The 288,358-nt window shown below is 36.5% G+C and overlaps 8 protein-coding genes and 2 pseudogenes across 11 annotated transcripts; 8 read left to right on the top strand and 2 right to left on the bottom strand.

Moving 5' to 3' along the window:
* The first annotated feature begins 9,752 nt into the window (after positions 1–9,752).
* LOC122323805 lies at positions 9,753–10,518 on the top strand (annotated as a pseudogene).
* Positions 10,519–13,764: 3,246 nt separating this feature from the next.
* On the top strand, positions 13,765–14,496 carry LOC122323804 (annotated as a pseudogene).
* Positions 14,497–16,553: 2,057 nt separating this feature from the next.
* pef1 (penta-EF-hand domain containing 1) lies at positions 16,554–22,221 on the top strand. The gene is given in 8 exon segments (XM_043218225.1): positions 16,554–16,662; positions 17,485–17,740; positions 19,517–19,529; positions 19,531–19,670; positions 19,854–19,933; positions 19,935–19,998; positions 21,880–21,947; positions 21,949–22,221. Coding segments are annotated over 8 exon segments (807 nt in total). The 5' UTR covers positions 16,554–16,641; the 3' UTR covers positions 22,114–22,221.
* A 1,029-nt stretch (positions 22,222–23,250) lies between these two features.
* On the top strand, positions 23,251–24,843 carry smim12 (small integral membrane protein 12). Its single transcript, XM_043218224.1, has 2 exons — positions 23,251–23,330; positions 23,775–24,843. Exon 2 carries the CDS (start codon positions 23,787–23,789, stop codon positions 24,060–24,062), a length of 276 nt encoding a protein of 91 aa, XP_043074159.1. The 5' UTR covers positions 23,251–23,330; positions 23,775–23,786; the 3' UTR covers positions 24,063–24,843.
* Positions 24,844–44,935: 20,092 nt separating this feature from the next.
* Positions 44,936–49,437, bottom strand: gja4 (gap junction protein alpha 4). Its single transcript, XM_043218440.1, has 2 exons — positions 49,301–49,437; positions 44,936–47,215 (listed from the first exon to the last, which is right to left on the bottom strand). The coding sequence occupies exon 2, from the start codon at positions 47,210–47,212 to the stop codon at positions 46,166–46,168; it is 1,047 nt and encodes a 348-aa protein (XP_043074375.1). The 5' UTR covers positions 47,213–47,215; positions 49,301–49,437; the 3' UTR covers positions 44,936–46,165.
* Positions 49,438–54,936: 5,499 nt separating this feature from the next.
* On the top strand, positions 54,937–186,789 carry dlgap3 (discs, large (Drosophila) homolog-associated protein 3). 2 transcript variants are annotated; one of them, XM_043218161.1, is made up of 12 exons: positions 54,937–55,082; positions 126,755–126,870; positions 166,628–167,745; positions 175,512–175,732; positions 175,990–176,092; positions 176,994–177,183; positions 178,800–179,308; positions 179,403–179,497; positions 180,876–181,354; positions 181,529–181,620; positions 181,931–182,077; positions 182,587–186,789. In XM_043218161.1, exons 3-12 carry the CDS (start codon positions 166,699–166,701, stop codon positions 182,869–182,871), a joined length of 3,168 nt encoding a protein of 1,055 aa, XP_043074096.1. In that variant the 5' UTR covers positions 54,937–55,082; positions 126,755–126,870; positions 166,628–166,698; the 3' UTR covers positions 182,872–186,789. The 2 variants fall into 2 exon arrangements, with proteins under 2 accessions (XP_043074096.1, XP_043074097.1); XM_043218162.1 differs by lacking the exon at positions 126,755–126,870 and having other exon boundaries at positions 54,956–55,082.
* A 771-nt stretch (positions 186,790–187,560) lies between these two features.
* Positions 187,561–191,261, bottom strand: ilf2 (interleukin enhancer binding factor 2). The gene is made up of 14 exons (XM_043218163.1): positions 190,939–191,261; positions 190,402–190,461; positions 190,254–190,296; positions 190,076–190,180; positions 189,900–189,977; positions 189,712–189,814; positions 189,537–189,602; positions 189,256–189,372; positions 188,829–188,907; positions 188,668–188,755; positions 188,523–188,584; positions 188,320–188,434; positions 188,158–188,248; positions 187,561–188,072 (listed from the first exon to the last, which is right to left on the bottom strand). The coding sequence occupies exons 1-14, from the start codon at positions 190,941–190,943 to the stop codon at positions 187,921–187,923; spliced, it is 1,164 nt and encodes a 387-aa protein (XP_043074098.1). The 5' UTR covers positions 190,944–191,261; the 3' UTR covers positions 187,561–187,920.
* A 269-nt stretch (positions 191,262–191,530) lies between these two features.
* Positions 191,531–208,770, top strand: LOC122323802 (golgin subfamily B member 1-like). The gene is given in 7 exon segments (XM_043217896.1): positions 191,531–191,616; positions 192,025–192,083; positions 192,186–192,434; positions 192,576–195,076; positions 195,078–196,796; positions 197,173–206,105; positions 206,178–208,770. Coding segments are annotated over 6 exon segments (16,017 nt in total). The 5' UTR covers positions 191,531–191,616; positions 192,025–192,061.
* Positions 208,771–208,856: 86 nt separating this feature from the next.
* On the top strand, positions 208,857–231,609 carry LOC122323272 (titin homolog). Of its 3 annotated transcripts, XR_006246987.1 has the most exons (3): positions 208,857–230,546; positions 230,948–231,067; positions 231,186–231,609. XR_006246987.1 is itself a non-coding variant. In XM_043216996.1 (2 exons), exon 1 carries the CDS (start codon positions 208,857–208,859, stop codon positions 230,538–230,540), a length of 21,684 nt encoding a protein of 7,227 aa, XP_043072931.1. In that variant the 3' UTR covers positions 230,541–230,546; positions 230,948–231,609. The 3 variants fall into 3 exon arrangements, 1 of the variants encoding a protein (XP_043072931.1); XR_006246986.1 differs by having other exon boundaries at positions 208,857–231,067; XM_043216996.1 differs by having other exon boundaries at positions 230,948–231,609.
* Positions 231,610–251,635: 20,026 nt separating this feature from the next.
* thsd7aa (thrombospondin, type I, domain containing 7Aa) lies at positions 251,636–286,605 on the top strand. The gene is given in 8 exon segments (XM_043217895.1): positions 251,636–252,251; positions 285,792–285,829; positions 285,831–286,049; positions 286,051–286,113; positions 286,115–286,223; positions 286,226–286,318; positions 286,321–286,379; positions 286,381–286,605. Coding segments are annotated over 8 exon segments (957 nt in total). The 5' UTR covers positions 251,636–252,100.
* Positions 286,606–288,358: the final 1,753 nt, after the last annotated feature.

The raw sequence follows: 288,358 nt of genomic DNA, 5'->3' as shown, positions 1-288,358 counted from the left end.
CAAAAAACAAAAACAAAAAAACAATCACAGACAATCTGATGGTTTCTACTACAATTACCATTACAAACCACCAGCTTTTAACCATAAAAACCATTTAAAAATATATTTTCTGCAGGATTTATTCCATTCTAATCTGTTTTTTTACAAGCCACCAATAAAAGGTGACCAGTTACCAGTAGAAGATGTAGTTTCATTAAAACACTATTTTTTAATTCTGTGATGGTTTCTACTGTTATTACTATTATTCGGTGTTCTCACTATACCTTTTTTGTAAATTGTGCAAAAAGTTACATTTTTAAACTCATTTTACCATACCACTTCTGGGGGAGATGTAAATAGAGGTGTCTCCCAGGTAATACCATGTTTATCGACAAGAGTGACTTTCAATGCACAAAATTATTTATGCATTCAGTCGGTGGAGCCAAAATGAGATCGTCCTGCACATAAATCTTACTTAGTGAGCCATGACTGTCTGGATTATCACACTCATTCCTTCTTTCAACGTTCATTCAATACACCGGACCCCCATAAGTTTAAACCTGACCTTACAGATGTATCAAGACATGATGTATTTCCAAAGAACCAACACAACATGATTTGGTCAGCAGCTATTACCCATATGATAGCATGAAAGACACCTCGGTTCCATGTGGCACCTGGAGACCCTGATAAAATTATGATGACTTGCACCTAATAAGTGATGATAAACTAGCCCTCTGCATCTTTATATTAGTCCACGACTGTGGCTGCACTTTATTCCCTCCCCGTTTGCTCATCCAGAGACTGCAGCTGCGAATACACGAGGTGAAATAAAAAGGCCGGTTAAAGGAGTGTGATAAACAGAAGGCACAGCAAGTAAATGAGGAGCAGTTTATTGAATAGTAAAGCTCTAAGGTGCCACTCTTCCTCACCGAGAGTAAGGCTAATTCAATTCCCTCCATGTCCCATCAAAGAGTGCTTAAGAGTGTGCATTAAAGCCGCGGAAAACACAGAATGATTGTAACTCAATTGTAGCTGGCCCCGTCATTGATTGCACACTGGCATAAAGTCGAGTGCAGAGACAAAAGACTTTCCTGTCCTTCCCTGGACTTTGTAATCACCTTTCTGATGTTTCAAGACTGTGAATCATCCACTAATGCTAATAAAGCCTGAGGGAACTCTGCACAGGTCAAAACGCCTCTCAGATGCAAAAGTAACTACACTTAAAAAGCTCTCATGCAGCGGCTCATGAGAATGGGATGTAGTGAAGGCAGTGAATAACGTACTGTGTGGATTTATATAGAGTACTATAACATTTGTTTTCAATTGTCAATCAATATATATTGACACAAGGACAACATATTGGCCGATATTTAAATTCTTTTTGTAATTATTGGCATTGGAATGGCCAAGTGTTGATAAAAAAGTTCAGCTTTTTTATTATTAGAAAGGCATTATAATGGCAATATATTGTCAAATGTTTTATATATATATATATATATATATATATATATATATATATATATATATATATATATATTAACTGAATGTTAACAAACACAACTTGTGATATTAATAATACATTAGTAAATGCATAAATGATCCTGTGCGTGTTATTGTTCATTTGTTAATTCATGTTAACTAACGTTATTAGTAAAGTTAACTAATAAAGCTTACTGTAAAGAGTTACCATTGAATCAGAGATAAATAGTGTGACATAGGCTTTATATCAGTGACTCTACTCTCTGGGATATTGGCATTTGCCTTAAAACACAAAAAACTCAAATCAATAGCAATCGACTACTAATTATTTTCATGCTTCTTCAGATATTTTGATCTGCTCCAGAGGCCCAGGAATTTTTCAACATAAGACAAAATTGTCTTTGCCAGAGCCCTCATGTTGCACTCGACTTAATACCAACTTCACGCCAAAATCCCGAATGCGGCTTAGTGGTTCAGACTGTTAAATTTGCACTTGCCATTGATCTTGAGATTCCATTTAATAGGTTGAGTTTTGTAAATGCTGTTTCTATGCTAGTCCACAATCCGGCACACGTGTTGTGTGTCCAAGCGTGTCTCATCTAGGAATCAATGACACCAATTCCTTAATGAGGATCATTGTCTGGCTGTGTAGTCTATTATGTGGTATACTAGCAGTAATATATGCGTTCAGGGCATATAGAAAACAGGTCAGAGGCAACTAGAACTCTCTGGGGCCATAGTTCATTACCGTAGTCATAGTCCATGTGAGGGATTTTCTGCAGTTGCATCAGGCGGTATGTTAGCAGGTAGGGTAATCAGGGTGGGAGGACAGGCATTTCTTTGAAACAAATTCCTCAAGCTACACTGTTCACTGATTCTGAAGACACTGGAGACCCCATTAGTATTCTTTAAAAATAACAACATTTTCACTTTTATACAGTTTGAAGTTGGTATGTTTTTTTTATATTTTGTAAGATTTCTCGTTCCCAGTTAGGTGACCTTAAGTACTTTATATAAAAAAATATGTACAATATGTATTGTAAATTTATATTGTATTGCAAAAAACACTTTTGTTATTTGCTATTAAGGTGGAACACTGGTAAGATTAGGTACATGTTTGTTGTTGTAGGTAGGTTTAAGGGATGGCTCAACAGTGTAATTATAATGTAATTACAGAGTTTAAATTCCAGATGTAATTAAATATGATTTTAAATATAAGTACAATGTAAATACATGTATGTAATAAGTGCTTCACATTAGCTTTTTTCCTCACCAGCCACTGTTGCTAGAGGTTTTCTAAATTTACTAGCCACTCAGCATTTTCAGTGGCCACAATTTTGTAAAATGTAATATATAATATATATATATATAAAATAAATAATTGTACCTATTTTAAGAGCATTTCCCTTACCATATTAAATGCATGCATAATCTTTCATAACAAATTCTTACGTTTTATTCATAATTTCACTTAATATAATAAGACAATATAGGTGTTACCGATACGTATGAAACCAGGATCTACAAAATCGAACTACATTTTTAGGTTTTTTTTCTGTGTGCAGTTGAAGTCTCCACGAGATTCACGCCTGATTAAGCGCTACCTTATTGTTATTCGTTATTAATCGCCGTTTACATGCACTGAATGTAATAAAATCAGAACCATTCTCATCTAAATTTTGTTGATTCAATCAGATTAGTTGTCCGGTCGGAAAAGAAAAAAAATTCTTTTTCACTTGTCTCAAGCATTAATGTCGAGTTCTATTACTGGATGTATAATTCAACCCACTAGAGTACGCTGTGTTACTCACCACAGCTAAAATCCACCCGCATTTTGGCATGTTGTTAATAAATGCAGTTAGAGGCATCTATAAAGTTGGACCAATTTCTCTTACGATCTATCGATCTGTAGTAAAAAAAATATAAATAACTAAATAAAAAAATATATTATATTATAAAATATTATTGTACAATTTAAAGTAACTATTGTTATCAGTATATTTTTATGGAAGTAGTTTTGATTACTTTATAGTTTCTGTGTCAACTTTTTTAATTCAACCCCACCACAACACACACACACACACACACACAAATGCAAATGGCAATTACACTAATACATGTAATGCAAAACATGATTATTTTATCAAAGTGTCAACCCATCAGACTTTTGGTCTGATAGTGAAGTGACATTTCAATAAATGGAGCTCAAGGAATGCTAGATTTATACAATATTTATAATAAATGTTTGACATTAAACTTTTTTTTCATTTTGATGATATGTTCTACATTGACAGGCAGACAATGGAAAAAATAAAATTTACAAGAAGTTTGTGGAAAAATCATAAATTAATACCACTGGTTTCAAACAATTCCTTGGTAAGCTATTTTTTTCTTTTCATTTCCAGCCTGTTTTGCTCCATGTCTCAAGAATCAGGGTGCTGACATGAGAGAGAAACCAGCGAACTGCTACTTTCACAAACACACACACACCGCACACACACAGACGTTTGTCACTCTCTATCTGTGTCCTCACTTTGACAGCTGAACCAAGAAGGCTGCAGACATACTGAAGTTCTCTAATCGGCTGACTTGGCGACCATGTCGCTCTGATTGCCACAGCAATTAGAAGTCTGGCAGATAGATTGCGTCTGCTGGTTGAGACCTGACCAAAAAGAAATCCTTCTTTTGGTCCGGTCTCAACCAGCAGACAGGCAACAGAAAATATAGATTACAGGGATTACACCAAACAATACAGAAGTAACAATCCACCTCAGGCGATCGCCTGTTTTGTGAAAAACAGAACCAAACAAAACACCTTTTTGAACTTTGGTATATAAGCGGCAAAAGAAATTATTTTCTAAAGGAAAAATGTAAATGTTACAAGACAAAATGTAAAATTATGATATTTAAGTGAGAATGACATAAGACTTTATCTCGTAATTTCTATTTTTGCAATTATGACTTAGTATGTCATTTGCAGATATCTTTCTCACAATTAAAACTGTCAAGTATCTCATCGTTTTGAATTTTACAGTATCATTTTTCTTATCTGGCTAAAATGGTCATCCATGCAAATAACAGTAAAAACAGAGCTAAAGTTTCTCCAAGTTTCTAATTCTAAATGAAACCCTGAATCTAAGAAAAGTCAGTGTGAGATGATCAGACTCGAGACCAAATAACAAATGCAACCAACTGGAATTTATTCCAGGAGTGTAATATTTAGGTGTAGAGTTTCAGAACAAAAAATAACCAGAATGCCCGAGGAATATCACCACAGGGACGCCTTTGCAAGCACTGTTAAAAGAAGTTCACATTGTTGTTGAAAACCACAGAATGAAAGATGGCGCTTCAGCTTTAAACATCGAAACTCTGAAAACTCCAGTAACTGGAGTCGAGTCGAGCGCTATTCAGTCTAGGTGATGTCCTGAAGGCTAGAGCAAAACACACTCTCACACTCCATGCCTCCTGCAAAAGTGAGCCACAGATCTGTCACAAGCACAGACCTGCAGAGACATTACCCCTTTGTCATAGGCGGTTCAAGAACAGCTCTGTGTTCCAGCTGGCATTTGAGGTTGCCAGGTGACAAGGTGAAGCTCTGCTTCAGCAGGACACATCTACATTCACCGAGAGGTCTGGCCGAGGCGCGCCGTGACAGCTCTCCTTTCCTCGCCCCCTCGACACAACCCCATCCTTCCTCTGGTTCCAGAAGAGCACAAGTCTTGACTGCTAAGTCACTGTCTCTCTCTCACAGCCAGGTTGCCAAGTTCCTTTTCATATCCTTCTCCCATATAGCAAATTCTTTGTCCATCCTGGTCTCAAGGTCTTAACTCTTTCTCCCACCGCTACATTTTGTCTCTGTGACCTCGGTAAACCTCCAGAGATGGAAGATTTGGTATAGAACCAGACTCACAGCTTTTTTTTTTTTTTTTTTTTTTTTTGAAAGAGCGACCGTGATCTGCAGCGTGTGTCTTCTCTAGAGATCTTGCTTGTTCCTTGAAGCAGCTTTCTTTACCCGAGCTTCTTATGCTTCTCAGTACAACATGGTAAGTTGTAGGCAACTCGGCTGGGCGTAAATGCTGTGTGAAAGTGCGCAATAAATTCTGAAGAAAAAGTCTAACAGGTAGAAATAGGTTAGGTTTAGTTCGGAAGAAAGCGGTTTGGGTTATTAATATTTACGTCTAGTTGGCAGTTTAATTAAAAGCGAGTCACAAATATAGAATTACTCTGCAGCTGTGTTGCTTCTTTTCTCAGCATGAGGCTGAGTTGTAAAGCCCTTTTCCAAAGCTTCTGCGATAACCTGCTGGCTTCTGAGAAAATGTTAATGGAGGATAGTGGAGCTTCAGCCCTCTCTAGTGGTGCCATTGTGAAATGATCAAAGACGCTCTTTGTTTCTGCGGAGAGTACGCTATGATCTCCAGTGATGAAGATAGACTACATAGTGGCATACTCTTCTGAACCATAGTCCTGCTGCTATTAATAAGTCACAAAACTGCTCAAGTGTGTTTTAAGATTATAATTTATCAAAAGAATCAGAACAAACAATTAAACAAACAAACGAATAAACAAATAATTTATTTGTTTATTATAATTACTCCTCTCTCTCTGTTGTTGCAGTATTTTCACAGTAATGAAGTACACATTTTTTGAAATGCAAAAAAATAAAACCACTGCATAAAATAAATGAGAAATTCAAAGGAAGTTATATTTAATTGCTAGTTTATATAAAATGTATTATTATATAAATGTCTGGAGTTAGTAAAATTTTTCTTTAATTAATTAACACTTTTATTTAGCAAGGGAATAATAAATTAATGAAAATGTTAAAGACTTATAAATTGTTACAGTATATATATAAATATATATATTTATATATAAGTAAATATATATATTTATATAAGTAAATAATATATATATATATATATATATATATATATATATATATATATATATATATATATATATATATATTTAGCTCTTTTGAAATTTCTATTCGTCAAAGAAAAAAGAAAAGAATAAAAATAAGCATGATTTCTCAAGGACCATGTTTCCTTCTATTTATCTACAAAAAAATACAGATCAGTTTAAATTTTACTTATATTTGAACAGATTATTATTTTTCACATAACTATATGCATGTATTTATTTGATTATTTATTCTAATCAAATAAATGTAGCTTTAAATGAGCATATCAGCTTTTTCAAAAACAGTCATCAACTGTAATCATCAATCACCGACTGTCAAACAATCATAAAATAGACCCCAAAAGGTTGTAAATTAATAATCAGACATGTAATTACTAGGCGTCAACAATAATCAAGAGGTGGACATTTATTGATAAGCAATAAAAAAGTCTATTATGTAATTATCATTTAACTTAATAACTTAATAAACAGTGAACCACCACTGAAAATAATGTAAATCAGAACGTAACAGTATTTGGTGTAATGAGAACCTTTGGTTAGAGAATGTATGTAATCTTTTTTTATTTTTTGTAAATGAGAGTCAGGTTCACAGTCAATGAGGGCATAGGATACAGGGTCATACAGCATTTATAATTCCATGTTTTATGTATCACTGTGAGAAACAGGCATTGGGGCACTTGCTGACAATGTTTATACCTAGGTCATAAAAAGGCATAAATCCTGGTCTGTATTCAAAATGTCAGACGTTTCATCTAAAATGTTTCACCACGGGTCTTAGGGTCTATCCAGCGGCCTGGTAAAGAACCTCTACAAGGTTAGCAATTTAAACACAACTGTGGGCAAATTTGGACAAAGAGAGGTGGGAAGGAGATCAAGCCAAGCTAGTTTGGAAAAACACAGAAACATGCCAAATCAGTGGGGACCACAGCAAAAATATGTTCTGCCTAAGCTGTTACGTGTTATAGGTAAACACGAACTTGCAGTGCTGTATATATCTGTATGCAAACTCTCACAGATGGGTACCGTGAGGCAGGCTGACAGCCCGAGGCATTATATTTGAAAACAAACTCCTTTTGACAGCGGAGGTGAAAGTTGTATCCAATTACTCTCGGAGAACCTACTCAGAAGCAACATGACAAATATCCGTGCATATTCACCCACATACACACCAGACTGTAACCATGGAACCACCAGCCTGCAGAAAGAAATAGAGCTTCAACCCACTGCACCCTCAGCTACTTTGTCCTTGTCCATTGTTAGACGCAGTCCTCTTCCTTCTTCTATGTTTATATCTGCGCTAACTCATTTCCAGCCGTATGATGCGAATCTCCTCATGAAAGACTTGACTTAGCGATCCACCCTTCGGAGGAATGCTGTTTTTAGTTTAAGTGCGGTTTATAAATAAAACACTAGCTCATAAACACTTTCGGTTTGACTGCTCCTGGTTGTTAGTGTTGATTTTATTCACTCCGATTCTGCCGTGTTTTTTAGACGATAGGTAGTTTTATGTGTGACGGTGTAAAGAAAGAATAGCCAACTTTATTCAGGATACACCATAAATGTGGCATGTCAAATATCAATAAAAATATTGAAAATGTAGTCTGGCTTTATGAGAATTCAGTTAACGCAGCAATATAAGATGACGACTCTACATTTCTATACTAGAGACTACTAGATGTTATTTCATGCAAAGTGCTTCTGTTATTGCACCGAGCAAAGACATACACACCCACACACACCTACAGATACCGTACACACACCTATAAATAAACAAAAAAAATGCTGTCCTGTGATCTTCTATTGAAGTTTGTTTGGTTTTAAACCAGTCTGGGTAACTTTATTAAACTATTGTTACTGTGCCAGTGTTGCCCGAAGCGACTTACAATATCAAATCCTCTACAGTGTAAAGATAAATGATGGGATTTCGTTTCAGTTTAACACTCGCGTTTGGCTTCATTTGGCGTAAACACAGGTGAGTCGTCATAGATGTAATCTGACACAGCCTTACAGCAAAATCAAGTCTTTCTAGATTGTCAAGCGAAGACCGAGCTTTGCCTTGTGATTCCAGTGAAGTACTAACAGCTCACATTATAAGCCTCTGAATCCTAAAAGGTAAGGACATATGATTTTATATCTGCAAAAACAACAAGGACAACAAAAACTAGTTCGATTTTTTGATCTTCACACTCTAACTTAAACCGTAAGATACATTGTACATGTAAGATACATGAGTAAATCGTGACATTTCTATGGAATTTTTGTAAAAAGATCATCCGTCAAATGGAACAAAAAGAAACCGAAACAATGAGAACTATTTTAAGGTCTGTAACCATCTTAATAATGTTTTGACGCAGTACTGTTCCACACATTCATGCAGACCTATAATACAAAAATAACTCACATCGGCTCAATATATAATCATATGCTCAGACTGAATGGTTTTATAGACAGAGCTAAACAGTGCGATTTTCTAAATTTGTCAGCTTAAATCTACAGACTGACTGTGACTTTTATTATAGCATAAACTTCTCTAGATTGTAAATAAATAATTGAATAAAAACGTGTAGTGTATTCCAACCTTTACAAATTACAAGCTGCAAATGTCTCGCTTTTAATGAAAACAGACTGATTGACCACTGTAAAAGACTCTGAACAGATAAAAACTAAGTAGAACTGAAATAGATTAGCACTGGCTACGCTTACAGTTTATTTTGCGCTTTCCTGACAAGGCATCAACATGTGACATATAAAAGCTTTGACAAAGTTTAAGAAAATGAAAGCCTCTCAAGAAGAAGGCACCCACCACGCACATATAAAATAGCTAATTATTATTTAAAGTTATTTATTGCTCCATGATCCTCAAAAGATAAACAGCGGTGTTGCCAAGAGGCCATTGTGATTCTGAACAAAGAGACCTCGTATAATGAAAACAATAGAACAAGAAACCAAAAGTACAAGGCAGGGAAATTTTGGAATTTTTGAGTTAGAGCTTTAATTTATAAAAGTAAAGATAATATAAATGTTTTGTTTTACATACTATTTCTCACCATTCAATAACTTCATCAAACCATCAAATTTGCTTTCATTACATTTGAAATCTGCATTAAGGCAGTCAAGCCTGGTTCGAGATTAGATGCACCGATATGTAATATGTAATATTCCATAATTATTATTTGCAAAACTAAATACTACTTGTTTTAAAAAGCATGACATGGATATTCATTTTAATATTTTCCAAAATATTACATTAACCAAATTTATTTATTATGGTTTATAAAGATGACCTACACGCACTTCTAAAACCGATATGATTATTGGGCATTCCTGTCCCAGATACTGCCACTGAATTAATTTTTTTTTTTAGGATTAACATCCTGGTATGAGTAAGACATCTGTTTGGGGTGGCAGACATGAACTGGTTGTCCTTGAAGGTCTTGCTTGGTAGGGTTAGCCAATACTCTACAGTCTTTGGCCGTGTCTGGCTCTCTGTGGTGTTTGTCTTCCGGATCCTGGTGTTTGTGGTGGCTGTTCAGCAGGTGTGGAACGATGAACAAAAAGACTTCATCTGCAACACCGCCCAGCCGGGTTGCGCTAACGTTTGCTATGACAACTTTTCCCCATCTCCCACATCCGTCTGTAGGCCCTCCAGATCATTTTGTCACTTGCCCGTCTCTCATGGTGGTCGCTCACGTCAAAGTATCGTGAAATGAAGGATCAAAGGTACACAGGAGTCCACGAGGCGAACACCTGTACGCCAACCCAGGAAAAAAGCAGCGGAGGGCTGTGGTACACCTACATACTCAGCCTGGTGTTTAAAGCTGGCTTTGATGCAGGCTTCCTCTACATTTTGTCGTCGTTTATAAATTCGACATGCCAAACGTCACCAAATGCACTGTGGATCCTTGTCCAAATACAGTGGACTGTTACATCTCACGTCCTACAGAGAAAATCTTCACTCTCTTCATGGTGGTCACTTCTTCGGTGTGCATCTTCATGTGTATCTGTGAGATATTCTATCTGGTGATCAAAAAAGTTCGCAAGTATCTGCGCAAACAGCAGGAACTTATGGCAAAGCCCAATTACATAAGAGGTGGATCCTACAGCTTCATCAAACCAGAATCTCAGCAACTTTAAAAAGCGAAGGCAACTGGGGAGAAGGACTGAGAACCGGTGTACTTATGGTCAGACTCAATCTAGCACAATGAACACCGATAAGACACAGCAGATCTTGGTAATAATATAGATATTTCAATGGTACGATTTTGTTCTGGTAAATAATCATTTAAATGGAAAATGATAAGTCATTAGAGTGGGCTACTCTTAAGTCTGAGCTCATCCACAAAATACTGGTAAAAGACACTAGAGAGCTGGACTGCACTGAACTTGGTTAGCTTTTTGTGTGTGTATGTGTGTGTGTGTATTATTGTAATATTGTTTACGTAAATCATGTTTTCAAAAGCAAGAGTGTCCTAGGCTATTTGTCCTGTATACTGTGTTTGTCCTTGTTTATGCTGTGTTTGTCCTTAGTATTTAATAGTACATAAATCAGCAATAAGTACTCCATATCTGTCCATATTTTATTTCGAAATATCACAGTTGCAATTCACAGGAATCTGACAAGATTTACATTTATTAAACGTATATAATTAAGTAAACTGGCCAGTGTTTTGTTGAAGAGTCACAGATATCCTGATTCAATTCAGATGCGTATTCAAAATATGTAAACCGTATGTTCTCCATAACAAGGTTTCCTGATCTGACCTTTTATGATAGTAAGTGCACAAAGTTGTCACGTCTTTAAAGGGGCATAACACACAGTTTCACTCAATCTCATGTTAATCTTGAGTGACTATAGAGTAGCACTGCATCCTTCATATCTCAAAAAGTCGTTTTATCATAATTATAAATTGAAGGTACAGCTTTTACAATTCTCTCTCAGAAAAAAAGGCGTGCCGACTGGGCGAGCTAAAGAATAACGAGCATTTGAGCACCAATCACTAACAAAAAACAGACTTAATGTGGTTTCATTTCCCGCCTGCAGTTCTGAATCATGACCGGGATTTTTTTTTTTTTTTTTTATTGCTGGGACAGCGCAATCTTTCAGTATCAAACAATGTGCAAATACAGCGTCAAACTGGGCCTAGTTTTTTTAAATGTCAAATAAACAAACTTATGAAACTCCTTCGCTTCCTCTGTAAAGTGCATACGCTATTCAAATAACGCTGGGACCTTTTGGAAAGCTTAAAAATGTTATCTTTTCTTTTACAACCCAAAAACACATTTGTTTAGAGACATTCTTCCCAAGCGAGGCCCGTGTGGTGCAACCGAGTGAAGCCATTGGCGAGGCGATCTTGTTCTCTCTGGTCTATGTCTGCTCAGGCGTGTGCTTCGGAAATGCCCATATATGTTCAATCCGCGACTACATCATACTCGGTCATATGTCAAAATTGTTTTCCATGCATAGCTTGAGAATCCAACTCTGTAACAGTGTACACATCTCTGAATGAAACAGCACACCACCACCCCACCACCCTCCTTTATGATGGGCGATGACCTCCTTTAGTGCCCTGATCTTTAATGTTGCTCAACTTGTCTCAACTTGTCCAGATTCACCCACATGACTCTTGAATGTGTCACAAGAAAACCAGTGCATGAGAGAATGTATAACCATTTTCATTTATAAAAAGGCAAGGAATGAGGAAATGATACATGTTGTTGGTTTTGTTTTGTCGTTTTTAAATATACATGTATGAATTCAAGACAACATCATGCACTTATATTTAAAAGTTTTATTGTCTATTTATTTGCGTTTTGGCTACAGGAACTGTTTCTGTTAACAACATCCAATGCATTTCAGTGCTGCATGTTGCATCTTACAAAAAATCAATCCACACTAAATGAAAATGGGCAGATTATTTATTTGGCAAGGTGTACCCGTTTTTGCACTTTTAAATCACATTAGTAAAAACATCTTATTTTCCCCGATTAACATTGACAAGCTTTTCTGGTAATTAATCAACCAATCTTGCTGGAAATCATTTTACTTTGGCTCGTTTGTTTTGATTTTGATCCCTCTTTCCAATTCCGCTGTGCTTTTTTGCTTCTTCGTTAAAATGTAAAAAAAAGACTTTATTCCATATGCACCATAAATATGGCATCCCAAATGTCCAATGCAAAATATATATGTTATGAAACTTAGCATCTCCTAGAAAAACAAAGCTTTTTTGGGAAAGAAACACTTGTCATAGTCAGGAGAGAACATACAAAAACACTGACCTGAACAAGAATTCCTGTACAGTACATAGATATATATTGGCACTGCCTTCCAGTCTAAAGAGTCAGACACTTCTTGTCAAGTACAAAAGCCTCATACCTCTTACAAATCACAAAAAGGTAAGGACATGCGTGATTTATATTTGCTTAAACTAAAGACACTGTTTTTAAATAGTTGTTACTATGATATGAATCAAGACTCAAATCAGTAAATAGAAAGAATAACAAATAAGAAAAAAAACGAATGCTGACTTATTTGTTTAATTAGTTACAGCTACGTTAAACTTTAAATTAAGATGGGAATATATGCAACATTTAAATGGTTTTAATTTAATTTATTTATTGTGGTTATTAAATCAAGAACACGGTATAAAAAGTGTAACACATTATGTAAACCATTTTAATGTCTAATTTGATTAGATTAGTCAAATGTAGCTTCACAGTGTTCTAAACACAATGCTAAAAGTAAAACAACACTTTCTAATGGTAAATGTTTCAAGGTATACTAATCTTAGCATTTTTTATTACATTGGTAAAAACATCTTTCTTTTTGCCTGAGCTTTCACTTTCACTTTGCCAGAGTTTTTTTAAATTCCTTTTCAATTATGCTGTGCTTTTATTATTATTATTATTATTATTATTTTTTTGCATTAAATAAATTATTTTGAGTTAAAGTATCATTTTAGGATTCACAAAAATGGTGCTTTACTATTTAAAGAACACTTCTTCGATATACCACAGCAAAAATTTGTAGCAAAAACAAGAACAAGTGAACTGTCAGTAATTTCATTTGGTTAGTCGATAGTGGCTTGACAATGTTGTAAAAGACACTTTATAATGATAAGTGTACAAGTGTGAAAGCTGAATACAAACGTACAGCAAATAATTAACTTGCCTTTATTTATTAATGCGTGTAATTAGGTGGGCAGATAAAATAGTTTGTTGATATTGGGCACTGCCTGAATCAAAACAAAAAATAAAAGCCTCCAAAAACAGCTTAGCATCTTAAAGCTGCTTTTATATAGTAACTGCTTTTATATAGTATTCATGTGATGCCATTATAATATCTTTTTTTTAGGATTTGCCTGGTATAAAGAGAGCGTCTGTTTGTGGTGGCGGACATGAACTGGTTGCACCTAGAACTCCTGATTGGTGGGGTAAACAAGTACTCCACCATGGTTAGCCGCCTCTGGCTAATCGTAGTGTTTATCTTCCGTATCCTGGTGTTTGTGGTGGCTGTTCAGCAGGTGTGGTCTGACGAGCATCTAGAATTCATCTGCGACACCACCCAGATAGGCTGTACTCACGTCTGCTACGATCAGTTCTTCCCCATCTCGCACGTCCGTCTTTGGGCTCTTCAGATGATCTTTGTCACTTGCCCGTCTCTGCTGGTGGTGGCTCACGCATGAGTATCGTGAAATAAAGAATAGGAGGTACTCTGCCCACAAGGGTACCCCTGTGTACGCCGATCCAGGGAAGAAGCGTGGAGCCCTGTGGTACACCTACATACTCAGCCTCGTGTTCAAGGCCGGCTTTGATGTGGGCTTTCTCTATATTCTGCACCTCGTTTATGATTTCAACATGCCAAGAGTCGTCAAATGCTCTGAGGAACCTTGTCCAAATACGGTGAACTGCTATAACTCCCGTCCTACAGAGAAGAAAATCTTTACCTGGTTTATGGTGGTCACCTCTGCTATGTGTATATTTTTGTGCATCTGTGAGATACTATACCTCATTACCAAGAAAGTTTTGAAGGGCCTGTGCAAACAGAAAGAAGCAGCTATAGAGGTTGGTCCGAGGTCTCACCCACCTGAAACCACAGCGACATGCACTCTTTGAGCAGGAGTTTTTGTAAATACAGATGTAGTTCAGTGTTTAGATTTTGTCTACAAATGTGATTTTTTTTTTTATTATAATGTATACTTTTTTTCTTTATTAACCCCAAAGGAATGGAAGTGAAACGTGACAAAATGCCCTATAAAATCTGGTGAGAATGTTGTAACGACCAAAATGTAAAATTATATCTAATCTAATTGAATATACAAAAACATACTGTGAATTAAATAAATACATTATTTTCAAATAAAACTAGTTTTGGATTGTGACGAAAAAAGGATATTGCAACCAGGGTCTGTGATTGGGATGACCATAGTCACAACACACAATTATACAGCAAATAGGTGAAGAAACATTCAGAAAAACAGATGAAGAAAACACGAGACTCCGCTCTCACGGAACATGAGAAAAAATAAATGGGACAAAATGCATTACATTTCTTGAAATAACAAGTCTTTATTCACCTGTTTCTTGTGGTTTGTCGTTCAAATTCGTGAAATGAATTACTTCAGATTGCATTAATGTCATGGAAACTTCAAAAAGTGTTGATAAGGCAACTAGTCAAGTGTGTAGGCTACTTAATTACCTGTTACTGTATTCACTGCAGCATTACAGCCAGCATTCGTTTAGCAAATATCGTCAGCGTTTTTCGCTGTTAATACCCAAGCCGACGGCGTTTAATTAAAAACAGAAATACCCCGGTTAGCTCACATTTTTGTGGTGAACAGCACATCCGTGCAAATCGATCTATTAAAAAAATGCTTGCCTTCGTAATCTTTAATCCAAATATGAAAACGTCCCATCCCTTCGAAACAACGGAGGTGTGTTCGATTTAAAGCGGCGCTGATCCACCGATCGCCGCGTGACATCAAAGTACCGCGAGAGCGTTTATATACGGCCATATGGAACCATCAGCTGTCAAACGTTCTCGCGGTACTTTGATGTCTGCGCACCTATCGATCGCTGCGGCGTCGCTTTAAATCAAACACACCTCGGCTTTCTCTGATGACATCTGTTTGCCTGCTTTGGCGGGACTAAAGCTTACTAGCCGGCGCTCACCTACTGCCGTTTTAATTTCAGCAAATCAATTTGAGCGAACGCAAGATTAATATTCATGAACCCAGCAGCTCATTATTCCTAATCCGTTTGTATTGTTATTAGTAGTATTCGTAATTACAATTTTGTTTGTTTATCATAATTATTTTTCGTTTTCCCTCCTTTTTTTTTTTTTATAGAAACGCTAATTGACAAACAAGCAATACCACCAGTCCTAAAGAAGGCTAGTAAAAAAAACATATTTGATGACTAAGCTTAGTCATTAAATATGTTTTTTTACTAACCTAATTATAAATCTATCATTTTTAATGCTAAATTTAAATATCATATTATAATGCTATAGAGTTGATAATATTTATAATAATATATTGAATTGGACAGGCGTATCTCACAGAAACATTAAAATAATGTAGATTAGTGTGTTTTATTTATTCTATTTAGCGTCCTTTTTGTTAATTTAACATATTTATATTCGGGACATCTAAGCTATTTGACACATTTAAATAGTTATTTTCCCTGGTAATTAGCTCTAGTGATGTAAATCAGTTTCTAATTCAGTTACTACTTATGAGAAGTGACTAACTATAACTACTTTCTTTTTTTTTTGTAAGTAAAGTGTCCAACACTGATGATAACAATAATAACTTTTGGAATACCACAGAATGTCACAGGACCTTAGTGTCATTCTCTCTCTTTCCAGTAACGATAGAAATGTTCAGTTTTTGTACACTATTCAGTACGTGTCTGTTCAGATATGGACAATAAAAAAAAAAAAAAAAAAAAAAAAAAAAAACAGCCCCGGTCTCTCATGTTTAGAGACAAAATGTTACATCATCCACATCCTCAACCACCCATTAACAATGTCATAAATATCGTTCTTACCACAATACAACAACTCCATCATCCTCCAAATATGGTTTATAAAACAAAACTTTCCACATCAACAGAGTGACTCATAAGAGCAATTTTCCACGTTTTAACCAGTCAAACAGGCAGCCTTTTGACAAACGTGAAAACGCACCAATCAGCTTCAGGGGGCGGGTCTTAATAAAAACAACAGAATCGCTCCATTTGCCGAAGATTCTCCGCGGAATGAGTTATCAATACGGACAGGTAAAGTCTGTCTTCCGGGTTTAGATATTTTGCTTTTAAACGTTTTTGTATGTCTATATGATTTTCCCACATCTGTGTTGCGGTATAAACTTGTACTGTTCGTGTACAGGAAACTGTGATTCATTATCATGATTCTATGTGTAAACTTTGTTGAACGCCTTTTCAGGCTAGTCGGTTAGCTCGGTAGCTAACGTGAAACATTGTATGTATAATGAGAGAGTGCTGTTCAGTTACGCTTTATAATGTATTAAAAGACCATATGTCGTACATCTTTATTTTACATAATGTCATACAACAAAGATACGACATAGAGACGTGTCATTTAGATGTACCCTACCCTTTACCATAAAATCTTTCACCCCCGTTGTTTCAAGCGGTATCTACTGGTGTAAAATTACAATACAATACAATAATAATAAAGTCTGACTTTAAAAGTATCATGTTGTTTTACAAACCTTCGTGAAACAAAAGAGGAGACGATACAGTCTCCAATCACTTCATTGAATGGAAGAAAAAAATTGTGCAAGTGCATCTTGATTAAATACATAATTCTGTCTACAGTATGTTCTGTATTAATATTCTAAATAATAAATAAAAATCAATATAATTTTAAAAATAAAGACGTGAGGACAAGTAAATGGTGACAGAATTAAATTTTTTGGTAAAGCGCTTTCAACTTTCAATTATTTTTTGTGTGGTATATTTGCTTTTGTTTATGCCATTTAACCACATCTGCTTCTCTGTTGGTGTTTCAGTGCAGTTCAGCTTTTTAAGTTACTCCTGTCTGTTGCAATCCACACTTTTCATTACTTGTTTTTAAAGGGTTATCCGGGACCGGGCGCTCCCCGACACCACCCGCCTCCAGGGGCACCGTATGGAGGTGGTCCCGCTGTTGGACAGTATGGTTCACCTTATGGTGGTGCCCCTCCAGGTCAACAGTATGGTGGAGGGGCTCCATACGGGTCTTATGGTCAGCCTGGTCCAAGAGGACCGTACGGTGGGGGCCAAGCTCCAGGTGGTCCTTACGGAGGCTATGGACAACCTCAGGGAGGACCGTATAGTCAGCAGGCACCTGCAGGTCAGAGGCGTAGGCCTGTTTTGTTTTCACTTGGCTGAGTATCATATTGAGTGTAAATATAGGCTAAGTGTGTGTGTGTGTGTGTGTGTGTTAGTTTATTTTAAGTGTTTAAGTATTTTTAGATGTATGACAAACCTTTATGTATGTAATCACTAAATGGAATTAAAAATAAAGAAATAAATAAAGCTACCCTAAGCGGCATTGGAAAAAAAATGCAACAAAATGTGTAAGAAATTTCTAGATTTGATTTTAAGTATCAAAATACATTTTAGGGCAGCAGTGTACTGTTAAAATGTTTTATTTATGTAATAAAGCAAATGAATGTCATCTCATGGGAATGTGATTGTGTATTTGGAAAGTAGAGGTAGAATAGGAAAGGTGTTTGACAGGTGTGTTTTTTTTTTTTTTTTTTTTTTTAATCAAAATGTTTTCCACAACTTCATACATCTGCTCACGCATCGTAATAGATGTCGGTCCAGCAGGTAAATTTTTCCACATGGTCAGAGGACTGGTAGTCAGCACCTTCGGGCTGGTTTGACTGATGATGTCTGGGTGTCAGGGTTGGCAGCTAAGACAGCGTGAGCCGCTGCCGTTCCATCAGGCGCGCAGTGGCGAGGGCTGTGAATAAAATACGAAAGATAGAAATTTATGAAGGTGCTGCAGACAAGGTCCTTGATCCTCCTGCGCTGCAGCTGTGTCATGCGCCCCTCATTCGGTGACTGATGCTGATACGCCGCAGGATGGCAGAAGCAGCTTGTACTGATCCCGTGCAGAATATGCCCGCGGGAGAATTAGAGTGATGAGTGTGGTAATTCTGAACGAAGGGGTTGGCGTCTGTGTGTCCCTCCGCGTTTATGTCGGTAAGTATTCTGTAATGTCCTGTGGGAAAGGCTGTCAGATTCAAAGGCTGTCCTCTGAACAGTGCTTATCCCTCCCAAGGGATACAGTGACCGTCTGCGCTTCAACAAATTGCACAACTTATTCTCGTCCCTCTTGGGATCGAGGCGACACTTCGCCGACAGCCCGCGCTTGTTCACATTGAACCCATTTCCAGCATGTTCTTCGAAACTGACCTGTAGCACTGCTTGTACTTTTCATCACCATCATCTCGCTGTCATTTCGCAACTATCTTTCGCGCGTTTATGTACGCGCTGTGTCTAAAAGCGCTCCATTAAACGTAGAGGAAGCCACATGTCAATATATATTAGCTAATTCAATCCCGGCTGTATACACAAGGGTTATTATCGTTAACCAAAAGTAAAAACCATAAAAGAGATTTAAAATAAACATTAACTGTCAAATTTTCTTTTAGTTTCAGTTGAAGTACTAAAATAGCTAAAACTAAAAGCTAAAAAAATTGATAAATTAATATATTATAGTTTACATCAGTACTTTGAATCAGCTCTAACTTTTTCAAAGTAATTTTTTAAGTATCCGATTGCTCTTATTTTTTTCTGTAGTTTAATTAGTTTGCTTCTAGCGTAGTTGTACTAAATACTGTATTGAACAATTTAGTTATGCAAAAAAAATAAATATGTATACATGTATATGTTCATGTTTTTGAATGTAACTATCTGCCTTTAAATATTTTGGTCTGTAAAGACAATCGTTCCACTGTTTAAGGTTGACATGGTTTCATTTCTAAATACTAATTAGACCTGTGGTTAACTATGGTTAAATGATTTGTTTTGAACTGACTGAATCATCTCATATCAACAGAAGTAAAGACATACATTTGCATCCAACTCATTAATGCAGTCTGTTTTCATGTTCTAGGTAACATTCCACCGGTGTGAACCCGAGGCCTACCAGTGGTTTTCATCTGTGGATACAGATCGTAGTGGCTACATTAATGCAAAAGAACTGAAGCAAGCACTCATGAACTCCAACAACTCCTTATTCAATGACGAAACCTGCATGATGATGCTCAGTGAGTGCTGCCATTGTTAACACAACCCTCCTGACAACAACGTATTTTCAAATGGATGCTTGTATCTCTATTTCACTAAATAACAGAATGCTGCTGTGTCACTTAAACAATGCATTCATTTGATTAGTTCTCAAGTGCCCAAGGAAGCTGAAGCAAGACTCAGTGCTTTGTTTTCATTTGCAGATATGTTTGACAAAACCAAAGCGGGGCGTGTAGATGTATTTGGTTTCTCTGCGCTGTGGATGTTTCTGCAGCAGTGGAGAAGCGGTATTCCAACAGTTCGACCGTGACCGATCCGGATCTATTAACAGCAATGAGATGCACCAGGGTGAGTAGACTAGAGGTCAAGAGACGGACCCAAGATATAACACATTTGCAGTAAAGGTCACATGTTCACACTGTTACGACAACATTCACTAAGTTCCCTTGCTGTATTCAGGTTACAATATGTACTTGTTTGACAGTGGTGAGACAAATTCACTGGCCATAAATATTTCTTGCCACTCCATTAACTGTATGTTGCATTTTATGTAAAATACAATGTGTGTGTATATATATATATATATATATATATATATATATATATATATATATATATATATATATATATATATATATCATATTTCTGACAAACAAAAAGTAAAAAAATATTAAGAAAAAAAATATTAAGGAATTTTATCAAGTGTATTTGATTTTACTTAATTTTAGTGTATTTTTCAGTATCATACGATTCTTCAGAAATAATGCTTTCTGTCTTGCTGCTTTATATTTTTTGTAGAAGTCGTGATTTTTTTCAGTATTCTTTGATGAATAGAAAATTCAGAAGAACAGCATGCATTTGGCATTTATTTATTCATTGCGATAATGTAAAACCCAAAACTTTTAAGCAGTACTGTTTCTCCACATTAATTCTGGATAATATAAAAATGACTTTAAATTACTTATGACTTGATAGAAACGACACACGTTGTTGTGGTTCTTGAGGAAAAAAACAAAACTCTTAGTTTCATGTTTTATTTGCCTGCAAAAATGTATCGTTTTCACATTTGTTGCTTAGCTCCAGTGTTACTTTTGTGCTCTTGCTGTTCTATAGCAAAACCCCGTCAATGTGGTTATCACAGTTTTGATCAGCTCACATACATTGATATGTTTGTCCTCAAATCATGATTAATTGATTCGTGTAGCAAACCGCTTATCCTAATCACTTAAAAAATTGCAAAAAGAGATGTTTCGTGCTCATGGTTCCAGGAATTTGCACAATAGATTACAAATAATAGGAATTGGTCAGATTGTCAGAAAAACAAAATAAATAAAAACGAAGAAAAAGCAAAAAAACAGAAATAGTTTAGTGACACACACACACACACACACATGATGTAGCAGTCAAAGGAGCAAGAAAAAGACCGTTGCCGAGCTTGTGAGTTTGTTTCTCATCTAATAATATGGCATTATTTGTAGGGCTGATTTAATTGAGACATCATGAACGATTGCGCTTAAAATAACCTCAAAAACTGTAGCTTTTATCCTGCAGTGTCTTTTTTTATACTCATTGGTTTTGTGTAAAAAAAAAAAAAAAAAGTAACCGTCAGACCAAAATTTCATCTGAAACAATAGTTGAATCCATTATAAAGATATGAATAGGCCTGAAAGTGCATGGCTGATTACTGGTGAGTGACATAGAGTGGAAAACATAGTTTATGTGAAACCAGAGGTTAGCTTTTCCTGGGTTTTGTTTAGTTATTTAAAGAAATTAATGTAGTTTTAATAAGCATGGATTCATTATTTTTTTAAAAAGTGAAATTTATACTGTTACAAAGGTTTGGTTTCAAATAAATGCTGTTTATTTAAACTTTCTTTTTTTCATCAAAGAATACTGACTGAATATGGGATCATGGTTTCTTCCACAAAAAAATGGCAGCTATTTCCATCATTGAAAATGCAAAAAGAAAATTAGCATATTAGTATGATTTCTAAAGGATCACGTGACGCATAAAACTAGAGTATTAGTTTATAGCTTTGCATGACAGAAATGAATAAAAATTTAAAACAAAATATAGAAAAAAAAAGTAATTCAAATGTAAATAATATTTCAGCATATTTTTCACCTTTTTTATTTTGTATTTTTAGCAGATATTCAGCCTTGGTGAGCATAAGAAATTTCTTGAAAACAACAAAAAACAAAACCAGTGATGTTTTTCTTATTTCCCAGCATTATCTCAGATGGGCTACAATCTGAGTCCTCAGTTCATTCAGGAGCTGGTGAACCGTTACTCAACGCGCTCGTGGTGTGAACGGGGTTCTCCAGCTGGATCGCTTCATTCAGGTGTGCACGCAGCTTCAAAGCATGACCCAAGCATTTCGCGAGAAAGACACCGCCATGACCGGCAACGTGAGGATGAATTACGAAGACTTCCTTTCTGGTGCCATCAGCAGACTCATGTGAAGGACTGCATCAGGAATCCAGAAGATGATCTGAGTCTGGATGTACAGCATGACAGTGCCTTTCATTGCAGCTTACCTGATTTGACCATTTATCTGAAAACTATGCTTATCAAGCATCGCCAGTTAATAATTAAAGCACTCGCCGCAAAAGACTCCCATTGTGATGTGGTTGTCTGTAACGCAGCCGTTTATTCAAGACTAAACCGATGCCAAAAATATTAGTGGTACATGTGAATAAAATGACATTAGCTATGCAATCAGCACTATTTACTACTCAGTGGGGGTATGTCATAGAAGTATAATTATATTTGATTTTCTTTGTCAGAATAAACATTTCTTTACTTTAAATGTTTGCAAAAAATTTCTGATCTGATCGTAAATGCTTGAATTGAAAATATGTTTAGGTTTCCCTTCCCAAGGAAATTGCTTTCTGCTTTTTTTAATATGATATTTATGCTCTCTAACCTTTATAACCTTTCCTTAATATATATATATTTGCTTGCGATTAAACAATGTAAAGTAATTCAGTTGTTTTTTTTTTTCCTTTTTACATTTTTAATAAATGTTGTCATTTAAAAAAAATACCTCGTCTAAATTGAGTGTAATACCATATATGTACTACTTCCGTAATGTAATTAAAGTGCTCTATTTTGTGCACTAATTTTGTACTTAATATCTTAAAAATGATTCTTAAGATAAACGTAAGATTCGTAGAGAGTGAAAGATTTAGTTTTTACACTTGTAGCGCACTTAAAACCATATTTATACAATAGTAACTAAATGCATTATAGCATGTTACGATAGATGTTAAAAAGTGCATTTTAGTTCCTAGTCATGGGGTCTCAAAATAGCACAGTTGAATACGCTTAGATGATCTTTAGTCTATCTTAAGAAGACCTAAAAAAATTGTGTCTAGTATATTAAGTACAGAATTAGCGCGCGAAAATAGAGCGCTTTGATACATTATATGTGAATTACAGGTGGACTTGTTTTTTCACCTGGGTGCTCAAAAATGAGCTTCAGGACAAACGCTCCCAGTATGTTTCCACGCTGGTCACTAGGTGTCAGGCTTGCTTAAACAGGACATCCTGTACAGAACTCTTCCCTCCCTGAACGAACGAGACTTGAAAACGTCATTCTGACGTACGGAAACAGCCAATCAAATTGCTGCTTGCGGTGACGCAGAAAGGTAGGAAGTTGAATGGCCTGGACGCAGAGGTATGTGGAGTCGTGCGATTTTATAAGCCCGCGCGAGAACGTTTTAATGAATTTATGAAATACTGCGCACTGCTTTGTCGGCGGATCTCTCCGCTTTCAGGATCATATATAAACGCGTTGAATAAATGCATTTATTTTTGCGCCATTTAACGTTAATACCTCAAGCGTCGACACCGGTACCCTTGTAACGGTCATGCTTTAATACTCAAGTTATGTTTCGTAAACACATTTGGACACGTTAACATAACGCCACTCTCATTCAGTTCCTTTTGCCCAATACAAGCAATATTTCAATACGTACTGTATCTTTGACTCTTTGAAAGCATGCGTTTGTATGTAATCCTTTCATTCGTTGCCGATTAACACAGTATAACGTGATAATAAGGCGATGTTATGCTTTGCCAAAGATGAATAACTTTCAAGAACTTGGACTGGCTTTTTCAGGTTCATGCAGCCATGTGGCCGGTGATCTGGACTGCCATGCGCGCTTACGCGCCCTACGTGACCTTCCCGGTGGCCTTTGTGGTGGGAGCTGTTGGATACCACCTTGAGTGGTTCATCCGGGGAACTCCCAATGCCCCGGGAGAGGAGAGGGGCATTGCAGAGCTACGGGAGGATAGGAAATTAGAGGAACTGACCGGTCGGGACAGCACACAGGTCCTCAGCCTGAAGGACAAACTGGAATTCACACCAAAAGCAGTGCTGGAAAGAAACCGACCGGAGAAGAGCTAAGTTCTGCAAGATCGCGTGTAACGATGTGCAGCTTCTCAGACTTTGGCCTCATTTGTCACCCTCGACGGCCCCTGGGATAGGAACTTTCTTTCATCGAAAAACGTCTTTTGTGGGATCTCGTGTCCGTGTCGCTCGGTTCAGCCGCCCTAATTGCTGTAATATTTACCAGGCCGGTCGGAGCGGTTCGACTGCTGAGAGAATTTCTTACAACTTTCATTCTTTGAAACTTCTTAAAAATCCGTCTTCTGCCCTTAGGCGCGCGGACACATGACTGCATCGCACACGTCCCGACTTGGAGAGCTTTAATAAGTTTTCCCGTTCGTGCTCCCCGTCATATGCTCATGAGACCGAAGCTCAAAGAAAGACCACCTTTGTTAAGTCTTTGGACCGTACGAATAAAAGTGCGTCTATGCGAAGCGGCGCTCGAGTTGGACTAGAAAATGTTAGAACTTTGAGGAGTCCACGCACGCTCTCTCGTTGTGATCTTTTGCTAATTAGTAATAACGAACTCGGTGAATATAGTGGGGAATGGAAGCCGTGTTTAGCCTCGGTGCCCTTTTAGGTTGTGTAAGAATTCTGCGCACACTTGAAATATCGGGGCTATAAGGTTTAGCTTGTATTTCATCCCAATTATCCGTGGGTTTGAGACCTTGTTGCATGTGCGGGACAGTGAACTTGTAGTGTTGCAAAGATCATTACCCATGTAGTGCTTTCCTAAGCATTGTAATGGCTAAAATGTAAGTGATAATTGCACAGCTACCTTTTGTGCCGAAGTGTGTGGCTGGCGCCTTGTGTTCATATATATATATGTATATAATAAATGCAAAGACACGCTTTAATTGTGCACTGCGTTCATCTGATGTTCTTTACAACTTGTTCATGTTGCACGAAAATCATAAAAAAAATGATAAACAGGTCTGGGTGTCAATAGGTTTAGAGCACTATGACTTTTTTTTTTTGATCTAAACTAAAAAGCAGTCATATTGTGAAATGTTTTACTAGGCTGTTTAAAAGAACCAGTTTATATTTTAATGTATTTTACAATGTAATCTAATTTTTAGCGTCGTCACTCAGGTCACACGACCCTCCAGAAATCATGCTAATGTTCTGCGAATAATAAAAACATTCGTTGACTTCTTTCGGGTTTCTTTCGTGAATAGAAAGTGGAAACCGCATTTATCTGAAATAGAAATCTTTTGTAACGTCTTATAAATGTCTTTATCATGGATTAATGCACGCTTGCTAATTAAAAGTGTTATTATACTCCAAGCTTTTGAATTGTATTGTGTGTATATAGTATTACGAAGGCTTTTTTATTTCAGATAAATGCTTGTCTTTGGATCTTTCTATTCATCAAATAATCCTCAAAAAATGTGCTCCACAGCAAATCTGCATATTTACGTGAGGTTTCAGGATAATTTGACATCAGAGGCGGAGTAATGATGCTGAAAATGCAGCTTTGTTAAAAAAATGCATTGTTTTTTTTTAAAGCGTATCCCTGTCAGACCTGCCACCTTCAGGCTACAAGTCCAACTCTCTAAAAATGGTTTTGAGTCGGTGATTTTTGTCTGAGATTGAGTCTGACAACAGCATTAAAGAATAAAAATAAAATAGTATGGCAAGGCAGGTATATTCATATAGCACATTTCATATACAATCATAACTCAAAGTTCTTTACGTTAAAGGATATACAATAAAATACAAAATAATTGCAGCAAGAACTTTTTTAAATGAAAAAAAAAAAAGTATTTAAAATGAAAATCGGTTAGAAAAGAAAATGTTTATACATAAAATGCAGTGCAATCAAATGTCTTGACACTGATTTCGAAGGACAGACCTGTTTTCTGTGCTGTGTGTTCTTTTTCTTTCAGCACACAGCTTAATGGAATCCAGAAGAGCAAGAGCAGAAATCCCCAGAGTGTGCTTAAAAGAAAGTAACCCTAACATTTTCCAGCGTAAGTTGTGCTTCAGTGCTGCCAACAAGCCAGTGAACCTTTATGAGCCCTGATCTAGATTCACATCAGCAAAGTGCAGAGATGCTGCTTGTCTGCCTGCAACACTTCTCTATAAAAGGTTGTATTGGAAGCAATATTTCAGTTGAACTCAGTGAGTGGCTTGAAGTCAGCCCTAAAACATTTACATCACATTTAACACATTCTGCCTCCGTTCTTCCTTCCTTTCTTCCTTCCTTTCTTTCTTTCTTCTTTCTATCTTTCTTTTCTTTCTTTCTATCTTTCTATCTTTCTTTTATCTTTCTATCTTTCTTCCTTTCTATCTTTTATCTTTCTTTCTTCCTTTCTTTCTATCTTTCTATCTTTCTTTCTTTTTCTTTCTTCTTTCTTCCTTTCTTTCTTTTATCTTTCTTATCTTTTCTATCTTTCTATCTTTTATCTTTCTATCTTTCTTTTATCTTTCTATCTTTCTTTTATCTTTCTATCTTTCTTTCTTCCTTTCTATCTTTTATCTTTCTTCCTTTCTATCTTTCTTTTATCTTTCTTTCTGTCTTTCTATCTTTCTTTTTTCTATCTTTTTTCTATCTTTCTTTCTATCTTTTTCTTTTTTCTATCTTTCTTTTTTCTTTCTTTTTTATCTTTCTTTTTTCTATCTTTCTTTTTATCTTTCTTTTTTCTTTCTTTTTTTCTATCTCTCTTTCTATCTTTCTTTTTACCTTTCTTTTTTCTTTCTATCTTTCTATCTATCTTTCTTTTTCTTTCTTTCTTTCTTTTTTCTTTCATCCTTCTTTCTTTTTTTCTTTTTTTTTCATCCCTTCTTTCTTTTTATCCCTTCTTTCATCCCTTCTTTCTTTCTTTTTCTTTTTTTTCTTTCATCCCTTCTTTCTTTTTTATCCCTTCTTTCATCCCTTCTTTCTTTCTTTCTTTCTCTCTTTCTTTCTTCTTTCTTTTTTCTTTCTTTCTTTTCTTTTTCTTTCATCCATTCTTTCTTCTTTTTTTCTTTCTTTCTTTCTTTCTTTCTTTCTTTCTTTCTTTCATCCCTTTTTTCTTTCTTTCATCCCTTTTTTCTTTCTTTCATCCCTTTTTCTTTCTTTCTTTTTATCTTTCTTTTTCTTTCTATCTTTTTCTATCTTTCTTTCTTTCTTTCTTTTTTTCTTTCATTCCTTCTTTTGTTTCTTTCTTTTTTCTTTCATCCATTCTTTCTTTTGTTTTCTTTCATCCCTTTTTCTTTCTTTCATCCCTTTTTCTTTCATTCCTTCTTTCTTTTTCTTTCATCCATTCTTTCTTTTTTCTTTCATCCATTCTTTCTTTCTTTTTCTTTCTTTCTTTCTTTCTTTCTTTCTTTCTTTCTTTCTTTCTTTCTTTCAACTTTTTTTTTCTTTTTCTTTCAACCCTTTTTTCTTTCTATCTTTTTTCTTTCATCCCTTCTTTCTTTCTTTCTTTCTTATCTTTCTTTTTTCTTTCATCCCTTCTTTCTTTCTTTCTTTCTTTCTTTCTTTCCTTCTTCCTTTCTTTCCTTCTTCCTTTCATCCCTTCTTTCTTTCTTTCTTTCTTTCTTTCTTTCTATCTTTCTTTTTTCTATCATTCTTTCTATCTTTCTGTCTTTCTTTCTATCTTTCTTTCATCCCTTCTTTCTTTTTCTTTTTCTTTTCATACCTTCTTTCTTTCTTCCTTTCATCCCTTCTTTCTTCCTTTCTTTATTTCTCTCTTTTGATTCGACCCCACGTAGGTCTAGGGGTACAGGGGTATAACATTTGAAAAGATAGACATTAAAAAAAATGTGCGTATAGTGTGTGGGACAAACTTTTTTCTTTCAACCCTTCTTTCTTTCTATCTTTCTTTTTTCTTTCATCCCTTTCTTTCTTTTTTCATCCCTTCTTTATTTTTTCTTCCTTTCTTGCTTCGTTCCTTTCTTTCTTTTTCTTTCATCCCTTTCTTTCTTTTTCTTCCCATCTTTCTTTTTTTTTCTTCTTTCTTTCTATCTTTCTTTTTTTTCTTTCATCCCTTCTTTCTTTCTTTCTTTCTTTTTTCTTTTTTCTTTCATCCCTTCTTTCTTTCTTTCTTTCTTTCTTATTTCATCCTTCTTTCTTTTTCTTTCATCCTTTATTCTTTTTCTTTCATCCCTTCTTTCTTTCTTTCTTCTTTATTTCTTCTTTCTTTTTCATCCCATCCCTTCTTTATTTCTTTTCTTTCATCCCTTCTTTCTTTCTATTTCTTTCATCCCTTCTTTCTTTATTTTCTTTCTATCTTTCTTTCTATCTTTCTTTCTATCTTTCTTTTTCTTTCATCCCTTCTTTCTTTCTATCTTTCCTTCATCCCTTCTTTCTTTTTTTCTTTCTTTCTTTTTCATCCCTTCTTTCTTTCTTTCTTCATCCCTTCTTTCTTTCTTTCTTTCATCCCTTCTTTCTTTCTATCTTTCTTTCTTTCATCCCTTCTTTCTTTCTTTCTTTCTTTCTATCTTTCTTTCTTTCTTTCTTTCTTTATTTCTTTCTATCTTTCTTTCTTTCTATCTTTCTTTCTTTCTATCGTTCTTTCTTTCATCCCTTCTTTCTTTCTATCTTTCTATCTTTTTTCTTTCTTTCTTTCATCCCTTCTTTCTTTCTTTATTTCTTTCTTTCATCCCTTCTTGTAGAAAAACTACTACTACACATACTACTCTTACTACTACTACTACTACACATACTACTACTCCTACTACACATACTACACTACTCCTACTACACATACCACACATACTACACTACTCTTACTACTACTACTACACATACTACACATAGTACACATACTACTCTTACTACACATAGTACACGTACTACTCTTACTACACATACTACTCCTACTACACATACTACTCTTACTACTCCTACTACACATACTACACATACTACTCCTACTACACATACTACTCCTACTACACATACTATTCTTACTACTCTTACTCTTCTTGCTACTCCTACTACACATACTACACTACTCCTACTACACACACTACTCCTACTACACACACTACTCCTACTACACATACTACACATACTACTCTTACTACTCCTACTACACATACTACACATACTACTACACATACTACTCCTACTACACATACTACTCCTACTACACATACTACTCTTACTACTCCTACTACACATACTACTCCTACTACACATGCTACACATACTACTCTTACTACATACTACTCCTCTACTCTTACTACTCTACTACACATACTACTACTACTACATACTACTCTTACTACTCTTACTACTCCTACTACACATACTACTCTTACTACACATACTACTCCTACTACACATACTACTCCTACTACACATACTACTCTTACTACTCTTACTACACTACTCCTACTACACATACTACTCCTACTACACATACTACTCTTACTACTCGTACTACACATACTACTCCTACTACACATACTACTCTTACTACTCCTACTACACATACTACTCCTACTACACATACTACTCATACTACACTACTCTTACTACACATACTACTCCTACTACACATACTACTCTTACTACTCCTACTACACATACTACACATACTACTCCTACTACACATACTACTCTTACTACTCTTACTACTCTTACTACTCCTACTACACATACTACTCCTACTACACATACTACTCCTACTACACATACACATTTTTTTCTTTGTTTTTTCTTTTATCCCTTCTTTCTTTTTTCTTTCATCCCTTCTTTCTTTCTTTCTTTCTTTTTTCTTTCATCCCTTTTTTCTTTCTTTTTTTCTTTTTTTTTTCTTTCATCCCTTCTTTCTTTATTTCTTTCTTTCTTTCATCCCTTTTTCTTTATTTCTTTTTCATCCCTTCTTTCTTTCTTTCTTTTTTCTTTCATCCCTTTTTTCTTTCTTTTTATCCCTTTCTTTTTTTCTTTCATCCCTTCTTTCTTTCTTTTTTTCTTTCTTTCTTTCTTTCTTTCTTTCTTTCTTTCTTTCATCCCTTTTTCTTTATTTCTTTTTCATCCCTTTTTTCTTTCATCCTTTTTTTTCTTTCTTTTTTATCCCTTCTTTCATTCCTTCTTTCTTTCTTTCTTTGTTCCTTTCTTTCTATCTTTGTTTCTTTCTATCTTTCTTTTTCTATCTTTCTTTCTATCTTTCTTTTTTTCTTTTCTTTCTATCTTTCTTTCTTCTTTCTTTCTTTCTTTCTTTCTTTCTTTCTTTCCTTCATCCCTTCTTTCTATCTATCTTTCTTTCTTTCATCCCTTTTTTCTTTCTTTTTATCCCTTCTTTCTTTTTTTCTTTCATCCCTTCTTTCTTTTTCTTTCTTTCTTTCATCCCTTTTTCTTTATTTCTTTTTCATCCCTTCTTTCTTTCTTTCTTTTTCTTTCTTTCTTTCTTTCTTTCATCCCTTTTTCTTTATTTCTTTTTCATCCCTTCTTTCTTTCTTTTTCTTTCATCCTTTTTTTTTTCTTTCTGTTTTATCCCTTCTTTCATTCCTTCTTTCTTTCTTTTTCTTTCTTTCTTTCTTTCCTTCATCCCTTCTTTCTTTCTATCTATCTTTCATCCCTTTTTTCTTTTTCTTTCTTTTTATCCTTCTTTCTTTTTCTTTCATCCCTTCTTTCTTTTTCTTTCTTTCTTTTTCTTTTTCTTTCTTTCTTTCTTTCTTTCTTTCTTTCTTTCTTTCTTTCATCCCTTTTTCTTTCTTTTCTTTCTTTCTTTCTTTCTTTCTTTCTTTCTTTCTTTCTTTCTTTCTTTCTTTCTATCTTCTTTTTTTTTCTATCTTTCTTTTTCTATCTTTCTTTCTATCTTTCTTTTTTCTATCTTTCTTTCTTTCTTTCTTTATCCCTTCTTTCTTTCTCTTTCTTTCATCCTTCTTCTTTCTTTCTTTTTTTTCTTTTTTCTTTCATCCCTTCTTTCTTTCTATCTTTCTTTCTTTCTATCTTTCTTTCTTTCATTCCTTCTTTCTATCTATCTTTCTTTTATTCTTTTTTCTTTCATCCCTTCTGTCTTTCTTTCTTTCTTTCTTTCTTATTTCATCACTTCTTTTTTCTTTCATCGCTTCTTTTCTTTTTCTTTCATCCCTTCTTTCTTTCTATCTTTTTTTTCTTTCCTTCTTTCTTTTTTCTTTTATCCCTTCTTTCTTTCTTTTTTCTTTCATCCCTTCTTTCTTTCTATCTTTCTTTCTTTTTTCTTTCATCCCTTTTTTCTTTCTATTTTTTTTTGTTTCATCCCTTCTTTCTTTTTCTTTCTTTCTTTCATCTCTTTTTCTTTATTTCTTTTTCATCCTTTCTTTCTTTTTTCTTTCATCCCGTTTTTTTCTTTCTTTCTTTTTTATCCCTTCTTTCATTCCTTCTTTCTTTCTTTCTTTGTTTCTTTCCTTCTTTCTTTCTTTCTTTCTTTCATCCCTTCTTTCTTTCTATCTGTCTTTCTTTCTTTCATCCCTTTTTTCTTTCTTTCTTTTTATCCCTTCTTTCTTTCTTTTTATCCCTTCTTTCTTTCTTTTTTCTTTCATCCCTTCTTTCTTTCCTTCTTTCTTTCATCCCTTCTTTCTTTCTTTCTTTCTTTGTTATTTCATCACTTCTTTTTCTCTTTCTTTCTTTCTTTTTCTTTTATCCCTTCTTTCTTTCTTTTTCTTTCATCCCTTCTTTTCATTCTTTCTTTCTTTCTTTTTTTTTCTTTCATCCCTTTTTTCTTTCTTTTTCTTTTTCTTTCATCCCTTCTTTCTTTTTCTTTCTTTCTTTCATCCCTTTTTCTTTATTTCTTTTCATCCTTTCTTTCTTTCTTTCTTTTTTCTTTTCATCCCTTTTTTTCTTTCTTTCTTTTTATCCTTCTTTCATTCCTTCTTTCTTTCTTTCTTTTTTCTTTTCTTCTTTCTTTCTTTCTTTCTTTCATCCCTTCTTTCTTTCTATCTGTCTCTTTCTTTCTTTCATCCTTTTTCTTTCTTTCTTTTTTATTTCTTTCTTTCTTTTCTTTCATCCCTTCTTTCTTTTTCTTTCTTTCATCCCTTCTTTCTTTTTCTTTCTTTGTTATTTCATCTTTTCTTTTTCTTTCATCCCTTCTTTCTTTCTATCTTTTTCTTTCATCTTTCTTTCTTTTTTTCTTTCATCCCTTCTTTCTTTTTCTTTTATCCCTTCTTTTCTTTCTTTCTTTCTTTCTTTTTCTTTCCTTTTCCTTTCATCCCTTCTTTTCTTTCTATCTTTTTCTATCTTTCTTTTTCTCTCATTCTTTTTCTTTCTTTCTTTCTTTTTCTTTCATCCCTTCTTTTTTTCTTTTTCTTTCATACCTTCTTTCTTTTCATCTATCTTTTCTTTCTTTCATCTTTTTTTCTTTCTTTCTTTTTATCCCTTCTTTCTTTCTTTTTCTTTCATCCCTTCTTTCTTTCATCCCTTCTTTCTTTATTTCTCTTTCATTTTATCCCTTCTTTCTTTATTTCTTCCTTTCATCCCTTCTTTCTTTCTTTCTTTCTTTTTTCTTTCATCCCTTCTTTCTTTCTTTCTTTCTTTCTATCTTTCTTTCTTTTTACCCTTCTTTCTTTCATCCCTTCTTTCCTTCTATCTTTTTTTCTTTCTTTCTTTCTTTCATTTCTTTTATCCCTTCTTTCTTTCTTTTTCTTTCATCCCTTCTTTCTTTCTATCTTTCTTTCTTTCTTTTTTTTTTCCTTCATCCCTTTTTTCTTTCTATTTTCTTTCTTTTTTCTTTCATCCCTTCTTTCATTTTTTTCTTTTTTTCTTTCTTTCTTTCTTTCTTTCTTTCTTTCTTTCTTTCTTTCTTTCTTTCATACCTTTTTCTTTATTTCTTTTTCATCCCTTCTTTCTTTTTTCTTTCATCCCTTTTTTTCTTTCTTTTTTATCCCTTCTTTCATTCCTTCTTTCTTTCTTTCTTTGTTTCTTTCTATCTTTCTTTTTTTCTATCTATCTTTCTTTCTATCTTTCTTTCTTTCTTTCTTTCCTTCATCCCTTCTTTCTTTCTATCTATCTTTCTTTCATCCCTTTTTTCTTTCTTTCTTTTTATCCCTTCTTTCTTTTTTTCTTTCATCCCTTCTTTCTTTATTTCTCTTTCATTTATCCCTTCTTTCTTTATTTCTTCCTTTCATCCCTTCTATCTTTCTTTCTTTTTTCTTTCATCCCTTCTTTTCTTTCTTTCTTTCTTTCTATCTTTCCTTCATCTTCTTTCTTTCTTTCCTTCCTTCTTTCTTTCTTTCTTTCTTTCATCCCTTCTTTTTTTTCTTTCTTTCTTTTTCATCCTTTCTTTATTTTTTTCATCCCTTCTTTCTTTTTTATTTCTTTCATCCTTTCTTTCTTCCATCCCTTCTTTCTTTCTTTCTTTCTTTCTTTCTTTCTTTCTTTCTTTCTTTCTTTCTTTCTATCTTTCTTTCATCCCTTCTTTCTTTCTTTCTATCTTTCTATCTTTTTTCTTTCTTTCTTTCATCCCTTCTTTCTTTCTTCCTTTCATACCTTCTTTCTTTCTTTCTTTTTTCTTTCATCCCTTCTTTCTTTCATCTTCTTTCTTTCTTTCTTTTTTCTTTCATCCCTTCTTTCTTTCTTTATCTTTTTCTTTCAACCCTTCTTTCTTTCTATCTTTTTTCTTTCATCCTTCTTTCTTTCTTTCTTTCTTTCTTTCTTTCTTTCTTTCTTTCTTTCTTTCCTTCTTTCTTTCATCCCTTCTTTCTTTCTATCTTTCTTTCTCTTTTTTCTATCATTCTTTCTATCTTTCTTTCTTTCTTTTTTCTTTCATCCCTTCTTTCTTTTTTTTCTTTTTTCTTTCATACCTTCTTTCTTTCTTTCTTCCTTTCATCCCTTCTTTCTTCCTTTCTTTCTTTCTCTCTTTTGTTACGACCCCACGTAAGTCTAGGGGTACAGGGGTATAACACTTAAAAAGATAGACATTAAAAAAAACGTGCGTATAGTGTGTGGGACAAACTTTTTTCTTTCAACCCTTCTCTCTTTCTATCTTTCTTTCTTTTTTTCTTTCATTCCTTTCTTTTTTCTTTCATTCCTTTCTTTCTTTCTTTTTTCTTCCTTCTTTCTTTTCTTTCTTTCTTTTTTTTCCTTTATTTTTTCTTCCTTTCTTTCTTCGTTCCTTTCTTTCTTTTTTCTTTCTTTCTTTCTATCTTTCTATCTTCTTTCTTTCATCCCTTCTCTCTTTCTTTCATCCCTTCTTTCTTTCTTTCTTTCTTTCTTTCATCCCTTCTTGTAGAAAAACTACTCCTACTACACATACTACTCCTACTACACATACTACTCTTACTACTACTACTACTACACATACTACTACTCCTACTACACATACTACACTACTCCTACTTCACATACTACACTACTCTTACTACTCTTACTACACATACTACACATACTACTCTTACTACAAATACTACTCCTACTACACATACTACTCCTACTAGACATACTACACATACTACTCTACTCATACTACACATAGTACACTACTCTTACTACACATACTACTCCTACTACACATACTACTCTTACTACTCCTACTACACATACTACTCCTACTACACATACTACTCTTACTACACTACTCCTACTACACATACTACTACATACTATACCTACTACACATACTACTTTACTACTACACATACTACACTTACTACTCCTACTACACATACTACTCCTACTACTCTTACTACACATACTACTCCTACTACACATACTACTCTTACTACTCCTACTACACATACTACACTTACTACACATACTACTCCTTCTACACATACTACTCCTACTACACATACTACACATACTACTCTTACTACTCCTACTACACATACTACTCCTACTACACATACTACTCTTTACTCTTACTACACATACTACATACTACACATACTACTCTTACTACTCCTACTACACATACTACTCTTACTACTCTTACTACTCTTACTACACTACTCCTACTACACATACTACTCTTACTACTCCTACTACACATACTACTCTTACTACTCTTACTACTCCTACTACACATACTACACATACTACTCCTACTACACATACTACTCATACTACACTACTCTTACTACACATACTACTCCTACTACACATACTACTCTTACTACCCTTACTACACCTACTACACATACTACACATACTACACTACTCTACTACTACATACTACTCCTACTACACATACTACTCTTACTACTCCTACTACACATACTACACTACTCCTACTACACATACTACACATACTACTCCTACTACACATACTACTCTTACTACACTACTCTTACTACACATATTACTCCTACTACACATACTACTCTTACTACTCCTACTACACATACTACTCCTACTACACATACTACTCTTACTACTCCTACTACACATACTACACTACTCCTACTACACATACTACACATACTACTCCTACTACACATACTACTCTTACTACACTACTCTTACTACACATACTACTCCTACTACACATACTACTCTTACTACTCCTACTACACATACTACTCTTACTACACATACTACTCCTACTACACATACTACTCCTACTACACTACTCTTACTACACATACTACTCTTACTACTCCTACTACTCCTACTACTACTCCTACTCCACATATTACTAGTACTACTCCTACTACTCTTACTCCTACTACACATACTACTCCACCTACTACACCTACTACTCCTACTCCACCTACTACACTACTCTTACTACACTATTACTCCTACTACTCCTACTACAGATACTACACATACGACACCTACTACTACTACTACTACACCTACTACTACTACACCTACTACACATACTCCTACTACTACTTCTACACCTACTACACATACTCCTACTACTACTACTTCACCTACTACACATACTACACATACTACTAGTACTACTACACATATTACACCTACTACACATACTCCTACTACTACTACACCTACTACACATACTACTACTACACTTACAACATATTCTACTAGTACTACTACACATACTACACCTACTACACATACTACACATACTACTACTACTACTACTACTACTACACCTACTACACCTGCTGCACTGCTACTGCTACTGCCTACTGCACACTGCACTACTACATACTACTACTACTACACATACTACTTCTGCACATACTACTACTACTACTACTACTACACCTACTACACATTCTACACATACTACTACTACTACACATACTCCTAATACTACTACTACACATACTACTACTACACCTACTACACATACTACTACTACTACACCTACTACACATACTACACTACTCCTACTACTACTACACATACTACTACTACACCTACTACACATACTACTACTACTACTACTACACATACTACACATACTACTACTACACATACTACTAGTACTACTACACATACTACACCTACTCTACTACTACTACTACTACTACTACTACTTTCTTTCTATATTTCTTTCTTTTTTCTTTCAACGCTTCTTTCTTTCTAGCTTTCTTTTTTCTTTCATCCCTTCTTTTTTCTTTCTTTTTTCTTTCTTCCTTTCATCCCTTCTTTCTTTCTTTCAACCCTTCTTTCTTTCTATCTTTTTTCTTTCATCCCTTCTTTCTTTCTTATCTTTCTTTCTTTTTCTTTCTTTTTTCTTTCATCCCTTCTTTCTTTCTTTCTTATCTTTCTTTCTTTTTTCTTTCTTTTTCTTTCATCCCTTCTTTCTTTCTTTCTTTTTTATCCATTCTTTCATCTTTTCTTTTTCTTTTCATCCTTTTTTCTATCTTTTTTTCTTTCTATCTTTCTTTTTTCTTTTTATCTTTCTTTTTTCTATCTTTCTATCTTTCTTTTTTCTTTCTATCTTTTTTCTTTCTATCTCTCTTTCTATCTTTCTTTTTTCTATCTTTCTATCTTTCTTTCTATTTTTCTTTCTTTTTATCTTTTTTCTCTTTCTATCTTTTTTGTCTTTCTTTCTATCTTTCTTTCTATCTTTTTTTTCTATCTTTCTTTTTCTTTTTTCTATCTTTCTTTTTATCTTTCTTTTTTCTATCTTTCTTTTTATCTTTCTTTTTTCTATCTTTCTATCTTTTTTCTTTTTCTCTTTCTTTTTTATCATTCTTTCTATCTTTCTTTTTTTCTATCTTTTTTTCTTTCTATCTTTCTTTTATCTTTTTTCTTTCTATCTTTCTTTTTTCTATCTCTCTTTCCATCTTTCTTTTTTTCTATCTTTCTATCTTTCTTTTTTTCTATCTGTCTTTCTATCTTTCTATCTTTCTTTTTTCTATCTTTCTTTCTATTTTTCTTTTTTCTTTCTATCTTTCTATCTTTTTTTCTTTCTATCTCTTTCTATCTCTCTTTCTATCTTTCTATCTCTTTCTATCTCTCTCTCTATTTTTCTTTCTTTTTATCTTTTTTCTCTTTCTATCTTTTTTGTCTTTCTTTCTATCTTTCTTTTTTTCTATCTTTCTTTCTATCTTTTTTTCTATCTTTTTCTTTTTTCTATCTTTCTTTTTATCTTTCTTTTTTCTATCTTTCTTTTTATCTTTCTTTTTTCTATCTTTCTTTCTATCTTTCTTTTTCTTTTTTCTATCTTTCTTTTTTATCATTCTTTCTATCTTTCTTTTTTTCTATCTTTTTTCTTTCTATCTTTTATCTTTTTTCTTTCTATCTTTCTTTTTTCTATCTCTCTATCTTTCTTTTTTTCTATCTGTCTTTCTATCTTTCTATCTTTCTTTTTATCTTTCTTTTTCTATCTTTCTTTCTATCTTTCTATTTTTCTTTTTTTCTTTCTATCTTTCTATCTTTTTTTCTTTCTATCTCTCTTTCTATCTTTCTATCTCTCTTTCTATCTCTCTTTCTATCTTTCTTTTTTCTTTCTTTCTATCTTTCTTTTTTCTATCATTCTATCTTTCTTTTTCTATCTTTTTCTTTCTATCTCTCTTTTTTTCTATCTTTCTTTCTATCTTTCTTTTTTCTTTCTATCTCTCTTTCTATCTTTCTTTTTATCTTTCTTTCTATCTTTTTTCTTTTTCTTTCTATCTTCCTTTTTATCATTCTTTCTATCTTTTTTTCTATCTTCTTTTTCATTCTTTTTCTTTCTATCTTTCTTTTTTTCTTTCTTTCTATCTTTCTTTTTTTTCTTTCTTTCTTTCTTTCTTTTTTTTTTTTCTTTCTTTTTCTTTTTATCTTTTTTATCTTTCTATCTTTCTATCTTTCTTTTTTTTTTTTTCTATCTTTCTTTCTTTCTTTTTTCTTTCTTTTTTATCTTTTTCTATCGTTCTTTCTTTCTATCTTCCTTTCTATCTTTCTTTCTATCTTTTTTCTTTCTATCCTTCTTTTTCATTTTTTCTATCTTTCTATCTTTCTTTTTTTCTTTCTTTCTTTTTTTTTTTTTTCTTTTTTATCTTTCTATCTTTCTATCTTTCTTTTTTTCAATTTTTCTATCTTTCTTTCTTTCTTTTTCTTTCTTTTTTTCTTTCTTTCTTTCTATCTTTTTTCTATCGTTCTTTCTTTCTTTTTTCTTTTTTCTATCTTTCTTTCTATCTTTCTTTTTATCTTTCTTTTTTTCTTTCTATCTTTCTTTCTTTTTATCTTTCTTTTTTTCTATCTTTCTTTTTTTCTTTCTTTCTATCTCTCTTTCTATCTTTCTTTTATCTTTCTTTTTCTTTCTATCTATCTTTCTTTTTTCTATCTTTCTTTCTATCTTTCTTTTTTTCTATCTGTCTTTCTATTTTTCTTTTTCTATCTTTCTTTCTATCTTTCTTTTTTTCTATCTGTCTTTCTATCTTTCTATCTTTCTTTTTATCTTTCTTTTTTCTATCTTTCTTTCTATCTTTCTATTTTTCTTTTTTTCTTTCTATCTTTTTTTCTTTCTATCTCTCTTTCTATCTTTCTATCTCTTTCTATCTCTCTTTCTATCTTTCTTTCTATCTTTCTTTTTTCTTTCTTTCTATCTTTCTTTTTCTTTTTTTCTATCTTTCTTTTTTCTATCATTCTATCTTTCTTTTTTCTATCTTTTTTTCTTTCTATCTCTCTTTTTTTCTATCTTTCTTTCTATCTTTCTTTTTTCTTTCTATCTCTCTTTCTATCTTTCTTTTTATCTTTCTTTCTATCTTTCTTTCTTTCTTTTTATCTTCCTTTCTATCTTTCTTTCTATCTTTTTTCTTTCTATCCTTCTTTTTCATTCTTTCTATCTTTTTTATCTTTCTTTTTTCTTTCTTTCTATCTTTCTTTTTTCTATCTTTCTATCTTTCTTTTTTTTTTTTTTTCTTTCTTTTTTCTTTTTCTTTTTTTATCTTTCTATCTTTCTATCTTTCTTTTTTCAATTTTTTTCTATCTTTCTTTCTTTCTTTTTTCTTTCTTTTTTATCTTTCTTTCTTTCTATCTTTTTTCTATCGTTCTTTCTTTCTATCTTCCTTTCTATCTTTCTTTCTATCTTTTTTCTTTCTATCCTTCTTTTTCATTTTTTCTATCTTTCTTTCTTTCTTTTTTCTATCTTTCTATCTTTCTTTTTTTCTTTCTTTCTTTTTTTATTTTTCTTTTTTTATCTTTCTATCTTTCTATCTTTCTTTTTTCAATTTTTTTCTATCTTTCTTTCTTTTTTCTTTCTTTTTTCTTTCTTTTTTTCTATCTTTTTCTATCTTTTTCTTTCTTTCTATCTTTCTTTTATCTTTCTTTTTTCTTTCTTTCTCTCTTTCTTTCTATCTTTCTTTTTATCTTTCTTTTTTTCTTTCTATCTTTCTTTCTTTTTATCTTTCTTTTTTTCTATCTTTCTTTTTTTCTTTCTTTCTATCTCTCTTTCTATCTTTCTTTTTATCTTTCTTTTTTTCTTTCTATCTTTCTTTCTTTTTTCTATCTTTCTTTCTTTCTATCTTTCTTTTTTTCTTTCTTTCTATCTCTCTTTCTATCTTTCTTTTTATCTTTCTTTTTCTTTCTATCTTTCTTTCTTTTTATCTTTCTTTTTTTCTTTCTATCTTTCTTTCTTTTTTTCTTTCTATCTTCCTTTCTATCTGTCTTTCTTTTTTCTATCTTTCTATCCTTGTTTTTCTTTCTTTCTTTTTTCTTTCTTTCTATCTTTCTTTTTTCTATCTTTCTTTCTTTTTTCTATCTTTCTTTTTATCTTTCTTTTTTTCTTTCTATCTTTCTTTCTTTTTATCTTTCTTTTTTTCTATCTTTCTTTTTTCTTTCTTTCTATCTCTCTTTCTATCTTTCTTTTTTCTTTCTATCTCTCTTTCTATCTTTCTTTCTTTTTATCTTTCTTTTTTCTTTCTATCTTTCTTTCTTTTTCTATCTTTCTTTCTATCTTTCTTTTTTTCTTTCTTTCTATCTCTCTTTCTATCTTTCTTTTTATCTTTCTTTTTTTTCTATCTTTCTTTCTTTTTATCTTTCTTTTTTTCTTTCTATCTTTCTTTTTTTCTTTCTATCTTCCTTTCTATCTGTCTTTCTTTCTTTATCTTTTCTTTCATTCTTTCTATTTCTTTCTTTCTTTTTTATCTTTCTTTTTCTTTCTTTCTATCTTTCTTTTTCTATCTTTCTTTCTTTTTTCTATCTTTCTTTTTTCTATCTTTCTTTTCTTTCTTTTTTTCTTTCTTTCTTTTTCTTTTTTCTTTCTTTCTTTCTTTCTTTCTTTCTTTCTTTCTTTCTTTCTGTCTTTCTTTTTTATCTTTCTATCTTTCTTTCTATCTTTCTTTTTTTCTTTCTTTCTATCTTTTTTTCAAATTTTTTTTTATCTTTCTTTCTTTCTATCTTTTTTCTATCGTTCTTTCTTTCTTTTAAAGATTTTATTCTCCCAGTTCCAGTAATCACACTTTAAAATTAGGCTACATCTTACAGTTTTTTTTTTTTTTTTTTACAGTTATGTTTGTGTTTATATTAAATTACTTTTAAGACATCTTTAGGCCCCCTTAGAAGTTTTCAGAGGCGCCTCTTTGGGTCATTCTGTTAAAAAAATATTTTGGCTAATGAAAGCAATCATTGTGATTGCTCAGGCTGTGTTTGCGACATCATCTCTGGGGTTATTTATTATATTTTTATGCAGCCTTAGAGAATGTCATGCCTTCATGTGGATCATATGACTGTCTGTCTGTATTTGTATGGGTACTCCTGTTCCTGCATGTCCAGTAGTTGTGTGTGAGAGGATGTGCGGTCTGAATTGTTTGTGCCTAACCAGATAGGAGACTGTGGGGTTTGGTGCTGGAAAGGTGCTAGCGTGTCCCAAAGGACAAAACAGCCCTATTGTTCCTGAGTGATAGGAAGAAGGAACGACGCCTGCCGACCACTCTCAGCCCTTCAGTCAGGATGTGTACAGCCTCTCTGTACAATTACAGCATAATTATTCACTGTAGATTCCCATCAGCGACAGAAACAATGGAGAGACTCTCAAAATCCTCCCCTTTCCCATGGGCTCAACTGTTCAGTTCCCACAACCAGTTACTTCTGTCCCCCTTTGAACCTTTTTAGATAGCTAGAAACTGACTTCCATTTCCCTCCGTATGGCCCCCTAGGGTCTTATCAATACCCCATTGTCCCATTCCAGATAATTTGCTGTATGGTTATAGTGCGAGAAGTAAAAACGTTGAGTCCAACCACTTGGGAAAAAATAGCACAAGAAGTTTATTTTTGATTCGTTTTGTTTCATTACAATTATTGTTCTTATAATGCAAAATTTCTAAATCGTTCAAATACTGATACTAATACCAATATTGCTACAAATCCCTGATGCTTTCCAACACAAGGCACTGCTTTTCAATAGTTTAAGTATTATTGTTTTTACATTAAAAAATCCCAACCAGGAGATATTACGATTCCTTTTCATTACTGAAAAGAACTAAGTATGAAGTTTAGATATTGATTAGATATTGAGTTTATGGTGGCATTTGTCATAATATTGCCAATTATGAAAAGGAAAAAGTAACATCAAAGGTTGACAAATCTGCCACAAATCCCTGATATTTTTGAGTATCAGCCATTGTTTTTCATCAGTTTCATTATCGCTTCAGCTTTAAACCTGAGTCATGGTTTATAATCGGTATGTTATTTTAACAATGACTCAGTTCTGTCTTGTATGACTCCTTATCTCCTTATCAAGATTAAAAAGAAATCTGACTCATCTGTTCCTCTCTGTGAGATGAGCTCTTCATATGATGATGTTGCGGGTAAAAAATCCCGAGCCATACCATGCAGAATATCGTAGAGACCGGTGCTTAAAATATCCTAGGAACTACATAGCAATGCACCAAAACCCATCAGAAACACTCTGGCAGCATGCTGTATTGGCAGTTACGTAGGTAAGGACCATTCCCAAACATCTTTCGCTGTAAAATACCTTGATTTAGTGTTGCACTTGCACGTAATTCACAGTTTGAGGGCCTGATGACATCCTGGAACTGCTGCAGGTGGGATTTTACCAAAAACAATGTAACAATGCCCACCGCTGGTCCATTGTAAGGCTGAACAAGACTGAACAGCCTATGCCTGGAGTGACCAGTAGAAAAATCAGGAAGCAGATATTTCCTTCATGTAGTTTAAATTAAGAATTGAGTTAGGCTAACTTTGCATTCTTTTGACCACCTCGCAGCTAGACATTTGTTTTATGAACCAACACACTTTGTCATTTTAATGGTTGTGACTTAACGTGAATGCTGTAACATGGAGATATTTTCTAAATATCTTCCACAAAGAAAAAATGTCATACAGGTTTGGAAAGACAAGGGGATAAAACAGTGACAGAATTTCCCTGTTACTAATATTGAATCTAACCATGTTTAATCTTACTATGTTTTTAAAGAAATTTTGGGGTTAGCTTGCTCAGCGACTCCCAAATCATTAATTGTTCAAAACCCCTCCTTTGTGTGATGCTAATCTGCGGGTGTTTGGCCGATTGGTCTCATTTTCATTTCATTATGGCTGATGTAGCAGCGTTTGTGAGCGCAGTGTTTCTTTGTGTTAAATTCTTGGGGAAACTGCTATTACTGCTTTAAAAGCAACACCTAGCGGCAAAGAATGAATTAACATTTTCATTCAGACCAACGCAAAAAGACCAACAAGTGGGCGGGCAACATGCTAACGATTCATTTTGACCACAACATTGGAATTTGTTTTAAAGACTCATTTAAATGATTAAGATTCGACTCCTTCTTTGCCAATAACTTTATATACGGTGCACTTTTAGATTTAATACTTTGCAGGTTGTTTTCATTCACTTATAAAAAAAAATCCACAATAGGGGCACGTTAACATTCCACAGAAATGTACGCAAACTGACTTTCAGTGACATTCTTGTGTGTGTGTGGTTGTTGCTCTCCCTCTTTCCCCTTTGGAATTTTGTGACTTCTTGTTATGGCTATCACTAAGAAGACATGGTTTTTAATCAGTTCAGCTGCCAGGAAATACATGTGACCGTTTTAAATTGCATGCGTTGGCATATTTGCCTGATTCTGCAGCCTTCAGACCCCCTACAGAAAGAAGTTTGGCAATCGGATTTACTTCCCCACGGGAAGCAGGTTGACTGGCCACTCGAAGCCACCTCTCATCCAGAAAACACCCACACACCTCCGAGCCCAACACCGACTGCATCTTCTAAGGTATGTACCGTTCATAGAGCGCTTAAAAACGTTTGTTTTTCCTGTCTGAGGCTGGTACGCGGCGAAAGGGAAATGCATCAGCGTTTGGAACAACAATATCAGGATGCAGGAAGCGACCTGCAAGAGTGGCAGCTCATTTTCATTGGTGCTACTCTGTGCAAATCACCTAAGGGCATGCGGGCAGGCAGTGTCCCTGCTGGGTTTCACAAATAGAATGACCTTTGTGACTGTATTCAGCAAAGTAACCTCATAATAGCTTAAAGAGAGCAGGCATCCGTGACGTTAGTTTTTTTGGTATCTAAAATGACAGACATCTGTTTGTCTGGTTAAATCAACTTTGCCGGTCTATTTGATGCATGTGTGGGCATATTAGAGCACAGCTAGCACAATTTGGCTTTTATAGTCGGTAGGCTGAAGAAAAACAAAAGGAAACGCTGCAGAACGAGGGCTTTTTTCCAATCTAAACGGCTCTATCAGATGGAGAGAGTTTGACAGTCTACCAATCAGCCTCTCGTTCACTGTCTTTCTCTTTGTTTGGCAGCTAAGGGGAACTAAAGAGGTCAGTCCTCACCAGCTGCTTGCTGACCCACACATCTTGTGCAGCACCTCTAAAACCTTGTATTGGCAAGAGATGACAGGTTCACCGTTCGTGCGGGCCAGCTGCGATAGAGAGAACTATGCATTGGGCAAAGACTACAGGTTATGGTTGGCAACCCCACAAGCACAGGACTCATTAATCTTTCATAGAGTGGAGCCCAACAGCGCAGATAACACCCTTTAATAAAACACAATTTCCATTAGCCAGCAAAACATACCTTTTGGGGGGGGGACACACTGTTTTTTTCTTACTCTCATTGTATTGTTTTGATTTGACTCTTTCTGTAACAAACTGTCCCACCTTGTAAATTACCTATCACTCCATTTTTCCTGCTACTGATAAGAGCTTGTCGTTGTTGGGACGGCTCAAAATTGCTAAAAATGACTGTGGAATGCGCTGTACTCATGGCCAGACAGGAAAGTAAAGGCCGTGATGATATCTGAAAACTGTCTACTTTGAAAAATGTCAAAATTATTTAAAACAACCAACAAATACCACCAGTGTGAGGCAGTTTGTTTGCCTCTAACTTTCATATTTGTATTAAGCATTTTAGAATGCTTTAAGTGTATTTATGAAGTTTTTACCAGGGAACAACTGCTCGCTTTGTATATCGCTTTAGTAGTTACACGGCTTGTGATTATGCTAATCTAGTAAAATAGTTTTATGTAACGCAAGCTTATTTGAAAAAACTTAAACCTGCCTGTTTCCAAATTTCTGCAAAATAATATTTTGATTGTGATGTGTCCAGGATGCGTTGCTAAAACCTCATTTAGCTCACCAAAAACAGATGAGCTAGAATCTGGCAACATTTTATTAGTAGGTTGCGTTGGTTGTTGTACGTACACACATATACATATTTGAAATTTAGCAAAAATCTAGAGGCACTTTTATTGGAAAAACAAGCAGGAGGCACATTTTTCCAATAAACTTGCCTACTTACTACCTTTTTTTATTCCCGCAGAATTCTAAATGTAGGTTCATTTATGACATGTTTGAATTACAACTTACATTGAACCACCTAAGGCAAACATTTAAAATGGCAGCTACTTCAGATTTAAAATTTTAAAGTGCCCCTTCTATGTCTAATGAAAGGTTCCTGTTTTGGTTTTGGGATTCTCCAACAAACATTGACATGCATTCAAGGTGAAAAACATAATTTTTCCAAACTCCTCCGGTGATTGGTCAATTTCATTTAAAGCTGTGTTAGTGAGCTTCTAACTCTACAAAAGCAGCACAAGAATAAATATGCATTTTCATTTCTTTTAACACAAAAAGACCACCAGGTGCTTGGGCAATGCTACTGTTTCATTTTGACTCATTTTATAACAATAACTTTATACATGATGCACTTTCAGATTTTAAACTGCACAGGATGTTTTCTTTCACTCTGAGCTGGGTTACACACGGAGTGAAAGGCTGTTTTCAAAAATCCATAATAGGAGCACTTTAAATTTAATGCTGACTGATAATCTTAATAATTAAGGATAGTATGAAAATAAACAAAGGCATTTAAATTACTTGTTGCGTAATGTGAATGCATCTAACAAAAGCCTAATCATTTACAGAAGTTCAAAAATGGATAAAAACTAGAAATCGTTTAATGAAAATAAATATTAAAGCATATTAATTATATAATCATTCATAAATACATTTTAAATATTGTATGTACAGTTTAACTTTGATTTTGGTCTCAAATGCTATACATTATAAACTACCTTATCTATGCCATATCAATCATTCAGTTCAGTACTAGACCCACCCCTCACTCTGGCAGACATTGTGCTTATTTCTCTTTGGCTCAGTGGTTCGAGTATTTCCTGACCTTGAGCTTCTCAACTAATCACTACTTGAGAGGCTCCCGTATCTGGCCACAGATCACAACAGACGGTTCTTTGCAAGGCACGGCCTATTTCCCAGCCTATCTAAACAAAGGAAATGGCTCTCGATTGTACAGTAAACCACTATCGGTCATTTACACATGTAGTTCTCTAAAATGTAATCCTTGTTCATCGTTTAGTGGTCCTCAGACGTAATGTCTCGTTTTGTCTTCAGTCTTGTGATGTTTCTTATGAAGATTGTTTTTGGGTATGGCGGGTTTCACATTGCTCATGCAGTTTGAGTAGCTAGGAAGCAGGTCCTCCTCTAAAGGAGGATCTCGTTTGTCCCAGTCCAACCCTGATGCAGTATAACCATCATGTGCTACAGGAAGAAAGAGATGGTTTCTTTCATCGAATGATGGCATTTGAGCTTTAGCTGGTGTTGCTCTAGAAGAAGTCGCCCTAATAAATTTGTTAACCTCCTCCTCGGTTTGATATCTCTTTTCTAGTCTATGTGTTATTGCTAACTGAAGCAGATGGAAAAGCTCCACAATGTTGAGGAGAACAGAGACCGCGGCGATGACCTGTGTGTATATGGTGAAGATTGTTTTTTCGGTGGGTCGTGAGACAAAACAGTCCACCGTGTGAGGACAGGGAAACCTCTCGCACTCATACTTTGCCTCGATTACAAACCCATAAAGGATCCATAAACCCAAAATGAAGCCAATTTCAATGAGAACCTTTAGCACTATGCTAGTCGCATAAGCGCACAGCAGTTTCCCTTTGAGCTTTGGAGGTCCTGGAGCTTTGAGTTTCTTCTCTGTTTCCTTTCCCAAGGTCTCTTCGTCTTCCTCCTTTATTACCTCCATCTTAAAGTCATTGGTTTTTCTCTGTTTATGTCTTCTGCCCTCCTCCTCCGGCTTCTCCTCCGGACTCTTTTCATTTCTGGTCCTCAGGGCCACAAAGCCGAAGTAGAAAATGGTCGGTGTTGAGACGAAGATGACTTGCAGAATGAAGAAACGGAAGTGGGAGATGGGAAAGGCCTTGTCATAGCAGACGGACTCACAGCCAGGCTGTTTGGTGTTACAGACGAAGTCAGACTGTTCGTCGTCCCATGCAGATTCGACCGCCGTGCCAAGCACAAGCATGCGGAAGAGGAAGAGCACGGTTAGCCACACGCGCCCCACGCCAGTCGAGTACTCCTGACCTTCCTCTAGCAGGTGCTCCAGAAAACCCCAGTCAGCTCTGGACATCCTCTGCACAGGCAGAAATACAGGCTTGAGAATATAAACCAGATATAAAAACACTGATTTCAATTTAAATGATCCAGGTAGACTGCATGAGTCACTCCTAAGACCACCTCAAAGAATAATGCCTCTGATCATTCAGGTTGTCTGGATTTAATAGGGAACAAACTGATTCTGTTTTCCATTTCTCCCGCAATTACTGAAGCAGGTTGCATCTGGCAACATACTTTTTCTCTTTAGTCATTTTATAATTTTGCATGGGCAATTTGTACGTTTGTTGAGGTGAGACTATTTTATGAATAGCTGTAAAATGTACTGAAGTGATTCCAAAAGCTGTGGAGTGGCTTATGGTGAAATTTGCTCATTAGTTATTTAGTGTAGCGTAGTTGCAGTTTAAGTCAAGCTGTAATCAATCATTAGATACATATGTATTTGGGCTTGGTAAAATTGTAAAAAAATCCAAATGCTGTAAATTCCTGCGATGGCAAAGCTCGATATCGAAGCCTTTAGTGTCACTTGATCCTTCAGAAATCATTTTAACAGGCCGATTTGCTGCTCAAGGAATGCTTCTTGTTATTACCAGCGCTGAAATTAGTTGTGCTGCTTAATCGATTTGTGGGAGACAGTTTGTTTATTTGAATTCAAAAGAACTGCATTTATTAGAAACATAAAATGTTGTAACATAATAAAATATCTTAGTGTCGGGTATGATCAAATGTAATTTAATGGGCCACATACATACATTTAGTTTTATACTATACTTGGGATGCACAATTTATTATTATTATTTTTTTTTTTTATATAGCTGTATCAGTCGATTAATGGATAATTCGTTTTGCCTGCTCATTCAGGCTGCACTATTTTGATTACATTTGATGTATTTCATCTAAAACTCACTTAGTTAAATTAAACTTTAAAAACACCAACATTTTGATTAGCTTTTAAATGTAAATCTCAAAATGAATATCCATTGTTTATTTTAATGTCGTGATGCCTACTGACTTGCAGTAAATGTAACTGTTTTTTATCTTTTAGTGTTTTATTTGTGCATTTACATTACATTAAAATACAGTACATATTGTTATTGGTGATAATTTGAATATCGCTGCATCTCAAGTAGGTACATATGCATATACCAGTTCTCAAGCTAAATGACCCTTTTAACAGCTCTAGAGAGAAAAGAGCGTGGATGACCGACCCTGGCCCCGGAGCAATGAGAGTTAGTCATCATGGGCAGAGAGTTTAATAATGCGTAATCAAGCGTGTGCTTCTAACGAGAAGGCCCATCTCTTTTCACAGAAAGCCCATGGGACACATGGCCGCAGCATTCCCTCTTAAAACCATTCACATTTGTGTAAACATTCCATCAATGCTGCTAGATAGCAAACTTTTCTTATCTGCTGGCTTCTTTTTTTTCTAATTTCTTTTGGCTGGGGGCTTGGTTTGTTTGTTCGCTTACATAAACACCAGGCAGATCTGTTCTAAACCTCTAAAATAGTTCTAAGAAATACTTTTGCGTCATGGCCGAAGGGGTTATCTCAAATAGATTTAGCCATAGTAACTGTCTGTAGCAGTTATGTCTTGTATAATAAAGAAATATGAAATTTGAACTTGTTCTCAGACCTTTAGTATTCAACTTTATCATGAAGCACGTGACTGTTTTTAGAAATGTCTCTGATTGTTTTAAAAAAAAAAAAGTTTCAGTTTTTATGTTTTTTTTATTGTTTGTTGGGTAATGTGAACACAAATATAGATTGATCGTAAGACCCCACACCCACACACACACACACACACTTTTACAATCATAACTAAAACCGTAACAAAAAAGTAGTAGTGTTTTCAGTCATATTGGTTAAAAAGTCAATTACAGATATTACATACAGCAATTCAGATGTTCACGTATATCAGATAAAAAAACATTTCAAACTTTACATTTTTTGAATTCACAATAATATACATCAAACATTAAATTACTTAATTTGGTTGTTGTGGAAAGTTTTGTTTTAATGGCAGCACGATGAAATATTACGTAGCTTCACTCTCAACAACAGACTGAACTCTAAAACACAGTTTATCATACATGAACGATCTTACCTGTCAACCCTGTTTTATGTTTATCTTCTATTATCTGTATGAGGAGATTCTGCCGCTGAGAGTTTTATAAGCCCTTGTGGTCGAAGCCCAGTCGTTTAATCGGAAAAAGAAACAAGTGAGGGAAAGGAAACTTTCCCAAGCCTTATAGTGGCCCTCCCACAGGAACTCAGTGCAGGAAAGGGAATGGATGGATTCAAAAATAGATTTTCTGTGCTGAACCTTTCAAAGGCCAATTTCGTCATGGAGAATTACAGTGTTTGAACATGCATATTGCAGTCTGACCTATTTTGAACTTCAGTTACGTGTATTTCATGCATTTCAATTTGCCCTTATGAAAAGACGTAAGATTCTTTTTTCATTTACTATTTTTTTAAATGTTTTTTTAAAACCCAACGTCGAGGTTTAAAATATTTACATATGCTGTTATGTAATTGATGTGCATATCTAAATACTTCGTGAACCTTATGTTAATTTTCAAGAGACTGACCAAAAAAAAAAGAGAAGTATGGAGAAACAGATCTGTGTATTCTCTGTATTCACCACAGGGAGGCCCTATAGACTAGCAATGTAGAGGTAGATGGACGCGTAGAGAAATGCAAATGCTAAAAAGAATAATTATTGCAACTGCATTGTTCATTTCAGCATGACTGGATCTTTTTTTTTTCTTCCCTGCTTAGGTTAAAGACATGAAATGAAATGACTGATGGCCAAAATATTTCAGATGGTTGACATGCTGATGATACCTCATTGTATTTTGCTGTAAGACAAGTTTATCCTTTCACTGAGATAACTATTACGCCCCCATGGATTTTATTTATTTTATTTATTTTTTTTGTCTCCTCTAAACCTTAAGTTTATTGCTCTGGGGAAAAAAAAAACAATCTGTTTAAAGTGTTAATTTAATTTAAAGCGAAGAGCTTGTTGTGCGCTCACTTATGAGATTTTTGGAGGAATAATATTAATAATTCATGTACATATGAAATATTCATTCTTATAATGCTTTTCATCCTCTTCCTTTGTTTACAGCGTTTTGAAAACATTTCAGTGTGCTACAGTTAGCACAGGCCGCGGAAGAGAAATCTGCTCCTAAAGCTTGACGAACAAATTCCTAGATAACCCCGTGAAATATTAGCGCATTATTTCTAATTCTTGAGACCTTCCATTTTTTATATCAGCTAACGACCGCGGTGTTTATTCCCCATGGTGGTCTTTTCCTTGTACTCAGCATCGCAGAAAGCGGAAACAGTTTTCCAGTGAACCATTCCAATCAGTGCTGCACCATAAAAGCTGTCAATATGCTGATAGGTTACTGACATAAAGACTTCTGTTTAATCTGCCGGCAGGTTACGGGCAAGAAAGCATTTCTAAAAGCTGGTTAAATTGACGGTGAATCACCCTGACAAGCCGAGCTCTCAGTGTACCATTGTTATTAAGCTCATAAATGTTTGCTTTGAGCAGTGAAAGGTGCCAACGTTTATGATACCCAACAATTATCCTGGAACGCGCTATTTATTACATGATTTAGTGATTATGCATGGTTTAGTATTAGGTATTAATAGCGTCATAAATAATGCTGCGCCGATGCTTAATACATTTTTATTGCTAACATAAATATCATTTTATTATAGAATTGTTAACTACCTCTTTTGTTGCTCCGAACGTCGTTTGCATTTTTGAATATATTTACAATGTAATGAAAGTAAAACGGAGAAAGTAGGCTTCAAAATGATTATATTACGACTATATTATGCATTACACCAAGCGTTTTGATGCCTGGTACGTACCTTATTCACTGAAAAATACTTAACTGAAAATGAAACTTGGGATAGAACTGCTTTGTTTTATTGTTGGTTGCAAGTCAGAACTTTGAAGTTTCTGTTTTGTTTGTAACTTCAAAAACTGGAAATTGTCTCCTCGGAAATATTCACACAGCTTTGGAACGACACGAGGGTGACTCGGGGTGAACCGATACATTAACTGCAGATATTGCAAGCTTTATGTAATGTCGGAGATAACCGATCCTCGTGGACTATCATTCAACCAAGAGGCGAAGGACAGCTGCGTGGGGGCACATTTCTGGGATTCACATTTTTCATGTCCTCTGATTCAGTCCACACATGGGAGGTGGAGGCTGTGACCGCACGCTTAAATTCAGAGATGACCTTTAGCTGTGATTTGACACAATCCTCAATGGAAATTTGATTTTCGGCTTTTGTTCTGTCCGGCGATTGCCAGGACACGCTGTGTGATGGAGACAAGTTGTTGTGTATCACTAGGCCGTGTGATAGCTCGGGTAAATATCAATGCCCCTGCCGCCTGTCCCAGAGCATGCGATTTATAAATGCGCGAAACAAACACGTGAAAATATAACCCGCGTTTATGAATCATGAAATGGCTTTGAGCTTACCGGTGCCGCGCGGTGCCTGACTGTGATTTAGAAACAATCTGTGAGATGTTCACGCTCTAAATTGTTCTGATTGATGAAACATGCGTTATGAAAGTGTGGAGCCTCGTGTAAGGTTGAAGGCTCTTTATGTTATTACCGCATCAGACACTAAGCAGTCATTACTCAAGCATGTAATAGTAAATGTGGCTTCTCCTGTAATTATAGGCCTGCTCTATCCCCTCTCTATCATATTTAAATAAGAACCCATGTCTAAAGGAGAAATTAAAGTCAATATCGCACAATACGTTTCTAAACGATCATTTGCTTCAATGTATTAAAATTACCCTCCGCCAGATGCGTTTCACCCATCGCGAATCGCCACTTTCATCCACAGCTTATATCACTGTCATCTACAATTATAGAGCATAGTGGCAGAGGACTGTCTCTCAGGTGCTTAATTGAATCTGTACAGGAAGAATGATGCAAAAACTAACCGTAATATCGAGGCCGCACTGCTTCCAGCACTGTTGCTGAAACTTACATCAGAGATTCATAAGGGAAGTGTGCTTAATGAAGGTTTTACAATGGGGTATAATATATATATTTTTGCAACATTCTTGTAAATGCATAAATGCATTTATTTTAACCAGCACAGTGCATCTTTGAGATGTACAAAGTATAATGCTAAGGTTTGATTTAGCGGATACATTTGTGCACTTGAAAAACTTAATATTTTATATTATTTTTATCATGATGTAATATCAAAATTCATATGCTATAAAACAAGGGTTCATAATAAATATATCAGAAGCGACAGTAAATACTTTTTACTCTCTCTCTCTCTCTCTCTCTCTCTCTCTCTCTCTCTCTCTCTCGCTCTCATTTGTTAAAAACCTTTCTGTTTTTTTTTATTCATCATGTATTAAAAATAGTCATTTTCCACAAAAAATTTAATAAATAAAAAAATAAGCAGTTGTTTTCATATATTGTTGGTAATCTAGAGCAGCAAATCAGCATATTATAAATAAAGCTGCTAAAATGCAGCTTTTTCATTAGAAGAAAATATTACACAATAAAATAGAAAATTCTTATTTTTAATTGTAATATTATTTCACATTATTTCAGGCTTACTGTTTCAAAACCATGCCACCAATAGCTTGAACCAATCGCTGTTGCGTATGCAAATGTTAGAATGACATCATCGCTGGATGTTAGAGTTGCTGTGTTTTATTAGTGTACCTCAATAGGACTTGCTCTTTAATTAAGAGTGCTTCAGATGATCTGATATCTGCTGCAACACAGTTGCTTTGTAATTGTTCTCGCAGTCGCTGGCCAAGGTGCTGAACGTAATTAAATCATCCCATGCAGCAGAAACAGGACTTCACACCTATGGTATCCTACTTTGAGCCTTTGTGTAATTGTTCCCATGGAAATGCAGCAGTTTATTACTCTAGACTTTGACTTGGAAAGGCATGCATTTTTTTTTTTATGCAGTTTTTGAAGAAGTCATATTCCCGCAGGCCGGCTTACTAATGTGTGTGCAAAGTCTGCAAAGTTACGCTGCATTCATTTGCACAGAGTCTGAGCTGACACCAGGGGCTGTGAAAATAACACTCATGCCTGCCAAAACGGTGCCTGAGCCAGATAAAAAAGAAACCCCAAAAGCGTGATATTCATTTTTTTTGGAATATTAAATGGATGGTGACAATGTGTTAGTGACACTATGGAACCGCAAGGCTGAAAGCATAAAATTAAGTCCGCTGATTAGTTTTCTGTGTTTTAATGAATGACTAGAGTGTGAAAAATAAATAAATAAGTAGAAATAAACCATTCATTTTGGATGCTTTTAAAAAGGTGTTAACATTTAAAGGAACAGTTCACCCCCAAAAATGTCAAACCTAAAATGTAAAAATGCACTGAAAGTGTATTTATCCTCAGGCCATCCAAGATGTAGATAAGTGAACAGATCTGGAGATATTTAGCGTTACATTATTTGCTCACCAATAGATCCTCAGCAGTGAATGGGTGCCGTCAGAATCAAAGTTCAAACAGAAGACAAAAGGAAAACAAGTAAGGAGTAAACTCTATTGTGGATTATGGAATGGCATTTTGGAAGGAAATTACCGTTTAAATTCCAGAAATCAGAGTTTAAACACTTGGATGGATTTTTAACGTTACTACAGTTTATTCATGGTAACCGCAAATCCACCATGGCTTCATTTACAAAAGGTAAACAAAACGTAAAAAAAAGCAAAAACAAAACAACATGGTTACCACACTTTTACTACAATAAATCCATGGTTATTTTTTGTTTTAAATCCTTTTTTACATCAACCGCAAAACATTCCCAACGACTATGTTAGCATTTCAAATAATATATTAAACAAACAAATAAATAAACGTGATTTCCACAGTACTAAGCGGACGCATGTGTTCCCAACATGCAGTTCGGCATTAATAAATGTTTTTTTTTTTTTGCCACAGCTTTCGTTAGGCCCTATCTCTTCTAGATTTTTGTAATATTAATAGTCAGCTTGTTGACGTGCCTTGTTAACAACCAGAAATAGCAGCGGCTCTATTATCTATTTATTTATCGGTAATTGGTTTTGACAGAAAATTACCTAACCTTATTGATTCCACAGAAAATTGCGTAATGGTGCATTGTATTGTATGAAACAGCTGTTAAATCTCGCAAAAAAACCCTGTCGGTTCTATAAACCGCTGATGCGTCACCGCATGCGAATAACATTTCAGTCCACAGCTTTCTTAATCCTCATATCCTGTCCACAGTTACTTTATTAATCATTTGACTTCTCCTGTAGATCCTTTTAATTAGTCTCCCTGACGTAATCAACACATGATGCGTACATTACAGAAGCTATCCGCAGTAACAGGCCTATATCTAGCATCCATTTTAATTCCTTCTTAATATCAATTTGACCCCGAAATATACTGTAGGGTTAAAAAAAAAAAAAAAAAAAAAAAAGGAACAGCAGTAGTCCTTTGTTCAAAGCACTGGAGATCCGTTGGATTCAGCATCGGTCCTGACACCTTATCGCAGGCGTCGGTTTTATTCCTTCACTTTTAGTCCTTCCTGAACCACGGTAAAAGCGGCAGGTTCATTCATTAGGAAGCAGATTCGTTCTTCGGATGTATTTGCGTGTTGTCTCGTGCGCGAGAGCGGCGCTCGGCCCCTCCTCCCGGTGAGGTGCTGCGGGGAGATCCGCGGACCAATGGAAACGCGAGGCTGGGACAGAGGGAATCCTGAGCGCCGCTGTCAGGATCTCAAACAGAGGCGAGTAACGGACCGTCCGCACGCGCAACGAGCCCGGAGGAATATTGAATAGCTATTACCAATACGGGAATGCGAGTCTGACCCGCTAACTTAAACGCAAGGTAAGCAGAACGCGGTTGCGTCTTTAATGCATTGCACGCGCTGCGTGGTTTTCTCGAGTCCTGCAAGTTAAAAGCCGGATAGGTGTAATATGCAAGCTGTCACAGCGCACATGGCCTTAGCTTTCAATATGATGTACTCACATCGTAAGCATTTTTTTTATTTTGGTGGCAGGGGTATGCGTTATGCCTCAAAGGATATGTTGGGAGCACATCCTGGTGGGTACTTCCTGCATGACAAGATATCCTACCCCTGCTATGATTTTTTTTTAGATGACTAGTGGGTCATCTCGAGCACCTGTACTAAATCAACCTTCGTCTCACGAGACCTTTGCAGCTGTGACAACTTGTCAGCGCTTGGAAGTTTTGTCACGGAGCTCTCTGGAGACGTTGCAAATCTGAGCACTTTGGGGGATGATCAGGGACCTCTGAACCTTGGAGCAACTTGTTAATGTATATTTGACTGTTGGTTGTAGCATGTCCTGGACGGGGATGCGCTAAATGGCATCACACACACACACACACACACACACACACACACACACACACACACACACACCAGTTATGAGGTGGATGTCAGACCCGCAGATTGAGCTAGACTGTCAACGCACATCACATGTGAAGGCTTTTGAACTGTAGTGGTTTTGTCATAAAAATGTTGCATGCGTATGTGGATCAAACCATGCGATTCTGTGAGATGGTATCGATTAAAACGAGTCTCCTCGCCCCGGTTTGTTGCGCGAAAGCCGTGGGCCGTGTAAGTGGAGAGTTAATGAACTCATTTGATAGAGGATCTGAAAAAGGCTTAGGATGATAAGGGTGTGTTTTTCAGGGTCTTCAAGGCAAATGCCCACTAAGCATTTAATATTGATTCTTCTCAGTGCGACTCAATCTGCGTTCCGTATCACAGGTACATATAGTTTAAATACTAGAGAAGTGGGTCAAAACATGATGAACGTGTCACAAGATCATTAGCATTGATCTGTTGTTTGATGTCTTGATGTTGCTGGCTTGCCAGTGTGCTGTGTAGTTTCTGTAGCTCGAGCAGAGGCGAACTGAATAAGTAGGTTAACTAACTGCTCATTGACTCAATTATATTTCGCCCTTATTTAGAAAAATGACACGTGAACCGCTGCGTTTGATTCATTTCGCTCCGCTGGCATAGAGGCTTTTGCTTGGGGGGAAAGAGAAGATATACCTAATTGTTGGGAAGGAAAAAAGGGATCAGAGCTAATTATGCCAAGATAAACGCTTTGGTTATTTATATCCCCCAAATCCGTTTAATTCTTTTCATTGTCAAAAAAAAAGCCAGAGATAATGGAACGTATTTATGAGTACACGATTATGTGTTTTATCTAACGTCGAAGTCTGGCGGGTGGGATTTTTTCCGGCGTCACCGAGGTTATGTTGGATCCCTTTGGTTTTTTCAAGTTAGTTGCTAATTAAAGTTCATTCTCTTAAAGGCGAATGAGAGCAAAAGGGTTTAGGGTTGAGACTGGTGCGGAGCAAGCATTGTCTTCGCTGTTGACTTTTCCTCCCTCAACAATAGACCACTGCCTTAACACTATTGCCCTGCCTATTTATAAAGGAAGCCTTTGGGGACGTACACTGCGGGCTATCTGCCTGTCCATTTTTATTTTGACCACCGCTGTGAAGTTCGTAGTAGCTGAACAGACAGTCCCTCGTGCTCTCAAGGCACAGTTCCTTCAGCGTTTTCACACATATTCACGTAGGGCCTCATCTTTGCTCAGATTGAGAGAGTAGTTATCCCCTCTGAGATTCCTCCTCTAGCTCCTGATTCCTCTTGATTTAACTCGAGCACAACGCCGTAGCCGTATCCAAACACACAGATTATGAAGATTCTCTGCAACGAGGCTCTGGATTTATACAGTACATTGGGTCTCTTTTATGAGCATGGGGATGGGCTATTCGGAGGTGGCTCTGACTTAAAAGGGTAGTTCACGCAAAAATGAAAACCCATTAAGTACTCGTCGACATTTTATTCCAAGCCCGTAAGATATGCGTTCATCTTCAGAACACAAACTAAGATAATATTGATGAAATCCGAGAGCTCCCTAAACCTCCATAGACAGAAAGGATCCTTCCACAGTCACGGTCCAGAAATATACCAACAGAATAGTGATGTCAGTGGTTCATTTTTTGAAGCTACCGAAATAGTTTTTTATTCAACCGTTCTTCTCTTTCCCATCACTCCTAGCACCATTTTGGAAAATACCATGACGTATGCATGTTTTGATCTTAACGGAGACATTGCATGCATTGTGATACTCTCCAAAATGGAGTAGTGTACTGCAGTACTGTACCCTTGCTGTCTACGGAGGAGCGGAAAGCCCTCGGATTTAATCCAAAATGTCTTAATTTGTGTTCCAAAGACGGATGAAGGTCTTAGGGGTTTGGAACAACATGGGTGAGTAATTAACGGGTAATAGAAATAAGCTATCCCTTTCATTTTTATTTGCGAAAGTGGCCATGTTATGAGTAATAATGTTAGTTGAAATTAAAAAAAGCACAACTGCTGTCAACCATGTGTAAACGGGACATAAAACATCTGGGTCCGTTTTATGTGCCAATTACTCAAATTTGTTTAAAAATTAATGTTGATCCACGCTTTTTGTGCTATATGACACCACTTTCAGTCTGACACACAATGAGATCTATCGAACATCCCATATTCCCATTTTGCATTTTGGTTCTCAATAAAGAATTTTAACAGTATGTGAGTGCTTTTATGAGCTGGTCCTGAATATAGAAAGGAACATTTTATTTGGCTTATATAATTAGGTTTAGTAAAGAATGCTCTACTTCTTAGTAACTATTATCGGCTGTATGTTTTTTTAGTCACTATATGGTTCTTTAAAGATAAAGTTGTAGGTTCTTTAGATCAGCATGTTGGTTTCTGGGATATTTAAAGCATCAGATGTTTCAATAGAACAGGTTGAAGAGACCCACATTACTATATATACATTGCTATACATACCATCATGTAAACATATTTCCATTCCAATCTCATGACAGTTCATGCATATTTTACGAGCTGGCTGATTCCTCACTTGTACAAATTCATACGATTTTTGATAAAGCGTATGTATTTCCGTAATCCATATAATCGATATATTAATTTATTGCACAACATATGTACATGACCTCAATCATTTTTGGTGACGCAATATATTGACCATTATATTTACATAAAAAGCAAACATTCTAAAAAAAAGCAAAAACACAATGACATAAAAAAATGCGTTCGACTTGTGCCTATGTCTTTTGCAGCTTCACGTACATTATTTTGAAATTTTGAAAAATCCTTTTACAGTAGTTTATTCTGCAGATACGGCCTTGTTTAGGGATCTGCGCCTTTGTGAACACAGAGATCTGACTGCTAAATAGGGATTGTGTTTTTCAGCAATAGTGTGCACTCTTACTTTTCAGAGAACAGAAAGGGAAAAGTTCTTTGTGCATTTGTCTTTTTTACTTGTAATATAATGTGTACTTACTATTTATTTTTAAGGCATTTAATATTTTGATACTTAATTTCTGATCTAAATATTTTTTTTAATGTTTGTTGTCAATTGAAAATGTGCGGGCAGTATTATGTTATTATATTATGATTATACATTGAGTGACATAAATGGTCTTACAATAACAGTAATCACTTATTGCAATTATTTATGGGGCAATATGCACTTTTTATTTATTTGTTTGTTTATTCCCAACATTTTTAAAGTATATTAAATCAAGTTGAACCGTTGTGTCTGTTATGCTGTAGAACAGTTTTGGATCTGTCATTGCCTTTATTTTTGAGCGTGTATGTGAGAGAGTGTTAACATTTGCAGGAAAGGTGCTGCCATTTTGCCTGATGATGTGGTTGCTTTTCTGTATTATTAAGACTTGCTATTCTGGGTGGTGGGAATGGCTCTGATCAGCTTTGGCAATGACTAAGTGCCATTCATAGACACATGAGGAGTTGGCAGGCATTGTTTGAGTGGTAAGTAATTATTATAATCATGATGGTGGTCTGTCGTAAGGGTCTGTCAGGAAAAGACAGAAGAAAATAGTTTTGATTCCTATATGGAAATTCACAAAAAAGAAATTACCAAGTAGCTCCCCAGTAAGTTAAAAAGAAAGGAGATGATTAGTTGAATGGATAACCCATAATGGAAATGATCACGCACAACAGTTGAAATATTATCTAACATTTCGATGGTCTTCAAAATCTATTTGTCTATTCCAAAAAAAGGAAAAGCGAAACGCACATGAGCCGCTAGAGGAAAAAATGATGTAATATGTGGAAAGATCCGATTTAAAGTAGCATCAAACGAGTCCAATGCATCAGGGCACATCAATACATGACTGGAAGCTTAAAGATGCAGTGGATAATTGGCACAAATGTATCTGCATGGAGAAAACAAATTACATTTTTGTCCATTCGTTTTGATATTCTCTGTGATCTGGTTCTGCGTCGGCCCTTTTCGCCCCACCGACCCGTCCCAGCTAAGCAGAGGATGCTTGCGAGCAAACCTAGCAGGCTATAGCTGGGCTACTAGTACTGCAGTGCTCCTGAAGCACAGCGCAGAGAAACGGGCACATCAGAGGAAGACTGAAGAGCAAAGTGAATGGAAAACGAGTGCAGAGAGCATAGAAGGGTGGGGAATATAGAACAAGAGTGAAACATGGCTGTGCGTGATTGTTGTTGCTGTTGCACAAGCTTTGCATACTCTAAACATATTAACATATTTGCATTCGCTGAATTATGGAGATCGAGAGTGATTGTGTGCGTTTGTGTGCATGCATGTGTGGGGTTTTTGCACACCTTCTCTCTGCTCGCTCTGCAAATGGTTTTTTATCAAATTTTTATAAATGGTTTTAATCATGGATCAATAGACTTATGAGAGGATATGCTCATCGCTCTAATTATGTTATTATTATGAGATCTGCTCTGCACTCGTGGTCTGAACCCTATTTCACCTGCATCTCAGACTGCGGCTTAGAAACATGATTAGAACCGTCCCAAAGGGCTCTCTGGCGTCTCTTTAATACACAGTGGGGTTCAGACGTCTAAACCATAGTGAAGAGGCTTGTGTTTTTGATTCATTTCTAAAGTAATGCATTATAAATGATTTACATGAAGTTCCTAATCAGACGCAACATAATAAAGCAACGAAACTAAAAGCTGCATATTTAATGCTTTTGTCCTAAACAACAATGACTGAAAGGAAATTCTGTTGATTTTTTTTTTTCTTTTTTCTCTTCGGTTTAGGATTATGCTGGCTCTCATTGTTTATATATAGGTATTGGTATGTCAGAGCAAATGACTTTTTTTGCATGTCTGAGTAAATGCTGAAATGCACAATTATGGACGTGCTGATAGCATCTAAACCATATGACGTTTATACAGCTATAGATTTTTTTTCGTAAATTCTTTGTGCAATTAAACATTTACACATGAAATAAGCATTTGTTTGACATTAAACAATTATGAATAACTTTTTTTTCTAAAGAAACACTGCCCGACAGGTAAAGTTATAGCGAGAGTCTCGGCTCCCCGGAGCCCAGTGAGATTTAACAGACCCCTAAAGCATACGGGTAATCTAAATTAACTGGGGGAAAGTCATGTGAGCGGAGTCAATGTGATATGATTGGACATGATATATATTTTTTTGGCTGTGATGGCTTCATGCGATAAGCCCCACCTCTTGAAATATGCAAATTAGTCATTGAATGAACATTATAATGCCATTAATGGAAAGACTAATAAGAAATAAGTAAACAACTCACTTAGATATAAACACTGTGTTATGTCAAAATAAATGATCTGTTTTTAGTGAATAATCTGTTTGTAAAATAAATCTCCATTTACATTTGATTTGTAACCAATGACACACACTTAAAATTAGACATTCACCGTAGCCCCACCAAGTGAAATCTCATTGGTCCAAAATTATGTTCTGCCTAAAAAAATCAAATATGTTGTGATTGTGTGACATTATGCATTTATTTCAGTATTAAAAGATGTAGCTTGTCATTGCAACCCCAATGTAGCTTACAGTGATGCGTATTTTCAAGCTATATGGAGGTATAAAGCTTTTATGGAGGTTCTTCCTCAGCTGTTTACAAGAATGATTGGGATGATCAGAGAAAGAAGGGGAAGTGGAAACAAAGGGAAGTAAGCAGGAGATGAAACATAAGAGCGGGCTGGAAAAAGATGGATTGAGAAGGAGAACGATTGCCTCAATGACTCAAAATGAAGGGATGACATGTTGAAGTAGATGAATGAGTGATTGAGGAGAGCAGGGAGAGAGAGGGCACAAGGAGAGATGGGAGAAATCATAGAAAGGAGCAGACCCCAAGATGGTCCTGCTGCAGTCTCGCTCAACATTTAATTTCCTGTCTTTTCCCTTGGCCTCCCTCCCTGTTTTCTAACCAGGCCATGACAGCACCACATGCAGGCTTTGGGATGAGTTTGCACTGGGATTTAAATAGATAATGGCGGCCTAACGGTTGTTGGCTGATGAATTATTCACTGGAACCTCAAGACATTGTTGTGCGGCATCGCTGATGACATACGCCAACTCTCAGGTTTGCAATATTGATGTCATGGAAGATTCCTCCATTTTGGTTTATGCAAGCTCTGCTATGAAAATGGTGCTGGTTGGGTTTTATGTCTTTGCCTTCTGAGTTGGTTCTTCAGGTGAAGAGATGTGCTGTTAATAAAGGGGTTGATCACTCTATTGCTGCCGTAAGCATGCTGTGTCTCATACACCTATGAGAGCTCTATGGTAATTAATACTGCCAGTTACTGACAGCAGCATGGAGATATGAAGACGAGGCTTTAAACAGCCACTAGGCTATTTAGTAAATGGGAATGCAGTATGCAGGCTGGTGGACTGAGGCAGTGGAATATTTCATCTCCTTTGTTTTTTAATATATAAATATTCCTTGAGGTCTCGCCTTCTTTTTCCTTCTTTCAAGCACACTGGGACTAGCTGTCACTTTGTTTTCTTTCACTGATTGTTTCTAAGCGTAGGCTTATTTTTTTTTTAAAGTCAAGCTGCCAAATGTCGTTAATAAAATATTTCAATGTTAGGGTATAGTATTTATATTTTGAATTAACCTTTTATAAGGTATGAGTTTAGATGAGTTAAAGTAACGGAAAATAATATATGGACACCAACAATATTTAATATACAATACATTGTATAGATTGTTTTTATACATTTTGTTTGCTGGTAGACCCAAACAACATTCTGTTGTGCTCCATGTTGCACTGCTGTTGGATCAGCCTACTGTTTCTTCCGACAGGCTTGTCATGGAGGGGGTGCAAGATGTTGTCCATGATGTTCAAATTAATTTGGACATCATTCTGCACTCGCCCACCACTTCCAGTGGGTCTAGGTCCCTCCTAATGACAGAGACTGCCTGTCTGGTAGGTTCAGGCTCTGATCTTTGCACACTCAGAACAAGAATAATGAAAATTATTTAAGGGGGTTATATTTATTTTTTTCTTTTATATCAATTTTAGTCATAAAAACCTGTGTAATGTGTGGAGAATTTTTGTGAGCTTAATATTTAGCTTTTTTCTCAGATGGTATTGCAGTATTTTCCATTGTTTTCATAAAAAAAACATGTTTTTTTTAATTCGCATACAATTCAAGTTTTGGCAATTTGCAGTCCATAATAAGCCCCCGCGATGATATTTCAAGGACTCGCTTCGATGGACTCTACATGATCCCAGCTGAGTTATAAAGGGTTTACCTAGCGAAACGATCCGTCATTTTCAAATCAAATCAAATCAATAATAATAAATAAATAAATACAAATTAAAACGTATATACTTTTAAACCACGGGTGCTTATCTTGTACTAGCTCTGCGACGCGTATGAGCAATTTATGCATTAAAGATCATGAAAAGATCATATGTGCTAAGACAAGCACTTGTGATTAAAAAGTAAAAGAGACCAATCATTTCACTATATAAGCGCCTTATTCCTCAGCTGGGATCATGTAGAGCCCTTCATTTTGGACCTTTAATCCAATGGCTCTCTCTACTACTCCCTGTAGTACCGTATAAACTTTTATAGCTCTATTTTATTGTTCCTGAAAATTGTTAAGAAAAACATTATTATTAGTTTTATTCAATCTTCTTAAATGCAAACTTTTGTTTGTGGATTGCCAATCGAAGTCTCCAGCCTGAATTAAGCATCAGATTCTTCTTCTTCTTGTTTTTATTTTTAATAGACTCCAAGACTAAGGCTACAGGACTATGAAGCTCTGAAGGCAGAAATGAAATGTCACCACATTTATCCAGAACAGCCAACAAGACTTTCCTTTTCAGCAACCTGTCAAGGATGTGATTTTTCACAATTTACTCCTGCTTCAGACACTTTAGCTGCCAGGCAGCTTAACGGACAAAGCTGGGGATAGTTTTCACTTTTTTCCTCACGATATGGCAGTTGTCAAGATGTTGAACCTACCATTAAACCAGAGAGATAAATGGATTCAGATAGCAGCCATTCTTTCAACTTCAAAGTAAAGTTTAGTATAGGGCTCAAGTCTACTACTGTGACTTGTCTTTGGCTTGATTTGCTTAGTTCAACAGCACTTTAACCACCCACTCATTTACAATAAAGGCACTGAGATAGATGTGTACCATAACCGATATTATGTTTATTACCTCCAGCCTCTGCACTTCTGAGAATGCTGAGGTCATATAAAAAGACGCCCCTATTAGTAACAGGCACCCACAGGCGTGTGGTCTGAAAACACAATAACCTGAAAACCAGCGTGACCTTCTCCCTGGGGCGAGGGGCCTGTCAATCCCAATATGGGTTGCGGCAGCTCTGTTTACCAGCCAGCTGATTGAAGCTGAGGTCCTACATGAATAGCCAATGATGGAACTAATGGGACCTCACCTTCAGGAAGGTTGCACACAGACGCTAATTCAACCTGTCAAGAAGGCAAATAAGGAAGATAAGGTGTGTGCTCTGGAAACAGAAAGAGAGGGAAAACTTTGCCAGTTCGCTGCCCATTCTGAATTGGTAAAAAACAAGATTCATGGAGCCTGTCCAACCACTCAAAGCTGTTTTCCTAGTTCAGACGGAGAAGCAAACGCAGATAGAAGGTTTGCTTTGCTTTTCTATCTGTGCCTACCAGACTTTTTAAGAAAAGGCCCCCGGGGCTACTTTCTTGTTGTTTCGTGAGATTTTGGGATTTTCTGTCAGATAGTTGGGAGTGACAGTGATGAGAGGGGTATTAGGAGTGTGTGTATGTGTGTGTTTGATTGCTGTTTGATTAGGCTAGTTGCCGAGTCGCAGTGGGACAGCTTTCACAGGGGTGGTCTTTCGGCGACTGAACACCAGTAAGTAGCGCATTCTATGATTTCAAGTGATCTAACTGGAACAGTTATGATGAGCACTCAGTTGTGATGATCTCCCCATCTTACAATCACACACATTTTTCCTCACAGTCAAACACTCCACATGATTGCAAGGGATCCATGTCCTTCACATTTGTGATGTTCTCTGGAGGGTATTTCTCGAAGCCGAAACATTTGTTGCTGTTGATGTTAGATACAAATGCTTTAGAGCCTGAATAACACCGTTACTGTCATTTGGTAGGTTTATTCATTTTCCCCATTTACTTATACATATACATAAGGATGCCTGGTTAGGTAATTGAGATAAAGTTTAAGAGAAAATCACAGATATGAAGTCACAAATTATAAGAAACAGATACAATGTGGAGAAACAATGTCATAGTAATGAGAAACATAGTTTCATTTAGTGACATTCTGAGATATAGTCACAATTTATGTTTTTTTTTGTTTTTTTAGGCAGAAAAAGTCCTCCATACACACTCTTCATCTTGAAAATACCCTATTGCCTACTCGCTCTCTATATAGCATTTTTAAACTCTACGCGAATGAGTTATATAAGCTATACATAAAATTTTGGTTTTAGGAAACACTTCAAATGTTGAGGTTTAAAATGTGGGTTTAAACTTTTATCTATCTGACTTGAAGTAGTCTTTACATCAGATTCACTTCATGAGAGCAGCCACTTTATTTTTCATTTTTTTATTTTCAAAGAGGCTAAGGCAGGTTAAGTGATGTGTTTAAGGGAGCAGCGGCTACACCTGTATATCTAGGTCAAAAGTCTGCTTCCGTGACCTCCCTGTATGTCTCGGAGCAAAGCTTTTACAGTCCTTTCAAGAGCAAAGACCATTTTTTACTCAGAGTTTGTTTCATCAGATACTACAGCGGTGGTCAACAAATGAAAACCATAGAGAGAAACCAAGAACAAAAATGCAAACAAATCAGCATGAAATCAGAATTCAGCATTGCATCACAGGAAAAAAAAATACATTTTAAAATACATTATAATAGAATATTGTTTTACAAGAAAGTAATATTTTCGAAAAATAATATTTCACAAGACAGCACGATAATGTATTTAATGTAATTAACGAGTGTTTAATTTTTTCAGGTAACCTATCCCTTTAATATATGATGTTTGTCTTTAACTAGGACCCCATGTTGGATGGAACTGAAACATTGATTTACTTTAGCTGCTCATTTCATAAGTCCACAGAATGCCACTGTCCTTGAGTATTAGAGCATCTTAAAGAAACAATGCCACAAGAGTCAACAACAATTATGCCTCTGCTCTGGCTTCTTCCCAGCGGTGGTGCTCTGCAGGTACACACTGCTTCTGGGGGAGTGACTCCATGCGACACGGCAAGACGCTGGGCCAGTGAAGCAGAGTTGTTTCGAGAAGGCAGAGTTAGCTTCGGAGCAGATCAAAGCAGGCAAGCTGGCAGGCACCAGGCAGCAAACAACCCCTCCTTTTCCCAGGCTCCTCTGTGACCGTGAATTACATTGACTAGCTGTATCACCCCGGGCATCGGGGCTCAGTGCATTAGCTGCGGCGCACAAGCAGGATCCCTGCCCCCATGACTCGGCCTAATGGAATATTTTTCCATGCATGCACACGTAAACCCACGCCAGCTCCAAGCGCTGAGCACGCTTATACACACACAAAAACTTGAATGTCCTCTTACTGCCTCACTTGATTTTTTCTTAACCAGGGGTGTAAAATGCAGTGCTGCAATTGATCTGACAGTGAAACTGTGAAATCAATCCATTGATTATGTAATTTTAACAATCAGTCACGTTTACTAGCTTGCACTAATGAAATGATGCATTATGTATTATGACAAAATACATCATTGTATTACTTAAAAAGGATCTTTTTGAATTTTATATATATATATATATATATATATGAATATATATATATATATATATATATATATATATATATGTGTGTGTGTGTGTGTGTGTGACCTGTATGTATGTATGTCTGTGTGTATATATATATATATATATATTTATATATATAATATGAATGTCATCAAAAATCATTAAATAATTGACTTTTGCACTTATGCTTTTGGGTTTGGGTTTGTTTCATGTTGTAAAAGTAAGAATGTCAAAATAAATCCACTACTAAACATTTTATAGTCAAATTGAACCAAATCATCAGCACATTTCAGACACCATTATGCCTCAGGTAGCTAAAAAAAAGAGAAAGAGAAAGAGAGAGAAAAAAAAAATCTGATTGGCAGAGCTTCTTTATGTTGCTATTCCTCACATATAAGTTTCCATGGAAACGACATCCCCCTACACAGCATACATATTTAACATACTAATAATTCAACATTACCTTAATTAATAATCATTATTACACATAAGTAGTCTCAACTCACACTACCCTATATATAATTATATGCCTATTATATGCTCGATTCAGTTTTGCTCATTCTCTTTGGACCACTGAATCGCAACATTTCCGGAACCGCTTGACTTTTGTGCATCAGCATCGCTTCTGTGATATACTAAATGATGCTTGTGTTTTGGCTTTGGCATCTTTATTTTGTAAAATGGCTAATGGAAGGTACTATTTAAATGAAATATATATGCAGTTATTTATTGCATCAGCAAACGCACATCACATGGCATCATTGCACTGGCCATTCATTAAAAAGAAGGATTTCCGTCATCCTCCTGATCTCTGTGCTTGCATACTGATGGCAGCAGCGGGAGTGAGGGGCTTATGGGTGTCAGTCTGTAATACTGAAGCCTTACTGCTGAAGTGTGACGGGATATGTGAGCAGCACAGGTAAAGAGAGCCTCCATCCGTGCCTTTTGCTGTCCTTCTTTACCGCCCCCTTCCCACACATATCTGTGGCTGACAGGTGCCTCCATGGCTCACGTCCATCAGTGGCTGGTTTACCTCAAAGCCCTCTTGCAGGTACACTGTAAACTGTAAATTAATTTGTACAAACGCATATGCCTCACTGCTGAAACATAAAACATTTTCTGCATTTTTACTTCTGCTGTAGCTTCTGTACTTGCTCTTGCGACCCAGTGTTGTTGTGCTGCAAATATTGTTGACTCTCGTATGATAAATTGCTTGAAAAGTCGCTTTGGAAAAAATCTCTTGTATTTTTACAGATTAACTGTAATAGTGTGCTGCTTTGGCTTCCAGCATACACTGCCATTTTGAAAATAAATGTTTTAAAAGGGTGTTTTTACAGCAATGGCACCAAAAAAAAAAAAAAGAAGTGAATAGTTCTCCTTAATTTTGAATATTCTGGTATTTATATACATTTTGTGCTGCTATGCTTTTGTTCTCAATTTCATTTGATTCTTTTTAACTATTAAGTAGAATTGTTTTAATGCGTATAATTGTCATTGTTGAGTTTTGATTGTACAGTTGGCAAAAAAAAAGTTATTTCTGTTGTATATAATTGCCACGTATAGTATATATTGACAGTGTAGGTCTATCAGTTTTCCCTAGACTAGTTTATTGATAACTGTTAATAATACAAAATCATTTTCAGAACATAGTATAGCGTGAGTGTATATTTCTAAGCATACTGTCTTTTATAAGAGTATGGTTTGATGTTACAGGAACACTCTGTTTGTTGATCTGCAGCGTACCAGAAAATGTGTTTGGTTTGAAGATTTGTGTTACATACTGTAAAGTGTTTGTCTAAAAAGAATGGTCATCTATATTTCATTTTGCTTTGAGAGATTGTTTGCAGCAAGTGCAGAAAGCTTTATGATCAAGCACTTTAATCTTGAAAACAAAGGGGAAATGCTACATATTGATTTGGCTCTGTCAAAAATCAAGACATGAAATGAAAAAGCACACAGAAATGTCCATGGTAAAATCCAGTACTATTGTATTTGCATGCACTGTTACTAAGTTACGGAAATTCTGAGTAAGAGACTAAAACATTTTGTATTTCAGAGATGTTGTCTGTGTTTCACAGATGAAGGTGGTAGTCATTTGGCCTTCTTGCTAATAAGGGCATGAAACCATTTTTTTCACCCTCTTGCTTTTTCCTCGCTGCCATGTTAATGTTTTATCCTAATCCATCATAACCCCAGTCCAGTGAGACACAGAGAAGCATTCAGCCAGGCCTTTTTTTCTATTTCTTTCTTTCTTTCTTTCTTTCTTTCTTCTCTCTCTCTCTCTCTCTCTCTCTCTCTCTCTCTCTCACACACACACACACACACACACACACACACACACAGAGAGACACACACAAATACATGCTAGGAGCATGTAGCATCCCTGAAGGAGACAGGTGTTGACAAACCATTTTTCTCTAAGGATTGAATAAATGTCAAAGAAAATTTGTACTGATATTGTACTGGAGGGTAAAAGGTCATTGTACAAAACATGAAGGCTTAATGTATACATTATATCTATTTATAATTGATTTATAATGCATTAAACTGATCAATAGTGCCAGAGCAGCACAACTGTTTTCAAAATCGATGATAATAAGAAATGTTTCTTGAGCAACTAATTAGCACATTAAAATAAAACATTAATAAATTATATATTAAAACAGAGCAGTTGGTTAAAATTGTAATAGAATTTCACAGTTTTTTACTCTTCTTACCGTTCTTTTGATCAAATAAATGCAGCCTTGGTGGATATAAAAAAAATAAATAATAAATAAAAATCTTTCATCCTCACCATATTTTGTTTCCTTGTTTACTTTTTGAATATGCACATTTTAATGAAAACTAAATATGTGCTGCTAACAGACATTTTCTTTTGCTTTATTCTTCTATATAGTTTTCATTTTGGACATAAGAAGACATACCATTAATACCATTAATTAAATTGAAAAAAAAGTTTAATCTTATGCATTTTATACTGCTTAAATAGTTTGAAAGTGATTTATTTATTTTTTTTTCATGTGATGACAGTCAGAAAATGCCACTGGATATGGGGACCTGAAATATCACACCTGTCTTTGTGACAGCTCTAGGCTCTGTAAACAGGAAAAAAAGTGCAGGTCAAAATATCAGACTTTGAGGCGCTTTCCACCCGTCACTCATTTGTTGTGTTTGCCCATATAAGAAGCAGAATTGTGAGAGTGTGGTAGCTAAAGCAGATCATTCAAGTTTAACGCCACACGCAGTTTCACAAGCACTTGCGTTAGTTTGTCAAGCGAGAACACTAGTTTTTTGACAACACAGAGGCGATGTACAGCTTCTCTCTCTCTCCATCTGTCAACAAAAATGCCGGATTTCAAAATAAGTGGCTAAATCTGTTAGAAGTGGCTTACAGGAACTTATTTTTATCACCTTAGTGAACTGCAAAAGGCACCAGTTACACAGAACGACCCTTGCATTGCAATTATTATCTTTCCCATAATGACTGTCTTCGGGGCAGTTGAGATCACCGGTTTTCTATCATTGCCCTTCAAGATCAACCCGGCGTGTTTTTAATGCACTTGCGGGTTTAAATTCAGTTTGGCGAAACAGGTCAGTTATAATTACGGCAGCGGAATTGGAATTGGCATTTCAATTTTGATGTAGCGTTGATGAAATCAGCCTTGCCCTTATGAGGGCAGACTGCTCTCTCCATGGAGGTTATTATGGGCGGTATGTTTACCTTGCTGGACCAAAAGCTGGTAAAATAAGGCCTCTGTAAGAGCTGGCTGAATATTATTGTGCTGCTGTAAGCAAAAAATACAAATACCTTTTTGAAGTTTTAGAAATATAGTTTTCGTTTCATAGTGCTGGAGTGTATTAATCATTTCAGCGCCTTTGATTTGAACCGCCTTTTGTGTAATGCTGTTCGAGAGGTTTGATGTTATTTAACATGGATAGGGGGAAAAAAAATCTCATTTTCCTCTGTACGAGGGCTTTGAGGGGGGATTGAAAGTAAACTCAATTAACTCTCCACTCGTGGTTTATTTTCTCGCCTCTGTTGCAGGGGATTTAACACGGAGGTCCGTGATTATGTGTCAACTGCAGCACAATGTCAAAGCTCAAGAAACTGCAAATAGAAATGTTTGAGCTGATAAATACGGACAGTAATCAGTGTGTGTTGCTGCCTCTATTGAACTCACACACTTAAGTGTACTTGTGCTTCAAACTACAGCTTTGCCTTAATAAATATTGCGTTCTAATTGAGAGACCGATGCGGGAATGTCAGGCTGTAGTTGTGAAGATTATTAAGAAGTTGAATGACTAACAGCAATAGCTTTAGACTAGTTTAGCATGTAAAGAAGTAGGCTATGCATTTGTACTGTAGTGACTGCATTCATTTTTATCAACAGATCTCATTCAAGGTGAAATGGATACAAACTGCTCTATATTATATGCTGCTTTAATGAACTGAGCAGTGAGGTAGCTGTTTATTCAATGCTGGCACTGCATTATGCATTCTATACTAAGATCTCTTTGATATGGTGTCTTTGCTTGACCTTGGATCAGCTACAATCACAGGAGTTAAAGATTATCCTCCTCTTTCTCTTTCTGGTGTTAACCCAGATATACTGAACCTCATCCCCATTGAACACTACCAATGTATCGAGGATTTATTCATTTCAGCAGAGATCTGCAGATGCCCTTTCTTGATCTTTGCATTGACCCATTCAATTGGGTGGTGGCTTTCCCATACTGATCGGCCAGCACCATTCGTTCAGGCAAAGACACAAGATCTGCCTATCTGTCTGTCTATTTTTGGCCTTTTTAGACTTAGTTATGGTATTGGATGCACACAGCAGAATATGAGTTTCATAAAAGAGAAATTCAAACTGCCTGACTACGCCTTTGAAACTCTGTGTCCTCTGTTATCATCTGCCTGCGGTACCCTGCAGGCCCTCTCAATCACGGCCAAAGCATTAATCTTTTCAACTGAGCAGAATCCCCATATCCAATGATTCTGCCCAAATTACTATATCCTGAAACGCCACACGCTGTCCAACCTTCAAGTGGGTGTCAGAGACGATTACAGTATCAGATGTGCATCATCGTGCATGAATAATAACACCTGTAATCCACGAGATGGCCTTTCACTTTCATAACCACAGTAAACAAACAAGAAATAGGCTGCTAAGTAATCCCTTCACTCTTAGCCTCAGCCCGTAGCTCTAGCATACAGCATGACCTGATTGTAAATGCAGCGAGAACATGCTGAATGAAAAGAAAACAGAGAGAAAGAAAACATTTTTAAAAAATGATGAAGACGTACTTCGGTATGACGTCAGCCCAGTTAAGAGATGTGAATTATTTACTTATGATGATGTAAAGAGTACAGCCTCATAGGTATCAATGGGATTTAGTCTGTGTTTTTTATCATAGTTGTATGTCCTACAAATGAGGAAAGCAGGGTGCTACATAAGCCGAAGAGAGATGAAAAAGCAGAGAGATTACAATTATAGTTATGTATCGGGTTAAATTTCCATTTTATGCACAACCCAATATGTACGATTTCTTGCTATTTCACCATCTCATATGAATCATTACAATTTCACGACTCGAGAAGTTGTCGTGAAGTCGGAACTTCCTGTATTTTACTGGCTGCAGTATTTTCAGTATTTCTGTGCAAAAACCTGGTACAGTGCTTTTCACGATTCAATGTTAAAAAAATTTGATGTGATGACCTTGTTTACGTAGAAGAAGTTTTTAAAAATAAGGCAAGAATGAGTCCCTTGTGAACAGCCTTTAACACTTCTATTTTCATCTACAAATCTGTCTACTCTGCAAGTACATCATTTGTGTGTCTTTGCAGTGTGGATAGTATTGTACTTGTGTGCTTGAATTGGGTGTGAAAGACCCACCGGCACTGTTTATCTGCAACATATTTACGTCAAACTTATTGGTCTTCGTTTATCTTCCCTTGTGAAAAAAATGGGGTTAGTTGTATTGAACATGGACTTGTACTTAAAATCGTATACTTATATTAAAAACTGTACCTGCAGAAAATAAATAAACTCCACTTAAGTGTCCTTGAAGAGAGCAGAGTGTGCTTTCATGTATCTTGCAAATAGGTTTAATCGGAAATACAACATTTTAAACAAAAAACTATGAAAAGTGTTAAATTTTGTTAATTGAAATTGCATTCAACACAACAAACAGACTCACACACAAATGCATACATGTTTATGCACACACACACACCTGTATGTACATACATACTCTATTTATATATAGATCACGCACACACATATGTACATACATATTTATATTCATATTCAATGGGTTATTGATTTATCCACAGCATAAATAGAGATGTTTCTGTGTCTGTAAAGGTATCTCCCTCACTGGCTAGCCTACTTAGTCCCTATCAGATTTAAAATGGTCAAAACATGATCTACATGCATGATCTACATATATGTCTACATTGTCTCTGATCCTTCCATTTACGGAGATCGTTTTTTTTCCCAAGCCCAGTAGACATAGGAAGTCCCGTAACTCATTCAGGACATGCGCTAGCGCATTCCTTACCGTAATACGCCTAGAACAGGGATTGCTGTAAAAACTCCCCTTTGGCAGGGAAGTACTGTCTCTTAGTTAATGAGATATTTCGCCAAAGGTGGGAAAAGAGTTAACCCGCTTAAGTAATTTGAGCTGTTCAGTTCAGAAAATGCAGTCTTTTGTAAAATTAGAATCACTTCCACACCTGAACTGCGCAGGAACAGAATCATATTCTGCTGCTGTGGGAACATAGAGTCATTACTGCTTTTCTACTGGGAGGTTTTTGTCATGATGGATACTCCAGCATAACCAACCTGGAGAGCGAGGAGAGAGAGGACTAGAAAGGACAGAGAGACATTTAGACAGACAGAGGTTAGCAGATGAATCTCAAAGCCAGAGCAGAGTAATGGATGACTCAGTTGGTCGCCATGGCAACCCCATAAGGACCAGTCCCCAATGCAATTTCAACCGCTAAGGTTTTGGGGTTTAAAGGCCGACGTATGGTAAACAATAGGTATAAACAACAAATCAAATGCAAACTCCTAAAAAACAACAGGAGCCTAAACAATGAGTACATGCACCTTATTATAGATGAAACGAAGCACTGCGTGGCAAGGAGGTGACGACGAGGTTGAACGATAGGAGCAGAGGTATCTAATTAAAACATGCAAATGGCCCACACAAGCAAAACTCTGTGTACCTCCACAGTGGTGCACTGCAGCAGAGATCAATATTAGCAAGAAGGCTACGCTGCAGACCAATTAGAATTGAAATTAAAATGGAGCGGAGAGAAGCAGGTTAATACGGAAGCTTGGCTCGCTGCACGGCTGTTCCACGGGGTGGAAACCTTGAATGGTGGGAGGGGGTCCAACAGGAACAGACAAACAGCAGTGTTAAGGAACAATTAAGTGCAAAAAGAACATCAGCTTCCCAAGAGCCACTTTTAGTTTCGTCTACAAGGACTTGTCCGTAGACAGATGAAACACTGAATGCTGTTTTCTGTAGAGTTGAGTTAAGTTTATTTGTTTGTGGTCGTATCATTGCATGTTACACACGGAGGCACTTGTGAGGTGCTGTTGCTGACCAGGTTGTGTTGAAGGTATGATGTTGATCTGCTACTCCACTATTTCCCGAGTGGCCATAACGCTGTGCTGAAGTGGACAAGGATTTAAAGGGTCAATTCTTCCACTTGATTAGTCTTCAATCACTCGTTCACGCTTACTGTGTCTGGTTGCCTCACGCTGCCTTGAATTCAGTTTCTTCAAGTCTTATGTATCATATATATTTACTTACACTTATGCTGTTCTAAGCCTGTTTTTTTTTTCAAGAGAAGATCTTGAAAAATGTCTGATTTTATTGGCAGTACTTGGTCTAGTGAGTTGTTTTGGACCATCATATTGGAAGTTCTTCTTAATATGTTAAACCTGATTGCTTAAAGCGGGTTGTTTTATTTTACTCTTCTTTCTGCCCCTTAATCAAAGTATGAGAAAGAACACTGTGAGCATATACTGTCATTAATTACTCACCCTCATGGCATTCCAAACCCATAAAGCCCATTCATCTTCAGAACACAAATGAAGATATTTTTGGTGAAATCTGAGAGCTTTGTGAGTCATTTTGAGTAATTCCAGTTGTTTAAGCAACTAAATAACCTTACTTAGCTTAGCTATTCTTTTATAATACAGTATCCTTTATAAAATATATTGCATCACATTCTGTTATTAAATGTTATTTGAGCTATGTCATTTGCCTCTAGGATGGAATGTAAATGGAGTGGCATCAGTCGGTGGGTAATAACGCCATTACCACTAATTGCATTGTTTCAAGCAATACACATATTGCTGAACATCAGCTGAAACAACATTTCCGTCACCAGTCAGAAGCTCAGAGGAATTGATAAGTCTGTATTCTCGAGCACTGAGACCCGTGTTAACCCCTCAGCCTTCTGCACTAGAATCCATTTCCAGATGAATGAGACTGGATATTGAACTGTCAATCAAATGGTTTTCTGTCATTCAGGACAGAAACTGTCAAGTTTCATCATTATGGATATCATTGTGTCTCTTCTACCTTTTGGCTAAAGACTGAAAAGACATGTTTGAGGTAAAGAAAGAGTTTTAGCCGAACTGTGTAATTTCTGCATCATCGCCAGACAAATAATTAATACAATGAATCAATTAACAATTAATCAGTGTTGCTGTTTCACATTACTCTTTTCAGGAAAATCAAATAATAAATGGTATGCACTACTATTCAAAAGCTTGAATTCAGCAGAGTTTGTTTTGTGAAATATTATTACAATTTAAATGAACTGTTTTCTATTGTAATATATGTTATTTATAAATAACACTCATAAATCATTATTATGAACTAAATAAAAATAAAAATTATGGAATCTTTTTAAAAAATCAAGATTTTCAGTTTCTGTGCACTGGAAAGTGTTAGTTTATTGAACTACTTATCTATTACAATGGGTAAAATTTACCAGTTAAGGTAACTCAAAACATTAAACTGTACTAAGGTTTAGTAGACCAAATAGCATATACAGCTGCACAATAAACAAGGACAAAAAATATAAAAAACAAGGATTGGAGGATTTTGTTTTGGAATTTAGCTTATCTGAATTTATTTTACAAAATCCATTTAAGAAATTTCAGGAAACTTACGCTATGTTGAGATTTTGTCTAATAAAGCAAAAAGAAAATGTTTCATGTTTTGCTCATTAATCAAGATGCAAGTCATAAGTCACTCCAAAAACTAATGGCCTGAGTGAGGTTTCCAATCCATCCTTCCCCTCATTGGCCTCATCATCAGAAGCCTAGATAAGAAGGAAATTAATAAAACAAATTTGAGCTAAAAAGTACGTTATGACCCCTTTAGTTTACATCATTTTAAACAGAAAGAAAAATCAGCATTACTTACAAATCACGCTTTTAAGAACTTCATGTTCAGTTCAGCTCTTCAAAGGAGGGTGATCAGGTAAAGGATTCCCACAATCTTATAAAACAAATCAATGAGCATATTGACTTTTTTAACAAGCTGATAAAACAAACTGCAAGTGTGACCTTTTCAGTTATCCATAAACTGCTTTTAAAAATTGCCGTAAAGTTATCCAGCATCACATGGTATAAAAGACTTGGTATTAAATTAAATGTATTCAATAGCTATAGATAACTAACTAACACTATGTGGACGAGGGGTCACATTTCTTTGACAAATATCTGCTCGTTATATAAGCTTGTTTGTGTAATATGTTGTGTAATAAGTAAACAAAAAAGGCGTAAAATATTGGGGCAAAAGGTTTGCAGTCTTAAATTAGCCTATATATTTTTTATATTAGCTAAATGTTATACTTTTCATTTATTAATAATGGTTTCAAAGCAAAAGGTGAAGAAAGAAACAACTGATACAACCAGCAAACACTGATAGAGCCCTTGAGGCGTCAGTTCAAACAGCAGCTCGGACCAATCAGCTTCTTTGTATCGTGTTCCTTATATTTTGTTGCCATTGGCAACAGACTCAAATAAGCTTAGTTGAGCTTATTACATTTAAAACATTCAACAGAATGAGGAAACTCATGTAAATCATAAACCTAACTCAAAAAATTCTGTATATACCATTATTTAATTATTTATATTATATATTATATATATATATATATATATATATATATATATATATATATATATATATATATATATATATATATATATATATATATATATATTGTGTTCAGTGTACTTAATTAAGTTGGGTTAAAACTAATTCAGCGATTACAAGCTGATTTGGTGCTCAAAAGACACATTTTATGTAGCATGAATGTATTTACAATTTTGTGCTAAATATAAGTAATAATCTTTCCAAAAACCATTATGACCCCAAACGTTTTAACAGTAGTCTATCTACTGGTATGTTGCACATTAACACGTTACCTTAGCAGTGGAAAAACGACGCACTTCAGTTTTAAAAGAAGCATGGTATCACAGATGGTATTAGTTTTGCAATATGACAGAACAGTAAATTAACTTATTAACAAACATAATTAAGTATATGCACAGGTGGCTGCTTTGTTATGGATTGAATTTATTTATGAAAATGCTTAGTGCAGAAATGATCTCAACAGGTAAAACTGAACAGGTGGTTCATTCCATCAAAAATAAACAAATAAAAGATAAAAGCATAGACGAACTGTTCTGAATGTAAAATGCCCCTTTAAGTGGAAAGGAAATGATCGGTTACAGCAGTTGTTATTGTTTCCGAAGTTCGAACAGTTTTTGTTTGGTATCGAGCAAATCATTAGAGGTTGTTTGCAGTTTTCACTGCAGGGGTCTTTGCTCTAAGTCAGGCTGTAGCAACAGTAAAATCATTATATTTCAGCATCTATTGTATGCATTAGTGATCTGGAGCCACAACTTGCGTGTTATGTTTTAGGCTACAATCTTTTGCCATATAAAACCAGTGAAGTGAATTAAATGTACGATTGATGAAATGAGATGCGGTACATCAGCTTTGTTGATTAAAAGTATTTATTGAATGGATGCAGCGATTTTATCAACAATAGGACATTAATGAGCGCCATACTTGAATAGCTAAAAATTAGATGAAGTATACAGTGCTATTCATTTGGCTTTTTGAAGCCAGCAAGCATATGGAATATAGAGAGACAGAGTGCGGGGTTAAGAAATATTATGCTTGACAGCTTTGTTTTGGTGGGATTTATGGGTAATTCTTTGCAAATTCGAATGCTGTATAAACCCTGCCAGCCTTTTCAAAATGCACAAAGACACAAGCGTCTGGTAATGGATGCTTTCGCTACATTTAATGAAACCTTAATGTATTCTGACATAGCGCTATCTTCATTGTTTGTTTTACTTTAAAGAGAAAGCTAAGCTTCTGTGTTTTGTATGCGTTCATTCTGTGGTAGTTATTGTTTATGCAGACGGTGACGGGAAAATGAACTCATTGGACTTTCACTAAGCTCTTTATGTTAGTGGGTGTGTGCAGTAACTGCAGATTCTTTTTTTTTCTCGGTGTGTGTGAAGATACACTTCATTGAATAGCCATTAGGAGAGAGATCTCATTAGTGTGAGTATAGTTTATTCAATAGAGAGCAGGGCATTGTATAGCTTTTACACTTTAATTACCACCAGTTACTGCTTGAAATGCTTACAGGAGATGCAAAACTCAAATACGCAAGAAAAGACATTGAAGACGTTGAAGCGTTGAAAAAAAGCGCGCAGCGGCCGTATTGTTTAATATCATTCTAATATGGGATTAATGATTTAGAACGATTAAATAATCTTTAATTGCATTGCTTGTTACGTAAGAGCTTAATTGGGTTTGCAGTTCTAGCGGTTTGCACATATTGGTGGCAGCGTTTTTGTCCAAGCGCACAGGGGCCAGGGATTCAGCCGTTTCTAGAGCCGTTTCATTGTCAGAATCGTGCCAGAGAAACATTTGCTCTCTATAAATTCCCAGAATGCACCATAAAAACTGTGAGCATCAGCTGCTGGCTATTTTGACTCGCCAGAAATGTTGTCATGTCTTCATAAGTCGTCAGAAGCTGAGTGGAAGTGTAAATATGTGAAGACAAAGCCTTTTAAAAGATGTTTTATTTGTAGTTTTTTTTTTATTTTATCCCAGATATGCATAAAAGAGAAGAACTTAAAGAAATTAGTGTTTAAAGAAAAAGTCTCTTAATTTATTTTGTTTATGCATGTTCTGCTTTGCTTTATTACATTTATTTGATGTCTGAATGCCATTATTTATGTGCAGAATCGTATTTGCTTAAAAAAAAACACTTTCATTATACAACTTGTAACGGTATAAAACTACATTATATAGCAATTCTATTTTGTCAGCTTAATTTTAACGCATGACCTCATAATTGTGCCCAAATTCACATTTATATGAGAACCATCTAATAGATAAAATTGAACGATTTCTTAATCAAATTTGCAACAGCGACACTGTTATTGAACTGAACTGAATCAACATTGAACTGAGTCAAAATGAGTAATGTGAACTGAACTGATGAACTTTACGCATTATAGAACTGAACTGATTCAACACTGAACTGACTGGAACTGAATAATGACACTATTAAGACAACAAAGCTGCCTTAAATAGGAATTTGTCTCCTAAATTATGATGTTTGCGCGCGCGTGTGTGTGTGTGTTGATTACCGTCAATCTGCCCTGAAAAAAAATCTGTATTGTATAAAGCACTAAAAGCACTATGACATGACTAGAGAACAAAGTAGCAAAATGTAGGTTAAGAAATTGAGATGTAAGTAAGAAATAAAGTTGAAATTGTGAGATATATGTAAGGCAGTGTTGCAATTGTGAGATATAACGAATTATTGTTGTTTATTCCGATAGAAGCCCTTTCCTGCTCGGTCTAAGAAGAACCTTTGAAAAAACACTTCTCCATACTCCAGGATTCATAAGCACACAATCTCCCGTCATAATGAGCCTGCTGAGAATGCTGTTTCTTGTGTCAGAATGGAGCGAGGTGGGACTGTAGATGAACGGGATCGTGCTGACTGCTGATTTTGCTGCATTGGTTCTGCTTTGGCATAGGTTATCAGGGTGAGCGCCTGTGAAGCTCTTTTCCTCTTTAATCCACATATCATTGCCCCTGGGTCTTATGCACACCGTGTGTGAAAAGACAGGAGAGGGGACAATGCATCACAAACACAGAAAGAAAAAGCAGTCTCTCTCCAGTGGCCCAGCTCACCTCGCCAAACCTCTGTCACAGCTCCGGCCAGGCAGCTGGGGCACTTAATGCCTTGATTATGCAGAGAGTAGCTTACTGCATACGTTGCTTTAGAAGCCTATCCCTGACACAGCCACAGTTAAAAGAGGAGATGAGAAGAGAGTATAAGCAATTTAAAAGGTGGATGTGACATAGCTGCTCATGACCGAGATCTATTATAAAACAAGGAGAGACAGCATGTGAAAAATTGATGTTGCCTGTATTAGTGAAAGAGGAGAAAGTAGCCTATGGGGGGGATACATTATGTCACACACACACACACACACACACACACACACACACACACACACACACACACACACACACACACACACACACACACACACACACACACACAGACACACACACATTTAATTTCCGGTTGGTAAAGGCTGCAAATCCAGCGAGCCAGCTTAAACTAGTTTAAAACGAGCATTTTAGCATTTTTAACGTTTTTTTATTTTTTTTCATAAATACTGGAAAACATTTCAACATTTTTTTGTTTGTTTTGTTTCTTCCAAATTCAAAAAAAAAAAAAAAAAAAAAAAAAAAAAAAAATATATATATATATATATATATATATATATATATATATATATATATATATATATATATATATATATATGTGTGTTAGTTAGCTGTGTTAGATTTTTTTTTGTTATTTTTAACCTAGTCAAAAAAAAAAAATAAAAATAACAAAATGAAATTAAATGCACAATGAAAAAACATGATTTTTGAAAAGTTATCTGTTTTTGCAAATTAACTCTTACACACACACATCACAGAAGGTACTGCATGTTTAAATGTTACATTTCCCACAAATTTGCATTTTAATTATTACATGACAAACACAGTGTAACGATCTTTCTTTTAGTTTAAAAAAAACACATCTCTCTAACAAGCTTGTCTTTAGCTTGTCAATGCACTAATAGTCAAAAATATTAAATTATGCTACTCAGGATTTTCCTCTCGTATTGGACCAGTGACACCAGTGAGATACCGCTCACTGTAGTGTGACATTTTGTGTTTCTACAGGACTGTATGTGTACGAATGTGTTCATGTGCTTGTTTTGATTGTGTGTGGCATTACTAGCTTTTGCACCCCCATTGTCCAATTAAAGTGGAAGCATCAGTGAGTTTAGCTGAAGGAGGAGGGGGGAGTGCAGGCATGCTTCAGTCCAGCCTTATTACCGCAGAGCTTTGCAAGCATGCGTCCCCCAGGGGGCCTGTCTCTCCCAGCATCCCACCGACACCATGCCTTCATTAACTCCTATCCATATTGTGCCGTCTTGCCAAACATCTCCGAAACAACTGAATAATTCTGTACCTCCTCAGCAAAACGGACATCATTTAAATGTCAAGAAAGAGAAAAACAATAGCAGGTCGTTAAACCAGCAGTTTTACAGCAGTTTTGAGCTTAACCATGCCGATCAAGTCTCTCTTTTCTGGATTCTAGGTTTTAGGAAATAAAGTTGCTTTTGTCTTTGATGCTACGATAGCTTAAAATATTCTGTAACTTTGAAGATTCCATCTTAATGAATTGATGCATTTATATTATCGTGCAAAAGTTTGGGGGGTCTGTAAGATTATCGTGACTAATTCTCGCTATTAATTAGTTGCTTATTAGCATGCCTATTAATAACATGTTTATTAGCACTATATTTTACATCCCTAATCCGATTTAATACATACATTTAACAAACACCTTACTAACTATTAATAGGCAGCAAATTAGTAGTTTATTGATTCAAAAGTAATAGTTTATGGTTTCTAAATAGTGAGAATTGGGCCTTAAAATAAAATATAACCGATATTTATAGTTCCAGTTTTACTAACGAGGTCAAATTCCAAAACAGCGCAGATGGAAGATGGAAATTTCTGCAGGTGATTTACTAATGATGAGCAAATTAAAGAACACAGGCTCAACATCTTTTACATAACACAGATAACAAAATAAAGAAGCCAAAGTTCGGTTAAGGTTTGCATTCTTTTGGCTTATAAAGCAATAGCAACAGTATTTGCAGCCATTTTAAGTGCATGATAGTTTAAAACATGCTTTTTTTGTAATTTGACGAGCGCAAACGTTAGTAAAAACCCGTGTGATTCATTTGAATACTCTCCTCCCTTAACTTTCAGTGCTAATTCGCCACTATGTTTAGTGAAAAAATGTTTTAATGCCAAAATACTCTAGCTCTAAAGCAAGCTGTCAGTAAGACTGGCCCTTTAAGAAGACTCTTGCGCTGAGCAAGGTTGCCCGTTTTTAAAAAATTGTATTTTTAAATTCCATGCTAATTTTAAGTAACTGATTTCTATTTAAATATATTTTAGAATTTAATTAATTTCTGTGGTGGAAAGCTACATTTTAAGCATCACTATTTCAGTCTTCAATGTCACGAGATCCTTGAAAAATGTTTATTGCTGGTCTTTATTATTTTGTTTTATTGGACTGTTTATTTCTCAGGCTGCAACTGTAGTTGCCAGATAAACCAGCTTCCCCAGACTGGGAGACCAGCTTATAAACCAGCTTAAACCATCAAACCAGCTTAGTCTGACTTAAGCATTTTTTTTTTCAGCAGGGCAGCTATCAGTTGCAGTTTGGTCCGTCGGGCATAAATGTGTCATTGCTTTCATTGAGGGATAAAATGCTCCCACATCCCATTTTCCAAGTTCTCTGGCAGCTTTTGAGTCCAGCTTTCCATTATGCAAACAGACTCAGAGTGAGTGACAGCTGGAGTGTCTCCATGGCTCCCATATCCTCAGTATTCCTCTGAAGACAGCCCTGATGGAAAACCAGCGTGCTGCTTTTGAACTTTGTATAAAGGATTGTTTCTGTATGTTATTTGATGATCTGTACATGTATCAAATAAACCCTGACAATTTTAAGATGCGTTAAGTGCTTTAAGTTCATTCCTGACATGAATAACAACAATCTTAGCAGGCACGCAGCAGTGTCACACTCAGTTTGATAAGCAATTAAGTGCTGCAAATATTAAAGTAAATGTTCAGCCATAAAATTGAAACGTGGCAGTCATTACCACAGTTTATTTTTTTTAATACTAATTTACAAGATGGATACAATTTTTTTTAAAAGACTAATTTACAAAAAAAGTTGCATAGATTCAATAGTACCAAAATATATCCCATGCAGAGGCCCAGGGCAACCTTCTTCATAAAATATTAAAGATATAAAGATAAAAAACACAGCTATAGATGTTCATGTATAGAGAAACATTTATGCTTTATATGTTTTATATATTTTTTCATGTTTAAAAAATATATATATATATATATATATATTTATATATATAGATTTAGTCCTCCATTTGCAAACCTTCAAAATATTTGAATGGATAAATAAAAAAAAAGAGAGAGAGAACGGTTATATATATATACACAGTATATACAGTATGCATATATATATATATATATATATAGTATATTTATTTATTATTTTAAATTATATATTAAACATTACTATTTAGGTCTAATTCATTTTTATTTTAATAAAAGTAACATTTTCTTATAGTGTTTTTTAGTGCTTCTGCTTAAACATATTTCAGCAAGTCGCCAAGGCAATATTTTTATTTTTATTTCAGCTTTGTTTGGGTTAACATTTGTTTTAATAGTTTTAATTCAAGATAACAACCTTGCTATCAACAAAAGAAAATCATTAATCAAAAATAATCAAATAATTAATCTCATGATTACAGACCAGTCTTTTGAAAGCAGAATGAAAAATAACCCCCGGAGTGTAACAAAGAATGAAAACCAAGATAAATAAGTGAAGATAAGAGGAAAAGAAGTTGCGTGGAGTGCATTCAAAAAGACAGACAAGAAAAAAATTGTGACTAGTGTAGTTGATCTCACAAGCATATATATTTAAAATGGTTCGCTCTGTTGAAAACGAGTGCTTTCCTCTCTTCATAGAAAAAGATTGAATTTGCGTGGCTCCAATGCCATGGGAGAGAAGGATTGCAGGCTTGGTTTAGATTTAAGCTGTTAACATTAAGAGCTCTGTCTTCTGAACACATTGTGCAAGCAATTCTGTCGTCCATCAGAGCCACTGAAAGTTGCTTTTGCATCAAGCAGAGTCCTGGTGGAAGGCTGTAAATGGAAGTGTCTTTCCCTAGACACCGCATCCTACAGTCCCAGCGTAACTTGGCAGGAAGTGACAATCCCACAGCCCAGGACTACTACAGCTTGATTAATGCTTCTGCTTTATTCTGATGCAGTGCATTTTGCAGTACGTTGCAAATTAGATGAGTTTAGTTCATCACGGTGTTCAAATCACATTGTTTTATAACTAGTTCAGGTAGTTAAATTAGTGAGGTTTACTAATTTGTTAACAATTTTATTTCGTTTTTACCCTTTATTACCATAGAGCTTTTAATCTTTAATCTGTTTCTTTGCAATTAATTACGTTTGTAACAGTTTGAAACATTTTCCTGAACGATTTTTGAAGTTGTCATTTTCTCCCGTTTGATTTTGCTCTGCTGAAACCAGTTACCAGGCCTGTTTAATGTATAGTATACAACTAGAGTAGTTTTAGCCGCACATTGTTCATCCTTATGTGACTTACTGTGGCTTCAAATCCCTGCTACAAAAAACAGCATTAGCTGGTTAGGTATGTTTTGAAGCTGGAATGCTCTTTAAGCTGGACCTTTGCTGGTTTAAGATGGTCCTTTTGCTGGTTCATGCTGGTCCTTTGCTGGTTTGTGCTGGCTTTTCATCAGGGATGCGCATGTTTCTTTGTCAAAACAGCCCAATTTGTAACATCTAACAAGTGCGCTTGTCTGTTTAGAGCTGTATCTCAAGTGAGCAAAAGATATGGTCAGAGACCAGTTTGTGTGAAACATTGCTTCTCGCTAATGACAACAACAGGCAATAACTTTTCATTCTCTAGACAAAGGCACTTTGTTCGTGAACCGATTAGGAGCCATATTAGAGTGCTACTGTAGATGTCTGACGCATACTGTAGTCACCAGTGTATTATGGACTATCATAATTGGATTATAGCGCCAGGCTTTATTACAGAACCTTTAGTAAGATAGTATTATGGAACAGCGAGTGGGCCTCTCAAGGACCATTAGTAACGAGCAACACAAGGATAAATCAATTGCTATTTGGCATGCGCCACCTGGAGGTAAGTAGATGTGATTAGAGGATGTTTAAATGCTTAGTTCAGTTAGAGGTTGAATGCTGGGACGGTGACGACACTGTCTTTGTATATGCATCAGTGTTTGATATGGTAGAGCAGGGGTTCATGTGATCACCCACTGGCAGAGAGTGATCGAGCGGGTCTCGTACTGTGAGGTTTAACATCCGAGCGCTATTGCTAGCAGTAGTAGCTAGCAGCATGCATCTAGACTTTCATGAAGATATAATGGGACTCATGGTACCCATGTGGCCTAGTGCGCTCATGCTACCGCCATCTCACTTTCAAGCCTCTGGCTCTGTCATGTGCTGCATACTATATATATGTATAATTTCACCCTCCTCTTTACACTTTTTTTTCATTCTGTTGTTTGTTTCAGTAATCCATTTTGTCCTTTGGTGTTCTTGCTTTTTGTATTGAACTTGATGTCTGAGTATCCATTTAAAGAGTTTTTTTCTGCTTCTAGGGCTGGATTCATGAGAATATTTTTAAGAAAAAAGTTAAGAAATTACTTGAGGTAAACTCTAAGCCATTATCCAAATCTTGGATTCAGTATTTTTATCAGTTTGTCTTCTTCCAAGTATTCTGATCTGGAACTGATTGGTCGTGATCGATCTGTGCTTCTTCACCTCAGTTTTTAAGGAAAGCATTAAAACATTATTTGTGGATAATGACCGAAGTGCATTTGCTCCGATCCATGACCAATCAGTTCCAAATAGAAATGCAACGTCTTTGCTAACTGAAAGAAAACAATCTGAAAAAAAGATAATATACAATATTTGGTAATAAACAAAGTCATAGCTCATTCATTGAGCGATTTTACATAGGCTGGTTTGTTATGGGTCAAAAAGGTGGGAATGCAACATGATGTCCTTTTGTTCTGAACAATATTAAGAAAAACGAAAAAAAAAATAACATTCTTAAGAAATGTGCCAAAACATATTTACAGAATAACATGCAATTTTCTTAAATTCTGTTATCTGTTTCTCAGCTGGTACTTTTTTTTTTTGCTAGAGCAGCTAATTCTAGTCTTTCATTTTTCTCCTCTACTTCTTGTTTTTGGAGCTGGGCCCTGTTGCCAGTATTTGGGATTCACCCAGGGTCCTCATTAATCTCAAAGGCAGGCATGCTGGGTAATTGAAAGGTGTACGGCTGGCAGGAGTCAAGCGGTTTTGGATTTATCAGTCCCACACTGTGGCTGGACGCTAACAGATGCCAGCTTTCCTCCCTCTCTTTTACTTTATTGCTTGCTTTTCATCGGTCTCACTCCGCTTCTCCACCCAGTCATGGTACTCCATAAATGGAGGGATGGGAAAGCGAAAAAGAACACGACGGTAGCCAAGTCCAGCTTGCTTCAGGTGCTGCTGGGCTGAAGGTTGGTCATAATGTTCAGCATGCAGAGAAAGGCAGGAGGGGAACAAACATATGTGAGAGGATCGGATTTTTATATTGTTTATTTCTAAATAAAAAAAACAGCAGAACGGAGCTATACTGACAGCACACTGCAGGTGCACAGTGAAAGCATATGTCAGACTTCTGTGAATCTGCAAGAGAGACAAAAACAAGACAAAGAGGCATATTTTTGACTTTGGAGAAGCTGGAGACTTGTAAAGGATAATATCCATCCAGTAAAACACAAAAGTTGCCATTTTAGTTTCGGTTTAACCATCATGTTCTGTTTGGGGTCAAAAACAACATTATAGCGTTTTTATAGTATAAATGGAGAAGGACCTTCATAACAGCCTGCAAAAAATTGTATTAAATGTCATTATAATTCCTGGGAAAGGTTGTATCTCTGTGCGAGAGAAGGTTTGTTTAAGAATATTATGTGATATTTATGACAATGAAACCTTTGGGTATTTCTCAACCATAAAACCTTGACAACTCATGTCTAAATCTACTTCTTGATTCCCCCTCAAAATCAATTGAGTCATCCATTTGATTTATGAGGGACCAAACAGACCTTTCATCCACAGACTGAATGAAGTGAAGAGACTTTTGTGGATCATACACTGAGCAGTGATCCCTGAATTGCAGTAAAGAGACTTTATTGTCTTGTCTGATTTAGATCACAGTCTATTTCATAGCAGTTTATACGGTAGTGAAGGATTCCCTACGAATCAAAAATGTTATTACTGTGATACAACTCTTGACAGGAGATAGATGGCTTGTATGACAGGTCAAATCTCTACTGGTTTGTCTTGCTATCATCCAAAATGAACTTTGTCACACCTGCCAATAATACGTGAACTAGGAACGTTTACTAGATTTAATATGTCGTTCTGGAAAATATATCCTTATTGTTATTGATATAAATTAAGAGTTGTTTTTCTTTGATTAGTTTCTTACATTGCTTCCATCAGATAAAGATAAATAAAACTGCAGCAAGAAGCTGTAGTTAATTCTTAAAAAATACCAATATTATCTAAAATATCTTTATTAGAGCTTGAGCTACTTTGTGTCTCTATCAAATAACCTTATTTTCATTACCCCATCTGCTATTGGTCAAACAGACAGATAGCCCCGCCCTAAACTCACACGATTGGTTAAGCTATTGTTGCTGGTCGGAATCAAACAAACAGCAATATGACTGATATGACTTGTAGTTGCCTACATGTCAAACTGAGAAATGATGCAAGAAATGTTACCATTGAAAAAAGTTCAGTTAAAATTTAATTCTGGGCCTGTGCCTGCTGTCTTTTATATGTCCCTTCCCTTCATTCTCTGACCTGCATGGCGCTGCTGTTACTCTATTTCTATAGTTTTCTGCTTATCTCTTTCTCTGCTGGTCTCTCTGGGAGCATGTCAGCTTTTGAGATGGTGGTTAAGAAGATACGATGACAGGAGATGACAGAACAGACAGCTTAAAATGGTGCGAGTCTGCGCTTATGCATATTTGTGTGTATAAATGTTATCCTCCTAATGTTCTCTCAGACCCTAGGGACAAAAGAACAGCAAAGTGGACAGACAACAAGGAGCTTCAAGGGCAGGCTGACAGCCTTGGGAATGATTTACCAAACAGCATCACCCAACTTTTCAGTTATTATAGCGGAAGTGATGGTGCTGTTATTGGTGACTTTCTTCTCACTTGGATTTACAGAGTGTAGTAAAACTGATTCGACAGCAATAGTGCGGTATCAGACTCGAACTCTGAGGAAAAAAAAAAACTTGTGAACAAACAGTATAAAGCTTGTTTTCCCCCCCTGGCTAGATGCTGTATGTACAAAAAAGAAAATGACAGGGGATTGGTAAAGGTTTGGTGCAGAGCAGACGGCTACACTAGCATTTACAGTTTCTTTGTTATTATGAGGCGCTGCAGTTGTTCAGAGAAAGCAAAAGTAGATTAAAGTGTCCATTTCTGCAGTTAATGGAAGTGTGGTGCGGGTTTGCTCGACTGGGTTTGACTCCAGATTTAATAATCTATTGCTGGCAAAGACATCAAAGACGTGCATTTAATGCTTAATCTAATTCAAAACCAGTATTAGCTTAGATAATTGTTGTTGAAATAAGCTTCAAGCTGGAGTTGTTGACAAAATCTAGAAATATCATTGTTCCTTGTATGCACATATTTTTATTATTTTTCTTTAAATAAAAAAAAAAAGCTTAAATCTGATACACATTAAATCTTAATGAAAAGTCTTAGGCCTATTTAAAATAATACTTTTACATAAAAGTCGGTTATAATATTGTTTAATATATAATTATATGATTATAATAACTTTAAGAAAAAAGAGAATAATAATGGTTTTTTAAAAATATTCGAAAGTAATATGAATACAAAGAGTTTATAAAGAATTTATAAAAATTGTGTACATCTTTTTAAAAATTATTTTACTTCTTTTTCTTCAGAATGTTTTTATTTATTTTGCACTTAACTAAAAATTGTATAGGATTTAAATATATTTACATTAGATTAACTAAAGGATTTAATTAGCATAGTGTTTAGGACAGTGTCCAATCAGAAATGTCTGGTGCATTTCACAATTAAGAAGAAATGGCAAGTAACACACTGAATTAAACATGAAGAAAGCACAAGTTTCTTTTAAAACATAGCCCAATAATATTTGATATATTAACATTTTTGAAGTGCACTTTCTGTCTCCCAGTCTCAAGTGGTGAAATGGACTAAAAAAGAGAACAAACACACGAACCCAACCGAACCGAAGTCTACTGATGCTTGTGGTTCTGTTGTTTCTCTGCATGTAATGATGCTGTAGTTCAGTGTGTTTTGATGGAGGTGTACCACGGTGAAAAGAACTTCAATCTCAGAGGAGAAAAAGAGTTGGGATCCAGCACAGCTATATTACTGCTGCAAATCACACTACCTGCAGAGCTATACCCAGTGCTCTCCTGTGCTTATAGCAGGCTAAATGCAGAGGGGAGAGAGAGACATACCAGTTGTGCAGCCATGTAAATGATTGTTATTGGAGCATTAGGTGGCCTGTATTTCAGCAAGAGACACAGCGACTGATAAATACTGCATGTGCCTGATGTGTCATCTCTGTCAGAACTTGATAAGTCTATCAGAACTGTGTGCATGCATATAAATAAAACGCCTCATGTTTTATTTATACAGCTAACGAAATTAGGCGATGCATTATAATATCAGAATCTGAAGCTATGCTAAGATATATAATCACACATGTATAGCACATACTGTGTATATAGAAAAACAGTCTTTCAACGTTTTCAGCTGCTCGACTTTATCAATATTTTCTGACCTACAGTATATATTTATTATGCCCTGCTTTCCCTGAGGACAACATCAGTTATTTTACTAGTTTCTTCTCTTTGCACCTCTTTTATGTTTTTTTTTTTTATTTTTATTATTATTATTATAATACAATTTCTGTAAGCAAGTATATACAAATATATACAATATACAAATATTACAAATAGTTATAAATGATAGATTTTCAATTAAACAATGAAGTTAAATAGCATCCTTGTAAGCATTACTTTTAATGTGTAAATGATGAAAAGCAATGAACTTTTTGCATGAATTGTCATGCTAAATGAGCTCTGAAAAGCACCAATTTATGAAACTTCAGCGAAAGGCAAACCCGCTACTTGACCTTTTGATGTGCTTCAGAGGTGTGATCTGTTCTTTCCGCCTGAGCAAAGGGCGCTTCACCACAAAGATGTCCAAATAATTGGCTGCTCCGAGCTTGTGTCAAACCATGTTACCCTGCATTCCTCAAATGGTCTGCTTATTGCAGCTTCAGATGGAATGTACATTCTACAATGTTTGATTAACAGTATACTTTTTTATTAAACTTTGCTATTTATGTATAAAATCCAGGGCACATAAAGCCTGTCATGGTAACCAGCAATAGATTTCAAGGTTTACATGTGGACTCTAGATAACGGGGATTCGGTTTCTACATTTACGTCTAAAGACATATGGAAAAATTCCATGATTGATTCACACAAACAGCCACAGAACTAATACTGCGTATCAATTTAAGACTTGTAATATCCGTTCCTTTTTCTGTGGAGTTGTTAAGTAGTCTCAACAAAATACATAGTGCAGATGTGCATTGTAGTTACTCTGACAGATGTTCGCTTGATATCCGTGGAATGTACCGCACCGTGCTGTCAGGGAATCAGATGTATATAATGCACAATGGTGTAGCTGTGTTTTCATTTCTTGTATCTTCTTAGATTGCTCCCTGTGGAAGATTGAGTTGTTGTTTACCAGTGTGTAGCATATGAATAGGAAACGCATCATGTAACTTATAAATATAAAATGCCCATATTTTTTATTATAGTTAACGAAAACAAAAACAATAAAAAGTTACTTTAGTTAAAAAGTCACTTAAATATATATATATATATATATATATATATATATATATATATATATATATATATATATATATATATATATATATATATATATATATATATATATATATATATATATATATATATATATATATATATATATATATATATATTACTTGAAATAAATATATTTTTATTAAGTTAAAATATATACCGTAAATCTAAAACTGAAACATAAAAATTCTAAAAACATAAAATAATAAAAATGAATTAATAAAGCCAGTCTTATTTAAGTATCAGTATTTTTAATTAATATTTTTATATTATCCTTTTTCTTTTTAATCTTAGCTAAAGTTTTTATTTGTCATTGTTATTTTACTTTTTTATTTATTCATTTATTTTTTATGTAAATATCTACATAGTTTATTATATATTTTTATTTTAGTACATAAAGTTAAATGGAATTAAATCCAGATTAAATGCTACAGCTGAAAGGTCTTTTTTGTTTTGTTTTGTTGTTTTTTTTCAATTTGTGTTATTTCATTTTATGTTTATATTATTTCAACCAATGATTTTTAATTGTTTTTAATTTAAGTTTCAGTTTTAAAGGGCATTTACTCAACAACATTATTAACAAAAAATGTATTACTACTATGCGTTCTGACTGTACGTTTACATGACAACAGCGTTTTGGGGCCTGACCAAGCCAACTTCTAAAAACAGGTTTTGAAGTGCACAATTTCTTCTGGATATGAATCCTAGAAGGTGGTCAGTGGACAGCGGGGCTCAGATGCAGTGATTTCGTCTTGAACCTCTGCAAGTGTTTGGTCATGTTGATTCGTGTCTCTGTGGTGTTTGTGAGGTCATGCACGACCGAGGGGAAGCTCATCCAGATTCAACGTGCTGATCCGAGGAGCTAAAGATGAGGAGGCAGGCCAGGAGGCTGTGGAGCACATCAGCAAGCCCTCTCACACACAGAATAAACACACTTCATCTTCCATGCTGCTCCAGCTGCTCCTCAACTGCTGTTTCATAAAGCACTGGGACCTCTCTTATTTCTTCTTCTCCGTTAGGTTCACGTAGGCCTGCTATCTCTTTTTGTACACGCTAACTCTGTTTTCTCTTTCTCTGTTTCTCTTTATCCTTACTGCTTCTGGTGTCAAAGGGACGGTTCCTCCCCAAAACATGGATTCTAGCATCATTTACTCACTCATTCCAACTTTTTTTTTTTTGGTAGCATCGGGAAATGTGCAGACATGCGTTCTGGTGTAGAGACTCTGATGTTCACTTGATGGCTGTAGAATGTACTGCACTGTGCTGTCAGAGAATCAGGAGTGTATAATGTACAATGATGTATCTGTTTCATCCTTTCTCGTATCTCCTCAGGGAAAATTGAGCTGTTGTTTTTAAATATCGTGTTGCATTTGAATAGGAAACGCATCATATAAGTGGTTTATTTATATGTAAAATGTCTATTTTGTATCTATCTATCTATCTATCTATCTATCTATCTATCTATCTATCTATCTATCTATCTATCTATCTATCTATCTATCGCTCATTATAGTGTACTGTCGTTCTATCTATCCTTATATATAACATTGTATAGCTTCGCTTGATTCTGTCCTGCAGTCTCTTCACTGGTGCACTCTGCAGTGAGCTGAATCAGTAATTCAGATGGAACACTTCTATTCATTTTGTCCGCACTGACTCCTGGATCGGTTATAATACTCAACAGTACTATTGATTTGACCATGGGCTACAGTCATTTGCGTTACGACTGGGCAGCAAAAATAGAATGGCTTCGCTTCAAATGTAGAAAAGCAGGGTCATCTGCACTCTCTAATGTCCGTATAATTATTCTTCACTTATAGTAACCTCCTCTGTGTTTATGCTGCAGTATTTCTTTATTTTTGTCAGTAGCTGAGCGTGTGTGCAGTGGTAGGGGTTATCTGGGTTTGTTTCTCTCTGTCCAATGTAATTGGCCACGTGAAAGAGATGAGCACTATTATGTCATAATCTGTGTTAGTTGCGCAGTTATTTTCACATCCCACTCCACCCTGCAATCTATCTCATAAATACACACTCATGCAGGCTTATTGCTCGCTCATTCTTTATCATTTAATTTCCTCTTTATGTAAATTATTTATCAGAAGGCATTTCTAAAAATACATTTTTCATCCACTCTCCTTTGACACACTTTTCTTTTTTTTCTCTCTGTAGCTGCCTTTAACTTTCTTTTAGCTGCCTTGTACAGCATATATTATTGTAGCACAGTTTTTGCTGAATACAAAAAAAAAAATAATAATAATACATGTTGACCAATAGCGTGTTATAAGCAGCTGAAATAAGCACAAATGTCAGGGCATGTCAAAACATTTTAAGGGCCCCGAGATCACCTCAGACCCCAGAAGGTTAAGTTAATGGTCCAATATTCTATTAATTAACCCTGATATACACTGTTTTATTAACTTTTTAACTGATACTTTTCAGTACTGAATAAAATATGTTTATTATCTGACTACACAATGAAGTTTGCTTTTGGAACCGTCTTTGTTTTGGAATTGCGCCCATGACACCTTAAAATGTTTCCTCCATAAGCAGCTCACCAGGTTTTGGAACAGAGCATCTGTCTCTCTTTTTTCTGTCAGACTTTTCTTGTGCGAAGCTGAGGTTTCAGCACAGTTGTGAGGATTAGTGTGATACATCAAGGATTGAAAACATTAGAGGAGTTTGATTAATTCAACTTAGTTTTTTCTTTCTTCTGCCATCTGTAGCAAGTTGGGACAGTGTTACAGATATGTGGTCTTACTAAAAGTGTGTGTGTGTGTGTGTGTGTGTGTGTGTGTGCGTGTCAATATTTAATTTATACAGATGCTTATAGGAGTGACGTTTTAAGCTCATTAGATAAATGTCATTATTAGTCCATTATTATTAGTATCATGACCTTTGAACCTTTTGCTCTGATTACCTTTCTACTGTTCAACACTGATGAGATACCTTTACATACTAATTTACTGTATCTTAAATTAGTCTTACAAACGCTCCTTATCTTTCTGTCTCTTTTTCACCGCTGTTTTCTTTTCTTCACATGGTCATGCGCACGTGCTGGGGTTCAAACTTGGGTGCACATTTGTTTAGTGTTGCTTTAAGAACCACAGCTGAAATCTAAACAGAATTATTCATTCTCCTTTGGGTTCTCAATGCATTACATGCATGAGTTCCAGTCTATATCGGCAGTGACAGATGCAGGCGAAGTAATTTGCGGCAGTGAGCATAGTGGAAAGTAAGAGGGAGTGAGAAATGCTCAAAAAATGTGATTTATCTGTTCATATTTTTAAAATCATTCATTTTTGACTTCACTGCAAAGCCTCTCGAATAAAAATTAATCAAGCTACATATTTCACTGAGCCTGCCCAGTGAAATATGTTTAGCCTGAAGTGTGATAAAACTTCTACCCAACCATGTAACCTGGTATAATGCTGTACTACCCATTCTGCAGTCATTCTGAGTCTTATTATCATAATAGCACTAGATTTGATTTTAAAATGCAAAAATTGAAAACAGGTGATGCGTAAATTTAGGAAACAGCCTTGCTATAAAGACACACCTGAGGACCAAAAGGGAACAGACTGTTCTTACTTCTCACAAAATGAGGCAGAAACAGCATTACGCCTCATGTAGTGACTGCGAATGTTTTAAGGACACATAATTTGCCCATTTTGCAAACCATTAAAACAAATTTCAGCTCAAATCTAAATTTTAAATCCCTCATATCTCTTACATTAGACCCAACAACAAGATGTAATCGATCTGCACCGTCATTCAGCAGTGTAGAAATTATTTAGGAATCAATTCACCACTGATTTAATGGATATAGTTTCCCCACTAATAAAACTTCTGATATTATTTACTCAATCATAAAACCTCCAGTGTTGATAATTTTTTCCAAAAAAGAAAAGAATAATGCTGCTTTGGAAGGTGAGTAAATGATGACAGTAGTTTCAATTTTGGGAGAACTGTCCCTGTAAGCATGTATTTGCGTGTTTGCTGTTAACCAGTGCTTTGGCAACATAAATCTTTTGTTTAACGTAGTCGAGAGATTTCAACAGCTCTTGAATTTTGAATGAGAGACATGTATTGTTGTGTTGAAACAAGGCCATCAATCATCTTTTTACACCATTTGCACTGTATTTCTTCTGCTTTCATTCTGTTCTTAATTTGGATATGCACGTGCGTGTGCACATTGTGCTTTCATGCACCGTGACATGTGGTGGTATTTCTCTCCAGTCACGTTCACTTGGCACACTCCTTGCTTTATTAAATGTACAGTGGGGTCTTATTGAATTAGCCGGCTCATTTAGAAGTACTTTGTTGTGCGTATGTGTGACTCTGGAATCACTCAGCTTTTCAATTCACCATCGCTCATATGTGATTAAACCCTAATAGCAGTTCTTTTTTTGAAATGAGTTTGAACTCGGAGAACAGAATTGTAAAGTGTTCACTGCGCAACTCGTTCTTCTTTGTTTTACAGACCGTCAACCATTTCCTTAAGAAATAGTTTGATCCAGAACAAGGAGGTTAAGTAAGAACACTCCCCCACAGCATTGATTTGGCTAAGTGATCATTTATATCAATTTGTCAAGGCTTTGTCTTGTTTGGTGCAGGAGGCAGAGTAAAGTGACTAAACAGTTCAGGGACAGCAGTGTTATTGCCGTACTCACTATGTATCAGTATCAGCCCTGAAGCTCAACTCTTAACCGAATCCTCTTATCGAAAAGAACTTTAAGGTTTCAGCTGCACATGTTATTGTATTAAAGATTTACACATGACCAGCAGCAACCCGGAAAGCTGGCTGTGTACTCATGTATCGTGATCGGTGAAATAACATTAAACGAAATAGCATTTTTCGCAAGGAAATTTAGAAAATTGGGAAGAGTCTTGAATTGGCAGTTAGCATGAAACAGAAGCAATAAAATAATCGTATCATATTTATCCCATTTTATTACACTATTGTTGATCTAGGTATTAAAGGGATAGTTCACTCAAAAAAGAAAATACTCTCGTGAACAAGTGGCAAAAGCTGACACAGAAGAAAAGAAAATGTTGAATAAAGTTGCTATTTTTGTTTCCTTTTCACACATACACAGTACACATACAGTCACATTTATATAGTAAAGACATTTTAATGATGTCCTTACTCTATATCTGTCACGTCTTTGGACTCTGTTTGGACAGTTTTTGTCCTGTGCCATGTGCTCTGTGTGTCCTACATTCCGTTCTTGTTAATATTATCATTGTCTTCAGCTGTTTCTTGTTAATTTAGTCAATTACCTTTGTATATTTAAGTCCTGTGTGTTTGAGTTCACCTTGGTTCGATCGACAAGGTTTTTATGTGTGGTTTATGTTCTGCCTGTGTGCTTGCCTACCAGTATATTATTATTTTGTCCGTTTGAAGAGGATTAAAACTGTTTAAGTTTAATTATTCTCGTCGAGTGCTCCTTCACGCACCGTCACAATATCTGGGCATTGAACGTTGTAATTGTGTTGTTGTCTATGGGGGGTCAGAAAGCTCTCGGATTTCATCAAAATATCTTAATTTGTGTTCCGAAGATTAACAAAGGTCATGGAACAACATAAGGCTAATAACATAATTTTTTTTTATTTTTAGGAGAACTATTCCTTTAACTATACCTTAAGGAGGACTGCAAGGAAAGTGTTAAAGAATAATAAAATGATAACCATTTACACTGATGTTTCCGCTGCGTTTCAGAAGCAATCTCCGTTCACACTAGGCAAACTAATGTGCATGTCACATGACCATTCATGCAGGTCTTCAAGGATACACCAAACGAATGTGAGCAGCCACACCATATTTTTCAAAAGTCTCCATTTTGGTCCGTTTACACTGAAATCAACACCAGAGTTTTCAAACTATTATCGGATCTGCAGCGTTTTCATTGTCTCTGTTTTCGAGCTCGAAAATGCATGAGTAGTTTAAACGGTAGCGTAACCATAGCAAAACTAATGGATTTTGAAATGAAAGCGCACTAGTGTCAATGAGGCCCTAGTTTCTGATAGGGAACAGTTATTCACCAACAACATTTGCCGCACAATAGCATTATCATATAACATCACCAGTCACAACAACACAAGAAGAAAAATCGTTTATAGTTCCATGCATTGCATTGAGTTTATGTAGAGTCTCAGGCTTGAGGCCTTTCATTACAGAAAATAAGCCAACCTCATTTTTTTCCATTACATGAGCATGTGATATTTGAAATAAAATAAAAGGAGATGATTCTATATCAGGCCTCTATTTCTGAAATGTCACATAAAAATAATCTGTGATTTATTGCTACATCATGAGTTTAGTTCTGGTTTGGGATGAGAGGGGTTGACATCCTCATACTCTCAGCACAGTTCACTATGTCTGTCTCCTCACAGCTATAGCAAAGATAATATCAAGATGGTGTGGGATTATACGATAGGTCATACTGGATTGATGGAGTGTCATAAATAGGACCTCAATCAATGCCACAGGCTTTCTGTGTGCCGATCAATTTGCTTTATTCCATTTGTGGGGGAGCAAAGGGGGGTAGAGACAGCCATGACTTCACCCTCCCCTGAGAATATATGTTGTATGTTAAAATGAAAAGCAAAAGAAAATGAATAGCTAACCTAGCCAGCATATCCGCACTGCACTTCTGCTAACCCTGGATCCCACCGAGGGATTCACAAACTCTGTAAAAACATCATGGATGAAGACAATCAGGATAAAATCTTCATTCATTCAAATCCTTGATGAGTAGATCCACATCCCTGAATCAATTTGGCAGGTTGTAAGAGACTGTACTGTACTGTCTTTTAAGGTCTTTAAGTGGATTATTTTATTAACCATATTTTTTGTAGCTATAACTGTATACAGGAATGTGTCATCACTTATGATCATGATTCAGATAAGAAGATTCATTTTTGAATGAATGAATAAGCAGTGAAGGAGAAAGTAGGTTTATGCATTTTTAACTCAGGAACTGCTCTGAAATGCTCTTAAAGGAAACACCTTTAAGGAACGGTTTCCAGAAGAAGTCTGTCATCATGTGCTCACCCTCGTTTCCAAACCGTTGGATGTGGAGATATTTACTTGTTATTATTTGTGCTGCTTTTCCTGTCAAGTTCTACAAAAAGCACCATGAAATATGTAAAAACTATATGTTGGATGAACTTGCTTGAAATATATGCAAGTGAGGTTTGAAAAGATTACCAACGAATAATGACTTCAATTTCAGAATACTTCTCACAAAAACTGTATGACTTCAGAGGACTTATTATATAGCGCAAACAAACCGATAGCATTCTGAATTATTCAAGTAAATAGTAGTTTGAATGTAAGCAAACGCAAATGAGATTTGAGAAATTTGGTTTGTTTCTGCAAGCAATCTGTATTCACTGTTGACTTTTGTTTTGTTTAGTTTTTTTGCATTTTTTGAGCTTGACAGCTTGGTCACCATTCACTGTATGAAGGAAAGCATATGTTCTCCAAGAAAAAAATGCAATGACATAAAATTGAGAAACTGATGACAATTTCATTTTTGGGTGAACTAGTCAGAGCATTTTCCACCAGCTGTCCATCTAGCCGCTAATGAAAATGACAAAAAAAAAAAAAGATTCTTTGTTAACTGCAACGCATCCCTATCATCCACACGGCTGGCACGCTACTCTAAATGAGGCAGAAGGAAGAAACCAGAGAAGAAGAGCATGCTGTGGTAATGTGCTTACAAAGGAGCGAAATAAATGGGGCCCAGTAACAGGCTCAAACTTAACAGCCTGTGGAGAGCAGATGGTCTTTGTGTTTTTGCCTACAGCACTTTGAACTCAAAAAACCCAAGAAGAAAACAAGAGACAGAAAAAACTCTTAACAATGCTTGCAATGGGCTGACAGAATCCAAGGCGCAAGGCATGATGCATCAAAGATGACAACTATTGTAGGCTTGTGGTAATTCTCTGTCAAAATCCTGTAGAGGCGTAAGAGAAACGTGAGAGTGGCTATTTGGACGTGTCACAGCTGGTAATTGCGTGGAGCATGCTGAACACTCAAAATCGCACGCTTGCGCATTTAAAACCCACAACCTGATCTGCGGTCTCTGTGACTGAAGTGCTTGAGCTGGAGTGATGATGATACAGGGGATCATTTTCAAAAGAGTTTTACAAATTGCCTGGCAACCAGTGATGTGACCAGTTCTTTGTGCCATATAGATTTTTTTCCCCGTCTGAACCGCAGTGCATTGAGCGAGCCTTACTGAGCATCTCTGCTGTTAACCACCTTGATTTTAGATAATGAACCGGTCCTCTGGAAAAGAGAGAACCACAGGGATCTGACCATTAATGGGGCCAAAGCTGTCTTATAACCATTCGGTCTGTCCTTAGGAATGAGCTGTCAGGGAAGTGCTGGAATTAAGATCTACTTGCTGAACGCATAGGGCAGGAACTGTGCTCTCAATCATAATACGGAGCTCTTTGTCTCTGGATCTTTGTGCTGCTATTTGTGTCTGCTCTCAGGTGCCTGTGGGTCCTATAGCTTCTCTCACTTAAACTTGTCAAGATCAAGCTCTGGGCTCTTGACCCGTGACGCCCGAATCTAAAAATTCTGGTAATGAGATTGACATCAGAACCAACTTATGTTCATCACATCAGCTGGAAGTGAATTGTTTTGCCTTTTTACTCTGCAGGTTATTGAGCTAAAAATACTGTTAAGAGTAAGCAAAGTGAAAGGCAAGGACAGAGACAATAAAATGAGGAGAAGATGGTGCAATCCTAGAAAAGGAGGAAAACTGTTAGTGATAACAGTAGTAAAGTCTCACATTTTCAGATAAATGCGCCAAAATTAGTTTACTCTGAAATAAAAAAGGTGTACAATTTACTTAACTCTACTTATTTTCTTTTGCAACTTTGCAAAGATGTTTTCATTCAAAGCAAATTACAAATGAGGACAATAGAAGTACAAGAAGTAAGTAATGCACATGGCAATGTTAATGTGTTTGGTCTTGGATACAACAAACAAAAACCTTGAATATTGAGCAGTGAGGTCATTGGCTACTGATGCAGGAGAAAACCAATCATCTGTGCCATGTGATAATGATGTGATTATGTCAGATTGAATTAGACCTGTCTGGACTGTGCCAATCTAGTGTCATGCCAGAACTTTGTGTGTGTGTGTATCATTCTAGTATTTAGTATAGAGTTAGAATAGAAAGAGCAAGTGTTAGGGGCCAGGTTTTTGTTTTGTTTTTTAATACAAAATAAAAGAAGTAGCTAGAATATTATTAGAATATATTCTTTTTTTTACAGTGCATAACACACATGCACGTGTATTTATTTATTTTTAATTTATTAATTTATGATTTGAGGTAAAGGAGCTGCATTTATAATCTTTTTTTTCTGCTAAATGTCTTAGAACTCTAAGACATTTAGAGTTTTTTGCACTGAAGGAAAAAAAATCAGTCTATTAATGATATAATTTCTGCTTCATCATCAGTTACTTTGACCTGATATTGTAATTAGGATTATTCATTTCAACTGAATTTAGATGTGGTACTCTACATTTGGTAGTACAATATGTAGTACTTTACTTTAAAGCATAATGGAGTACTGTAAATACCAAAGCATATAATTTATAATAAGCATCAGTATATATATATATATATATATATATATATATATATATATATATATATATATATATATATATATATATATATATATATATATATATTATTTATTTATTTATTATTATTATTATTATTTTTTTTTTTTTTTTTTTACTCATATGGGTGTTGGGAACATCTTGAGGGTAAGTAAATAACGACAGAATAATGTAATTCTTTAATATGACTTTTTGTTAAATGAAATGGAATGGACAAGCTGATCAAATGGACAGAATAGGTGAATAGACAGAGGGGTCAGAGGTGAAGATGAGTCATCTGTCATAGATGAAAGGAAACAAAGTCATTAGCACAAAGGTCAAAGGAAGAGAACCGAGAAACACAGATGAACAGAGCCAAACAGAAGGACAGAAATAGCACTGACAGACTAAAGGGGAAAAAACTGAAGGGATAAATAAGAATGAGAACAAAATGTGCTTGCAGTGGTAAAGATGGAGTGAGCAGCAGGTGGTCCAGGCATCCCTTTGTCCTTTTCCGACTAGCAATGTTTGTAGTCGTGCCCCATGTCAAGTATGATGTTATGTTGGGCAAGGTCTGAGACCTCTTTTATTCGAGAATGATTGCAGACCCAGTCTTTCGTCATCTCTTGCTATTACTCTCTGTCTCTCTCCGTCCGGCAAAGCCCCTCAAACAAGCAATTAAAATCGATCCCTTTTTATTCTCTCAGAGCTTGCTTGCAGAGATCTGGGGAAGGGAGTCTGCAGGACTGAATTTCCAGTCTGTGGTGAAATGTTATCACTTTATAGTCTCACCAAACTGCTTTAGACTCAAGGACACAATATTATTTCAAAGGATAAAAACCCATTTCCAATTTTCAGTCTTCAAAAAAAACAATTGGTGGTAAAAATATCGGTGGTGCTACGGTACTGTGATAATATTTAATGGAAATGACCAAATACCAGTACTGAATACTTATTCGGTTCAGTATTTGCGGTGCTCCACGATGCTTTAAATCATACCATTGTACTACTATATAGTCTGTTCTAGTAATCTAAATTCAATTGATTGGAAATAATAATCGTGATTACAATATCAGGTCGAAGTAACTGATGATTATGATTTTTTGTCACAATCATGCAGCTCAAATCTTTAGCAGCAGTAATGGAAAACTACTGATTCAAAGTGATTGGCATTAGTATGCAGAACCAAAAGACAAAAGAGGGGGAAAAATACTTTTTTAAGACGTGAGCTTTAGATGTAAGTCTGACCAAGCGTTAGACCGAGTGCCAAAGATTGCTGTTTTTTTTTTTTTTTCTAGTTTACAGTTCTCATAATGTTACAACCTGAGCCTTTTTCTGACTTTTCTTTGCAATCTCAGCTGTTTTTTTCTTTGTAATATTAGGCACTTGTTCTTCATTTGTCCAGGAAGAAAATGACTCCATTAGAGCACAGACCAGTCAAAAATAAATAAAGAAAATAAAAATAGAATTAACTATCAAGAAGTGTTTATCCCTGTTTCTGATGGCTGTCCTCCCGTGGGTATCTGTGTCTGGGGAACTGAGGCATTTCCACTGAGTCACTCTATAATGAGACTCCAATGTCTGATCTCCTTTCAAAGTAGCGGCAGATAATCAGGCTGTTTGTAAGCAAATTATGGTGCGACAGAGAGTGCTAACAAACATTGCCATAAAAGTGGAGTGCTTTCTCACAATATTCATCGTCATCCAGCTCACATAAAGCTGGGTTACTGCCTGTCACCCATTGCAGTCACGATTCAAAAACCGTCTGGGAGATTGGACAAGACCGTTTTGGTGTGTCACCTGTCATCCATCCATTCATCCATTTGTCTGTCTGTCTGTCTATCTGCCTGTCTATATTCTGTCTACACACATATATATATATATATATATATATATATATATATATATATATATATATATATATATATAGGGGTATATATATATTACGTGTATCAAACTATCAAACTGCGGTTCAAAGAAAGTGATTTAGTTTCCTCATTATCTTCAACTGGGATGTTCCACAGCGTGGTGTGCATAAGCAGATTCGACTTAATGTCATAAATGTCTTTTTATTGTTATTAGCATAACTGTTGCAAATGAACATACATTTTATATTTCAAAATGCTTTTGAATGTTTTTTTTTTCTGTACAGTAAATGTAAACTATATTTTAAAATCTAAATTGTTTATTATTTTTTTTATCCTACAGCATACAGCATATATAGAACCTCTACCTTTACGTGTTATTTGCATGAGCACGTCTTATTAAATTTAGTAGATTTATACTAGACCTCTCATTTCTGCATTTATTGCGCGTGGCTGAAACATCGTTTCCCATCTGCCTAAAGGTGAAGAGTTGGGCTGTGGCTGACTGCAGGTGTGCTAAAGAGAAGGGTGTTTGTGTCTCGGTGCGTTGCATGCTCATGTGGGCACGACAGCAGGCACCGTTGATCACACAGCTGTGGCTGCCTGTCCCATCAGCCATCACTTTAAGCAGAGTGTCCCCATTCTGCCTCTGCCTCATCTATCAACACACCCTGTTAAGAAAGGAAAAAAAAGGCTTTTCATTATCGCTTGATATTGTTGCACAGGGATGTTGCATTCATTCATGCAATTTGTGTATTGTTCCACACGGCCACTGAGTTGGCGAGGTGAATGCTATGAGAGCTGTCTCTGTGAAGAGAGGTATGGTAGTGGGGTTTTAAAGATGCTTTCTCTTTAAGGTCAAGTGGATTTATAAATGTTAGATGGTTTTGCGTATAATGCAGCTTTCAGGTACAGGTTTGTTGTGTGAGGCAGTGTTCAGTACACTTAAGTAATGCTAGGCAGCTTTTTTTTCCACAGCAAGGTATATATTTCTGCCTGCTTGCGTGTATCAGAGTTGGGGAGGCCACAATGAAACTACTGCTTCTGAAGCTACAAGCTACCAATACTTTAAAGAAGGTAAACATATTTTGAAAAAGACAAAAAGAGCTCCATGCAAATATTAAATAATGTATATATTTCTTTTGTTGTTTTCAGTTTTTCTCTAAATGTAAAATAGAAAGAGTTTGTTTACTTCAGTTGATTCTTCAGTACTGAAGTTGTGTGAGTAATACAGTGTGACATTAAACACAGAAAAAGCACTTAGTTGTACTTTTCGTAGGATAAAGCAGCTTGTTACTGTAAAAGCTATCGCATAAAATGTGGAAATAATACTGAAAAGAATTAGAAATCTCTTCACTTCAATATGTTGTACCGATCATATCATTTTTATGTTAAAATGTATTAAATTAGGGAAAACATAACAAAACAAAACAAGAATTTTCTTTAATAAACAAAAAGTTTAAAGATCAGCACAGCATTTATTTGAAGTAGAATATATTTATAACTTTATAAATATCTCTATTTTTACCTTTTACTGCCTCCTTTCTGAATGTATATAATTTACTTAAAATCTAATTAAATTAAATAAAAGCATGTATAAATAAATAAAAATATATTTAAAAATCTAATCAGCTAATAATAATTTGTATGTAAAAATCAATGTAAAAAAAATATATATAAAATAATAATTTCTACTTGTGTTCTCAGAGTTTTGGATAAAGTGTGATAAAACGTGGAAAGGTAGCATATGTAATGCATTTACACATGGCTACTCTGGGATTTAGTATTCCCTTGTTCTTGTTGGCTTCACTCTCACTTTCCATCTTGCCCATTTCCTCCCATCACACTCCGTTTGAACTTCTCCCCGTCTCTGTAGTATCCCTTTTCTGCCCAGTATGTCAACTCACCTGTAACACACACACACACACACACACAAACACCAGGGCCATATCCACCACAGACATTGAGGGAGACAAGTCCCCCCAGTAATTAGAAATGGCTAAATGCCCCGAGTTATATGGTAACATGTGCCAAAAAACCCTCGCGTCAGATTAAGCAGTCGAGCTCAGTTGCTCTCGACCGACTGCGCTGACCAAAAGCACGACTGACCGACGACACATCTTCATTCTCATTGGTTCAGGCAACCGCGATGCTGCGTTCTCATCTAAAATTGTTTGTTTTAAATCTGATTTCGTGATTTTATGTATGTAAATTATGTATGAATATTTCCACTACGACTATGCAAAATATCTCTATAAAAATGTAAAATACCTGTTTGTATCAACGTAGAAATGGATGCATTTCATATGGTTTTTTATAGCAAACACTTTGATTGTGTTGTTTGTCATATGGCTGTTTGTATACATATTTTTTTTTAATTACTCTATAAAGGTAAACATAAAACTTGTTGTAAACAATGAATTTTGGTTAGTGTGAGCTGACCACCACAGAATATAACAAACTTCGCAAAATCAGCTGTCCACGGCAGTCCTTAAGATGCCAGCATAATAACACACTCAGCAAATTTTTATCATCGATATAATGCCAGCAAATATCAAGATATAATTTTTTGTCAAGAGTGCACACCCCTTTCAGGGGTAGAGTGATGCAGACCACTGTTGTGATTGTACTCAACCTGCACTGCATTTGCAGCTGTTAAAATGACAGGCAGGCTCCCGTGAATTCAGCTGCTCTCTGTTCTGAAAAAAAAAATGAAAAAAATAAAATAAAATAGGCGGGCTAGGAAGGAAGAAGAAAATGACAGCACAGCTACTCGATGCCGAGAGGCTGACAATGAATGATGGAATGACGAATGACAAAAGAGGCAAAGAAAGAAAGAATGAGAAGAAAAGAGCAAGAAAAAGCCTTGCGTATCCATTACTATAACGGTTACTCCCGGGCAGGAGCGTGCTTTTTCTGAAAATCATATATCTAGTTCGGAAAAGACAATTAATAATTACATGGCCTCTCATTATAGGACCACATGAAACAAGCTGTGACCTACTTCTGGGGTGTTGGCATGCAGGGGATGATGGGATTGATGAGAATGATATTTTTCCTCAGCAGCGAGTGCCGTCACCTTCATCTTTTGATCTTTATGAAAAGCCATACAGATGGAGACGTGCTGCTGGACAGAGATGCGTGCTGACGTAGAGTGACACACTTGAGTGTGCGCTCTTGAGAAGCTCTCTTTGGACGAAATGCAGTGGATAGTCTGTCAAATTACATAGATCTCAGAACTAGAGCATATGCTGAAAACAGATGTAGGCCTCTTCCTCTCTCCACTTTACCTGCTCTTTGCTATTTACGTGTACATATGCTTCTCATCACGTCAGGGAAAGCAGGTCGAGTCATGCAAATGTCTTTGAGTAGGGCCACCGTTAGATCATAATGAATCTAAATCCAAAATGACTTCTGAAATGGACATCGCGTAGCCTTTTTCTCTTGAGGCTGGAGGCTGAGCGATCAAAACTCAAAGTGATAGCGATGTTGAAGATGCATTGAGCTTCCTATTCCTACACTAGGAATAAGTCCTACAAAAAATTGTTGGCTGAAATAGTTTGGGGGGGTCGAAATCATTGACCAAAACATACTAGCTGGAACAACAATATTGATTTCTTGTGTTTCATTAATACTGATATGTATTCTTAAAACAGCATCATCTGAAATCAAGATCAGTCTTTTCTTATATGCTGTTTTCTGTCGTGAATATGGTTTTTGACACTTTTTATCGTGACGCCACAGATCACTGTACGCAGCAGATGAGTTCAAGCAACGCTTGAATCAGTTATCTCTTCCTACTTTCTACTGTTAGGTATAGCACAAAATAATCATGAATCGATATCAGTAAGAATGTTGAAAGATACAGTATTTGCTTGCTTTATCGGGTTTCAGCTGCAAAAAGATGTCAATAAAACATCTTGTCAACAACAACAGTTGTCACATAACAATACATTTACCTAACGAAAGCCATTCTGTGATAACTAAATAACTAGAGAGTAGTTTTTTGTTAAATATATGCACTGTATTACATATTTAATGCCTTTTATTTTGACATATATTAGCCCGTTCTCTTTATTATTTTAGTATTTTTGTTATTATTATTTTTTATTGTAGCCTGTATTTACTTAATTAGCAACTGTTTGTTTGTTTACAAGGATTTTTTTTAAAATTTATTATGATTTGTTTTATTTTATTTTATTAAATTTTTTGGACTAAATTATCCAGCACTGTATATTTATTAATCGAAAAAGACATTTTTGGGAACGAGTCTTAGTGTTTTTGTCCATACTATGAAAAACAAAAGGGTCAAATGTCGTTTAAATTTCATATTCCACAGAAGAAAACAGCCAGTCAGGTTCGTACCAAAATAAGCGTGAGTAAATGATGACAGACTTTCATCTTTTGGTGAACTGACCCATTAAAACTGCAATGTTTACCAGCTCTATTGAAATTAATGAGTATACTAACAGAAAGCTTTTTCTAGGTATTGTAGACTTTCTTGGCTCAAACCAACAGAGTTGTATTGAGAGCGCCGCGGTGTTTACATTCTTTGTAAGTCTAGTTTGAATGTGGTAGGAAAATGTTTTAACACTGAAGAAATCCACACATTAGCTTTAATGAGGAATAGACTATATGTTTGCTTTCTTTTTCACTCTCTCTGGTGCATCTGATCTGAGTTTGGGTAGAAATAAGACATTCAGCGCAGGTGTAAAGCTTTATTACCGCCTGAGGGCACAGAAGTTCAGGCCCCAATAAAATATATTAGCACAGCTGTGTGTGAGAGAGAGTGTACTTTAAGAAATGGTAGGAAGGCCCCAGTGGTCCATTTTCACATTCATGCAGTGAAAATGCTTTATAAAAGTGTTCGTAGATAAAAACTCCTTTGAATTTTGACAGCGGTCTTATCGTCATCTTATCTTAAAGCTCCTTGGAGCTCTGCCTAAGTATAGCATCGTGAATCTGGAAAGCAGAACTGCCAGCTAATGTGTTTTGTTCGTCGTAAGCAAAAGTGGATCTCTTTATCACCATCTCAGTCAGCATAATCAGTATGATTATAAAATTAATTGAAGGTGAATTGTTTCCTCTAAAATCATTGCTTATGTTTATTGTTGCGTAAAACCCCCCTCATTAATATGCACCTTGATGTTGTACCAAAGTGCTTTTATTAGACTTCGGATGTCTAATCTGATCTGGTTCATTTATCTGTAAAATTATCTTAAATAACTTCTAACTACGCATTATCTGCAGTTGGATATGCACTACATCCACTGCACTCAACGGATTAATTAAGTTATAATTTGTTTGTTTTTAAACCTATCTATCTATCTATCTATCTATCTATCTATCTATCTATCTATCTATCTATCTATCTATCTATCTATCTATCTATCTGAAATTGAAAGCCACTGTTTAACATGCATTCACTGTTTTATAGAAAAGAGCAGTTTAAAAAAAGAGACACAAATATGAGTTGTGAGTGAATTAAAGGTCTCTAGATGATGATATATCTGACTTGCCTACACTGAAATCTCATTGTACCAAAGTTCTGCTGTACATGAATATTAAATCTCAAACATATAGGAGGAGAGACTGATGGTAAAAGTTTAACTATGAATATTATATGACAAATCCTTGAAGATTCACAATGGAAATGTTCTTAGTTGTACACTCTGTAGTGTGCTGCGAGTACGCAGACAGAGAGAAACTGTTTTGATTGGCTGTGGTTTGACTGAATACTTAGCAATAAGAGTCGTTCTTTTTTAAAGCTTGAAGAAGGCAGCAGGTTTACGTGTGTCCTTTAAAGGCCTATATATATATATATATATATATATATATATATATATATATAGCATTCACTGAACATGCATTCACAGCATAACCGTCTCCTTTAACCTCTCTTCTGTCAGTTCAGACCTGTATATGCCATCATATTCTCATTGTCCGAATTCACTCTTCAGCTTTTAAACATGACCCAGACAGACTTTCATCTTTTTCTTCGATTGCTATAGTGTCCTCTGTTTCATTTCAGTAACTTTCACTCTACAGCTCTTTGCCCTTCACATCGTCTCATAGTCTCTGCTTTAACGATCTGTTAAATTCACACTCTCTCATTTTTAAAATTGCTGCCTTCATGTCGAATTATTTTATGCTGTATTCTCACCTGTACTTGTGTGATGGAGCATATCTGTCATTGGCTGGTCTTCAGGGGCCTTTCAGTTTCTTCACAACTCTTGCCTTTTCTACCACTGAAAGATTTTCTTGACAACCATGTAGTGTAACATCCTTTTGCCCTATTGACCCTCTCCTATTATTTTTGACAGCTAAACACAGTTGACACAACTGTGCTGATGCACACTGCCATAGCCACGGTTTGTGAATGAAACTGGTCTATGGGTTGATATGATATGGTATCATCATGGTATTCTTTTTAATATTCACTTCAAACAAAATAATGTTAATATTAATTAGTATTGCTGTTAATTTTATTATGTACACCACTTTTGAATTTCTAATCACATAAATGGTTGGATAAAAATAAATGATGCTTATTATCAATACTGGTAGTAGTAATATTACGATTTTATATATACAAACCACATTTATAAATTTTATTTTATTTGCATTCATTTAAAGTTACACATTTTATTAAATTGTTTTGAACTTTTATGTTTTTTATTATTTAGAATTTTCCGTGAATTTCCTAAAAGTCCTGGTTTTATTCTCCTTATTTTTTAACCACTTAAATATGAATCTTACGAAAACAACAAATATGAAAAATATGAATCGTTTTGTGTGTCTGTGTGCAGCATGTTCGAATTTTTTAAAGAGGGCTTGACTTCAAGTGCTAGAAGAGGCTATGAACTTTCAAATATATTTTTTGCGCAGAGCCTCTTGGTATTATGGGATTAGATTTTGGTTCAGTGTTTGGAGTGATGGGAGATATTAAATCATTTGCTTGCCATTTTCTGGAAGCCAAAGGCATGATGTCAGTGTGTTTGGTGGATTTATGCAGCTGGTAAGATGCTGAATGTCTGCTATTTGCATATTTATCTTGTGTATACATATTCATAAACTAAGGTTGAGATTTCATTGACGGACAGGAACAGGATAACGCTCAGCATGTTGCCTTTAATCTGCTGGTTGTCATTACCTTAAACACAGTCCAACAGGAAACACGGCTCTCTTGTGCCTCATCCCTCACCCTCTAGAAATGAGACAGCTCATATTAAAGATAAGCCATTAAGTCAAGATGAAGCCGCGCTGACAGATCTATGTGCGCGCATGTGTTTGTGACCGAGAAAATAGCAGGCACTGGCAAAAAGGCTGTGATTGGATGGAAACTGTGTTCACAGGATGGATGTGATAGGAAGAGTTTGTTCTTCTCACTTTTAATTAGGGCTGACATGGATCAAGTGTGGTTGAGAGGGAGATAATGAGAACATGACAGAGCAGAGAGGAGCAAGAGGTGCCAACACCACAACTTCCTGTTGTGCAGAAACTCTCCAGCAAACAAATCTGCAGAGCTAGGCTATAAATGTAATTCATTGCTTCACTTAAGTATTATTTTGGGGCTTTGTACTCTTGAATACTATTAAAACTAAGCACTTGTGCTTAATTACATTTCCAAGGGTGAAAAGATTTATGCTTTTTATTATTCCTTTCAAATTCCCTATTTATATACACCGATCCTTCAGACGTCTTCAGAAATTAATATGATATATAATATATAAATGATGATTTGGTGCTTAAGAAACATTTGTACTGTTGAAAACAGCTTATAACAAAATATTTTTATGGAAAATATTTTTGTCAAGATTCTTTGATAAATACAACATAAAAAAAACAGCATTTATTTGAATATAATTTTTTTTGTAACATTATGATGTTTTTTTTTTTTTTACAGAGACATTTGATAAATTTATTGCATTCTTGAAAAAAACCCAATCTGCCATATTGACAAAGTGGCATATTTCAAGATACAGTCTTTAAAGTCTGCTTTTTGACTTCATTAGTTTTTGCTTTTTCCATGTGTAAATCAATTTTTTTTTTTTTGCTTTTTTTTCCTGAGGTTTATTTTTTGTTTGGTTTGAATCTAAATTGATTAAACAATAGTCCCACCCTGCTGCAGACATATATGCATACTTACGTATTTAACTGTTCAAATATTTGGTTACACACTTTGTACACCGACTTGTTCACTTGTCATACTGACACACGTTTGAGCATGACTTGAATTGTTCAACCTGTAGTCGATCACACACGTTGACGGACAGCCACGAGCCCACTCTCTCAGCACGTCTCCATTAATCTGCTGCCCACACTCACAGACACACTTTCACACAGTGTCACGCAGTCTCCTCTCTCTATGTTTTTGACTTCTTTTTTTTTTTTTTTTTTGGGCACAACGCCACTAACACAATTTGTGCGAACATTTATTACTGGTGTCTAGGATCTATATGTGTAGCAGCAGTTTGTGAGCAAACAGTGGAAAGCTGGCCATCATTAGCAGCACTGGGAACAAACTGCACCGTGACAGTCATGTTTATTTGCATATACTATCTGAGTTGTTTTAGCGTCTGAATGCAGTTTGCAGGGTGCAGTTACCTCATAAGTTTTGAATACTGAAGTTGTGGAGGAGGCAGCAAACACCAAGTGATGTGGCACTCTGTATTAAAGAGATTTGAGTTCACCCAAGAAAGAAAATATGTTGTTCCAAACCCATAAGTCCACACAAATCGAGACATTTTATGAAATCTACAAAATTTCTGACCCTAAATAGACAGCAATGGAACTGCCACATTCAAGGCCCAGAAAGGTCGTAAGGACAAAAAATTGTCAAAGTGATATTTTGACAGTGTCCGAAACTCAGGAGGGAATATCTGGTGCAGTCATTCGATCCCGTATGCATTCAATCAAATAGAGAATACCGACAATGCACAACGAGGGTCACATAAAATAAATTCTAGCATCTCTATTGGCTTCAACAATGGCTTTGAAACTGGACTCATAAGTGCATTTTTAAATTATGAATAAACTGTTCAATCAATGTTTATACAAGAACATGGGGGCTTTTGAAATCTGTGTCTGTCATCAAATCTGTCTATGTGCAGATATATCAGGGATCCACTGATACATGTGGCTTTCAAAAGCTTCAGAATTGATGAAGCTCAATAGAGAACGTGAAGCGATGACCACTGTAGCAAATCATTGAGCCTGTGAACAATATGGCCAATCAGTGGTGTTTAGGATTCTACAACTCTCAAATGTTAGCGGGAAATTAACGTTTTTAAAATGTCAGTTCCAACTGGTATCAGTGGGTAATATATTCATAGAAAAGGAACCCGCCATACTGTGCACACTATGTAGTACTACGACCAACAGCAGGTCGAAATCAATATGATCTCTGCAACCTGATTATGTATGAATTCATGAAATATTTAGAAAAATAAAACTAAGCGTGAAACACTAAATATAACAATCAATGGGGTTTAAGCAGATGATACAAAAAATTTTGTACAGATTTTTGTACAGATTGATGTACAGTTTTGAAGTATTAAATGTAAAAAAAAATAAACAATAGAAACTATCACAGAAATTTTAATGGTTTCCACTACAAATATTATTACTAGCATTGCAAACCATAAACTTTTAAGCATTAAAACCATTAAAATGGTTTCCTTTAGTGCACTTTGAGCCATATTCCATTTTAATTTATTGGATTTAACAAGCCACCAATAGAAGGCAACTAATTACTAAACCTAAATGGTCCGTTACGTTTCCCATTAAGACCTATACAAGTCCCAAATATTACCAGTAAAATGTAATTACCATTACATTACATTTTTTTTAGGAGGGATGTGAATGTGTTGGGTCTCCGCCAGTCAGGTACAGGGCCATGAAAACACCTTATTCCCTGCCACAGCTTCTATGAAGAAGACATTTTTTTTCTGTTACTACTTTATATGGTTTAACTAGCTGCCATGCTTCTTTCCTCTTCTCCCATTTTATTCCACTCCACATTCTTCTCTCCATCTGTTGGTGAGAGAATGTTCATCCCATTATATGACGCATTACTGTGATCCCCTCTGGTACTCTGAGCTCTTTCTTACAATATATCTCTCACACACTCTTGAGTTCTGTAACTCTCAGGCACGCTCTCTCATCTCTTCCTCCGTTGACAGATCAGAGAAGTTTTTGAGTGATGTGGGCCGAAGAGCTAGTGAGTATGACTGATGTAACAGACAAACATCACAGTAAGGACGAGTGCTCCGCCCTTGGATTTCGTACAGACGGTGTCAAGGAAACGCTTGTCTTACATGTCCCCTCGCATCTCTGTGACCTCCATGCTGTTGCCAACGGCCACGAGCGAGTTCTGGAAGGTCGCAATTAGGTGCTCGTGCATATTCATTGATTTTACTGTGACTGCGCCGTTAAAATGAAAGGCTTCGCTGCATCACTGACAGCTCCCATCATGCTTAGCCCTGATCAGTTCATCGCCGGGCATTAGCTGCTTGTTTATGCACCGACGACTGCAGTGTTCCGGTTAAATAGTGATTAGAGAACATGAAGTGAAGCTAAACCTTCAAATGAAATGCTCTTTTTTATCAATTTGGAATAAACTGTGAAATGCTACGCAGAGGAAAAATGCTAACAATGTTTACCCCGCATGAAATGCATTATTCTTTGTTGTGATATTATTAGGTTTAGTTTTGTGTTTGTTCAGCATAGTAAATTATCTTCTCTGTAAATCTTAATTGCTAATATCTCCCACTCGTTCCATTGCTTGGTGTCAGAAATGTGCCCCCAGCACTGTATTGAAATGCCAAGCCACGCATACCGTGTGGCTAATTTAGCGCATATAAGGTTTAGTCTCTGCTATTTGTCAATAAACTCTTTATTTTCAGCATATGCCATCAGGTGTAGAGGGCTATGGAATTCAGGATGAAAGAATGATGAGCGTGCGCTAATGATCATACAGTCGTTTAGTGGTGGACGATGTTGTAACAAGTCACAGCGGCTGAGCGCTGACAAGATGCTAACGGAGCTTAATTAATGAGCCAGTTGAAGAGTCAGGCCATGACACACACATTTTCTATATTTCAAACCTTCTGATGCAACATTCTAATTAATTAGCTCACTAAAACGATTTTTTTTTTTTTTTAAACTTTGTCCTTTTCATCTGGAGGCCCTGGTGATGGTAGAAAACTCACATGTGGCAATGTGGTCTAGATGTCCATTTCTCATGACAGAATGATTGTTTTGTATACTGAATCATTCTAAAGACATCTTTAGATGTGCAGGGATCAATATCATGAAATAGACTGTGATGTTTGAGTCAGTCTAGGTGGTAAATAGATGTTGTCTCAGTCCCACTGCCTGCCCGCAATCTGTTCATAGGCTGTTTGATGCATATTGCATGCAAACAACAAAACGCTGTTCTGCTTTGTTTTCTGCAGTTTGCCTGTGAATAATCAGTCCTTATTACCCGTTGATGGACAGAAATTACGATCACAAAGTCTACACATATTTGTCTCAATTTCCTTTGATGTTTTCTGTTCAACTTTTCACTGAGAATGTTTTGATTTTTTTTCTTTTGATGCACTGATAGTATGATATGATGATGATGATATATATATATATATATATATATATATATATATATATATATATATATATATATGTGTGTGTATATGTGTGTGTGTGTGTGTGTTTGTTTGTGTCATGCACAATAACCACTACATTGCTGATATTATTTTTTTTTTTTTTTTTTTTATAATAAATAAAACACTAAAAGTTCATAATGTGCCAGGTATCAGACTGCATGGGTATTCATTTTGCGATTTAGATACAATGGCAGGCATTATTATATTTGAGTGTTATGTAATAGGAGAAATGAGAATGCTTAATTAAAGGGGTAATGAACTTTCTTTGTTTTTTACTTTTTACTGTTCTCTGATGTCCACTTATAATGTTATGAAAAAATTACATAAAAAATCTATAATCCAGAAGTAATAAGATATTTAGGATATTTTCTGTCCTATTTTTATCCCCCCCTCATCAGAACTCTCTGTTTGTATAGGTGTGCTGGATTGCAGACTCAGAATTAAAGACAGATTGCTATAATTCATTCCTCATAGATGGACGCCACTGTGATTTAGGTTTAAAGGTGGGGTATGTATTTTTTTAAAAATGTGTCGGGTCAGGCAGCAAGACAAAATCATAGCCAATCAGCAGTGTCTACTCATGATGCAGAGGAGAGAGCGTTCGGTGCACAGGACAGACATTAGCATAAACCAAAGAGATAAATGTCTGTGAAACAAAAGAAGGCTTAAGATAAGGCAAGAAGTAGGACCCATGTAAATATCAGATCGGCTTTCCAGCGCTAGAGAGAATTCAATGAGTGGGAAGGCCTGCGATCGGATGCTGAGGTTGCTTTGTTTCTTTTCGATAGGTAACACCATGTCTACACCGCAACAGCTAAAGTCTGTCTACACTGCATGCAATAAAGCGACCGTTGCAAATCATTCGAAATTTGTGCCAATGCGTTTCAAATAGAACGCAGTAGCAGTTTTCTGTCTCAATTTGTTGTGTCATACCACGTCCAGTGTAGACATGTCACATTTAGATGCACCGTTTTGCTTTGTTTCACAGAACAAAGTTCATATTTACGTGGCCTGGATCATCACTAAGAATACAGTACATTTTTGAGATCAGAAGCAATGAAAATATTGTTTTTCCACAGCTTGGCTCTGTACAGCAACTTGTTATCTTCATAGCCATCTTCATCATTCGGTTTCTGTGTAGACCTGCATGCATCGGTGTGATATTGATCTTCTTCTACAGAGGTTGTGCTTATCCATACTATTAAATCATAGAGTAGAACATTACTGATATTTTGGCAGTCTTCAATATAAGCTGTTTTTAGACTAACAGTTTTGAGTTCTGAAAATTACAGGATGTATTTATAGCACTATGATGATATGTCAAGAGATCAAGCTAATTTTGGTTTCTCATTTCATGACCCCTTTAAATATGCATTGGCAATAAGTTAGAAATCTCTAATGTAGGCCGAAAATTGTTGATATTAATATATTGTGCATCCCAACATTAAAACTAAGTAAGCCTGTAGTGAGTCACTTCACATGTCAGTCAGATAGTATTTTCTTGCCTATGTGCCCGTAAGGACCAAATTTTATGATAATAGCCAAAGGTTTGGCTTTATTAGAACTGTGATTAACTTTATAAAGCTGTATGAAGTTGTTCACTACTACACTAGTCTTGACAGACTCCACAGTTTTCCTTGAGCTTTGATTAATGGGGATGGATAACACCCCCCAGAAAGGACTGTAATCCATCATGGCTGGCAGTGATGCTGCTGCTGTATGTATCAGACATATCGACAGACCTCAGAGTTTCCCAGCTCACCCCCTGCTGACGTCCAATATAAGTGCTGTGGGTCAATAACGCCATATGCCCCCTAATGCTAAGCATTGTCCCTAAGGATTCTAACAGCCTTGGCTTTCCTAGTCTCTCATAGTAAAGACAATTTCACAGAACAGAGTTTTACCAGCAAAAAACCATTTGACTCCAAAGCTGAAACTTCAATTAAACGTCCTGGAGAATTAATTAGTCCCAGGGCTTTTAGCTCAGTGTGTTTTTGTATCTTCCAGTGGTGGGGTAATCACTGACTATAGTGTAATAATAACTCAGTGCAGATTGCCTGCTGTAGTCTCGGCTTGCAGCTTCTGCATATTCCACGGAGCTCTTTCTTCCTCTGTGCATGCTTCAGTTCTCCCAATTAGATGACATTGCGGCACTATTAGAGGGGTGAGGGAAACTGAGGCATCACTTTGAGATAACTGACTCTGCCAGTCAGAGAAAACTAAGTCAAATACTCAGGTCAAAGCAACAACAGCTTGAAGCCTCAAGCTCCTACTGAGTCATAGGTCAAAGGCACTGAACCCCACAGAGCTCAGCAGGTTAAATGAGACATACCTAAACCACCGCTGAGAACTGAAAGAACAAGAGGATGTGATCGTATTCGTCTTGTTTGATTTGTTTATTTTGTAAAATTGAATATGGTTTGTTATGAAAAGTGTTTTCTGCCTTTTACTTGTAATAATTCCACTTTTTGATTTTGGATCTCACTGCAACTCAATTTTTTATAAGTGTGTCTTTATCTTTTTTAATATTTATTTTGAGGTGGATTAAAGTCTGAATCCTACTTATGCAATTTGTAATATATTATTTTAAACAATTTTCTGAAGAAATATTCTTTGAAGTTCATTCTATCTATCTATCTATCTATCTATCTATCTATCTATCTATCTATCTATCTATCTATCTATCTATCTATCTATCTATCTATCTATCTATGATTGATCATGCAGTTTAATGGTAAGGTCCACTACAGATATTTCTCTTCTCATTCTCATATTCTATTTCCACAAATTTCTTCCAGCTGTGATTTTGTTTTACCATGTAAAAGTAAGAACTGTCATTACCGATCTCTTAAAAACATCCATCATTTAATCCCTCTCAGTCACCCAGCAGGCTCCAAATCATTGTTTACAGTATATAGCTCTAAAATGTTAATCAAGCAGACCATACTGAGACACCTTAATCTGTAATTAACCACACAAACATATGCAAATATGCAAATCTTTGAGCAGCAGGCTGGGCGGACCTCGGCAGAGCGTGACGGATTCTCCGCCAAAGCTCTCTCTGTTGAAGTGGGGGACAGATGTAGTGGGGTGAACAGGCCAGCTGGGACGGTTTAGATGAATCAACTTCTCTATATCTTTCTCCAATAATCTATTTATTGAAAATAACGTCTGTGCCAGGTGAGGCGTAGGTTCACTGTTGCTTTCCCAATACACGGCAAAGACAAAATACAACTCTGCTTTTATTTTTGAATGTCACAGGGGTTTTGTAAATGCATTCCATATTTCGACCTTCACTGTTTATTTAAACTTTAACTGTGCCCATGCCCTGCCGAGAAGGCAGTTTTATTAGGCTGTTATTGTTGTAATCTTTCACTGTTGTTTGGTCAGCAAATACTGTGTGGCATACAGAGATTACATATTAGTTTTTGCTGAATGAAACTACCGGGGACAGTGGTTTATCATCACCAAATAGTATACTTTGAAATACTAAATGAAAAGAGTAGTTCGCTCAAAAAAGAAAACGCTTTTTTCACTCCAGTCCTGTAGGTGGCAGAAATCTACCTTTGACGTTGGTGTGTAGAAACAGCAGCAGTCAAATGTTGCTTCATCTACTGAGAGTGTTGAAGTGCTGGGAAATTGCACATTGATTTCTCCACCACTGACTGAATTTTTTCATCATTTATGAGATATTCTTCCCCACCACTGTTGGAATTGGCTGTTACTGTAGGAGGCACTAATACACATCTTCGAGTCTGGACCAAAATTGGGAGAAGAAGAAGCAGAAACAAGCTATTGCATATGTCAGCAGATGCATATTTAAAATAATGTGATCACATAACATTGCATGGTATAAATCAAAACTGCGTTGGCAAATGAAATTGAACCAGGAAGTGGGGATGTTGATGGAAGCAATCTACTCCATATGTTTTGACATAGTCTTTGACATTTTTCTTTTTTTATTAAACTTATATTAAAATGTTTTATTTTTCACTTGTTTAAAAGCAGATGTTTTGTTCTTTCTTTTGACACATTTCATCTTCAGATATTCTTGTAAGAATATATACCGAATGCCATGAATTTCTTTGTGAAAATAATAAAAAATGCTGGTGGTGGCTGGCCAATTGGAAAGTGTTAAGTACTGGGTTGTCTTGCATCAAAAATAATTGGAGCACTTGGAAAAAGATCAGTGAGCCGCATGTATCTTGTGTTGAATGTTTTTTGAAGTGAGTCACAATAGACTTCTCATATACTGAATTGAGTGGATATTCATTCAGTTTTTTTGTTTTGCATTCAACAGAAGAAAGAAAATCATGGCACAACATGAGTAAATGATGACAGGAGTTTTTGGAGTGATCCATCATTTTAACCAACTTGGTCAACCCATGTACTAAAAGACATGGGTTGACCAGCGTTTTAGTCTTTTCAGCAGGTAGAGTTGACTAATGAATAATTTAGAACTGGTTTTTGATAATGGCTCTCAATCTAAACTGTATTTCCTGTTGCTGACAGACAGAGGAAGTGCACTGAGATGACACTGATTTTCCACTTGTTCTGAGGCGACCTATTAACCCCTCTCAATGTTGTAAGCCAAAGCTTTCTACTGCTTTGAACACAAGTGTCACATTTCCGATATTCTGTCACTAATGCCCACACAATCAATTCATCAAACAACCATCCACCAACCCACACAAGGTCAGGCCACAAAAGAGTCTAGGCATCTAACATTTGAAAGGACATCTTACCGAGTATTTGGAAGCCTCCAGTCTGTCACATTCCCTGCACAGGGTATGTGAAGAAGTGGAGAACAGTGGTAAATGAAATCATTTATTAATAATTTTTTTGTTTAAGTGCATTTCTGGCTTTGTGAGATCCAAATTGTTTGTCCAAGATAATCTTCCAATGGGTTGGGTTCAGTAAATCTTGTCTATCTTTGTGAAAGTTAATGTGTTTTTGAAAAACAAAAAATGCAGATTTTTATCCACGTGTTTGCTGCTAAGACTTGAGTGTATCTGGTGTGGAAAAAGCGAAATTAATAAATCACTACTTTGTCGCATTCTAAATTGCTTGCTTGTGATTGCAATGCTGCGGGAGGTCATTTTGAAGGCAGAAAGAAAAGTGAGCTCTTTGAATTCAAGCTTTGATTGCTTCAGATTTTTGTGTTCACCCTGTCAGTCCATTTTTCACAATCATCTTAACCACAATAAAATGCAGCAGGAAATGGAACACGCTTCAGCCGGGGAAAGAAATTACTGTAAGTTTGGCCTTTGAGATTGTGTCAGGGTTTGATTGACAGATCCAAATTCGAAAAAAGAACCAGTGTCTTTTATTTCAGGCAAATAAGCTTACATTAGCATTACAGCTAAACTTTTGGAGAACAATTGGAAGAATACAGGTTCATGTGTTATAACCAGTTTTAAGTTAAGAATCTGAGCTTGAAATACTGTAGTTTTGGTTTAGGATTTAATTCAGTGTGCAAAGACAATAAAAGAAAGATTGATTGAGAAGACCAGTTTGTAGCAGTTTTGCAATGACTGGCTGTATTTTACCAGTCCAACTACTGTTATGCAACAGCTTCATTGATTTAAATGGAAGTGCTGCAGAAAGCTGCATGCAGATAACTAGTTCAACCCGGCATGAACAGCTGTATGAAACGGTGTACAGTGTTTTGCTGTTCATGTTTCTAGATTTTTGTCATTTATGAAGTGTAAATCCTACAGTGTACAACTGGCACTGGAAAACAAATCAGCAAACATTTGTTTGTCTGCGGGTGGGTCCCGTACACCACTGGACCCCACGCTGCGTGCTTGAAGCGTAGACAAACTAGAACACTATAATGGGAGCATTTGTCACATTACATCACTAGCATTGCTTGAGTGCATGCACACTCAAACACCTAATATTAGGCATTAGTTATTATCCTGATGTGTTATGTGTAAATGATTTAATGATTTCACTTTTGCCATATGTAGCAGTTCATTTGGGGTCATCTTTTTTTGTCAAGGCTTAAAACATGTTAAATGTGTGATTTACTTAATCCAAAGCATATCTGGAATGGGTATACATGATGCTGGCAGAGTCTAGTACAATACATGGCCAAAGAATGCAGACGCCCACTTATAATTAACAGGTTTGGCTCTTCCAGAAATAAATCCTCCCCATGCATTATGGTTGTGGAGTTTGGGAACGTTTGGGACATATGACAATGGTGTGTTTGTGGAAACTATAGTAACAAGGGGATTTTTTTTTTTTTTGTTTATGAGCGTAGCACATGGTCTTGATTAATATCGCACATTTATGCACTCGGGGGTTATGTGAATGAATCCTAAATGTTGACATTCAGTGAAAATATGCTCTCTAGCATGTTCCCGAGACCAAAGTAGCTCTGGTAGAGCATGTTGATACTTATTAATGGACCTCTTTGTCAGGACTGAGCTCTACAGTCTTTCAGCAAAGTGGCCTAAAATTGCAACATAATTGGGCCATCTATGAGTGTGAGGCTAAACATTCATTCCCTTCCTCCCCAAAGACTCTCCCTCTCTCCCTCTACCTGTCTTTCTTTAAAACCACTCTTAATAGTTAATTTGGTATTGCACTTTTTTCTGTTGTAGCAGTATATCTTTATAAGTTGGCTAAAGAAAATAAAGATAACATTATAATTTATTTTATTTTAATTATTAATTTCAAGGAGTTCCTGATTAAGTTTTAGTTACTTGTATTCTGATACAATCTAAAATTTAAGGTTTATGTTATTTATTCTCGCATTAAAACCATATCATAATTTTGTCATAAAGCTACTTTGCGTACACTATATAGGTAGGACTTACCGTTGTTGCAGCTAGTCAGATTTACTTACCAGTATATCTGTACACAATTCATTTTTATACTTTTTAATAATATATTGTGGGTTTTTTTTATTTATAGAGGAGTATGTATATATGTAGTTTGTCCCAGTAGTAATGAAATGTAGTTGACGTCTTGTGCTATACTGTATAGACATTGGGTGAGTCTAGAAAGTCAGTGAGCATAGTAAAGCAAGGCATGAGCGATGCGAGAAAGAAATTCAGATTCACCCACTGAGAAAATGGAGCGAGAGGTGAGATCGACACAGGACGGGACAGTGTAGGACAGTCTGGACTTGTTCCTGTCCACTGTCCAACGAAGAGGTGTTTAATGAGAACTCAGGGAGAGAAAAAGAGATAGCGAGGGAGTGAAGGAGACGGCAAACCTGAGAAATTGAATGTGAAGTGTAAGGTAGAATGAGAGAGGAGTTTGGAATATAAAACTGGTTTTGGCATTAAATATTAATCTTCCTCAGGTTTGGAAGAGCAGTACGTTTCTTTCCGAAGCACAGCGAAACACTCAGCAAAGGGTACGAACCCCAGAGGGAAATGTAGCTCACACCCATAAACCACACAGCACACACAGAGAGAGAGAGAGAGAGAGAGAGAGAGAGAGAGAGAGAGAGAGAGAGAGAGAGAGAGAGAGAGAGAGAGAGAGAGAGAGAGAGAGAGAGAGAGAGAGAGAGAGAGAGAGAGAGAGAGAGAGAGAGAGAGAGAGAGAGATTTTCTCTAATGAACTGCTATCCACAAGCATGAACATTTAAATCAGGACAACACCTGCGTCCATACACATAACATGCTCACGCATCACATCCATGTATGCAAAGTACCTCACATACTTTCTTCTCTCAAACTCATAATATTACATCACAGTAAGATCTTTAGCCAGTGAAGCAGAAATCTGCATCCGACTGTGCATTCACATCCCCCAGCTGTTTCAGCACAAACAGCTTTTTCTTTTTCAACTCACCACTGCATCCTCACATTTCAATAATGCACGGTTTAAGAAACAGAACAAAACATTATAGCGTGCCTCGGTTTTGTTACATTTAAAGTACCTGTACTAGAATGCCTTTGCAATGTTATAAACCTTTATTTGCTAATGATAAATTGTCATGAAAAAATTGTGCACGTGTCACAATATACATTTAACACACTTACACTCATTTACACACGTATTGGCATTTTTCTCTCTTTAAACATGAAATCATATTATAAAATGTATGATTTTCTTTGAGTCTTTGCAAACAAATATTGCATTTTCTACCTGTTGAATCTGAAATTAGAATCCAGATAGATAGATAGATAGATAGATAGATAGATAGATAGATAGATAGATAGATAGATACTTTTTCATTTAGATACATGTTGATGAGTAATTTAAAAAACGAAACCAACTCTATACTTTACTTTTCAATGACAGTTTGTTTTGAATTGAAGTCAGTGAAGGAGAGTATTAAGTATTTAAGATACTTAAGTATTTTGTGTGAAAACAGCTTGTCACATGAATTGACTGCCTTTTTGTTAATCTTCAAAATGTTCGATTTGACATGTTGAGTGAGTTATTTTTGTCTTTTATTAAATAGCAGTTTTATTGCCTTCAGTCAAGGACACTTTTTTCTCCAACAGGTGTATTACATTTTACGGCTCTTTTACTTGTTGTAAAAGTAATGTCAAGGTTATACAACTGGCTCACAATGTGCACCCGATTCAAATTCAGTCTTCACGAAAGATACAGATGCGGAGGTTACCATCTCCTCCTGTAATGAAACAATCTTCAGCAACAGTAAAACTTAATTGACTCCTTTATCACCTGTAATGTAGTAATGGATAATTTCCACACTGGCTTGTCTTTTAGCACAAAGTCCACCTTATACCGAAAGCTGAATGATTAATAAGGTCATGGGCAGGTCGAATCAAATATCACACTCCCGGATGAACAATAACAGTTCCTCAGCCCTGGTGTCATCACCCCAACTCTCTAGTTCCCATCTATTGCCTGTGCAATGTGATATGTAATTCAGCCAGAGCCATTCAGTTTTATAATAAAAGATGGCCTTGCAGCCCCAGTGTGGGTCAAGGAGAACGTCTGGCCCACATTAAATAGAAATCTGCCTTAATGTCATACATGAGGTGATATGGGAGTTGGCTTGAGCTGCATGTGTCAGAAAGGTTCTTCTCCTACAGGTCTTTCATTAGCATAATAATAATGTTTTATGTATGTATATATTTATACAAGGTAAAGTGGATGATGGAAGCCTTTGTATTGTGCCCTGCTTTAGTCGATAAAGGTAAAAGGCATAAATGTATGCGTTCGCATTCACATAGAGACTACCATCATTCACTTCACCTTGAATAAATATATACAAATATTATATATATCAAGTTATTTATATACCGCTTTTAACAATACAGATTGTGTCAAAGCACTGATACATCTCATCACACACACACACACACACACACACACACATATATATATATATATATATATATATATATATATATATATATATATATATATATATATATATATATATATATATATGAGAAGTTAATAAACTATTTTTTTGTATCTTGTATTAATGTGCTCACGGCTTTATCCTCAGTCCTATCTAAGCCTCTTATTAAACCCTAAAATGGATTTATTTGCATTTTATCTTAATGAATAACTTGCTTCAATCACATTTGTGACAATGGCGGGAAATCTAGGTGCATCTGATTGTCAGATACAACAGGAGCTTTCTTTTGAGAAGCCATCCAGATGATTCATTGGCATGTAGGTGATGTCTTGCGCTTCCAAAGACTTAGATGCAACCAGCAAATTCAATTATCTACCTTCCCTTAACTAGGTTGTCCCAACAAAGTGGATGATCAATCAGGAAGACAAGGTCAGAGAGGGTACTAATTGGCTGATGGCGTAGGAACATTAATATTAAAATCAATGTGTGCATGCTATAACACCATAAGTACTCTAAGCAATCAAAAAATGTTCTTAAAAGCAGGGCTTTTGGTCATTTTGTTTTACCTCCAAAAACAGCATACTATACCTAAAGTAAGATGGACCATTTATCTTAATCTAGAGTTTTGATCTGAACTCTTCCTGCTTCTACTTGGAAAATCAATGACTGTGGCCTTGACGAGAAATTAGAAATATCATGTGGTACTTGCTGCCAGCCGTGTTTCTATTTTCACTTGTGAGCCTGTATGGCGGCCTAGAGAAATTAACTGAAAGTTAGTTAGTTGTTCTTTGGCCCACCTCTGTACTGTATTTTGTGTACATTCATAATATTACATTCATGCTGTACGTGGTGTGCAATAAAGTCAGCAGTTCACCCATTTCCCCCCGATAACAATTGCTATATCCTGCTCTGCCTTCTGGGAAATCCCTATAGTTTGGCTGACCCGTAATTAGAAGTCCTGCAGCTGCTCATTAGTTCCTCGCTGCCCCGCGAAACAAAAGCGTATCGAAGCGGAGCAGTGCTATTGATCACATTAGCATAAAAAGCTGCAGCGGCAGGTGACCCGAACTGATCGCTTCTCCCAGCAGCAGAGGTCATAGAGCAGGGCTACGACCCACCTTGAGCTCCATGAATACCACATTATCATGGCTGGCACTTGTGTCATTACTGCATTGGCTATGGGTTAGTGATGAAAGTACAGTGTTAATATGCAGAGGTCAGAAGGACGCTGACTTTTGCTGTCTGACAGAGACTATTTGGCCTCCCTGGTCTCTTATTCTCTCTATTATTTCTCTCTTATGTAAGAGTAGCTCTAAATCACTCCTTCAGCAGAAATATGGTATAGTATAGTTACAAGAACAGAACAAGAGAAAGATTTTTTTTCTCTTTCATATTTTTATATTTGTGCCAGTATCATCTGTCATGATGCCAAGGGCAAAACAGTGGCATTTGGCTGTTAAATTCTCAACCACTGCAAGTGCAATATATAAGTAGAGAGAGGGAAGATCATCTTTTTTCAATATTTAGATTTTTTTTTGCAATATTTAGATTCAGATTTCAAATAGTAGCATCTCGGCCAAAAATGACCCTATCCTAACAGACCATACATCAATGTAAAGCTTTTTTTTTTGTGGTCCTGGTTTACATATATTAAATTTAACTTTTTTTGTGGAAAATCAAATCAGAAATGCACACACAAAATACTTTTGCAGTGCAGTGATATTTGCATTCCTCTTAATCGTAACATACATCATCACAAATACCTATCGTCATTATTTATAGAAAAGGTCTACTGTATATTTTATGCATAGCCATATTTCAAGTCTAGGTTGTTTACCAATGGGAAAGATAAATGTCAATTATCCTCATTTTCAGTCTTTATGAAACCGTGAGACTAGGTAAGTGTTTCTGGGCTGTTTATTGCTTCTCATTACCCAAAAGGATCCACTGATCCGCTAAATAGAATTAGGGAAGTACCAGTAACTGTATTTAAAGCTGAGGCTGTAAAAGATTAGAAATCATCAGCAGATGAGCACAGTTTGTGAACCGTGGTATGCGAAAGTAGGAGAGGAATAAGAAAAAAAGCAGTTTGTCCTTTATCAAAGTCTGCAAGTTAAGGACACGCTCCGTATGAAGAAAAGTGAAAAATGAACTGGCTGAATGTTAGAGGTCAGAAACAAGAAGGGCAGAAGAGAATTAATTTCATTCCCTCTCTCACTCTCATGCCAAACTATTTAGCATGAGGACTGAAACCCTGTGCCAAATTTGGTCACAAATAATCAGGGAAATAAGAGAAGAATAAGATGTTAATACAGCATTAATGATGCAAAATATTGGCTCTTTCAAACACTCAAGGGGACACAAGTGTTCCCTCAATTGGCTGCGAAGCCCTGTGCACAGACACACACTGACATCTCAGCGCTGTGCCAGCCTCTACACCCAGATGCACACAAGCACATGAATTCTTAATTGTTTTCCTGGAGTTTTGAGTTTATAATCATGTTTAGAGTGAACTCGGTGGCAGCACAAATGTCTATGGTGACCTATATTCTCTGATTGCTGTTGCTTTTTTAGAACAATGGAGAAGTTGTGTTCTAATTATTTTGGCTCGAGCTGCAGTAACAAATCAATAGGGTTTAGAATCCTGCTGCTTAAAGTTTTACTTTACTTTTCACCTATAGCGTTCACCTGTGATTTTTGGGTTTAATTGTTCCATTTTGGAAACCATTAAAATTAATGAATTCATGATTTGAGTACAAAATAGATATATTTTGGAACAACACAATTTGTGGACAACAAAATTCTAAAGAACTTTTAGAAACAACTTTAACAAAAGTTGTCCAGTTTAAGATTTATTTTGTTTTATTTAATGGTGTTCATATATTCTATTTTGACATATTTATAATGTGTTCCAGTGATGGAAAAGTTGTATTTTTAGTTTTCATTCTTCCCCAGAAAAGCTCTGCGTAGGGTTAAGGTTAAATCATTTTTCTCCTTTTCTAATCGTCTTTTTTTCTCCTTGTGTTTCCTTCTGATAAAATGTAAACCATCTATTGTTCTTTCACGCGTAGCTGCGCCTTTTTAATGTGCCTTAGATCAATTACACCATTGAGGAGAGACAGGGATCATATTAAATGAATCACAATGATGAATGTAAACCTCAAAATTTGGTTTCAATGCAAACGCTGTAATGAGGGTAAACAGTGAGCATGAGGTCCCTCTAGACCATCTTGCACGGTCTATTACAGTGACTCATTGTCTCTCAGCTTCAACCCATCACGCTTTCCCCAAACCGTTAGAGGATACCTGGAAGATATATACATAGCCAATTAAACCTTGATGCCAGCTTCATTTCTTCACTTTCTCCCCACTGTCTCGTTCTTTTCCAGCCTGGAAACACTTCACAGGATGATTATCTTGCATGTGGGAAAAAGAGTTTGTACTTGGGAACTAGAAACGGGACATATAACATCCTTACCACATTATTCAGCCATGTTAGCCTGGGAATGCTTTCAGTGAACAGACGGTGTTTTCCCCTGACACTCCATGAGTGAAATAAGAGAGTGGGGTAAAAAATACAAACAAGCATGGATGTTCTGTCATTTCATCTGCTTGTTTCTGTCTCTCTCTCTCTCTTTTTCTCTTCAGATTGTCGAGTGGAATCTGCGAGGGTCTGCAGACAACAGAAGTGTGTAGTGTGTGTCTATTGAAGAGACCGTTTCCCCTCTGCTGATAATGAAGCACCATTTCCACATGAGGAGGCAGTGAGTATTTCATCTCTGACTGTAGCCACATGTGCATGGAGAGCTATTAATTCCCTTGGTTCGCCGTGTGTCTTTTGAAATCTGTCCCTCTGTGCCTTCGTGCGAAGCCATTCTCGATTTTAGCCTTCTATCAAGTACCTGGGCAAGATTACACAAATGTCAATTTAATGCCCCCCAAAAACCTCACCTCAAAGGGTACCTCTTTGCTCTTTGAAAGTGTTCTTTTCATTCCCGAATGTTTGATGTGCACATTTTTAAAAAGCTGCTAGACACATTGTTAGGGTCCATATAGAAGTCTCTATGAAAGGCCTCAACCTTTTTCCCCTGTTTATGTATTTCCTTTTGAAACAGGAAGTTTGGGTGGGACGTACTGTCTTTTTTAATAGTCAGTTGGCTATCACTAACATGCTGGTTGGGTGAAGGTGGTAATGGGGGCGTGACATTCTCATTCTAGTTAGCAACTGATTGGCTAAAATAGTGCAGGATGAGTCATCAGTATATGCCAGTGTTAATTTTAAACTAATTTGTTAGTTTGTAGTTTGTTAATATATTTTGACATTTGCATAACACAACCAGTTTCATGTTTATGACTTTTCTGCACTTGACAAGAAATCCTGTAATCCTGTCACTCTAAACAAGCTCTAAAGACTCAGGTCTTTGATGGTATTGGATGACTGCTTCAGCAAATATGAGTTATCTCATTTTATCTCATCACTTTTCTTAAAGGAACGCTATACTTTTTTTGGAAATAGGCTCATTCTCCAAATCCATTCAGCTGATCTCTGGGTCTGGCATTAGCACTTTTAGCATAGCTTAGCATAGATCATTGAATAGTGAGTCGCAACTTGTCATTTTCTGCCGGTCTTAATACACAATGTAACTACAGAAGAGTCAAGTTTAAAATATTGAAACTCTTTGGTCATTTTTGAAGTAATTGGCTTCAATGATCTATGCTAAGCTATGCTAAAAGCGTTATCACCAGACCCGGACATCGGCTGAATGGATTCAAAAACGGTAAAACTCAACTTAACTCTGGGGGTTGAAAAAAGTGGAGTGTTTCTTTAACATTATCAGTTATGATTAGTGTAGAGTTTTGTGTAGGTGGTGTGTTATTTTCAGAGCATTAATTGCTATGATATATGCAAAAACCTTGTTTTTCTAGTGAGCCTGGTTTGAGCATATTGAGCGTATGTAAAATTAAATGAATTGTACTTTACATTTTCTTTTAAATTAAATTAGATTTATGTTATGTATAGGTGGATGCAACTTAGCCAATGATATTGTAAGAACATGATTATGGTTTTTTTGGTTGTTCATTGGGGAACAGAGAGCTATTCGTGAAAGCTGATGTAATGCCACAAGAGACCGCTGCTCATGTTTGCTAAAAGTGGTCTTTTACTAATGCTCATTCAGAGTGATTTCAGCCCTGTGGTGCTTGAAGAGGTGAGATAAAGACATTCTTTAAATATACCAGTCCTGCCTTAAAATCCTATAGTCCTATAGATAATAGCTAAACAACTAGCTATGAAGACATGATTGTGTGTACTAACCATTATATTTGCATTACAATTTCATTAACGGAAAATAAAAAAATGACAGGATAAAACAAGAGTAACCTTCTTAACAATTTGAGTGGAATATTTCATTATTACTTTCAAAGAAAGGTACAATTACAAACAAACAGGCAGTTTGTAAGAACTGACGTTTTGCTCATCAGTTCTTGTACACAGGATTATTTCACTAATTCACTAAAGCTGAAATGTGTTGGATTTGACAACTCCATTGCCTTCATAGCAAGGGTCTCATTTATAAAACAAAATAAATGACTTCCTAGAAGATGTGCAAACACTAAAATATGATATATGCTGCATTAAACCACTAAAACACTAGGAAACAGGAGAAGATACAAGATGTAAATGGCTTGTAATGATAAGAGAGATTACACTGCATATTTTTTTTCTTAATCAGTATCTTTGTTTTCCAGTATTGTTGTTTTCAGAAAAGCAATATATCTAAGCAAAATTGCATCAGATATTAAGGTTTTACAGAATATACGTATTGCAAGTGTATAATTCACTCCACTGGAAATAGTTTTTAGTTGTTTTAAGCATAAAAGTAATTTAACTTATGCAGGTTTGCTTCTCAGGTACCTTTATGGTTTTAGGAATGTTCATAGCATTCTCTCCACAACGAAACTGGATAATTGCAGTGTCAGAAAAGTGTATTGTCTGATATCAGCTTGCTCCTCCTCCGCTCCACCAGAGGGATCCGTCACCTGAGTTTTGAACCTTTTTCATTCGAACTCCGTTTCCCATCATGCCACATACCTGAGACTGATCACTTTGCACCTGATTCTAGTTATCACGCCCCTTACTTCCAGCATAAAAAGAACTTCCACGAATACCTCTATGCGAACTCTTGATTTGCTTAGGCCATCATTTCTGTGGGTTTGATTACCCGTGTTTGATTTATTTTGTCTTGGACTGACTCTGTTTATTCTGAACGTTTGCTGTTTGACTTCGACTCTGTCTAGCCCATCTGGCTGCGTTTTTTTTTTTTTACCCTTGTAATTCATTAACTGATGTTGGTTTAAATATATGATGCTTGGTAGATCTGAACACAGTTTGAGACATTATGAGGTTTCTTTTTAAACTCGCATTTGGAAAAGCATTATCCATTTTACTTGTTGCCATGTAATATCATCACTGTCTACAAGACATAATTAAAAAAACAAACTATAATTTCTTATTTTTCTTTATCGTGGCTCCTGAAAATGATGGTTGAAAACAAAAGCCAGAAACCATTTTTTTTTTTTTTTTTTTCAAAAGCTCTAAAATGGCCACCAACATTTTATTTCTTTTCACACAAATTGTGATTACAAGGGCAGGTTATTGATCAATAAAGACTTATTTTAAACACCTCCTTATGCAATAATATGTTATGATCTCAAAATACTTTTACCGTGATTTGTAAACTAAGACATTCAAATGTTTTTAGTGTAACTAGCTCCATATACCTAATAAACTTGTTTGGTAGCTCACCTGGTACAGCATTGCACTTGTGATGCAGAGTGCTCTGGTACAAGTCCAAAGAAAGACATCTAAAAGCTAAAATGCCATGGTTGCTTCAGCAAATACATTTTTACCTTGTGTTTTCTTTTGTTACACCACTGAGACTTTTTATTTGTCTCATTGTTCTTCTGTTGATTTTGATCGCTTCCAGTGTCTTCGTTTGTAAGTCACTTAAAAAGCGTCTGCTAAATGACTAAATGTAACTGGTTAGGTTTAAGTTATGGTTTAGTGTGGTACATTATCTTCAAATAGAACATTAACCATTTAGATACAATCACTGAGCATTTAATTCTCAGACTGATGTAGAGTGACCAACAAAATCAAACATTGCTCTGTTTCAGATAAAACTCAATGCACTTTAAGCACCACTCCTTGGACAATTCACTTTAAAAACGTGCAAGAATTTCACAGAGATTTGACCACGTGAACGTTTTCCAGTTAGACGGGGTTGATAATAACATTTGGTCAAGCTATGAAGCTGTTTCCATGGCAGGAAGTCAGGCAAGTGCTTTCCTTGAGTCACGTGTTTTCCTATAAAAGAATAGCTCACTTTCTCGTACACACTCTCTCCTGTTTTTCTCCATAAGAACTGTTCATCAGTTTCAGCGTTGTTGATGCACAGCGTCTCAGTGGAAAGGCACCTCACACAGAGACTGTGATTTTTGAAGATCTCTGGGTCATTCAGACTTACAAACAAATCGAACGATCAGGTTTGCTTGTTTTTGCTGCTGTCATCCTGTCTTTCAAATCTGTGATGATGTTAGATTTAGTGTAGTTATTAAAACCACGTGCCCATGTGTCACATATTTGGATTGTTTTGTTGTTGTTTTCGTGTTCCATGTGCTCTGTGTGCCCTACTTTCTGTCCTGTTAATTGTGTTTTGAGGTAATTGTTATTTACTTTGTGTATTTAATTCATGTTGGTTTCAGTTCAGTTTGTCCGATCTCGTCTATATTATGTGTGGTTTTTGTTACCTATCTGCCTGCAGTAATATTATTTGTTCCTTTTGTTTATGATTAAAACTATTAAGAGTATATACTCGTCGAGTGCTCCTACTCTACAACCAAACCGTGACACCATGTAAAGATCCTGTCATTTGTTGCTTTTAATAATAGGTTACTTCATGTTATTCGTCTTTTGTAGCAGATAGAAACTGGCCTCTGCTTGACCTGCAATAAGTAAACGATTCTCATTAGAATCATAATGCATGGGTTCATTACACAGAACATGCTCTGTACCTCATTCTGTCGTTCTCATTGAACTGGCCTGAGGGATGTAGGTAGATCTTTCACTCCAAGCTGAAGTCTTGTTCATTAAAATTTGGCACGGCTTATATTATCATTATTTATTTTTTTGCTGTTCAGGGCTGGTTTATGATCTATAGATTCTGTTCCTGAATTCAACTAGCTATATTTGTATTGCAACTTTCTTAACCGCAACTGGTCTGTTTGTTTGTTTGTTTCCCCCCATGAGCTCAAAAATCAATTGAAACACTTTGCAGCTGGCTTTTAGAAAGTGATTTGTTTATGGAGCTCAGTCTGTGCTATAATGGTCACTTAACACCAGTACTCTGTTTAACAGTTTTATAAATATGCAAATGTGAGAGTATCATCTTAGTTTACCTCCAAATACAAACAAACTGGCACTAACCGTTATTAATAAAAAAATAAGATAATCTTTTGTTCACTGATGGATAATAATCATACTTAATGAATAATAAATTACAATGTCTGTTCTTAATAAAACATAATAATTCAGCAACCAGCTCTCCTTGGGTTGTAAATACATCTGTATGCGAGTTGCTGTTCTTTTGAAATGTTGTTATGAATTCAAAGCATTATACACTGCGTAGCTGTTTGATATTGAAATGTTTAAACCAAGAGCAATAAGCCTACGAGTCTTCTAATATACGAGGAACAACTTGGAAAATTGCTGATCCATCACTGCTGTCTATGTGAGGCATAAAGATAAACAACTTCCTCACTCACTCTCGCTGTTTCTCTCTCTCTCCTTCTGTTCTGAATCTGGCATATTTTGCCATTTAATTACTTGAAGTGTCTTTCCTAAAGTTTCAAACATCCAAGTCCGTATAAGATCAACTGCACAAATTAATAATACATTATCAACCAGACTGCAATTATGGTATCTCGCTTATGCATGCTTACGTATACACTTTTTGTTGGCTGAATTGTGTTAGTTTTGCAATTTTCGGCAGGACAGAGTCTACATGCTGATAAAATAAAGCTGTTAGACATGAAATTGTTGGGCAAAAAGTATTAAAGTTGTCAAAACATGCTCTGTGAATTAAATTTTTCTGTCCATTTTCTCTCATTTTCTTTCACACACTCGTGGTGCCATTGCACTTATGAAAGAAAGTCATTATATTTAGATTGTGTTCTGTTTCAAACATTATGAATATTTCAACCTTTCCAGAAACTTTTCTTTGTTTTACTGTAGGTGTGATTCTTTCTCCTATTCTCCGCTTTACTCGAGTACAGAACTGAGTGTGTGTGCATGAGCTCAGAAATTCATCTTAAATTGGTCCTTTCCAGTTGTTATTGCTGTACTGTGTTCTTTGTAACGTTTAATAATCTTAGCAGTGTCTTATGTTTGTTTTGTTGTGGTTAATCCAATTACTGACTGCTGCCACCTCAGAGGATTAAGCCGAACAAGTAAATTATGAAGATAGTCAAAGCATGTGCTATGAAGTGCTACGGTATTATCTTCAGAAACATTCTGGTTTAGTCTTTCTACTGGTCTAGGGGATGCAAGCTGAAGGTGATACCCAAGTTAATATAAAACAGCTTCAGGATAAAATTGTGCAATATTATTGCAATTGTTTTTTATTTTAATACTTTTTAAAATGCAATTTATTCCTGTGATGGCAAAGCTGGATCCACATCATCCTTCAGAAATCATTATGCTGATTCGGTGCTTATGAAACATTTCTTATGTTTTGGAAAAACAATATCTTGTACCCATGATGCATTTTTTCAAGATTCTTTGATGAATAGAAAGTTAAAATGAACATTTTATTTCAAATAGAATTATTTTGTATTATTTAGTGTCATATGTTCCAATAGTCCCTCCCAGAATAATAGGATTAATAAAAAAAAATGTCTTGCCAAAGTATAATTTATCAACCCTGAACTTTTAATGAACATTTAATGAATTTTTAATTCAGTTAACAGCGTCCAAACACACGCGATTCAATGTTTCACCTCATCTCCATGAGGATCCTGAGTCATCCACAGAAAACCACAGGTTCACTGAGATTTTTAATGAGTTCATGATGTAGGAGAACCACTCATAGGCTAATGAGAGAAGTTGCCTCTGTAATTGCTCTTCCTCTTAAGACCTCTGATGTTGCATTACATACAGGAAGCATGATGGATTGCCGCAGATGTTCAGGACCTTGGTTAGCTGAGTTTCTGGTGGTTTGATAGTGTTCATTTGTTTTTGTTAGTTTGTTGCCTGCCTGAAATCGAGCAAAGGTGGAATGCGTGCTGTCATCCTTCCTCCTGCCTGAAGGGATCAGGCTAAGCAGAGTGTGGGGATAATCTAGAGATTGAGTGGAATCCAGAAATGGCAAATAGCCATGACAGACAAACCAGCCAAGTGGATGCAAGGAACAGGGATGCTAAATGAGTTGCCAACACTAAAGTCTTTACAAAGACAAAAGGTATTTATAAAGTGACTAATTACTTGACTATGAATGCAGGTGTGTGGTAACTATGGTGAGGATGATTAAAGTCTAGTAATGATGTCCCTACGGACTGCCACTGATCTCTTAGGCTTCAATGTATAACCTTGAAGCAAAGATCATGTGAGGTGTGACACGTCACCTTGGTTACCAAACTAAATAGTGAAAAAGAGAATGGTTCCCAAGACAACTGGGGACAAATGTCCTAAATATATATCACATGATGCATTATAGTTGCATACAATATTATGTTTTCTTTCCAATAATCCTTATTACGTGTACTATCTTAGGGTAACTGAGACTTGTTATAGCACTTGCATATCATTGCTCTTTTGTTGATTTTAATTGCTTCCATTGTAACTTTGGATAAAATGTCTGCTAAATGTCTGTATGTAAAAGTAATATCTGAAAACATACAGAAGTGATGCAAAACTGGGCACTGGAGATGTAAGTTTGGCTTTTGCTATTAATTAGATAATACTTGCATTGCACTGGTAATAATTTTAGCAGCGAAGTTTTGGGAACTGTGCTGAAATTCCATTTCTCAGTCTTTGGAAAATATACATTAGCCTCTAGGTTCTACATTCAATGACAATAGTAGATCATATTATTTAATAGCATTGCAAACACCAGTCACGTCGTACCAAAATAGATGTGGCATATAAATTACTGAAGCTGAAGCAGTTAATTAGCTGTAGAAGTTAATTATCTAAACAGTTTTCATTTAAATGAAGGTGTTATGCATTAATTGCATGCATTAAATTGATGAAAAGTTTGATAGAGTTGATGAGTTAATGTTCCTGTCTTGCCCTGAGCTGCACAGGTCAGCAGGTAAGAGAGAGAAAAAGTGACAAATTAGCTAATAATCTTGCTGATTTATTCACTGTGTAGCTATGCCATAACTGAAATTGTGCCCAATTAAATGCAGTAAAAATTTAAATGTTGTTATATTATTATTATTATTATTATTATTATTATTATTATTATCATCATCATCATCCACACAACTGCAACACATATGTCAATTTTTGATCTAATTGAACACAGCAAATATTTAGATCACCTCTCAAAACAATAAAACAAATTTTGTAATCCATACTAAGCCCCCACAGCAATAATTCAATGCTTAAACATCGCGACAAAACATTGTAGAAACTTAAAGTGCTTTAATATATTTACAACAGTAATATTAAAATATCAAATTCAGTAATCTCTTTATTAATGATGCGTAGTATATAAAGCAGATGAGGCTGGAATATGAACGCAAGCCGCTTAATGGTTCATTGTCTTCCTTTTATAGCAGTTTCCTGTGGGAACCCACTTAATATGAAACTTACACGTTGTGATTATGTTGTGGCTTCATCTGCTTGCCTGTATCTTTCATCTGTTTTTCCAGCCAGAGGGCGTTCCAATAAGGGTGTGGTGTGGCGTGATGTGAAAACTGTCAACTGTGACTATTTTGACAGAATAAATATAAAAAATAAGCATTAAAACATTTTTTTTAATGTATGGTATGGCTGATACAGAGGCAAGTTACAGTTTCAAATGTACTATTTATGAAACTTGACTAAAATGCTAAGTTCTGTTATGAAACTCTAGATGACGCAGTCTGATGGGTCGTTAACACCCATATAACTGACGATATTCACAGTGTTAAAATATTTAGGACAAGCATATTGATGTTGCATTTGTAGCCAATTAACTTACTGCTTCACACGTAAGTGACTGGTTAGCATCCACTAGAGAGTTCCTTTGAAACTCTCCACCTTCCCAGCTCCACCTCCACCTGTATAGATCTGCTACGGTTATTATATGCTATTTGTGCAGAAGCATTAAGTCTTAAATACTCACAGCACCATATAGCATGTGTATGTATTGCCAGTAGCAACTTCATGTTTTTGCTTTTCAGCAGCAGCGGTGCAATAGGTGCAGCAATGTAGCAGATCTATTCTACCAAGACCAGATACATGAACATTGTCATATCCATTACCATGCTAAAACATCTTACGTGAGTTATTATGAAAGAAATGCTAATTCTGCTTAGCCTTAATGTGTGTTGTGTGTTGTAAAATGAGAAATCAGAGAAAGTGATAATCTCTTTGCATGATATGACTGCTGTAGATATGACTATTATACGATTTGACTGCTGTAAAAGCAAGACCCATTAAGATGTACTGTTAGTTTATTCATAACATTGATATACTTTGTCACAGTTCATGAATGTTCATATTATATATGTGGGACATAACATAATACGCGGAACTGATTTGAATAAGATAATATGCAGTTGAGATGTTTTGCTGGTGGTAAATGTAGATTGCATTTTGCTGGATAGGCTTTATATTGAATGCAGGAAACACTTTACACCTGAACATCCATTTCAAATGGCACTATGTCATATTATGTTTTTGAGGGCATGACATGCCACAGGGAGAGTGGACACCTACACTGATGGCAGTTAGATGAACACAGCTTAAACTCAATAATACTTGCCTGTGCACTGAAGCTTTTTGAAATGGTGTGTGTGTGTGTGTGTGTGTGTGTGTGTATGTGTTATCTCAGATGTGTGTTAATGCACATTCTAGCAAAAAAATCTTTCTTCTTTCTCGGTCTCAACATCCATCTCTCATTAGCTGCACGCATTTGTCTGTGCTCCATGTAGGGGGTAGTGATTGATGTAGATAAGGTATCAGCTGTCTGTTTCTTACAGGGTAGTTTTTTGCTGTGTTAATGGGCTCATTTGTAACCTTATGAAGCAGACTGTAGGCATGAAGCTTAGATACATGCTAGACTGTAAATAAATCTGTCTAGGGAGCTGTGTATCTCTTTGTCTGAAGCTTTTCTTTGAGCTTTTTACTCCTCTCCCTTCTCACTTCTACATTTAAATGTGTTTTAACCCCGAGTTTAAGGTAGGGCTGTTTGATCCTGAAATTTTTGGAATGATTCCTAGTTCTGGAATTGGTGGGCTTTGATTCCAAGAATCGATTTCTCACTGTTGTTTTCTATTCTTTTTCAATTCTTTTTTTTTTTTTTTTTTTTTAGATTGTAGGAAAGTAATTTCACCATGACAGCTGGATATAAAGGTTGCACCCTTAAAACAAGTCATGTTAACCAAAGGCTTAGGATAGATGTTGCTGGGGTCCATTAGGGGTGACTGCAAAAAGAGTCTCAAGATGACTTAAAATAATTTAGACAAATTGATTAAAAATATCTAAAACACTTTAAACCTGTTTTTTGTAGAAGTTGTTGGTTTAAAAAATAAGTCAATCGGTAAACCACAAACAACAGGAAAAAGTCATGAGACCATTTATTATTTTTGTGGCCGTTGAGGGTCCTTGGAATTTAAAAGGTTTGAGGACCACTGGTTTAGAATGACACAGGGTTAATAATGTGAAGTGTCTATTTCTGTGGGTTTTTTTAATTATTATTTTACTTTCTGTTACTGAAATACAAGACAAGTCCTCTGCGTTAGAGAACAAACGCAGAAACAAGGACAGAGACAAAGTGAGAAGGATGTCTTAGATGAAAATGGCTTTATTCAGGGGGAATTGGGAGGAGCTGATGGAGGAGTATTGATTGTATTTCCTTATTATCATCCTTTCAGCTCAGCTTATCCGTAACAAGCAAGAGAGAAGACTAGAAATTAGCTTAGCTTGTATTTTCTCCTTTTTCTCTCCCTTTCATTGATTTTTTTTTTTTAAGGGAGAATAAATTTCATCCTAATTTTCTTTAACCTTAAGGTAAGCATTGATGATTTTGCAGGACCTTTCCTATCGGAGAAAAAAGCAAAAAACAACAAAGCTCCACAAAGACATGGGTCTTTAATTGCCTGACTGATGTTCTTTCTTTCTTGATCGCTCTATATTTCTTTCAGATGATTTATATATCACTTGATAGTGATGTGTGGGCTTGTCTAGTCATTGCTCCTCAACATCCATCTTCTCCTACATATCTACTGTAGTTCTTATTGTGTGTATGTCAGTGTGTTTGAGAGAGAGCGCAAGAGACTTGTGAAAATCAAAGTTGTTAGGAGGCGCTCAGATGTGAGATGTTGTGAACTGCTGAGCTCTAATCAAAGTGATCCATCATGTTAGGGGTAAGTGAACAGAACAAAAAGCACTCTCCAGTTTTTAGTCCGGGGGGAGATCTCAGCTCACAGTTCTGCCACTCGGGATATCAGGCTTTGATGTCTGAATCTGCTGTTTCTAGCAAAAGCTGGTTTGCAGATGTGTGTCTAGATGGTGTCACAACATTTTATTGGATGGTTGGTTAGACATATTGGACAGTTTTTGCAAATGTAAAAGTTATGGGACGCATGATATATCATTACTATATTGGATGTAGACTTGTATCAGAGTTTATTTTTTGTAAGTGTTGAATGATTTTTGTATAGTTAATTGTGCATGCTACCATCAATAGTTTTTTTTTTTTAACATTTAGATCACCTCTGCCATCATCTGATGCTTATTAAAAACTAATCTTTTTTTTAAAAACTGAAGAGTTTTAACACTTGTAACACAGGTAACACTTGTTAACTATTAACTGCATCTTTTCCTTTCATTCTTAATTTGCTGCTTATTAATGGTTAATAAGGTAGTTATTAAGTTTAGGTATTGGGTAGGATTAGGGATGTAGAATAAGTCATTAATATGTGCTTAATAAGCACTAATAAATGGCAAATAGTCTATTAATATGCATGCTAATAAGCAGCTAATAGGTGTAACAATAAAATAAAGTTCTACCAAAACAGAACTAGTTTAATAACACTAAAAGCAATTTTTAGTTATAGTCTATACATTGTAATAGCCTACATTCAGCCTACATTCACTCCGTTTTCTTTTTAGTGTGTAGTGTTTTATTTCCTTGTTTACACAAAATGCATATTTTTGTATAAGCTATTAACCAACCATGACATGAAAAATATGTTTACGGGCTTATTAGAATTTGCTATAATTACACCCCTAGTTTTACAGTTTAAATTTTACAGTTTTATCAGGAACTTTTTGGATTCTAATATGTACTGTATGCTGATCTGCCACAACATTAAAACCACTGACATGTGAAGTGAGTGACATTGATTATATGATTGCATTAGCACATGTCAAGGGATGGGATAAATTATACAGCACGTGAACAGTCAGTTGTTAAATTCAATATGTTGGAAGCAGGAACAGAGTATGTGAGCAGCATGGTATAATTTTGAACTATGACTCGCGGTTTTCCCTCGCTCCACCCCCACAACAATTCATGCCAATGACCCGTAATATAACTGCATATTTAGCAAGAATTCACCTGTTAAACATTATTTATCTTGCTTGATAGAGAAGGATAACTCAAATCAGAAACAATGTGAAGGCTATGATGACGTGAGAGGGAAGTTCTACTAAAAGGAATTAGCTCGTTTAAATAGGCTTCGTTTAAATGCATTAAGCGCAAAAACGTTTGCACAAAAATAATTTGCAGAAAAAGCAGGAATGATGCTGACAATGTTATTAGCTCAACATGTGGTAGGAAAAAAATGTTTGTACACTAGTGGTCCAATAAGCCACTTTGAAACGCTCCCGTTATTTTATTTTCTTCTTTTAATTTGTTATGAACAGAACTGTGATATTTCAAACATACTGAAATACTTTAGGGTTTCTGATCATCTGAGCGAGGAGTGGACTGGGAGCTGGGAAGTTTTGGGAGCGGAGTGATTTTTAAATGCTCGGAGCATGGAGGGAAAATTGTTTTCGCTCCACCCCACTCACATACTCTGAGCAGGAACAACGGGCTAGCAAAAAGATCTTTGCCAAGGTCCAAATAGTGATGGGTCTACGACTGGGCCAGAGCATCTCCTATAGGCCAAATCTTCTGGCCTGTTTCGGATATGCATTGGTTAGTACCTACCAAAAACAGTACGCAGAAGGGCAGCCATCGTACTGGCAAGAGCAAGGACAGAAAGCGTTGCATGCATCTGTAAGTTCCTCATGAGAGAAATAATGTTGTTGGTGTCGGTTTAGATAAGAAACAGAGTCAAAAACCACTGGATTATCCCTTCTAGCAAGCGTCACCCTTTGTCAGAGATTTGCGGTCGAAAAATCCCTCCAGCGTCACAGCTCAGCACTTTCCAGAACCTACACAGATTTGTGCTCTGCTAATATTTTCTCTGTATTTCCCTTGGAACTACGCTGACCAATCAACTGGCTAAAGCACACAGGAGAGTGAAACCGGTTAGCACAGAATATATCTATCAGAACATTACAGCGACAAACACAATTACTTACTAATTGCACCTTATACCTCTACTGATGGAGCTGGAGATGCCCATTGCCCCACTTGTGTGACATAATTATATGCTGCTGTGAAGAATTAGAGGTGGGACCATCCAGAAGCAGTTCAATCTCGCATGACGATATCGTAGCGTCAAACCTTGTGACGGTCTTGGGATAAATTACAAAAATTGACTCTGGGAGGTAATTATCTGTCTATTGTGGATCTGTCTGATCTGTTTATCTGTCTGGCTCTAGATGTCCATATATCGAATCCTGAGGGGAAAAAAAAAAAAAAAGCTTAAATAATTTTATTGGAAAGCATTTCTTGATTGTAACAAGGTCTCAGTTTGTCATTTCTCTACTCACCTGTATAGTTCAGTTAAACAGTATTAAGCTAGAGGAGCTCATTTAGTAAGAGTTATCCAACCACCACGATGCAATCCCAAACCCATCACATTAGACAGCAACCCAAAAAGTCACAAACAAAACAATCACTAAATGGCATGCCGGCAAAATATAATGATGGGAAATGTTTTAGAGCTTTTGTGCTGAATAAGAATGAGTCAAAGACTAATTATTTCCATCCTCAGCCAAGCAGCCATAATGGAGTCTGTAGCCAATCAGCTAATAGAATCAGTTGTACCTTATTTAGACAGTTTGTTAAGCATTCCATTTGCACTATTTGCACATGAATGACTGTTCAATGAGTGTGTGCGCTGTGTTTTTGTCTGCCTATATGTGTGTGTTTGCACTTGAGTTGCTTCGAGTCCTAAGGGTGCTGGCAGATTTTTCTGCCTGTTCTGTATGTTCTCCTGCAGTGAACGCTGGTCACATTGCCAGCTGATCCTATACGCGCAACATGCACTTAATCACAGGATGACACACTCTCCCATACATTAACATTCAACAATGACACATTCGTTGTGCATTAGAGGAGGAAATGGTAAGGATGTTTTTTCTTAACAATTCCATTAAAAACCCAATCATCCTGTCCTTTTTATCACCTTATATACATAGTAACTTGTTCAAACAGTGTGTTTTAAAAATAGGCTAAATTAAACTAAAATTTAACCTCATGTTTTACATATAGGCTAAATTAAACTAAAACAACACTTATAAGCAAAAATGCGTATAGTTGCTTATTATAATGCATATTAGCCATTTATTTGTGTAATTAGTAGTAAAGTCATAGTTAATAGTGAATAAAAGTGTTTTTTTTTATTTGCATTTACAATTAATTACACAAGTTTCATGTACAACAGTAACAGTTTTCTTAATGTATTGTTTACTTTTAACTGTTTTCCAATATATGAACATTAGCATAACATATAACATTTATTTATTTATTTTTATATTAAACATTTATTTTTAATACAATATTTGTGGTAACACATCAGGATAGAGAACAAACATTCACTATGACATTTTTCTTAATAATTTCAGTCAGTGAGTGAGTCATTAGACTGATTCATTCAAAAGAACTGGTTCATAAGAATCATTCATTCATAATTTAGCTTTATTAGACTGTACGTGATTCAGCTTTAATAAGGCTGTTGTTGTTGCTCTTGAAAACTGATCTATTGTCTATAAGTGTATTTTAGTATGCTATTACTGTTATTATTATTATTATTATTATTATTACTTGTAATGAGCACGGTTCTGAATTCACACATATTAAACTCTGTATTACTCAGATAAACACTAGAAGTCAGTGATAATGTGGGAGTGTGTTTTTCTGTGCGTATGTGCGCTGAGCAGCACTTTGACGCAGCATTGAGATGTTGTGCGTAATGTGTCATACTAGAGAAGCGTGTTAAGTGTCACGTGGGAGGACTCCAACTGTTTCCTCCCTGCCGTCAGAGAAAGTGCGTTGATGTGGAGTGTGTGAGTGAATAACTGTGTGTTACCCGGGTCTCTGAGGGACTCTGTCATGTCCCTGTCACAATGATCCGAAAATACTCAGAGAATGGCGTGAATTATGTATGACACCTCTCTCTGTCTCTGCCTACTCTCTGCTACACACACACACACACATGCGCGCGCGCACACACACACACAGAGCCAGAGGGATTGAAGTCATGAAGGACTTTCTCACTGTAATTTTATGTTGACAATTTTTAATGCCCCCCCTGTTGGATGGGGGCTGCGTTGTATCAGCACCATGTTTTCTGTATAGCATAAAAATATAATAAGGAAGACTACCATTTTTAAGTGTATATACAGTAGACAGTACATTAAAGTTGCAGTCCATAACTTTTGCCGCCCTGGCGGTTAATAAATAGAACTGCATGCGTCTTGTTTATGTCTATGACAAATCACGCATGTAATGGGCTGCTCTGCCGCGGGTCCACCAGTACCAGTCTGAAACAGCATAAATAAAGTTATGGACTGCAGCTTTAACTTACGTAAACATTTTTAAACAGCATTTTGCTTACATTTTTATTTACATTATGGATCAAGTTATTGGCTCAAAACAACCAGGCAGCAGGACTCGACTGAACCTACGAGCAAAAATTTGGCCGTTGTAAAGCTCGCAAAGTGTCTCATGAATGTGCGTAGAAATAGTATGCTAAATAAAAACTAAAACTATAGATATAGGTAGAGATGTGCAAAAATGGTGTTGGCATGTATATGCTACGTGATGGCTAGGATTACCGTTGTGGGGTAGATGTGTGTCGTATGTACACAAAAAGTGTATATAAGATTTTTATAAGATATAACAGATTTTTTATTTAAGCACGTCAAACACGCTTGTGCACACTATTTATATGCATTTTTAAGAGATTGGGCTAAAATGATGTAGTTAAAGAAACAAGGCATATATATAATATATATATATATATATATATATATATATATATATATATATATATATATATATATATATATATATATACATGTCATGAAATAGTGACTAGTTACATAGTTGTTTTCTGTTGCTGAATCTTCAGTATTACTGTAAAAGACATTAATATTTTACCTGATTTGGGACCATTTATTTGCAGTGTGTATTAAATGTAATGCAATTTTACTTTTACATTAGTGTCTTTGTGATAGTTTCTTGTATTGTGTGTTTCCCGTGATGATTTCTATCTAAACCTGGAGTAAACAAGACAAAAGAACTAGTGTGGCCTTGAAGCAGAACATATGTTTTATTCATGCTTTATATCTGTATGATCTGATAAAACAAAGCAAATAAATCCCAATGTCAAAAAAAGCCTTTCAACTCAACTCTTTCGATCTCTTTTACTTTAGGAAAACATCCAGATACACACATAGAGACTCTCCCCAAGCTCAGGCGCTTTTTAGAGCATCTATAGGTCAAATATTAAACATTTGGATTTACTGAATAAGATATGAAAGGTGCAAGAAAAGAGTACGTGGAGTGGCACCTCCATTCAGTGTAGCCTCCACGTCCTCCCTCTCCACAGCCTCATTTCCTATACAGCTCAAAGGAGTGCTCTCCTTATTAACCTTCTATATAAAAGCGCAAATGACAATAATTGGTTTGAAGATATGAATAAAAGCATGTAAGGATAATCCGGAGCTGACATCCTCTTACGGGTCCAGGAGAACCCTTCATCCGCCACTCATTTCCTGTTTCGCTCAAGATGTGAGAAGATTAAACATACAGGACTTATAAATGGAGTCTTGCAGAAATGCTGAACACATTGAAAATGTTCAGTCAATGGTTCCTTTGGCGTTTTCAAGCGGTACACACTTCTGCATTCAGCTAAGGCATTAATCTCAGATGTCACCTAATGCATAGCTGACTAGTATCATATAATGGATTTTTTTAATAAACCTCAAGATTTTAGGTTAAGATTTATAGACTGTGTAAGGAGAGTGCATGGTCCGGTTAAAAGGGTACGTATTAGTGCCTTAAAGGTACAAAAGTGTACCATTTGAAAAAGTTACCAACTCAGTGACAGCTGGTGTACCTTTATTTCCGAGAGTGTATAAAAAATGGGAACAGCTAACTTATAACTTTATAATAAAAATATGCTATTGATTTTTTTATTTAGATGTTGCCTTTTTATTTATTTATTTTTTATAAATACTCTATATTGCACACATATGACTACAAAGTAAAAACTATAATATATATATATATATATATATATATATATATATATATATATATATATATATAATAAAAAGCAGCAGCGCCATATTAGCTTCCACACCAACAAACGATAAAACGATTCTGTTTACTATAAGCTTGAGCTGAATTTATGACGCGTTTATTAAAAGTCAAAAGATTATAGTTCTAATATTTCTCTGTACCATTACCATTATAGCTGTGATGTGGACGTCTGATTTAGGACAATTATTAAACCTTTATAGATATCGTTAAAGCTGTCGTTAAAGTGCACTCTTAAAGAGCTGAACAGGCCTTAAGAGTGCACTGACAGTTATGTCTGAATTCAGATCATCCTAGGTGTGTTGATGCAAGCAGATTTCAAATTATTTGGATGTTGGAACACTGCCTCCATGAAGCGTAGATCATGTGGTGTGAAAATGAGATTCAGGGCCGCAGTGCAGCAGAGTTTATAGCCTGCAAATGGGCCCTCATGTTACTGTGAAGTGATTCTCATGTGAGATTACATACTGTGTAAAGTGATTAAGAGAAATGGATTCAGACGCGAGTTGATACACACAAACTCTATTGAGCAATACAGGTAACGCTCTTGTGATTGTTTGGAGCTCTAGAGATGCTAATAATGCGTGTGTAAAAATAATAACACTGTGGGTATTTCAAAATTAACCTATTATGTTCCCTTTAATATAAAAAATCTTTTCCTCTGACCTCATTAAAGCCCAGTAGACAGATATTATTGAAGTCAAATCCACATAGACTACAGGCAGGACTGTTCTGCAGGAGTGAGTTCACCAATCAGAGAAGCTTTGCTTGTGGAGATACATGGATTTATTTATGTTTTATACCTGGGGGTAAGACATGTGCAGTCTTTAATGGAATGCTTTCGAAAACACAGTGTTCATAAATTGAAAAGTTCTTACTCTGGATCATGAGTTCATCATTCAGTAATCGTATGCCAAAGAGAATTTGTATTTTATGTAAAATGTGGCTCTACAAATTGTACAATTTACATTTACACATGCATTATAGTAAAATACTTGCATGTTCATGGCATTATTTTTTCAGCTGCATTTTTTATTTACTCATTTACTTTAATGATAACATTTTGTTCCGTGATATGCACATGTGAGCTCAACCAACCGAACTCTAGTATATGTCTTGTATGTACTACTGTTCAAAAGTTTGCAGCTGGTAAGATTACTTTATTTTTTTATATATATATTCCAGTAGCTGTACTCATCATAGTCTTCAGTGTCGCATGACTCTTCACAAATTATTCTAATATGCAGACTTACTGCTCAAGAAACAATTATTACTATCATTTTGAAAATCTGAGTTTTGTTGAAGGATTGCGCTTCGCACTGTGCCTAAAAAACCCCTTTAACCATAGTAAAATCGCTGTAATGTATGGTCTCTCATGGCTTATTGCTTTATTATAATCTGTTCTCATAAAAGTGTGAACGTGAACATTTTCAAGGATTTAAAATCGCTGCATGAACATTTTAGCTCTGGCTGCACATGGAATTAAGAAACCCTAGTTATGGAGACATGGACCTATGGAATTGAATTAAACATTAGGCCAGATCCTGTGTTCTCTCTCTCTCTCTCTCTCTCTCTCTCTCTCTCTCTCTCTCTCTCTCTCTCTCTCTCTCTCTCTCTCTCTCTCTCTCTCTCTCTCTCTCTGTGTTTCTCTTTCTCACCGCAGCACTTTGAAGAGCTGAAGTGCATTGCACATTCACTCTTGTCTTGAGAAAAGTACTAGGGTTTGGTTAAGAAGCGGATGTCTCTGTATTTCGCTTTTATTATTCATTGATCTATTTCAATCTAGTATTATCTCGCTTATTTTTTTCTCTGACGTACTGAACACAATGTTTCTCGACCCAGAAGTTGCATGTGGATATGGACACTTGGGTAATCGTTTAAGACATCTGACATTTTGATGATAAGCGAAACTATGGGCTACTTTTTGTTATAATGTCGTGATAATTTAATTAACAACATGTCTATTTTTTCCTGTTACCTGTACCAAGACATCCCTGTTTATTTTTCAGCAAGTGTTTGCAGGTTGACACATTTAACATACTACTTACCCTATTTGTGTATAGTCTGATCGAGCCCAGTGCATTGTGGGTGCTGAATTTTTCCTGTCTTTTTTTTGTTTGTTTGTTTGTTTTATTTTCTACTGCATAGAGAGACAGCTATTATTAAACACTCGACTTGCCAGGGATGAATTTTTCCTTCGTCAACTGTTTTAGCTTCAGGAAAAACTAAGATACAGACTGTCTCTCTAAAAAAAATAATTAAAATCATATTCATTAACATTAGTTGCATTAGCTAACCTGGACTAACAATAATGTATCCCTTAAAATTAAAAAAACCTGCCTCTAAAACTGGTTTTCATGTTCATTTGTAATTATTGCTATTATATTTTTAAAAAGAACCATACTGAGGACACTAGATCCATAGCAGTCAGTGGAGACCCTTCCAACATTGTACATAAATTATGAACATATCCCATATGTCCATGCTTGTAAAACTAGATCACCAACTGTGGGTATGAGGGTCTTGGGATGCCTCAGGCTGCCCCACATTCTCTTGGGCAGAGGCAGGACCATACTGTCGGTGCCGAGCACCGAGTTATCCTAGAGCCTTTCTGGATTGTGCATTGTGTGTGTACATGTCTGCGTGATGATAGATGTGGGTCTCTTGATATATTGAAAAACACATCAAAGGTGCTTTGTGATAAAAGAATAAATGAAATATATATATATATATATATATATATATATATATATATATATATATATATATATATATATATATATATATATATATATACCCAGGCATATAAGCTCCCATGAGACAGTTTTGCCTGATGTTGGCTATTTCTACAAAGCAGGAATCTATTTTGAATGCCTCTTTGGTCTGAACGCCAGTGTTCGTCTAATTCTCAGTTGATCCGTGTTGTTCAATAATTGTAAAATTCACTTGAATTCTTCCTGCCACGAAAATGCGACTTTGGAAATGTATTTCCTTTCCAAAATGATTGCATGGCAAAGATAAAATTGCGCAAATAGTTAAAGTTGGGAGCTGGTGTTGGCTTTCCATGCAGAAAGAATTATGTGATTTGGTGGGATACTGCAGAGTAAATAAAGCAGAATGCGTTGAATGGATCATTATAACGGACAGTTTTGAGTTTTGATTATGTTAAACCACGCAGATCAACAAACTGTTTTAGAGCCTATTTATAGGAGTACATTGTCTTAGTTTTTCTCTTCTCTGTTTACTTGGAATTTCAGTGCATTTGGCCAAACTACTTATAAAATAGATTATGTTCATTTTAATATTTGTATTTCAAAGACAACAGTACATTTATAAGAGTAAATTAGCATTTAAATCTATATAAAGCATAGCAAGAATTTCACAAGATTTTAAGGGGTCATTAACCACCTTTTTATTTTGTACTGTTCTCTGAGGTCCACTTAGGTTATCGATATGTTTACATCAGAACAACATAATTTGTAAGTAATAGGCTATTTTCTGGGCTGTTTTGACACCCTTCATCAGGGAAATTGAAGAGGTCAAGAAAAACGCTCACTTCTATGATTGGCTAGCAGTTGTGTATATTTGATAGGCTGCATCCTTTAAAGATGGATGCTGCTGTGATTTAGGCTAAAACGGCATAAATATTCAGTACATATTAAACGATCTGTGAGCAGAGACAAAGCAATAGTGACCACATAACAAAAGCAGTTACTCACTTGTGAGTTGGTGCGATATTACTGTCGGATCCAATAGTCAGCGAGTGCCAGACTGTGCAAGTTCTTACTGGCACAGACTGGCACTTCTTGAAAAAAAATGTTATCAGAAGAAGTTTATCGTTTGGTTTCTGCGTAGACCTGCATTTGCCTCTATTGTGATACTACTATGTGTGTGAACATGTGGGCAGGGCTAAACAGGCAGTGATGTAGAAGCAGTTGATTTTCTTCTGCAGAGGCTTTGCTATTACATCATAAAGTGGCACATTCCACACCATTTAATATAGGTTGTTTTTAAACTAATGAGTTCCTTGAATTTTTTACTGAATGATTCTGTAGCACAATAAAACAATTAACATTTCTTAAAGGAGACTACTGTATTTTGGGGATTTTACTGTCATATATGTATGTATGTATATATATATATATATATATATATATATATATATATATATATATATATATGTGTATGCATGTGCTATGTGTAACCCAATATATTGCTTTAAAAAATATCATTATACGGTAATATATGTAAGGCCAGCTAGTAAGAGCTGTGCAGGTCTCAGGACTCCCCTAAATGCTTTGATCGGTGTGAGTACAACTGGAGGGATTAAATATATAATGTTTTTTCAACATTATCATTCTTATAGTGTACTATTTGACTGGTATCTTAATTGATTTTCTCCTAGCATAATATAATTTCTCATAATACTATCACAGAACACAATTTGTTCCAATTTGTTGAATTATTTGGAGAAAATAAGCTTAGCTTTTGATTTGCAATATTATGTCTCAGAAATAATAATTAAGGAAAAGTTAACATTGAATAACTTTAACAGAAGACGGTTTAGACACTTTTTTTCATAAACTACATTGCTCAGACAGTCACTGGTTTCAATCCCGAATGAATATGGATGCAAACTGTTGAATGAGTTATATTATTTATAATGTTTTTGATACATTTTGCCATTAATATTAGTATTTAATTTCAGCTTTATTTCAGTTACTGAAAGTTTTAGTTTTAGTTAACAGCAACAACACTGCATTAAATCATTCAGTCCAAAACCATTAACCATAATTCTTAATAATAAAGCAGTTGTAGACGTAAGAGTCTTAAAGAGAAATGGCCTGATATCACTGTAAGCTCTTATGAAGACAAAGTCATTTTATTCACACTAATGTGTATTACCTCAGGCTCTGTGGCATAGATTATCCTGAAAGCTAATATCCTAATGGACAGTAGAGTGCTGATCTCATTCACTTTTGAATAGTCTTTGAGTCTACATTCTCATCTCACTGATGTAACCCGGTTTTGCTCGTTCTGTGCTCTTTATGAAGCAAAAGATCAACGTGAAAAGATTTTGGAAGCAGCAAAGGATTATTGCACTGTTCACATTGTGGTGCAATAAATGCTGTCTCAAACATGTTCTTTTGTGCATCGCTCGGTATTATTGTAAAACAGAGCGCTTTTGACAATGTCGAATTATCTGTATAATTGAATCAATTCACGACTTTTTAAAGGCCTCACCTTGTAACAATGGAAAGAGCCAATCTCATTGGTCTTCACTCAAATGACTGGAGGAATCATTTGGGTGGACAAAATGTAAAATTTCACGTCTATTGTATTGTTCTACACAGTATGAGCATGATTCAACTGCCAGTGAATGTGATAAAATGAATGAATGTTCTCTGAAGGGTAAATGCTCCACATTTATTATCTAACTGAGCATGACGATCAGCGATGTGTATAACTGATCAGCTGCCAAATGAACTAGTCCTTATGGTATAATCACTAGTTGCTGTTTTTTCTTTAATCAATTTTTTGTAATAAAAAGAAAATAAAAACAAATTCAGTGATTTAGTGGATTAAGAACAGCTGTAGTTGACATTAGCAGGCTTGTTAGCAAGTTATTGGTGCTGTGGAGATTGCAAAGAATCCATTCAATTGACAGATGAGGTTCTTCAAAGGACTTCAAAGAGCCACAAAAGCATCAGAACCCACCCTCGTATCTCAGGACCATGAGCAGGCACTCAGATAACAAGCTTTCACCAACAAAAAGCTACCATGGTAGTTTTTTCGAACATGGTAATAGTATTATACTTTCTGCTCCCTTAATCTTTTCTTCTTTGAAGTGCTACTGTATGGTGATCGTGTAAATACAATGGCACATGTATATGGTAATTTATCCACTAACATAGGAGATTTTACCATCTGTTCATAATGTAATGTAATACGGTTACTATTTAATTATACTATAATTAAATAGTATTATATTGCACTTAAGGTACATATTTCAGCGTGGTGCATACATGTACACAGACTATAGAGTGATATATTCAAAAACATATTAGATGAAATCAACATTTTAAAAGGATATATCATGTCAATGAAGATTGGAGTAATGATGCTGAAAAATAAGCTGTATATAATAGAAAACACTTAAGAGACATAGCATAATATTAATTTTAATAATATATTGCAACACTGTTTTTACTGAAGAGACTTTGTTCAAAGCATTAAAAAATCCTACAGACAGTCAGACAGATATATAGAGAAGAAAAAAAACAGTCATGGCCAGTCACTCCAAATCAAGACAGATGATGGTGGAGCACCATGACGACATGAGACTGATGCGTTTCTTAGCATTTATACCCGTGCAATCAGAAGTCTAATGTCATCATTGTTTAGATTGCACTTAATTAGATTATGATGAGTGTGCGATGACAAGCTGTTTGGTTTGATTAGAATTCACTCCCCTGTGAAAGGCAGAACTAACAGCCCTGTGGTCCGAGACAGCGTTCCTTCCAAATATATCTCTCACTCATCTTCTCTATTTCCTCCCTCTTGCCTCAAATGTTTTTGCTTAGATTATCACACTCATCTTCTCTTGTAACTCATTAAGATTCACATCAGATGTGTCACAGCTTGTTGACATGAGGCAGTTGGTCTCTGATGCTGATATATATGATCATTGCTTTAATATACCAATAACATTTCTATCTGATAAACAGGGTCACCTTTTTTCAGTTGGACTACTCTACAAACAATCATATTATATGTGTGTGTTTGTGTGTGTTTTATATATTTTTATATAGGGATATGTATGTGTGTGTATGTATGTATGTATGTATGTGTATGTGTGTATGTATATGTATATGTATATATATATATATATATATATATATATATATATATATATATATATATATATATATATATATATATATATATATATATATACTTTTCTGACAGCAAATGTCATGGTGGAGCCTCATATCCAGTATAATTTAAAAAATAATATTGTTTTTGTGTCCTGGATTGTAGTTTTTAGGCAAGAGTGTACCTGTTTAGACTTCAAATATGTGGTTTATTAATAAAGATAAAGATGTTTCTGGACATGTGAGCTCCAGGGTGTTAATGGTCGTTTAGTGCTCATAAAGCTGCTGAGAGAACCTTACCTTGACCAGATCTGCTGCAATTTACAACTGGCTCTGATGTCTCTATAGCGGTTAAACATGAAATATAATTAGTTTGTGGTCTCATTAATCTATTATTTGTTCCAGAGCAAATAGGTTTGGCTAAGGGCATGTTATATTTGTAACAAGTACTGTATATCAGTAAATGCTGTATATCAGAGCGATGCCTTTGTACTTTTGACTGAATTGCCTATAGCGACTTTTATGATGTTGTTGCTGTATATCAAATATTCAATAAATAACATTTTATTTATAAATAATAATATTTAATAAAGCATTTAATAGCAGTATTCAGTGTTGAAAAACGGTGTGTGGTCGTGATAGTGATTTTGGTAATGGAAATTCTTCTGTAACATCACTTAAGATGGCCAAAAACCAATTTGTAGCTTTTCAGATGATTAGATCATACCCAATAAGATGGTTTTGTTGAAGGAGATGTGTGTCTGGTTTGGTCCTACAGCTTCCTATATTTTTTAAGGCATCTTTCCAACAGCTTGTGGCACTCTCAATTCCTGTCTGTCTGCTTCTGGGCCGTTTTCTTCACCTTCTCTTTATTTTTTTCTGTCTTATTCTCTGTTCTTCTACCATTTGAGCTCCAGCTGAGAAAAAGAGAGGGATTGACTACTGTCTTTCTCACACCCCTGCTTGTGACGCTTAAAAGCCTTTAGCATTTCTGTGTTGGCTCTGTGATTGACAGCTTCCTCCTGCTTAGGCACACAGATCTATAAGACACAAGAGCCAGACACAGCGCGACACTGGCATTAAACATAGAGCAGACCCTGTGGCGCCAGCATAGCTCAATCACAACACACACACACTCACACTTACCCGCTAAATCACTATCTGTTCCTGTCTCTTTATCACTTTCACCCTTCACATACAGGCTCATATGTGCCTATAAATGCATCCTTTTCACTAAATGTACTTCAGGATTGAGTAACTCTTTTTACATGTAACCTACCCTTTAGAGCTGCTTTTTAGTTAGTGAGTGACAGCTGAGCTGAATGTCCCTGTGGACTGGATCTGGTTAAGAAAGTCTCTTGGGTTTTCTCACTTTTCATGGTTACATATTATGGCACATCTGTGCTATCTCATATCCACTCATTAAGAGCACAAAAGATGGAGATGCTGCAGGTTATAAATAACGTGAAAAAAAAGGTCCTTAACCTTTATTGCTCATTTAATTTTAACCTGATCATATTAATATTCTGTTTTTTCATACATATATATATATATACACACACACACACACACACACACAGAAACGTGTGCATTCATACACTACTGTTCACCTGTTACCTTTTATGATTGTGTTTATGCTGCATGCGGCTCGCTCTTAAATGTTAATCAATCTGTGGACATCCTGTGAGGAAAGGATGACGTTCATACTACACCACGTAGGTTTGCCTCTGTTCAAAACAATTGGTCAAGTACATGTGCTTTTTAATGTATATTTTGTTTTAGGACAGTATAGTTTGAGTTAGTACCTTATGTTTTGATAATTTTTTGGTTTATGGTCATTTATGTGCACATAACCTGAAATCCTAGTTGTCTAAGCTTCAGTCATTCCCTGTGCCCCTCATTTAATTGAACTTCAGCTTAAAGAGTGTTTTTTGTCCCTAAACTGCCAGTATGTGCATTGCCGTTTCCCTTTTACCCTAGACCGCCACAACGCTATCATTTCTAACATTTAATTTCAAAAACATTATAAAATTAAACCAACACCAAACTTTTTAACATGTAAGTTAAATACTTATGTTTTAATGTTTCAGATGTTTTAGTGCTTATAGATGTACCTATTTTTTATTCATTTATTTATTTTAAATGATGCATGAAGAAAGAACCATCAGTGCAGATCCCAACCAGAAATACTCTGAAGCTGTTGTGTTTATTTATTCATGAGCGAATCGATCCTTTTGACTCCTGAGCATAATGTTGTAATCTTTCATTAGAAACTTGAGAAGAGAGAATTCACATGGGCAACTATAGTCACTTAAGGGAGATTATTACTTGACTGTGTGTGTGTGTGTGTGTGTGTGTGTGTGTGTCTGTGTTAGTGGGTGGGTGGATGGGTACAAGGGGAGGTGAAATTATCCCAAAAACGATGGGGGAAAAGGACAAGAGAGGAAAAGTGGAGCATGTGGAGCTATTACGCAGAAATGCTTGCTTGAGTGTAGCAGAGAAGCAGTGACCTAGTTCTGTTAAAGGACTATGTGTGTGCGTGTCCAAGTGTGCAGGTGTGGACATTAGCATGCATTTCACCATGTGTCTGTGTATTTATGATAGTTTCATAGATGCTCAGTAATCAGCCTTTCCAAAACTTTCATAATGCCAAATTCTAGTGTCTGCACATTGCCACCGGCTATCACTCCCACTTACAGATTGTAACAGGATTTCTTATGCCGTTTTGTGGAAGCAGTTCTTCATGAGGCTTAGGGGGCTGTGCACACCTCAGACAACCTGCGCCCCTTAATAAATCTTAATTTTCTCACTTACCACCAGCATTGTTCTCTCCAAGCTGCATGTATGCACAGCTGAACACCATGATGTTGGGTCAGATAAAATGTGTGGGAAAAAGCTATTTATTGAACCAGATCAGAATGAAAAGTTTCAAATGGAGCACATCTGCAAGACTATTGATTTTTCACTGTGCAACTGAAGCTATCTTCTGCATGGAAATAAGCAGCACTGGTTAATTGTGGAAATTTAGATTTGTATGTCATGATAACCATGGTATGTGGTTATAATGATCTTCTCCACCATTTGATAATCTCCACTTCGGCCATGATCAGAAGACACAAGCATTTGTGAACAAAATCGACACCCCTAAAGATATTACAATTTTAGCAATATTAGCATAAGAAGGCAAGTTAACATAATACTGAAAATACTGACAGTAAGTTAACTTATCATGTATATTGAGCAATTTAACTTAGTTTAATAAAAACTCACGAGTGGTTTGTGAAATAGAATGCATAATTTTCCAAAAAATAAAAATCACATGCTCAATGAGATATTCTTAAAGGTTACATGGAATAATATGAAATACACATTTTTGGGTCTTACTTATCTAAGGTCCAATTCCTGACATGAACAAACCATTAACTGCCTCAATAAACTTTGTTAGTTAGTCACGTAGTTGTTAAAGAGTTAGTCACCACAAAAATAAAATTCTGTCATTAATTATTCACCCTCATGTTGTTTTAAACCCTTAAGACCTTTATTCATCTTTGGAACACAAATTTAGACATTTTGATTAAATGTAAGAGCTATCTGACCCTCCATAGACAACAACATTTTCCCAGGTCCAGAAGTGTAGTAAATGATATTGGTAAAACAGTCCATGTGACATCAGTGGATCATCTTCAGTTCCTTTTTGGGAACTCGAGCCAAACCAGAAAAAGCTGTACATGTCCTGTGCAAGCACTGGACATGTACATTGACAAGGCAGCCTCGTGGAGAAAGTCAGAACAATTGCATGTGTGTGTTGGTCCTCCAGGGCCAGTCGATCAGTCGATGGATTGTTGAGCTATGAGTGATCTGGTCTCCCCTCGCTGATGGGAGTCAAGGCTCACTCTACAAGGGGTATGGTGGCCTCAAAGGCCTATTTGTCAAGTGTCCCTGTATCGGATATTTGCCAATGGGTTGGTCCACCCCCTGCCTTCCTCCATTTCTCTCGTCCTAGTGGTTTATTTCGAGACATAGACACAGGGCATGGGCATGGAAAATAATTGTTGAATAAATTGTGTTACTTTTTTGTTTTCTTTGTGCAAATTTTTTTTTTACTGTTGCAAATTAACCAGTTCTCAAAGGTGCATCTCATGAGTCTTTAATTGGAAAGCATATATAGACAGAACAACACAGAGTTATAAATTCTGACAGTGGATGAACAGAAAACAATCAAGGTCAACAGAGGAGTATAGCAGATGAAATAAGGGCTACTATTGTGGACCATGTTGTCTATCATGGGAGATATTGAGACATTGACCATATCCTCAATAATTCAAGCATTTCAACACAATATTCTCTTTCAATCAATACCCCCCCCCCAAACAGTAAACATATGTAAATCTGTACTGTTGAAATTTCTATATGATATACTTAAGATGTGCAGCCTTCTGCATTTTAGCACAGTAACTGTCATCTAAACTGTTGCCATAGTTTACATCAAGTAATACTAACATAGTACAGCGTTATATTGACAAGATGGCTAAACATTTTGACTCTCTTGTTGGTGAACAATGACACAAGGACTAAAGATTTTGAGTAAGTTACAGGTTTTGCAGGAAATCCATGAGAAATGCGCCTACTAAAAGCGAATATTAAAGATGATTTGAGAAATGCACCAAAGCGACTGAGAAAATTTGTAATAGTGAGAATTAACTTTTTTTTTAGTGGTATTGACAAATTTTTGTTGATGGTCAGAGAAATGGAAGGATTGTTAATACAATGCTGTAGTATTACAGATATGGCTTGCACTTACAACCTTCACTGAGCAAGGGGAGATGGGTTTGTCAATTTGTCTTCTAAAAGATAATTCAGTATATTGATCACACTTTGGAAACCTGATGCATGTTTGCATGAGTAAAGGACTTATCTCATCTGCATTTCATGATGTGTTCTGGTTACCTGGGCCTGGCATAATGCTGACGTTTAAGTTAGTTCTTTTATCTGTAGTCTGTCAGCTCAGTAATACAGTGGTCTGTCTCCCATCAGTTGAGCTGCAGTGATTCTCTTATCACAGAATGAACAGAGTGTGCGTGTGTGTGTGTGTGTGTGTGTGTGTCTGCTAATTAGATCACATTGAAACACCCTGTTGCTTCTGCTCTTTGTCTCTGTTTGCAATCATGATTATGTACAAATGCATGATGGCTTTTTACTCGCTTTCTCATTTGTGCAGCCCACTAAAAGCTGTTTATCCATGTATCTTTTGACTAGCGCTCTTCACACTGGACATCAGGGTTTATTTATTTCGGCAGTTAAGCTGCAAACACTGTGGCCATATAAAAAATGGCTTGTTGTTTGTCATGTCAATAAAGCACACTACAAACTACAGTCTGTGAGGATGAGAAAGTGGCCATCATCAGCGTCATCTTAGTGTACTTCACACAGTGTGACAGATCTGAACTGCCAGATATGTGTTGTCCCCCGCCTGAAGACAACAGATTGATATAAACAAGAATGATTACAAGGATCATCTGTCAGGCTGGTCATTAGCCAACTCAACCAGTTGTCGCAATTTATTTTTATTTGTATGGCATAACCGAGCTGCAGCTCTGGTAATTTGGTATGGCTGCCATGAAAGCAAATTGGGGCAATTATTTTAATGCAATTATTCATTATTATACACTAATACACATCTAATGTTCATCTTTGTTTTTGTGTGTATGAGAGAATTAAAGATTAAAACAATGTTTTGCTTTGGAGGCATACATATTATGGCTATATCTGATTTATGGGACAATATATCTATAAATATGTTTAAAAATAAATAATTGCAATTATATTTCTTCATACTTAATATTTTAAATACATGTTATGTAATATCCATTTAAAGTTTCTTTAAAAGCACTATTAATGTAATGACAGTTGAAGTTAGAAGTTGAAGTAGCTTTTTTTTTTTTTTCATACTGCACAGTTTAATGTCCTGCTGCCTAAATTCATTTTACCACACAATTTTACAAACAAAAATGGTATTTGTAAACCTGTGTGTTTGTGTATTTATGCTGTCGTTCAGTTTCCAATGGAGATGGCATACCAGATAGCAACCATCTCTATTTTCCAAAAAATGACCAACACTTGCCTGCCATTTCAGCCCCCTTTACCGCCAACATGAATACAACAGAAGGCTCTGATCCAACACACAAGTTTAATCTCACATTCAGGGAGTGTCCATCTCATGCTGTCTTGCTAGTTTTCTACCAACTTAACGATTGTACTTCAGCATGACTTCAAAGCCAGTCGGCTGCTTCCTGCGCAGGAAGGATGACCTCCTTGAGCCTGACCAGCAGGATGCAAACTAACTGGCAAAAACCAATGTGAAATCATTATGAAAATGATTTCTGTTGTACACGAAATAACCTAGTTAATGGTGTAGCCTAGCAACGCAGAGCTTTGGGTGTGCTTGCGAACATGTGTGCGGAAGAACATGCTTCCTCAGGCTTTGATGGCATAAATTTGAATAGTATAAGATGGTCCAATTCCATCCCCCACCGTCACAGAGGTGACGTGGCTCAGCGTCCTTGTACGAGCACCGCTAAACCAGTGTTTGCTCAGTAAAGCAGTCAGTAAAAAGAGCAGAAAGCTGCTTAAATCCCTCTCAACCCTCTGTCCCACTCAGAGTACTAATGGTGCATGGGCCCGTAACATGAATAATGAGCGAAACATCCATTAACACACGAGCACCTGGGCTTATTGTACTCTCTGGGCTGGATAACAGTGTGTGAGAGAGAGATAGAAATGAAAAGAATGACTGAGAGGATGAAAGAGGCTGTCTGTGTATGAATATTCAACATATCTGCACCAAAGCGCAAGCCTAATAGATCAAAGAGAGTAAAACGGGCTTCTCACGTGATTTTGGGCACGTTCGAAAGTCTCGTCATATCACGTCTGCATAAAACTAACATGCATTTCTTTGCCATTTTGTGTTTTTGCGTTTTTCAGCAATAGTGATGTATTTCTCTTTGTAGCCTCGCCTGATTTATCTGCTGTAAGTTTGGTATCAACCACACATCTCCAAGCTGATAAGTGTGATATCTATCTCTGGTATTACCAATGCATGTTTCTGTTCATCCCCTCCTTATCATTTCACTGTATTCTCCCTCCATTTTCTCTAAGCCTAGTTTTTGACCTTCCATTTTGTCCTTCAATGTCTCTGCTCTCCCCGTTTTTCTTCGGCAGCCTCGTCTTTTTGCTCTGCCTCCCCGGGTGAGGGACTGGAGGGGGTTGGGTATGCACTTGCTCACCCTTTCCCGTCTTTTCTTTATGTCTCAAAAAAGAAGGAATATGTTTGTTAGATGTCATATTTTATAGAGTACAGAACAGAATTAGTCATGTGAAATGGTGAGGTGTTATAGACTTCAGAGAAGCAGAAAAGTTCACTTTGCAGTACTTTTTTCTGCTTTCCTCCTCACTTTGATAGTCTGTCTGGAGAACGATTGATAAATTGCTCCATCCTCTCTTATATTGAGCTCCGGGCTGCCAATGACTTGAGGCACTGAAAGATGGAGAGGAGGAGGGGAGCTGCTAAAAAGATGGATCAGTTCTTTGAAATTAAAGAACAACCTTTTTTTCTTCTATTTTTAGATGCAAAATCTGCCGGAGGGTTTGATGAAACTGTTTACTTTGCCTGTATTGAAAGAATATTTCAGGTTAAGAAAAAGTTTAGCTCAATCAACCATGTTTTTGGCATAATGTTAATTTGTAAAAAAGACTCAAGGCAAGGCAAGTTTATTTATACAGCACATTTCATACAGAAGTAAAATAGTCGTTAAAATAATCATCACAACAATAAAAACAAGGAATTAAAAAACAATGATAAATTGGAATAAACATTGATTTAAAAAATATTACACCTGAAATACAGTGCAGTCAGTTCGGACAAAGCACATTGATCATTGAACAACAAAACAAATTGAACTAAACAGATGAGTTTTGAGTCTGGATTTAAATGATGTGGTTTAAATCTGGAAACTGGTTCCAACTACAGGCGGCAAAATAGCTAAAAGCAGACTCCCCTTGTTTTGTGTGAACCCTTGGTATTTCTAACAGACTTGATCCTAATGACCTGAGTGGTCTGTTAGGTTTATATTCAGTGAGCATATCTGCAATGTATTTAGGCCCTATGCCATTGAGTGGTTTATAAACAAATAAAAGTGCTTTAAAATCAATCCTAATGTAACTGGCAGCCAGTGTAAGGACCTGAGGACTGGTGTGATATACTCAGATTTTTGGTTCTAGTCAGAATCCTGGCAGCAGCATTCTGGACGAGTTGCAGCTCCCTAATGGTCTTCTTAGGAAGGCCGGTGAGGAGACCATTACAGTAATCCACCCAGCTGCTGAAAAAGGCATGGGCAAGTTTCTCCAAGTCTTGATTGGGAACAAAGCATCTAATTCTTCCAATGTTTTTGAGATGATAGTATGCTGATTTAATAACTGATTTGACATGACTGAAACTAGGGTCTGTCTCCAGAATCACATAATTAGTTGTTTGACCCCTAGAGTCAAGATACACATTCACCTTCATCTTTGTTTCATCTTCATTTCAGTTTTCTCTTTGTTTTACTGAAGAAAATTCTGGCACATCCAACTGTTAATTTTATCAATGCTTTGGCAGATGGAGTCAATGTGGCTATAGTCATTTGTAGATAAGGCTAGGTAGATCTGGGTATCATCATCATAGCTGTGATAGGTAATTTGGTTCTTTCTCATTATCTGACTTAACAATTGGTGGGGTTAACATTTTAGTCTCAAAATTCACTAAAAATTCACAAGTTTTTCTGTGTGAAGTTACATTACATATGAATAAAATGTAATAAAAAACATTAGTAACATTTTAACTAAAAACTTAATTTACCATAATCACTATCCTGCTATTAAAACCTCAAGGTTTTTGTTTTTGTTATTTTGTGGTTATTATATCACAAAAACTGCTATATGGAGCTTAACTTGTATTGAACTTTCCTTGCTTGCATTCCGGTTGATACAAGAAAGGTCATGTGATTCAAGTCTTTCATCTTTTTGAGCCTTATTTCGATCGTCCACAACCATAGCCTCTTCCAGATGGCTCTCTTCATGGGAAGAACAGGATCTTACAGCCTCTCCTTCTCGGGAGCATCCAGCCTCACCTGTAGAGAGGGAGAAGAAAGAATGGGAGACGCAGGAGACAGAGATACTGCCCTCAGGGTGTGAATTCTCATTTATCTGTTAGTGTCCATCTCTCCATGCTGGAGGTGAAGGATAGAGCAGGCTGGGGAAGGGATGAGGCAAGAGCTTATCTCTTTGAGAGACGAGGACTTAGAAAGAAATCATATCAAAACCCTTCACCTGTGAGAAGTATATGCGTGTAATGGTCTGACTGAGTCCACACACAGTATACAAGAACTGGATTTTTGTGTTCATAGAATTGATGAATTCCGTCATTATTTGCGCAGTACGCATTTTGATCCAATCCTGTAAAAAGTATACAGATATATTTCTACCTGATATAACCTTTAGATAAAGTTGTGTTGGTGTAACCTACTGTAATGTGTTTAGGCATTCACTGGTGTTAAATAATAAATTATTGTCATGCTCTTTCTATCTCTTTGGTACTTCTCTGCATTTTTCAGTAGCTTTCTCTTGCTCTAAAAACAGCTATATGTGACTAGAACTAGGTTATAAAAACATGTTTCTCAATAAAATCTCATTCAAAATGTATGTAAAAGCTTGCACTCCGTATAAAGATGTAGCAGGAAAAGAATATGCATGTATTTCTGAAGGACTGAGCCATGAAATGCAGCCATGCATCTATTTATTTTTACCCAAGGGCTGGAATAACATTTCATTGCAACTAATCACTGATTGAATTGATGTCGAATGAGAATTTCTCACATCCTTAACACGCAATGCGCCATCATTTCATCAGACTGAAAAGATGTGTACATCTGCATACATAAATTCATTCATTCATCCAGTCGTGCTTGTGAAAAACTTGCTTTGTATGGCACTAGGGTTTAAGGATGTTAGTGCACAGCTTATGCTGTTTAAAACTAAAATAAATAAATAAAAATCTCCTGGGCAAATAATGACCATCGCAATGTTTCCCTCTCTCTCTCTCTCTCTCTCTCTCTCTCTCTCTCTCTGCAGTTTTATAGGCCTAAAGTGAATCCAATTTTCTCCTATCAGCTCTGCAATGTTCTCACATCCGTAATGACAACCTCCCAGTCCAATTACAGAAAATTAACGAAGCCTCGTTGAACAATTCTAAATATTTAACAAGAGAGATCTCTACATGCTCATAGGGCTGAATGGGGCCATCGCTGGGAGCAAATGTGCGTAAGGTTATGTGAGAATAAGATAACATTGGGTTGTATCTGCTCTTTTGTATTACCATGCTTGATTTAGCAAAAGTCACTGTTGGAAAAAAGATACAATGGCTGGAGCTATTAGGAGGGCAGTGTGTGCATTCTTAGCTAGCTGTGCGGAAGTCGTACATCACTAGCATTGTTTCTGTGATGAATTCAGTTCGATTTAAATGACATTCACCAACACTGATGGTAGAATTTGGAATCTCCACTCATATTTGTAATAAAGGCCCATAGCAATGTGCTGCTGACAGATATTATTGTTATTATTTTCATCACTGTTGACCCATAAATTGTATTTTGGCTTTGTAGGATTCCTCTTTGGTTGCTTAATACTGAAGCCAGAAAACAAAATGTGTCATTTTTTTTTCTGGCCTGGCAGCACTCAGTCCGTTAGCCCACACACTGATGCTATTACAACTGACCACACGAGAAGGAACAGACTAACATTTTCCTACTGGAGTATACGAAACTAAGTTGAAAAGATTTCGTATAGTAATACGTTTTAGCCTCTAACCTCTAATGACCGGATGTCAAATGATGCATTCTGTGCACAAAAATGTTGGCCAAAATCATAATTGCTGTCTTTTTTGAGTAAATTAAATATCTAAGATAATCAGAACGTATAAAATAGAGAAAATGTGAATGAGCAAATAATATTCGGTTAGAAATTATGTGACAAATTTTTATTCAAATTTATGCATTCAGCAGACTCTTTTATTCAAAAAGGCTTGCATTTTATCAGTTCTTAATTTTCTTTGGAACCAGATTCATAACATTGTCATTGCTAGTGCCATGCTCTATACTTTTTATGCAAGAAAAAGGCTCTTGCATTTTATATTTTTAAGGGGTCGTCGAATGCCCTTTTTCCACAAGTTGATATCATTCTTTAGGGCAGGGCTATTCAATTAGTATCATTTGGCCAGATTATCGATTTGAAATTTTGAAGGGGGCCAAGGGGGTTTAACTAATTAATTAAGGGGGTTTAATTAAAATGAACTAATATCATCGACACCATCTGTAAAAGGTTAACATTAGTTCTCTCTGTGAATAGATTAAAAGAACAAAGTTTTTGCATATTAATGTATTTATACTGGCATAATTTTACATTGAACCGGCAATGTCTAAAGAGCTCAGAATACAGCCGACCGAACGTGCAGTCTTTCAGAATCCATTTGACAAGCATCTTTGCCCAGTGTTACGCTATTTCTCATATCTCTTTTTCAGAAGTTATGACAGACAACACCGCTTTTATACTCTTTTAAACTAGAGTTGTGGATATGTCATAACCGCCTCACACAAGGACTTGTCAGCTCTGCCATTTTTTGATATTGCGGTCTCTGGTGGATTGTTGTTGTTGCATTGCTCATCTTTTTCTTTTGTGGTTGTGAAACAACGACCAGGGCCAGTGTTACCACCTTGTGGACAAAGTAATGTGTGCATGTAATGTGCCACCTGAGCGTACTCTTCCCTCGCACTGGATTAAAATAAATGTCAGGCCAGACTTGGCTTACAGGCTGTCAATTGAATAGCCCTGTAACATAGTTTGGTGAAAAATTCTCAACGGTAGTGTAAAGCACCACTGTTTTTACAGTGTAAAAAATTTACTCTGTGCTCTGTCTACAGCAAGCTGTTTTATTGCATGTTGCTTTAAATGCAAATAATTTCTGCTTACATCGCACAGACAGGCATCTGAGATCGGCTCGATTTCAGAAAAAATAAATGATTTAACAAGGTAAAAGAAAAAAAACATTTTGATTAGGCCAAGTGTCCACCAAAGTATTTCAAACGCTGTGGTTGCTAGGATACGGAATATTTGCTATCCGTAATGGTGAACACAGGTTTCTCTAACTTTCTCCAAATATTATTTTTTAAAGAGACCGTGATGAGCACAGTATTTTATTCAAGGTTGAACCTTCTTCAACTTTTGACGCTGAGAAGAAACATCCGATCGCTCGGTGCAAAAAAGCTGCTCTGTGCTCGGCATGCTCCTGGCATTTTAAAAAAACGCGGTGCTCCCATTTAGAACAATTGAAAAATTACGCCAACCTCAAGTAAAAATGCTTTGGTGGACACACTGCCTTATAGGGTTCATTTGACATTTCAGTTCAAACTGCTTGTAAAAGTGAAAAAAAAAGTGTTGGTAGTACTGTGTTCATTTGTGTTTATATGTGAATAGAGGGTTTTTTGATTGCTCCATATGGCTGTCCTTTGCTTGTTGTATACTGGAAAGGCGGTAACGTAAGGCTGTGAGTCTAAAGAGTGAGACAGGGATAGAGAGAGACATACAGATAAAAAGAGAAACAAATAAAGAGACTTATACTGGCTTTCAAGCAGCTGGCGATGAAACAGACAGACAGGCAGCAGCCACATAAACCAGAGTGAAAGAAGTAGGTCAGAACGATGGAAAAACGTAGAGAGAGAGAGAGATTGTCTGGAGAGACTCTGAGCTGGTGAGGAGAGGGAGAATGGAAATGATGGGATGAGTTTCATGCCCTCTTTTGTTTTCATCTCCATTTTCATCTCGGGTTCAGAGGGTAGACAGTGTGATGATGTCATGGGAGGCAAACGGGGGCCAGCTGGCACCTGAAGTGGTGTTGAGTGACATTGATTGACAGAAGACCATGCACCATGCAATTCGATGGGCATTGTGAATGTTTGTTCTCTTAGTTTTACAGACACACAAGTTTCCTTTTTTCAAATATATCGATTTTCTAATGTTTTTTTTTCTACTGTACAAACTGTATTTGCTATGAACTGACTACTGACACCTTACAAAACTTTCTGCATTTTTAGATTAATAACAATAATAATAATATAATAATAATAATGATAATAATAATTTTGTTAAACTTGTTCCCTCAAGGGACTGAAAAAGCATGCACTCAGAAATCAAGAAGACTTATGTAATATATATTTGTAACGTTTTCCATCATTTAATTTTCTTACTTTATTTTTATCATTATTATTATATTTCATAGGTATTCTGGAAAAAAAATATCTAAATAAATAAATCATGGCTTAGAATATTTTAATTTTTTTTTGTTTTTATGTCTAATTTGTTTCTAATTAGTTTTAATCAGTCATTAGTTTTAAAAAATCACTATTCATTAGCTTATAAAAGGTTCCCTGAGATTAATTAGATTCTTTTTGTAAATCAGTTATTGCAGCAGCATTTAAAACGTTTCATGTGAAAAAAAATCAGCACAAGATGATTGGAATTTTAATTTTTAATGCAAGTAGATTGTAAATGTTTATGATTATATATTTTATACACTATGCATCAGACAGTAAACCTAAAATGTATCTTTAATCTTCTATTACTTTAGTTTTGTTCATTTTTGTTTTAAATCATGTTTAACTAGATTTAAATCTGTTTTTCAATTTCATTTACATAATGTACATTAGTTTCAATAATGAAGACACTTCAGATTCCACAACAAGCATTTTAGTTATGGTATTCAATGAAAACAAGCTTCAGTGTTCAGTGAAGCCCAAGTAAACTGTGTGAAAATACAATATCGCAATCACAGACATTTCTCAAAGGACCTTATACACTGACCAAAAAAACAGAAGGTATTTTCTCTGCAACTTTTGCAAAAGCTGTGTGAGGAAAAACAGAGACGTTTCTTTTGGATGTGATCGAAATCACAAAGTTCATTGATTTCCATGAAGCACAAATTTTAAGTGACTTACTCAGACAATATAATGACCTCTCACTCCGGTGTACAGTATTTGATATTTAACAAGAAGTGTAAGCTCCGCTCTGCTTTTTTTTGAGCTCAGAGATCATGACACAAAGGTTCAAGCCGGCTGTGCAAATTTAGCTCATTAAAAGTAACAGGCTAATCTCCATCTAATGATCATCTCAACATCTGTCAGCAATAGCTCGCGTTTGGAAACGCCACCTGCTTCAAAGACCAGGCCCATATGAATGGCAACCACCTGACAAGCACAAGCCTTTTTCCGTTTCGCTGTTTCCTTTCAGGCTTTTTGCCCATTTTATCGTTGAGATCATAAAATGGGCACAGATTTTGTTGTGAAACAATAAGCAGATTTATCAGTTATGAACATGAACTAGATTAAAGGTTGAATAAGCAGAGAAGCAGCCCTGCTCTGCCAATTGAACAGATTTTGAGAGATAGTGACACAAAGATTCACTCCAACAAAGAACGTCGAGTGAACCAAATGAAAATAGTAAGTAATTTTTGCACAGCATTTGCTCATTCTCACTCTTGTGTGTTCAGGGTCAATGGCAACGCTGCTACGCCAGACGGATTGGAGTGTGCTTGTTCTGCTTTGTCAGCTGCCTGGTTGTAGTTGTTATTAGAACACAGAACAGCACATCTCTGAAAAGTAAAAGGATACCATTTGTTGAAAATTTAACCATTTATTGGTTGGCTGTCCTCAAAAAGAGTTGATACAACCTTGACGTTTTTAATTTAGTTCAGCTGTCTTTAATAAAAGCTTGTATCAAATAAATAACCTTGCCATTCTTTTTATATGTGAAAAGTCAGGGATCGTGTTATGAGAATAATGCTGATATTTCAGAGCTGTATGTTTACTTTTTTTGCACATAGCACTAATGCGACAGAGGTTGAAAGTTTTGTAGCACAGGCCAAACAGTTGTAGCACAAGTTAAGAGGTGGGCAAAATGGCAAATAACACGATTTGTGATTTTTTTTTTTTTATGTGATTTGTTTTTTCATGTTTTACTATTTTGCATGTTGCCTTAGCATGGCAGCCAATCAAATTTTCCTATTGTAAAAAAAAAGTCTTTCAAGGTAACAAAATATAAAATAAAAAAGAATGGATAAAAGCATCTGTTAATGACTAAATGTAATGTAAATGTAATGACAAGAGGCGTTTATGTTTAGTTCTGTCGCTTTAAGAGCTGCATGCATACGTTTTGCATTTTTTCATAACACAGCTGCTTAGTGTGAAATGATTTCGTTGGGCATCTTTTTCTGTGAAAGACTTGGTATTTAGGGATGTGCAATAAGATCAGTTTTGGTCATGGACGATTAAAACGTCTCCACAATCTGCTTTTTTCACAATCTCCACATTCAGCTGCAGTTATGGCGCCTATCTTAATATAACGCTGCATACATTCACATCATATTAACTCAGCAGTAGAATTACATTCACGGGACTCTGTACTTATTCACAATCTCAAAAATGCATTAAATCTGCTTTAAAGCCTGCTGCACAGACCAGTTTTTATGTAGAATGTGTGACATATATGTCACTGTACAGCCTTAGTTTGATTGTACTGTACACAAACATGTGCTTAACTGTCTCTTTTTCTTTCTGTCCCTCTTTTCATAGTTGACTTCGGCGCAACCCTGTCGCGCCCACAGCGCCCCCTCTCGGCCCGGACGGCCCACCATGCCCCGGCCATGAAGGGGTACCAGGTGAGTCGCAGTTTGTCGCAACACTCCTCTGGGCCTTGCTACTGCATGCCTGAGGATTGCGACACTGCACGGGACTATATGCACCACCCCGACCACTACCAGGGGCACAATGACCACCCCTACTACCCACCTGGTGGTCCCCCTGAACCGTTGGCCATGGTCCCATCTGGTGGGGGCACCTTCCCTCGTTCACACCCCAGTCAGCCACAGCCCTATGACTCCACCTGTGAAGAGTGTATATCCTCTGCAGGGCATGGGCATGGTCACGGGGCAAAGATGCACCGTATCCCACCAAACCTTCTGGATCAGTTTGAGAAACAGTTGCCATTTCATCCGGATGGCTTCCATACCCTGCAGTACCAACGCGCAGCCAGCGGGGAACAACGCAGCGAGAGTCCAAGTCGCATAAGGCATCTGGTGAACTCCGTTCAACGCCTCTTCGCCAAGTCACATTCACTGGAGGCACCCTCTAAACGAGAGTTTAATGGCACCCGTGGGGGAGAGTACCGGGACAGAGATAGAGGGCACCGCAGTGGTGGCGAAGAAAGCGGCGGACATCATTATTCAGGAACGCACCAGTCTCGTTCAGCCCGTCGGAACAAAAGCCGAGAACGAAGCAAGAGTGGAGATTCCCGCCACGAATCTCGAAGCTCCCGCCACCGCAGCAAAACAGCTGGATGGTGGAGCTCTGATGACAACCTGGACAGTGACAGCAGCTTTCTGGTGGGTGCAGGTAGAGGGGGGCGAGGGTATCCCACCGGGCACGAGACCTTGGATGCTGCCATCCAGGAGCTTACTTTGAGGAAATCTAAGGGGCCACCTCCAGGAGAGTGCCTGGCTTGTACCAACATAGCCATGGCAGGAGACAGTGGACACTCTCTGAAGAGGAGCACGTGGTCGGCCATGACGGTCAGTCAGGCTAGAGAGGTCTATCCATCTTCTCGTGGAGGAGGGGGAGGGGGAGGTGGATATGAGAAAGCATTGGTTCCTCTAGAACCCAAAATGAAAGAACGATCACTCCACTATCTGCAGGCAAGTTTTATCTATCTATCTATATCCATCCATCCATCCATTCATCCATCTGGCTAAAAAGGCATTGTCAATTAAATTCTGAATGGCATACAACCCCCGAGTATGTAAGTGAGACAAACTTTTTCAACATGAGAGCTTATTTTCAAGTCAGCTCAGTGACCCCAAATTGGCTCCCACTGTGATTTCAATATTTATGTGGCGCCTCTGTTCTCAAATACAATCAGTCTGCTGTCCTTATTGACTTGCAGATTCATTTCATTGTCAAAAGAATTAATCTGTCTGCAGAGATGGGGATCGGCACTAAATGACAATTTTTGTGAGTGAAAGAAAAAAAATAACTTGATGATTATGTTTGTTATCAGCTGCTAGCTGTGAAGAATGGTGGCTGATGCTATTTCCAGCCTCTGTCAGCTCGGTGTGAAAGGGTGAAAAACAGCATTGGAGGATACAGGAAAACAACACATTAACCCTTGGCCTTCACAAAACACACTGTGAACACTCACAAATGCTGCTATTGATATCAGCAGCAAGCTGTGTGCTCCATTTCTCCTACTCATCTGCTCAATTTCACACACAACACTGACATCCTGCTTTGTGATATCAAGTATACAATAATACGGGATGCTTCTTAGCATCATAATTCAGCATTATTGGTGTCATGTGTGGCTGCCTATATGGTTTAAAGGGGTCATGAACTGACTCAAGAGGTCATTGTGTTAGCCTGTAAGTGTCAGAATTCAAAACGATCTTGTTGGTCTGAAAACAGCTTATATAGACGTCAATCAGCCAAACGGTTGTGGAATGTGCCACTTTATGATGTAATAGTGTAGTTATTATTATTATTAAGTTTAAATAAAAGTTAAACGCAGAAACCAAAAACTAAAAATGCTGTACAAGACATTGTACATTGCAAAGCCGGAGAAAAATAGAGTCTTTACATCACTTCCTTTTGATTTAAAAAACATTAAAAAATAAAATATGAACTTTATTTTTAATGAAGTTCCAGACCATGTCAGTAAGAGCTTGATCCTTTGTTCTCTTTATTTTGAAATGATTTCAAATATGTCTCCAGCAATATTTGCTGTTAAAAAAATGCAACTTAAGAAAACGTGAACAATGACACACACTGTCAACTGGAAGTCCTCTCCTGTTCATGTCCTGCTGTTTCCTTGACGAACGAGCAGCACATAGTGTAATTGGACTCAATTATTGTTTTCTTTTCTGTCGTTCACTTTCTTCTCACACATATACTGTTAGGCTGTTATACTCACCCACTGTGAACACATCTAGACCCGCTAACACAAATACTTATTTCTGGACACACACAAATGGGGGAGGAAACTATATCTGACATGACATCAAGTTAAATGAGGATAATTGTTCTCCTATGTACTCTCTCATACTTCCCACCGAGTGTCAGCATATGGTTATGTTTCTAAGGTAACAGGATGGAGCTCTAGGAGGTTTCACCCCTTTCCAGGTACAACAGTTGAGCACTACTTAAATAAGGCCTACGAAATTCACACTATCTCTGTGTGTATCCCTGTTGTTTTAGCAGACAGTAGTGAGAATCCTGGCTCAGTTGGTACCCTGGGGGAGATAAATAATAATATATATACTGTGGTGGCTAGAATTATTAGAACACCAGTGTTTTCACTAGTATTTTCATCTAAAAAAACGTTTTAAATCTGTTATTTCTATGTTTTGCTGTAGTGTGTCAGTATGAAATATCAGTTTACATTTCCATACATTAATCTTGCCATTAATTGTAAAAATACAGTAGTATAGTTTTTGGAAGCCAGTGTTCCATGCAGAGTTCTGATCTCATCAGAAATGCAGTAGAATGAGGATGCTGTCATAATAATGCCATAAATAGATTTTCAGATCAGTTAACTTAATTAAATCAATGTTTGGTGTGAGCATCCTTTGGTTTAAAGCAGCTTTAGCCCTAGGTACACTTGTTTATTTCTCAGGTAGCTTTTCGGGTAGGTTCTTGAAGCATTTTGGAAACGTTGCCACACATCTTCTAGATTTCGTCTGTCTCGGTTTGTTTTTGTTTCTTCATGCCATTCCATGCAGACTGGATGATGATGAGATCAGATTTCTGTGTGAAGCACCAGCTGTTGTCAGACTCTTTGTGCAAACTAAAATCTCACTGGATTATTGAAATTAATTCCAAAATTAATGTTTGGAAATGTAAACTGTTATTTCCCACTAACAGACTACAACATAACATTAAAATTAGCTGATGGAAATACTAGTGTTTTTTAAGCCATCGCTGTATATAAAGGTGAAAAAAGAGTGACATTTTTCAGTAACACTTTATTTTGATGGTCCTTTTTAAACATTCTGTTGACTAATTCACCTACCTACTTTTTTTCTACTAGAGTATAATTAAATTGTGGTTCTTTTACTTTTACTTGAGTAAAATAAAACTAAATCTTTACATTTATTTTTTCACCAAAAATACAAGGTACATTTTATGGATGGAGCAAGAACAATGTAGGTTTCTAAAATGTATGACCGGATGATTTATCCAAATGAGACTACAGTAAAGGTCCCATATTGTAAAATTGGAAATTTCCAGTTTTTTTCATGATAAGTGAGGTCTAGAGGCTATGTAACTAAGTTTCAAAACAGTAAAATTCACAATAACTGCAAACAGCCTGCATAAAGTAGCTGTGATTATTCACGAGCAGTTGAGACTTCAATATGACATCACATCTACTCAGTCACTACCTTCAATTATCACCTGGGCATCGCCCACAGTCCATGACATTAATGAGCAACAACAACACGGAAACATCTCAAAAAAGGTTAACTAAAAGAAAACATTGGCCGAATTGTATACTCACTCCAAGGATCTGTCAAAATTGTTACTATGAGGTGAATCTAGCGTGTAAATTATAGCAAATTAAAATTGTCTATCTAGTCATGATGAAGATATATACATTTCAGTTTCAGCAGGCAACTATTTTTCCAGTTACAATTAGTCACAACAATGCATATTGTGATGTGGTGAAGAACCACACGACAAGGAGAGCTCAAACATAAATTTATTTCTACACAAACAGGGGAGAGGTGAAGTGGCGTTGAGAAGGTGCTCCGGTGCTTGATAGTGCTCAGTCTTTCAAAACCCCTGGCTGCAGTGGGTCCGTGGGTGCTCTGGTGAAGAGACCGGTCACACACTGCTATCTGGAGTGAAAAACACAAAGAGTTAAGTTCATTCAGCATGGAGCCATAGCTCAAACTGCAGTTCCTTAGTATAGCCCAGCCGGAACGAGTTGCAGGTGTGACTGATCTCCTGATGATGAGTGCCGCCAGGTGCACGGCGTTGGTTGCCAGGGCGATGCTGACTAGCTCTCAGGACGCTCATCACAATATACAATTACATGATTATATATAAATCATCTGTTTGTTGTGCACACAGACATTATTTCATAAACTACATAGTCGTGAGATGCATTAAAACTTTAGACGCGCTTATAACAACAAAAGACAATACTTTATTGAATCCATTTTTTGTGATGATTTTAAACCATTCCAATCAAGAAGAGTCACAGACTGTTTTCTCTGCTAATAGTTTGATTTTATAGCATCAAACATAATAATTTATAAGACTAATATCCTGTTTTGCTCCAAAATTACTTTCATTCATATTTGAAACAGTTATGTGGTTCCAGGTCGCTTCTTATCACAGTGTGACAGAAAATACGTGTATACTGTGATACAAGCTATGTCAATTAGTGTTGCATTGCAGTTGTGTGTTTATCGTCTTTTACGTTTCATCAGTCAAAGCGTCTCGATCTGCATGTTATTTAGCTAGTTATATCTGATGCATTTGTCCACATTAGGGATTTCCTTGGTCTTACTTGTGAAGCTTGTCTTACGTGGGTGTTAGGGGTTGACCCTGCTCCATAATACTCACATCGTCTTATTTTGGGTATAAAAAAAATCATAATAATAATACTAAAGTAGTTTTAGTTTTTCAGTGAACTACTTTTTTACTTATACTTGAGTCATATTATTTTTCAGTACTCAATTCAAATATTCCTTAAGTAGCAATGCTTTTACTAAAGTAAAATTTTTAATACTCTTTCCACCACTGAGAATTAGACTCTGTTAAATATCTGTTAACTTTTTATTATAAAAATACATCCTAATGATTATAAGTAATTTTGCAAGAACAGGTCAACTTCTTCCAACCTTAACCCTACCCTCCTTTTGACTTTATTAAGATTTAGATGTGAGTGATTTTTGCAGCTTTTTTTTTTTTTTTCTAGTTGCCTGCATGACACTTTTCTTAGAGTTGTATTGAAAGAAAATATCAGGCTGTGTAGAGGAAGTGGTATGTCAAATAGCTTGTGGCCTTCTAGTTATCATTTTTGTTGCATTCATGCTATGTCGCATCATGCCTGGTCTTCAAACACCTGGTGCTCAGTGAAAAGAAGACTAGTTTCAGAACAGTATAAACTGAATAGCTGCTGTGAGAAAGCACAATAGAGAAGGCTGCTCTGTCCCCGGGCTCTTCAGTGGTAGAGAGAGAAAAGTCAATGCTTTATGACGGACATAACCAACTGAGCTGTCTCTTGCATTCTCTGCTATTGTTGCTCAGGGCGACAGAACCATGCATAGAGGTCTTGCTCTGACACTAATTTAACTTCCTGTATTAGCACTTGCAAGCTGCAATTACACAGCTTCACCCTGATAGAAACACATGTGGTCAGTCACCACTATTGTTTGGCTGATTTGTCAACCAATCTGCTTTTATACACTACCATGCAGTATAAAATGCATCTATAAATAGTTACTGTGTAGTGTTGGACAGACAACCAATCTGCTTATTATAAAGTATTCTTGTAGCTCCATAAAATTTTACCACACTAATGTCATGCAGTATAGTTGTGCTGCTGTCTGTACAGGGTCAAAATGCATCTATAAATAGTTACTGTGTAGTGTTGGACAGTACGAAACTATAAGTGGAAATATAGCTAACTAAACTACATGATTGAGTGACTATACCTTTAAAATAGATGCTATAAGCAACTGGCCACAGGTATAAGCGGTATCTAGTAGTGCCAAATGTATCCTCGCTGACCATTTGTGATTGGATCACTGGAAATACATCTTAAGACTAGATGTAATAAAACCTTTGTGAAGCTTGACTGTAGTTTGAATACTTTGAAACTGTATCTTTCAAAACTGCAGGCTACTCAGGATTTGAAGGTACATTCTGACATCTAAACTCCCAAGCCTACATATAGACCCCACTGGTGCTCATTCTGTTTTCCATCATGAAGACCAACTGGTCTAGAGGAAATAGTGTGAGGTCTTACAGTGATAGTTGAAGGCTGAGCAGCTGACTCAACTACCCTGAGCCTCTGGGGAGAAAGAAACCCAGCTGTGGGCTTCAGCTCAGTTGGGGGCTCATCGCGGGAGAGCAGTTTTTTGATGTGATCTGATCTGAAACATGGGGATGAACCAGATGAACACTCTGTTACAAGTCAGTCGATCTGTGTCGCAATTAGCAGAGTAGCAGGAGGATGTGAAATGTGTCAATATAATGAGAAAGAATACCAAGGGCTGCTGGGGGGGAAATAAGAGGATGAGAACAACAACATGGGTTGCAAGGAAGGAAAATGTGTTTTTTTGTGTAGGGCGATGGGGAAAGATCTTCAAAATGTAATTTATGTTACACAGAAGAAAGAAAATCACACGATTTAAGAACAACATCAGGTTGAGTGAAAAAATAAAGAATTGTCATTTTTGGTTGAACTGTTCCTTTAAATTAAAATTCTGTCATTATTTGCTCACCTGCATTTTACTCATTCCATGCACATCACATTCTTTTTAGTGATCTATTCATTTAAAATGGTCAGAAGGAGTCCAATTATTTTAGAGTTATGCAAGAAAAATGGTATGACATTAATGCAGTGACATTACACGTACGTCTTTGCAGGAACAAATATTTTTCTGCTGCATTAAAAGAACAAAATGGAAGTCTGAGGTCTGAGGAGAAATAAAGAGAACAATGGACACACTCAAACTAAGGATTAGAAAAATCGATGATCAGCTTCTCCAGAAGAGGTCAATTGAACTCCTGATTCAAAATTATGTTTGAGTATCTGTGTGTTTTTATGTACCCATACTGCATATGTGTATTAGAAGCAAGATAGGAGGGGGCGGAGCCAAGAGAAACAGAGATGGATAGAGAGATCAAGTCGCATCATCCTTTTGAAAGAGATGACCTTTAAGTATCCCACTAAGAGGGCAATTGATAGATAAGGCGTTCCTTATCTTGTGTGTGTGAGCACAAGTGCAACTCTCCTTGGTCATTTGGTGGTGGGATTATCATCTTATGTCAGTGAAAGAAAGGGCTGAGAAAAGTATAAAGCCGTCTGTTGAGTCACATCTTCCATCGTTTTATTTATTTGTCTATATTTTGGTGTATGCACTGCACTTTTTGGAAAAAAATGTCCCTGATATTCCATATCTACAATCTTAAAGGTATATTTCGCTCAAAAATATAAATAATACAGCAGTTATATATTCACCCAAGTAAGACTTTCTTTCTTTTTTTGAGCTCAAAAGACAATATTTTGAAGAATGTTTTAACTAAACACTTGACAATAGCTTTTGTCTTTTTGACTGGAGAAAAAAGGCCTCTTATAGAGGTTGGGAACAGCTTGAGGGCGAGTAAATGGTGGCAGAATATTCATTGTTGAGTGAATTATCACTTTAAGTGTGCTAATCATTCAATATTCATGCGTCCTAAAAGTGAAAACTAAACGATTCGCATAAATTAAACACAGTTAGCATGTATACAGTTAAACAGCAAGGACAGCAACAAGTTTAAGAGGGAACGTCGTTTTTTTTAAAACATAGACAACACTGGAACATCTCGCCTAGTGGCTGTATAGCTTGTAAGACACCATTTTTTATTTCATGTGTTCAAAATATGTGACAGAGAGCAAATGTAGAGGCAAAAAACAGCAATAATTTGCAGCGATGCTATCAAAAAAGGACATGGCTCTGGAGAGCAGAGTTCATGAAAATAAATAATCTTGCCTCTCCCCTCCATAACCTGCTATCTCCCCACATCTGTGCTCTGTTCATGCCCCAGCCGAGGGGCAGCTCTTGAGTGTGATGACAGCTCTAAATGTACAGCTGGTGCCTTTCATCCCCGTCAGCCAATCAGAATTCATTTTACTCAGCTGCCCTCAGTTCAACCCTGCATCCCCTCTGGTTATGCTGTGACCAGAAAGCCACAACTCGTCACAATAATTTTTTTTTATCTATTATACATAAACCTTTAGTCGCAGTATCATTGCGTTTTCGCTCATATCAATGATACATAGCTGCACTGATATAAGCAAAAACGCAAGATGATATATAGCTACATGACAGTAAGTTTAGGTCCTCAAAATTAGCACATGTACTCTTTGAATCACTCCAGACACTGTCAATCTGTGAATTAGAGTTCACTCTTCCTACATTACATCAATACACCAGTAGGTGGAGACAAGTGACTTTCTTAGATTGAGCAATCATTCAAACAATAGATTTTCTCAGTCGTTTAAAGCATTGATTTATTCTGGAACAAAATGTGAGTCATTTAATAATACACAAAAAAAAACACTAGCTAACCTTAATGAAAGAGTCACTGAATCATTCACTGATTTGTTGAAAAACACAGATACATTTAAGAAACTCTTCAGTTTCACAAATGAAGGCTATGATTACATCAAGTCGTGTGTCTCTTGCAGGTTCCCTCAGATGACTGGTGCGGTGGTGGTCCATCTGACAGTGGTGGGGAGATCCCTTGCAGACGTATGCGCAGTGGCAGCTACATCAAGGCCATGGGGGATGATGACAGCGCTGACTCAGACACCAGTCCCAAAGCCTCACCCAAATCAGCCCTCATTGCCCAGAGAGAAGCCTTCCGCCGCTCCGTCAGCATGGACCAGCGCTCTTCCGCCACATCTAAGTCAGCTGTCACTTGGATTTCAGTTTTAATTTCCAGACTGTGGCTGTTTCGTGTTGCTATTTTGAAATTTGCATTTGTACTATTAAAAGGTAGCACACTGTACATATAAAACCAATAGTACATGAAAATGTTAAGGTATATGGGTGTGTCATTGTACAATAGTACAGCAACTCACATAGTCATTGAGTGGGGTATGTTTTGGTTTATGGGACTGAAAAGTGCAAACTGGGGATTTAATGGTGTGCTTCTCTTCTCAGGTACTCATGTAAACAGTGTATAGACGTCTACCCAAACAGTCGAACCACTCCTAAAGGCCACGCTCGCTCTCGCAGCGCCACACGCTCTCTGACCAGCGCTCAGGTGAAACCATATAGTGTTCTCATTACACATAGTTATTTTAATTATTTATTTATTAGGAATGTAATGCATTGATTGGATATCCTGCTATTTGGTTTGGCATAACTAGGAGGTAGCTTTGGAGTCCTGGTGATCGCTAATATGTCTTGCTAAGGCATAACATAGTTATAATACAGTTCTGGGTAGTTAATGTCCTGTTAGTTGCAAGGGAGGTTGGGCTGGTTTCTAGTAGATAACTAAGTGGTGGTTTGGGTGGTCTGGTAATTGCTAGTTGCTGTTGCATAACTAGCTGGATTCTCGTGAGTTTTGGCTGATTGCTAAGGCATAACTAATTGGTGTCTTGGGTGTTCTGGTAGTTGCTGGGCACTGCCATCCTTTGCTGACATGGGTCTGGTGCAAGGTACTGTTTGTAAGATACAGTTTGCAGCTTTGGCCTATTCAGTATTTCTTTTCTGGGGTGGAGTGTGGGGTTTGTTATTTGTCCTCCTCAGTCCGTTCATGATTAATTTACGACCATGTTCCAGGTAGCCGATTTTGTGCGTGATCACTTTTTTTGCCTCCCTTCGCCCGAGGTTGATGGCCCTGTCCTAGGGTATAACTAGGAAGTTGAGTTTTGGCTTGTTGCTAAGACATAACTAGACAGTAACTTACATTCTGCTAGTTACAAAGGCATTCGTTGCATGACTGGGTGGTTGTTAGAGTGTTCTATTTAAATGCTTATTGGCTTAATGTCAACAGAGGACGTTCTCTCATATTCTAGTCACTAGGTATAATCCTGATTAGTTATAATCTATGATTATATTCGGCATTTACATACCATTTATCAACTAAAAAAAATTTCTGATTATTTGCTGAATCATCTGGACCTCAGCTTTCATTAAAACCTAGCCTTTGTATGTTTTAGCTGAGTGACACTCTGAACCTGTTTGGAGAAATGGAATCACAGGCTGTAGAGGCACTGGACCTACCCGGATGCTTCCGCACTCGCAGTCACAGCTACGTACGGGCTATCCAAGCCGGCTGCTCCCAGGACGATGACTGCCTGTCTGTCTTTTCCATGTCGGGCCCACAGGGAAGCGTGAAGGGCGAAGCAGGTGAGTCATCAGCATGTGTTTATGTATGTGTGGGTATACCTACTCTCCATGCTGTCACAGGGATTAGATTAGTGACTTAATGAGTTTTTGGATCAGTCTCATAGGAATTGCTGGAGAAACTCGCTTCAGCCAAGGGATTTAGATCAAAAAAGTCTTCTATCTCTACGCTCTCGTATATATATCAAGACTGTAAACAAATGTTACATCGTAAACACTTTTAAAATGCTCAAATTCCCATGAGTTGTCTGTCTCCTTGACTGTCCCTTGGGTTGTAGTCAAGATTATGGTCGTTGTGTTAATCTTGTCGGTGAATTACTGAAATGAATTAACATGACAAAATCCAAAAGACATGGCAAAAGGCAAACAACAGAAATTCTCTGTAAAAAATTTACACTGTATGGTCAAGATTTCAAACGGAATTTATTCCCTCTTTCACTAACATGTGGATGACTTTGTCTTTTTCCCTACTGTCCTTTATTCTCTCGTTTAGAGTAGAGAATCTCACAGGAGATTTATTAAAGCCCTTGTGAAGTGTCAAAAGCATCCATCTGCAGTTTCCCAAGGCAACACTCATGACACACCGGAGTTGAATGTTTTTAAGAGAGAGGGATGAGGAGAGGACAAGAGAGATGGAAGGAGGGCTTAGGCATGCTTTTTTAAAACTCCTTTAATCTCTGAGTGTGTCCCTCTGAATTTCATGTCTCTGTTTTCAAGAGCTAGTGAATATGTCTGTGTGTGTGAGCGGATGTTACTTAAGCCATGAGGATGTGTCTAAAGCTTCTGAATGATAATTCTCGAATGGGGATTTTAAGCTATAATGTATATATGTATATTTCTGTCTTCTCGATACAGTGAATACATTTGCATATATCTGTATGCGTTGTCAAAGAACTGCCTTTGCTGTAAACTGTAGCTTTCAGAAGCAGTTTGCTCTGTATAGGATAATATCTGCAATACGTTTTCTTTTTTTTTTTGCAATCACTAGGAAATATTTATCTACACTTTTTCCAAACTCTTCATCAAGTTGTCTATTAAAAAGTTTCAGCTTGTCAGACAATTTCACTTTCAAAGTGCAACGAAACTACCAAAATATTAATTCTTCCTTTACCTTAAAACAATGGCCCCAAAACACGAACAACAAGTAGTACTGCCTACTAATACTAAAGAGCTCAGACTTTTAAATACAGAAGCCTATGTCATCAGTAACATTGTTTTTTTTTTTTTTCTTTTCCATTACGACCAAAAGAAAAACAAAAAGTGGGGAGGATGAAATTACAAACAAAGCGTCCATATAAAGGTGCCACATCCTTGACTTGCGTTTTGTAATGGTACACAAAACATTCGTGTTCGTGTTGGTTTGTGTGTCCATCTTTTTTCTTACCTTTACAAAAAATGTGCCTAGTAATTGAAGCCTCTAGCAGGTTTTGTATTGTAAGACCTTTCCTCTGTTCTCCTTACTAATGATTTACCTTCTTCAGCAGAAAGTTAACTCAAAGGAAGAGTATGTTTTATTCCTTCTGTGCTGACTGTTTTGAATGAACAGCCCTTCATCTGTCAAATAAATGATATATTTGAAAAGCATTCTTAATAAAACCTTTATGTCTCTGTCGGTCTAGTGTTCCCATACAGAAAAGGACCCCCTCCTCTTCCCCCTCGCATGTCCAAGCCAATGATCTCCGTGACCGCTCAGAGCAGCACTGAGTCCACTCAGGACGCCTACTTCCAAAATACAGGACAGCCCGCTCTGGTCCGACCCAGACAGCATAGCAACTCAGTGGACCTGACGGAGAGCAGCGGGGGTCGTAGCTCCAGAGTTGGGCACTATCTTGGCGGGGGCACTGCTCGTGTCAGACAGAGCAGCAACTCCGCAGAGAGTCTGAACGGCAGGGCCCTTCAGAGCATCGCCTACCCTGGTGGACCTGGTCCAATGAAACCGAAACACAGCAGCTCAGCTGATAACCTTCTGGAGGGGCCCAGGGGAACTAGGGACCGAGTTGGAGGCAGCCTGGGAAAATCAGCCTCTCTGCCCCAGAACAGTATGTCCCTAGCCAAAGCTCTGGCTGGAGGAGAGGAGTTCAAACAGGAAGGACGAGGGAGAAAGTGGAGACCCTCTATTGCAGTGCAGGTATAAGAGGGGATAATCCCATGAGAGATTCAGTCCGAATGATGTCTCTCTCTTGTAAAACATTTTGTTAAATGTCTCTCTTTGTGTTTTCCAGGTGGACAGCTCAGAGACGTTGTCTGACTCGGACCCAGAAGGCAAAGCTCTGAGAGAGGTGCACTCCATAGGGGTTCAGGTGGAGGATGACAAGAGGTAGATCTAACTTGTTTCATTTTTTCATCTCTATATCCTATAACATTTCTGAAATGGCTTAAAACTTTTGAAACACATTCAGGCCAAGAGGAGGCAAAAGGAGCATTTAAGGAGAAAGGAGAAAAAGAAGGAAAGATTGAAAGGGAAGGAGTTCCCATAATAGAGAAATATCTCTGTGATGTCTCGTTCCCGCTCTCAGGGAACCAAGGTTACGATAGTAACCAGAGACGTTTTATAACCTGTGTTGATATATTTCCTAATAAGCTGTGGAGTATTGAAGGGCTCCTCATTTAATTTAAATTGCCAAGTTTTTTATTTCCATACTAGCTAGTGGGTGGCAGTTTGCATTATTGGGAGGGACATTCTCATACTAGAGAGCATTTAATGAATTATAATTAATAATTTTATATATATATATATATATATATATATATATATATATATATATATATATATATATCTTTTCGTTATCTGTCTGATATTTGCATTCGTTCTCCTGATGTCAGGGGTGGTTGGTTTATTTCTGAGGTGGGGTGGAGTGTGAATGTGTCAGTGTTAGATGAGCAAGAGGTGCAGGTGCAAGGTTCACACACACGCAAGCGAGTGGGTGTACGTGCTAGGAACACAGAGTGAGGTGAGAGGGTATAATTGGGCAGCCATTACGCAATACTCCAAAACCTGTGAAGTGATGTCACTCATCCACCAATGAGCTTAATGTGCTTTGTGTCTTCTGATCATTAATTAACTTTGTGTGCCTCTTTTTTGATTTTTTTACCAGAAACACTTTTAGCTTTGGTCATATTTATGTATTTTTGGTATTAAAGGTTTTAGTGCACGTTAAAGGAATAGTTAATTAGTGCGTCCTCTGCAGTTGATAAAAAAAAAATACATAAATTAATAGCAGATTGTGTTACGATGCATCGTTTATACCATATATGCAATATTAAAAAACTATTTATATATAATTATTAGTAGATGCACAATACTTTTATTATTTAAACTTGACCAACAATTTGTGACCAATATTTTATATTTAGATCTATTTTTTCTCTCTAAACTGTTGCTCAAACACGTTCTCTTATCATCACTTCTGCTACACGAACATGGCATATCACAACACTGAGGCGTTTCCTGAGAGCCACATAGAATACAGATTAGCATTGCTTTCTGACTGAAAGAAATACAAAAAAGATTTATGAAATACAAATATTAGAGGTAAATCATATCACATCTCACTGTTAGCTGCTTCATAAGTATGTATCAATGGCTATGCATCAAGATGTTTATCACACTGGCCTCAGTTATGGAGATGCACATCCCTACTACAGTATATATCAATATACTGAGTCTAAATGAATCTATCTGTGTTTTTTTTCAGACGAGCCCGTTTTAAACGCTCCAACAGCGTGACAGCAAGTGTCCAGGCCGATCTTGAGACGGAGGGTTTTGGTGGGCTGACAGTACCCACTCAAGACAAGGGTCTGCAGTTTGGCTGCTCATTCCAGCGCCACTCTTCTGAACCAGAATCAGCCGGTCAGTTTGCAGAGTATCGCACAGTGCACACACAGGGCCAGTGGGCCTACCGTGAGGATTACCATAGCGGTTACACCAATGAGCCTGGCCCTCCAGAACTGAGGGCCCTGCCCCGCTCCCACTCCCCTCTGCCCCTGGCCCCTGAGCGTGGAGTGGGAGGCTGGAGCGAGGGCCCGAGGAGCCTACCCGATTCGGGCCGAGCCTCGCCCTGCTTACGAGATGGAGAGTTCTTCCTGCGGCTCCTACAGACAGAAGTGGAGAGGATGGAGGGATGGTGCCAGAACATGGAGAGAGAGGCAGAGACAAATGAACTGTCGGAAGAGGGTGAGTGAGAAATAGATGATTGTTGGGTAAATATGACATGCGCTAAAAGGCCCAAAACATGAGTTTTCATTGATTTCATGGGGTCTTGAATCTGTAGTGTTTTGCCCAAAGAACAATTTTTTCTGTCTAAATGCTGTTTTTTTCTTCTTCTGATTGGTTTGATTTGTGGATCAGTGTTGGAGCTCATCAGAGGGGCTGTAGGCAGTGCTCAGATGCTAATGTCACAAAGAGTCCAGCAGTTCTTCAGGATGTGCCAACAGAGTGTGGTAAGTGTCTTCAAAGTGCTTCTGTTGCGGATGATAGTGGGATGTCATTACCTTTTTTATAATCTATATAAACTATGTAGATTCTAAATATATGCATTAAGCTTCCAACAACCCTGAAAGTTTTAGTCAGGTTAGCTTTCAAGAGCATGATTATAAACACAAAGTGGCTGTAAAAGTGGGCAAGAAAGAACATGAGCTTAGATTCGAAGAAAAAAAAAGTGGTACCTAAATGCTAACTCATTTCCAGGTTTTGGCCCACAAAAATATACCATCTTTGCAGCGTTCTATAACATCCCTCCTCTTCTCACAGGATCCTTCATCATACCCTCAGCCCAGCACTCAGGATCTGGCCAGTTTTTGGGACCTCCTCCAGCTAGCCATCGAGGACGTCAGAGTGAAGTTTCAGGACCTCCAGCGGCTGAAGGACTCGGGCTGGAGATTACCTCCTGAGAAGAAGGTGAGAGTGGAGTTTTGCTCTGCTCAAGTCACTGCACAGCTCCGCTCCAGTGCCAAAACAGCGGCAGGCAGAAGATCCGCCCATGTGCTGGGCCCCAGCAGCTCTCTCCCATCACACAAACACCTCAGCAAGAAAAGGAACTAAAAAAAAAAAAAAAAAAAAAAGAGACATGCATGTTCTGGAATAACAGCTGATATACTTCCTAAGAGCTGTTCATTTGCTTTGAGATATTAAAGCCTAACAAATCTGTAACTAATTTCTCTGTTTTCTTTCTTTTTACTGTCTGCTGCTTCCACAATGTCATGTCTCATCCTAAATACACTAATCCAAATCATTCTTATGTTGCAACTTCATGGTGCTGTCCCTTCTCCGTACATGTCCTGGTCTTCATCCTCTCTGGCATATCCTCTGCTTGTACGTGTGCCTTTTCGGTGTCTTTCCCTGCGTTCCCGTCCATCCCCGCATTGGTCATCCATGCTGTCACGCCACTCCCCTGCTCTTCCTCTCAGGAGGACAAGAAGGTTCCACCTCCATTACCAAAGAAGCCGGTCGGTGGCGTGACGGGCAGCCTGCGTGCCGACAGCACAACCGAGGCCGGAGGCATGCTGGTGGTCTCGCGAGGACGTAGCGTTCCCGAACGGGAGAAATCGCTGGACGTGGGCGACCGGCAAAAGCTGGAGACACGGCGCAGGCTGCTCCAGACCAAACGCTCAGCCTCTTTCCGTCAGAATTCTGCCACGGAGAGCGCTGACAGCATCGAGATCTACATCACAGAGGCTCAGACGAGACTCTGAGCCGTTCGGACCCCCTTAAAACGACAGGCTCTTCTCTGGCCCTCTGCACAGACGGCCATGTTACAAAGCAGCCAGAGAGCGAGTGCGACTGCTCACTTTAGCGCGGTGGAGAGCTTGAGATGGCTTACTAGTACGCTGCTGGTGTTCGGATGTGAGCTCACACGATTTATTTTCATTTTTCTATTTATTTTCGTTGAGCAAGTGTTATTATTCTCAGAAAAAAGGGCTCAACCAGCACAACCAAGTGTTCCAAGATTGAGACTTTTGTAAGTCCGCAAAATATATAAAAATGTTAGAACTGTTTTAATGAACCACGCCAACACATACGGGTGCAATATCATATATTAAGAGGATCTTATCTTGTTATTTTAAATAATAGACCTTGTTTTGATATAATCTTGGCTGTGTATGTGTTTCTTAATTGATCCCACAGTGTGGCGGACGTAGCCCCTTTCACTGTGACGCGAGCGCCCTCTTGTGGCCAGAGTAGAGCAATGCACCCCGATGTAAATTTGGGCCTGAAACTGAATGTCTTAGCAGTGCAGCAGTAAAACTCCTCGAAGCAACTTTTGCAGTATAGATAAATGCCTTTTTTTTTAAAGCCAGTTATCAAATTACCACAGGGATTCATCTCCCGTATAGTGCAATATCACTTCGCATTTGCAGTCAGGCTTCTCAGTGTGAAGACACGTGTCTTAAAAAAAGATGAGAGAAAAACACACAACAGAAACATTCAAGCTCTGGGGCAACAGCCACGATTCCTGAAATAGGACGGTCTACATGACTCTTCGAAAACAGGGGTGCAGAAGACAATCTTCAATTTCACACATGACCTGCACACTGAAAAACGATCATTCAGAGAGGAGGGGAAGCATCTTGTTCATTTCACCCCCCCTGCCTTTCTTTTTATAACAGACGAAAGCCCTATAACAAGAAATCAATGTAGCTTCTACATTTTGCTTTTAATTTATTGCTGTTTTTTTCCCCCCAGATATTAATCAAACCATTTTTCTTTCTAGTTCCAGTTCTATTTTCTGTATTTTTCGCTCATGAATAATTATCTTTTATTTTATTTTGCCCTTTAAATTTGTTTGAGAAAATAATACGCTTCGGATCTCTCTGTCCGCTTCTCACCAATTGTTAATTTGTGGATTATTTAAAAAAAAAAAATACTGTGTTAGTTTAGGCGGTGAATTTCGTGCGTTTACGAAAGAAAGGAAACAATTAAACAGAAGTGCGATAGGAAGAATGGATTATGTGTTTGCGTGCATTCAACTTCTCGACTGAGTAAAAAGCTGGAAATAAGATCACACAGTAATTGTTGAAAATTCCATCTATTTGTTTCCTTTTTTAATGAAAAACGATGATTGCATGAATGATCTTAATTTTTTTGTTTCTTTGTTTGTTTTTGGAAAAAGTAATGGAATAACGGAAACTATTTTATTGGGAGATGTATATTTTATAAAGTACATTTTTAGATTAGCAGATAAACATATGTCGTCAAAAGTGATGTTAAAATATGTTATAAAGTGTCTAAGAATTTACAAGTTAGGGACGTGACGGCTCTGTGGACAACTCAAACAGAATCGTGTTGTTTTCCTCTCATTTCTTTTGTCAACCTCGAAACAGACTTGCTAAAGACTTTTGACAAAAGAAGAATAGATGGTTGACAGCTACTTGCCATGTTGTCCATAGGCAAAAAAAATATAATCTGTTTTCTATGTCTTGACTATCTACACGTGCCTAACAGCACTGTGTGTGGCTTTTCTTTTCTTTTTTTTAAATTAACTATTCAGTATTATATTCAATACGAAATATATAACTCACACAATATGTATTGTTCTAATAAATTGATTTGTTACACCTGATCCAGCTAATAACCACCTCACACTGGATGTTTCTATGTAACCTGCATGCTTTTATTAATCCATGAAAAAAAAAAAAAAATTAACAAACTCTTCTATCAAAACTGTAGATCTTGATCCACTGTCTGGAAAAAAAGGCAGGAGTATTTATCTAATTATTTATAATAACTACACCTACATTTCTGTATTTAAACTTGTTTTGTTTTTTTTAATCAATTCATTATTTCAACAGTTTTATTTCCTTTTCTTTTTCCAGTCATTTGTACTTTTTTCATTTACCGTTGCCTACCATCTCTTTTTAGTTACGTATTTATTTATCTATTTGTTTTGCTAATACGTTATGGATGACTATCCATCATTTTATGAATACATATTTTTTTAAGCTTGTGAAAATGGTTGCAACCACTATTGACTTTTTTTTTTTTTTGGACGCAGCAAGTCTAATATGACAGAAAAGCACAACAGACTATTTCCTCTTCCACTGTGAAGGACTTCCTGCCTTCTCAAAACACTGAAAGACTATGTACAACATGCTGTTGGGGTTTCCAGTGCGAGAAATAGGATGATCTCTTATCAGGGCCATACGTTTTTGATATACCAACGAAACTTAATTTCGAGCAAGACTGACCACACTTTCCCCCTTTGCAAGCCGCTTGCCTCCTCAGGCACTGAATCAATCTGACACTCGAACGGACTGCTCAGAAAGACTATTTCCATGGCCTTTTTATTCTAATGTAAACGGATCGGTGGAACCCAGTCGAATACCAGATTGAATGGCTGTGTCTCTCGCTACACCAAGTCAAGCTTCCCATGTCAACGCATGACCCGACGGTACGCTGATTGTCGCTTCTCGAGACGTCGTGTGTCTTAATAGGTCAGAACGGATGGCTGAAACTCCGCCATTGCCCGAAAAGTGTTGGCGAAGCCTCTGTATATGCCGTAAACAGATTTAGCTAGAGTAAGTGATGAATATTTCTTCGTAGCACAGAGGAGCTTGTAGCAGTGTGACGTAGACGTTACGTTGGATTCTATAACGCATTACAGATCACTGGAAATTACATGGGTCATAGACTTACAAACAATTACTGTGTAATTACAAATACCTTCTCACGTTCCGTTGTATTATGTACAGTAAATATATCTGTCGCAATTGAAGTCGTTATTATTACTATTCAATGGATTGTCGATGATTACTGGTATTATTAATAATTTCATATATAATGAAAAATGTTATTGCAATTATGACTATGAGAAAATCTATTCTGTATTCTCTAGGGTGTCCGTGTGTAAGGAGCCACCCGATTTAGATTTTATTCTACTGTTTGTAATTGCTGCTAATGTAGAAAATAGCCCTGTGGAACATGAGACAAATGAGAAAAATAACCGCTAACGTTAGGCCCGTCTCTTCTAGCAGTTTCGCGCAGGTCTGCAAGATCACAGGAAACGTCAAACGAACATGTAGGTCTGAAGAATGAGTTTTCAAAAAAAAAAGAAGATATATATACATATAAATGTTTGGCCAGTTTGTGATGTAGCAAAAAAAAAAAAAATGTTTTTTTTTTTTTATTGTTCATTATGTTATGCTCATAACATTGTGGAAAATTTGATTATTAACATTATCACTATTTATGGTTGTCATTTATTTATTTTTTAAATCATGTATGTTTGATACAGTGCCAAGGTAAAAAATAATTTTGTATCTGTGCTTTTTACATCGTTTTACCAAACTGCAATAGCTTACAACTTCACCTTTTTTTGTTTTTTTTCCCCCAATATATTATTTCCGGATTTGAAATAAATCTGAATCTCTTACCATGTGTTGCGGCTAAAGGGTCTAGGCCTTATGATGAACAATGGCACAGCTGAGGTAAAATACGTGGATCATGTTTAGTTTTTTGGTCACGATGTGAGATGTACGGCTCAATGTCTAATAGCATTAAATCAGAGATGGCACACTGTGATGTGGTAAACCTAAACACAGAATGTAATATTGTCAACGGTTGTAAACATTTTCTAAAAATTACTATAAAGCTATTTTAGCAAGGTAAAATAACTGCTGTCCACTTAGTGTCCTTTTTCCTCGGAAACTTTTACAAAAAAATGGTAGTCTGAGTACATTTGAGATGTGAACAACTTGATTTTTACTCCACACAAGGGTAGTGTACTCTTTGATTGTGGGAAATTTGAAAGTTATGCGCCTTGCCGTAACTCCAAAGATACTGACAAAGTATTTTTTTTCCCCAAAGGTGAGATTTTCATTGTCACATTTATACACATGCTACACAAATTCTGTAAAATATGTGATATTTTAACTTATTTTAACACATTTTGTACCGTTTGCCATATCTCTTTTAGTTATAATTATTTAACTGAAACTGAATTAAAGCAGATCAATACTTTTTTTAACTAGTTTAAAAACCTAGCAGTGTTAAGACTTTTCTTAAAAATTTGTTTGACCAACTAGGGGTATAAAGAATACAAATAAGACCCATCTGCCTTTTCATAACTGAATTAAAAGTTAGGACCAACATAAACAAGAATTCTAGCCTTCCTGAGGTTAGGGGTTAGATGTGGATAGGGTGGTGCTTCGGTTATAGATATAGCGAGGTTAGGGTTAGCGGTAGGAAATGTTGTTAGGTGACCATAAGCTCTGCCTTAACTTCCAATCACAGTCTTCTGGCCTGGTCCTGCTGTCATGTATGTAATGCTGTAGATCAGCACACCTTGACATATCTCACTAGTAGACCTAAAGTCAAGGACTGTGTGTAACCTCGAAATACCAAAGCAATGTTAAAATGTGTAATTTAAAATAAGAATGCAGAAATATAGTACAAACGAGGAAATAAAAACTTTACTTGATCCATCAGTGATAAAAATACAAACCACAAAAAAAAAAAAAAAAAACAACCAAATTAAGTGGTTTTCAGTCTTTGTCCTAGATGTAACCGTATGAGAATGATCTGAGGTGAGAAGACAGAATAATGAGCCATTGCCTTTTGGTCCTTGTTAGAGCTCTTTGCTGTTTACTGCCATGGCTTTAACTCTAGGAGGTGCAGACTGTTATACGGAAACCAAATGTAGATATATAAAAGGAACTTCTGGGTAAAACTTAGATGTGAAACAGATCTCTATTAAAAACCAACTTAAATACAAATGAGTCAAAACTTTGTCCGAGACCATTGCATTAGTCCTGGGTTTCCATGCTTTCATCTTCTCCCTCTCCACCTTCCTCCAATGCTTCATCCTCCTCTTCCTTGCGCTCCGGCGGTTTCTCATAAGCTTTTTCAGACGGGGTGACAATCACTCCATCCCATGTAGACATCTCAGTGGTGAGATCTACAGAGGACCATCAAAAACCATCAGCAACGTTGTCACTCAAATGCAAAATCAACTGAACCTGAAATAAACCTCAAACACTTACAACTAGCATCTCCTTCAAGACCCAAGATTTTTCTGTACCCTCCATGAGAGAGAACCCTCACCAGCGTTTGGGCTGTGAAACACACCATGTCCTGCAGAAACAAATCAATTAGATTACCTGCATTTCCACACTAAATGACCTGCTGACAGAAGTCTGCATTACCTGCTGCTCCAGGGTCATGACAGTGTGTACACGGAAGTTTCCGCTTTCACACGGATCAGTGATTCCTACGGAGCCTGGCAGGAAAAGACCCGCGGCAAGCATCTGAAGACAGCGCCTGCGACACACATGCTCATTATATCTCAAAATCCACAGAGTTTGATGCCCATTACCTCAAGCAAAACAAACAGGCAGTACCAGCTTACCTGTAAGCAACGTTGAGTGGCAAGGGCTGCCTAGACGGGTTGTTCATCACAGCTGAGTGTCCCTGTGAAGAGAGCAACATTACAGGTAAGTCAGTGTAGTGTAGATAAGATTCGACAAAAGTTAGACTCGAAAAACGGCGCTCACCAGCAGATCTAGAATCCAGGGTGTGAGAGGCTCGAATCCAGGGAATCGGACTCGCAGGTCTTTCAGCAAGCGAATCAAAACTTTCACACTAATTCAAGACAGAAACCAAAGTAAGACACAAAACGCATTGGATTCATTAAATTAGGACAAAGCGTACTTACGTTGACTGAGAAGCGTTCTCCTCAAACCAGCGAGCGTGACGAATGGCTGCCAGGGCACTTTGCAGAACCTTGATGTCCACTTCAAAGAGAAGAGGGAAACAAACAAACAAACAAACAAAAAAAAGATTAATGGTATGATTCTGGTCAAGAAGATTAGAATCTATAAATACCAGACATTAAAGCTCTGCAGAAATGCAAGACTAAATAAACTGAGTGAAAAAAATATATGCAGAAGGTTATATGCGTTTGTGTTCTTAAACATTAGATGAAAGCAAATGTCAAAATCAGTCAAATCAGCGTGCTGTAATTAAAAATTCAATATTGACAAAAATGAAAAGTAAAAAAAAAGCAGCATGGTACAGATAACTGGCACGTCTCTGATAAGAAAAGCTCATTTGTAAGAGTGCACACGAAGGGTGTAACATACAGTGAAGTTCTGGGTCCAGTTTGCGTAGGTTGGGTGGAACTGTAGTGATGAGGATTTTCACGGTGGCATCAGCAGAGCTGATCTCAAATCCTGTCTCGTTGGTCAGCATAGACAGCACTGAAGAGAACAGAAATGTTTAAGTAATATTACATTTTAAAATAATCATTAATATCATTTATTAAAAAGAAAACGTGTTCTCATTTTTCCTCCCGCTATTTTGAACACAAACGATTTTTCCTTCTATGCACTGATTGGCTTGCCGGATTGAAACCCACACTTACCCTCAGAAGGGTCCTGTGTACGCAGGGTCTCAACTACTTTGTTTCCCAAGGCAGCAACAGCTTCCACTGAACAAAGAAATAGGATTATCAATAAACAAAAGCACACTTGGGCTCGCGATTAACATTAAGAGAGCCAAGCAGAACATTAAAATTCATGAAATAATGCGACACTCACATGTGGGCAAGATCTTCAGGATAACCACGAGGTCAGCTACATTGTGTCCAGTTGTCATGGTGCCCTTTTTATACGAGCCCACTTGTCTTACTTCCTCAATTTGCTGTGAATTGTTAGACATCGCTTAGTATACCAAAAACAGTGAGTTTTTTTTTTTTATTAAATGACCTCTTAAAATGTCTTCTCACCACTTCAAAGTTTCCAGGTGCCACAATTAGGTTGTCAATGACATTGTTAATCTTAGTGACCAAGGACAAAATGGAAGCCTGAGAGAGAAAGACAGTAAGAATTACCAAAACAATAACTTGAATTTAAGACTTGACTGTTAATATGAAGCTATTGCCTGCTGATATTTAGCACGTACCTGTTCAGCAGGGGTAGGAGTAAGGTCTTGATTTCTCTTCAGCAGACACTCACTGAAAGCGGTCTCATCAGGGGCTGGTTTCACTCGAGGAAAGGCCATCTCACACTGCAAGAAGAGATTTATGAGCTGGATGCGTGTTGTTTTAGAAAGCAAAGAATCAGTGTAGAATTATACTCACAACATAGAAGTCAAATGGTATGTGAGGGACAAAGGGACGATACCTGAGAAAACAGAAGGCATAGATAACGTCAGGTCAACATGAAGACATTAAAGAAAGCTTAAAAAAACATAATAAATGCGAGCATATGCATAATAAAATAACGCACCCCTGGACCAAACCTCCGCGGGAGCCGAACCGGCCACCTCGGCCCCTGCCACGATCTCCTCTGAAAACAACCAAAAAATATAGAATTTCAGTAAAACATACAATACAATATTCGAGAACAGTTAAGGCAAGGTGAAACAAAACAAAAAAAATAGCCGTTGATTCACGGAGGTGAAACGAGCATCATTGTTCATTAATAATGATCGGTTCTTCGTTCATTCATTCATTCATTCATTCATGTATTTATGAACGAACAGTCTCGTTTTCCGGAAACACAGCGCTTAATACCACTAAATGAATTTTAAATATAGACGCATCGTTTAATTAGTTTTAAAGCATGTACTTTAATAATAAATACATTGTATTTATTTCATTCGTCAAAAGCACGGCAGCTAGCAGAACCACATGCTAACACGAACCGGGCTAGCTTACTACCAACAAAAATAAACAAACAATTGCTAGGGTTCGATCAACCTCTGTGTTCAATTGTATCAGACACACGTTGTTTTATTTAAAGAAAACATAAAACAAATGGTACCTCATTGCGTAAGACGTTTTGTCAATTTAACAAAAACACTAGCTGGTGAGAAAAGCACTGCCTCCGTCTGCAGCTCGCCGCTGGTCTGCGCTTCCTGCGACGGATGTTGCTTTTCACAATACAAGTCCGGGGTAACCAGCTATAATAAAAGTCAGCGAAGTTATAACAAACGAGTCACTGGAGGATTAAGGAGTTGACATTTGTAAAGACAGGTCAGACAGTTATACGCTTATGGTGTTTATGCAGTGCAGCTGTCATTGACATACATAAATATGCATACATAAAATTGTAAAATTGTAATTGTAAATGTACATAAAATTACATAAGCAAACATTTACTCGAAGTGCCGTAATTTTGGCTGTTATTTAGTATTAATCTCCCCCAAATTGTACAAATGGGTGTTGCAGTACGGCACATTACCACGTCAGAGGTGGGCCTGTGCTGTTTATCAGAGAAAACCAGACAGAAGAAATTTTACCACCCACAGCCAATCAAATGCACGATAACCTACAGCCGTGCCATTTTACGTAACCTACGTAGACATCGAGCATGTGCTAAAGTAAGATAAGATTTGTTTTTAAATGTTTAAAGTCACCTTCACCAGTACTTTAGCGATATACCTCCATCACCAGAACACAACTTTTTACAGATGTAATTTAATCCAGTAATAACACAAAGGTAAGAATCTTTTAAACAATTTTTGACAATAATATCAGTTCCTTAAGTCACATCTTAGCTACACTAGGAAAAACAGATTATATGAAATTATTTTCACTCAGAAATAGCTAGTAAATTTTGCATTAGTATTTTCTTGTGAAACATTAACCATTTAATAGTTTTATTTAGAACTTCAAAATTTATTGTATTTATAATTAAGTAAAAAAAAAAAGTCAAGAAAACAATGTTGTGCTTTATTGTTTTTCTCTATTTTCCAATACATTTCACAGATAAAATCATTTGTATACTGTATACCACTCAAATAAATTCACCTTTGCGTTTCTGTACACTTACTTTCTCCTTTATTTTTAATAGTTTCTCATTTTAATACTGAAGTACACCATGTAATTAATTTCTGTTAATTTTCAGACTCATTTTCAAATTCAGCCTTTTGTAGCAAGCAGCCATGGCAGAATCCAGAGATTACGGTAAAGTTCATTGCATTGCTTAATTAAATAAAAAAAAAAAAAAATTGTGATTGTGCCATGTATTGTTTATTAATGCAGTGCAAATGTTTTCTTTCCCAACAGTTGGAGACTTCCTGACAGAATTCAAGGAGCAGATAATTACGAAGGCGACTCGGGTCAGTGACATTACTGAGGCTGTTATCTCTCAAAGTCTGATCCATGAAGCAGCAGCTCAACAAGTGCAGGCTGCTCCAACCCAGCAGGAGGCAATGCGGCTCTTATTTGAGGCTTTGGAACGAGAGCCACCCCTAAACAGAGTGTCCTTCCATCTCATCCTGAGAATGACAGAACCTAAACTGATTCAAGAACTAGGTTAGAAAATCTAATTAATTTTAGTTATATATATATATATATATATATATACATTTTATATATATATATATATATATTATTATATATTATATAATATATATATTTTCTTTTTTTGCAGAGTGGATACATTTTCTTTTGCAGAGTGGAGACAACGCAACAGCAAGCATACGCAAACAGAGAGAATCAGTCCACCCACTTCTCCCAGAGAAAAAAGAAGACAGGATGACAAAAATGGACATACAAGTGACATCCAGAAAAGAAAAGACTCTCTAAAAAGGCGAAGACTGGAAACAATGCGTGCCATCGAGCAGATTGAAAAACTTTGGGAAGGAACTAAGCAAGAAAGGACTGAGATAGACAACATGAGACAGCGGATTCAGCGACAGCAAGATGAGATAGTCAGGATGACCACAGAGAAAAGACAACTTGAGAGAACTATTACTCATATGAAAGCTGAGATGGACCACATACATGAAAGAATGGATCATAATAAAGAAGAGGTAAAAAGAGAGAGGGAGAGGATTGAGCAAATGAGATCTGACCTCCAAACTGAGCAAACCACCCTGGAGCAAAAGTGTGATGAAATCATGAGAGAGAGACAGAATTTGGAGATGATCAGATATGAGACTCTGAGACAGAAGGAGGAGCTGGAGAGTGACCGTGAAAGCACAAAGTATGAGATGGAACGAATGGAGCAAATGAAAAGTGCCATACAAGTTCAGATCAATGAGATAGAGGTGAAGATTGAGGAAACACAGAAAGCAAAGTGTCAGATGGAGCAGATGAAAGCTGAAATAGATGAGGAGAAAAGTGAGTTGGAGAGAAAGAAGTGTGACATTAAGAGGCAAAGAGACCAGTTTGAGCAGATTAAAGCTGACATACAGCAAGTAAAGATGGAAATGGAGCAAAGGTGGCATGAAACAGAGAAAGAATGGCTAGAACAGAGAGCTATGATACAAAGAGAGAGAGATGAGCTGAAATACCTGCAGGACGAGATTCAAAGAGCAAGAGAAGAGATAGAAAGAAACAGAGAGTTTTCAAAACATGAGAATGAGAGAATAAACCAGCTGAGAGCGCAAGCACTTACAGAAAACAGCCTGATTGAAAATAAATGGCAAGAAGTCTTAAGAAAAGAAAAGGATCTGGAAGAGATGAAACATGAAATTGAGAGAGGCCGAGATGAGTTGGTGATGAATGGAGAGCTGGTCAAAAAAGAATGGGAAAAGACTGAACAGGCCAAAGTGGACATACAAAACCATGCAATATCTATGGAAGCCAGAGTTGAGGAAATAAAAAGAGAAACTGATAGAGTAAAACATATGAAAATAGAGATGCAGAAGGACAAAGATATTCTAGAAAAACAGAAGGATGATATACGAAAAGCTAAAGAAGAAATGGAGAAGAAGAGGTATGAGATAGTGACAGAGGAGCTAGAGCACAGAGCTCGACTGCAGAGGGAGAAAGACGAGCTGGAGAATTTAAGAGTAGAGATACAAAGAGCTAACGATGTGGAGAAAGCAAAGATACTGAAGGAGAAGGAAGAAAGTGTTAAGATAAGGGAAGAAGCCAGACAAGAAAGAGAAACGACAGAACTAATCAAAGCAGAGATCAAGGCAGAAAAAGACAGCTTGAACCGAAAACAAGAGGAGATGCTGAGGGAGAGACAAGATTTAGACAGAATTAAACGTGAGACACACAGAGCCAAAGAAGAGATTGAGAACAGCCAAGAAGTCACAATCCGGGAAAATGAGAAAATGGAAAAAATGAAGGCTGAAATTCAAGGACAAATTGAAGATATTGAGAAAAAAATTGAAGACATACAAAAAACAAAAGAACAAATGGAGGAGACAAAGGCTGAGTTGGAGGCAGAGCAGGAAGAGCTGGAAAGAAAGAGAGAATCAGTGAGAAGAGAGACCGAACAGTGTGAGTTCCTCAGAAGTGAAATACTCAGAGTTAAAGAGGAAATGGAGAGCAGGTGGAATGAAACAGAGAAAGAGGAAGTCGAACTCAGAGCGAAAACTCAGAATGAGCTGAAAAAATTGGAAAAATTAAGGGATGAGGTTCAAAGCTCTCAGAAAAACATTGAGGAGAGCAGGATGGAGCTCTTGCAGTGGAAGGACAGTCTTGAAAAAATTAAGGTTCAGGTAGAAGATGACAAACTTGCAGCTATCAAACAGATGGATGAGGCTAAAGCCAAGAGAGAGGAGATGGCAAAAATGATAGAACAGATGGAAAAAGAGCGAGGAGAAATTAATAACAGCAGAGAAAAGGCTAAACAAGAAGCGGATGAAGTCAAAAGCATGAGAAAAGAGCTACAAAGACATCAAGCAGAAATAGAGAACAGAATTAGAGTTGCAAAACAAGAAAAAGAGGAGTCAAACCTTGCCAAACTTGCAGTCCAAGAGGCTGAGATGCTCTTAAAAAAGCAAATGGAAGAGTCAGAAAAGAGACGGTATGAAACCATAACAGAGACGTTGGAGCAAAGAGATGAAATACACAAAAAAACAGAGGAGTTAGAACAAATAAATGAAGAGATACAAAAAGCCAGACATGAGCTGGAAAAGTTGAGGCATTCTGAAAGAAGAGAACCTGCTGAAAATCCTGGAGGATACACAGCAAGAGAAAGAGTCTGTTGAGCAAATGAAAATAGCTGTGCTGAAGGACAAGAAAGATCAAGAAAAGCATTTAGCCGAGATGGACAAAGAGAGAGAAGAGTTGAAACAAATTAGAGTTCAGGTCCAGAACGAAAAGAAAGATCTAGAAAAACAAAGGCATGAAATTATGAGATATGATGTAGAACAGAGTGCTCAAGTGCAGAGACAAAGAGAAGAACTTGAAAAGATCAAGACTCAGCTAGTTCTAGACACAGAAACCATGAACAGAAGCAGAGAATTAGCACAACAAGACAGAGAGAAAGCTGAACATCTTATGATTGAGATCCAGGAACAAAGAGAGGAAATGAATAAAAGGTTAGAGGAGACAAAGCGACGAGAAGATGCTCTGAGGAAGATGAGAGAGGACATGGAGCATGAGAGAGAGGATCTGGAGAAGATCCGTGTGGAAACGCTGAGAGGGAAAGACACATATGAAGAGGTCAAGGATGAGATTAACAGGGTGAGAGCGGAGATAGAGAGGTTGTGGGACGAGGCTGAAAAGGGAGAGCACGAGGAACGTGAGAGGATGAACAGGGAGAAGGAGGAGGTGATGAGGAAGATGGAAGCTATGAAGAAGGAGATGGGTGAGTTTGAAGACATGAAAACAGAGTTAACAAAACAGAAAAAGGACATCAACGTAAAGATGGAAAAAGCAAGGTTGGAAATGACTAATCTTGAAAAGATGAAAGCAGACCTCCAAAAACAAAAAGAAGATATTGAAATCCAGATGATGGAAGCAAAAAGTGAGAGATACCAGACTGAACTGGTGAGATCTGAGATCTTAAAACAAAAAGAGGATGTTGAAAGGAAAATGGAGCTAGCAAAAGCAGAAATGGACAAAATGCAACTTTTCAAAGAGGAAATACAAAGACAAAGAGAAGAGCTGGAAGAAAGGATGCAGAAAACCAAACGAGAGATTGGAGAAGTGGAGCTGATAAAGAGAGAAATGGAAGGGAAGAAGAAAGAACTTGACCAAAGGATGAAATTGACTATGAGGAAGAAGGACGAGATGGAACGACTGAGGATGGAGATACAAAGGGCAAAAGATGAGATGGAACAGAAAAGGGCAGAGACGGAGAGGCAGAAATATGAAATGGAGAAAGTTAAAGCTGAAATCCAAAGAGCAAGAGATGAGTTTGAACTTAGGATGGAGGAGAGAGATTTAGAAGAAGAGAAAGGACAGATGAACCTCACAATAATCAACCTTATTCAGCAAATTGAAGGTACAAGGGAAATGGTGCGGAAAGCTAAATTCCAAATTGAAAGCCGTATGGCAGAAAGTCAGATGGAGACAACAGACAAAGAGGAGATGAATGCTGAGATGCAGAGGCTCATTCTGGAGATTGAACACATCCGTGAAATGCTGCGAGGACTTAAGGCTGAGGTAGAACACAACAAGGAAATGATGAAGAAAGACAGGGATGAGATGAGGCTGTTGAAGAATGAAGTACAACGAAGGAGAAGAGAGATTGAATACAGAGAAGAAAAGATTAGGAGAGAACGAGATGAACTACAACTTATGAGAAATATGATGCAGCGGCAAAGAGAGGAATTGGAGGTGAGGCTAGAGGAGACCATTAAAGAGAATGATACGGTGGAGCAGATGAGAGAAGATGTGAAAAATGCTTTGAAAGACATAGAACAGGCCAAAGAAGAAATAAGGAGAAAGAAAGAACTAATTACTCTAGAAAAGGCGGGCAAAGAAAAGGTAAGTCATAATTTACTTGCATTTAACAGATGTTTCATTATGTTATCTGCATTATCAATATTGTCGGCAGCAAGTGGACTCTTAAAGTCAACATGAAGTGTCTGCAACCTATTTTACAAATGCAACATATTACAGTTAAACATGACAATCTTAAGTGAAGCAAGAAAAAAGAATATTAGACAAAGACCTGACATTGAATTACATAGACATGTAATAGGAATTTAAATAGGGTCAACATAAACTGAATTTCTACTGAAGATGGTGAAAATTAAATTGATCATGAACTATGTTCAGAATAACTAAATTGTATACATAGTATATCTAAAAAATATATTGGGACAGAGATGCAAATGCAAACAAGAACCATTTATTTCAGATTCAACCAACCATCATTCCAACCGAGAGCCAAGAGTATGCAAAGACAGAAGAAATAGCTGCCAGTAAAGTGGAAGACTTTGTGAGTGATGTACAGAATGAAAGACAAGAACTGGAACAATATAAAGAAATCATTTTAAAAGAGAAGCATGAACTAGAGAAAACAAAGGAGGATGTACAAGCGGCGAAGAATGAAGCTGAAGAGAGGAAGAAAAAATTACAAGAGGAGGAAATAGAGATTGGAAAGAAACGAGTAAGTCTACAAAACTGGGAAAGACTGCTGCAATCTGAGAGAGAAGAGAACCAGAGAGGTTTAGATTTAATATGGAAAGAGAAAAGGCAGCTAGATCAAAGAAAACAAGAACTAGAAAGAGAGAAAGAGAAATGCGATTTGGAAAAAACAAGATTAATGGAAATTACACAAGTTGATGTACAAGTCCAAACTGATGTGATCGAGGATGTAGGAAAATATCAGATGACCATGGATGAGCTGGATATAGAGCGACAAGCTTTGGAGAATTTTAAAGCAGACTTACTTGCACAAAAAGGTACAATTGAGAGACAACTGGCAGAGATAAAACTGAGCAAGGATGAATTTTCAGTCAAAGAAGCCGCACTCCACACTGCAACAAAAAACACGGCAGACATAGAGTCACAATTAGAGCTGCGAAAACAGGAGCTAGAACGAACAAGAGATGACTTGGAAAAGACAAAGCTAGAAATACAGAAAGGATGGGATGACCTGCAGACTGAGATTACAGAAAGCAGAGAAAAAGAAGACATGCTAAGAATAGAATTACAAAAAGCGAGAGATGTCCTAAATCACATTCGACAGGATACAGAAAAACAAAGGCAAACCATGGAGGCTGACCTAAAAGACACTTTTGCTAGAGAACTAGAAGACATAGAAGCTCAGCGAAAAAGGATAGAGGATGAAAAGAGAATGTTACAGAACATGAAATATGAGCTGCAAAAAGAGTCTAGTGATATCAAAAGATTAAAACAGGATGTGCAAAAAGAAAGACAGAACATTGAGAAATGGGCAGAGCAGCTTAAACAAGAGAGGGAGGAACTAGAAAAGAACATTTGTGATACACAAGAAGTACAATCAGAAATAGCAAGAGAAAAGAAATATCTAGAGAACCTGAAAGAGGAGAATGTTCTGACACTGAAGGAGATCAAAATGGAGAGAGATACTCTTGAGAAAATAAATGAACTAATTTTACAGAAAAAAGATGATATTGAGAATGAGAAAGATGAAATAAAGACAAGAGAAAATGAACTGCAGCAAATGCAGGCTGATCTTAACAGACAACAAAAAGACATGCAGGATATTCAGAATATATTTTTAATGCAAAAAAGTCAACTTCAGAAAAGCCAAGATGAAATAGTTGAAAAGCTAAAACAGGTGGATGACATCAGGCAGTTCACACAAAATGAAAAAGACAATCTTGACAGAGAAAGGGCGGCTATAATGGAACAGAAGCAGCAGATGGAGAGCAACTTGACAGATGCATTAAACAGAGAACTTGAAACTGTGGAGCTTGTGAAAAAAGACTTACTAAATGAGAAGCGACTTATTGAGGACTGCAGAATAGCTTTAACGAGAGATATAGAAGATCTGGAGCAGAAGAAAATCAATTTAGATAGTCAAGCAGAGGTGATAAAATTACAAAGACAAAGTATTGCAGAAGAGAAAAGCAAGTTAAAACAGACTGAATCTGTGTTGCAAAGAGTAGTTGAAAATACTGAGAAACTAAGACAAGATACACTAGCTGAAAGACAGAAGCTTAAAATCACTGTTGTGCAACTTCAGAAAGAGAGAGATGCCATTGCGAGCCTTGCAGATGAGACAAAAAGAAAGAGAGAGGACCTGGATAAAATGCAAGCTGATGTAGAAAAGCGGGAAAAAGCATTTGAGGTATTGAAGGGCACAAAGGCTTATTTGCAAAAAGAAGCCGGTGTCATTGAAAATCTAAGACAAGCTGTTCAAAAAGACATACAAAGTGTAAAAGATATGGAGGCCAAAGTTCAAAAAGAAAGACAATACACTGATAGTCTAGTTCAACAGATTGAAAAGAGGTCAATAGCTCTGAATGAGATGCACATGGAGGTTGAAAAAGAAAAGCAGTATGTTGAGTCTGAGAGAGTTGTGCTAGAACAGGAAAAGTCTAAGCTCAGAGATCTCAAAGATGAATTTTCTCAGCAAAAAGAACATAACATTATTATACTAGAAGAGATAGAGAAAGAAAGGCACAATCTTGAGCAGATGAGTGAAACCATCTCAAATCAAAGGTGCATTGTTGAAAGTGATAAAGAAAATTTAAGACAAAGAGAAAATGAACTGAAACAAAAATCACAAGAGACTGAAAACAAACAAAAACAAATAAATGATTCTGCAGCAGATCTGGAGAAAGAGAGACAGGAATTGGAGAAATTGAAAGAAGAACTGAGGGTAGAATATGAAAATGTGGAGCTCCAAAAGAAATATTTAATTGAGCAAAAAGAAGTATTTGAAAGATCACTAGAAATAGATGAGGAAGACATAGAGAAGAATAAAGCCAAACTGCACAAAGAATTAGAAAACTTGCAGTTTGATAGGCAATCATTTGAGAAAGAGATACAGCAGATGAGAGCTGACGATCTAGAGGCTGACAGTGATGAAAGAACAAAGGAAGAGATGGTGACTGAAAAGCAGAGCGTAAAAGACATGGCAGTTCAAATTCAACATGAGGGAAATGATAGAAAAGAGGCTCTGGAGAGGATGCACCTTGAGCTACAAAAACAAAAGCAAAACATTGAGACTGAAAAAGATATACTAGAAAAACTGAAGTTTGAAGTGGAGAAAAGCAAAAGAGAGCAGAAAAATTCCCTTGAGCAAATGAAGATGAACATCTCACAAGAGGAGCATAATATTAAAAAAGCAAAGGAAAGTTTGAGACACCAAGAAAATGAACTGAATATTCGTACATCACAACTTCATGCTCAACAAAAAGAAATAGAAGAGATTCAGGATGTTGTCATGAAAGAGAAGAGTCAGCTTAATGAAATACAGGCTAAAATGGAAAAGCAAAGGAGAGAATTAGAGAACGCGATGGACAGACTTGAAAAAGATAAGACTGATATAATGGAAGAAAGACAAAGAGTTAATGGCATTGCATTAGAACTGAAGAGGGAAAGTGCAACAGTGGAGCTAATGAAACAAGAAGTTATCAGAGAAAAAGAATCTATTGAAAACGGCAGGAAAATACTGAATAAAGATCTAGATGATATAAAAGACAACAGAACCATCTTAGCTGTGGAGTTTGAGAGATTAAACTACCAGAAACAATTGACTGGCAAAGAAAAGCAAGAATTTGATAAGATGAAAAATGAACTACAACAAGAAAAGGACAGTCTTGCTAAACTAAGACAAGACATAGAAAATGACAGGCAGAAAGTCGAGGAAACGACAATCAAATTTCAAAAAGAAAAGGAAGATATAGAGATTTCTTTTGGCAGGTTAAAATCAGAGGAGGCAAATCTAAGAAAACAAATGATAATAATTGAGTATGATAGAGACACTCTTAAAAAGGATAAGTGTGACATGGAGAAAATTAAAGCAGAGATAGCCAGAGCTAAAGAAGATCTTCAGAACCAAATTGAATCACATGAAAGAGTAAATGTGTTAACACTAGCAGAAATACAGAAAGAGAAACACATTCTTGAGCAGTTAAGAATGAAGATATCCCAACAGAGAGATGACCTACAAAAGGAAATTGAGCAAACAACATACAAACAAGCACAGCTTCAAAATCTAAAAAATGAAATTCAGAAAGAGCAAACAGAGATAGATGAGCAGAAGGTGATGATTGCACTAGAAAAGAGTGGGCTGAAAGACATTAAAGCTCAAATAGATCAACAGAAAAAAGAGACAGATGAAACCAAAGAACAAATTAAAAAGGAGAGAAATGATATTGAGAGGGAAAGAGCAGAACTAATTAATCAAAAACAACAAATGGAGGTAAAGTCGAGGCAAGAACTAAAAATGGAAAGTGAAAAATTAGAGCTGCTCAGGAAGGAGTTGTGTGATGTAAAAGAAGGAATTGACAACTGCAGGAAAAGCATAAAAACAGACATGGATACATTGGAACAAACAAAGCTTGATGTAATGAAAGAGTTGGAGAACATTAAGCTTCAGAAAGAAATGGCTGAGGATGAGAAAGATAAGATTGAGCAGATAAAAACTGAGCTAAAAAGAGAGGCTGAAGATATTAAAAAGATAAAAGTAGAGACACAAAATGAAAGAGAGAAACTTAAGGAAGCAACATCCCAACTTAAGAAAGATAGAGATCATGTTGAGAGTCTTGCAGAGGATCTTCATAAGAAAAACGTGGCACTAGAAAATATGCATCAGGAAACTGAATTGCAAAGGAAAGCAAATGAGTCTAATAAACTGATGCAGGAGAAGGCTCTACTTGAGCTGAAAAAAACTGTGACAGATATAGCAAGAGCGAAGGAGCATCTTGAAACCCAGCTTATTGAAGAAAGAGAAAATAGCAAGATCACACTGGCAGAAATACAGAAAGAAAAAGACATGCTGCTTCTACTGAGAGAAAGCATTTCAGAGCAACAAGACAACATTGCAAATGAGAGAAAACAAATGAGTCTGAGAGAGACCGAACTTGAACAACTCCAAGCTCTGATTTATAGACAGCAAGATGAAATGGAAGCCACACGAAAAGCTATTACAATGGAAAAAGACACACTTGAAAAGACAAAGACTGAAATAGATCAAAAACAGAGAAAAGTAAATGAAATCATGGAATTTACAACACGTGAAAAGGCTTATATTGAGAAAGACAAGTCTGAAATGCTAGCACAGAAACACCAAATGGAGACTGAACTGGAGCTTTTAAAGGTAGAACTGAATAATGAAAAAGAATTAATTGAGGAAAGGACCCAAATGTTGAAAACATACAATACTGACATAGACGAAAAAAGAGCAGCCCTAGAGAGAGAGATAAAGGAGTTTCAATATCATAAAAATGTTATTCAGGATGAGAAGGATGATATACAACAGGTGAAGATAGAGCTGCAAGGACAAACTGAAGATATAAGAAGGCTAAAAGAAGAAACACAAATTGAAAGACAGCGTTTGGAAAAGATGACTGAACAACTTCAGAAAGAGAAAGAAGATATTATTAATCTTGCTCAAGATACAAAGAGAAAAAATGAGATACTGGATCAAATGAAAGTATTACATGAGTCCACATTAGAAAATCTCCAAAAAGAGATAATGGAAAAACAGGATGTGATTACTGAGCTGAAAAAGAAGTATAAAAATGTTGAACTTCAGATGAAGGAGGTATTGACTGAAAAGCAAATGTTAGAAAATGACAGAAAGCTGCTGAAGAGAGAAATGGAAAGTCTTCAACAAAAACTAGTTAATGTAGAAAGAGACTCAGAGTGTCTGGGACTTGAGAGAGAAGCTTTAGAGAATGAAAAGGATGTAATAAAACAGATCAAAACTGACCTACAAAGAGAAACAAAAGAGATTGAGAAGATCAAACTAGAAACACAACATGAAAGACAAAGGTTTGATGAAATGACAGCTAAACTCCAGAAAGACAGAGAAGAAATTAATGATATTACTGAAGAGACAAAAAGAAAAGACATGGTCTTGGATGAAATGAAGAAAGAAATTGATGTGAAAACTAAAGCCATTGAATCTGACAGAGACATGATTGAGAAGGAAAAACATGAACTGGATAAAATAAAAAATGAACTTGCTAAAGCAAAGGAGGATCTTGAAAAAGAAAGAGAAAAGCAAGGAATCACACTTGCAGAGATACAGAAAGAGAGAGGCAACCTAGAGGAGATGAAGACAAGACAAGCGCATGATATTAAAAATCAAGATGAACAAATGAGACAAAAACTGCATGAACTTGAACAACTGCAAACTGAAATTCAGAATCAGAAACAGGAACTAGACAATGACAGAAACATTGTAATAAACAGCAGAACTCAGCTTGATCTGAGACAATCCGAGCTAAACAAGCAACAGACAGAGGTGAGTAACATTATGGAAAAGATGAAGAATGAGAGAAGCCAACTAGATGAAGATAAACAGGAGCTGGAAGAACAGAAAGAGCGAATAAAGAAAGAAAGAGATGATGTAGAGCAAAGTAGAAAATATCTGAATGAAGACAAAAAGATAATGACAGTTCAGAAACAAGTATTTGAAGATGAGAAGAACAAGTTAGAACAGATGAAGACTGAGCTGCAAAAAGAAGCTGATTATATTAAAGAAGAAACACAAAATGAAAGACAGACTTTGGAAAAGATGGCTGAAGAACTTGAAAAAGAGAGAGAAGATATTGTTCATCTTGCTCAAGATACAAAGAGAAAACAAGAGATTCTAGATGAAGGGACAATGGCAAATGAATCTTCAATGGCAGATCTACAAAGAGAGAAAAACAACCTTGAGCAAATGAGATTGAACATCTCCAAACAAAATGATGATATTGAAAACGAGAAAGAGAAAATAAGACTCAGAGAAGCTGAACTAGAGCAACTACAAGCAGAGGTTTATAAACAAGAAAGTCAAATGAAAAAGGAAAAGAACAACATGGAAACTGAAAAAGCTGCAATGATCAGGGAAAAACAGGATATGATGACTGAGCTGAGAAAGAAGTCTGAAGATGTTGAACGTCAGATGAAGGAGATATGGACTGAAAAGCAAATGTTAGAAAATGACAGAAAGCTGCTGAAGAGAGGCATGGAAGATCTGCAACAAAAACTAGTTAATGTAGAAAGAGATTCAGTAAGTCAGAAACTTGACAGAGAAGTTTTGGAAAATGAAAAGGAAATGATAAACCAGAAAAAAACTGACCTACAAAGAGAAACACAAAAGATTGAGATGATCAAACTAGAAACACAACATGAAAGACAAAGGTTTGATGAAATGACAGCTAAACTCCAGAAAGAGAGAGAAGAAATTAATGATCTTACTGAAGAGACAAAAAGAAAAGACATGGTCTTGGATGAAATGAACAAAGAAATTGATGTGAAAACTAAAGCCATTGAATCTGACAGACACATAATTGAGAAGGAAAAACATGAACTGGATAAAATAAAAAATGAACTTGCTAAAGCAAAGGAGGATCTTGAAAAAGAAAGAGAAAAGCAAGGAATCACACTTGCAGAGATACAGAAAGAGAGAGGCAACCTAGAGGAGATGAAGACAAGACAAGCGCATGATATTAAAAATCAAGATGAACAAATGAGACAAAAACTGCATGAACTTGAACAACTGCAAACTGAAATTCAGAATCAGAAACAGGAACTAGACAATGACAGAAACATTGTAATAAACAGCAGAACTCAGCTTGATCTGAGACAATCCGAGCTAAACAAGCAACAGACAGAGGTGAGTAACATTATGGAAAAGATGAAGAATGTGAGAAGCCAACTAGATGAAGATAAACAGGAGCTGGAAGAACAGAAAGAGCGAATAAAGAAAGAAAGAGATGATGTTGAGCAAAGTAGAAAAGATCTGAATGAAGAACAAAAGATAATGACACTCCAGAAACAGGTATTTGAAGATGAGAAGAACAAGTTAGAACAGATGAAGACTGAGCTGCAAAGAAAAGCTGATGATATCAAAGAGGAAACACAAAATGAAAGACAGACTTTGGAAAAGATGTCTGAAGAACTTGAAAAAGAGAGAGAAGATATTGTTCATCTTGCTCAAGATACAAAGAGAAAACAAGAGATTCTAGATGAAGGGACAATGGCAAATGAATCTTCAATGGCAGATCTACAAAGAGAGAAAAACAACCTTGAGCAAATGAGATTGAACATCTCCAAACAAAATGATGATATTGAAAACGAGAAAGAGAAAATAAGACTCAGAGAAGCTGAACTAGAGCAACTACAAGCAGAGGTTTATAAACAAGAAAGTCAAATGAAAAAGGAAAAGAACAACATGGAAACTGAAAAAGCTGCAATGATCAGGGAAAAACAGGATATGATGACTGAGCTGAGAAAGAAGTCTGAAGATGTTGAACGTCAGATGAAGGAGATATGGACTGAAAAGCAAATGTTAGAAAATGACAGAAAGCTGCTGAAGAGAGGCATGGAAGATCTGCAACAAAAACTAGTTAATGTAGAAAGAGATTCAGTAAGTCAGAAACTTGATAGAGAAGTTTTGGAAAATGAAAAGGAAATGATAAACCAGATAAAAACTGACCTACAAAGAGAAGCACAAAAGATTGAGATGATCAAACTAGAAACGCAACATGAAAGACAAAGGTTTGATGAAATGACAGCTAAACTCCAGAAAGAGAGAGAAGAAATTAATGATATTACTGAAGAGACAAAAAGAAAAGACATGGTCTTGGATGAAATGAAGAAAGAAATTGATGTGAAAACTAAAGCCATTGAATCTGACAGACACATAATTGAGAAGGAAAAACATGAACTGGATAAAATAAAAAATGAACTTGCTAAAGCAAAGGAGGATCTTGAAAAAGAAAGAGAAAAGCAAGGAATCACACTTGCAGAGATACAGAAAGAGAGAGGCAACCTAGAGGAGATGAAGACAAGACAAGCGCATGATATTAAAAATCAAGATGAACAAATGAGACAAAAACTGCATGAACTTGAACAACTGCAAACTGAAATTCAGAATCAGAAACAGGAACTAGACAATGACAGAAACATTGTAATAAACAGCAGAACTCAGCTTGATCTGAGACAATCTGAGCTAAACAAGCAACAGACAGAGGTGAGTAACATTATGGAAAAGATGAAGAATGTGAGAAGCCAACTAGATGAAGATAAACAGGAGCTGGAAGAACAGAAAGAGCGAATAAAGAAAGAAAGAGATGATGTTGAGCAAAGTAGAAAAGATCTGAATGAAGAACAAAAGATAATGACACTCAGAAACAGGTATTTGAAGATGAGAAGAACAAGTTAGAACAGATGAAGACTGAGCTGCAAAAAAAGCTGATGATATCAAAGAGAAACACAAAATGAAAGACAGACTTTGGAAAAGATGGCTGAAGAACTTGAAAAAGAGAGAGAAGATATTGTTCATCTTGCTCAAGATACAAAGAGAAAACAAGAGATTCTAGATGAAGGGACAATGGCAAATGAATCTTCAATGGCAGATCTACAAAGAGAGAAAAACAACCTTGAGCAAATGAGATTGAACATCTCCAAACAAAATGATGATATTGAAAACGAGAAAGAGAAAATAAGACTCAGAGAAGCTGAACTAGAGCAACTACAAGCAGAGGTTTATAAACAAGAAAGTCAAATGAAAAAGGAAAAGAACAACATGGAAACTGAAAAAGCTGCAATGATCAGGGAAAAACAGGATATGATGACTGAGCTGAGAAAGAAGTCTGAAGATGTTGAACGTCAGATGAAGGAGATATGGACTGAAAAGCAAATGTTAGAAAATGACAGAAAGCTGCTGAAGAGAGGCATGGAAGATCTGCAACAAAAACTAGTTAATGTAGAAAGAGATTCAGTAAGTCAGAAACTTGACAGAGAAGTTTTGGAAAATGAAAAGGAAATGATAAACCAGATAAAAACTGACCTACAAAGAGAAACACAAAAGATTGAGATGATCAAACTAGAAACACAACATGAAAGACAAAGGTTTGATGAAATGACAGCTAAACTCCAGAAAGAGAGAGAAGAAATGAATGATCTTACTGAAGAGACAAAAAGAAAAGACATGGTCTTGGATGAAATGAACAAAGAAATTGATGTGAAAACTAAAGCCATTGAATCTGACAGACACATAATTGAGAAGGAAAAACATGAACTGGATAAAATAAAAAGTGAACTTGCTAAAGCAAAGGAGGATCTTGAAAAAGAAAGAGAAAAGCAAGGAATCACACTTGCAGAGATACAGAAAGAAAGAGGCAACCTAGAGGAGATGAAGACAAGACAAGCACATGATATTAAAAATCAAGATGAACAAATGAGACAAAAACTGCATGAACTTGAACAACTGCAAACTGAAATTCAGAATCAGAAACAGGAACTAGACAATGACAGAAACATTGTAATAAACAGCAGAACTCAGCTTGATCTGAGACAATCCGAGCTAAACAAGCAACAGACAGAGGTGAGTAACATTATGGAAAAGATGAAGAATGAGAGAAGCCAACTAGATGAAGATAAACAGGAGCTGGAAGAACAGAAAGAGCGAATAAAGAAAGAAAGAGATGATGTAGAGCAAAGTAGAAAAGATCTGAATGAAGAACAAAAGATAATGACACTCCAGAAACAGGTATTTGAAGATGAGAAGAACAAGTTAGAACAGATGAAGATTGAGCTGCAAAGAGAAGCTGATGATATCAAAGAGGAAACACAAAATGAAAGACAGACTTTGGAAAAGATGGCGGAAGAACTTCAAAAAGAGAGAGAAGATATTGTTCATCTTGCTCAAGATACAAAGAGAAAACAAGAGATTCTGGATGAAGTGAAAACTGCAAATGAATCTTCAATGGCAGATCTACAAAGAGAGAAAAACAACCTTGAGCAAATGAGATCGAACATCTCCAAACAAAATGCTGATATTGAAAACGAGAAAGAGAAAATAAGACTCAGAGAAGCTGAACTAGAGCAACTACAAGCAGAGGTTTATAAACAAGAAGGTCAAATGAAAAAGGAAACGAACAACTTGGAAACTGAAAGAGCTGCAATGATCAGGGAAAAACAGAATTTGATGACTGAGCTGAGAAAGAAGTCTGAAGATGTTGAACTTCAGATGAAGGAGGTATGGACTGAAAAGCAAATTTTAGAAAATGACAGAAAGCTGCTGAAGAGAGAAATGGAAAGTCTTCAACAAAAACTAGTTAATGTAGAAAGAGACTCAGAGTGTCTGGGACTTGAGAGAGAATCTTTAGAGAATGAAAAGGATGTAATAAAACAGATCAAAACTGACCTACAAAGAGAAACAAAAGAGATTGAGAAGATCAAACTAGAAACACAACATGAAAAACAAAGGCTTATTGAAATAACAGCTAAACTCCAGAAAGAGAAAGAAGATATTAATGACCTCAATGAGGAAATTAAAAAGAAGGGAGATATTCTGCATGAAACCTATACTGTAATACAAAGGGAACAAGAAGCAATTGAGAGAAGCAAAGATTTGATTAAAATGGAACAGTCTTACTTAGAGAAAACCAAAGCTGAGATGTTTCAAAACAAGGAAGAGCAAGAAAAACAACTTTCTGAACAAAGAACAAACATTGAGATCACACTGGCAGAGATACAAACAGAGAGAAACACACTTGAACAGATGAGTGACAAAATAACAAGAGAAAAAAGGACATTTGAAGATGAAAAGCGAGAGTTACAAATAGAAAAGAAAGAACTTGAAAGAATGGGGGCAGACATCAAAAGAAAACAAGAAGATATTGATCACCTGAGGTTTGGCATAACAGAAGAGAGTCTGCTTGAGAAGTCAGAGGCTGAAATGTTTCTTCAGCAGAGTGATGTATTCAAGTCTTTAACAGGCAAAGCAATGTCAAATCCAGATCTACAAAGTGTCTCTATGGAGCAGATGATGAAAATGGACTTAAAAATGCATTAGAAACAGATGTTGAGAGCCAGAAGTTATACTTACCTGAGCTTGAGGATTTACCTCATAAACCCGATATAATAGTAGAGAAAAAGTCTATGGAAGATGAAATGGACAAACTGGAACATATTAGAACTGAACACTTTGAAAAGAAAGAGCAGGATATGCAAACTGAAAAAAAGAAGCTAGAAGAAATGGCATCTCAACTTAAAGAAGAGAGAATACATCTTGAAAGTCTTAACAAGGAGATCAATATTCAAAAATGTAATCAACAAAAGCAAGCAACTGAATTTGAAATGGAGAAGACTGATTTAGAGAAAACTAAAACTGAAATTGCAGAAGCCAACAAACTTCTTGCAGACCAGCAAGAAAGGAATGAGATGACAATAAAAGAGATGCGGACAGAGAGAGACGCTCTTGAAGAAACGAGGATAAACATCTCAAAACAAGTGGAGACTATTCAAAAAGCAAATGAAAGTCTTTCTCATAGAGAAAGTGAACTTGCAAAGCTGCAGGAATACATTTTACAACAACAGCATGAAATGGATGAACTGAAAAACACAATCATGATGGAAATGAGTCAACTGGACAGGAGACAAACTGACATTGATCAATTACAGCGAGAGGTTGATGATCTAATGGAATTCACAAAGATAGAAATGACCAATGTAGAAAGAGAAAGAGTTGAAATGATGGCACAGAAGAGAAATATAGAGATAGATATTGTCAGTCTAGAGGAAGAAAAGATGATCTGTGAACAACTGAGACTAAAAGTACTTGAGGAAAAGGATCAGATTGAAAAAGACAGAAAGCTGTTGACCAAAAATGTGGATCTTATGGAGAGACGAAAAATGGATATGGAAAAAGAATTTAAAAATCTAAAAGTTGAGAAACACACACTTAAAAATGAGAAGGAGGAACTAGAGAGGATGAAAACTGACCTACAAAGAAAAGCTGAAGACATGGAGAAGACAAAGAATGAAAGACACAGGGCAGAAGAGATGACAGCTAAATTTAAAAATGAATTAGACACCAGTAGTATTCCAGCAGACTACCAACAGGTGGAAGAGCTCATGGAGGAGACAAAGAGGCAAAGAAAGGAAATTCACTCTTCCAAAGACTTGTTTCAAGAACAAAGATCTGAGCTGGAGAAAACCAAGGCTGAGATAAACCAAGCCGTGGAAGAACTAGAGAGACAAAGAACTAATTTACAGACAGACAAAGACATTTTGAATCAAATGAGTATAAATAACTTAAGACAAATAGCTCAAATCGAAGATGAGAAGGAAAAAATACAACAAAAAGAGAGTGAACTAGAAAATGAGCAAGATGAGTTGGAAAAGAAGAGAGAAGGTATTAAGAAGTTAAATCTAGAAGTTCAGAAAGAAAGTCAGAGGGCTGTAGAAGAATTAGAAAAAGAGAGGCAACAATTTGCTATGGAGATCAAAATGAAAAATGACAACCTGGATAAAATACAAGCTGAGATAGAAAGACAAAAACAAGCCATTGCTGCAGGTGAAGCAATTGTTACAAAGGAAAAGATGGACCTGGAAAAAATCAAGGAACATTTTAAAAGAAAGTCTGAAGAGATTGACATCACTCTGGCAAATCTGCAGAAAGAGAGAGATAGTCTTAATCAGATGAGTGTGGAGATCCTAAAGCAAAAACATGACATAGAGAGAGAAAGATGTGAATGGTTGGAGACACTAAAAAGGGACACTGAAAATGTGGAACAGCTGAGGAAAGAGCTTATGAATGAAAAGGAACTGTCTGAGAAAAGCAGAACGCAACTGAAAAGAGACATACATGATATGGAACAAAATAAATCAAATCTACATAAAGAAATGGAGGAGATAAAAGTTAAAAAACAGGATATCCAAAATGAAAGACTTCATCTAGAGCAAATGAAAGCTGAGTTTGCAAAAGAAAGAAAAACAAATGATGAAATGTTAAGAGAGGCTAAAAAAGAAATGGAGGAATATGAGGACATCAAGTCTAATATTTTAATCCAAAAAGAAGAGTTTGAGACTAAACGACAATCAGAAGTAGAAGAACTCATTGACATGAGAGCTGAAATTCTCAAACAGAAAGAGGAATTAGAGGACAACTTGCAAAAGACTAAACGTGAGATGAAAGAACTGAAGCTTCTGCAGGATGAAACTGATAGCAAGAGGAAAGATCTAGATCACAAAATGAGACAGGCAACGAGAAAGAGAGATGAGCTGGAGAAAATGAGAGCTGATATTGAAAGTGCAAATGAGAAACTTGAAATGGACAGGGTCATGTTAAGTATAGAGCGTGATCACATGGAGCAAATGAAAGCAGAAAAGCAACGGGCGGCAGAAGAACTACAATCTCATATGGAAGAAAGATTTGGAGATCTGGAAGAGAAAGAACAAATAAACACCAAGATACAGAGGCTTATTCAAGAGGCTGAAAAGACTAGGGAAATGGCCTGGAGAACAAAACATGACCTGGAAATAAGCATGCAGAGAGATGTTAATGTTCAAGTGGATTCAGAGGAAAGGCAGGAAATTAGTTCTTACATACAGAAGCTAATACAGGAAATTGAGCATGTCAGAGAGGTTCTCAGAAGAATGATAGATGAAGTCAAGGCTGCTAGAAAAGAAAGATTTGAACTGGAGAACATGAGACTGGAAGTCGAAGCCATGAAACAGAGCATGAAGGAAGAATATGAGCAACAGAACAAGGAGATTGAAAAAGAGAAGCTGCAAACTGAGAATGCCAAAGACTTGTTGACCAAAGGGCGAAGTGATCTTGAGCAGAATAGAGCAGATTTGGAGAGGCAAAAACAAGAAATGGCATTGGACAAACAAAAACTCCATGATGAAATAAAACTGCTAAAGAAAGAAAATGTTGACATGAAGAAACAACATGAAATTCTTAAAAACCTTCTAGAAGAAGCAACTAGAGAAAGCAAAGTACAAACAGTTAAACCTTCTATAAAAAACAAAGCAATGAGGAGAGATTCAGAGGAATTAATGAAGAAAATGGAAGCATTAAGCATGGACGACCAGCAGGAAGAGAGCGAGAATCAAACAGATGAAATTAACAGACAAATAGACAAACTGACAGAGTTGAAGGCTGAGCTGGATCAACAGCAGATAGAACTTCAGAAAACCAAAGCAGACTTAAAACATCAGATGGAAGAGCTAGAAAATACGAGGTCTGAGATATTGCAACATGAGAAGGACACAAGAGAGGTGGAACTGATGGATATACAGAGCCAGAGAGAAGTCATAGAAGCAAGGATTCAGAAAATGATGCATGAGAAGGGAGAACTGGAAGTCTTAAGGTCTGAAATAGTCCTAGAAAAAAAAGATCTGGAGCAGAAGATGAAACAAGTGATAAGAAAAAGGGATGAGATGGAGAAAATGAGGACTGAGATAGCAAAGGCCAGAGAGGAGATCAACAGAGACCGGCAGGAGCTGGAAATACTCAGGAATGATGCAAGAGAGGATTTTAAGCTTTTGGTGGAGAAAACTGTGAATCTAGAAGATGAGGAAAGCACCAATGCTGACATCCAAAGACTAATTTTAGAGGTTGTGAAAATAAAGGAGATGGTGAGAAATCTAAAAGTTGACATGGAGAGCAGAATGAAGGAAAGTAAGGTCGTGAGAGATGACAAAGAAAACTTCACATCTGAGATCCAGAGGCTCATTCAAGATATTGGACAAATACGGGAAAATCTTGGAAGCTTTAGAAAAGCGATAGAAACCACCAAAAGAGACAAGAATGAATTGGAGAAGATGAGAGCAGAACTTGCAGAAAAGCAACAGGAGGAAGAGAATATGAGAGAAATGCTGCAGAAAGAAAGAGAAGAACTGGAGCAGCTAAAGGATCAGATAAACAGAGAAAAAGAGGATGTGGAGAGCAAAGGAGAGCTGATTAAGTTGGTTAAGAGCAAGGAAGAACTGCAAATGGTTACTGAGGAACTCTTAAGGAATAAGAGTAATCTGCAACAGCTCAACAGAGATATACAAAACCTATGGCAAACCATGGAAGAAATGCAAACCCTGCATGAAAAGAAAAGGTCTGAACTGGAAGGCATTACTGCTGAAGTAAAGCAGGGAGAGCAGACACTGGAGAAGCAGAAACATGAGTTGGAAGAGAAAAGTTGGATTGTTCAAGAAATAGAGAAAAAGAAAGATGCACTTGAAAAGATCAATATGGAAATACTGAGGAAGCAAGAAGATATAGAAAAAGAAATTGACAATTTAAGGCAAGAAAAGCAAGAGCTTAAGCTCTCTAGAGGTGAACTACAGAGACAGAGAGTTGATGTTGAATCTTCAAAACATGCTTTGATCTTGGAGAAGGATCGTTTAAATGATGAAAAAGCTGAAATGAATCAACAAAGGCATGAAGTTAGTGCTGCCATGAAGTCTTATGAAGTGGAACTGAAAAATCTAGAAAAGGTGAGGAATGAACTAGAAAGTGACAGGGCTAAACTTGATGAAAAGCTCCACAGTATAACAGAAATGGAGAAGAAACTACAAGAGATGAATAGTCAATTAAACAAAGAAAAAGAGCAAGTGGAAGAAATGAAGCAGATGATCAGCACAGAAAGACATTTGATTGAACAAGAAAATTCTGAACTTCAGAAGAAGTCCGAGATCACTGATAGACTCATTCAGGAAGCAAACGAAGAGAGAGACAGGTTAACAGACCTCAGTCTAAAACTTCAAACACAAAGAGAAGAAATAGAGAATGTCATCACAGAACTAGAGACCAAGAAGAAAGATCTCAATATAATCAGCGCAGAACTTCAAGATGATAAGATACGACTGAAAAATGACAAGGATGTTTATGAAAAGGAAATGACACAAATACAGCTTAAGAGGGAAGTGTTAGTGAGAGAAACAGAGGACCTGGAAAGAAAAGCCTTAAAGCAGAAAGAACAAGATGAGACAGCAAAACAAGAGATTCAAAATGACAAAGAGGCTCTAGAGCAAATGAAGGTGGACATTCTGAAGGAAAAAGATAATGTTGACAAAGAGAAGAAAAATGTACTTTCAGAAAAACAGAAACTGGATACACTTCAAGAAGAACTGCAAAGCAAGAAAAGCGAGCTTGAAAACAGAGTTAAATCTTTCATGGAAAAGCAGCAGCAGCTAAAACAGACTCAAGATGAAATGGATGAAATCAAGAAAGGGATTCAAAGTAATCTGGAAAGAAAAGAGGCTGAAATTCAAGAGGAGAGACAGCGATTAGTGGAAATGGGTGAAACAATTAGAAGAGAATGCAATGAATACAGAAAACTGACTGACGAAGTACAGAAAGAAAAGGAACAGTTTGAAATCAGCAAAACGTTGATGGATCAAGAGAAGGCCGAATTTGAAAACATGAAAAATAATCTGGAGAAGCAATTACAAAATCTAAGACATGAGAAACTGAGTGTACAAGTTGAGAAGCATGCACTAGAACAGACAAGAGCAGAATCCATAGAGATCCAAAATGTTATCAAGAAGGAAAGAAAAGATCTAGAGAAATGTTGGTTGGAGATTGAGGGTGAAAAGAAAAGAGTGGAGGAAGAAATCAGACAATTAGAGAGACAGAGAGAAGAAAGTAACAAACTTCACAGTGAGTTGCAAATAATTAGAGATGACATTAAAAGTAATAAAGAAAAGATTGATGAAGAAATGGAAAAATTATTGCAAATGAGGGGTGACCTGGAAAGAACAAAAGAAGAAATTGAAAAGGATAATCAACGACTTCAAGATGATAAATTTTATCTTGAAAAGACAAAAGCTGAGGCTGAAATGAAAATGAGGGACTTTGATGAGACCATAAAGGAGATGGAGAGACAAAAGCAAGAAATTGAACAAACAAAAGTAATGCTTGAAAAGGTAAAGACTGAAACTGACAAAGAAAAGAAAGACTTTGAAAAACAAATGATGGAACAGACTGAGCAGATACAAAAGGACAGACTGGCCCTTGATGAGATAAAGGGAGAACTTATTTGTGAAAAACAAGAAACAAAGGAAGAGAAAAATAACTTGATGACTTTAAAAAACAAACTAGAAGTTTTAAGAGCAGAGATACAGAACAAGCAAAATGAGCATGAAATTTTAAAGAAGAAACTTATTTTGGAAAAATCAAACATTGAGGAATGGCAGGCAGAGGTACTCAACCAGCAGCGTCAAAATGATCAAACTAGTGAGGAAAACAAAAAAGAGAGAGAAATTCTGAAAAAACTGAGATTTGAAAATGAACAGCAGAAACAGATGGTGGAGCTTAGCATCATACATATGAATGAAGAGAAGCAAATACTTCAGAAGGCTAAAGAAGAAATTGAAAACATAAAATGCATTACCAACAAAAAAAGAGACAAGGTTGAACAAATGCAAGGTGAAATAAACCACCAGATTCAGTCAATTGAACTGCAAAAGCAACTAGTGCAAGACAAGCAGAATGCTCTCGATGAAAAAGAGCTAAACATACAGAGAAAGGAAAAGGAAGAGGAGAAGAGAAACACTGAATTAGATAGAATCGCTGCTCAGCTTCACATTGAACAGGAACATTTAGATAATATTCTTGAGGAAACCAGTAAGAGGCAACATGCCCTTGAAGAGATGCAGGTTGATATAGAACAGCAAAAACAAGAAAATAATAAGGACTTTGAGTTGCTTAAGAAGATACGGCATGAATTAGACAACAAAGATATAGAAATGAAGCAGACAAACGATGATCTGCAGATCTGGACTAAACAACAGGAAGATAAGTTCCACATCCAGTTAGAAGAGCTAGAAAAAGAAAGAGAACGACTGGAAACAGTTAAGATAGAGCTTCTTACTGAAAGACAGCAAACTGAAAAAGAGAAAGCTGATATAACTATGGTAAATGATGAAATAGAATCAATGAGACAAAGAGTGATAATTCAAAAGACTGAGCTGGGGCAGAGAGAGAAATATATTAATGAGCAGCAGCAAAGACTGGATCAAAGTGTAAGAGAGATAACAGAAGAAAGAAGGGAAATGGATAAGTTGAGGATTAATCTAGAATCTCAGAGACAAGGAATGCAAGAGGACATGACAACGATTGCACAGCAGGAAAAAGAACTTGCACAACTGAGAGATGAAATACAAAGAGAAAAACAAGACATTGATGAAAACAGAAACATGACTAACGAGATAATGAAAGCTCAGGAAATCACAAAAGCCAAGCTGGAAGAACAACAAAAAGTGATCCAAACTGAAGCAGAAAAACTCCAAGAGGAAAGAAAACTGGTTGACCAGACAAAATCTGAGGTGCAGAAGGATGCTGAAAATCTGAAAAGCATCTCTGAAGAGATCAAAAGGGAGCAAGAAAAAATAGACATAAAGGAGGCCCACCTTAAACAAATGATGGAGAAATGTGCCAACACCATGGAAGAAAATAAGAGGAAGAAAAGAGAACTAGAGAAAACTATTTATGACATAGAAGAGCAAAATCAACTGATTAAGACAGAAAAAGACCATCTTAAAAAAGAGAGAATTAACATTGAAAAGGAAAAAGATGATTTGCAAAGACAAGCTGATGACCTAGAGATGCACATAACAGAACAAAAAGAAAAAGAAGAGATGAGTAGAAGATCAATGGATGATGAGAAAAAGTTTTTGGATGAAAGGGCTAACAAAATTGTGAGACAGAGAGATGAAATAGAGAAAGAAAAAGAGGACATGATGAAGAAGTGGAATGAGCTGGATGTTCTCCAGAAGATTTTACAAAAGCAAAGAGACGAAATGGAAAAAATCAAATATGAGTTACAGACTGAAAAGGCTGAAAATAATCAACAGCAGCAAAGACTGGAGAAGAGTATAAGAGCTGTGAACGAGGAGAAGAGAGATCTGGAAAACATGAGAAATGATTATGAAGAATATAGACAACAAGCAGATGAAGAGATAAGAGTAAAGCTAATGAAGGAGATAGAGGAACTTGATCAGATAAAGAGTGATCTGGAAAGACAGAAAACAGAAATAAATCATGAGAAAAAGAAGATATATGATGACGGAAATATGATTGAAGAGGGAAAAAATTACCTGGAGAAGATGAGGTCTGAAATAATGTTACAAAGAAACCAACTAGAAGAAGAGAGAGCAGAACTTGACAACAAAATAAAACAGACTGACCTAGAAAAATCTAATATTGAGAAAAGCAAAGAAATTGTACAGAAATTATTGGATGAGGTGGAAGAACAGAGAAATTACATTAATCTCCATGAAAAACAACTGGAAATTGAGAGACAAAATATTAATGACGAAAAAGATTTCCAGACTCAAATAAAGACTAAACTGCAAAAAGAGAGTGAACAAATCAGATGCATGGAAGAGGAAATAAAGAAGGAGAGAGAAACACTGAAAGAAATGGAAGCTGTTCTACGAAAGGAAAAAGGAGAATTTGAGAGGGTCACTGAAGAAATGAATAGACAAAAAGAAAATCTGGAAATGAAAAGCGTAAAAATAAATGAACAAAAGCAAGAACTGACAAAATACAGAGAGGTTCTAGAGCAAGAGAAAGATGAAATAAACCATAAATGGGCACAGTTGCAGCAGAGAATTGATGAATTTGATACTCAAGTCAGACAACAAAAGGAAAAGGATTTAATAGAACAGAACAAGATGGAAAAAGAAAGAAAAAGCCTAGAACAAACCAAAGTCAAGATCCTGGAGCTAAAGACTAAAGCTGAGCAGGAACAACAAGACATACACCTAAAAATACAAGAGTTGAACATACTGCAAGAACATATTATGAAAGAAAAGAAGAGAGAAGAAGAAATGAGAGTAAAATCAAAGATGGAGAGAGAAGAACTTGATCAGATACAGAGGGAATTAGAACAAGAGAAAACTGAAATAGACAATAACAGAAAGATAATTGAACAGGAAAGACAAGACCTCGAGAAAAATAGGTCTCAAGCAAGAATGCAGAGAGAACCAGTCGAAGATATGAATAAAGTAATCAAATTAGAGAGATCAGGACTTGTCCAGAAAACACATGAAACTGATGTAGAAAACAATGAAAAGTACACAGAAAAAGTTCAGAAACTACTGGACCAGGTGGACGAACAGAGAAATTATATTACACTTCAAAAAGAAGAATTAGACTCATTGAAAGAACAGATTGTTAAAGAAAAAGAAGTGACCATTAAAGCAAAGATGGAAAGAGAGGAACTTGACCAGATAAAGAGTGAACTAGAAAGAGAGAAAACTGAAATTCATCTTGAGCGGAAAAAAATTTATAATGATATAAAGATGATGGAACAGGAAAGAAACTACCTGGAGAAGATGAAGTCTGAAATAGTAACACAAAGAGAACAAATAGGAAAACACTTGACAGAGACTATGAAACTAGAAAAATCAGCACTTGATCAGAAAATGCAAGAGACTTGTTTAGAAAAGGATGAAACTGATGAAGTAGAAGAGCAGAGAAATTATTTTAAATTCCAGAAAGTAGAACCTGACCTTGAAAGACAAAAGATTGATGATGAAAAATGTCTTCTAGCTCAAAGTAAAACAGAACTGCAAAAAGAAAGTGAACAAATAAAATACATGGGGGAGGAAATAAAGAAGGAAAGAGAAATACTGAAGGAAATGGAAGCTCATCTACAAAAGGAAAAGGAAGAAATTGAAAGTGTCACTGAAGAAACAAACAGACAGAGAGAGGATCTAGATGAACAAAAACAAGAGTTGAAGAGCAGCAGAGATCTTCTAATACAAGAAAGAGAAGAAATAAACCATAAATGGGAAGAGTTACAACTGAGAATTGATGCATTTGATGCTCAAGACAACAAACGGAAGAAAGAATATCTAACAAACCAAAAGGAAATAGAAGTAGAAAGCAAAGGTCTAGAAGAGATCCAGCAGATGAAGACTAAAGCTGATCAGGAACATCATGATGTAAACCTAAAAATACAAGAGTTAAACACACTGCAAGTACAGATTATTGAAGAAAAAGAACAACTACAAGAAATCAGAAATAAGGTTTTATTTGAAACAACAACACTTGATATGAGAGCTGCTGAGATAATTCAACAACAACAAACACTGGATGAGAATCTGAAACAGATGAAATATGAGAGAAATGAACTTCATAGGATGCAAAAGGAACTTCAGGCTGAAAGACACCAACTGGAAAACGAAATGAATACCAAAACTGGTGAATTAATCAGAGACAGACAGGAAATTGAAATAATCAAGAACATAATAAACAAACAAAAAGAGGACATGAACACCATGAAAGCTAAACTTACTGCACAAGAAGATGAAATGCAAGGTGAAAAAGAAAAACTAAATAAAGAGAGAAAAGAATTTGAGCAATTAAAGAGTGACACAGAAAGAGAGAAACATGAACTCAGTAAGAATAAAGTTATCTTGAATACACTAAACGAGGAACTTTGCTTGGAAAAGAAGCGAATGAATGACGAGAGGGAAGAGATGGGATTAAACAGTAAGAAGGTCCAATTACAGATACAGGCTGACAAAGAGATGATTGCTAAAATGAATGCCCAACTCCAAAGTGAGAAGGATGAATTTGACCATATTAGAAAAGAACTGACAGGGAATACAGAAGAAATGGAAAAAAAACGGGCAGCATTAGAAGCAGAAAAACAAACCCTACAGCAAAATAGCAATGAATTTTTGAGACAAAGGGAAGACACAGAAAAGGAATTAGAGGGCATTTTGAAAAAGAAAGAAGAATTGGAAAAGCTTCAGACAGAAATCCTGAAACAAAAAACTGAATGTGACAGCATTATTACAGCAGAGAAATATTTACTTGAAATGTTAAGAACTGAGTTAGATCATAAACAGCAGAAGATGGAAGATGACAGGAAGGTGATTGAACAGGAAAGAAAAGATTTGGAGAAGACAAAGTTTAAAATAATGACGCAAAAAGTGGAAATGGAGAAAGATCTGGAAAAGGGAATAAAATCAGAGATTGCTGTAAAGGTCCCGAAAATGCAAGAGACTGATTTAGAAAAGGATGAAATTGAAAAGAAGAAAAATATAGTTCAGAAACTAATGGATGAGGCAGAGGAACAGAGTAATTATCTAAAACTTCAAGAAGAGGAAACCAAACTTGAAAAGCAAAAGATCAGTGATGAAAACGATTTTCTTGCTCAAACTAAGACTGAACTGCAAAGAAAAAGTGAACAAATTGCAAATGCAGAAGAGGCATTAAAGAAAGAGAGAGAAACTCTAAAGGAAATGGAAGCTCATCTACAAAAAGACAAAGAAGAAATTAAGAGAGTCATGGAAGAAACAAACAGACAAAAAGAAGATCTAGAAAAAATGAACATTGACATAAATAAACAAAAACAAGAGCTCGAGGACTCTAGAGACCTTCTAGAAGAAGAAAGAGAAGCATTAAACCATAAATGGACACAGTTACAACAGAGAACTGATGAATTTGATGCTCAAGTCAGTAAACAGAAGATGGAACAGGAAGATGTTATGAAGGAACAGAAAAAGGTGGAAGAAAAAATAAAAAGTGTTGACGAAACAAAAGCTAAGATCTTGGAGCCAAAGACTAAAGCTGAACAGGAACAGATGATGGAGAAAAAGAAACTTGATCACATAAAGAGCAAAATGGAAAGAGAGAAAATTGAAATAGATGAGCCAAAGAAAATGGATCATGACAGCAAAATGACTGAACAGGAAATAAAAGACCTGCATAAGATGAGGTCTGACATGATGACAGAAAGAGAGCAAATAGAAGACATGGGAGAAGCAATCAAACTAGAGAGTTCAGCACCTGACCAGAAAATGGAAGAGACTGATCTAGAAAAAGATAAAATTGAAAGAACCAAAGCAAAAGGTCAGATATCAATAGATAAAGGAGAAGAGCAGATAAATTATATTAAACTCCAGAAAGAAGAACTTGACCTTGAAAGACAAAAGATCAATGATGAAAAATTTCTTCTAGCTCAAAGTAAGACAGAGCTGCAAAAAGAAAGTGAACGAATAAAATACATAGAGGATGAAATAAAGAAGGAAAGAGAAATATTGAAGGAAACCGAAGCTTATCTACAGAAGGAAAAGGAAGAAATTAAAAGTGTCGCTGAAGAAACAAACAGACAGAGAGAGAATTTGGAAAAGATCAGCATAAACATAAATGATCAAAAACAAGAGTTGATTAAATACAAAGAGTTTCAAAAACAGGAGAGAGAAGAACTGAACATTAAATGGACAAAGTTGCAGCAGAAACTTGATCATTTTGATTCTCAAGTCAGACAACAGAAGGAACAAGACTTCATGAAACAGAGCAAGATGGAAGAAGAAAGTAAAAGTCTAGAACAGAACAAAATCAAGATCCTAGAGCTGAAGACTAAAGTTGAGAAGGAACAACAAGACATAAGTCTAAATATACAAGAGCTGAACATACTGCAAGAACATATTATGAAAGAAAAGAAGAGAGAAGAAGAAATGAGAGTAAAATCAAAGATGGAGAGAGAAGAACTTGATCAGATAAAGAGGGAATTAGAAAAAGAGAAAACTGAAATAGACAATAACAGGAAGATAATCGAACAGGAAAAAGAAGACCTGGAGAAGATTAGGTCTGAAATTATGACACAAAGAGAACAAATGAAAGACATGAGCAAAGCAATCAAATTAGAGAGATCAGCACTTAACCAGAAAATACAAGAGACTGATCAACATAAGGACGAAATTGAAAAGAGCAAAGAAATGGTTCAGAAATCAATGGAAGAAGTAGAAGAGCAGAGAAATTATATTAAACTCCAGAGAGAAGAACTTGACCTTGAAAGACAAAACATCACTGATGAAAAAGGTCTTCTAGCTCAAAGTAAGACAGAACTGCAAAAAGAAAGTGAACAAATAAAATACATGGAGGAGGAAATAAAGAAGGAAAGAGAAATACTGAAGGAAATTGAAGCTTATCTACAAAAGGAAAAGGAAGAAATTGAAAGTGTCACTGAAGAAACAAAGAGAAAGAAAGAAGATCTGGAAAAGATGAGCACAAACATAAATGAACAAAAACAAGAGTTACAGAACTGCTCAGAACTTCTAAAATCAGAAAGAGAAGAAATAAAACTTAAATGGACAGAGTTACAACAGAGAATTGATGAATTTGATGCTGAAGTCAGCAAACAGATGAAAGAATATCTAACAGAACAAAAGGAAATAAAAGAAGAAAGAAAAGACCTAGAAGATACCAAAGTCAGAATTCTGGAGCTAAAAACTAAAGCTGCACAGGAATATCAAGACATAAGCTTAAAAATGCAAGAGTTGAATACACTGCAAGAACATATAAAGAAAGAACAAGAGAGAGAAGAAGAAATGAGAGTAAAAAATAAGATGGAGAGAGAAGAATTTGATCGGATAAAGAGTGAACTGGAAAGAGAGAAAACTAAAATAGATCATGAGCAAAAGAAAATGAATGATGCCAGAAAGAGCATTGAACAGAAAAGCAATGACCTGGAGAAGATGCAGTCTGAAATAATGCTACAAAGAAAGCAAACAGAAAAAGAGAGAGCAGAACTTGACAACAAAATAAAACAGACTGATCTAGAGAACTCTAACATTGAGAAAAGTAAAGAAATTGTACAGAAATTACTGGATGAAGTGGAAGAACAGAGAAATGATATTAAACTTCACAAAGAAGAATTTGAATTTAAAAGACAAAAGCTCAATGATGAAAAAGCATTTCTGGCTCAAATAAAGACTGAACTGCAAAAAGAAAGTGAGCAAGTAAGATTCAAGGAAGAGGAAATTAATAAAGAGAGAGAAACGCTGGAAGAAAAGAAAGCTCATCTACAAAAAGAAAAGGAAGAAATTAAGAGCATAACTGAAGAAACAAACAGACAAAAAGAAGATCTGAAAAGGACAAACACAGACATAAATAAACAAAAACAAGAGTTAAAGAACTGCAGAGACCTTCTTGAAAAAGAAAGAGAAGAAATAAACTATAAATGGATAGAATTACAACAGAGAATTGATGAATATGAGCAGTCAAAGTCTGAGTCTATCAGGAATGTTCTGGAGGAGTCCAGAAAGAAAGAAGAAAAAACTGAAATTGAAGAAAGACTTAAACAGGCCAACAAGGAATACGAAAATGTCATAGAAGAAACAAACAGGAGAAGGTGGGAATTAGAGAAAATTATGTTTGATATATCACAGCAAAATCAAAACTTTGATACAGAGAAAGATCTTCTGGAAAAAGAGAGAAATAACATTGAAAAGGAAAGAGAAGCTTTGCAAAGACAAGCTGATAACCTAGAGATGCACATGACAGAACAAAAAGAAAAAGAAGAGATTAGTAAAAGATCAATGAATGAAGAGAAGATGCTTCTTGAGCACAAGGCTGGTGAAATCTTGAGACAGAGAAATGAAATAGAGAAAGAAAAAGACGACATAACAAAGAAGTGGAATGAGCTGGATGTTTTCCAGAAGAAATTACAAAAGCAAAAAGACGAAATTGAAGAAATCAAAAATCATTTACACACTGAAAAGGCTGAAATTTATCAACAGCAGCAAAGTCTGGAGAAGTGTGTAAGAGCTGTGAATGAGGAGAGGAGAGATCTGGAGAACATGAGGGATGATTATGAAAAATACAAACACCAAATGGAAGAAGAGATGAGAGTAAAAGCAAAGATGGATAGAGAGGAACTTGACCAACTGATGGCCAAGATATTGACAGAACAAAAAGAAACTGATAGGAGCAAGGATATGATAGACCATCTAAAAAAGGAAATGGAGCAAACAAAAGCTGAACTCAGAGCTCAAGAGGAGAAAATCAAACTAGAATTGCAAATATTGCAAAATGAGAGGAAATATCTGGAAGAGTCCAAGGCTAAAATTAAGAGACAGACTGATAAAACAGAGATCATGAAAGAGCAGACAAGCCAGTTAGAAAAAGAGAAAGATGTGTCTGAAACATTAAAAGCAGAACATCTATCTGGACGGCTGAGAGAAGAAATGGCCTCTCAAAGAAAACATATACAGATAGATGAAGTCAAGAGACTCTTGTCTGAAATTCAAAGGGGAAAGGAAGAACTGGAAAGAAACAAAACAATCATTGAACATCAAAGAGAGGCACTGGATGAAATGAAGAAAAAACAACCAAGACAGAGACTAGAAGTAATTTTGGTTAGTTCTGCTACACAAACATCTAAACTAGACGACATAACTGTAGGTGACATTTCAGCCCCTCAGGAACAGATTGCTGAGGAATGCAGAGGCATTCATAAGGAATATACAACTTTAATCACAAAAGGGACTGAAGATGAATTAGAGAGAATGAGAGATCAGGAGGACACAGATCGCAAAATGAAAAGTGAAGAAACAAAAATGTACTCAAGCCAAGAAGACACTGCTCTGACAACAGAATATAAAGATATACCTGATCCATCCATGACAGAAAAGTTGGAGTTCAATAAAGATGAAGCGGATGGCCTTACTGAAATGCTGATGACTGAGAAGAGGGAACTAGAAAAGACAAGACTTGTTTTACAAAGAGACCAGAAAGAGATTGAGACAATGAAACAACATTGCCACAGAGAGAAGAATAATCTAGATAAATATAAAGCAGCTCTTGAAAAACAATATGAAGAGATGGAGATATGCAGACAGAATATGGAAAATGAAAAATCTGAGTTAGAAATGACTCAAGATAAAATAAAGATGGACATGGAAAAAATTCAAATGGAGATCAAGAGCAAACAGGAAAGAATTGAAAACATGGAAGTTCAACTTCAAGAAAAGAAGAGAGAAATGGAAACCATCTCTTTGGAGATGAAACAGAGACAAGAGGAGTTGGATTTCATAAACATAGAGATAAAAAGAATGAGACAAAAGATGGTGGAAACCAAAGAAATGAAGGAACAAGAGTTTACTGCCATACCTCCAGATAGAGAAGACTCTATAAAAAGACACCTGGAAGAAATACAGAACCAAAATGAGGCATTACGGAATGAGAGGGCTGAAGTTGAAAAAATACTCTCTGGACTGCAGAAGGAGCAAATGGAAATGGAGATGCTTCAGGCAATGCTGAACTCAGAAAAACTTGAATTGAATAGAATGAGAGTCAATCTGGAGACACAAAAAGAGGAGTTTATTCTTATGCAACAAAACATACAAACTGAAAGAGACAAGCTGGAATCAAGGTTAAGCAGTGCAGAGAACGTAGAGAGACTTTTGGATGCTGTACTGAAAGAAAAGGAAAAGGTAGTAGAAATGACAGCTGAACTATTCAAAGAACAGGAAGAGATTAAAATTACTATGACTGAGTCAAATAAATGGATAAACAAGATTAAACAATTTGAGGAGGAAATTAAAGCAAAGCAAAAAGAAATTGAGCAAACTGAAGAACTTAGACAAAAAGAGCTTTATCTAAAGAGAGCAGAATTTGAAAAAATTAAGACTGAACTTGACAATGAAAGAGAAGAAATTCAGAAGATACGAAAGGAATGTGAGAAAGAAAAACATGAACTAGAGCAAATGAAAACAGATTTGCAGAAAGAAGAACCAGAGAAAACCAGTGTAGAAGTGCAATACGATGAAACACATAGTGTTATGTACACACTGAAAGAAGAGAAAGAAGAAATAGAAAGATTGAAAGCTGACCTCCAGAATGAGCAGAGAGTAACTGAAAACCTCATAGACATTATAAAAAGAGAGAAGGGTGAGCTGGAACAGGAAAAAGCTAAAATGCAGCAAAGTACTTCAGAAATAAGGGACACGCACAGTGACAAGAACTTACAAGATGAAATTATGCAGGTTGAAGCAATCCTCAATGAAACCAGGATACAGAAGAATGTCTTAGTACAGATGAATGACAATTTGATCAGGGAAAAATCTGAACTGGAAAGCATTTGTCAGTTTCTAGAAAACGAAAAGAGAGAGGCAGAAGCTAAATTTAACGAACTGAATATTAAGCTTAAAGAATTAGAAAATCTACAAAAGTCCAAAACAGAGGAGCAAAAGGCAGAGAAGAAAAATCTGGAGAAAATCAAGGATGAGATGACTAAAGAACGTGAAAAAATTAAAAAGGAAAATGAAGATTTAAGAACGAGAAGGGATGAGCTGCTGCACATCAAAGACGAAATTCAAAAGCAGACAAAAGACCTAGAAGAAATGATGAACAAAGTCAAAATAGAGAAGAGTGAGCTAGACCAAAAGAGGAGTAACATATGCAAACAAAAACAACAACTGGAAGACAATGAGAAAGCTGCAGAAATAAAGTGGGTTGAGACACAGATAGCTGCGGAAAGGTCCAGACAAGATGAAGAAGACATGCAAACTGAGAGAAAAAGAATAGCACATCTGAAAGATCAATTACTGAAAGAGAAAGAGAATGTTGAAACCACCAAAGAGAAAATTAATAGAGACATGGAACACATTGAAAAGATGCAAACCCAATTAAAAGACCAAAAAGAAGAGATAAAGCTTGAAAAGCTAAAATTAGAAGACACAAGAGCTGAGATTAAAGACAAGACAAATGCTTTAGAGAAAATTATGCAGGACTTACAAAAAGAGAGAGAAAATCTAAATGATTTAGTTATTCAACAACAAAAAGAAAGAGAGGATATGGATAAACTAGCAGAGGAAAACAAAAGAAAAGAGAAGCATGCTGAAGTTGAGATACAAAGACAGTTAGAGGACATAGAAAATGTCAAGGTGAGTTTGGCAAAAGAAAGGAATCGAATTGAACAGATGAATGCAGAAAAACAGACCAAACATGAAGAACGAGAGGAAATTATCAGACAACAGCAAGAGGAGATTAAAAAAAAAGAGAATGACATGCAAAGAGAAAGAAAGGCTTTAGAGAAAATGAATGTTGAGCTAGAAAGGAAAACCACTGAAATGCAAAATAAAAGAGAGAAAGTAACTATCTGGGAAGCAGATTTACAGAAACAGAAAACCAAAGTAGAAGAGTTAAGGAACATCTTGGAAAGAGAGAAAAGTGAACTCGACAGAGAGAAAGCAGAAGTAAAACAAGAAAAACTAGAGATGGAAAACATTCTGAAAACCATCAAGAGTGAGTTGAAAGACCTAGAACAATTGAGAAATAAATCTGAGGAGGAGAAGAAAGATATGCTGGACAAACTGTTAACAGAAAAACATGAAGTGGATCAATTAAAAACTGAGTTACAATTGGAGAGGAAGACCATTGAAGAGGAAAAGAAAATTCTGAAGCAGTTGATGAACGAAACTGAAAATAAAAGATCTCAACTGGACAGCAACATTGTGCAAATAACCATGGACCAACTAAATATTCAAAAAGAAAAAGACTCGCTGGAAGAGATCAAGGCAGATTTACAAAGAAAATCTGAAAAGCTTAATGAGGAAATCTGGAAAACAGACCAAAACACCTCTCAAATCAGTAAAGAAAAAGAGGACATTTCGAAGAGACTGGATGACATGAGAAAAAAAGAAGAAGAGCTCAATACTATGCGTGCTGACATTGAAAGGCAGACAAAGCTTCTGCAATCAGATCGACTGCAACTTCAGGCACAAAAAGAAAATTTAGAAAAGAGCAGAGCAGAGAATGTCACTCTAAGAGAAGATCTTGAAAAACAAAAAGAAAAGAATGACTTGACATTGCAAGAACTGCGCAAAGAGAGGCTGGACTTGGAGAATAAGATTACTGATATAACACATCTAAGAGGCACCGTGGAAAGCACACAGAATGAAATACAACTTAAAGAACAGGATCTGCAAAACAAAGAAAGAGAACTTGACGTGCAGAGAAAAGATGTAGATAACCTAAGAAACACTGTGATGGCTGAGAAAATGCAGCTAGAAAAGAAGCAAAATGATATGAATCAACAGCAGCGGGAGGTTGATGACTTAATTACTGAAAACAGAAAAATGAGAAATTATTTAGAAAGCCTGAAAACTCACCTGGAGCAAGAGAGACGACAACTACAAGAAAAAATCCAAACAATTGAAGATAAGAAGAATGTGTTTGATCAAATCAAAGTTGATGCAAAGCAACAGACCGATGAGCTTGAGAAAATCACAGCAGATACAAAGAGGGAAAAGGAAAGAGAGGAGACTGATGCTTTAAAGAAAGAAATCCAGAGTAGGAAATATGAACTGCAAAGTTTGAATTTTGAGATTGAAAGGTCCAAGCAAGAAATGGCAGAAAACAGAGATCAGTTTGAAAAAGAGATGGAAAATTTAAAGCAGAAAAGAACAGATATACTCACAGAAATTAATCAGCAAGCCAAGAACAAAACAGCAGTGGAGACTGAAAAAGAGATCCAAATGGTCACAGAGGATGTTGGAGAAGAAAAGACAGATGCTGAATTTCAGGCTGATCTTCAGAAACAGAAGGCTGAACTAGAAGAACTGAGGAACACAATTGAGGTGGAAAAATATCAGATTGAAAAGAAAAAGCTCACATTAGATCAACAGCAGCAGGAATTAGAAGACATCATGGCAGTCATCAAACGAGAGAGAGACGTGATTGAGAAAGAGAAGTATGGACTTGATGAACATAGACATTTCCTCAATAAAAACATGCAGACAAAACAAGAAGAACTTGAAAAGCTTAATAATGATATTCAAAAGGTCAAAGAGGAGATTGAAATCAGCAAAAAGATCATTGAGAATGAAAAATTTTGTATTGAAAAGGAGAAAGCTGATTTAAACAGACTGAAGGAAGTGGCTGAAGTCAGCAAACAAAGCATACAACATGAGAGAACTTTGCTGCAACAAGATAAAGACTTGTTGCAGAAAGAAAAAGAGGACATGGAAGGCCTTATAGAAGAAAAGACAAGAACAATGGAGGAATTGCAAGAGCAAATAAACCGACAATTATCTGAAGTGAATATGTTAAACATGGAGATTCAAGCAAAGAGACAGGAGGCAGAAATCCATCTCTTACCAGAAGAGATAAAGACAAAAGATCACTCAAAGAGGGATGCTGATCTCGTAAGAGAGGAAGTAGAAGTACAGAAACAAAAAACAGAAAAACTTGAGATACATCAAATGAAGACCACCTCAACAGATGCTGAAACACAAACATCTTTCGATGACTTTAGAAAAACAGATGATAGCAGACAAAAGGAATTAAAAGATGAAACAGATGCAACAAAGAAAAAACAACCCACTGTGACAAAGTCAGAGAACGCAAACTTATCTGAAGACTCTTTTTTGGAAAACATACAGACGATGATGAAAAAAGAGAGACATGAACTGGAACAAGCAAAATCTGATTTCCAAAAGCAGAGGGAAGACTTTGAGAGAAATATAAAGGAAGTCACTAAGGAGAAGTCAAGAATTGAAGACAAACTGCTACGACTTACACAAGACAAGGAGGATTTGTCAAATGACCTTGATAAGAAAAATAAGGAAATAGAGAGCATCACAGAAACATTCATGAGAAAGTTGGGACAACTGGAAAAGACTTTAGCGTCACTGAAAAAAGAGAAGGAAAACATTGAAAATGAGTTGCTTCAACAAAAGCGAAATGAAGAGAGGCTGAAAATTAAGGTAAAAACAGATGATACTTCCATTAGAAGTGACAAGGATGCTGAGAAAGTCATACAACAAGTACAAGACACTAAAGAGGAGGAAAAGACAGACAAAGACAGCAGTCTGGAACTGACCGAGATTTATTGGGTTGATGCAGAGGGAGAAACAGAAGCACAAACCTCTAAAACTGACACCCAAGGAGAGATTCTTCAGCAAATTGAGGGCACGAACCTAGATGAACTAAATATCATGAGAGCTGAACTACAGAGGCAACGTGATGAAACAGAGAACCAAATGAAGGTCATACAAACTGGCTTTATTGAGCTTGAGAAGGCAAAGGATCACTTGCATAAACTGAAAGATGAATGTAAAACCGCTGAAGAAGAAAAGTCAGCGTTCATGGAAAGTCTCGAGAGGAGGAGGAACAGCCTGGAGAAGGTTCAAGTCGAGGTACTGAGACTTACCCTAGAGACCGAGCATCTCACACGAAGCTATGAATGCAAAAGAAGAGAGCTGCAACAAATTGAGGCTGACGTACAAATACAGACAAGGACTGTGAAGACTCAACAGAAAAGCAAAATTCAGAGTGAACAAGAAGACCAAGAAGTAATAGCGACTACAAAATTAATTCAAGAGCAAACAGAGGATGTTAAGCAGAGGAGAACTCAAGAGACACAAACTGAAGACCAAGAAAGAGATGCTCTACCACAGTATGAAGAGATAGATGCAATGAAAAGGAGAATACAGGAAATGAAAGATGAACTAAAGAACAGATTACAAGACATACAGAGGAAGGAACTGGAAAGACTTGGAATGCAGAGAGAAAAAATCGAGTTAGAGCTAAGGAAAGTTGAAATGGAAAGATATAATGAAGCCCTCCAACGTGAGAGAGAAACTGACAGACTCAAGCTCATAGAAAAGGAAAAGGAAATACTTCTGTTAAGGGAGTGTATGCTGATTGAGATCAATCGATTGAAGAGCGAAGAATCAGAAACAAGTAGTCAGCGACTGGAGATTATGGAAGGCCTCATTAGCGATGCGGCACTAAGAGTGGATAGATTCAGAAGGGTTACGGACAGAGCCGTGCAAACGCTGATGCTGGAAGGAGATCAGTTTGGAGGAGCTCAAAGAGTGAGGACTGAACAGATGGGAAGTGTCATTGGAAGGATGGAGATTTCCATGGATGCCCTGAGTGAAGACAGGGGGGAAGGAGCGAGAGGAGAATCCCAGAGAGAGGGTGTAGTTGGGTCAACTACACGGAGATTACGGCTACTGCACTGGATCAGACGGCGCTGCTGTTGCTGCTGTCCCAGAAACACTGTGGAGGACACCGAGGACATTTTATAAACACAGGTCTTGTTTATTTACGAGTACATTTTTATATGGAATTTGACAGAAACTGCATTATCAGTATTTTTCTTTATGTATTTATCCAGAAATACTGGATAACATAACTATTTAGTAACGCAATTGCAGATTATTTGCATAATACCAAATGTTTAATGTTTATCACAGTTTATATAATTCAATAATTCAGTTGTGTATTTTCAAAGCAAAACCCAGGTGCTTGCATAAGCCAGAATGTATCTTTCACGATTACATACAGAACCATCTAAGTAATTGACTCCTTAAATATCTCATTAGCATAATGTGTGTGTGTGTGTGTGTGTATGCATCTTCTGTTTTTAAGTAATGTGTCAGTAATGCAGTCTCAGTCATCTGATCCTGAAATTATTTGTTTGGATTACTCATAGGTGTCTTGTGTTCTGTAAGTCTTTCCAAAAGAAATGAAGTGTTGTGCACTGTTAATTGGCGACTCGGGAAACTTCTGCACCATTTGTGGAAAAAGCAAAGCTCACCTGTAATGTTCAAAGGTAATATACTGCATGCACATTCCAATGGGGATGAGAAGAGTGCAGATGAATGTGACTGCACCAGCATGAGTGCTCAAGGTCATGTTTGTTACATTCATGTTCTTGCTCTGCGTGATAGGAGTGTTGCAGATGTGTCCTGTATAACGTGGATGCACAGAAGCCGCTGTGAGCGATGATTTTCACAGTATGCCAAAGAGTTGTCAGTGATCCACATCGGTAGGATAACTACAGAGGCCATTTAATTACCAACTGAGCAAAAGGAGAGCTTTGTTTAAAAATCGTGCTATGCATTTTTAGAAGACAACACCATCAGGCCTCCATTAAGAGGATCAAACACCCATGAATTCCAAAACAATTATATTCTAATTTAAGTGTATCCCAGACTGGTACTGTATACAAACACACACACTCACACACACACACACATAGAACTTTTCTTTTTTCTTTTACAATGTATTGCTTAAATTTGTATCACACACAAACTAAATATTATTTGCATTTGCCTTGCCTTAGAATGAAATAAACACAATTCTGAACCTAAACGTTTTGTAATGTGTTCATATGCATTCAAAGTCAGATTTGACGTGCTTTTTTATTGCCATTGTGGTCTACCGGATCTTGAGTCATCACGTCACTGAACTAAGAAGACGTTCGAGGTCGATGTAATAGTTAACAGCGTATTATATGGATGACTTCAACGATGGCTAGTCCAGGGTAAGTTACGCAAAAACATTCCACTGCCGTTCACCAATTATTTGAGAGTTAACTTAAACTCCTTCAAACACTTTTAAACGATAGAACAAAGAGTTTTTTGTGATTTATTGCATAGCGCTTTGTGGTACCAGGACGTTGTAGGTTGTAGAGGACGTTAAGGTTAGATAGGCTTTTGTTTTCTTCTCAAAGAATTGCAAATAAAGTATGTTTTTCCCCTTAATCCTTCGTCACATTATGCCACGTGTTAATCGCGCGCGAAGAGATATAGCGGAGTAACAAATATAGAATACAGATAAAAATAGAATTTTATTTTTAGAAGTTTCAGAAAAGAAAAAAATCAATTAATAATAGATAAATATATTCATACAATCATATGATTTTGTCTGTGGGAACCGGTTATTTCATTTGAAGTGCCTGGAACCGAATAATACGTAATGTATCTGTCGTTTCAGAACGAAAGTTTCCATCCAAACGCAAGAGGGCATCAGAACATCACTCTTAATACTTCTTCAAAACTCGGTTTTAGTCGAAAATCGATTTTCTTGCTGTGAACATTTGCTCATTATGATCATTAGCTAATATTTCGTTTCTGCATTCGCGTGAACCCTGACCTCGCCTTGCTTTTGTGCACATTCGTCCCTGTATGCGGTAATATTAAACGATAACCTTTTAAAGCAAGCCGCAACATAGCCGCTTTAATTACTTCTGCTCAGAGCACGTCTTTCTAATTGGCATTAAATATTGAATTTCCCTACTTGTTGTAATGCTGCAAAAAATTGTTTACACAAATTGACACGGAGCCAAATAGGTGAGAAGTCATAAATATCGATGGGCCAGAAGTTCTGTGCTGGTTTAATTAACCTTACTGATTAAAAGGAAAAACCCGAAACCTAAATAGATATTTATGTCATCTATATTACAGCCCCGTAAAAAAATAAATAAATTGAATTGAATTGGAAAGTAAATGCAAAGTATTTCATCATTCTGTATTAGCATCATTAAAACTGGAATAGAGACAGTGGGCAGTGCAGTGCCAGTTTTGTCTTAATGAATGGAGTAATGAATGGAGTGACTCAGCTGTGTAGAAGAGGCTCATTAGCAGACTTCAGTCAGGGCCTTGTGCCCCAGGCCATAGCCTCTCATGTACAGCCTCCCCCCCCTGCTGGATGAGCCACATTTGGATGTGCTGTAAAACCAGGGAAAGCTATAGAAGGAGATGTATGGCCACTAAACCCCAAATGCTCCTTCATGCAGGTCAGTGGATAATGTAATTTAGTGTAATGAATCTAAAATGCAAGGAGGATGTTCGCCTTGCTGCATGTGTGCACAAACATCCAGCATTTGAAATCCGCAATTATTCCCCAGCGTTTGTTTTTGGAGCAGCTGAAACCTGTCGTATTTCATACTGGCACATGTGACGAAATGTTTACTGCAAGCAAACCCAAGCAAAGGTCACGTTCTTCCCCTTTGCTGCCAAGAGCTGTCACACGTCACATTCCCGCGCAAACATCCCGAGCAGGAAAAACACAGCACAAATCGGTGTCCGATAGACAGCGCCTGTGGATTGTTTCTATTTATTATGCAAATGTTAAAACATATCACTAATTGGTTTTCTGCATGAGTGGCATCTTTGAAGCTAATGTCTGGTTGCTGGGTGACGCACACATATTTAACGTAATGGGTTGTCCTATTGCTGTCTTGTTTTGTCTTCCTACTGCTTGTATTGTTCGTGCAATCGGCGTATTGGAGAGTGAATGCAAGTTATATCGTGAATGGCTTGGTATGGTATATGGTAGGCTGTAGGTTATATTATGTATGAGGTTAGTTTTATACTGGTTTACAGGAAACATAGCATGATTGAATCTTAATTGACAGCATCACTTCATATAGCGATCGTTATGAATAGATAAGCATTAAATGATAAATATCACTCAAAGGGCTTGTTAAACTGTAATCCATGGTAACAAGCAGATTGCTTTCTAAACTCAAGCAAACTTTGGAGCGCTGCACAATTCTCTTTGTTTTAAAGGAAAAACCTTTTTACCTCTTCAAAGGATGTTTTAAAGAATTTTTCAGCTGTTTTTGTTCATGCATTGAAAGTCTATGGTAACCAATGTCGTTTGAACTCAGACATTCATCAAAGCGACTTCTTTTGTGTTCTGCTTACTATACCGAGCCGTTATTCATTGCTTATGTTATTATTGCATGTTGTTGAGTGGGGGTTTTTGTGGTCATTCTGAAGTAGGCTTTATTCTTTTTCATTCTCTTTTAGAGTGGGTTTTGGTTGTAGTGCAGTTACTAGCTGGGAAAGGTTAATGAGAACCAGACTGTCTCTCTCGCAATGTGTTTATATTGCATTTTTCAGCCCCGGAAGGGAATTTGTTCTGTGGAAATGCCTTGTCCGTTCAATGCCGGATTCACATGGCTGGATTTGGGTTTGCTGAGGAGAGTCACCGATTCTCTGCTGCTGGTCAGGAGGGGCAGTTTGTAAAACTGTGTGTTCTGCTGTTAGAGTCACAGACGACGCATGTGAAATGTCAGTTCAGAGCAGAGAACAGCGGCCTTATCACGTCCTCCTTCTGTCCAGTGCCTCGAGGGGACGGATCCTATTGTTTCTAAGAAGAGGTGAGAGGACAAGGATAGATTATACAGTACATATACCCTCACACACACACACACATACGCAGTCACATACTTTCACGCTGCCAGATATGTGTCTGCTCTATATCTCTCTCACACACACGCTGACATTCAGACGGTTAAAACAAATGAAAAGGTGCTTTTTCTTTCAACCCATGAAACACTCATCGTGAATCTTGTGTTCTGTTTGCGGTCAGTGGCTTTAATGAGGTCTGCTCGTATGACTGAACAGATAAAGAAAAGCCTCCAAATGTTACAACAGTCTATACTCGCCTCTTTTTACAGACCAGTCCAAACCAGCCATTCAGCACCTTGGAGAGCGGCGGCGCTCTTTCATTGAAGTGCAGATTGTAAGAGATTGTGCTAATTCAGCATATATTGACCTTCATGTCTGCAAGCATGATCACAGACATTCATTATAGGCTCACTCACCTATTGTTCTTCGTGTATGCATAAACTTCTTTAATAGAATCGTTGTTTTTTTTTGGTTTGTTTGTTTCTTTGTAAATGAATCACCGTGCCTGTAAAATGTTTATCATATTGTGTGTACGTGCATGGTGAATATTAACAGCATAGGTTGAATCCCATTGATTAATCCGAGGAAATACACACACAGTGACATTTACATATCAAAGGAAAGTTCTACATAGCGATCGTAGACAATAAATAAACACTGTTTCTCTGGAATATAACTGAGGTAATTAAATGGGTATGTACTCATTTAAAGACTTACATCACTAGAAGTTCATTTCATTCTTTTACTAAGAATTAAAGATATTATTATATAAATATATAAAATATTGTTTATTATTCAATATATTTTATATATTAATATATAAAAGCATAGTTTATTTACAAAATGTATGATAAATTATTATATATATATATATATATATATATATATATATATATATATATATAAAATATATTGTATTTTATATATATTGTCTTTTAGTACATTAAATGCATTTATATTATTTAGTTTTAGATTACAATAATTAAATTAGAATAATACAATAATATAATTAGTTTTTAAATAAACTAGTTGTTTACACACTAAGAAATGCAAGTATGATTTAATAAACATATAATGCAACACTTAGGCCCACGCTTGAATAAAATCATTATCATAATGATTTATAACCAGTGGGATGTAATTCAGATTTTGTGTACTATCAGGTCCTTTCAGGCCCTCCTAATTGCATACCTGCCCCATGTGATGAATGCAGAGTATGCTGATCTGATCTGCTCTGCTCTTTTTTCACTTTGATCTGTGCTCTTTCGCACCGAGGCCAAATGAGGAGAGCTAGCACCGTGAGTTTTTTAATCAGGCTAATTACTGCAATTGTTCGAGAGAAATAAGAGGTCTTATAATCCATAGCCTTGCATTTACAGGCCATTTATGTTCTTCCTTGAGAAATTTCACGCGGAAACAAGACATGGAATGTAGCTCATTTATGTTTCCCACTCTAAAGGAATCTTTAGATACAGTTAGACGTGACAAGATTTATTCTCTTAATTTTTTAGTATTTATTCCTGTCATGTTGTTTATTATGTTTTATAATTCTAGTGTTATGGAAAAGCTCTTTCTTTGTGATTGATAAACTGCAGAAGAAGAGAGAGCTGAACTTCAGAGTGGTTTCAATAAACCAAATTTATTGAAAGGAGTACTGAAGACAGTCTGATGATGGATTGTTATAATTGCTCTGTGTGCAGACAGAGCTGTCTGATCAATTGAAATGTAAAATTGCATCTTTACGGTCAGAGGAAACCCTGATGTTAATTTGATTTACTTCACATTTGCTGGACTGGAGTGTTTTTTGATAGGCCACATTAATGGCTGCATTAGTGGATAAAGTGCAGACTCAGGGCTGGAGAGCTTTATAATTTCCTTTTTAGCACCGACCTGTGATGTCACCCAGCACAATTGCCTATTAAGAGCTGCATCTCTCTGCATCATGTGCTGTAGAGGTTTTAGGGTTGAGGAATTTAGGTTCATTATCAATGTTTAAAAGGGATATTTTTCCTTTGTCTTTTTATTGGTCATTGTAGTTTTAACTAAGTTTTGTAAAAAGTAAACAAGTGGTCCTGGAGACAGAGATCTATACACACACACACACACACACACACACACACACACACACACACACACACACACACATATATATATATATATATATATATATATATATATATATATATATATATATATATACACATACAGATCAAATTTATTTTAATATGAACTAAAATAAGTCTTGAGTCAAGTCTAATTTTAATCACTAACTATTTACTAAATTGTGTTTTAAGTCAACTCTAATAAACTTTCATAACTAGGTAACTATTTAATTATTTATTTGCTTTAAGTTCATATATGAGTCTTTATAGATACCAAATGTAATTAAGATGAAACAAAATGAGTTAATGTTTTTTTTTATAAACACATAAAATAAACTATTTATTTATTTACTTGCACAAAATCCACATACAGTCATGTAGAAATCTAATTTAATTTAATATGAATGCAAAGTTTATAAATAGACCTTATTCATGGCACCAAATTTAATCTAATGTAATCTAAAATAAATCTTAAACAAGTTTAATTATCAGAACTAACTAACTTGGTAACTGTTTATTCAAAGTTCATATACAGACCATAGTGTCATGCCAGCACCGTCGTCATCCGAACCTGTCCCATGGTCACGATCCCAATCACCTGAATATTAATTACCCGCACCTGTAGCTACTCACCTGCGCCCCTTTATAACCCGCTCCTGCCATTCACTCAACGGCTGTTCTCAAGGTTGCACACTTACATGCTGCTCACTTTCTCGGCTGCCTGCTGAGGGATCTCCTGGATCCGCCATCTTCTAAAAGGAAAGAACTGTTACCTCGATTTGCTGACTTTTCCTTTTGTGTGAGGTTCCATCCTTTGTTTGAATTACCGGCTGTATGCCTATGTTGTCTAATTAAAGACGCACCCATTTGAACTTACCCTGTGTCCGCCTCCTAACCCAGAACGTGACACATAGCTATGGTATACACAAAATTGTATTCAGTATTAACTAAAATGAGTCTCAAGTCAAGTAAAATTATCCTAACTAACTAAATCCAACTAAGTAATAATTCCAACTCTTTATGCAAACTCTAACCCTCAATATTATTCTAATAGTAAAATAGCACTGAAATTCATAGTTTATGTACAAATTTGCATGATGTAGTATGAGTCTATCATGAGTCTACAAGATGAATGATGATGACATCTATCTTTCATAGCCTTGTTTTCATTTGGCTCAAAATAAATACGCCATCTATTATGACTAAGATCCATTGTGCTTATGATGATGAATTCCATGTGGCGGCAGTGAGAATGAGAAATAGACAAAAAGTGTTTGAATCAGAATTAAAAAGCAATTAAAAACTCATGTACGAATAATGGGAATAGTATAGATGTGCTTCCTAATATCCCGCTAACAGCAGAGGAAGGCGTGAAGAGGGATGAGCCCTGTGTTTATCCCTGTCTCAACATCACAAGAGTGAAAATTGGTGTTTACAGTCACGACGTAGAGTCACATGCCAATGTTTTTCCCAAATAATTATCATACTTTAGATTGGATGGATCGGATGAACAGTTGTTTTGTAGTGAATTCTTAATGACGCTCTTTGATGGAAACAAGAGGCTGCCCATATTAAAATGGATGTTTGCATCTGTGGTGAGAATATTTGGGTAAGAAGGTCTGTAATTTTTCAGTGTCTTGCTGACTCATGAATTAAATATGAGCTGGATCGTGTCATCTCGAACAAACACACGGCGGTGAATGAGGGTGTTTGTGGTGAGATGCAGTTGACTCGTTGAATTTGTATCACTAACATCCTTTGACCGGCACTAATGGAAGTTGTTTGAGAGTTTAAGTGGTGTTTGTTTCTGCTTTGTTTACACTTGTTACAGCACATAGTTATTTATTTATTTATTTATTTATCTTTTTAATTGGAATGTTGGAGTGTAAAATATCTGTATCTATCTACACGTAGATATAATCGCAACAAAATGTATAATACAAATTATAGTAATTTACCAGGATTTTATACTGTAATTTTGTTACATTTTAATAATAGTGATAATAATTATAATAATAATTCATAATATGTATTATCTTTAATGATTTAAATTAATTTAATTAATAAAACACTCTAAGTAAAGTCTAATGGCCCAATGTACCGTTTAAGTGTTTTGCCTCTATTTTGAATTACTGATTGCAGTTTATTGTATTTAAGACTTAACAGAAAATGTCCTGGTAATTTTTACACATTTTGTTTTCTTGCAGTGTAATATATCGCTGTTACTATATGCACATAGCCATACAGTGTTTTCTCTAATCAAAGCTTCCTTTCTCTTTTAGTAGTTTCTTTTGATCCATATCCAAGCTCATGCATGTGTGTTAGATAAGATCATTCAAACGAGTGGGACCCCGAACCATCTGTCACCAAATGGAGGTAACCGCTGTATATGTGAGTAGTATAAGAGTCCATGCTTCTGTTCCGCACTTATTTTGGAAAACATATATGTGTGTGTGTGTATATATATATATATATATATATATATATATATATATATATATATATATATATATATATATTTTTTTTTTTTTTTTTTTTTTATACATTTGTTACATTTTATGTTTTCTGTTTGCTTATAAATCTGTGTTGAGCAACAGCTTTTTTTTGTAATAGACTCACTCCTACTTGTTTGTGTGTGTGCACTTGTGTGTGGAGGCTGGTCCCTCACCACTGCTTCTCATTGGTTGCTATGCAGAACATGGGTAGCTGCATGACCCACATTTCAGGAATGCCGAGGTTTGATGCAGATCGTCAATGTTAAAACAACAGGAATCAGCACACTGAGCATTCTCACATATAAACAAAAGCTTTGAGTATATCTGAAGTAACACGCCATCCAACTATCACTTTTTGCTTTTCTCCTGCCCTGTCTCTTTCAACGTAAGCTGTTTAGAGTGTGAAATGTGTTTTAATCCAGCGACTGAGCACATCAGTTTCCCCTGTTTCACGGCAAGGAGGAACAACCCGCTCCTATTAACCCTGGTGGTCTCCAGCCAGCTGTCAAAACCCTTCTATTTTTTAAAAAATCTCTCTCTTAAGCTCAAATCCATGATTCTTGGTGCCTCACATAAAGAAAAAAGAGAGGGGGGGGGGTTTTCAACGGGTCCGGTGTCTCATCCTTATGGTCCAGTCATCATATAAAGGTCAGAACCATTCAGGTTGAATTTGCTGTAGAGTGAATTTGGGTGGAATTTTATTTGCCTCTCTCAAGTCACTTGATGTTTGAATTGGGGACACTTCCACATGTAGCTTGAGATCACGGCAGGTCTGACACTGATGTGCAGTAGCAGGAGTTGTTTCATTTGTTCTTTAACTACAAGAGTGCAGCAATATAGTGTTTAGGAAACATGGCACTGTACTTTATCTAATATGGAATAGTGTGTTTAATAGCACCAATATATTACACATCTATTTTATGTTTTATAGCAGGTTTAAACTTTGGATTTATGTCATTCTTAAGCTTTTTGGGATGAGATGGATTTGTGTTTTAGGGAGCTTCTAGAGGAATCACTGGTTGACAGTGCATCGGCAATTTGCAGCTAATCCTGATCCATTTAGATTCTGAGGCATCTTACACTATCAGTAGCATGTGCTCTGTAATATGAGAAGGCCTGGGGAGTTTTGCTATTGATCACGCTCGTCCTTGAGCTCGGACAGTAACTCTCTGTCTGAAAACAATGTTCCAGCCAAGATGAGAATACGAGATCCATATAAATAAAGCAAATCAACTTGGGGCCCTTGTTTTGTGATTGCTTTTGCTTTTTGTAGAGATGGAGAAATCGAGCCATACGTATAGTCCTAGAGTTCTTCGTGCACAGAATATCCATTCAGTTGGGAAAACCTTTAGATGAAGAGTGGGTCTGTTTTATGGAGTGCTATTGCAATCTTCCTCCAAAAACAAGTAACACACAAAACTGTACACAATACATAATCATACATCCTCCATAGACTGTAGCTCCATAGCCACCCCCCACCTAGCTGGAATATGTTTTTAATGTGAGCGTGTCAGGGTGTAATCTCCATTGTCTTAGAGTACGCATGCCGTCACATGGCACCCCTCATGCCTGGAGGATAACAAGCCTGAAAACCCCATATTGCGTTTTGCCAGACTGGAAAGGCTGCGATGCGGAATCATTGCGGCCTGCCGTCTGATTGGTGTTGAACTCCGCGACTGAGCAGAGGAGGGGAAACACCCCAGACATGGAGCGCACTGTCTCTAGGAAAAAAATGTTGCCAATGCGCTCTCATTGGCAGACTTGAGGAAGATTCCGGGGGGTAGTGGGGGGGGGCGCGAAAATGGGGGAAGGGAAGGCAGGGTATTTCCTGAGTGAAGAAGAGGAAAACTAGTGCACTACTTAGATTCTTGTTTACAGCTAATATTTTGGTTTTACAAGGGGGTAAAAAAAGAAAAGTTCAAGAAAAGGGTGTTTCAGTGACAAAAACTGTGTTTTTAATAATATTCTCCACCTTACAGGACTTTTTGTAATGACCAACTTATGTTCTTTACGTCTTCTTGTACAATTTTTTAAACACTGCAACACTAGTCTATTGGTCAAGTGGCATCTCTCATTATGTTATATATGATCTTCACCATGTTTTACATACTTGATATATATATGTTTACCTACTTCAAGCTTCAAACTTCAAATATTATATAAAAATGCATATTGTGGCATAATATACATTCTTGACTACCTAAGCAAGAACACCAACTTCATCAAAAGAAGTCTCATCAGTTCTAATGCTTTAGTAAATATTACTTCGCTAAAGACAAATTCAAAATCAAAATATGGGAATAAATTCTTATCTACAGCTTATCTTGTTGAGTTTGTTTGAATCAAGTACATTTATATTTTAAAACCAGAGATCATACACAAGGGGTTTTCAAATGATGTGTCACAGGTCCTCGCCATATACAGTAATTGTTAATGTTTGAAAAACAAAATATCAGCCTTTTAAATTATTTGTTGACATAACTTTTGTTGACAGAGTGTCCATCAAACTTCAGTGCATGTCACAAATTTATTTGTCATTTGCTGCCGATTCTAGATGAGAATCTATATAATCTGGGATTTTTTTTTTCATGTAAATTCACTGCGTTGACCAACTGACTTCTGCTTCACTTCACAGTGAAAAATTTACATTTTTTTCAGTGATATTTCGCTGAAATATTTCCAATGTAATTGCACCTTTAGGCTAGTGAATCTCCTGCTGAAGCTTGTGAGAAGGGCTGTCATGAAACTCTTGGCACACTCTGCTTGGCACAAGCTGATTGGTTCATATTGCATACGAAGCCAATAAGCTTGCTGCTTTACATTTAAATGGCTCTATTGACTATTTCACTAGACCATTTTGAAGTGGACTTTCAGAATTATTCTGAGACCCTCCACCTTCCCCAGCTCTACATCTATAGATCTGCTATATATGTGACTTGTGCAGAAGTAGTATGCTTTAAATACTCACAACACCATATTGGCATGTGTAATGGCAGCCAGTACCTTTACTTGCTTTGCTTTGCAGCAGCAGAAATAGTCTACAACAACAGCAAAAACAAAAGCAATTGACATAAATTCACATTTATAAAACTGACAGTTTCAACTGTCTGTCATCTTAATCATGTTGTTTGGCCTACAATGCACAATGCCTTAGTTCTAATACATTTTAATACCGTTATACATCATTAATACCATTTTGTCACCGCATTGAGAAATTTGGGCTGTAAAGCGAAATCAGAACCACTCGTATTGAAATTTGAAAATGTAAGTAAACATAACTTCAGGCATTCACTACAGTTCACTTATAGCTGCATTTGATCTCTCAATCACAAACAAAATTCTTAATGAGAATTGAATTTTTCAGCTGGCTTCCTGCCTCTGTATCAATCCGCTAGCATGCTGTGCAGTGATCTACTTATCTGTGCTCCTCATTTTTATTCTCACATATCAGGGCTACATTAATCACACATGAGGTTTCACTCATGGCCTATGTTTGATGTGGAATAAATATATTTTTCATACAAATATAACAGAGGAGATTGAAATAAGGAAGAGAAAACTTGGAGAACATTCAGCAAACTGAATTTTGTTTTGTGAAGTCAGGTCATCAGTCAGAGGCCACATAGTCTTGCAGTTGACAGCGAGTCGGGTGAGCCAGAAATCTGTTGCTAGGAAACGCAGCACTTCATGAGTTAGAACCCTCACATACTAATAAGCAAAAGTTGTGAACTTGAAATGCACACAGTGCAGAATATATACTGAAGAAACACTCAAGCATAGCCAAGACTTCAAATAGCACAACATTCTAGGTTTGTTCTCTTTTTTGAGCTGCTATCTGCATCCTGGCACACCTCACAGGCTTTCTTCCTGAAGCAGTGTTTGTCAGTTCATTTGCTTACCTCAGCTCCCTCTCAAATATCATAAAGTGGAAGCAGAGCTAGCGATCTTTAGACCAGTCTGTAAAAAGCTATTTCTCACTGGCTGCTCTTCCGCTGTCGTCCCATTGATCTGTATCAGTAATCAATGAGCTCTCTGTGATTGCCGTTGAAAGGAAAGATTTCACAGCTGTTGATTTGTGCCCCAGATGCCGAGCGGTCGGTGTAAATCAACGTCAGCTGAATCCCTTGGGGGTTGACTGACCGGATGCTGGCCGTTGTGTTTAGTTGCAAAACCGCCTGCTAATAATATTAATTTGGTGGGAGGGAATTAAATTAGCAGGAAGTGGTCTGTCCATGCTGGAGAGCTGAGGCATGCCGAGTGTCATTTTCCAAGGCAGAGGGTTCCACCAGGGCACTTTTTCATTTTGCTGCATATTAAATAGAAAATTAATCAATCAGCGTGTGGAGGAATGAGATAAGAAAGCAATTGAAGTCCTCCTAGCGTGTGTGTTTAAACATAGACAGAGATGATATAATTGGGGGTGGTAATGATATTTATAGCCAATATACATAGAAATTTACTCTTCTGTATGTCCCGGTGCCGATTCAACACTGATGCCAACAAGTAGAACACAAACTAGCTGGACCGTTGCTCAACACATCTTTGAAATACGAGGTCTGTATATTCGTTGGATTAAAAATCACAGCCTTCATGATTTGTTAATCACCTTAATCACACTAAGTTATTATTATTTTAGTTGTATAACTAATTACTTAAAGTATGATGGAGATTATCTTCAGTCATGCTCTTGAAGTCTTACAAGTTCTTGAGTATTTGTGTATATTTGCGTGCAGGTGTGTGTCTTATATTTCAGCTGTGTGTCGCTAAAAGCAGGATCATTCATGTCCTGTTTTGCATCAAGTGCACTTTCCCCAGCTGTTATTGCAGGGTTACCCCATCTCCATTGCCTGGAGCACTGCTGTTTTTTATGGGCGGTAGTCAGCCCACGTGTGCCTGTCAGAGATGACAGAGATGAATATGCGACTCCACCTGAATAACTCACCTCATTCAATGAACACATACTGCATTATTAAACCACTTCTTCAGAACCAGTAAAATGGCCATTGTCACTGATGTCTTTACCTCTGTACGGAACATTTACTCTGGGTCTGAATCACTGACCTTCCCAATCGGATGTGCAATTCATCACAAAGACACATTAAAACACAGGAGCCATTTTTACCAGTGGGTTTTATTCAAGCATGTTTCTATCAAACCTAGAATCCAGCATTGTGTGCTGGCTTTAGCTGGACTGTCACAATCCTTTTCATGAATTTTAAGTTGTTTCTCACATTTGAACCCTGTAGTATTATTTGCGGTCATATAGGGGAGGTCGGTGCTAGTTGCCGTATGTGTTTACATTCTTAAAAAAAAAAAATCTATCAATTAATGAATAAGTCTTATTATTATCTGTGTAAAAAGAGATGTACCAATATAGATAGATATTGTTGAATAAATGTATAAATGAAAAAATACTGCCAAAATAACTGTTTGTATTTCATAATTGCTTTATCTTTGCTTTAACTTAAGAGGGCTGTTTAACAGCAAGTTTTATTGTGACAGCAACCCCACTATGTGTTCAATGAACTTCATCTTTGTTTGTCTAGGCAATAATATTGGACATAAGTCAAAAGCCACTTTTTTAAGCCTCTACAAAGATGCCTGTACAGAAATTGACTTTTCACAAAATAAACTCTACCCTGACAAATATTCAGTGGTGCAAAAAGTGTAACATCTATCCCCAGCCTCCCCTATATGTCATCATGATGCATTATTCATTGGTGAAGTTACTAGTCTAGAACATATTGTATTGATTACACCGCTGTAATTGGTCATGGATGACCTCCAAAAAAAGATTATTCAATTTGCAGTTATATTAAGTGATAAATAATGCTCTAGATAGGATATTTTAAAACCCCCCATTAATAGTAAGTCACCTTCATGTGGGAATCTCAACATGTCAGTGACAGGTTACTGACGGAAAACCGCACCAGATGTTCCTTCTCTTCTCTCCTGTGACATGCAGCATGCTTGTCCCATTCTGACAGTCCAAATCCCCTACTTCCAGCACGGGGATGGTACCTGTGACCCTCCCCCTCCCATTGCGGAGACCCTCAATCCCAGCCGTCGGTCCAGACACCTGTCCCCCCCCACCATTGGATCCAGACAGATAGTCATTCCATTGCACTACATCATGTAGACAAGGTCATTAAAGAACAAATCAATTGAACACACGCAGAATGGCACGCACACACATAAACGAAGGGTTCGAACCTACTTGTTAAATGGACGAGTTCTAAAACATCAGAAGTCACATTCTCTTGTGTCCCAAGCTGGTCAATATCTGACCTGAGTAATTTCCATATCCATCTAATTTGAGCCAAAAACTCATTTGAAATTAACCTGGCACATGGCCGATAATCATTTTACTCCCTGATGATTTTTTTTCCAAAAGAAAACGAATCTCCATGGAGATTGCATTGTGTGTTAGTCGGCCGAAAATATTTCATTAGGTGGGTGTTCTGCTGCTGATTGTGTGAAATGCACAACGGTGCTTGCAGGGGTGAGCGGTTTAAAGCAGTCGCCCCTTTATTTGTTTAGTTTTACCTCCCTGTGGACCAGCCTTATGCTCTCAAAAGACGAACGGGTGGAAAACCCGTTTGATGGCTGTGCCCCATCTCCCCCCGCCCTCACCATTTCTATTCTGAGCAAAGTGGGATTTTGGGGGAACTCCCCCTTGATGCCTTTGTTCACAGCCTGGTTATATGCTTGGACTCAGTGAGGCGGAAGACAATGGGAGCGTGGTGGGTTCAATTCGACTCCGGTTCTGAGGAAACCAGGGGTGCGGCTGACTGAACTCATTTCAGGCTTGATTTGCCCTGACAGATATGAGCTGCTTGGATTAGCATTTATGGGAGATTTTAGGTCTATTATCAAGGAAGTGCTCAGAACAATCTGTTTAAAGCTTATGGATTGGGACGTATTACTTGTGACCTGACAGGTCTTGACGTAAAAAAAATGGATGGTGTGCTTGCAGTTGGATTTACGGAGCTCAAGCTCAAGAGAGCAGCGGTTTTACTAGTAATACTAGTTGCAACACAGTTGTTGTTTTTCAAACATGTATGACTTTCTCTCTTTGCCCATACAATAAATGTTATTCTGAAGAACATAAATCATTAGAAATGACATGAGGGTGAGGAAACATTGACAAAATTTTACATTTGCTGCTTTAACATCATAACTCGCATCACTGCTGCAATATTTACGGCAAATCCCCTCAGGTACCTTTTAAATAAAGACGGATGATTTGGAGAGGGAATCAACAGACTCCTCTTATGTGTTTTGTAGCTTGGCCAAAGTGTAGAGGCGTATAATTATCTCCTTAATTGAAGGCTAAACAATGCTAAACGTTTAATTGCATTAGATGTTGTTCTTTGTGTTCTCGATTTTTTTGTTCTCCACTTGTCTTCCCATTTCCTCTTCCAACTCCGATAACATTTGCATATTTAAATTGGATCAGCTTGGCTAGGCAATGCCCCTCCCACTTCACTGGTTGGTCCCCCGCCCTTCTGCCCCCCTCCAGCTGTTCTGGAAGGTTTGAAAAATGAGTCAGACACTGAGCTCTTTCTCCAAAACAAAAACACTGGATTGGGTCTGTAGTGTAATGTGCCAAACCTGTCTGCTTGACTTAGATTTGTATGCGGCAGACTTCAAGCCAAATTACTTCATGTACAGGCACAAATTTATACGCTTATGGATGAATGGATATTAGGGATGCACTGATATTTAAATTCAATTCTAGCTCAGAATTATTTTCTTATGGCCAATAACCGATAAATGGCTGATATTCAAATTCTTAGTTTTTTTTTCTTTAATGAAGCATTAGATCAAGGCAAAAGTAATCTTAATGTAAATATATCATTAAATAATAATTAAAAGCCAAAAAAATTGAACCGATATTAAACCGATACATTGTGCATCCGTAATAGATGTAATTTGTTGATCATTATGCTCAGATCTCCAAAACAATGTGAAGATCTCTTTAGGTAATGATCCAGATAACAGCTTTCTTTATCTGCCTTGCTTTATGTTGTTTATCACCTTACTGTTAACCTATGCACTGCCCAGTTCAGTCTCTTACCTAGTGATCATTGAAATAACCGTAATAACCATCAGTAGCCAATGTGTCCATTAAGAATGTGTAATCTGTTTTTATTGAAGAAACCTCGTCCACACCAAGCATTTCCCTCTAATTGAGGGATATTGCTCTGTCCAGCCCATTTACCGGTACAGTTTTCTATACAACTCAGTTGTGCATGTGGTCATATGTTTGGTAGCCTGCCTCATCTGGAGCTTTGTGGCCAAAGAATGGAGATATAGAGTGAAAAGACTAAGGTTAAGTGTTTATTGTGTGAAGTTGTGAGGAGTATGAGGTTGGTGGGTAATGTGTTTATCAAATGCAGGTGTTTGGCATCAGTGCGGGTATGCGGTGCAGTAACAGAGCGTCTGTCTGTGCACTTCTTGAAGAAAAGACACAGCCATTAGAGTCCTGTGGGAGACACTTCACACCTGACTAGTACGCCGTCACTTCTTTTGTCCTCTCTCTTAATGAGGCTTCACTGCAGACTAGTGTTGTCGATTATTCTGCTCGCTCATCCACGTGACCGCGCGCTGACTGCTGCCCAGGGCAATGCTGGCAGGTGCACAGAGAGCTATTGCTCCATTACTCCATTGCTTCAGGGAACTTACTAGCTGCAAATTGCTGTGTATTTAATGTTTTAAGTAGATTTTCAACAAAGTTGTGTACTCTCAGGAGCTTTGAGCTATGATATGCATTTTTTTCATGTCATTACTACATGAAGTCATACAGAAAAAAGCAAGTTTTTTTTATGATGAAATAACATGTTTTTAGAAAACTATTAATCGGAAAAATATTTTTTAGCCAAGTAGTAAGGTTCATGGGCTTAACTGCTGCACATTATTATTCACCCTGACCCAATTATGACCCAATTATATATATATTAGCATATTGCCTGAGAAAAGGATATATCAAAAAGTATTTAAGTCAGGCTGAGTTACAAAAATATGTAACCCTGTGGGCGGAGTCTGAAGATCTATGAATATGTTGCATTTATCTTCACTTTGAAAATGTAAGTCAGAACTATAAATTACTTTGTAACAGCAGTTGTATCAGTATGTTTTAATAAAGGACTTTTTTTAATGTTATTGATTGCTTAAGGGAAAAAAACTAAGAAATATTGCAGCTGACACATTATAGAGAAATTATCATATAACTCATTATTAGTTCTAGTTTGTTCTTACATAAAACTTTTAAAATGGAAATTAATATAATTATAAAATTAGTGCTGATTAAAGTTTTTGTTTACATAATATATGTGTGTGTACTGTGTATATGCATATATAAATACACACATAACGCATATATTTTGAAAATAATATACTATTATATACATTAATATTCATATAAATGGAACATATATATAAATTATGAAAACTATATATATATATATATATATATATATATATATATATATATAGTTTTCAGAATTTATATAGTTTTCTGTAATATATACATGCATGTGTGTGTTTATATGAAGGCCCATATAATAAATATACACACTCATTAATCATGATTAATTATTTGACAGCACTTACAATAAAAAATATGCATAACGTCTAACATTTTAAGGTAAGCATTTCAGTCAGTGAAAATGAAGATTGATATCTAAAATATACCAATATATTGGTTTATCAGCTTCAGAATATAAGTGCTATTTGTCATTCGTCATCTGTCAAATTCTCCATATCATTGCATCCCTAGTCAGCATAATCCATTTTACATGTAATACTTTGTTAATCATCCATATTCAGTGTTTCCACATGGAGTGTAATTGTGCCGAGATAGACTAATTGTGCTGTGCATTTCTCACACATTGTTCGCTCCGTAAGCATGTTCTGCATAAGCACCTGTTTCATGATAACGTGTTTTGCTTTTGTTTGCTTAATTGTGCAGACCTGCTGGTGTTGAATTATCTTCCACAAGGCGCTCACTCGAACGTGTTCCTACACACACAATAATCAGGTACGATCAGAGGGAAGTGCTGTGGCAGACCGTGCGCCTGCCTACTGCCATTCATCATGCCCCACACAACGATCACATCGCTCCTTATTATAAAGCTCCATCTCTACAATAGCAAAGAAAAAACACAGCCTCTCCTACACACGTTTTCATTCTCAATTTCCCTGTTTTTTTTTCTGCCCATCTGTCTCGTTCCCTGGTCTGTTTCCCCTCTATCCCTGTTTCTGCTATACTCTTTTGCCCTCAAAAGCTTTGCTTTGTTCCTCTCAATCTGTTCCTCCCCACCCCCGTTTACCCCCTCCTCTTCTCTTTAGCTGAGCTCTAGTATTAAGGTACAGCAGTGGTGGATATCAGTGTCTCGCATGCTGTGCTTTGGATGTGTGTGTGTGTGTGGTATGTGTATTTGTGTCCATGGTTGAGACAGCATGGCTTTATCACTGAGTTAAGCACTGTCTGTTTTGACTCTTTGAGGAGGCCAGCTGTATCTGTAATCCCACCCAGCTGATTGTCACTAATCAGAGCTGTCTTTCTCTCTTGGCTTCTTTAATGTATCTCACAACAACTGGGAAAGAGGATGGATAGGATCATTAACTTTACTTGAAGCCTTGTGACCTGCAATATTAAGGTTGCTGGTTTAAAATGGATTTACTATTAGTAAAAGCAAGGTATTATGTATTGCCATTGTGCACTTAAACACGTCATCCAATCCTGTTGTGAAATGCTTTGAATATGATGGGCCTGCTAAACGACAAATCCACCCACAGTGGTGTCATGTTGTCCCTTCAAATTAACAAGAGTATTTACAGTATCTGGATCAGGTTCAGGTGCATTGGCCCTGGCTTCTGGCCACCTTAGGCTTAGCCATCAACCCCTGCAGCCCACCTGAGCTTCTGAGCCAAGCTTTGTAATTTTACCAAGATTTCTTCTCTTTGTTGATTGGTAGGGTTTTCGTTCGATTAGTAGGGTTTTTCATTTAAATCTGTGCATAAAGTGCACACTTTAATAATTAATGTAACATAGTTTTTTTGAGTAATACTGTGCTTTTTCAAAAATGTTGTAATCATTTTCATTAAAATAAAAGTTAGGTTTAATGTAATATATCACAATGTAAGATGAGATATGCATCCGTTATCCATTTTAATGGCCAAGTATTTAGCACAATCATTCCATTACATCTATTTTGATGTATTGTGATTATATATGAAGTTGACATAGGCTTCCATTTTGGCCCCATGCCAGGTTATATGAATGGGTGTGTGTGCGTGTAGGGACCGGTCAGAGTGCTGTCTGTTAATGCTACAGCTTGGCTAATTTGTTCCATGGTTTGCTCTCTGTGTTGGTAGTTAGCAGGGGGTGAGCATTGTCCTTCATTACCCTAATCACTGTGAAATGACTCCAGCGGACATTATCCAGCCCTGAATATAAAGGAGGGGAGTGCATATCACACAGTAGGAAATGTTGTTGAGAATTAAGAGAGGTCTAGGTAAATAGAGAACTTTTTTTCTTCTTGCATTGTAAATCATTCTAAACTTAAATAAGCTAGTAATTAGTCTTCAAAGTCTTTGTATGTTTGCTTCATTTAGAAGTATGTTTACTAATATAAAAATGTGTATGCTCATGTAAGCATTACTAGCTGGCCTATTTATACATTTGCTCATTATTATTATACACACCTTTACTGGCATGCTGGCAGCTTATTTGGTGCGTATCGTTATTCAAGTTGGGTTATTTTTTGACATCAGAAAAGTTGGATGATTTCCATATGTTATGTATGTCAACGTGATTTTGTTGCATTATGTTGTTTTGTTTCAGAATTTAGTTGTTCATGTAAACACATTTATTAGATGTACCTTCTTAATATATTTTAATATCTGACCTGGGTTCTCTAAGTATGCATTTGCGTAGTGTATTTTTCCTAATGTTTAATTTTTACTGCATTTTCTGACAAACTTGACACAGTGCTTGTCACATGTAACAGAAAAGTAGGCATATTCATATGCAGGGCTGATATTTTTAATCTCTCTATAATTCTCTTCATAAAACGTTTCTGGAATTTGCTCATAATAGATTGAAGACCTAGGCTCCTGGCGTTTATGGAAAGGTGTGATTCCCCAGCCTGTTTCAGTAATGACTGTGGAGACAGCATCTTATAACACTCATAACACTGCACCCCTTCTATGGTTTGAATATCATCAAGGTCAGAGTGGGCTCACATTAAATATTCATGAAGGGTTTTACTACTCTCATTCGGTTGTTTTTTTGCAATCCTCTCTCTCTCACACTATCCCTGCCGTCAGATTCGGACCCCCTCCCTTCACCTTTCCCTTCTCTCTCGCTTCTCTTTCACACTCACAGCATTATCTTTCCTTTGCATCTCTTTATAGCTTTTAGTCCCAGCTGGTGCAAGTGACTCTGGTGTCTCCGTGTCTAGCAACCAATCCCAAATCAGCACACATACACCACAATGATGCACGTGCTTCTTACCTCGGCCCCCGGCACCTTACCCCAGTTCCCTTTTGAGTGAAGAATAGTGCAACCCTTGATAGCGGGGCAAAGTGATAACAGAGAGTGATTGCAGGTGGATGCTGGATTAGTAAAGGAGAGCGAGACAGTTTGAGTGAGCGCGAGCGAGAGAGAGGAGGGGGGAATGGGAGGTGCTGTATCAGCCAGGCTGAGCCAGGACGCAGTAGCCGCACAAGCAGCGCGCTGAGCTGAGGGATCTATTGTTCCTCTGGCTTTTTTATTTTTTTCTCCTCCACTCAGACCTCATTCTTCTCCACTGACCCAGAGAACACAGAGAAGAAGAAATAAAAGGAGGGAAAATAGAGGAGTTAGTGGAGAAAGACACAGACAAGTGGATTACCCTTTCCTGGAGGAACCGCGTACAGAAGAGTGAGAGGGACAATAGCAGGCACACTTTCCCCTGTGCCGCATCTTCTCGTGCATACATCTCCTGCTGTGTGTGTATCGTGCGGGTCTGTTTGGCCAGACTTGAGCCGCGTGGATTTATCTGGCCGGGCTAAAGCCATGGGGCTGGCCAGCAGGGCAGCAGGAGGAAGGGGCACTTCAGCAGGGTCTCTTGCCACCCTCTTCAGAGTAGCTCTGCTCTTTTTTGGGCTTTGGGATGTCCAGACTCAAACAGTCGCCAGCACAAAACCCACCTACATCTGGCAAACAGGTATTGCTTTTTTTATCTAATCACAAGTCTGTACTGAAAATCTTAAATGTTATTTGGTTTTTGAGTGTGTTCTGTTATGCTCAGAGACAGGCATGTGATTCGAAATTGATGCTGACTCAAAATTAGATTGTCCCAGTGGAAGTACATTTATTGGAGGTTGCTTTTAATAGGCAGTGGTAGTTATATGTTTTTGTGCATTCAAGGTAAAGACATTTTAGAAATAAAATGCACTTATGTGCTGTTGCTGAAGATTGCTTGATATTTTCAGAATGTGTGGGATGGTCTTCGATTTGCTGGTAAATCACCACACTTTTATGAAATGTGTAGCCCCCATAGCACATCCTGCAAGATAAGAGGTATGGTGGATTCTTTAAACAAGCTTGAACTTGATTAGTGTGATTGTACAATAATTAAGCATCGGCCATGGATAAGCTTTCCAAAAACAGCATGGTCAAATGACAAATATGATGCCTTGGGAATTCCTTTTCCACAAGGTTTGGTAGGTGAATATTGAAAATGTACCATTTTTAAGTACCTGCAGAGTCATGCTCTGGTAAAAAATATGTGTTTGGTGGAATGTAGAGCAGGTGTCTTTTTCTCAGCGCTGTGCTTTTTGGATGCTATCAGGATGTAGATTTGTCATGTATGGGACATCAACAGCAGTGGAAGTTGGGGGTTGGAATAGGCTGAAGGGGGGTGAGTCTGTTTTGGATATATGATGGGATGGGGTGGGATAGGACTGGAATACTGAAATGATTCCTCTGGTCTGGGCACAGATCAATGGGTCATTTGACCAGGGTCTCAGGCGGGAATGAATGGTGAATCTTTGGATCAATGAAGAGGGTGCAATGGGGCCACTGGTGTCCTGCTGGAGTTGATCAATGCACAGCTTCACGGCTGGACAGAATTGTGATCCCGCACGATCAATGGTGAATTCTGAACTATTTGGTCTAACTCAGAAGGAGTCTGATCAATGTGTGCAAATCAGGAGATCTAGGTCTTCAATAGATCCATAGATCCAAGAAATGGGTGTAGATTATTTAAAAAACACACTATATATAACATCTGCTTTTTATATGAGTCAAATAATATCACTCAAATTATGTGAGGGTTTAATGAGAGGATGTATATTTTTATGTCTTTCTTTCTGGCAAAGTGACTGTTACTTTTATCCCAGTATCTCTTCACATTGATCTACTTGTTTAGTGTAGTGTTTTGGTGGTACTTGGAATATCATGTTAGCGTGGTGCAGTATCCTGCCCCCACTACTGTGACTGAGTGCAGGAGATTAACTATGGGGTGAGGCAGGACAAGCAGATTGGCTGAAGCAAGTTAACCTACATACAGCAGAGCCTTGCTTTCGCATTTCCCATAAATACACACATAGTAAGTCCTAAAACTCAACCCCGAGTGTTTGCAAAGTGCTTGACCTCAGAATCCCAAGCAAGTCCTGTTAAGCAATCCTCAAGCAAGCTTTTGTGGAAAGCACCCATCTCCTCCCCCTTGTTGTTTTTTCTTTGCTTCCAGTTTTCCTATTATTCACTCAGTATTTTTCGTGTTTTGATATGTAGGTACACAAGGGGAGAAGCGAGAAGAGACTTGTACAACAGTGTTAGTCTATCTACAGGACTCACATGGGAACAAATCCTTTTTTTTGATGAGAGCACAATAAATTTTGTGGCTATGACAAATGGCCCTGGCAGTGTGCATCAGTACAGAGGCTGATGTTCACCAGTCAGCAGAGAGTTTATTGTAGGAAAAACATATTCTGTAGTTCCCCTTGAATGGTCCTAGAAAGAGAAGGGTGGTGGCAGCACTTTTGTCACTTTTATTATTATACAAAAGATGATTTCATATTTAACCAGATTTTTAATGTTTTGAGATATGTACCTTGACAACACACTGTAACTTTCTTTACTCAAAACATACTCCCAAGTTTTATTGAAACTAGGCTACAAAGTGATACATCAACAAATAACGGCACCATGTTTACATATCAGTAACCTATTGGGTCGCCAGAAGGCTGCTCATTTCACATTTAAATGTTGCATTTCGGAAAGGCACAGCAGCATGAGACTCTTTAATTTTAGACTCTAAGAGTGGGTGGAAACCTGCAAGCTGTCAATCATCTATAATTTATTTCAGTCCTGAAGGATTTGACAGTGCAGTTTGTTTTTACACGTCCCTGTTTTCAGGGCTGTGAGGCTGTATTTGAAGACTCTAGGGAAGTGTCTGGCCCAGTTTATTGCCTTGTATCTTCCAATTTTACACTGTAAACTGCCCCCTTTTTAACACTATTGCTGTGAAGTCCATACTGGGATCACGACTTCATTTTGTTGAGTTTATTGCAAACAGTCTTGAGTTTTGATGCTGCTTTGCCTAGCGTGTGATTTAACTGCATTGCTTTCTCTTCCAGGGGTTTACCTCTGTATGACCGTCACTCTCCAGGGCCTCTATGTGGGCCACTCTCTGCCCTACAGCTGCCTGAAATAACACATACACGCTGATCTTAATCGACAGGGTTGAACTCTCTCCCTGGTCAGCATTGTGCCTAGTAGTGGCATACATGTGGGAGGAAGCTATTGAGTCCGCTAGGACCCTTCCCCCATTCACCCCACCCATCCAGTCCAGCAGATGAGACGCCTTTTATTTCCTCAGAATGTGTGAATCTGCCTTTACTGCCCCATTCACTAATGTCCACCCTTCTGTTTTCTTCTTTCAGCACCTTTCACCTTCTTCTTCAGCACTCTTTTCTTTAGGTCAACCTTTGACCCTGAGGTTAAAAGGGTTTTGGAAGGGCATGTCAGTGCAGGAGAACATTCTGGATCTATCGGTGGCAGGAGGCTAAGTGTCAAGTGGTTAATTCAAACATTTTAACGCAGTGAGAATTTAATACCAAATGTGCTACCTGAGGACTATGCAACAAGACTCTCTTTAGGCTCTTGGATCCTGGGGAGAATGCATCCATGTGCATCTTGGCTCAGTGTGCTCTGATATGGCTAATAGTGGAGAAAAATAGAGGAGGAAAACATATGGAAGTGTGCAAACATTCCCTAGGCGATGAAGCTGTAATTATGCCCAGCCATCAGCATGAATTTTGTGTGCCGAGTTAGGCTCAACCATTATGAGGAGGGATGAAATGGAATTCACTTTTCGGATTCATCAAGTGCCAAATTGCTGCTGCTTGTCTGGGTACTTTACTTGAGTATGGTCCAGCTGCTCACAACAACCTGCCTGACAAGTGCCGCCTACCCAGAATGGTCCGCCTCACACAACAGCCTTGTCACATGGCTGTTTAGCCGTCTTATGGTTTTTGTCATTTTCAACGCTTCTCCTCTTTAATTGTCCGTATCAATGATCTCAGCTCTAGCAGTTTGCACTAGGTCATCTCCTCCCGCTGCCATTTGTTTCTTTAGTTTAGCATCTGTGCGCTCTCTTGCTCTTTTCTTCTTCTTTCGTCCTGGAGAGCGAGGGGAGAATCCTGATGAGTGCTCGCCAAAAGATGACAAAAGACAGACTGACAGCGTGATTTGTTCCACTTGCCCCTCTCTCTCTTTCTCTTTTCTTTTGCTCACACATGCACGCTTGCACTCGCGCACCTCATTAGTTTGCTAAGAATGGATTGCCGCTTGCTTGTGCGGGGGTTTGGGGTGCGTTTGTAATTACCTGGGTGTGTGGCGCAAACCCTTTTTTCATATCTAAAGGCAGCTTTCTGACAGAAGATGCTGAGAAGGCAGCTTCTGCTTTTTTTTTTCCACTGACAAATTTGTATTCCTCAGACATTGCATTTATTTAGATAGTGAGTAGCACCAAATAAACTGATAATGATTTCTAAAATTAATTTGAGAACTGCCTTTTGATTTCAGACTTGATGACAGTACTTAGCAGAACAGCACAATGTGTTCCTGATGCTTTTCTCCTCACTCACTTACTACAGCTCACGTTCCTGCAAGGGCGCTTAGCTTTCCTGAAACGTGCAAAGGGATTGCAGTCATTATGTTAAACCGCTTTAAATCAACACCTGAGTCATACACTTCTTGTCCAATGCCACCTATAAAAGGCATTTCTACGAATAATTCTACGAAAGAGACGATTTGTGTCTTTATTCTCCCACCCCTATACATATGCTAAATGCATTTCCTATTGAGGAAAGAAGTTTGCAGTGTGTATGTCACTTGCTAACTTTCCCATCCCTTGCTATGTTACTGTATGTCTTAGAAACACTCTTGAGTGCCAAGCTTGTCCCTAAGGAGCTGAGCTGAGCAGTGCCATACTTTATTGCATAGCGACTTTTCTGATGGAGATATAAATAGCAGACAGGTTGAGCCATGCAGCAGCTGAGCTCTGGCTCTAGATCTGTGCTACAGACGCTAATAGGAGAGAACCTGGTGGAGGTGGGAGTAAAAGATGGCGAATAAACAAGAACAAAAAGACTGTTTGTCATCTTAGTTGATTCTTTGGTGGTGTGCTAAATTTTCACAGCGCGCTTGGATAAACACATTTGCGCAGATGATCGCTGTCTCGCACACAATGAAACACCTGCAGCTTTTGGCATGGGCGGCACAAGTTGGCACTGTAGCAGAAACAAAATAATATCTCTGATAGGTAACCTCAAGGTTTAGACTGATTTTAATTATAGTGGCAGACCAAAAATATCATAACGGATGAATGCTGACACACTCATTTCCAAATGTGTGATTGTGTATAATATATTGTGTTCACAACTGTGTTATAGTAATTTTGCAGTTTTGTTTTTTTGGATTCGCATTCACATTTGTAATGAAGACTTGATTCCATTTGGTTCACTGTTGGGTGTCTGATGCGAAAGCTGAGTGTAATAAGTGAGTTTGGGTGTAAGTGGGACTTTCCTGTCTGTCTAATCAGCTAAGCGTAATCTGATGTGACCTTTTAGAATCCAAGAAGCGTTAAGATCGAATGGCGAGTTGTAGGAAGTTTGAGAACTGTAAAGTATCAAGCTAGGTAACTATATGAAAATTTTGAAAGTTACAGAGCCCCTTGCCTTGTGAGTGAGCATAAAGTGTGAATGTCAGCTGGGCAAAATTCTGATCATCATGAAACAATGAAATTTGTGTGTAGGCCTGCATAATTAACATTTATTTTACTCTTTAAACACAATTGAAAGTATGTTTTTTTTTTCTTTAACCTCAATCAAGTCTTCATAATTTAAAAAAGAAGAAAACAAAATCACATGCAAAACACATTGGCAGAAGTAGCAGTATGATGATGTAGAAAGGTTAGCATCTCTCCACTATGGTAACTAGTCAAATTCATACTTATTCTGCCACCCACTCAACAACTTTTTTCCTTTTTTCACTTCTCCATTCTTATTTTCACCTCCCTTATGCTTAACATGCACATGTGTTATTTATAGTGGGGATAGGTGAGACATTTTTTTTTTTTTTTATATATATATATATATATATATATATATATATATATATATATATATATATATATATATATATAGCAAATTTAGTCTAATTTAGTTTAATTGTTTGCAAAAGTGATTTTTTTCTTCAGTTTTGTCAATTTTGTTAAGTTGTCGAGTTGTAGTGGTTGTCATCAGTGGCTGAAACGTTTTATTATTTTATTTTATTTTCATAAAAAAAAAAAAATCAATGCATGTCTTTAACAGAAGGCTGGGGTTGAAATGTGGCCAGTGCTTACAGGTGGATCTCTGCCAAAATTCTGTAAAATCTAAAAATAAATAAATAAATAAATAAATAAATAAATAAATAAATAAATAAAAAAAATCATATCACTTTATTTTTTTATTTTTTGATGTTTTAATAACCTAGTAGATATTCTTCTGTTTGCTCTTCTTTGGGAGCTTAAAATAGATTATTTTCTGGGAAATAAAAGTGAGAAGACAAACATTGCTGAAAAAGGAGGAACATTTTATCCATGTCGTTTTTCATGGCCAGGTCTGCAGGGCTTACTGTAAGTGAGTTACCAGGGACCCTCAATTCATCATAGTTACACAGAGCACTCAGCCACACTCCCCGATGGATCTGCCCCCAGACTTCCGTTTTCCCACAATGCACCATAACAGTATGCCTACTTTGTTTGCCTCTTTGCTTGTTATGTATTCAGTGGCTGAAAATGTCCCAAAAGTGAAACTTTCTATTAGAAATTTATGTAAAATGGTTACATGAGCCCATCAGCTTGAAACAAAATACTTAAGTACAACTTGAGGATCTTGAGAGCTTTCAAGTGTTTAGAATACTTCACCGTGAATGATATTGCTTCAGTCAAATTTACTATGCAAACTCCTCCATATAATGCAGTCAGTATGTGAGTGGTTATGAGAAATGAATGTGTCTTGACAAGTAAATATGGTAGAAAATTGGTGGAAAATATATGTTATTGCTTCAAAAAGGTTCAGTTATTGGAATTTCACAGTAATCTAACCAACTCCTTATCTTTATATATGTCATGCCAACCCCCCAAGCCCACACACACACTTTGTTTATGTTGTTTATATTGCATATCAAATATAAAATTAATTATTTAAAGAAATACATAAAGATATATTTAAAGTACAGGAGATAAAGAAAAATTGTCGGTGACAGAATTGTAATGCTAAATGGTAAGGCTTTAAGTCCAGCATTACTCATATATACATGCTCAATGGATTATAGATTAGGTTATTCAAAAACATTATTTAGAGCATCCTAAGAAGATTTGTTATTATAGCCTTTTGAACTGCGCCTTTAATGTATACTGTATTTGTATTGCAATACACTATGCCTCTAATAACACTTGAAATGGTCATGTATATACATGGTATGAGTATGTGTAATGTATCATTTTCCCATAGGCACACATGGACGTTTCCATAATATTCTCATAATCTAGTTATGCAGCATTGTGTATGATGCTATTTGGGGTTGTTTACAATGTCCAATGCCTCATCCACAGCTGTGGCAGCACACAGAGCAGCCCCTTGGATGATTCATGACTCACAATATTCCTGTTAAATGTGCTTTACTGGAGTGTTTTCCCACTCCTGACATGGAATAGTTGTACATCGGATCATTTTATAGTGTTTCTAAAGCATCTACCAGCAAAAGCTATTTTTATGGCTAATATTGAAGGCTTTAGTTTTGGTTTCTACTAATTGCTCTTGTCAGGCACAAAGCAGGGTACCTTTCTCCAGTTTGCAAGCACCTGAATTTAATTTGTGGCATTGACATCAAATGTTGAAATGTACACAGGCTTGCACGCAGAAGAAAGGTGCCTCGCTACATTCCTAACAGGCTAGTCAGCACAACAAATCCCTCCATATTGCAGTTGGAGATACTTTTTTGTCATATTTGCTATATGGTTCCAAATGTGATACAGTATTTAAACATTTCAGAGGATTACTGGAATTGCTATACAACATGATGTATTTCTTCCTCACTGGAACTGAGAAAATAGCTTATTATAATACATTTAATATGCAATTTTAACACTTTTTTCATTGATTCTGAGCAAAATAAAGAGGAATTGGTTTGGCACAGGTCTGATTATTGTCTAAAACACAATTGTGCTAATAACTCTGTTAAATGTGTAGTCAGTTCCTTTATATGGCAGTGCCATGGACCTTCTCCATCTGTCTCGTTCATCGCCTACTTTTTCACTGTCCTCTGCAGACATCTGCCTTTCCACTTCATTTCCCCACCAGTCCTTCTGCGGTCACCCTCTATTCCATATTGGATGTTGCTTTGCTGCAGATGTTGTCTGGAAAAGTTTCCAAGAAACTACTGAACTGCGACATGTTTTGGTGTCAGTTGTCAAAGATGCGATGGAATGGGTTTAATGGAATCTGATGTTATGTTCTGTCAACACTTGTCTTAATAAGAAAAAGCAGTGTATATGCTATACGAATTGAGGTTGAGGTATCTCTACCAAGGTTATTAAGCACATCCGTCCATTCCTGGAAATCTGCATACATTTTTACAGCCTAGTTGATTGTTCATGGTGAGGACTGTTAAATAAAGTCAGTACAGTGACTGTAGTTCATTATCTGTTGAATGTCCAGGCAAACACGACAGAGGCGGTTGTTTGGCATTATTTTCTCCCATGCTCTTTGAACAAAAAAAGCAATCACGCGTCGCAGTTGCTGAGATTTTCACTATGCACACTAAAATGTCAGACATTTGATGTTATAGAATTACATTTGCAGAGTGAATTTTGTTATCAAGCTCTTTTTCCCCGAAAGTATAATCAGTCATGGCATGCAGCAATATTGGCTTTATTCCATTCAGGATCTTGATTGCTCAACTGTGTGTTGTTGAGCTCTGCTCCCTCCTAATTTCCTCAAGAGCAGCACTGGATGAGTCTCTCCAGATCTGATCTTCTGCATTCAGGAGGTGTTTGTGTGTGATAGATGCAAGTCACACTACATAGTGCCCCTCGCCAGCTGTAGCCTTGACGGTTTTGAAGGATGTGATAAGGCATGGGATGATGGAATGTTGGTTTGAGGTGATTCATGTTTATGATGAAGAATAACACATGCACTTATGTGCTGTCAGCTGTCATTTTTATTTGTTTGTTTGCCCCAAATGACTGAAGACAATCTATTCTATCTGGGAATGATGGGAATGAACACTGTTTGAATACCTTTGTTTTGTTTGATTTGGTCTGGTTTATTTATTTTATTTTATTTTATTTAAATTTACTGTAAAAGGATAGGGACCAACTGTCAATATTAACATAGTATTTATTAGTACTTATAATCACACATTCTGCTAAACCTATCCAAAAACCTAAACTTAACAACTACTTTAAATATTAAAGGGGTCATATGATGTTGCTAAATAGAACATTATTATATGTATTTGGTGTAATGCAATGTGTATATGCAGTTCAAAAACACATAATGCTCATTATTCTAAAAATCTAGGTGTGCTTTGATTGGCCAGATATCCAGTGCATTGTGATTGGCTGAGTGCCTCAAGCATGTGACAGAAATGTTATGCCCCTTACCATAACATGATGCTGTATCCTGGCGCAATGCCACAAAAACAAAAAAAAACATTACAAATGAGGCACTGATGGCATCCAGTGGGGACATAAATTACTGATTATAATGTCTTAGTAATGTATTTTTACACATCATGTTGCATTGCTCTTCATAAACATAACACCAGTTATGAGTCAGAAGCACCATACTGTCCTTGCAGAGTTGGAATTGCCTCACTTTATAGTCCCTGTGCACAGCCAGCATGAGTCCTCCATAAATGTGTTGAACAAACTCTAATATTTGAGTAGAACAGTTCTGAAACAGTGTTGTAAATATAACTTAACCACTGATTTCTAGTTGTATACTGTATACTTTGGAAGCACAAAGTAGTTTCACTTTCACAACGACACACATTATCTCCTGAATATGGCACTGGCAACAACACTACAGCGAGAATAATACCTCCGCCTTCTTTCTTTGCGTAAACCTTTGGGTGGGGTTATGAATATAAACCCACACCGTGACATAGAAAAGGGGCGTGGACTAGTCATACGTTTTATAAAACACATCTCTTTTGTTTTGAAACTTTGTCTGTAAGATCTCATCTATGCACTAACAGCTTGAGAAAGGAAAACTTGAAATCACATCAAATGATCCCATTAATAAGCAGCAAGAAGTTTATTGAGGCAAAAGTTGTAGTTAAGGGTATTGGACCTTAAAGTAAAGAGTGACCAAATTGCTCTTCATGACATGCACTGCATTTTACTGCTTAAAAAATTATAAAATAAAGAAGTAAATAAAGAAATAAATAAACGGAAGCACTTTGAAACAAGAATGAGGTCAGACAGTTCATGGACACACTTTTTGGAAAAGAACATTGTGGCGTAATACGAATGTATAAATTTGCAGTGATGGAGATTGTAACGCTATTTCTGTCAGACTCATTCATGACAGAACATGGACAAAATAATAAAGAAGCTTGTTAGAAATGTTTTGTACATAGATGGAGCAATCAGCAGAGAGAAGTGGACTGCGCTCACTAAACACCCATCATCCAGTGCGGCGAGAGAGTTGGTGCGTGAGTGATGAAGTGTTCGCCGCTCTCATTACAGTGGGACACAATAACACAGCCCTTCTTTTCGCCTTCGGTTCTCTCCATGCCACCGACTACAATTCCAGCTGTCCTTCATTTTAATGGAACGGCACGGACAGCCCAAGAAAAATGAAGTCTACATGTCTACATACTACATCTGATCTCTCATTGTCAGAGAAGCCCATGGAGAACCTAAAAGCCAATTTTAAAGGGAAAAGTCAAACAACCATGAAACAAACAAGCAAAGAACCATAGCTCAATCAGCCGTCCTTTTCTCTCCTTTGAAGTTCAGCCTCATTAAAAAGGGAAATAAGCAAAAAGACTGTGCAGCATCAGCAGAACTCAGCTGGCAGAGAGAAGCTGATCCTTGGTTCTTACCACCACATTCACCCATCTCATAGTCTGACTGGAACAGCAGGTGTCCTACTATAGATGCAGTTGGGATTTTCTTTTTATGTGTGTAGGTAAGAATCCGTCTGAATTATCTTTGTAAGAAGTATCTTTGAATCTTTCCTTTGATGAATGACACAGACTATTCTGTGCAACTCTAACAAGGTTATTCACTTTAAAGTTAAACTCTTCCATACATTGATCAACACTGATGCATTTTTTACTGCAATTTTTGTTGTTCTCAATTCTTATTCTGTGACACCATATTTATATGGTGTTTTTTCTTTTTTGTTTTTTTTTTATTCAAATATTTAGACATTTTATTTTTTATTTAAAAAATAGAGCCATTATCTTTAATATAATACATTTAAATTATCAAAATAATTGTGTGTGGTCTTCACTGCCTTTTTATATCAAACTTATATCAATAAAGCTTGTTATATATTTTTTAATAAGAAATTATATTAAAATCATATTATTTTTATATTATATATTAATTATAAGTAATGTGGCAATATGGTGCCAAAATATATAGTGTATGATAACAGAACAGAACAGTTTTTTGTGTCTATTTGTTTAGATAAAAATAAATACAAATCCGTTACCAAACAGTATTTATTTGTTCCTTACTAAATCATTATTTTCTTCCCCTACTCCTGTCTAATTTTAAATGATTGTGAATGGAGGTCATTTGTTTAGTGTGTTTGTTTATATGAGGTACACAGCTGGCTCTTGAGTAGTGCCCATTATTTCCTCTGTTTTTATTTGCTGGCGTACTAAGCACTTCACACTGACTGTTGAAACACTGCCCAACGTATTGCTCTCTCTTTATCTCCTTCACTTTTCTAGCTGAATTGACAGATTCATCTGTTGTCGGTTGCACTTCTTTAAGCCTGATATTTAACTTCTTTAAGCCTGATACGTGATGCATTTAAGAAGCTGACTGTGTGGTAACAAAGGCTATTCTTCTGTTTGGCTCATAATTGATATTCTTTTGTGAAGGCGTTGTGCTGTGTGTAGCTTCCCGTATTTGTCCACTGTACGCTACTTCATCCGCTATATACCCACGTGACTTTGCTCCGAGAGGTCAAAGGAAATGTCAGCTGTATGAAAAAGCCTCTGCTACCCGTTTGATGTTATTCTAAAGTGAAGCGGTTGTAGAATTGGTAGTTGAATTGATTAGCCTACAGTTCTGGTTTCAGAATACACTATTTATTCACAATAGCACATACAGTCTCAGCATATTATGACTTATTAAGATTGAGAGTGGTGTCTGTGAGCTTGACGGGTTTGATTTTTAGCTGTCATTCATTCGTCTCTGGCTGAAATTAAACCACCAGCTCCCTCTGAATCCCAGCCCCCTCTAACCGTGACCATCATCTCTGAGGAGCGATTAATGCATTGTGGGTAATTTTGGTTTGCTTGGAAAATTGAGCACAGGCCTGGAAATAGCCAAACAGTGAGTGGTTTGAGGTTTTGCTAAATCCATCTCTGTTTATGCACGAAGAATGTGCTCGGTTGTTGCCATCAAGTTTTTAAAGGATGTTGTTTTTAGAAATGGTTTTACCCAAAATCATAGGTCGATGGTACGAAAATATCTTTCTTCTTAACATGATTTTTGGACCGTCGGTTCAAATTGCATGCGATACTGAATGTCTTATTTGAATGTTTAGTTGCTCTCTAACATATGCGCTCTTTAATCTAAGGATAGACCCACAGGTTCTCGACAGTAATGAAAAATACATGACTAGAATTGAATTATCACCCAGTTATGACCATGTGCGCACAACACACTGTGAGTGTGTTTCAAACCTCAGAGGAGAGCTGGGATTCAGTCTCTCTCTCTCTCTCCTGCTCTCAGCTCTTTGATCTTGTGATGCTGTACAGTTGAACACATCTCAATGAGGCTTTTACCATAAATTGCATCCAGTCACAGCGATTCTGTGTTCATGACAGTACACCACCTCCTCTCCAGCTGAAGTAAAATACACCACTGAAGACTATGTATCATGACTGAAACAAATAAAATGTTTTTCTTTTCCAAGTATTGTATTTGAATAGATGGTGCCTTACTGATGATCTTGTGTTTGAATGGGAGACAGTTCCTGTGGAAAATGTTCCAGGAGCAAAGGGATGCAGTGATACTATTAGTTCTGAAATTAAATGTCTGACAAGTATATACTACTAGCCGTGCATTGTATTTCATTCAATTCTTAAGCAATTCAATTCCATATAATTGCACCCGTTGATGTTAATTAGATAAAAACTGGAAGACAGAATAGCAGTGATTGAGAGAGAGACAAAAACAAGGTGATTATGAGGCACTCATTTGCATATTGAGGATATGCTATTGTATTTTTTAAAATGCGAGAGGACTCGGCACTGTGTGTTGTCTGCAAAAGAAGAAACCGCATGTAATGTACTTGATTTATTTATTTATTTATTTGCGTTGGCATGCTTCACCAGAGGAGATACTGAAACGTGATCTTGACTATTCATTTTGATACTCTTTGTTTTATTGCCCTGTCTGCCACTTCCATTAGGGTCAGTGAACCATTGTAACTTGAGGCCGCTGAAGCTATTTCCCTCTTCAGGACATGAAATGACACTCTAGCATTAAATATTAACATTGGTTATTTTCTGACTGTCACAGTGGTCCCTTTAAAACCAATTTGTAAGAGCATGAGTTTGTCATCGAATCCCGATAATGTCAAAAAACTCTCCGGCTGAATGCAAAAGAGATGTCTTGGAAACGCGCTCTCGGGCAATAATAGAGATAGCAGGCCGTCACTTTATGCACCGTGAGAAGAGATAAGGTAATCAGATGAAAAAAACAACAACAAAAAACATTTGTCTTGTCATGCATGACAGTTTTTACATTATTACTATTCAAATAGCCCTTTAATAAAAAAGGACATCTACCAACAGTTGGAAGGAAAATGTCAGGGATTTCTCGGCAGCTGTTTGCAACATGAATTATCTCCAGCTCGCTGAAAAAAAAAAAAAAAAATTCTTATATCTTCAAACGTATCCTTTATCATGTAATGCACAACTTGAATATTTACAGAAAATGCATGGATTGCTTTTTTATTTTTTAATATACACTCAATCAGATGTCCTTCAAAAAATAAAAATAAAATAATAATAACAAAAATAATGAATGCATCTAAACAAATATTATGAGGGGTAGACAAATCATCATGAGGAGTTGGCAGACATCTGGGGCACCATTCCTTCAAAATGGATTAATGAACGTGAAAAGTTCCAGGATACAAAAGACTCATAGTCTGGTTGAAAGAAATCGTTTTCTGTAAGTAAATAAATATTAGCTTTTTATTGAGATACAGTGATTACAGTGTTAGGTAAGTATATATATATATATACATGCTTGTGTGTATATTTATAGTACACACAAGTACAGACTCAAATGTAATTGTGTGGTTAATACATTATTAATAAAATGTAATAATGAAAAACTCAAATGTAATTGTGTAATAATGAAAAAAAAATGTACACATGCATTCTCTTTAAAATTACTTCTAAATAATGGTTGCTTTTATCAAGAAAAAGTGAAGATCATTTCTATATGCTGAAGCATTCATGTGTGGATAATCATGAGATTGCTAAATCTGATACGGTTGCATTTACGTGATTACCTTTACTTGAATACTGATTGGGTTCTTTGATCACCATCTACACAAGATGTAAACATTCAATTACAGACCTTTTTCATGGGTTGTTTAATGATATGGATAGGTAAAATAAACAAATCAGGATATATCCCCACCCTCAGGCAAATACCTAATAAACAAAGATTCATGCATAAGGCAGGGAAAAGTAGGTCATCATTGGAGGGAAAAAAGCAATGAACCTGCAGGCAGCACCCATCCGTAATCCAATCTGGTGCTGACTTCTGCCTTCACTAAAACACATTTAAGCTCTCATGAAGTGTTTATGGATTATGGCATCAGTGCTGCGCTGGAAACTAGTCATCTCGCTTGGTGCTGAGAGATATGTTATTTTAGAAGCGCTAATATATATTTCAGAAAACATTAGTAAATGCATTCCTAACAATCGCGTGACGTCAGACGCGACTGTTTATCTCGGTTTCTAGTTTGATGATTTTGTTTTGTTATCCAGCCAGATTACCAAGTGTGCGAACGGCCATTAGCATCTGAGACATGCTGATATACAATAAAATCAAATGCTTTTAAAACAATATGAAGCCTTTTCACACAAAGGCTGTTTCTCTTTCTTCATCCACACCCTTCATTCACATTCACACTGTCTTCCTCACCCAGCCCCTCAGATCCGCCTTCTCTGCATGAGACCGCAACCTGCTAATTCAGACACATCATTAAGCCTGGCACAACTGTGTTCATGCATATTTCAATAAAGGCTCTTGCTAATTCTTTGTTTTAATATTCCACAGACAGCGGCATGGGACATTTGAACATGCTATAAGACTCGCACATGCACGATAATGTTTATTTTCACACAAATAAAAGGCAACTGACAAATAATCAGCTAATGGGTAATGTGTTGTCGATTGAAAACATGTGCAGTGCTTTTAAAAGTAATTTAAAAGTACCGTTCATTCATTTTCAGAATCTAGGAATACTAGATTATTCAGTGTTAAAGGATAGTTCACCCAAAAAATTTAAATTCTGACATTAATTACTCTGTTGTTCTAAAAAGTATTCTCGTAGCTTCGTAAAATTATGGTTGAACCCCGATGGACTCGTTGCTACGTTTTTGGATGTTGATCTTGTTATTTACATTGCTGTCTATTGGAGGGTCAGATAACTCTCAGAATGAATCCAAACATCTTAATGAAGAGTTCTGAAGATGAACAATGGTTGTATGGGTTTGATACGGCAGGGGAAGTAATTAATTACAGAATTTACATTTTTGGGTGAATTATCCATTTAAAGTCAGAATTTATATATATATATATATATATATATATATATATATATATATATATATATATATATATATATATAAGATAGGGTATATATATATAAAGTAAGAAAAAAATTAGTATATATATATATAAGTATAAATATATATATATATATATATATATATATATATATATATATATATATATATATATATATATATATATATATATATATATATTTATATTTTTTTTAGCACTAAGCACCTCTCTCTTAAATGCTTGCTACGGAGGACGGTGTGTTAACATGTTTTTGAATGGAGTTCTTATTAAAAGATGAAACTAACATGTGATTTTTTGAAAGCATGTATGTCTAGACATAGGCTGTCAACTGGGTTAAGTTCATAGCAATATCCATTTGCCTCCAGTGACTGTGCTGAATGTCCTGTTCTTTACTTTCATGTACACTTTTTTTTTAGAACCACCAAAACATGTTGTATCATGGTGGGGACCTTTTATTTCATATAGAGTTAGGGTAAATCAGCAGTACAACCTGATAACAATGACTCAAATGATGAAAAAACAAAACCAAAAAGACAGGCTGGTTCAGCTGTTCTACAGTGAATAAACTTTGACAAACTCTTTTAAAAAGGCAATTAGATGAGATCTTTTTTTAATTCAAAGGCAGATAGCATTCCACAGTTCTCAAAGTAAGGTTATGAGGCTCTGTCTTCCACCGCATCCCTTTATAATGCCTCTGCTTTAGTTTTTATAATAACATTTGTATCACCTAACAAATTTTTTAAATTGTTATTAGGACATTATTTAAAATGTTCATTAAGCTTTATTAAGTGCACAATGTCGGTGATCCAAATGCATTTTTTTTTCGCACTTGTCACCTATACATCCTTCCCCTCCTTCCCTTTCTTCTTTTCTCCTAAGGTGCCACCGCTTTCCCATCTGCTGTGTTTAGCCCTATTAGCATGAATGGGGATAAGGCATGCAGAGGCATCAAAGAGTCCCTAGTGACAGTGGCTCTGTTTCCAGCTTTAGCAATTCCTTTGTAGTGCTCACATGCATGCTGACTTAATACAGGTCCAGATATGCAAACCAACAACTAATTATACACATATTCCAATGTTAGTGCCAATGCATTTCTATATGCACATCACGTCACGTAAATCTCGCATAGATCTGCGCTTAGCATCTATTCGGGAGGTGCTCATTAGCGGTGGTTGTTTACAGAGTGTCTGTACTGTGACACTTGCTATGGATGTTTAATTGTGATCGTCTTAGTTTGTGTGTGTGACTCTGAGAGTGACAGAGCTCCCCCCTCTTCCCACATTCGGGCGGTGTAAATGATGCCCTGTGGGTTTGCCAGAGAGGTGGCTGCTTCGCCCCATCTGAGGTGTGAAAAAATGGCACCATCTCACAGCGCTGTTCCACCATACGGCCACCGTATCAGGCGCCACACCAGGCCATATGCCACAGAATACCACGTTTCTATTTTTGCATTTGTTTATAATCCATCTAATCTTGCATAATGCTCTTTTAGCTTCTGAACATCAATATCCCAGGTTTAAGAAAGAAAGTTGCCTTTTCCAAAACAATTTAGAAACTATGCTGACCCCAAGCTTGTGGGCAGTGTTTTTTTTTTTTTATTATTTACTCACTTGTGTCTTTGAAGGCACATATGATTTACTCTCTTATGTAGAAAACAAAAGGATATATTTGAAAAGTCGTTTTTTTTTTTTTTAATTGTCATTTCTTTCTGGTTGCTATATGTAGGTTTCTATGTAAGAACTGGTAAGCACTTCTGAATGGGCTGAGACTGGGATTTAGTACATTTGAAGTCAAAGTACTTATATAAACATATACAACGTGTTGAGAGTGTCATTATATTATTTTTGACTTATCTTTGGCTTTTAGAGGCTTTTGCATTTGTTTCAGCCAATAACAACTTAATTTGTGGTCTGTTGAATGAAAAAAAATCCGTTATATGACTTCAGAAGATTTTAAATATATAGTGCAGCTATACATTTTTGTGGTATCAGTGAAAGTGACTACTTTTAGGATTCTTTCATTATGGCCCCCATTCACCTTCACTGTATGAAAAGAGCATTCTGAGAAACATCATATTTTGTGGTCAACAGAAGAAAAGTCATACTGGTTCAGAATGATATGAGAGTTTTTATATATATATATATATATATATATATATATATATATATATATATATATATATATATATATATATATAAATTTATATTTAATTTTTTTTTTTTAACACACAAATGCATGCTGTATCCGTCTAAATACAAGAAAAACAAAGGATGAGAGATGGAAAAATAGCTAAACAAGTTTACACAAGCCCTTTCAAATGGATTTAAGCTCAGATGAACTTCATCTAATGGTTTGACCCTTTAAATTAATTGTCCTCTATTATAGTAGTACTGAGGTTTATATAATTTCCATGGCTTCTTTGCTCTCTTCGTTTGAGAAAGCGTTTGTGTTGAATTATTCAGTAGGCGGACTCCCACCTATTGATTGGAACTTGAGCTGATTACTGTGGGAGCGCAGGCTTCTTCCCAACCTTTGTAAATTGATGCCATGTCATTTTATGACTACAGAGTTCAAGGTGCCCTCTGTGTGTGCAAATCTGCCAGGAAGAACGTCATCACTGATGCGTAATATCACGATCATGCTCACAAATTGTTACCAGATCTGTCTGTCTACCCACAATATACTTGCTGCGTAGCTTGGGCAAACCTCATGATTTGTCATTTAAGGACACACAATGACATTGCAGAACCTTATGGCTGGCAGGGAGGTACATCAGTATAGCTTTTATTGGTGAATGTACATTTTAAATTTCTGCTTACACTGTAGCATATCTGTGGGACTTTTGTTGAAATCTGGCATTTTATATGTTCTAAATATATTTGAATCTTTTTGTTGTTGTTGTTGTTTTGCATATTTATAGCAATAAAGTAGAAAATTACACAAAAAAAGTTTGTTCACAGAAAATATTTACCTTAAATCTCAAGCTTTTTGGGAAACAAGTATACTAACTTTAGAAGTTTACAAAGGGCAAAACAGTTTTAAATCATAACTTGCACTACAGTTTAGAAGTTTGGGGTCAGTGAAATTTTTGTTTGTTTGTTTGTTTTTTTTGAGTAGTCATTAATCTAGTCTTCATTTGATTTCATGATTCTTCCAGAAATTCTGATAAGCTGATTTGCTCAGGAATTATTTCTTATTGTTATCAAATAAAATATTTCTTTCTTTAAAAAAGGAACCCTACTTATGAATATTTTTATTTTTTTAAGTCAGACAGTAAAAAAAAATGTGCTGTATTAGTTAAAACTATCTCACTATTATAATGCTCTCCCTACTATGATTATAATGGGATTTTATATTTATTTTATCATATGCTAAGTAGTCTAGTATAATATCCACTTTTGATCAGCTGAAGTTTGTCCAGCACTTACTAAATATAACCACAAATGGTGTACTTTGTCTCCTTGATGGTGTATTTTGTTCTGCTAAATGGCTGGCACACAATATGACCTTTAACCCTCTTCGTGGTTTTTTGAAAAGGACATAGTAGCATGGTCAGTGCCCTTTAGAAAAACAGACCTGGAGGCTGCTAAACAGGTAAAGTGTTAGCGTTTTTAGCACGGGGCTGGCATGATTGATTTCTGTAATGTTGAGTGTGCTTTTTCTACACGCTGCCTTGCTGACACACTGGCCCTGATATTGAGCACAGCACTAGCATTGCTGCAGGGCATTTGGGAGTGTGTGCATTTGCCCGTGTGTTGTCTCACAGAAGCCACAGTAGGTTAGCATGCATTTGCATAAAGTAGAGCTGTTATTGAGTGTGTCCCTGTCCTACACGGAGAACGCTCTAATACCTTTGGGGTGTGAGTACAAGGGTAGCAGAGGGAGGAAAGAATCTTGATTAGCTTTGCGATCATTAGTGGATGATTGAAAGCATGCTATAAAGAGAGGCTAATCAAGGATGCCTTTGCTCCTACTCCATGCATTTTAACTCATTTGGTCTAAAAAAAAGTTTTAGACTGTTCTCATGTTGATTATTTGGTGGAACCACAGTTTTGGGGTGGCCATACAACCTGATTTTGTCCTGGCCAGATTTTTTTAAATTGTCTGGTTTCTTGTGTGTTTGTTTTGAAACAACGCCGCACAGACTGATATATTTTTTTACATCAAAGTAAAGCAAAAGATATATGAAGCAGAACCTCTGCATGCTGTCGAATCATTCTCACAGTACTTTCTTGTCACACCGATCGATCTGTGCAGTACCTCAAGCCGAATTCAGCTCTCCTTTTGGCTTTATTTTCTATAGGATTCATAAATGCTGAAAGTAAAAACTCAAAAGAAGTTTGAACAGTATCGTCCAGACATTGTACTTAATTGACCAGTCATGGCATGCGATGCCACCCATTTATTATACGTTTTAAAAGATTTAAAGGACACATGAGACATTTCGATTAGTTTTCAGATATTTTAAACACATTTCAGCCATCTTTTCTGACAAATTTGTAATGTTACTTACATTTCTATTCAGGAGTTCGCTTTCAGAGTTCATAAGGCATTGCTTCTGTATCAACTGAAGCAACTAACTGTATCCCAGTCTATATTTTCATGTGGACTCAAGTATGGTTTGCTGGTCCAAACCTGAGTTTGATCATAATTAGCCAAAATCTGAAACCAAGCGGACTTTGGCTCACACCAAAAGCAAGTTAGTTCTGTCACGAATCATAATGCCTCTGAAATATCCCTATAGATTTTAGATTTTTACTTCAATTGGCAAGTGGACCTCTAAGTGACCTCCTATGGGCAGTGATTCAAAATGAGCTGTGGAGAAAGTGCTGTGCTTCTATATGTGGTTGAGTGCATGTAATACTGTTGGCTGGCTTAACACAGGGTGAATGAGGCTAAATAAAGGTGATATCATTTGATTTATTATACAAGTTTAGATATGATTCTGCACCATCATCTCTTGGATTTTTATTGTGTTTCACTGAGGTAAATTTAACAAAAGGGTAAATGTGACAAAGGTAATTGGAGTAAGGGTCTTATCTATGCTCCATGTGCTCTATCCATGTCTCTCCCTAATGTGATTACTTCACCTGTGATTAAGGTCAGCCCCTAATGTTCTTGTTTTTGTTCTTAAGATGCTGTTTGTGAGAAAAGCAGGTTGTTGTGGGATTTGAAAAGGTGACAGCTAAAAAGTATAGGAACAACTAATAATGAACATTTTGGAACAAGCTTTTTCAGAATGTATTAATAAACAATGCCTTTTTAAATACTGGGGCGAAAGCATGAAGAATGTCATAAGACCAGCCATTTTCTAGAACAAAATACAACTAAGAGGAGACAAAATACATAATTTGTGGTTATATTTAACAAATGCTAGTCAAACTTCCTAGCAGCTGGTCAGAAGATTTAGCATACTAAATTACTTATTTTATAGTCCCAGACTCACTATTCAATTGTTAAAATCCACCACCACTGTAAAACACAATGCATTAAACTTCCCTAACTCTTTTATAATAATTCTAACATACTGCTTCCCTTGCCTTATTGCTTTATTTTACAATCATAAGCAAACCTCTTCCTGCATTATGGGATCATATACCAGTTAGCTTGATTAGGTTGGTTAATCTCATAAATTGAGGAAGAACTAAGAACATTATAATAACCATAACGGTCAATTCCATGACTGCGGCCCCATCGCTCTGTTTCCAATTAAATGCAATTACTATGTGCTGTACGTCCCATCTCTAATGTGGATGGGAAAATGTAGGAGAATGGACTGCTATATCTGTTTTTTTTATTACCAGGAGAGAAGAAGCGTAAGCCAACCCTTACTTAACAGTGACATACAGACCTACAGCAAATGAATTAGACCATCAAAGGTTTTCTAATCACTTCATACTAAACACACAGATGGAGCTCATGCACCAGCCGTGCAAACTGATCTATCTTCAGTCACATGTCACAGTGGACAATAGCTTTATCCTCTCTAATCCAAATCTTACCCATCTTTATGGATGAAATACTGACATGTATCACTCCAATCAACCTGTTGTCTTAAAGTTTTAGTCAAATGCAGCTATACAGACTCTTTCATGGTAAGCCTCCTAGAACATTGCAATCCACTTCAATCCTCTTGTATTTGATTCCCGTCTAGTGCACATGCACACTGTAATCTTTGCTAAGCTTTCATGACTCGTACAGTTCTAAATGCGCACATAAACAAACATGCACACTGTTCTAATATTAGAAAGAGTAATGGAAAGTATAGACATTTGCTTGTTTATAGTCTGCCTTAAATCAATCCTTTTTAAAGGCACACTTTATCTAGTATTAATTTGTTGTATTTAGTACTAAACTGTTACCATCTTTGCAACATTCAAAACTGATACTGTAGATGTTGCATTGATGTACATGTTTAATGTCAAAGTAGTTCTAAAATGGTCTTTTTTGGAAATACTGTGACATGCACTTCAATTAAATGGTTTATCAGGAAAAAAGTAGAGCAAGTTTTAATTTTACGTCAGCTTTAAATTTAGCTTGACTGTCACTGCCACTCTGTCTATCAAGGAGGCAGACTAATGGTCTCAATGACTCAGCACAGCTAAAAATAGACACATTATTGGTTTGAGGTTGTAAGTCATTGTTTGCAAGATTAAAAAGACATTCTCTTCGCTGTGTTATCAGCGGGTCGGTTTGGAGACATTAACAGATTAGAGTGACCAGACAGAACATCTTATTAGATCACCTCTTGCCTCGTCATGCTATTTGATCTCCTTTTCTCTCTCTTTTCTGTTCCTTACAAATAAAGGCCATAATTAAAATTCGCCATTTGTGGTTGTTGAATTTGAAATGTTAAATGAGATTAATTTGGAAATATTCCTCCTGTTCAAATGTTTTCAACCCTGCTCTTAATGCATTGTGTTTCCTTCTGCAGTTGGGTTCCTAAACTTTGGCATACCACTGTATATGCTCCATTTAAGCATTATGTGCTGAGTTCCAACATGTGCTGTTCTTTAGCACTCTATTTATCCATTCATCTTCCTTAATTTCACTAAATCCTCTCCAATATGTTCCAACTATAATCCTCTGGCAGCCTTTTCTCTCCACTGTTTCCAGTTCTCCCTGTCCCTGTTTTTCCACTTTCCCTGCTTTTGCTCTTCTTTCTTTTTTGAACTGATCTCACTATCATTATCATTCACCCTTTACATATCAGAACTCAATATTTCTTCCACTCTGAGAAAATGTTTTATTCTGTCGATAAAAGGTTTTTACATACAAAACAGTATTTTGTTTCTATTTTCACAAAGCTTTACTTTTACAAGCAAACACTTACGTCTTACTATCCTAGCGAACACATTTCTAAAAAAGTAAACCATCTTAAGAATTGTCTGATTTATTAATCATAACAGAACACAGCTGCTTTTCGAAAATTGTCATCAACATCATCATCTTCACTGCGAAAGTCATTATCATTACCACTACCATCATCATCACCATCAATGTCAGAATTGGCATAATAAACAATAGAAATCAGCAACCTATTAAAGTAATTGTTACTATAATTTTCCACTATACATCCAAATGTATGTATTTCCCAAATATACACTTTGAAGTTTCAAATGGAGCAACAAACATAAGTGCAATACGTAAAGCATAGCATTTGCATCAACAAGGTCATTGGCTTCAGTTTTATTGACAAAAACCCCCCGTCATAATACCTTCTTTTATGTTCCACAAAAGAAAGAAACACATATAGTTTTGGGGTGATGTCCTTGCATTAGGATCTATATCTGTAAAGCTCAGGTTTAAAATTAAATGTTCAGCCAGATAAATATTAGATAACTATTACCAGGCACATTTTTATCCTGCGCATTAAGATAAATTTAGCAGGCGAGTATATTCTGATCTCCAGAGGTGTGATCTTAAGCTCAGGCACCTTGTATAGCCTCTAAGGCCTTTGCAGATCTGTGTTACACCAGCTGTGTGTCTTCTGAGCACAACAAACATGCAGACACATACACTGTGAAATTACTTGTCTAGTCCAGTTATCAACACTCAAAAATCGCAATCCAAACAATAAACTCGGGACTAATGAATTTGCCACAGCCAAAGAGAACAAAGCTCGGAATTGTTGTCTTAGAGGAAAATTAAACTGATTTTTTAATTACACAATTAATTTGATTTGACTCAATTTTATCCTTTTGTTCCACTCGTTCAGACTGAAGCAGTGGGGCGAAGATGAAAAAGAGGGTTTATTTCAGAGCATGGATTACAGCGTATGTTGATGTGACTTGAACATGATGTTAATCAAAGCAGCATTGTGGTGCCCACAAACCCGCTGACTCTCCCCCCTCCACACGGCCACATGCTGGCAGACGTGACCCCTGCGGTCTCCATCCCTCTTTCCTCTCTCTCTCTCACTCTGCACTTCTCTCGTCTTTATTGGAGCCAAATCCAATCATGTAAACCCCTTCGCCCCCTGCCCTGTACTCTGACTAATGTCATTAATCTGAAGGGCATGCATCCTGAAAGATTTCCTTCACACTTCCTTTTCTTTCACTCTGCATGTCTGCCTGTATTTATTTGTGGTGTATCCATCTCTTGCTTTTGTTCGTGTCATCTCCTATTGTATATCCATGCCCGCTGCCCATAAGTGAGTTTGCTGTAATGATCATCGATTCATTCAGATCTTTGAAGCCTATTGTATCTCAAAATGATCTTTGAACGCTACAAGATGAAATCAAATAAAGTAAATAATTTGTGATTTTCCAAATCTTTTTTTTTGTTTGTTTTAGATTCTGTCTTCCACAGATCATTGTCCGAATTGCAAGATCATCTCAGAACATCTTGAACGCACACAACATATGATTACAAATCTTGCTTTAGAGCTTCTGTTAAAGTGTTGTCTCCTTTAAAGCCCAACTGCCTCTTCTTCATCTTGCTGCAAGCCACTTCTTAATTACCCTTCCAAGATTTGATTATTCTTCTGTTAGAATTCGATAACAGCAGCTGTTTATAATGAACACTGTGTGGCTTGGGACTTTACTACTTTAAATGGAGAGGAGCGAAGACAAAGAACAACGATGAATGTCTTCACTGGAAGGAAAAAAAAAAACATCCATAATCATATGCATGTATATATTTGGATATGCGTATATGGGATGTGCATCTCCATAACTGAGGCCACTGCGATATGCATTTTGATGTATTGTTAACGATACGATACATTAAGGATCTATATATATATGAAACAGCTACCGATGCTACAGTTCACCATTATTACACTGCAGTGCTATACGATTTCAAATAGATTCAGTGCAATATGATGCTAATGAAAAAAAATATAATCCTACGCAATTCAGTGTCATGCAGATAGTTTGCTTTGGTTTCTTTGGTTCAGATAGACAGAGAAACCCTTAAATTAAGTGTCTTCTGACTTCTAATGCCTTGGTCTCCATAGTGTTGCGATATGTCATATTCACATCTGGCAGCATTGAGAAAAGCATTGAGATTTCACTATTTAGGAGAAATCAATTTAAATTAGCATTTATAGCATATCTGCTAAAAATGACAGTAAATAAAATTAAATGATGAATATAAACAATTAATACGAAATTTTTGACACAATTTTTTTATCCCGTTTAATGTTAGGCTTTCGTTGTTCACATTAGTTTATAGTGCATGTTAACAAAAAAACATGTGATTTTAATAATCCATTAATAAATACTAAAATTAAGATTAATAAATAGTGTAGAAGTATTATTTATAACATTGTAATTTTCTACTGTATGTAAAAGTTCTATTATTGTGAAACGTTAAGTCACAATTTCATAAACGTTTCTGATTATTGTGAGATGTTTAGTCATTTTTTAACGTAAATGTTTCTCTTTTCTTATAATAAGTCATTTTGACCTTTTTTAAAACTCAGCGAGATTGTTATTGTTACTTTTGGCCAATGGCCTTTAAAATGATCTTTGCATATCTTGTTAGGGCTATTTATATGCTACACAGAAAGCAACAAATAAACATACTGATGAACACAATGATGTTTTGCAGCTTCGAGTTTGTCTGTGGGTGTGTTTGGATAGAAGAGCCAAAAAGGATCCTTTGTACCATGCTGTATTTTTGTGTGTGGGCAGCTGAAGCTCTGACCAGGCACGTCATCAACCCCGTCCAGCTTTAGGTGCTTCTCTATTGTGAGTTCAGAGTACAGAATGCTACTGTTCTGTCAGGAACAAAGGGAGGATGTAGCCAGTTCCCTACAGCTGACGGGCACAGACCTCCACCCGGTCCGGACTGATCTGGTGTCAGTTGTGTGTCTCAGCTGCCTCTGGCTGATTCATGGCTAGAGAGAGAAGGGGCTCGTTTCTCAGTGAAACACGGATCTCCTGAGGCTTTGTGTTATTGTAGAATAACAAAGTGTAACTCAACTGATATGGCTAGGGATTTGTATTAAGAGCTCTGAGAGTCTTGTTTGCATCTTATGATGAGCGCGTTTTGTGGAGGTTATAATTTACACTTATTCCGGAGTAGCCTCATGAAATATTTAGATACTTAAGCCACGTTTTACAATAGTTGAATATCATTAAATTATAAATTATGAGACCAAGAGGTGCCGGCAAACTTTCAAAGCAAAGCATAGCAATTTTTTTTTATTATAAATGATAAACCTATACAGATAGGTATATATATATATCAGAATTCTTTCAAAGTTCTTTATTAAAAAAGCAGTTTTGTGATTGTTTCATGATTGTTTTATTACTGAAATGTTGGTTTGTCTGTCTTTAATGTTGCATTACAGATACAACTTAATAATTGCTTACACTACAACTTAAAAATGTGTATTGTTTTTGAGAATTTAGATTTTTATGGCCTCTTATTGTCTGAATTTGTAAAACTACAGAATGCACCTTTTTCTAATGCACCTCTATTCTTTACGTAGCGTCTCGTGTGAAAGCTGTTCACCGAGAGCTCAAGCAGGTGGTCTTACCTTCTCTCTGTGTGAGGTTATATGGACACAGTCTTTCCCTGCCACTTACATACACGTACATACACATGCATGCTTAGTGGTGAGTGATAAATGTGTGGGCCGTCTGTGTGTTAGATGGCATTCAGCGGGGGGTAGGAATCCCATCATGCCTCTTGCTCTCTGAGTGAAGTGGGCATATTTTCCAGTGGCCAAATACACTGCTCAGACTCACTCGTGCAACCTTTCAGACACACACGCACACAAAATTCATCTATTGCGTTTCTTCTAGCTGATCCCAATGATTTATGGCAGTGCATGTTCTTGAAATTGTGAAGATCAAACCCATTTACTAATGATGATTCAGCTTTTTCGAGTTGGCCTGTTGTTACTGATTGACTTAAAACAGAGCTACAAAATGTTGTAATCTGTTAGGAGTGAGCTGTATGTGTGTGCGTGTGTGTGCATGTGCATGTAGTGCACTCAGATATCATTCAGATGAATAAGCTGAACACACAAATGATTTACTGTAGTTTTGAGTTTGTCACGTTTGAAGCTCGAAAGCATAATTTCCCATTTGTTTTAAAATTGCATGAAATAGTCTCATCAAAAAGTCTCATTTTGTGTTTCATGGGAAGAAACAATGGCTGACGATGTAACATTTTTTGTCAACCACCATTAATGCATCAAGTAGGATTTGTCACAAATTGAAATATGTGTTAATTTAATCTTTTAAAACATCTAAAGGCAAATTATAAAAAAAGCAATGGCCTTAAAAATGATTATGAATGCTTCAATGTCACTTTTACCTCTTCCCCACAGTGCAGTTGATGATGCCCGAAAAGAACGTTTTCACAACAGTTTGGCATGCATTCATGGGCTTTCACAGGCTCTATGCAATGTTTCACAACAACCTAAATGAAGCGTGTAATGTCTCTTACTAATAGCTAAGCACCTACCTCTCAGGAACTTTTATGAAAGATACATGAGTCATTTTAGATTCCTAGTATCACTTCTCTTACTCTTACTTTCAGCTGAACAAATAGCCTCAGAATAATGGTTTTCGCATAGACATCGTCCACACATCTCACCTCTTTTCTTTTACTTTAAATGAAGTAGACTAGCTTAAATTCGAGATTTAGTTTTATCAATAGTGCAGCTTTTTATTGTAAACCCTTTTCCCTCTCCAAAGTGTGGGAGAGTTTGACCGAGCTCATGTGGTGCGAACTGAGAACACTTACTCATTTTGACAGGAACGTCCTTGAACAGGACAGCTACAGATACACAAACACTTAAGAGCTTGCATCATTTATTGAGTGAATTTTCTTTTTATAAAGTAAATGTTTCAGTCGTATTTGAGCTTTTGGGGTTGGATGCATGTTGTTTTGGAATAGTTGAACAGATAAAAGCAGACAGATAAAGCAGCAGGGTTACACTGGTTATATGGCATATCATGATTAATCAAGCCGTGAGCATTTTTATTTGACAGCTGAAGATGTAAACGTCTTTGAACATCCACGTAGGGAAAGAAAATGAGATATGTCCTCATACGGTAATGATCTGATTTTTGCTTGAGTCATCCACATTTTTGGGCTTCTCTTTAAAGGGAAGATTCTGTTAAACTAGAGTTTCAGCAGAGATGTAAACAAAGTGTTTTTCTGTGCTCAGATTTGCCAAGATAATTCTAGAAATCAATTTTTTCATGGTGCAGCTCAGATGGTATATATTTTTGAATAAAGATAGTCGCTTACGTTTTATAATACTTTTAATATATGTAAAATTATCATTTTTGTGTATTTTAATTATAAAAAAAAATTATTTAATTTCTAAAAACTGAGATCTGCACAAGAAACAACAGTGAGGTCTCTCCTGAGATAACAGGACTCTGTCTGGGTCAGCCCGTGACACAAAGTATATCCTTGAAGTAGAGCAATACGAGTTTGCGAATATTACTCTTCTTCTACTTACTTTAGCATCACTTTATCACGTGTCTGTTAGCATAAATCAAAGACATCCTTGTGACTGACATTGTATCGCTCTACAGCGTAAAAGATGCTATGATTCAACCAGGAAAAAGAATACAAGCTAATCCAGAAGTCTGTGTAAAAGGATTTGTGGCCAACAGACTCAGCAGCAAGCTTTGGAAAAGGCTTAGTGAGTCTACTGTGATCAAAAAAGATATTCGACATGAATAAGAAAAAGGGATAAAAGATTTTATGACTCCTATATGGTTGTCTCTGGTGTAGCAGATGTCTTGATATTAAATGTGTAGGTGAGGGCGTGAGCTGTTCATATTATTAGTTATCAGCACAACTTCAATATTTCTCTGTGGGTAGTAGATAAAACCTGACTGTCCTCATTCGACAGTAATTCTCACCGCTGACTGAGACTGAGATAAAAGACTGCAGAGAATTATATCTTTTTCTTCTTTGACAGCAAATATCATGCAATTTAATGGAATAACATTTTAACTTTGTAATCGTGCCGATCTAAACAATAGTCAGTGGTTGGAATGCGTGACCTTTTCCTTTGGCTTTTCCTAGTTCTTCATCATGTGAGTGTCTGAGCGCATGAATGCAGAGCATCTGCCCAGCATGCAACCATTTTCTAAAGCCTCTGTATCCAGCCAAGCTGGTATGGAGCAACATTTCACGCTGCTTTACATTTCCCTGGTAAATGCCAGGTTTAGCTGGCCCACCTGGCACCACAGGAAATACCAAATTGGGGATGGGGAGAAGATGCAAAAGAGAAATCATTTTACATGCGAGCAGTCGCCTCCTCCCTCCATCTCTCATTCTTCTATTCTTCTCAGTCTTCTCATCCTCAGACAGTTGACTACTGTACCTAATCATATCTGTAAAAAACACATCTCATAACCTTCAACAATCACTTGCTTCTCTTGGCTGAACTAATGAAGGCCTTTGAGAATTTGTGTTTGATTAAAAATGAAAAACTAAATTAATTGCATAATGGATTTCTTGTACTCATGGGAGAATATTTGAGCTAAATGTAATTGCTTTTGAAAAAGCTTCCTTTGATTTATTATATCAAGAGTTCCATAACTGTTTTGCAATAGATGAACAGTTATTTCAAATTCATAAAATTTGTTGTTAATGCCTGGTTGATGGGGCATTATCCATCCCATTTTCGGCTTCCAGATATATATATATATATATATATATATATATATATATATATATATATATATATATATATATATATAATTTTTCTTTCAGTTACTTTCTGCTATGAAATCTGAAGAGAACCTATAAAGACTTTTATACTCACCATTGCAATCTCATAGCTATTCCCTGTTAACTTCTCTGCAAAATAAAAAATAGATTGTTTTATTTACTGATACATCTGTCATGTCATGCCATGTGTTATGATACAATATACTGTATATGCGTATGTATATATATATATATATGTGTGTATGTATATATATATATATATATATATACAGTATATATATATATATATATATATATATATAATGTATGTACAATATACTGATTCATTCAGGAACAAAACAAGTCTTTATGAATGAGTCACTGAATCATTCTTCCACTGAATCAATCAAAAATTCACACAAGAATGAAACATTTCTTTCTGAATTCCTGACTCACTCAAGAACTTCATTCAAGAACTAAACATCTTAATCAGTCAATGAGTCATTCATGAAACCTCTTTTCATTATATCGCTCAAAAATACAGATTAATCATTAAGCGTCAGTATCTGTCTAAATTGTAAGTTACCAAATTTCTCTGAATTGTGAAAAAGCAATGTCATACTCCCAGTTCTTCTGTTGGTCTGGATACAAGCAAGGATGTAATTATCTGTAGCAATCAATATTCAGAACAACAACTCTATAAAACTGCATAATGAATTGTTAGAAATTGAGCTACATATAAGTGAAAACCACATTTACATCTGTTAAAGGCCGGTTCTTGTGCCATATGTGTGTGTATTTGGACCATGATTGTGTGATAGGAGATATAGAATAAAAATCAGTGAGTGGCAGGTGGACGAGCAGTCAGGGAAATTGATGAGCTCTTTTACCGATGCCCTGTGCTCTAGATCTAACAGCTGGAGCAACGTTCTACAAACAAAGAAGTCTTATCTACCATAAACCTCTCTCCTTCTCCTTCTTTTATCCGTCTTCTGCCATCTTCTTTTCCCTCGCATCCCTGCCTTTTCCATGTCTTTTCATTTAATATACCACATCCACGGTAACCTTTATGGATAGAAATGAATTTGCTATCAGCCGTCCTTTCTAAAATTTGCAGGCATGACTCCTGTGATGTTCCGGCCAGTCCTGCATAGTGTTTTGCTGTCGTCTCCCTGGTGTCCCCTGGCCTGTAGATGACCACATCACCCTCTGACATGCTCATAAATTATTCTGAGCACCTGCAGCTGCAGGCGTTGTGAATGAAGAAGCTCTTGCTGGCTTTCTCTGGGGAGCTCCATTATGCTTCCTCTACAATCACATGCAGTTGTTTGTGAGAGCTCTAGTTAAAGAATATTCCAGATCCAATACAACCGTATTTGTGGCTTGATGTAAAAGAAGAAGAGGAGAATTCTCAACTCATTTCTTTTTTTCTCTCTATTTAAACCTGTGTTACAGTGATGCACTTGTAATAGAAGCGAAGATGGGTCAACTTTTTGAAGGATTTAAAAGCAGGACTATTAAGATTATATATTAATAAAATATTTTTTTAATAATTTTAAAAGAAAATTATATCAGAGCTGTATAATTGTTGAAACTATAATTTTACAGTCTTGATTAAGAGCCTATCAATGTCATGGCAACAAAATTGTAAAAACTTTAAACAGAAACGGTTTCTTTTCTTACATAATGTTAACACATACAGTTTGTCTGTACTGAATTGAAACAATGAGTATTTACTTTGTTTGTACAGGCTCCTTTGCATTGTAAGTGCTTCACTGTAATTCAGATGTTTTTTTGAGAAAAGCAGGGAAGTCTGAAAATGAATTTTGGGTGTAATTAACAGAGCCACAAATGCTGTTGATTGAGTTTAACTTGTACTTAACCTACAAGGTTATGTTTTGAGTGTTTAATGCAGACATGTTTACTTCTGTGGAATTTTAATCTTAATCTTGCTCTCAAAATGAAATTGCTCTTGATTTCCCTAGAAAATTGGAGTTTACAGTGGCTAACCATGTGACAAACTGTTTGTGAAATAAGTCAGAAATTACTCGCCGCTAGTTTTTCTTAAATCAGAATATTGTATTTGGGAAAAAGATTACATATGAGTGCATGGCGCATATGATCTTTTTTCCGGTGTTTGAGGTCCTTTGGTTTGTGGTGGCTCCATCTGTTGTATCCAAAGCAGTTTTTCGTGGTCAGTATCGATCTGTATTGACCTGGTCCTTGTGGTTGCAGCTGTAGGCTAATTTAACCCACTGCTTCTTCCGCTGACATTTACATCGGCCTGTCTCGCGTCCTTATCGAGTGGAGTCATAAAGCAGGGCTTCAAATGGCCATCATTTCTGTGAAATAAATCACCCCTTTGGCCCAGGCACTTTATAAAACGGGTACCAGAGCACACAATGAACTACCGTATTCAGAGAGAGAGACTTCTTTCGAGAAGATCACTGCCATAACTTCGCCATCAAATGAAACTTGGTATAAGATGCTTTTTTTCCTTTATGATCTCAGCAAATAGTCAAACTGAATTTCGGTTCGCTTTGATTTACTGCTTTAGACTGTCTTTATGTCTCTAGTGCTCTGTAGAGACTGAAAAATTGGAAGATGCAGGGAAAATGGGGATTTAAGAGTGTTGCTTTAGCTTAGAATAACCCATCCTCCTGAAACAATACAAAAATATGACTACTAGAACAATGATTCATAAAGGACAGATTGCCCAGAAATGAAAGTTCTGTAATTTTTTAAACATACTCATGTCACTCAAAAACTCTTTGGCTTTCTTTTATTCTTACTCCTTTCTTTGTCCAAAACAGTGGACCCACTGACTTTCATTCTATGGACAAAGCAATTAAAACATGTTTGAAATATCTTCTTTTGTGTTCTACGGAAGAAAGTAAATATTTACACTCTATTTTGATAGTCCACTTTAGACATTTTACTAACTATAGGTAACTTTGTGACTACATGTCATCTAATTGTTATTAATTTGCAACTACATGTCTAGTAATTGTAAGAGTAAGTAGACTAAGTTAACATAGTTTCTCATTGTTATATGCTGTAGTTGTTAAGTGTTTTATTGTTAGTAGAATATCTAAAGTGGACTATCAAAATACAGTAAATCATACAGAACTAAGGTGTTAGTTTTAGACAAGCTCTCCTATTAATAGTGAGAAGCTGCTTTCAGGTATCTACCCCTATGCAAATAACAGTCTCAAGATGTTGTTTGTTTTTATTTAGTAAGTTATCAAATTAAATATGTCACAATTTCTTATGCACTTGCACGCTTAAATTGGTCCCTCAAGTAACTATGTGAAAGGTTCTATTGAAAACACAATTTTAATCATTTTTGGTCCTCATGGGAATGGATAATTGCCGTGGCACTTTTTTAGTGTTTAAGTGTACTGCAATACCTCACATTTATTTATGATATTTATGATACTTATTTTAAGTTGTTGGGGTTTTTTTATGAGCACAGCAATATTTAATTAGGCATTATTAAATAGATGTTTTAGCTCAATCTAATTAATATTCATGAACTTTTGCCTTTTTGTCATATAAAAACAGCATGTGTTGGAAGCAGCAATTTTTAAAACAACATGACGGGCCTCTTTCTTTCTTCTCCCTGTACACTGTGACCCTCTCTACAAAGATGTCTCTGGCACGCTGTGAAATCCATCAGTAAAATCAGCTTGTCTTCACTACCACACCTCCCTAGAGTGTTTTGAATTATGGAGACCCTGGGAATACAGGAATATTGATTGAGAGAATGGGCATTTGACTCCTCACAGCTGCTCATGTCCTGTTTTTTAACTCTATTTCAAGTCTTAAGAGCATGTAGGCTGCAGACGATTAGTATGATCTGCCCAGGAAGTGAAACCGGATGCGATCAGGATATTGAACGTGAGCTCAAATCAAGATTGACATCAGTTCATGAGTGAATTTTAAAATGGTCTCTTTTGTCTCTTGTTGTCTCTCTTTTAGGGCCATGGGAGTAGGTGCCATGGAGCAGTGAGTGTGGTCCCGGGAGGAAGTCAAAGCCGAGCGGTATGGTGTGCCTGCCCATTCTGAGGGGCTGGACCACGCATAATTACCAACCAAGCCAGCAGTCGGCGGCCCAACAACCAATAGAGAGCTACTTCGGGTGTGCGATTGGCTGGGAGGCTGTCTGACTAGCAGCTAGGGGCCTGGAACCAGTACGTGCCGGTGTCTGTCTGTAGTCTAGTAGTGCCAAGAATGGCCGGTGTGCACTCGAGGCGAAAGAAGAACATCAGGCAGGAAGTAGGCTTATGTGCATAAATCAGATAGGCGTTCCTGCAGAAGATGCCATCATAGCCAGATACTTTGAGCCCAAACCACGCAGTTTAGAGCAGGCCTGTCTTATCCCATGCCCACGTGACTGCGTGGTGTCGGGTCTCCCCCATGGACATCCTGCTCTAAGGATTGCTGAGTGGGCCTGCAGAACCGTCTACCCCGATGGGTTCTAATCACTTTCTTTGATGGCTCAGCTTGCCTAACCTAACAGGTTCACGCACCTGCCAGCCTGGCCCCTGCCAAGCCTGAGAGAGCACCACACAACGAGGTGGGACCTTGGGGCCTGGCAGCCGCCTATCCCACGATGGCCGGGAAGTGAGAGCCCAAACAGAAGCAGAGCCCAAACTGAGCGAGGAAAGTAAAGAGGGAAGCGGCTTGGGCCAGGCAGGAACGCCAGGGCAAGCGTCGCAAGAACAAAGAGAAAAAAGGTGAAGGAAAACAAAGGAAGACGATGAAGGATAGGGTCAGGGTGAAGGAAGGATGAGATCCTGAGACACGAGAAATATCAAAAAGAAGGGGCGAGGAATCGTCAGAATCGTCAGGGTTGAAGTTCTGGGACCTGCAGGTGGGCTACCAGACCGGGAGGTGGCGATGTGTTCACCGGAGGCGGGCTTACAGCGGTGCTCAGGTCAGCCTCTTCTTTGCTTGTGCTCATGCATGATTTGGTTGTAATTATTATTAACAGAGCATCTTTCTGGCATGAAAACAGTAATTTGCTTAGGTTTGTTTACTATATTTGAATGTAGTAGAGAAACACATTAATCCAGTTTCTCTGGAGTGTGTTTTTGTTTTTCTTCTATCAATGCAGTTATATATTTGGATCTTTGAGCTTGGTAATGATAAAGCACACAGTTTGATTGATTCTTCAACTCTGAAAATGTTTAACTTTTATTAAATCTGATTCAGTAGTCAGCTAATATTTATAATATGAGAAAGGGCTTCTTTTTAATTATAAAATTACTGAATCTTTTTTAAATAATTATAATAGTGTGTGTGTGTATATATACATATATATATATATATATATATATATATATATATATATAGTTTTGTTTTTTACAAATTATTTCTAAAAAAAATAAAGACATTATTCTTAAAAGTTGTTATTAAATTAGAATTATTTTATTGTTTGTTTGTTTTAGAAGCTAATAATTAGTTTTGTTTAGTAAGTCTCTTTTTACACAGGGCTGCATTTATTTGATTCAAAACACAGAAAATTGTTTAAGCTTTTAAATATTAAAATTGTTTGTAGAAAACTTTGTGTAGTGCCTGTGGTACTTTAGCTGAAGTGTATTATTATTATTAATAATATTAATAATAATAATAATAATAATAATAATAATAATAATAATAATAATAATAATATTGTATATATTATTCTGATGTTTAAAACAGGCTTCTTAGAAAATGTGGTCTTACCAACCCCAAACATTTGAACAGTAGTGTAAAACAATTTTACGTGTTATAAATCAACTAGAGCTGTCAACACTACTGCAAGATTGTTTGGCTGAATGTGATTTATTATCCACCAAATCAATAGCTATTCCAAACCTAACAGAATGAGTGTCAACACTGAAAGAGGAACTGAGATCATTAAGCCCCTTTCATTGAGGTTGAAGGAAGAATATATCAACCAGTCATCTGTATAGTATCTGCTTCCACCTCAGTGTTCTGCTCTTCTCTCTTTGCAGTGTGAAAGCTGGTCAGTCTTCTTTTTCCTAGCCTTGAGAGAAAATTACAAAAGATGCCTTGTGTGTCTATTTTAGACCACAAAGGGATAACTTGAAGCCCACTGTCACCAGCACATATTCTCTCTCTCTCCTCACACACACACAAGACACCACACATGTATGTGTCAAGTCATGTTTTCCAGTTAATTTGTTGATATTTTATTTTCATTACAATAAAGTTAACAAGGTGCTTCACAGAAAGACATGTAGCTTTTTAGGTCAGGGCTATTAATATTAACAGGCATATTTTCAAATGTATTCCTAGTTTTTATCTATTTATGCATGTTCTTGCATCATAGACTGCACTGCATGTGCAATGCTCATTTACTCTGGTCCCTATGTTCTCGTTTTCCATCTTTTTGGGGATTGTGAATATGATAACTGACAATTTAAACGGTTCTTACAGCGAGTTTCCCTCAGGATGTTTTCACAGTGCGTGATATAGACTGACTAAATCATTTATGAGCAGTGCTCTCTTTTATCAGTATTATCGACCAACCATTTACC

Source organism: Puntigrus tetrazona, chromosome 19 (assembly GCF_018831695.1).
Source record: "Puntigrus tetrazona isolate hp1 chromosome 19, ASM1883169v1, whole genome shotgun sequence".
NCBI classification, from domain to species: domain Eukaryota; kingdom Metazoa; phylum Chordata; class Actinopteri; order Cypriniformes; family Cyprinidae; genus Puntigrus; species Puntigrus tetrazona.
Note: the sequence above shows the minus strand (reverse complement) of the source record. Positions and strands in the feature narration are given on the sequence as shown.

What these genes read in the sequence shown, in the direction of transcription:
- ilf2 (XM_043218163.1), bottom strand. An exon ending in CTCCTACCCCTGCTGAACAG is followed by an intron (nt 189,978 to 190,075) that starts GTACGTGCTAAA and finishes TTTCTCTCTCAG; the next exon opens with GCTTCCATTTTGTCCTTGGT. An exon ending in CCTGGATTCTAGATCTGCTG is followed by an intron (nt 188,585 to 188,667) that starts GTGAGCGCCGTT and finishes CTCTCTTCACAG; the next exon opens with GGACACTCAGCTGTGATGAA.
- LOC122323272 (XM_043216996.1), top strand. Translation starts at nt 208,857, where the DNA reads ATGGAAGATGAAATGGACAAACTGGAACATATTAGAACTGAACACTTT.
- gja4 (XM_043218440.1), bottom strand. Translation starts at nt 47,212, where the DNA reads ATGTCCAGAGCTGACTGGGGTTTTCTGGAGCACCTGCTAGAGGAAGGT.
- dlgap3 (XM_043218161.1), top strand. Translation starts at nt 166,699, where the DNA reads ATGAAGGGGTACCAGGTGAGTCGCAGTTTGTCGCAACACTCCTCTGGG. An exon ending in CGCTCTTCCGCCACATCTAA is followed by an intron (nt 175,733 to 175,989) that starts GTCAGCTGTCAC and finishes TTCTCTTCTCAG; the next exon opens with GTACTCATGTAAACAGTGTA. An exon ending in GCTCTCTGACCAGCGCTCAG is followed by an intron (nt 176,093 to 176,993) that starts GTGAAACCATAT and finishes TGTATGTTTTAG; the next exon opens with CTGAGTGACACTCTGAACCT.
- smim12 (XM_043218224.1), top strand. Translation starts at nt 23,787, where the DNA reads ATGTGGCCGGTGATCTGGACTGCCATGCGCGCTTACGCGCCCTACGTG.